The sequence below is a fragment of the Choloepus didactylus genome, chromosome 17 (genome assembly GCF_015220235.1).
Source record: "Choloepus didactylus isolate mChoDid1 chromosome 17, mChoDid1.pri, whole genome shotgun sequence".
Taxonomy (NCBI): domain Eukaryota; kingdom Metazoa; phylum Chordata; class Mammalia; order Pilosa; family Megalonychidae; genus Choloepus; species Choloepus didactylus.
The window spans coordinates 50688164-50976521 of record NC_051323.1 but is presented as its reverse complement, the minus strand read 5'-3'; the positions used below and the strand labels follow the sequence as shown (position 1 = coordinate 50976521).

At 36.4% G+C, this 288358-nt stretch overlaps 1 protein-coding gene across 1 annotated transcript; it reads right to left on the bottom strand.

Moving 5' to 3' along the window:
- Positions 1-98878: 98878 nt before the first annotated feature.
- On the bottom strand, positions 98879-212662 carry LOC119512109 (protein CEBPZOS-like). Its single transcript, XM_037806624.1, has 3 exons — positions 212616-212662; positions 210999-211112; positions 98879-99122 (listed from the first exon to the last, which is right to left on the bottom strand). The coding sequence occupies exons 1-3, from the start codon at positions 212660-212662 to the stop codon at positions 98879-98881; spliced, it is 405 nt and encodes a 134-aa protein (XP_037662552.1).
- Positions 212663-288358: the final 75696 nt, after the last annotated feature.

The window sequence follows — 288358 nt, the reverse complement described above, 5'->3', positions numbered from 1 at the left end:
TCTCTCCCTCAGTGACCTTCCCTATATTTGGTCTTCGGTGATAGTATTAAGAATTATCCTGATTCAATTGGGTCACATCTTAAATGAAGTAACTTCATCAGAAAATTCACACCCACAGGGATGGATTAAGCTTAAGACTGTGTTTTGCTGGGGTACATAGCTCCAAACCATCATGATAATTATAACACTATTCCTAGTATAGGCTCCTGGTTTCTTTTTGTTTTCTTCATAATATATTTTATACTTACATCTAAATTATTTGTAATTTGTTTAATAAATGGCTCCCCAACTGATAAACTCAATGAAGGTAGGCATTATGTACATTTTTGCTTATTTTATTTCCTTTCACCCCTTCCTAAGACAGCCTATGAAGATATGGATCATCAATAAATATTTTTCACTGAATTAATATATATCTGAATGAACATGTATCCTAATGCAGCAGAAAGTAAAAAACTTTCTCGCTATTTAACGAGTACTATTTAAATGATTGATCAATTCATTGTGCAAAATTAGAAAAATTGATATCCTTATGGCAGAATGATTAAAACTTCCCTTTTAACAGTGCCTTCTGGTAATGAGATAAAATGGAACATCCCTGTAAATGTTGGAGAAATGATATTTTCAGAATAAACTTGAGTTTTGAAAAGGATTTATATTTAGAGTAAAAAAGGCATTTAAAGAATAAGTACTTGTCAGGATAAACTACAGGGTATCATAAACTCTAAAATTTGTAGTTTCATAATAAAGAAACCCAATAACCATGTCATTGTCTTTTAAAGAGATCACATAGCACTCTCTGAGTGTCTGAGCTTCACAATGACAGTGTTAAATGCCCTACATATAGTAATAGTTCATGGAACTTGGTCTTTCAGCCACAGGCCCAATACAGTTATTTTATTAAAATAGTTCTAGATTTTCTATTGCATTTGAAAATTCTGTAATGTACTTTGAAGATGGTATGTCAGGCTGAAGAACTGCAACTCTTTTCCATTAACTAGAACTAACAAGCAAGATCTCAACATTTTTTTTTATTAATTATCTTCATAACTATCTTTAAAATTTTTCTAATAGTAATTCTCCTGCCAGGATGTTACGGTTCCTCTTTTGAAACTTATTACATCAAAGTATTGCCTTCTTTCCTCGTCAATACCATCATTGCTTGAGTTCTTCCAAAATATCCATATCTCATAGGAACTTTGTCACCTGGTTTATAGTATTTCTCTCATTCTCACTCACTCCTGTCATCCCAGGTGAATTCAAAGCCAGCCCCTTTGTCAGTTCATCCATTCAATAAGTATTTATTGAGCTTTATTCTGTGCCTTATCATGGGATTAAGCACTAGGATTATACCAGTGAATGGGGCTTCCAATCTAGTGGGAAAAAACTGTCCCTGACAAAGTATTGCTCTGCTAAGTATATACTACCAAGGAGAAGAATAAGATTCTGTAGTGCATGTATAGGAGAACATATCCTAGTTTGTTGAAGAAGTTATATTAACCCAGGGTTTCTCAAGTCTCAGCATTATTGGCATTTTGAACCATGTAATTCTTTGTTGTGGGGTTTGTTTCGGGCATTGTAGAATGTTTAGCAATATTCCTGCCTTCTTCCTGCTAGATGCAAGCAGCACCCCTTCTCCCAGTTGTGGCAACTCAAATTGCCAAATGTCCAATAGGGGTAGGCTTGTCAGATTTAGCATATAAAAATAGAGGATACCCATTTAAATTTAAGTTTTAGATCAACAAATAATTTTTAAAATATAAGTAGTCCCAAATACTATGTTTACATAGTATTGTAAAATCCAGTTAAATTTTAAAATATAAGTATGTCCCAAATACTTATGTTTACAAATTCATTTGATGCTTATCTGATATTCAAATTTAACTGGATGTTCCTGTTGCTAAACTACCAAAATTCAATACACCAGAAATGGACTGATTCTTACAAAGGGGATTTCTTAGTTCACAAATTTATAGCTCTAAGGCCATGAAAATGTCCCAATTAAGGCATCAATAGGACAATACCTTTTCTGAAGAAAAGCCGATGGCATCTGGGGTTCCTCTGTCACCTGGGAAGGCGCATGGCTGGAGTCTGCTGAACCTCCCCCAGGGTTAGTGTCTGGTTTTCATTGCCTTCTCCAAAGTGTCTCTGGGCCTCTGTCTTAGCTTCTCTCTCTCAGCACCTGTGTGGCCTTTCTTGTTTCTCCCAGGGCATTTCTCTCTAAGTGTCTGGGGGTCCTGTATTAGCTTCTCTGGGGCAAACCGGATTTCTTCTCTTAGCTTCTCTCCTAGTTCTGGTTTCAACTGTCTACAAAAGGTCTTTGGGCATTTTCTCTCTAAGCATCTCTGTGCTCTCTTCATTTTATCTTCTCATAGAGTATACCAGTAAACTAATTAAGACCCACTTTGAATGGGCAAGATTGCATCTCCATGGAAATGATCTAATCAAAAGGTGTCACCTACAGTTGGGTGGGTCACATCTTATGGAACAACTTAATCAAAAGACAGCCCCCACAAGATTGCATTAAAGAACAGGGCTTTTGTGGGTACATAACAGATTCAAACCAGCACACTGGATGTCCTGTATTTTATCTGGCAGCCCTACTGGGGATGTAAACTCTTCCCTGGTTGAGAACCATTGCATTAAGCACATGTTGATGAGCCCTCAGGCCTCCCATCTTCACAGACCATTGATCTCCTAACATCTATGAATTTCATGTCATTGCCCTTTTATTAATTCAAATTGCTCTTAAGTACTCCAGCTTAAACCATAAAATCCCAAATACTCTTTTCTGACCACCACTTTCTAGGCTTCAAGTTTTCAGATTTCCTTAAACCTACTGACACTGTCTTTAAGCTTTTTGCACACACGCATGCGTGTGTGTGTGTGATTTTCAGTATTTTGAATTCTTCCCTAGTTTTTCAGCCTATTATGTCCCCGGATCAACTACTCCAACCAGTACCCTCAAAAAGAGAAAGGCACCATGACTTCTCTGGCACCTACCTCATCAATCCTTAACCTGGATTGACCCAATTGATCATTGTCTTGCTAAGGAATGCCACAGAATATAACCAAACCAAACTAAATGGCTCCTTTATGCTTCTCTGCTGTCCTGTCCTATCATGCTTTTATTCTACTTCAGTTGAGTCCCCACTTCAACCTCCAAACTTGCCCTAACAACTATTCCCAAACACTCTCCCTATTTTTTTCCCTGATCTTACCAGATATTCTTTCCTTATGAGCCACAGGTAAATTCTGTTATGTACACTCTCAAATTCCCCAGACTTTATCTTAAAATGTTCTTAAATAAAAGAATGCCCGTTGTTCTCTTATTTCCCTATTGTCTAAGAACTTAATGGCTCTCAATTTTATTCTGAGACTAATTTTCTACCTTATGCCATTCTCTCAAATGTCTTCTAAGATTTTACTCTGTGCTGAGGACTTCAAAATTCTGTCCTCATTTTGAGCCTTAGGCCTATTATATTGAACTGATTCCCATACATCTTTTCTCATCCCATAAAGTACCTCAAAATATCCCAGATTGAAATCACTATCCATTGCTCTAAAACCTTGCTTATGTGCCAGCACTGCCTATCCTGGTATTATATGGTATCTACACTCAACCCGGGAGTCATCTTAATAGCATTTCTTTCCCACAACTCCGGCATTGGATCACTCCCTAAGCCCTGAATCTACTTATGTGTAACCCTCTTACATACCTGCTTCCCCCTCTTACAGCATCATACCTTGTTCAGGCCTTGACAGTCTTTAATAATTCATTCCCAGCCACACTGATCCTCCGTACTCGCACCAAAGTCTTCTTTTAAAAAATATATGTATCATATGCAACTGCTTGAACCTCTTATATGAATGCCCATTACCTTCAGAATAAAATGCAAACTTTATGATGTAATCCTTTCCTGTATTTCCAGTCTATAATATCTTGCCCTTGCTCACCATGCTTTACCATGAATTACTCAGAAATGCCACATTTTCATGTTTACTTGCCTGTGTATTCATCAACTCTCTGCCAGTAATACTTTCTCCATCTTGTTTTTCAAGTATTATCTCGCTTTCCTTCCTTCTCTTAGGCAGTCTCAGATGCCCCTTCCTCGTACAAAGCTTCATTATACCAATTTCACATTGCATTCTATATTCAATTTTCCCATTGGAATACAAGCTCCTAGAGGATGCAGATTTTATCCCATTATGTATCCCAATTACCTTAATTGGTGTGCAGGTACATGAGAAGTATGTAATAAATATCTCGTATAAATAAATCAGTGAATGAATTGATTCCTAATACCTTCTTTCTCTCACTTACTCATTTAATTTCTTATTTTCCATATAATTCTGCTACCCTGATACAACTGATTTTAATATAGCTCATATATCTTCTATCCTAAATTCACACACATACTCATATGCACCAAATTTCCTCGTGACTATGCTCCCCTTTTATGCTACCTTTTAATAGTTTCTTTAACATTTACTTGCAAACTTGTTAAAAGAGTCCCTAAATAGATACTTCTTCATTCCGGTATAATAATTTAGAAATTATTTTTATAACCCAATATCTCTTTTCACCATTCTGCTGAAATGAATTCTAAGAGTCCTTACATTACCTCTTTATTGCCTAATCCATTGGCTTTCTTTGTCTTTAACTTATCCTCTTTGCAGTATCAGGTATTTCCCTGTCTGTGACTTTGTAAGGGTGCATTAATTCATTCAGTCCTTCATTAATCATCATTCAATAAATATTTATTGAATACACGATGTTGAGCAGACCACAGGGTCTTGAAGATATAATGGGAGGCAAGAAATGGTTCTTGCTCTCAGGGAACTTACCATCAAGAGACTAATATTCTCCCTGTAGCTCTCTATTACCAACTTCTCTGTTTCTTTTGCCTTTTTCTCTTTCTCTATCTACACTGGAAATGAAACAATTTCTCTATAATCCAACCAACTCGAAACCCTCTTCTTATTCAATCCTCTCTCGAGTGACCTCATCCACACACACACAAAAAATCTGAAGTCTTAAAATGCTTATGACTCACACATATTTATCATATACATCCTGAGCTCCAGATCCAAACTTACAACTGATCCCCTGAACATCCTGTCTCACTGGAAATCAACCGAAACAGTAACAAAAGTGGTTTTGCTTAAATTTGCTTGGCTGATTAAGGTAATACTAATATAGACTGGCAAAGTGATCTGTGTCATTTCTAATACTTCATAGAATACAGAATATGAGAATTTCCACACAAATGTGAAAAAAATCACCCCAAATTTTGGCTAATTGGTAACTTAGCCAAAAATCCATGGTGGTATACAGAGTACCTAAATCTCCAGTGTTTCTGTAATACTGCCCTTGCCCTGTAAAAGATAAGCCTCTTGGGAAGGTTTTAGTTTTATCACATCCCAACTCTTAACCCAGAGTCTGCAATTCACCACATCCCCAGGGAAGAAAATCTGCTCTCCAGAGCTTTCTTTAGCAGGCCATGCTGACTTTACTAAATGCTTCACAGAACAGAAGGGGTGGTTACATTGTACACAAAATGGAAAATGATTAAAAAGATAAATATTAAGTCATTCTTTTCTCCCCAAAACTCCTTCTTTATAATCCACAACTCACCTCTATAAGCTTTCCTCAATAGCTCTTTCTCTCTGATAACCTCTCCCTTTTCTTCTCTGAAATAAACCCATTCTTTCTATTGTAAATTCAGAGCTACTCCACCAGACTCTCAGCTGTTTAGCCTTCATCTGGGATTATCAAAGCATTCTCCTGACACATTAGTGCCTCTCTAGGCAAAGCTGGAATTCTTACAACAATCACAGTAACTGAGAAAAAAAAAAAAAAGAACTTTCTTTATATTGATGAGTACATCTGTTTTTGTCATTTGCCAAGTGAGTTGTTCCATAGCACTGTTTTCCAATATTTCCAATAAGGAGGCAGCCTGGTTACAGCAAACTGAATACATATGAAAGCATATGAAAGTCTTAACCTTTTGAAGATGCAGAACCAACTGAAAGGTCCATCTAAATATTTGTTTTATTAATTGGGAATTGAGCTCTGTTTCCTGGCAAAGATAAAGCAAGTAATTATTCATTTATTGTGGCTGACTAGGATTGCAGTGCTTCAAACAGAATCAAACAATAAGGATAGGGTGGAGCAGTATCTTTCCAATTTCTCTGCTCACCCTCTTTCTCTGTTTTCTGTGTTACATTCACCATTCATCATCAATGTCTTCCTTATCTACATGCTTTGAATTGGCATAAAAGATGAGGAAGACATAGTCCAGGTACTAGGTTTTATTGAGGCTTAAAAGGGATGTAAGCATATACAAATGCAGTCATCTTGCATGCAAATACATATGAAAGTGTTCGTATAACACACATTGATTCAAACATTACCCACACAAAAGTAACCCAGTCATCAATTCTAATTCATTTGTTCTTCTCTATCTTTAGTAGGCAATCTATTTTAACAGGCAATCTATTGAAATAGGCAATTTATTTTTAGATTTCTTCAATAGGCAATCTATTCTCATGGTTTTAATACAAACTATATGCCGATAAATCCCAAATAGATATTCTTAAACTCCATCCAGGGCTTTATCATGAAAATGTCAATAGATAAGGAAGAACAAAGAAAAAAAAATAAGATGGCTGAATCACCAGGCAGAGAACTTTGAGCAGGGTAAAACAGAATAAAGAGACATCATTAAAGAATATGCATGGGAGACTACTATTGAAAGCCAAGATGGAGTAATGGTGACTGAACTCACTCTCCAGCCTGAAACAACCAAAAACCATGCCAAAATGCAAGAAACAATTGTTTTCAAGACACTGGACAAAAGCCAATGACAAACAAGATGAGGCTCACAATGATACAAGTTTCTGCACTGAGAGAGTTTCTGAGCTGTAGCCCAGGGAGAGAGCACCTATCAGTTACTCCCTATTAAAGAGTCAGAGCTGAGAATCAGAGGAGACCAATGCAGCTACAATTTGCAAGACAGAGTCCTGGAGAGGAGAAAGCTCCGCAAAGGAGGAACTCTAGAGGTATGCAGAAGGCCTGTCAAGTATTTGGCATGGTACTGATCAGCACATGGATGTGAAAAAACTGCCTGAAGCCAGGGACAAAATCAACAAATGGATTAGAGAGGAAAGTGCCTGATATTCCTCAAGGTCAGGAACAGCAGAATAGAAAACTATAATACGTGGAGAGCCAAGAAGAGTACCCAGAAGGCCCTTGCCTCAGAATTATGGAATAATTAGCTTAAAACTGGGGTTAGGGGTATTACTGGCATTAGGTAGGGAGAGTCCAAGGATGCTAATAAATACCCCATATGCACAGGACAGCCTCCCACAACAAGGCATTACCTAGGCAACATGTCAGCAGTGACAAGGCTGAGCAACCCTGCCCTAAAGATAGCTCTGCTCCCACCTAACGAATCATAAATGCAGGATCCAAAAGGATCAAACTCCTTCAAAATAATGTAACTGAGTTCCAAAGTTCAAAATACTTAAATGAATACAAAATATCCAGCTCCCACAAGGTAATATTCACAATCTCTGGCATCACATGAAAATTGTCAGGCATGCAAATTATCAGGAAACATTGACTGATAATGAAAAGGAAAAAAAAAATTAATCAAAACCAACACAGAACTAGCAAAATGTCAGAATTAACAGACAAGAACTTTAAAATAGTTATTATAATTACTCCTTTTGTTAAAAAAAATTAAGTAGAAAAAACGGAATACTTTAAAACACATGGATACAAATAAAATTTGTAGAGATGAGAACTACAATGTCTGAGATATAAATTTATACTTGATGGGATTAACAGAAGGTTGGATAGTGCGATAGTGCTGTGGTTAGTTACCTGAATGTTCATGACCTTGAATGTATAGCAACTGAAATGAACCAAAATGAAAGAGAAAAAATATTTTTGAAAAAGAAGAAATATCACTAGTGAGCTGTGTACAATTTTAAGCAGCTATGTATTAAATTAGTATTCATATGATTCCATATATAAAAGTTACATATGATAAGAATGACTAAAATGGTAAATCATAAACAGCCTCAGGAAGATGTCTTTAGAGGCCCTAAAGGAGAGGACAAAGCAGAGACAGAATAAAATCTTAGAAGCAAAAAAATTTTCCAATATAATGAAAAGTATAAATGCACAGATCCAAAAAGCTCAAGGCCAAGAAACATAAAGAGGCATGTCACAGTCAAAATCATACCATAATAAATCTGTCAACAACCAGTGGCAAAAAGAAAATCTTAAAAGCATCCAGATGTGGGGGAGGGAGGCACGTTATGTACTATGTACATAGGAACAAAGGTTCAGATGACAGCAGATTTCTCATCAGGAACAGTGTGAGAACACAGTGAAGCAGAATCTTTAAGCAACTGATGAAACACACACACACACACACACACACACACACACACACACAACTGTATACCTGAAATTCTATAGCCAGCAAAAATATCTTTCAAAAATGAAGGTGAAATAAAGATATTTTAAGAAATACAAAAGCTGAAAAAAAAAATTGTCACCAGAAGACCCACTCTAAAAAGGCATCAAGGAAGCCCTTCAGGCAGAAGGAAAAGGAAACCACATGGAAATATGGCTCTCCACAAAGTTATGAAGAACACTAGAAATGATAAATATGTGGATAAATACACAAAATGTTTTCTCATTATTTAAATATTGTTAAAAGAAAACTGACAGCTTAAACAAAAACACTAACAATGTATAGTACGGTTTGTAATATATATGTTATATGACAAGGAGTGCACAAGTGCTAGGAGAGAACTGGTCATGAAGGTAGAAATTCCAAAGGAATTTACAAAAAGAGTTACTAGAATCAAGAAGTGAGTTTAGCAAAGTTACAGTTTACAAAATTAAGATAGAAGCACACACGCAAAACCAGCTGTCTTGCTGTATACTAGCACTCAACAATCATAAAATTGAACTTAAAACTACTACATATAATAGCATCAAAAATATGACAAACTTAAAGATAAATCTCATTTTTAAACAATGGGCAAGTATATACACTGAAAACTTAAAAATTGCTGAGATAAATTAAAGAAAATATAAATAAATGAAAAGATATAGCATGTTCATATATCAGAATAATCAATATTGTTACCAGTTATCCCAGAATTTTTCTATCAGATTCACTGTAAACCCAATCAGAATCCTGTGGTTTCTTTTAACAGACAAGTAGAATTTAAAATTCATTTGGGCATGTAAAAGACCCAAGGCAGGCAAAACAATTTTGAAAATGAGGAAAAAATCTGGAGGACTAAGACTACCAGATTCAATCAGGATATTGCAGTGTTGGTGTCAATAAAGAGAAGTAGATCAATGGACTAGAATGTAGATTCTAGAAACAGACCCACAGTTACACAGATAAATAACATATATGGATGGCAAATAAACACACAAAAAGGTGTTCAACATCATTAGTCACTAGGCAGATGAAAATTAAAAACACAATGGCATACCATTATCCACCTAATAAAATGACTTAACAAAAAGAAAAGAAGAAAAAGAAAAGAGAAAAAATGAAAAACTTAACCCTATGCAGTGTTGATGAGATTTGAAGGAACGAATTCCTATGCACTTACTTCTAGAGAGAACATAAAATGGCACCATCACTTTGGAAAACACTGTGGCAGTTCTTCAAATATTAAAATATACCTACCAATAGACCCAGCAATTCCATGTCTAGGTACTTACCCAGGAAAAATAAAAGCATACATTCATATAATATTTGTATACAAATGTTTATAGAAGCCTTATTTATAATAACCAACAACTAGAAACTACACAAATATCTATCAGCAGATGAATGAATAAACAAATTATGGTATATCTAGACTATGGAATAATCAGCTATAAAAGTAATTACATTTTAGGACATATGCAACAACATGAATGTATCTCAAAATTATTACATTAACGTATATTATAACATATATTATATATATTATATTATACATATATATAATATAACATATATTATATATAATATTATACATATTATATATAATATTATACATATTATATATAACATATATGTAACATAATTATATAATGAGTGAAGGAAGCCAGACCAAAAAAAACACATACTACATTATTCGATTTATGTAAAATTCTAGAAAATGCAAACTAATTTACAGTAACAGAAAGCAGATCAGTTGTTAAGTGGTATGTCTAAGTGATAAGGGAGATGGGAAGGGCATGAGGGAGAGGTTAACAAGTTTCACAGGTGTGTACGTATATCAGAATGCCCTTCAAATATATGTATTTACTGCATGTCAATCATATCTCAACAAAGCACTTGAAAAATGTAAACATATATATAAGAGAGACAGAGAGAGCTGGGTGGGTGTTAGTAGAATTGGTATGTTGTATCTTGATGATCTTTAAATGTTAAGCCTTGAGTCTAGAACAGTACAGCACATCTAATTATTTATCCCAACATACACACGCTCTTAATCTTAATTCACATTCCTGTGAGTATGAGCCCCTTGTAAACAGGACCTCCTGAAGATGTTATTTTTAGCTGAGTGTGGCCCAACTGAATTAGGGTGAGTCTTAAACCAGGTTACTGGAAGCCTTTAAAAGAAAAAGCCATGGGAGGGAGCAATAAGTAAGGAGTCAGTGAGAACCCGGAAGAAAAAGGATAGGACACACCATGAGATGGGAAAGCCAAGTAACTTCAAGGGTTACCCACAGCCAGCAGCAGAACACTGAAGTCTTTGGAGAGAAAGCAAACCTTATCTATATCTGGATTTTGAACTTCTGGCCTCAAAACTGTGAGCCAATAAATTCCTGTTTTTTAAGCCAACCCATTGTACGATATTTTTGATAGAAGATCTAGCAGACTACGACAGTGATCTGCTGCAGGGCAAAGAAGACTTCTGTGAATAGTCAAATAAAAGGTATTAGTGGTGAATTTTTCTTGTTGTAATGTTTATTTTATTTTTTTAAGTTTCTATTTTTCTGTGTTTTTGTTCCTACCAGTCCTCTCATTTGCCTTTTCTTCATCAAAACCAAAAACTTGTTTTATTTGGAGGTGGGAGGAAGATTTGTTTCACTGAAAATTTTTTCTCTTTTTTGAAACGCAAACATATGGAATTGGAGGAAAGGGTCATTTTGTTCATTTCCAGAGAGAGAAAAAAATGTCTTAACTTCCTTGTAGCATTTAGTTCTCATTATAATGCACAATCTAACAAAGCATCTTAAACTACCATTTTTTTTCCTCCAGAAAGAATTAAGTCAATATGTTCCTCTTATTGTTTCAAGAAATTTCTAGTCTATAAAAATGAACATTTTATGGTTATCTCCCCTCAGTACCTTAGTTTTATTATGTATTGTCATATCACATTTTCAACTTTATTTTATGCTGAAAATACCAACATTATTTGAAATAGGAAGATTAGTAAATCTAAAAGAGAGATCCAAGCTGCTGATTTTACTGGGGTTTGAGATGGTAGGTAAATCTTATCTGCTCTTGACTCCTACTCCTGGCAATAAACTGTGGTGCTCTTGACTTGAAATCTGAAACTATAACCTTTTCAACTTGACTCTGACACATTTCTTGTTGACTTAGACATCTTTGGTTCATAGATTTACTTACTCATTTAGTTATTCCTTTATTCAGGGTCAACAATGAACCCATTATGCCCAAAACATTATACCAGAACCGTAAACAGTTAAAAGGTGTCAGTTTCAGTCCTTGTCCTCAAAGAGCTTATAGTCTGGTTTGAAAAACACACTCTATATCAGACAAATGGTAAAGAAGCAAAGCCAAGTGTATTAGTCAGGTTTTCCAGGGAAACAGATCCAATGGGAGCTATATATACATAATGCAAGTATTTATGAGATTTACTATAGAAATTGGGCTCACAGGACTACGGGGATGGGAATGGGCAACTCCGAATTCCATAGGGCATAGCATAAGCTGGGATCTCCAGTGAAGGTTTTTGGTGAATTGCAAAAATGGAGAGTGACTTCTCAGGCTGGGTCATTTAAAAATGGAGAGTGACTTCTCAGGCTGGCTTCCGTCCTTGGAGCACTTCTCTTCAGGAAGCCAGCTGCCATATTCTGAGGACATTTAAGTAGCCCTATGGAGTGATCCACATGGCACATAACTTAGGCCTCCTCTCTCCCCCTCCTCCTCTTTTTCTCCCTCCCCTTTCCCCTTTCCCTCCCTCTTCCCCTCCTTCTCCCTCTCTCTCTCTCTCTTTCTCTCTCTCTCTCTCAACCATGACTAGAGGTTCTCCAATATATGTGACCTTGATATTTCTACAGGATCTTTCCTTTTAACTTTTGTCAATATCTCACAGGTTCCCATTTATATCTAAAAATCATGGGACTAAACATTAGCTCAGCCATTCTCTAATTGCTATTGTCATCTTTATCAGATGACAGAGAAACTTGATTTTCTGTGTATTAGACATGATCTAAGTAATCTTTGGACATCCAATTACCTAGATGTGAAATTGCCACTTAGAATAATGACTGAACCCAGTTATAAGGACTTTGAATTTATTTATCCTGGTTGATTTCTTTCTTGGTAAAAACAAACAAGCACAAGCAAAAAGTCAAACAAGTATAAGCAAACAAACAAACAAGATGAAAAAAAATTTAATGCTCTAATATTTACTAGTCTGGCATTGGGGAAACTGCTACATTTGGCTTGGAGAAGTCTTGGCAGTAGGGAATGAGAAATTACTTTTGCCTCACTGATATGCAATTTTTTCCCTATGAGAGTAGTGTATTCTTTCAGTCATCACTGGCATGAAAAGTTGGCACCTCCATATATCAGAGAAAGGTTATATGATTCTGTGAATACTGGCATGAAAAAAATAAGAGAAGAAATTGCCTTTTATTCAGGCTGTTTTGGGTGGAGAGTTTTTAGTGGAGGATTCTATTAGAAAGTGATTGTCTTTCATGAAAAGAAGCCAGTTGGGAATGACTACAGTCTATGGATAAAGAACTATTCCAATAATTATATGATTTGTGGAATTGCTCTGAAAAATCCCTGCTACAAATATTTTAATACTTCCATAAAGATGTGACCCACCATTTGTATAAGGAAGAACAAGACTAACATTGTTTCCATTTAGTTTCTGGACCTCCATCAGCTTGCTATCTCTTTTGAACTCTGTAGAGAGAATTAACTCATTAATGCATTAAATATTATAGGTCATCATGTTGTATTCACTTGTTTGCAGTTTTGAGATTAATTTTTCACATTTCATTATGTGGTTCTGGAGACTGTGAATTGACAAAAAAGTCAAAATCAATTTTAAAAGAAAGCATGAAAATTTTCTTCTCTCTTCATCTTGCTAAGGATGTACAATTCCTCCACCATACAAAGAGAATTTGTAGAAGGAGCCAAGAGAAAAGAAATTGGGAGTAAAAGACTTTTCCAGTATATTCAAGGTTTTACTTTTTCTCTCCTTTCCTTGACACAGAAAAGGACTTAAAGTGTCTGGGTATATGAGGATGCCAAATGTTTAGTCTCTTTTACTGCAGAAATGTCAGGAAGGAGGAGGGGTTTATTTTTGCTTTGCCCTGCGTTCATTATTTCTGTTGCATAAGCTTCTTATTGACATTAATTTTAGCCTCCAATGATGTTTTGCATAGCACGAATTATAATCTAGTGTCTAAAATAGTTCTGCAAACCATAGTTTCAAATACATTAGGAAGATGAATCATTTCCTTAATATGGAGCAATATGTTATTTGAAATGATTACTTATGAGAAAAAAGCAATACATAATTAAGCAGTGTATGACACACAAACACACACGAAAGAAACCAACAAAATTCAAACAATAAATCCTCCTCCTATTCTTCAAGGAAGATAGGGGAAATCTGCAGCTTCATTTCATTTCCATTTTGGAATAAAGGGATGCTGAGGACCACAATGATGTATTCCAGTAGCGAGTAGCAATATTTAGGCAGCAGAAGGGGAGAAAAGGGCTGAAGCCAATTTATATCACATTGGATTATAAATCCTTTATAAAATTATTACTGGGTATACATTCTTGGTGTTGAATCCATTATTTTTATTTGAGTTTTAGCATCTTTCTTTTTATTACATTTGTTTTTATCTCTCTTGAGATAAATTCAAAATCAAGGTTTTGTGCCACTCTGAACAGCACAGGGAAAGGGAAAAGGGGTTAACTATCTCTAACACATTCGAATGCATGAGATTCTTGGCTTTATTTTTTCCAGGTTTTCACTCTTAACAGCTACCAGAACCACCCTGAATACTAATGAAACATAATGGAGGGCATCCATCACAGTCCATCCAGGCTAGAGAGACAGCCTATAAGAAGTAACAGTCCCTCTGGCTTAATGAAGAATTATTAAATTCTGGCTTAAAGAAAAATTGTTTGCATTTAAATTCAGATGAGCTATCAGAGTGCCTGTACAGGAGGAAAATAATGCTTACCCTGAGTGATCTCAGAAACTAGATTGTGAGGTTTGTAAGGGCAGGCACTGGTGCAGGGAACCTCAAGGACCCTTCCCCTATTGCACCTCATCAAAGTCCTGGACATGCAGTATTTGCTGAACAAAGAATGGAAGAGATATCATAGGAGACAAAGCCGTAAGTTGAAGAAATAAAAAGGAAAAGGATACAAACAGCTGGAGTTAATAAGATTTAGAACAGTAAATACTATTTCTGCAATCCTCAAAGTCGATTGCCAGCTAATGAGCTCAAATTAAAGTCTCTCCCAGACTTAGGACTCATATTTCTGCCATCTTCTTTGACTATGTGTGTACTTTCTATCTATTCACACTTTCTAATAACAATCAAGTCTCGGGAGAAGTTTTGGAACTCACTCACTCTGGGACCAAGTTAACATAAGGTGGCATTATTTTGAGGTGAAGCATTTGCCCAAATATCAGAGAGACCAGCATGGCAGCTATATCCCTGGCATTACTGGATCAGCAGACATAACCCACTTTGCAAGAAGCTCCTGCTGGGTCTTGGGAGCATGCCATTTGAGACTCCAAATAACAGTGAATTGCAATGTGTTATAATATTAAGAGAAACTGGAAATTTTTTCTGTCATACAGTATTCCCCATACCCTGCCTAGTCTCTCCTATCAGTCAAAGTCTTTCTGAACCCTCATGCCTACATGAAGCTTTTCAAAATTCACTGCAAATAAAAGTGATCATCAGAGAATAGACGCATCCACATCTTATTGGCAGTTAATTTGATCATGAATGCAAAGGTTGCTTGAGCCAATGACTAGGTATAAATTTGGTTACTAAATTTTAGATGAGTTTCTACAGGAAAAATAATTTTCATTGAATTTCCATATCTATCTTAGAGAGGGAATACAAAGAAGAATAATGTTTTAGTTAACAATACTGCATGACAAATAACCACAAAATCTCAGTGGTACCCAGCTATGAGCATCTATTTCTCACTCATCGGTCTGCATATCAGCTTGCATGACTCTTCGTCGGCCTATGGATCTGCAGGGTTGCCGGACTTCATTCCTCACATCCCCTGCTTGGGTCATATCTCATGTAGAAGGCACAGTGGCTACCTGGGGCATGCTCTTCTCATGGCAGATCTGAAGCTCCCAGAGGCACAAGCAGAACCACAAGATACCTCTTAAGACCTGGCCTCAGTACTTGAACACTGTCCCTGTCCCATTGTAATCTCAATGTGTTAGGGAAGTATAATCTGTCTATTGAAGCGGGGCGGCCAGAAAAGATGAAATATACTGAGAAATATTTCAAACCTACCAGAGTTTTCTATCCTATTCACCAATGTCCATATCCCTTTCATTTGAAAAAAGAATAGTCATTACCATTCAAAGAATCTCCAAATTCTCATCCAATGGTGACATCAGGCTTGAAGGCAAGATGTACCTCCTCTTGACCCAGAGACCTATGGACTTAAAATAACACAACACAATTCTCTGCTCCCTATACATGCAATGTTAAATAGTGGAAAGGGGATAGGATATATCCAATAAACACTTCCGTATAAAATAATGAAATCCCACTGGGAAAATGTTGTTAGTTCTAGGACCCCTATTCTACAAATACTGTGTCTTGAATAAGCCCTGGGACTGCTCCCTGGAAATTGTTCCTTAATCATTGTTCTCTATGACTCTCAGCTTCACCTCCTGGCAGGTTCTTCATATTCTTATCATCCTCCTTGGCCACCTCAAGAGAGCACATACCCTCTGTTTCAACTATCTATCTCTGTGTAACAAACTACCCCACAGCCCAGTGGCTAAAAAGAACAATCATTTATTATTTCTCAAAATTCTATAGGGTGCCTGAGTTTGGCTGTGGTTCTTCTACTCCATGAGGTGTTGTTTAGGGTCACACGCTTGCTGCATTCATGTAGGAAATTGGCTGAGGCTGGAAAGTTCAAGATGGCCTCAATCACAAATCTGGCAATTGTTGCTGGCATTGGTTGAGGCATCTAGATTCTCCCCCACATGACATCAGTCATAAGACTTTGTTATGAGAGGCAGTTAAATTACTGGAAATCATTTTAATCCCTTAAAGACTTGCTTTTAAGGTTTGTTAGAGAAGATCCAGCATAGTCTTGGTCTAGGGCTCTTTTAACCCCTCTAGGCGCCAACAATCGTCTGAAAACTACCCAATGATCCATGTATCATAAGTTCTTTCCTCTCTTGCTTGTAGAAATGCAAAATATTTCCAAAATAATTTGAACTCTGGGAAATGTTCAGACTAGCACTTTCTTGTTCTTTCTCTATCCTCATGGACTTTCACTCTAATGTAGATCATAACTCAGTCAAAATTCGAGGCAGATCTTTGAGGTTCTATGAAGCTCCCTCCTCTCCCAGTTCCCATATTTTATACAGCAAATTCTAGCAACCCCAGCCTTCCTGAACTTCTAATTTGTATCCTCATCACACAAACAATTGTGTTCTCTTTCATTACTCCCTCACTTTACGGTAGCCTAGAAACTGTCTCCAGGCAGTAAGCTGGGACAATTGTAGGGTTCGCCTCTGTTTTCCTTCTCTCATTGAAAACAGTCATGCCTGCTGTCCCATGCATGAAATCAGCTGTACATTATGTTCTGTCTGTCTTTCTGGTTGGTTATTAACAGAGAGCAGTTAAACCTTCATGGGTGGAGAATAGCAGTCGTTTCATTGAGTAGATTATAACACCCCATTTTATCTCCACTCTTGGCCTATAACCTTTACCTCTATTTTTTTTTTTTTTTTTTTAGCGATTACCTTATAGTCTACTTTAAGAATGAAGAGCATTATACTTTAATTTCCCTTCCTGTTCTTTGTGCTATGGTTTTCATTCATATTTTCCTTTACATATTATAAACACTTTAATAGGTCATCATTTTTGCCAAAGTAGTAAGTTGTCTTCTAAAGAAATTAAAGGTATTAGAGAATGAGAAAACAAGACTTTTGTATTGACCCACTGTTTCAGTTTCCTAGGCTGCTGAAGCAAATTCCATGAAACGGTTCAGCTTAAACAATGGGAATTTATTAGCTTACAGTTTTGAGGCTAAAAGAAAGTCCAGATCAAGGCATAATTGGGGCACTGTTTTCACCCCGAAGACTGTGGCTTCTGGGGATGGCTGTCAGTGATCCTTGTACCTTAGTTTGTCACATGTTAAGACTTTTGGTGGCATCTCCTGGTCTCTTTCTTCCCTTCTGGATTCCGTCTGAGGTTCTCTCTCTCTGAGGTTCATTCCGTTTATAAAGGACTCCAGTAATAGGGTTAAAACCAATCCTGATTGAGGAGGGACACATCTTAACTGAAGTAGACTCATCAACAGGTCCTACTTGCAATGGGTTCACACCCACAGGAACGGATTAAATTTAAGAACATGTTTATCTGGGTTACATACAGCTTCAAACCATCACATCTACTTCTCAACCATTTCTAGAGCTCTTTATTTCCTTATGCAGGTCCAAGTTGCTTTCTAGCATTATTTCTCTTCATCCTGACAAACTTCCTTTTACATTCTTTGTAGTTCAGATATGCTGATCCCAAACCCTCCTGGCTTTTGTCTAACAGAAGATGTTAATTTCTTTTTGATGCTGCATATAGAATTTTAGATTGACCTTTTCTTCTACTTTCCATTCAGTACTTGAATATAGTCACCCCAAACTTTTAGGCTCAGTGTTTTCCTTCTATGTCTTTTCCCTTCTGTTTAATCTTTTCAGGATTTTAATGAGAAGACTTAGTCATTCCTATCTTTGCTACTCTGTACATAAAGTGACTATTTTGTTTGCTTGCATGTAGTTTTTTTCCTTTTTATATGATATTAGTATACTCTTCTAACCTTCTTATGCTTATATTTGCATTGTATTACTTTATCCATTTATTTTGAATTTGTCTGTGTCATATATATAAGCATCTCTTGAGGCAGCACATAATTTCTGATTTTTTAATCAATTTGATATTCTTTGACTTTTGATTGGACTGTTTAGTTCATTAAATTAATTTGGTTAGATTTACCACTATAGTTGTATTATTTATTTTATGTTTGTCCTCTCTGTTTTTTGTTCCTCTGTTCTTTGTTTTTGCTTTGAATTATCTATTGGTTTTTATCCATACCTGTTTACATTTTTTTTTTTTTTCTGGTTACTCTGGGGATTAGAATATACTTCCTTAACTTTACAGTCTACTGAAAATTAATAATTTATCACTTCACATAAAATATAAAAAGCTTGCCACCATATAAACCCACTTAACCCCCCCTCAGTCCTATGCTATAGTCTTCATGTGTTACATCTATACATATACATTAAAATCTTATAAAATAATATTATGATTTTTTGCTTTAATCATGTGCATTTTTTTTACATTTAGAACAATTGTCTTTTATATTTATCTGCACATTTTTTCATTTCTGATGTTCTTTATTTTTTTCTAAAATATTCCAATTTTCTATCTGCAGTCATTTCCCTTTAATCTGCAGGACATCCTTAGTAAAAAGACATTTTGAAAATGTGCTTATTTTGCCTACATTATTGAGTAATATTTTTCTAAATTTCAAAAACAATGCCTTTTTTTCTGGCTTGAGTATCTAGAGCCGGGGAGGCTATAGGGAGAGCAGTTTTGAGTGGTAGATCTGAGATTGGTTTCAGGCTTGTTGAATTTGAGATGTTTTGTAAACCTCCAAGTCAGTATGTAAGTCTGGTGTTCAAAAGATCAGTCAGGATTGGATATAAAAAATTAGGAGTTGTAAGCATATTCAGCAGATGATATTTAGAGCTGTGAGACTGGAAAAGAGCACAAAAGAGTGTGTACAGATAAAGAAGTTAAGGGACCTATGGACTGTGTCTTCTGGCACTCCAACATTAAGCTGTTAGGGAGAAGAGGAGGAAGCAGCAAAGGAAAGTGAAAAGGAACAATCCACAAGTTAGCAGGAATACCAGGGATCTGTGGTATTTAACAAATCATATAAAGAAAGAGAATTAAGGATGAGAGAATAATCAATTATTTCAATTGCTACTGAATTTTGAATTTTTTTCATGAATATTTTGTTTCCCAGTATATATGAAAGTACTGTAGTCTATTAAGTGTGCAATAGCATTGTGTCAAAAAAAAAAAAAAAAAAACTATGTTCATACCTTAATTAAAATGTGACAGTCACAAATGAGCACATGCTACTGGAAAAATGTACCGACAGACTTGCTCAATATAGGGTTGCCACAAACCTTCAATTTGTAAAAAAAATATAATATCTTCAAAGTGCAATAAATCAAACCACAATAAAACAACGTATGTCTGTATGTACTCCAGAACAAAAATGTTCTTAAACTTAATTCATTCCGTGTGGATATAAACCCAATGTAGATAGGACCTTCTGAAGATGCTATTTTTAGTTAAGATGTGACAAAATGAATGACATTGGGCTTTAAAATAGATTGCTTGAAGTCTTTTAGAAGTAGAATGAAATTCAGACAAAGAGAGAAAGCCATGGGGAGGGAAGAAAGGGGAACGCAGATGAAAAAGGAGAAGACATTGCCATGTGCCTTGCCATGTGACAGAAAAGCCAAGGCCTCAAGGATCACTGGCAGCCACTCCAGGATGCCACAGTCTTCAGGGGAAAGCCTCACCTTACCAATACCTCGATTTGGACTTCTGCTAGCCTCAAAACCTTGAGCCAATAAATTTTTGCTTTAGCAGATGGGAAAATAAGACAGATGATAAAAGATGTGAATAGCTAAATGACTTATGGTGACAAGAACATGATGCATAAAGTTATATTCTTATTTATAACATTATTTTGTATTTTTCATATTATCTAGTAGAACCATTTGAATTCATATCCAACTTGTAACCAACCGTCACTTCTCTGAGAACTGCCCTCCACCCCAGCCACTGAAAGTATATAGCATGGCCATTCTATCTTGGCCATAATTGGCTTAACAAATGGGACATATGTGACCCAAGCCTATCAGATAATCCCCCTATTGAGTGGAAATCGGCATTCAGAGAAGTTATCAGGTTGTTCAGTTATTTGAATTGAGTAGTCCTCAGAAGTGGAATGGCTAGGTCTATTTAGAAATACAAAGTATTGCAAAGAGGGAAAGAAAAAAAATATATGTATAGCAAGAAACACGAACAACAGACCATGCACTCTAGAAATGGAGAAAGTTCTTACTTCCTGATGGATTTCTAGTCCCTGATTTGAGCTACTCATGAGCTTCAACTGTTCTTTATTTCCTTGGGTTTCATGAGGCACTCTATCCTCATGATATCATTCTCTCCAGCGTGAGCGTTTTTATTATGTATAATCTAAAAATATTAGAGAAATACAAATAGACGTAGAGTGATATACTCCTCCACATGCAATATCTCACTTGATCCTCACAAAATTATCAGGTTTGAATTTGTATTGTAGGAATTTAAGTAAATTTCTGTAAATATACAAGTGCTAAGTGGGGATTCCAGACTTGTTCTTGGAGCCAATGTTCTTGCCAACATACACTCTACTTCCTAAGCATATTGGTGGAAATGTTCCTCCTTTCCAGGGTTCTATGTCTGATAGAAGCATGGGCTGTATACAGAAACAGATGGCACTTTTTAAGCTCTCTAACATCAATCAACAGAATTAGGAGTATATGACTCAGTCTATGAATATTTCACCAATTTGCTTAAGTCATTTGGAGGTCCTACATCTGCAACTAGTATATGATAATTATTCATTATATATATTTTCCTTTTATATAAAGAAATGGAAGTAAGATCATAAAGATTAGAAAACATACAAAAAATAATAATATGTTCTAAAGAATAAAAGAGAGGCTGATTTTTATCTACAGAGTATACTGGCCAAAGATATTCTCCAACAAGCTGATTTCAATATATCAATAGATCTCAAAATTTCAACTGATAAATCTCCAAGTTGCTTCCATTAGATAATAAAAAGCATTGTCTTCCCCCGTAACAATTAAAGACTTGAATTTTAGTTCCTTTTCCTGTCTGTCTCTCCCAGTGCTCTCATGACAATGGGAAGGAAATACAAAATCCCCATGCCAACATCTTGAAGTCTTCTGAGCCTAAGATCCAGGTGTACACAGAGAAACTAGGGAATATAACAGTCATGGTCACATAAACTTGTCATCAATTTGATGGCATCCAGTATAATTTATTTCAGTAGCTAATAAAATGCATGTATATGTTTATCGCCAAAAGGGTTTCTGATTATGAATACAGACTATTTTTGAAGCAGCTAAACAACTGGAAGCCAGATGAGATACAGATAAATAAATCACAAACCATCTTGATAATGGGGAAATGATTGTGGCATTTCTTTCTGGCTTATTTTTTAACTACTCTTTTTGAAATAATTTCAAACTAACAGAACATTTGCAAAATAATACAAACCCCATACAGAAAACACCAACATGCCCCCATCCCCTCAGACACCCAGATCCACCAATTTTAACATTCTGCCAACTTTGCCATGTCTTTCTGTCTCTATTCTCTGAACATTTGAGAGCAGGGTGCAGAGATCGTACTCCTCCTTGAATTCATAATACTCCCATGAACATTTCCTACAAACAAGGATATTCACTTACATAATCACCTTAAGTGCATTTATCAAGTTCAAGAAATTTAACTTTGATGTAAAGCTTACAAGCTATATTCCCAATTCTCTTATGTTCCAATAATGTCTTTTGGGGCTTTTACTCCTCCATTCTTAGATCCCATCCAGTGACATGTATTGTGTCTAACTGTCATTATCTCTTTGGCTTTTCTTTCTTTTTTTCTTTTTTTTTTTTTTAATTGTAGTAACATATATACAACATAAATATTCCCATCCCCTCCCCCTCCCATGCATACCATTCAGTGCGATTAATCATATTTACAATGTTGCAATAGCCTCACCACCATCAATCACTATAACTTTCCATTCACCCCAAACAGAAACCCTACATTCATTTTGCATTAAATCCCCATTGTCCCTGGCCCCTGCTCTCCTGGTAACCTATACTCTACATTCTGTTTCTATGAGTTTGCATATTCTTTGATATTTTCTTTGTGGTTACCATGGTGCTTAAATTTAACATCCTAAATCAATAACAGTCTAGCATGCTTTTATACCAACTCAACAACTTCAATAGTATACATAAACTGTGTTCATATACTCCTCTGCCCCTCCACCTTTACATAGTTTTTGTCACAAATTACATATTTATACATTATGGGTCCAAAACCACTGATTTATGACTACATTTTATGTATTTCCCTGGTATCATCCGCCTCACTGATAGTTTCTAATGCTTTAATCTTCTGCTTTGCCTGGGCCATCATTTCCTGTTTCTTTGTATGTTTTACAATCTTTGTTTAAACTTGGACATTTTGATATTTTACTGTGTTATTGCTGGTTTTTAGACACTGAGGCATTGGCTCCTTAAGCTTATATCCAGCTGGCATTATGACAAGAGGTTTCTTTAATGCCAGGAGCTAACAAAAAAAAAAAAAGAAAGAAAGAAAGAAAAAGAAAAAAAAAAAACACCTTTCTCAGTCTTTGCAGATTGACCTGTGAGAGGGCTTCCTTTCAGGGCTTATCCATTCAATGAGTTTGGAGAATAGCTCCAGGCCAAAGCATATGGCCCCCCCTTGATTCTTCTTCACAGGCTTGTCTTGGGCATGCACCTGTGGTCCTAAAAATTCCTCCATTTGCACGGATACAAATGTACCTTCTTTTCTAGGAAACAGTTTCCTCAGAGTCCCAGGCACTGCACTTTATGTCCTATAGCCAGCAGTCCCTTGCCCCAGGCAGCATGACTTGGCTGCTCTCCCACAACATTCTGTAGGAGGTCTAGGGGAGCCACTTTCTATGGACAGGGCAAGTTCAGGGACAGTGAGTCCCTCAGGCCACCGCCAGTCAGACTGGGCCAGACATATATGTTTCCAGAATGTGCATGAGGATTTATCTGTTCCTTCCAGATCCGGAACCAGGGATCAGCATTGAGAGCATGGGCCAGCTTTGCACCAAGCTGGTGAGGGGCTCATAAAGGCACCAATCAGGGCTCCACGAGATCCTACAGTGTCTAAGTGGTCTTTTTCTTGATTCAGCATTAAACCTGTTGCAGTCCTTTAATGGTTTTCTGGAGCTTTTAGAAAGATATTTCTGCCACTCCTTGCTCGTTGCTCAGTTTCTGTGGGTGGATAAAGCCCTGAAGCATCTCACTCCACCATCTTGATTGAGGTGGAGCTCTCTTCCTTTCAGATTTTGCCATTACTCAAATTGCTAATTTCTTAGAGGGTAATAAAACCACAAGGATATAAACACCTTGTAGCTATGTTGCCACCAGAAAATAAGTGTTATTCTGCTTATTACCTCTCAGGCTAGCTTCATAAAAATTCATCAAAACACAATCTTCCGTGGCCCTCTCTCTCTGGCTAAGCCAACTTGAAAGGTGAAATCACTGCCCTCCCCCCTACGTGGGATCAGACACCCAGGGAAGTGAATCTCCCTGGCAACGTGGAATATGACTCCCAGGGAGGAATGTAGACCTGGCACCGTGGGACGGAGAACATCTTCTTGACCAAAAGGGGGATGTGAAAGGAAATGAAATAAGCTTCAGTGGCAGAGAGATTCCAAAAGGAGCCGAGAGGTCACTCTGGTGGGCACTCTTATGCACACTTTAGACAACCCTTTTTAGGTTCTAAAGAATTGGGGTAGCTGGTGGTGGATACCTGAAACTATCAAACTACAACCCAGAACCCATGAATCTCGAAGACAGTTGTATAAAAATGTAGCTTATGAGGGGTGACAATGGGATTGGGAAAGCCATAAGGACCAAACACCACTTTGTCTAGTTTATGGATGGATGTGTAGAAAAGTAGGGGAGGGAAACAGACAGACAAAGGTACCCAGTGTTCTTTTTTACTTCAATTGCTCTTTTTCACTCTAATTATTATTCTTGTTATTTTTGTGTGTGTGCTAATGAAGGTGTCAGGGATTGATTTAGGTGATGAATGTACAACTATGTAATGGTACTGTAAACAATCGAAAGTACAATTTGTTTTGTATGACTGCGTGGTATGTGAATATATCTCAATAAAATGATGATTTAAAAAAAAAAAATAAAAAAAAAAAAAAAAAAAAAAAAAAAAACACAATCTTCCTCCATTAGCAAATTAAAAGCTCAAATATTTATGAAAAATCCAGCTTCCAATACTAACCATACTACCAGAGGCAATGTTGCCTAAATAAGGCAATATTCATAGATTCTGGGAATTAGGATATGAACATATCTTTTAGGGAACCACCATTCAGCCCACTACAACTGTTTTTCTCTGTTTTCTGAGCTAAAAACATAAGAAAAAGAGGTTGAAATTATTTACAATTGGATTATTTTAAACCTTTCAATGGTTCTGTGGTGAGCTTTGATCAAACTACTGATTCTGGTAAAAAGATTGGAGCATCTTGATATATTAATTTTCTGTATGAATGTGCACTGGCCCATTTTGAAAACCTCAGGTATCACCTCCCAATATTATCTTCTTGCTGAAGGACTCCTTCAATCAGCAGAAGGAAATATCCCATTACTATTATTCACGTCCCAACCATTTTTAAATCACCTAAGTTGGTATATTCTCCATCTGTGAAATGACTCTGCAGAAACACAGACACAATATTTATAGTCTCATCCTGTCTTCCATGGCAGAAAATGATAATGCAGTTCCATTTAACTTTCAGAGTTGTCATTTGAGATATATAGTTTCTTCATTTAACAATCCAGGAATGCATAAATTAATAGAAAATTAAAATTGTCTTTGAACAAGTTGATGAATAATGAACTCAGTTAAGTTTGTAAACTAGTATTTTTTATGGTAAATTTCAATTGTGAATAGGAAGCTATTATCATTTTCCCTAGTGGTAGTATGTCCCTTTACTGTAAGTCTAAACAACCTTTCAAAATATCCAAAACTCAATGAAAGTAACCTGTATTGGGATCTGAGACACACACACTTTTAAGGCTGGGGTTACACAGACAATTGATTTTCCTACTGGATTAAACTTAATCCTAACATCAGCCAAACTATATGTGCATACTCTTGTATTCTTCTATATTTACTACCTATTTACCTGACATGTTAAATTAGTAAAAAGGAGAATGTTAAATCAGAAAAAAAGTTCAGTCCAGTGTATCTTCTCCATAATTTGCCCCACCTATTATAAATGAATATACTGAGTCAATTTGCAAATGCCCAGGGTCATATAGCCAGCAACTGCTCATTTGCTTGACCTGGGAGATTCATGGACTCCTAGAGGAGTTTAGGGTTAGGATTTATTGGTCTATGGTATCTGTAAAATTGTTTGAAAAATTATGTTTATGTATGCATATGTGAATTTTCCAGCATGGACTGTTTAGCATTTACATCAAATTTTTAAGAGTCTTTGATTCAAATTTTACCCAAAATTCCAAATGAAGTCTACTGATTCACAGGATAATACACTGACAAAGTTAATTTGTTCTTTATACTGAACTAAACAAGATCCTTACAAAAGAGAATATTTATCACTACATCTTGGAAGACTGCTATTTGCAACCATGGTTGGTCATGAATCACCACTGAAAGTTGCACTTAGGTGAAGTCATTACCAATCAAAATGCATGCTGGGAAGTGGTGTTAACAAATATGACTCACAAGCCACTTCAACTGACATGAAGTTCAGCAGTTATAGGAAATATAAATCTCCCTCTCTGGGACAGAATATTTAACCAAGTATTTGAGTAAGATATGCCATTGCTCCTGCTGCTGCCATGAGTAGATTACACCAACCCACGCTGTGTGCACATGTTCTTTATACAAATGTTTTTATGCCTTTATGTGGACACATTCTTATTGAACTACTTTGGGTGCCATTACTCAAAATTTGATGTGGAATTAAGAACTGAAGTATCCCTATGTAATTATTTCAAAATGCAAAAAAAATACATTTCATTTAAATGTCACTCTCTACATGTTTTCTGAGTTCTAGATATGATTCTCCAGATGAAATAAAACTGAAAATAAATAAAAAATATTTATAGGCATTTTCATCATAATTGATTAAGAATTTTTCTGGATAAAATTCAATTTCTATATATGTATACCTCAAAATTGAATTATTCTGCTCTAATTTGTAGTGAAAGTATTCGTGGAAATTCTGTTAATACAGTTACATCAGAGATAGCACTGGCTACCAGATTTCTGGATGGATGAAGTCTTTTATTATCCAGGAAAATTTAGAATTCCAAACACTGGGAGAAAACAGAAACTGCAGATTATCATCAAAGTTATAGTATCCAACTCTAGAATATATTAGAGTATTAGCTAATTAGCTACAACAGGAATGAAAGGGAGCTTGTTCCAATAACCGTGGAGCCAGAGAAACTGGTTTCTAGCATAAGGCATATAGCATATGACTCATCCTTCTTAGCAAGAGTAGCTGGGATCTGGAGTGTGAAAGAAGAAAACAGAACGGTCAGTAGCAGTTCAGGACAAGGTTTAGGTCCTCGCCCCACCTCCTTCTATGAATCTTTTGGAATTAGCTATATTTTTCTTAAAGGAAAAAATTAAAAGGAGCAGCCGTTTAAACAATATAGACCTTTATTTGTCGCACAACGTAAGTCTAGAGTATGCATCAGAGACCCTTAATGGGTTCTAGTATCAAGAGAGTTACAGACTTCTCCTATCTTACTACCTAGCCAAATATAGCCTTTTTCTAATGGTCCAACGTGATAGTTTCTGCTTCAACCATTGCTTACATTCCATCAGTGGAGTGAGGTATGTGTGAAAGAAAGGCATGTTTACATCTTATTGCCACCAAGAGTCAAAAGAAAAGAACTTTGAACCCAGAATTTTATATTCAAATATTTTGCAAGCTGCAGGGAGTGCCACTTTAGCATGTCATTAAATAAACTTAAATTCACCAGGATTTTAAACACTGAAATAGAAAAGAAAATATCAGATGCATCCCATTCAGTAAGGGTTAGCAATGTTTGGTGATATTCTAAATCAATGTTTGCCATATGAAGTTTATCATGCCATAAGTATAAAATAATAATATTTGTAAGGAACTGGCATGGGAGCAAAGGAAATCAACATCTCTGTGCACATAAAATGCTTTTGCAACTTGCCAAATATGTTTTCACTGGCACAGAATATTTGGAAGCTCCATTCTAGAAGATATCAATGGGTGAGGGCGGAGGGTATAGGGAAAACCAATGGGAGATAAGAGGGTGATACAGCAGCTTCTTTGTTCCAGGGAAAGTCTATACATTGAAATGTTGAAGACATTACCAGAAATTTATAAGAGAAAGTTTTAAAAACATGACAAAAATTGGATGTGCCCAATAGAAGGCAGAAAAGGAGTCAAAAAAGCAAGTAAAAGAAAGAACATAGAAAATAAGAAAAAAGAGATTCAAAATTAGCTCTAGTATATAGTAATTACAATTACTGAATAAGTTAAACCCACAAAAGAGACAGCAAATTTGCATTTAAAAATATCTAGCAATGCATTTTTGCCAAAATACATGCTTCAAACAAGGGAATATACAAGGTTAAAAGTAACACAATAGCAAAACTCATAACACCTAAAAATATGAAATAAAAAATGTCAATATAACAGGTTTTTGATCTGATGAAACACAATTCAAGGCCAAACATATCAACAGGAACAACACTGCTAAAGGAAGATGTGGATTAAGAGTATACAATGATTATGAAACTTGTATACCTAACAATATAGCCCAAAACTGTTTAAAGCAACAACTGACAGAACTAAAGGCAGAAACAAACAAATCAATCATTTTAGTGTAATTAGTATTAGATATCTGGTAGCAATATGGATGCCCATTCCTAGGGAAAAAGGTAAGAAAAATGTGATGGATATACACTAAGGAACACAGTTCAGAAGTTAGAAGAATGGGCTAGTGTGTGCAAGCAAGCAATATGTGTAGATCACACACAAAAACAGTGATGGATGAAAAAGTAATAGGCAGAAAAAGACCTGTACCATATAAAAATAAATATGCAAAAGTTAACACTATATATTTTCAAGGATACTAATTTATTCAAAGATTTACTGGAGTAGCAACCTATGAAACTGAGGAAAATAGTGGGAATGGGGATAAAAGGAAAAAGAGTATGATTATACAGGTAGATAGAGTACCTGAGTTACATTAAAAAAAAAAAAAAAAAAAAAAACTAATTGTAATAGAAAGGGAATGGCTTTGCCAAGAAAGATACAAAGGAAGAAGGGAGGTGAAGAAGAAAATTGATGTTTCTTTCTTGCCTCTAATATCATCCACAGGGGCCATGGGAAGAGTCTACAACAGAAATAAGATGACATTCAGCAGCAGTAAAGTAAAAAGATCCTTTTGAATTAATGCTTTTTTTGTGAAAATGACACATCACATGAGCCAAAATATAGCAACTCTTTAACCCTGCGTGTATTGGATGAGGATGGAGTATATAAAATGAAGGAAATAGAGCCCCATTATGAAATGAATTAAGAAGAGCCTAAGAGACATATTTACAGTTATCCAAATCTCTGAAAGCAAGAATATCCACATGAGCTTCAGATTCTTGTAAACAAAATATATAAATAAAATGGAGACTTGAAGAACTAGTCAGAGCTAAGGTTTCAATTCATATTTTTTAGGAATAAAAATGGATACAGAAAATAGTGTATCTCAGATAAAACAAACCAAATGATACATTTTATATTGATCATCTTGTAGCCTGTGAATAATTTGGTTAAAATTTAATCTAGAAAATATAAATTTGAAATGTAATCCTGCTATTGGGAAAAGATGGTTAACAGTTTTCCAGACATACTCTAATGAAGCAGAAAATATTTACAGTGGCTTTATGGAAATGGCCCATTCTCTGCCTAGATAGGGTGTTCTTGAGTGTAATGCCTTCTTAGAAAGTGTTTCAGGAGTAGAAGAAAAGGTCTTAGCAATGCCTATTGCAAAATGGGGTGGCATTTCATGTTAATTAAGAGGAGGACCATATCTATGAAAAGACAAAAAGGTTAAATGATAACAGGAAATGTGTGTGTGTGTGTGTGTGTGTGTGTGCCTGGCAAGGCTCAGTGGATCAGAATGATACTGGAGGCATTTAAACATACCCAAATAAATACAAGGAAGTAACCTAAAACTAAAAAGAGATGGGAAGTAAGAAAGAGCAGGGGAAAGTATGGATTCTGAGACAGTTGGAAAGTAAAGCAGAAATTCAGAGGCTATAATTCCACTGATGGTATGAGTAAAGGTGAAGTGATGCAGATGGTGTAAAACCTATTCACCAGTTCCACTTGACACTTGCCTTGAGCACTTTCCTTTCCTACTCACCTCAGAGAAGGAAATTACCATATATGATAGGCAGAGTTCTAAAAATGGACCCCCAAGTTTTCTTTCCCTAATCTCAGGAATTATGAATATGATGAGATAGCACATCCATGGATGTTACATTTCACGGCCAATGCGACTTTGCAGATGTGTAACGGTTATTAGTAGGTGGACCTTAAAATAGGGAGATGGACCTGGATTATCTGGGTGGGCCTAATCTACTGCCATGAGCCCTTTAAAAAAAAAGCCTTTTCTGGTGGCAGAAAAGGAAGTCAGAGAAATTCAAAGTAACAAATGATTCAATATGCCGTTGTTGGCAGGAAGATGGAGAGGAGAGGGTGACGAGACATAGAGGCAACCTCTAGAAACTGAGAGCAACCTCCAACTGACAGCCAATAAGGAAATGGGGAACTCCATCCTACAATCCTGAGGAAATTAATTCTACAGCAATCTGAATGAGCTTGGAAAGTTAATCTTCACAGACCCTCCAGATGAGAGCCCGGGCCAATCTCTACCTTGATTTAGGCCCTGTGATTCCCTAAGCATATACCATAGTGAAGCCCATCTGTATTTCTCAACTAAAAAACTACTAATAAATGGGTTGTCTTTTAAGTCACTAAGTTTGTGGTTCTTTGTTATGCAACAATATACAATTAATACACCATAATTACATCACTGCAGTTTTACCATGGATATTTTTCAGGCAGGGTAGTAACATGTACCTGATCCCCAAGTCCAGAAGAAGAGTTAGACTGAATGAATTTTACCTACCATTTGAGTACAAAGGACATGGTATCCCAGGCCTTTCTGATGAATGGAGCACTAACCAATGTCTTATACACGATGCTTATGAAAAATAATGAAAACTGACCAGCTAACAGTGACTATGAAAGTAAAAGTTCTCCATTTTGCCTAAATCAAGTATTTATTCCATTTGACTTTGCTAAAGGTAATAATTGTAATTGCCAGCTGATTTTTTTAAATTAATACCAAAATGACTCATAAATTATTTATTCAAATATACTATTAAATTTCACCCAAAGCAGCATAGTATGGAAAAAACATATTTGAGACTATGAAGTGCTGATTTTATGAATAAGCAACTTTTGTGATCTTAGAGAAGGCATCTAACATTTTGACCTCAGTTTTCTTATCTCTGTGTTAAGATTCTATGAGTTAAATTATAGTACTTATGTTAAAGAAGAGTTGGCTAAAAGGTAAAGTATATTGTTAAAAACAAGAAAATGTTAGAAAAATAGTAAATAATGTAGTGTAACAGACTTAAAATGTATATTTGAACAACCTTTCAAAATAAAATTCTATATGTAATAATAACTGTTTTGAGCAAATACAATTATTATATAGGGTTTCTGTGAAAAATAAACATATACATAATTGCATAGAATTATTGAAATCCCTTGCACTTTTTCAATATCAGGTAAAATCTTTATGGGGAACAATATAGAAGATGGAACAAAGAGTAGAAACAAAAGAAGGAAAATACCATAAGGGAAAATAGTACTCTATTTTGAGATTACTTATGATCTCCCCAAATCACAATAAACCTATTCAGCCAGGCCATTGAAAAGAAAAACTCAGAGGAGGAATATGAAAGAAATTAGGATTAAATATTCAATGAAAAGAAGGATGGATGAAAATATTTTTCAAAGAAAAAAGTAAGACATCTGGGAAACAGGAATGGCTCATTGAAATATCAAAAAGTGTTCTTGATTATGATCCTCAGGAAAGGATTTTCCAGACTACAATGACAAATAGGAATCTTGCCTACTATAATTCTTTCTCCCATAAGCCAAATTTCTGGAGAATTTTGACAGAGACAGATTTTCTTCAGCAAATAACTACCACAGATCTGTCAACTTGGTGCCAGGATTCAGATAAAAATATTCAATATGAAATGAAGTGCTTCCAGGGGAGCTGCCTGGGAAGAGTGAATTTCTCAGAAGAATGGATCTCAATGACCTGCTATTGGACGTTCAGCCTATGGAGAGCATTCAGACAATTGTCAAGAATTCTGATATTAATCTCTACTTTTTCAAGGGGAGAAAGAATATCCATTGCCCTGCCACTCCTGAAAGTCCTGCTTCAGGGACAGTAGTCCTGAAAAGGGAGTTGCCCCTTTTTGGAAATATCATTTCCCAAAAGAAGTGAAATGGTTGACAGAAGACAGCCCTGAAACTGTCTGATCCTTGTTAGCAAAAGAGCAGAATTAAAAAAATCTGAATGCATGGAATTGGTGAATTTCATCATGCCCCCTAACCAGCCAAGTATTACTGGCTAACATAATAGAAGCAATAGCCTCCAAAAGCAGGATACACTATGTACATGGATCATATGAATCAGTCAACACAGCAGTACATGGATCAGTCAACATAGCAGTTTGTAGAAAAGGTGATAAAGAAACATTGTTATCATTTCTACATTGAAAAAAAATGGTACAAGTCTAGAACTTCCTTGTGACACCAGGAAACTAACTGGAATTTGGGAAAAACTATTTTTTTTCTCCACCTGAGCAAATACATAAAGTTGCTTTCTTTGCAAAATGGAGTTAAGAATACTTGAGTCTGCACAGTACACTGGGTTATTTTTAATAGTGAAATAACAGTGGAATTCTCTTTTTTCTTCATTATTTTATGTATAACCTCATCATCTGGACTCAGAAATGATTTAAGTACTGTTCTAGTTTGCTAATGCTGGAGAATGCAAAACACCAGAGATGGATAGGCTTTTATAAAACGGGGGTTTATTTCACTACACAGTTACAGTCTTAAGGCCACAAAGCGTCCAAGGTAACACATCAGCAAACGGGCACCTTCACCTGAGGATGGCCAATGGTGTCCGGAAAACCTCTGCTAGCTGGGAAGGCAGCCGGCGTCTGCTCCAAAGCTCCGGCCTCAAAACGGCTTTCTCCCAGGACGTTCCTCTCTAGCAAGCGTGCTTCTCTTCAAAACATCACTCCCAGCTGCACTCTCTTTCCTCTTTGAGTCAGCTCATTTATGTAGCTCCACCGATCAAGGCCCACCCCGAATGGGTGGGGCCACGCCTCCATGGGAACATCTCATCAAAATTATCTCCCACAGCTGGGTGGGGCACACTCCAAGCAAATCTAACCAGCACCAAAACTTCTGCCCCACACAAGTCCACAAAGATAATGGCATTTGGGGGACACAATACACTCAAACCAGCACAAGTACTCTCCATTTGATCCAGACAAATGTCCACTTAGCAAAGTGGGTTATCAGGCTGACCCACCCACATTGATCCAATTAACTGAAAAGTCACATACTTGACCCATAATTAACTTCTAACCAATTTTTTGTATCTTCTAGTGCATAATCAATGTAGTTACAAAATACATTATTGTTGAATAGTAATATATATAGAAATCTCTCAGCCACTGAAACTTTATTTTGTTTCATTTCTCTTCCCCCTATTGGTCAAGAAGGCTTTCTTGATCCCACAGTGCCAGGGCCAAGCTCATCCCTGTGAGTCATGTCACATGTTTCCAGATTTACACCCCTGAAAGTCATGTCCCACATAGAGGGAAAGGCAGTGAGTTCACCCGCCAAGTGGGCTTAGAGGGAGAGGCCATATATGAGCAATAAAAGAGGCTCTCTGGAGGTGACTTTGGCACAATTTTAAGTAGGCTTAGTCTCCTTTGCAGTAACAAACTTCATAAAGACAAAACCCAAGATCAAGGACTTGGACTTCTAAATTGATAGTCCCCAATGCTTGTGAGGATATCAGTAATTCCCAAGTTGGGGAAGTTTAATATTTCCACGTTTTCCCCCAGTCCCTCAAGGGGCTTTGTAAAGACTTTTTATTCTCTGCCCAAATGACTATGGGATGTATTGGGGCTTCACCCTGACCTGTACAAAGCAAGCAGATTTCATTCCCCATTCAAAGTTCCATGTAATCATGGTGTTCAAATAAACTGACCATACAAGTTAAATTATACAGTGTTAAAAAAATAATAGATTTTACACCTAATAAACATCTCTTCCTTTGGTCTCACACAGAAGTTTAGGTTTTAAAACAATGTCACTATCATCCTTTACCCTTTAATGTGATTTACCTTGGTCCTAACCAAGTCCATTTTGTTCATATCTCTAATTGAAGTCTGATCTCTTTTGCTGCCAAGCTCTAGCTCTGATTCTCAGGTGTCACACAGACACCCAAAGTTCTAGGGACTGACCAGGTTATACACAAAGAGCTCAGCATCTCAGAATTTAGAAATAGCCATTACAACTCAGGAATAGATGTAACTGCTGTAAGAGCTTACAATCCAGAAACCTTTACAGTAAGCCTTCCCCTGATAACCTATGCTCTCAGATTTAATTCTTGGAGTTTGCACATTATATTTAGTCCATATTAGTGAGGCATTATAATGTTTGTCTTTTCATTTCTGGTTTATTTCACTCAATACACTGTCCTCAATGTCCATTCATGTAGTTGCATACCTCACAGGTAATAAACATTTTTTAAAAGCCTGATTTGCTTCTTGGTTTTCTTGGAAATCACATGGTTGGATGTCAAACAGTGAATTTTAAAAATGAAGATGTTACTAATATAAAGACAATAAGGGCTGCATTTCCTAGTGCTAGATACTGTAGTGAATTAGAATAAAAAAGGGACTTTTCATACTGTCACGCTGCCTAACCATACCCAAGGACTCCATCTTTAGTAAAGAACTTCTACATTGTTTCACATTCTTCAACATAAAAAGAACTTGGGCATTGTCATAATGCCTCAGCATCTGAGACCTTTTCCTCAGGTTCCACAGGTCCCTCAGTGACCACCCTTGACACCTGCTTATAAAAGATAAATAGCTGCTGCTTCTCCTCCCTGAGTCCTACCTGGGTTCATGTTGCTACCAAGTCAAACACGAACTCCCCAATCCCCACACGTGCTTGACCATCCACTACAGCTCCACCCCTATAATACTATAGAGGCAGAGTCCCCAGGTCCAATCTAACATTTTGCTCCCCACCTGGGGAGCTTGGTTCAGCCTGTACTTCTGATGTGTTTCCCTGTTGACTCCATGAGGCCCGTCACTCCTCTCTGTTGTAGGACCTGTGAATATTAATCAACTTTTCTTTCAGACACCTCTGGTAGTTCTTGTCTTTGCCACACCTGACTAGCTACATAAAGATCCTTACAACCCATGAGCCATATTTACATTTACCATATTCTGCTTATTTTATATATTTGTTTTGTACTTTTACAAATCCTTCCCAACAGGATTTAAAAGGAAATCTAAAATACAGCAAAAATAACATTACACCAATATAGGAAAAGGTGTGGGGTCAGACAACATAGGAATATAACAAATTCAGAAAATAGGATGAGTTTACTGCATTAATTTATACAACAAATATTCACAGATAATCTACACTAGAGAGAGCAATAAAGTCCATCTTTCAGAGAACTTAAATTATTATAAACTGAAACCTGATGACATCAGGTAGTAATAAATACAATAAATAAAGCAGGATAATACAAAGAATGGAAAGGATAGACTGTATTTTAGATACTCAGTGAAGACCCTTCTAGTAGAGACATTTAAGAGGAGACCTGAATAAATGACATACTGATACCAGACCTGGGGAAACAGCCTTCCCAGCCAAAGGTAGAGCAATGACAAAGGAACTGAGATAGGACCACATTTTGCATATTTCAAGGAAAAGAGAGGAGGCTGGAAAGACTGAGACAGAGTAAGCACAGTGTAAGATGATATAGGAAAAGAGGCAGGGTCCAGTACACCTTGTAGGCCATGGTGAAGATATTCAATTCTGTTGCAAGAGCAACAGGAAGCCAAGAGGTTTGAAACTTGGGAGTGAAAGGATGTAATTTATGTTTACGAAGTTTACTTCGGAAGCTTTGTGACAAACAACAGATTTGGAAGGGTGAATTTGAAATCCATAGCAGCCAATTTAAAAAGGGAAACCAGACCAGTTCTGCATTTAATAATGAACAGAAGATTAAAAAAAAAAAATAGGCCAAAAGCTCAAGGAAAAAAATGTTTAAGACTATAAGCAGGCAGGCATTTTCCAGAGGTCTTTATTATAGAATGAAGCACATCTTAAACCTTTAAGTATCCACATATCTCCGTGGGCCCATTCTGTCTAGGTCTTCAGCTAGTTGGAAGACAGAATATTAAAATTCTTTCTATAATAACAAAATATTTTTTTCACTTTACCAGAGAATTAGAGAGATGTCTATTTTTATTGAAGATTTTGTAGAAAAGTCAGAAGATTTTAGGTTATCCCTAACGTAGCACTAAATGTCATAAAAACAATTTGGTCCCTTTCCAAATATCTCCAAATATACCATCTTTAAGGATGTTCTCCTTCTATACCTCTCCTTCAGTATATTTAATGTTATTGAGTCCTGTGACCCAACTCCCACATCCACTGGCTGGTGACTGAAATTTTCAATGGGTTTTTATATTGCAGAGCAATAGAACTTGGTTCAGTGCCTTCAAACTGAACACCTACCCATGGGCACATGGTCAACAAAAGACTTTCCAGATACTGAGATGTACTCTCTTTAGAAGACAGTATAATGCTTTAAAACATGTGTTCCTGATTCAGATTTCATGGTTTCAAATCAAAGTTTTCCTTCTTGTATGCTGTATGAATTTCAGAAAATTTATTTCCCTCACTACTTCTTAATTTTTCCACCTTTAAAATGGATATTGAGCTAATAGACAAAATAATAGAGGACTTCCGAGATATAATTATGCTAATACATGTAAAGTACTTGGCATAGTACCTGGCATATACTAAAATGATGAATAAATATTAGCTATATTTATTACTATTTCTATAGAAATAACTGTTTCTTTTAAATAGCTATAATTTTATGTGCATGAAACTGAGAAGTTTCTCCTAAAATTACACCAGAGCAGAAGCTCCTCAGATCATAAAATAAAGTTTTCTTTTTGGATACTTTAAGATTCGAGTGCACATTTACCTTAAGGACCAATAAAAGACCAGATGGTTTTTGGATAATTGGATCTGCTCATATGTCTATGTGCTATATAACAAGGCTATTTGAAATAAAGATATAAGAAATGCAGGGCTAATTTTAGCATTGATAGAAGATAGTAAACTATTCCATAATATAACCTCTGCAAAAGGTGCCCTTGAAAAGTGCAAGATTCAACCATGATACTAAGTTCAAATTCCATCTCTGTTTCATCATTAGTATGATGTGGTTACCAAGAGTCAATGCCAGGACATCGGGGTAAGACGGTGGAGTAGGGCGCTCCAGACTCACTCCTCCTCCAAAAACAGCTAGTGGACAGGCAGGAACTAGGTGAAACAACTGTTCTGGGGCTCTAGAGGTCAGTGGAGCACTGTAGAGCATCCAGGGAAGGGGGGGGGGGAAGAGGCTGAGAAACTGTGGTAAAGAACTGTGAGTAACTTGCTCTGCAGCAGCTGCTGGCACCCATCCACCACTCTCCAAGCAGGCTGCCCTGGGAGCTAATCCCTGGCAGTCTGCTACAGATGGAGAGGGATGTGGAAGACCTCCTCCCAAGAATAAGGGGTGGGGGAACGGGGAGTGGGGGTGGGGCGGGGAGGTACGGCCAAGCACTGATCACAGCTTTTAACCAATAAATTCACATTGCTGGGCCCTGGCTCTGAGCTGCTATTTAGGCCCACCCCAATGTTTCAACATCACCCCCTGAAGGGGTGGAGCTGGTTGAGATTTAAAGACACAGTAACTCCTTAGAGCTGGGAACAGTTTGTTGAAGGGTGCCATCTGCTGCATAGGCCAGGAAAGCACAGCTTTGGGGAGACATCAAAAAGGGTTTTTTGGAGTCTTGCCTGACCCTTTCCTCAGGACAATTTGGAACTAGTCTTCAACACCTTCGTGGGTCCCTGGTCCTGTTGTGGCTGGGAAATGCTGACTTGGGGCAGACCTCTCTGGGTTGACCCTCCCCCCAGAATTAACCCTCCAGGCAAAAGTAGTTAGAAGCAATGAATGGAGTGGGTAAAAAAAATTATAGAGGCAAAACAAAAACAAAAAGAAACAGAACAGATTGAGATTCTCAGAGAAGGAACAAAGGAAAGGAAGATTTCTCCTGTGGGTGAGACAATTACACAAATACTGAAAACTTAAAAACTATACCACATATGCAGAGCAAGAATCAGATGAAGAAGAGCTGAAAAAATCTGATTAGGTAAACACAGGCTATTCGAAAGGTCTAGAATAAATTGAACCAAATGTCAAAGAAGAGCCTTAATACAAAGTCAATCAACAATAAAGCCCTAGTCAGAGAAACTGACCTTCAGAGTAAACATATCAAGATAATCAGATGCCTAGCTATCAGGAAAAAAAAAATTGCAAGCCATACTAACCAACAGGAAGATATGGCCCAGTCAAAGGAACAAATTAAAACTTCAGAAGAGAAACAGAATTTGGAATAACTAATCAAAAGTGTTCAAACAAATCTCCTGAATAAATTCAAGGAGATGAAGGAAAATATAGATAAAGAGTAAAAGGATAATAAGAAGACACTGTGTGAGAATAAAGAAGAATTTCAAAGTATGAAAAGAAGCATAACAGAAATTATGGGAATGAAAGGCCCAATAGAACAGACTAAAAATACACTAGAGGCATACAACAGCAGATTTTAACAGGCAGAAGAAAGGATCAGCAAACTAGAAGATAGAACAACCAAAATCCTACAATCTGAAGAACAACCTCTTTTGTTGCTCAGATGTGGCCTCTTTGTCTCAGCCAACTCTGCAAATAAACTCACCTCCCTCCCCACCGCATAGGACATCACTCCCAGGGGCTTAAGTCTCTCTAGCAATGAAGGAAAGGACTCCCAAGTTATGAGCCTGGCCCTGGCATCATGGATTTAGAATGCTGTCTTGACCAAAAGAGGGAAAAGAAATGAAAGAAAATAAAGTTTCAGTGGCTGAGATAACTCAGATAGAGTCAAGAAGTCAATCTGGAGGTCATTCTTATGCATTATATATTATATAGATAATCCTTTTTAATTTCTAGTGTATTAGACTAACTAGAAGGAAATACCTGAATCTGTTGAACGGTAATCCAGTAGACTTGATTTTTGATGATAACTGTTTAATTATATGGCTTTTATTGTGTGACCAGGTGATAGTGAAAGGCTGGTGACTGACACTCCTTTTAACCAGTGTATGGGCAGATGAGTAATAAAATAATGACAAATATATACAATTAATAGGGGGGGGTGAGGGGTATGGGATGGTTTTGGTTTTCTTATTTATTTATTTATTTTTAAGATTTTTATTTTGGAGTAATGAAAATGCTCAAAAATTGTGACAATAAATGCACAACTATATGATGATACTGTGTGCCACTGACGGTATACTTTGGATGGATTATATGGTGTGTGAGTATATCTCAATAAAATTGCATTAAAAAATGTATGCAGTGCTAATAGGAAAATTAGAGCCTTGATCAGCTACATTTAAAAGGAAGAAAGGGCTAGATTCAAAGACCTAACTACAACAGGAGGAACTAGAAAAACAACAGCGAACTAATCACAAAGAAAGCAGAAGGAAAGAAATAACAAATAGAGCACAAATAAATGAAATTGAGAATAAAGAGCATTAACAAAACCAAAAGTTCATTCTTGAGAACATCAATAAAATTAACAAACCTTTAGCTAGACTGATGAAGACAAAAAGAGAGAAGACACAAATAACTAAAATCAGAAATGAGAAGGTGGACATTACCACTAAACCCACAGAAATAAAAAGGATCATAAGAGGATATTATAAACAACTGCATGCCAACAAATTAGACAACATAGATGAAATGGACAAATAAGCAGAAACAGATGAACAACCTGCACTGACTCTAGAAATAATAGAAGAACTCTATAGAACAATTACAGGTAAACAGATTGAATCAGTCATTAAAAACCTCCGAAGGACCAGATGGCTTCACAGGTGAATTCTACCAATCATTCCAAGAAGAATTAATACCAATCCTGATAAAACTCTTCCAAAAAAATTGAGGAGAAGGGAAAACTACCTAACATATTCTATGAGGCCAACATCACCCTAACACCAAAGCCAGATAAAGATACTATGAGAAAAAATATATTTCTGACCAATTTCTCTAATGAATATAGAATGCAAAAATCCTCAATTAAATACTTGCAACAAGAACCCAACAGCACATCAAAAGAAAAAACAACATGATCAAGTGGGTTTTATTCTAGGTGTACTAGGTATCCTAGGTTCGCCAGAGTAGTTCAACACAAGAAAATCAAATAATATAATACACCACATTTACAAATCAATGTGGAAAAACCACGTGATCATCTTGATAGATACAGAAAAGGCATGTGAAAAATCCAGCATCTGTTCTTGATAAAGGCACCTTGAAAGATAGGAGTAGAAGGAAACTTCCTCAGCATGATCAAGAGTATATTTGAAAATCCCACAGCTAACATCATACTCAATGGTGAAAGACTGAAAGTTTTCCCTCTATGATTCGGAACAAGACAGGGTTGCCCATTGTCACCAATGTTAGTCACTATTGTGCTAGAAATTCTAGCCAGAGCAGTTAAGAAAAAAAAAGAAATAAGAGGCATCCTAGTTGGAAAGCAAGAAGTAAAACTTTCACTAATCACAGATGACATGATCCTACATATAGTAAGTCCTGAAAAATCTACAGCAAAGCTCGTACAGCTAATAAATGAATTCAGCAAAGCAGCGGGATACAAATCAATACCCCCAAATCAGAAGTGTTTCTATACACAAGCAATGAACAATCAGAAGAAGAAATCAAGAAAAAAATCCCATTCACAATAGCAATTAAAAGAATCAAATGTCTGGGAATAAATCCAGCCAATGATGTAATGGACATATATACAGAAATCTACAAAACATTGCTAAAAGAAATTGAAGTAGACCTAAATAAATGAAGGATATTCTATGTACACTGATGGGAAGGCTAAATATTGTTACGATATTCTATCACAATTGGTTTTTTACAAATTCAACACAATTTCTATCGAAATTTCATGAGCCTACTTTGCAGAAACGGAAATGCCAATTATCAAATTTATTTGGAAGAGCAAGGAGCCCCAAATTGCCAAAAACACCTTGCAAAAGAACAAAGTTGGAGGACTCACATTTCCTGACTTTAAAGCATATTACAAAGCTATAGTCATCAGAACAGCATAGTACTGACATAAAAATAGATATATTGGTCAATGGAAACAAATTGAGAGTAGAAATAGACCCTCACATCTATGGCCAATTAATATGTGACAAGGCTGACAAATCCACTCAACTGGGAAAGAATAGTCTCTTCAACAAATGATGCTGGAAGAACTGGATATCCATATGCAAAAGAATGAAAGAGTACCTCTATTTCACACCTTATACAAAAAATTAACTCACAATGGATCAAAGACCTAAAAATAAGAGCCAGGACTATAAAACTCCTAGAAGAAAATATAGGGAAGCATCTTCAAGAGCTTGTGGTAGGCAACAGTTTCTTAGACTTTACATCCAAACACAAGCAACAAAGTAAAAAATAGATAAATGGGACCTCCATTTATCTATTATTTTTTTAAAAAAACTTTTGCACTTCAAAGGACTTTGTCAAGAAAGTGAAAAGGCAACCTATTAATGGGAGAAAATACTTAGAAACCTCACATTTGATAAAGGTTTAATATCCAAAATATATAAACAAATCTTACAACTCAAAAATAAAAAGACAAACAACCCAATTAAACGATGGGCAAAAAACTTAAATATGTATTTTTCCAAAGAGGAAATTCAAACAGCTAAAAAGCACATAATAGGTGTTCAACATCACTAGCTATTAGAGACATGCAAATCAAACCACAATGAGATATCATTTCAAGCCTACTAGAATGGCCTCTAGAAAAAAAAACAAACAAACAGGAAATTACAATGTTGGAGAGATTATGGAGAAGGAGGAACACTCTTTCACTGCTGGTAGAAATGTAAAATGGTGTAGCTGCTATGGAAGATAGTTTGGCAGTTCCTCAGGAAGCTAAGTATAGAATTTCCATATGATCTGGAAATCTGGCTAATAGGTATATACCCATAAGAACTGAAAGCAGGGACTTGAACAGACATTTGAAAACCAATATTCAATTGCCAAAAGATGAAAGCAACCCAAATGTCCATCAACCGATGAATGGATAAACAAAATGTGGTATATGCATACAATGAAATATTAATTCAGCTACAAGAAGAAACGAAGAACTGATGCAAGCGACAACATGGAAAAACCTTAAGGACATTATGTTGAGTGAAATAAACCAGACACAAAAGGACAAATATTTTATGGTATCACTGATATGAACTAATTGTAATAAGCAAAAGTTACAATCTAAGGTATAGGTTACCAGTGAATAGGATTGAGGTAGAGAATGGGGAGCTGATGCTTAATTTCTGTAGAATTTCTATTTAGATTGATTGCAAATGTTTGGAAAGGGATAGTGGTAATGGTAGCACATTATCAGTGCTGAGCTGAATTATGTGTGTGAATGTGGCTGAAAGGGGAAGCTTTGGGTCATCTATGTATGTAACTGGAAGGAAAATTATAAGATAAAACATAGGACTGTCTAACAGCAAACCCTATTGTGGATGATGACTGTTGGGAATAACATAAACATAAGAATATTCTTTCCTGAATTATGACAAAGGTACATAACTATTATAAGGTGGTAATAATAGGGTGGTTTATGGGAAAAATACACCTAATATAAACTCTGGACTATAATTAACAGTAATAGTTTAATAGTCCTTCATCAGTTTTAACAAAGGTATACCAGTGCAAAGTGTCAACAATAGTGGGGTATATGGGAATGTTATATTGTTTACATGACTTTTATGTAATCCTACAACTTCTTTAATTAATAAAAATACCAATACATATATTTTTTAAACATTATGCCAAAAAAATATATCAGTGCTCAGGCCCTTGACCCAGGGTTTCTGAATCAATTGGTCTGGGCAGTGTCTCCAGGCATCATATAATTGCGAAGTTCTTGAGGTGTTTCTTTTGAGAATCATTGAGCTATATATAGAATCATTCTTTTGAGAATCATTTTACTCCTTTTCATTGAATGAAATTACTTCCATAATAGGATAAGCCAAAAGGTACTTTTAGAAGCTTAATCTTGGATCTGGTCCTTAACAAAGCAATTTACAGCATTTTGGACTTGGTGTATAAATAGCCCAGGTCTTCATCATTTCCATCCAAGGTTTTTCTTGAGACACCTACTCCCCTAGAACTTGTTGACCTATATTTGCATTTTGCTTCAGAAGTGCATAGACGTATGAAAGCAACATTTTAAATCACATAAGAAAATGCTCTTTTTCCACAGTTTTTATTGACAAGCCAGAAGGGTTTTCTTATGCCTTCTTCCTTATGCCTGTTAAGGATTGTGGAAGTTCAGCTTTGAAATACTGCCCCAGACATATTCTCAAGGTAACAATAAACAAACAGTTAATTAAATTATGTCAGAGCCACTTGACAGACTTTTTTTGCCATCAATAAAATTATAATTATGAAACAGTTTATGAAAAACTGAAAATAAACAGGAACAAAAAAGATTTTTAAAAAGAGTGAATACCTTCCAAAAAATAGAAGTTCAATAAATATTTTCTAAAGTAAACTGAATTTCAGGTTTTAACTATCAACAGCCAGAGTTTTCCAGATTCTTGAAAAGCAATTTGAGTTTTTTTCCTGAAAATGATTTTCCCTCACAAATTGAAAATATCTTCTAAAATAAGGGCTTTGCTGATTTTGACTTTAAACTTCCTGAGGGCAAGAGGATGTTTAAAGTTACAACACTGTGGGTTGGATTCACCTTTGGAAGGAAGAATTTCCCAAGAGTAGCAGTTACCGAAAGAGAATCTCTTTCCTCAGAGGAGTTTCAACACTGAGATGTCTCTGGCATTATCTTTATGGAAGAATATTTTTTTAAATCATTCTAAGCTAACTTTTTCATTGTCTGTTCTCTGACACTGTCCCAGTGGAATTATTTCAAACGTGAAGTTATCACTAAATTTATGCTAATAAGTTAGCTATTGCCATAGAATTGCTTTATAATAAATAACCAAAAAATGCTCAATAGACAATTACTTAGCTTGTGCACCTACAGGGCAGCTGATCTAGGCTGGGCTCAGCTGGGGAAGCTCTGCTCCATGTGTCTGCCATCCTCCAGGAGCCAACAGATTCAGCGAGCCAAGTTCTCATGGCGGTGACAGAGCAAGAGAGTGAGCACACAAAGGTCTCCTAAGGCCTAAGCTCCACACTAGAACACCCTCATTCCACTTTATCTTACTGGTCACAGTGAGTCAGGTGGCCAAATCCAAAGCCAAGTGTCAAGGAAATATTCTCTGCCCTTCACTGGAGAAATTACAAAGCCACACAGCAAACAGAATAGATACAGGAAGGGTATAGAGTTGAAGTCATTAATGCATTCTCCCACCATATTCAAATAGAATTCTAAGTTTAAGGTGCATTTTGTTTACCAACTACAGTATTACACTCTGCATTTTTATCTTCCTCCCCAGGATCCTTCCCTGGGGTGGTGTGGGGTGCAGAGGGCTCTTTGATGAAAAGGCATAACTCTAAAGAAAACATAACCTCCATGGTTAGTTGATAATTTAAGGATTTCATGAACTTATCATCTATCTGCCACTGTAAACAAGTATCAATACGAACCAGTAGATAACAGTAACATCACTGAGAAAGGGAAAAAAAAATAGAGAAACACAAAGAAAAGACATATAAGGGCACGTAGAGAGAGAGGTATGCCTTTTAAGCCTCTTCTTATTCTTCATTTCTTTCTCTATAGACACAAGCGGGGTATTTTTAGATTTTGCAAACAGACCATATGCTCCCAATTCCTTAATATTAAAAACTGTCTCATCTTGCTTTATTTAAGGTGATATTTTTAGTTCCTTCTGTTCTACATGTGAATAGTTAAGCATTTATTCATGATCATTAGCATTTATTAAAACATTTCTACCAGGGTTTCATATAGGAAATTCTATTTCTGAGTTATTTCTCCAAGCTGTCATTTGTTGAAGCCTGGAATTATTTTTTCTTTGAAAGTCTTCAGTAAATATTGATTTATCATATTTATATGAGGTTCCTCATTAAATAATCATAAAAATATTTGGATTTTCAGAATGTGACCATGATAAACAACAGAGAAAGAGAGGATACAGTAGGCCTAGTTTACTGGGAGATAAGGGAAATTAATACAAAATGCTTGAACGTTACAAACTTAAGAGGGAGACATGGCTATTACAAATGGTGGAATTTGCATGGTAATTTGTTTTTTCTTTTTTTCTTTTTTATTATGGTAAAGTATATACAATTTAAAATGTACAATTCTAAACATTTTAAGCATACAACTCAGTGGCATTAAATAAATTCACAATGATGTGTAATATGCATACACTCAAATATTATTCAACCATAAAAAGGAATGAAATTCTGATACAGGCTACAATATGAATGGACCTTGAAAACAATATGCTAAGTGAAATAAGCCAGACACAAAAGGACAAATATTGTAAGCTTTGTTCTGAAACAAAAAAAAAAACGTAGTTTTATCATATTAATTCTCTACTCTAGGTTCATTTTAAAATATAATGGTATTCCATGGGTATTTGGGGAATGATCTGTTACAAATGTTGCACAAATGAATAGTCCTCGCATAGATAACTGAGAGTTGATAAATCCATTAAGCATTTAATCTGTGGTTATAACCATCCAGGGATGATAGAAGCATTAGCAATATCTTATATATTTGAAGTCCATTAAGGTTTTTCAGAGTACTTCACTTAAAATTTCTCATTTGATCACAGATTTAACTAAATTACTCATCACATAATTTCTTATTACCCTCTTCCCTAAATAATTAATTACATAAACCACATTTATTAAAACTGATTATTTAACTAAATATTAAAAACTGAAGTATTATAACTTTAAGTAAATAAATGAATGTATGTATGTGTATGTGTGCATTTATTTGACTGCTAATTGGTTTAAAGCAGGAGTTGGCAAACTATGGCTCCAGGGGCCAAATCCAGCCTGCCCACCTGCTTTTGTAAATAAAGTTTATTGGAACAAAGTCACACTTATTCACTGACATTTATCTAAGGTTGTTTTCCCCACATTGGCAGGGATACATAGTTGCTTAAGAAACTATAAGGCATGCAAAGCCTAAAACTTTTTATTATTTGGCCCTTTACAGCAAGTTTGCCTAAGCCTGATAACAGAACATGGTGAACAGAGTGGAAAAGGAAGGCTTTGGGAAAGAAGACCTTTCATACTCTTTGGCACAAACAAAGCTGAGGTACAGCACCAGTCAGCGTACCCACCAGGAAACAGAATTCTACTCGTACATCAAATAAAGAGTTCCAAGTGAGAAACTGTTTGTGGTGTTGAAGAAGAAAGGAGATTGAGGCAACCAGAGACTAGCAGCAATAGAACCTGGAGGGAGTGTTCCTGTGTCTCCTGAAGAGACACAGCCACTGCCTGAAGTGGGGGAGTGGGGAAGAAAAGAAAACCCTACTTTTCTTTCCTCCTGCTCATTCTAAGCTGGTGACATCCAGTGGGTAGCAGAACCAGTGGTGAGGATCCCAGGAAGCAGGGTTTGGGGTCAGCCTAAGTGGCACAGGTCCTGCTATAAAAGGATGGACAGTGGCTCTAATGTGGAAGAGGGGCAAATGGAGAAAACGGAGCCAAGTGACTAGTTGCTAATCCATGAAAGGAGGTAATAGAGGATTGTTAAGATCTCTGAATTTCTTCCTTCTTTTGACTTAATGACTAAGGAAAACAAGGGGCAAAAAAGAAACGCAAAAGAACGCTGGTTTACAATAATTTTAAATATGGGGATGAGTGTTAAAAAGAGTAAAAAGAACTTGGTAGATGAGAAGGATAGTGACAAAGTCATGACAAAGCATAAATTTAAATGTTGACTGCCTGAGCAGACATCTCCACCATTTTAAGTAAAATTGTGTTTGTACGTTTAGTTTGGTTGATTTGTTTTCAAATGTGCTTTTCATAACAAATCCTGATTATATCCTTATTAGATATCTTTACTTGGGTGATTTACTGCATCAAAGGATATCGAGATATCCTCTTCCATCATTTTTAGTCTCGACACCAACATAAGTCCCGTTACACCAGTCAGAAAGAGCAAAAGTGTTTCTCATAGTTGTCCGAGGCTGCCATAACAAAGTACCACAAACTGGCTGGCTTAAACACTACGTTATTAAGTCCAAAATCAGTGTCGGCAGGCCATGCTTCCTCTGAAGTCTGTAGGGTACTACAGTGGCTGGCAAGCTGCTGTTCCTTGGCTTGTAGCAAAACCTAGTCTCTGCTTCCATCACATGGATGTCTCTCTGTCTCTTTTACTGTGTCCAAATTTCCTTTCCTTATAAGGACACCAGTCATACTGGATTAGGGCACACTCTAAACCAGTTCGGCCTTTAACTAATAACATCTTCAAAAATCTTATTTACGAATAAATTCACTTTCATAGGACATGAACATGTCTTTTTGTGGAACACAATTCAATCCAGAAATGCTTGTTGATTTTAGTTCCGAAATATATTACATGTTCCTCCCTTCCTGTCCCTCTCCACTGTCAATACTCTAGAGCCCCTCTCATTTCTTACCAGAATTACTTGTTAACTGATCTCTGTTTATCAACTCAGGGCCCCACAAAGTTAGAACAATAATTTAAAAATTGTTCAGATTGAAATACCTCCTTTAAAGTTCATCAGTGAATTTTTTTCTTAGTGTATGGACCCAAGTACCACGAGAGTCTGGGTCTAAGCCCTGCCTTAACTGGCTCCTCTCCCATTTGCCACTCGGCTGCTGCAGCCCAGACCCTCAGCTCTCTTAGTCCCACATATCTGTAGCACACTCACTCCTGCCACAAGGCATTTCCACAGGCTGATCCTTCCACCCCCTGATACTTCCCCAACACAGCCACGTCTCCACTTTATCTAGTTACTCATGCTAATCCTTCAGCTCTCAGTTGAAGTGACACTTCCTCAGGAAAGTTCTCCTTCAATCAATGCCAGATTATTCGTACTATTTTTTTCTAGACACCCGTTCCTTTCAGTTTGTAACTATACACAATCAAGCTATTTGGTTATTATCTGGTTTGGGTCACCAATTTATTCTTAGCATCTAGTCCAAAGTCCAACACCTAGTAGGTACTTGGCAGCTATTTGATAAATGAATGCATGTTCTATATTCAAGTGGTTATAAACGCTGAGCAGTTAAGAGAAGGAATGTTCCAGTTTCTAGGCTAGATTCTCAAATTTCAGTCCACTCTTCTATCATCAGCATTGTGTTGCTGGACTTTATGGCAATGACAGTTTTTCTTTGTAAATTGACTTCCTATCAACAGGGGGAATTAGAGGAACATTGGAAGGCAGAAGAGGACAAGGCATTTCCCCAGTTCCTGTTTGCTTGATGTTTGCCAGGCATGTATACTGAATACAGATGTGCCTTCCCTATCTACAGTGCTTCTGCAGCATTACCACCTATGGATTTATGTAATCTCTTATTTCATGAATAGTTCACAAAGCATTCCTCATGACCAAGGAACTCATTTTACTGCCAAAGAGCTGCCACAATTGTTATCCCAATAGAATCACTGGTCTTCTAGCATAACCCATCACCCTGAATAAGCTGACCTTCATGAATGATTACTTTTTAAAAAGCCAACTAAAAATTCAGTTACATTGTTAGTCATGAAATAAATGTCCTAAAATATTGGGGTACCATTTAAATAATGCAGATGTATTAAATGAGCAACTAATATATACTGCTGTTTCTTTAATAACAAGAACACATAGGTACAGGAATCAAGAAGTGGAAATTATTCCTCTCACTAATAAACCTAATAATCCATTGAGAAAATGTTTACTTCCTCTCCCATCAATTTTAAGCACTGTTGATTTAGGGTCTTAATTCTTAAGGGAGAAAGGCTTTTATCAGGAGACACAATAATGACACTATTGATTCAAACTGGAGACTGTTTTGGAGGTTGTGTGAAAGTTCTTTGTGTGATGATGTGCAAATAGAAATAGCCAGCCGGCTACCCAAGAGTGCTTCAAGGGACAGCTCTGTTAGATCAAAGGCCCTGGGGTGGCGGGGGGAGAGAATGAGGGCACTGGAGGGGCAAGCTTACCTCATCTAGGTTCCTGTGAGAGCTGTGGAGGAGGGGAGCATAAAACACACTTGGCTCTCCCGCTCTTGCCTTTACTGTGATTCAGAGGGCAGGAGCAGGCTTTTCCCGCAGATGCTGCGGATTGGAAGTTTCAAACTATATAGCCAGAAAAACAGAAGCAGCAAAGACCTGAGTAGAAGCTGAGGCAGCATCTTATCATCCAAGCCCTATGGAGATACTGGCATTGCTAGGAAGTTATACAGCTTGAGAAGGCAAGGGGCCACTGGGAGAAGCAGCAGCAAGGGCTGGTTTGGCTACAGGCGGCTCTCACCATCTGAACCGTTTGGAGGTAGGTGCAGGCCTCCGAGAGAAGTGGCGGCAGCCATTCAGAGAAACTAAGGGTGGCTCTTAGCCAAACCGTACGGGGATACAGGTCTTGCTAGCTGCAGATACACCCAGGGCAGGGTGGAATGAGGCTGTCACTCAAAAGGACAAAGTACAACAAGGGACCAAATATAATTTCTTTTATGCCATTACAGAGACTGCCGTCTGGTCAATTGGGGCTCTTTATGTCACTGCATCAATAGGCAAAGAATGGGTTAACTTCCTAATTTTTACGGATTTAGTGTGGTTTTGCTGTACAGTGGACAGGGGAGATTCTCAGGGATGTCTAGTCCCCTATGCAATGACAGAAGCTAATGAAACACTTCTCTGGGGAAAAAAAAACAAAACATTGAAGGTTCCAAGTCACCCGTTAATTACGGTGTAAAGAATTACAGCCACATAAGGGAACTGGCTGAGGGAAAATGTAATGACCAGTAGAATAAGCAGTAATAAAAGTCAAGTATAATTTCATGACCACTGATAAAAAAAAAAAAAAAAAAAAAAAAAAAAAAAAAAAAAAAGACTAGCAGCTATGCCTATTGTCTTTTTTTTCCTTGTTATATACATTTCTATCTGTATTAACTAATTCCTTTTTTCCTTTATTGTATGTATGGATTGTTAGGAGTTGTTAATTTTATTCTTTATTTACTCATATATTTTAGTACTGTTTCTGAATAAAAGGAACACTATCACTGATCAGAGATGGAGACAATCAGAATTTTGAGTCTACCCTTTCAGGAGTGAAGGTGACAACATCTTTGTACAAAGGCTGGTTGACTCTTCTTACATAGAAGTGTGAAGTTGTTTGTGAAGCACAGAAAGGTGTATATGAATGCTAAGTAACTACAGCGGAGAGCTGTGCCTGTTACTAAGTTATCCTTTCTCTCTGGTCCAAATTTACTCTCGTTCTCTACCTTGTGATATCTGACCAGGACCCAGCGGTGTTCTGGAGCCAGTTCTGTGTCAGCTTATAGAAGGAGCAATTTGGTAAATTTTCAGGAATTTTGCAAGCAGGTTGTTAAACTGTAATTATTAAAAACTAATTATGTAAACATATTAAGCATACTAAATATAAGGGAAATGAATACTGAAAACATATCAATTATTTTCCTGCATTTTACTGTCATCTACTATGCTTTTGAGGTGATTTGCATAGATTGCATCTGTACTGGATCTGAATAACATCTGCATACTGTTTCTTCATGTTCATATCTTGAAATCAGTTTTGGAGTAAATACTTAAACCATAAAAATAACTCTATGATTCAGGGTTTTTGTTTTTCTCTTTTGGAGAGGTTCTTGTTAGGTGTATATCATCATGCTGCTGGCTCTGTAAAACGTATTTTTCTTTCATCGATTACCATCTTCATAGGTTATGCCAATGGATGGCACTGGCAGAGGGAGGTTGAAGGTCAGGAGGAACAGAGAAGGAATTTCCTCCTTCCTGTATGATTGCTGTTCTTTCAGTGTAGAACCAAAAATAAAGTACTCCACTCCAGTGGCACCAGTTGGCACCAGCCTTCAGCTCCTTTCAACACCCCCTCTTCATTCTTTGGGTTCCTAAGAGCAATATGCTGCACTTTTAGAAGTGGGATAACAAATATGCTCAATTCCCATTCACTGTTTCCCCCTCACATGTTCACCTTTGCTTCAACAGCCCAAGAAGAGATAGAGCTTCCTTTTGACACTTCTCATCTAAATTGAATTCTATGCAATAAAAAAATTATGTATTTTATTGGTTGTAATATGATATTTCATAAATGCTATTTGATAAAAGTTACTTGCTACATATACTCACACCATAATTTCCCAGCTCTTTAAGGCCTTCATACGTTCTCCTCCTTTCTCCCTGAGAATACTTCTTACAACACGCAGAATTATCTTATTTGGAGCTATTCACAAATAATGTTATTTCTTGACCTATTTATTATTTTCCCCATTTTCCAAATAGAGCCCAAGAGCACTCTTTCATTTATTTGAAACATTTGAAAATACAAATTATAACACTTTATCAACATCAGGGTACTTATGTAAATGTTGGATAACTGTTTTTCTGTTAAGTCACTGGTAATTGGATCACACATCCACACAGTGACATTATTATTGTGAAATATAATACTGCAAGTTGGACCAGATGGTCTTGTTTTTCTTTCTTTTTTAAAACAGATTTATACCTAGGTAGGGAAGAAATTTATAAGTTCTTGAATGATAACCCTATTAATCATTAATAATATAAAGTTGACAATGCTTCTTTATTTTTGTCACACATAATACCTTGCTCACATGATATTGATTTAGGAATCATCCTACCATAATGCCTTCAGTAACAGTGTTTATCTATATAAATTCCATAAAAGTAGAATTTCCTTGTGTTTTTTCATATTGCTAAGTTATTACATTTATTGATCAGCTATTCACTTAGAAGCACTAGTAACTATAGATGGATTTCCATCTTTAAGGTTCTGACAGTGGCCATCAATGTGCTGTTGAATATAAATAAAATGCACATGTTTTAAAAATGACTATAACATAATGAATATATTTTTTAAAAATATAAATTTCAGCTCTCAGCAATACCATGGACTTGCAAATGCATAATATAATTCACCCTTACTTTCCTCAAGTATACTTTTGAAGGTTTTTTTATTTCATTTAATGGATTGTAGAGATTTGTTAATCTGATGGAAGACAGCAACATTAGGACATTTTCAGCATCCATTTCCTCTGCCTTCAGAAAGATCTGGAAAAAAGATAATTCCATAAATACAAAACACTAACATAATGAGGCAATGAGATTTTAACTCTCAGAGAGAAAGTGTCTTGTTAACCACCTCTGTCCTGAATCCCATTAGAGGCAGGTAAGTGCCTACAACTGACTGAAAGGGAGACTATAAAATCAAGAAGTGTTGACAATGTCTTCTCATGTATTTGTTGGTTAAGAATCATGAGGAGTGAACAGAATTAAAATAAGCTAATTAAAGAATCAAGTAACCTACTTTTTTAAAGAGTCAAGTGATCTATTTATACTTAATGAAGATATCCAGAGATTCCCAAGGCATATCAAGTAAACTTAGTCATACTTAATATTCATCAACAAAATTTTAAAATCTATTTATTCCTATGTTATGTTTTTCCTTAAAGGGATAAGGATAAATTTGGAATATTATGAAGTTAAAGGCTTTTGTTTTTTTCCTTGATGTTTTTAACATGAAAAACTATCCTAGAATCCATAAAGAATCTTGGTTTGTCATTACTATTATATTTATCATTGATACTTTTTTGCCCATTGCATTTTTAAAAATTAAAGTATAGCTGGCATTCAGTAAAATTCACCCTTTTGGAGTACAGCTCTGCAAGTTTTGACAAACGCACGTAGTTGAGCCACAGCGCATTCAAGATGTGTTTCAGTCTCTCAAAAAGTACCGTGCATTTATGTAGACACCTTTCCTCCACCTCCAGCCACTGGCAGTGTTTGATCAGAAATTTGTCTCTATGGTTTTACCTATTTAAGAACGTCACATAAATGGAGTAACGTAGTACTTAGCATTTGAGTTGATCCACATTGTTGCTTTTACAAAAGAACACAGCATACCTACTACATATTTTCATATAAAGTAAAATTCTCCATTACCAAAATTTGGGTGTCTTTCTTTGGAAATTTAAAAATAAATGAATGGACTTGTGGCTTCTGCTGAAGATACAGAAAGCTAGAAAGAACATTGATCCCATTATAACAACAAGAAAAAGACAGATGATCTACATAATCATTACTTATCTTGAATCTAACAGAGAGAGGTTACAGATTAATCAACTAGCCTGAAATTTAAAGAAAAACAGGTACTTACGAGGAGAAATGGGGTCATGAGCACTGGCTTATGGGTAGCAGAGCATGGGAGGAAGATAAGTATTACAGAGAAGTGACTAAGAGTATTTTGGCTAATATTTTTTTTTTCATTTTTATTGAGATTGCTCAGATACCATACAATTATCCAAAGATCCAAAGTGTACAATCACTTGCCCCTGGGTACCCTCATACAGCTGTGCATCCATCACACTTAATTTCTGTTCAATTTTTAGAAACTTTTCATTACTGCAGACAAGAAATAAAGTGAAAGATGAAAAAAGAAAAAGAAAAAAAGAAATGGAAACTCTAATCCTCCCCTATCCCTAACCAACCCCCCTCAATTGTTGACTTGTACTATTGGTATAGTACATTTGTTACTGTTTATGAAAAAATGTTGAAATACTACTAACTGTAGTATATAGTTTGTAATAGGTATATAGTTCTTCCCTATATGCCACTCTATTACTAACTTCTAATTGTATTGTCATACATTTGTTCTGGTTCATGGAAGCGATTTCTAGTATTTGCACAGTTGATCATGGACATTGCCCACCATAGGATTCAGTTTTATACATTCCCATCTTTTGACCTCCAACTTTCCTTCTGGTGACATATATGACTCTGAGCTTCCCCTTTCCACCTCATTCACACACCATTCGGCGCTGTTAGTTATTCTCACATCTTGCTACCAACACCCCTGTTCATTTCCAAACATTTAAGTTCATTCTAATTGAACATTCTGCTTGTACAAAGCAACCACTCCCCATTCTTAAGCCTCGTCCTATATCTTGGTACCTTATATTTCATGTCTATGAATTTACATATTATAATTAGTTCCTATCAGTGAGACCCTGCAATAATTGTCCTTATGTTTCTGGCTCATTTCACTCAGTATATTGCCCTCGAGGTTTTGTCATCAACCCATTTTTTTTTTTAATATAGTTTTGTTCACTCACCATACATTCCATCCCAAGTAAATAATCGATGGTTCTCTGCATGGTCATACATTTATGTGTTCACCACCTTCACCACTATCTATATAAGAGCATCTACATTTTTTCCATAAGGCAGGAGGGAGAGTCAAAGAAGGTAGAGAGGCAAAAGAAAGAGGAAAAAAAAAATGACAGCTAGGAAGCAGCAAAAGGAGAAATAACCTTAAATCAAAGTAGAATAAAGAATCAGACAATACCACCAATGTCAAGTGTCTAACATGCCTCCCCTATCCCCCCCTTATCTGCATTTACCTTGGTATATCACCTTTGTTACATTAAAGAAAGCATAATACAATGATTCTATTAGTTACAGTCTCTAGTTTATGCTGACTGCATCCCTCCCCCAATGCCTCCCCATTTTTAACACCTTGCAAGGTTGACATTTGCTTGTTCTCCCTCATAAAAGAATATATTTGTACATTTTATCACAATTGTTGAATACTCTAGATTTCACCAAGTTACACAGTCCCAGTCTTTATCTTTCCTCCTTTCTTGTGGTGTCTCACATGCTCCCCACCTTCCTCTCTCAACCGTATTCATAGTTACCTTTGTTCAGTGTACTTACATTGTTGTGCTGCCATCTCCCAAAATTGTGTTCCAAACCACGCACTCCTGTCTGCTATCACCCTGTAGTGCTCCCTTTAGTATTTCCTGAAGGGCAGGTGTCTTGTTCACAAAGTCTCTCATTGTCTGTTTGTCAGAAAATATTTTGAGCTCTCCCTCATATTTGAAGGACAGCTTTGCTGGATATAGGATTCTTGGTTGGCACTTTCTCTCTTTCAGTATCTTAAATATATTACACCACTTCCTTCTTGCCTCCATGGTTTCTGCTGAGAGATCCGCACATAGTCTTATTAAGCTTCCTCTGTATGTAATGGACTGCTTTTCTCTTGCTGCTTTCAGTATTCTCTCTTTGTCTTTGACATTTGATAATCTGATTATTAAGTGTCTTGGCATAGGCCTATTCATATCTCTTCTGTTTGGAGTACGCTGCGCTTCTTGGATCTGTAATTTTATGTCTTTCATAAGAGATGGGAAATTTTCATTAATTATGTCCTCTATTATTGCTTCTGCCCCCTTTCCCTTCTCTTCTCCTTCTGGGACACCAATGATACGTACATTATTGTACTTTGTTTCATCCTTGAGTTCCCGGAGACGTTGCTCATATTTTTTCATTCTTTTCTCCATCTGCTCTTTTGCGTGTAGGCTTTCAGGTGTTTTGTTCTCCAGTTCCTGAGTGTTTTCTTCTGCCTCTTGAGATCTGCTGTTGTATGTTTCCATTGTGTCTTTCATCTCTTGTGTTGTGCCTTTCATTTCCATAGATTCTACTAGTTGTTTTTCTGAACTTTTGATTTCTGCCATATATATGCCCAGTGTTTCCTTTACAGCCTCTATCTCTTTTGCAATATCTTCTCTAAGCTTTTTGAATTGATTTAGCATTAGTTGTTTAAATTCCTGTATCTCAGTTGAAGTGTACGTTTGTTCCTTTGACTGGGCCATAACTTTGTTTTTCTTAGTGTAGGTTGTAATTTTCTGTTGTCTAGGCATGGTTTCCTTGGTTATCCAAATCAGGTTTTCCCAGACCAGAACAGGCTCAGGTCCCAGAAGGAAGAAATATTCAGTATCTGGTTTCCCTGAGGGTGTGTCTTAGAAAATTGCTCCACCCTGTGATGCCTCGGGTCACTGTGCTTTTCTGCCCAGCAGGTGATGCCTGTTAGCCTATAATTCTTGACTGGTGTGAGAAGGTATGGCTGTGTTCCCCAGGTCTGGGGTCTGGTTCTGAATGGAAAGGGCCCCACCCCTTTCCTCCTAGAGAAGACAGACCCCCCAGGTGGAGGTTATTAGCATTTCAATGGTCTCATTCTCTACTTGTGCTGTCTCCACACTTCCCTGAGTCACAGCCCTGGAAACTGAAAATGACTGGGGCTTTCTCCACTGAGCCAAAAAAGAAACAGATAGTCCCCTTCAGACCCAGTCCAAGGTGACCCTCTGGCTCTCCAAGGTCAGTCATCATCCAAAGCCTGTCTGTTTTTTTTCACACTTGCTACTTAAAACCCCAGTTGGAGCTCAGCTGAGCTATATTCGCTTGCTGGAAGAGAGCTTTTCTCCGGCACCACGAGGCTTTGCAGCTCTGGCTATGGGGTAGGGGGTCTCACGACTTGGATCCGCATGTTTTACTTACAGATTTTATGCTGTGTTCTCGGGCATTGCTCCCAATTCAGGTTGGTGTATGATGAGTGGATGGTCTTGTTTGTCCCCCTGCAGTTATTCTGGATTATTTACTAGTTGTTTCTGGTTTTTTGTAGTTGTTCCAGGGGGACTACTTAGCTTCCACTCCTCTCTATGCCGCCATCTTGCCCCGCCTCCTTGGCTAATATTTTTAATGGATTTCTAAACCTGAGTATGGGCTAGCATGGAAGTACAAAACCCTCAGGATTTATACATAAAGGAAGTTCACACCCACTTGCCTGCGAGAAAGGATGGAGACATGGTTGGAGAAGTCAGGAATTATTTCTCAGTGCTGCAGGAATTATTGCTCAGAGAAGGCAGGAAGTATTGCTCAGTGGGGGAGCAGGAAGGAACCAGCACCTCAGGATCCCAATCTTCTCTATTGAAAAAAAATGAAAAAAAACAAAAGATCCCCTTTCCAAAAAAATTTTAAAAGCTTAAGCTGTCCAGGGAAGGGCAGAAAAGTCTACAGCCCCCAGAGTCCAAATGAAGATCAATTACAAAAGAGAAAGTAAGTAGAAAAAAAAAATCCTCTGTTCCTGGGAAGAAACAGAAAACTACCCTAAGCAAAAGAGACCACTGGAAGAGGGGCTCTATCTCTAGTACAAGTCACAAAAGATATAAGGAGCAGAGTTTGGCTATCATGATGTACAGGGGCAGGATCACTGGGGAGCATCTCCTCTGAGAAATAAGGATGTAAGCATGCCAAAACCTGAAGCAGAACCAGAAAAACAGAAAATACTCCCCACCAACAACAACAAGGGTAGCAAGTATTGATTGGTGCGTATAGGAAGTCTACCACTGGAAGAGAAACAAGAGAGAGAAAGAGAAAGAGACTCTACAGCATAGTCTCAAAGGAAAATTCTAATGCTGAGGATGGGACAGAAACACTGCGAAAAATCTTCTGACAACAGAATCCCTGCAGTAAAAATGAGGCAACACTAGAGGAATTTGAAGACAATGGTTTTGCTAGGTGTGACCTAGCAACAATAAAACCCAAGCACATTTTAACTCCTGAATATAGTGACTCAAACCTCCCACTATGAAGACAGTGGAAGAAAAAGTATGCCCATTTCTAGTCATATGTCCTATTTATTTCAGTCTATTATGAACTACAAATGCTGTTTTCCTGTCAATCAAAAATTATGAAACTCATTAAAGCATAAGAAAAAAACTGTCCAATTGCAAAGAAATCAACAGACTCAGAATTAAATATGATTCAGATACTGAAACTTTCAGACAGGAAATTTTAAATTATTATTGTGTTAAAGGCTGCAGGAGAAAAGACAGCTAAATATGCATGAGCTTATGAGGAATTTGAGCACAGAGATGGAAAGTATAAGAATCAAATACAAATGCTACAAAAAGAAAATAAGACAACAGAGATAATGGGTTTAATGTGCACATCTGTAGGCCCAACTCAGCTGATTAAAGAATCACTAAATTTGAAAGAAGTTCAATAGAAATAATCCAAACTGAATCATAAAAAGGAAAAAAAAACTAGAATCTAAGAGTGGTGGGAAAATATAAAATGTTCTACCATAGATTTAATTAGAATCCAAGAAGAAGAGAAAGAGAACAGAAAAGAAAAAATATTTAAAAGGAATAGTGACTGAGAATTTTCCACAAATTATAAAAGATATAAAAGCTCAGAAAACAGCAAGCAGAATTAACAACCAGCTAATCACATTATATTCAAATTGCAAAAATATCCCTGCTAAAGTGAAAATCATGAAGGCAGCTGGAGAAAAATGGCATGCCTCAGAATTAGGAATAAAGATAAGAAAATACAGAAGATTTTTTATCAGAAACTATGCAAGCCATGAAACAATGGAATGACACCTTTAAAACCCTAAAGGAATTCAGTCCAGAATTCTCCACCAATGAAACATCTTAAAAAAAGTTGAAAATATTCATTATCAGAGGAATTGCACTACAAAAAATGTTAAATAAAATTTGTTATGTAGAACAAATACCTTGAATTTGTACTTAGTGAATCTATACAAGAGTACTGAAAATGGTGAAAATGAAGATGAATATAAAATTCATTTTAATAGGTTATACTCATGCTAAGAGATAGCTGACTATCTAAAGCAAAAATACTGGTAATAGATTCTGTTTCTGTATCATATATAAGAATAAATTTCATCACAATAATTAGTATTAAGAATGGAAGAGAAGAATTGATAGTATATATAAGGGTCTTATACTACATGAAAAGGGTGTGATATTATTTGAAAGTAGACTGTAGTTAAATATGTTTTTTGTAAATCTTAGAGAAACTGGAAAATAGTTTTAAAAAGAGGTGTAACCCTCCCAGCAGAGAATTATTCTTCAATGGAAATCTGGTGTGTTCTTAGGTTCTAGGAGAGACGGAGGGTATGAACTGTGACACTGTGTAACTAGGAGTTTCCAGCTATCTACTAAGAGATGTACGATATATGATCAAGTTCAAAAAGTTTATGACAGGAGAGGGCACCGGCATCCACATTTTAGGGAAGTGATATATATTAGTCAGGTTTTTAGTGTGATCATTCCACAAAACAAAGAACAAGAAAATTCCGGTAATTTAAACAAATATTATTGTTCTTGACCATAGGTAACTGAAAGGCTACAAGTTGGATTGAAATCTGCTTGACATGAAACTCATTCTGGGTCCAGAAGCTACCCAGAATTTGCTCCTCCCTTGATGGACAGCAGAAGTTCAAGAGAAACAAGTGAAAACACACAATTCATCTTTTTTTTTTTTTTTTTTTTTAATTAAATTCAGTTTTATTGAAATACATTCACACACCATACAATCATCCATGATATACAATCCACTGTCCACAGTATGATAACATAGTTATGCGTTCATCACCACAATCTATCTCTGAACATTTTCCTTACATCAGAAAGAACCAGAACAAGAATAAAAAATAAAAGTGAAAAAAAAACACCCAAATCATCCCCCCATCCCACCCCATTTGTCCTTTAGTTTTTGTCCCCATTCCTCCACTCATCCATACACTAGATAAAGGGGGTGTGATCCACAAGGTCTTCACAATCACACTGTCACCCCTTGTACTCTACATTATTATATAATTGTCTTCAGGAGTCCAGACTGCTGGGTTGGAGTTTGGTAGTTTCAGGTATTTACTTCTAGCTATTCCAATACATTAAAGCCTAAGAGGTGTTATCTATATAGTGCATAAGAATGTCCACCAGAGTGACCTCTCGACTCCATTTGGAATCTCTCAGCCACTGAAACTATTTCGTCTCATTTTGCATCCCCCTTTTGGTCAAGAAGATACTCTCAGTCCCACGATGCCGGGTCCGCATTCATCCCCGGGAGTCATAATCTGCGTTGCCAGGGAGATTTACACCCCTGGGAGTCAGGTCCCACGTAGGGGGGAGGGCAGTGAGTTCACCTGCCGAGATGGCTCAGTTAGAGAGAGAGAGGGCCACATCTGAGCAACAAAGAGGTACTCAGGGGGAGACTCTTAGGCACCATTAGATACAACTTTAGACTGTCCTTTGTGGTAATGAGCTTCATAAGGGCAAGTCCCATACTCAAGGGCTCAGCACATCAAACCACCAGTCCCAATGTTTGTAACAACATATGCTAGGGGATCAGCATCTCAAAGTTTAGAGATAGGCCTTACAATTCAGGGATAGAGTTAACTGCTGTAAGAGCTTACAATCTAGGGACTATTACAATTATTGTGTCCACGTTAGGCTGTGTTCTAAGATTCAATTCTGAGTTTACACATTGTAGTTAGTCCATATTGGTGAGGCATCATCCTTCTCACCATGCTTTCTCCAACACTTTTACTCCTATATATATTTTTTCCTACAATTTTATAGAGTTATATTCACATACCATACATTTATCCACAGTGTAAATCAGTTGTTCATGGTATCATCATAAAGTTGTACATTTATCACCACAATTCATCTTAATGCTTCAGCTCCTAACTGGCAAATCATTACTTCTACTTCCATTATTGCACATGCCAAAGCCACTCATATACAACTAAGTTCATAGACATTGTTCAGGGTAGGGAGTGGGGAGGGATGTGAAGGGTTGAGAGAGAAAATAAAGAAATGCGGACAAATACCTGATAGTATATTTAAGACCTTGCTATACCAGCAACAGAAAGCATGAGCACATTTTATGAAATGATACTTATGTCCCCTGGAGAACAACATTTAGTACCACTCAAATTCCTTCTGGCGTGACTGCATGCACACTGGAGACTGAAATGTAAAGATTCTATCTTTCAGACTCCCTTGGCACTAAGAATTTTGCATTTGACCTTGCTTCCATACAGCAGTGCGCTTTCATAAATCTGGGAAGACTGAAGCAAGGATTGTGAAAAGGCAGTGGATGGATTTTCTGCAACCACAGATGTGCAAGTGGTGTAACACTTTCCAGTGGCAGTTGTGGCCGAGGCTCTAGGGGACAATCATCCCAAACATCGTGAATCAGGCAAAACAGGCCAAAGCACCCTGATTCATCAGCTCTCCTGACAGAGAGGAGCCATTGTCCATGCTTACAAATTTACCTTTAAGAAAGTAAATAAGGATATTGCCAAGATTAAATTGTAATATAGTTCACTGTGGTATAATTGACGAAAGTAAATTATTGAAAAACTCTAATTGATCATCAGCACATAGCTGGTTGAGAAAATGAGGGAAATAATCTAACCAGCAGAATATTATACAGTTATTGAAATACTGACATGCACCTATTAATGTGGAGAGATTACCACAGTGATTTTAATTTTATTTTCTTTATTTTGAAGTAATTATAGATCTGCATGCAGCTGTAATAAATATTACATAGATCCTGTGTATCCTTTGCCCAATTTCCCCCAATGGTAACATCTTGCTACCACCTTGCCAAGCTCTAGTCCAATATCATATTCAGGAAACTGGCATTAATACAGGAAGATTCAGAACAGTTCCATCACCACAGGGATCCCTCTTGTTGCCCTTTTATAGCCATGCCCACCCCTTGTCCCACCCCTAAGCCCTGGCAACCACTAATCTGTTATCCATATCTATGATTTTATCATTTCAACAATGCTACATAAATGGAACTATACAGTATGTAAACATTTGCAATTGACTTTTTTTCACTCAGTATATTTCCTTCAAGATTCATTCAAGTCCTTATGTATAGTTAATAGTAAATATTTGAGTACAAGTTATAAAATGCTAAACATAAATTAGTGCCATTTTCTATAAACTGCAGGGTTTTTGCCTAAAACTATGAATTATACAGCAAAATGATAATGGTAAGTAGAAGTAATAACAGCAAAAAGGAGTATTTCTATTCATTTTATTGTATTTATAATTTTATTATTATGTGTATGACATAAAATAAAAATATATAAATATAGATGGGGGCAAAGGTAGTTTTAGAGGGAAATTTTTAGTCCTATTTAGTTACTGAATGGTTAATACAATAGGCTTCACGGTTTACATTTTCAGGTGAAAATATATTAGTACTATTGAAGTGAAAGATATGACTATAGCACAAAATCCTAAAAGAAATACTTCGTATGAATCCTGATATGGGGGAAAAGAGCCATTGATGCACAATGTATTTAACAGAGATTTAGCAGAGAATACAAAATGTTCCTAATTGATCCATTATTTTTTCAATCACCCATAAAATGCAAAGAACTAACATTACATTATAATTTGGTGCAGCCTAAGGCAGATTTTTAGATTTTTTTTCTCCCAGCTGCACTCTGCCTTTTAAACATTTCCTTACTTGGATCTTTATTATAGAAAGGGCAAGAGAAAGAGAAGAGTCTAACCTGAATTTGCAGAATAGGCCAACAGATCTGATCACCAGATTTCTATAAAGAAAACTGATTAGCAGCAGCATATGTAAATGACACTTTTAAATTTTCCTCCTTTTAAGTTGACTTTATAATTGAAATGAATTAATTGAAATTTAACAGTTTATTTCTTAACTACAATAGAAAATATTGTAATTTTATCCTATTCTGTTCACAGATACTTATCTTTAAGAAAATAAAAATAGATTTCTTACTGATAGCACATTCTGTTTCTGGGAAATTATAAAAATAATTCAATTTTCTGATCAAATAGTCTTTCTGGTAATAGTTCCCCATTAAGACTTAATAGCAGACATCATGACTCTGCTAGCTGGATCATCAATAGCTAGAAAGCTACCAGATGCCCTTCATGTCATCTGAGTTTTGAAGTCTCTGCTCTCACTAATTGTGTAAATATCAAGCAATGCTAAGCATGGATTTGTAATGTCTAAGCATTTAGAGTAGCTGCTATTATGATAACAGAAAGCTGCCTGCTTATTAAATTTTGAGATTAGCATTCCTAATAAGGGATTGTGTAGCAATGTTGGGAAAAAGAAGTTATATTTGAAAATGTCATCAAAGAGAATTAAAAACATTTTCCAGTGGATAATTGCTAAGTAGATTTTGAGCAAAGCAGGCCCAATAACACTGTATAATTAGCTAACTTTATTAGCTACCAAACATCTAAATGCAAAAGAATATGCTAGCTACAAAAACAAAGGGGTGGAAATTTAGTGAATGTGTCATACGGACAATTATAAAATTGGCTTTAACAAATGCCACACATAGACAGACAAAGTTATTGTTACCCAACATGTATTTACACTGAATTATGCTCTGCCTCATTCTTAAACTCTAACCACAATATTGCGTAGGTAAAAACCAAAGGTTACAAACTAGGATCTCTTATAGGGGAATATTTCTCAGAATTAAAAACCTCATCTCACCCAGATGCAACATAAGCTCGTACTGACCAAAAATTATAAAGCACATCTCTTGGTCTTAAAGAGAAAATCCAGTCACGATATTCCATGACCAACATAAACAGACATTTCAAGCATAGCTTGTGGTAACCTGAGTTTGTACCCAGCCTTTTGTAGTGTGCCATTTCCACACATATCCCTCTTTAACTTGCTGAAGAAGGTAGACCTGGCTTATCTGTACTCTGAGGTTTCTGTATAGAATATCTTGGGGTTACTCACCATGGGTGGTTCACCTGAACTCCTTCTCACCATTCTAGGTTGTGCAAAATGAAAAGGAAAAGGGCCACAATCTAGCTCCCAGGGGATGTACACATATACATGTACACACACGTGCATTCTAAATGATTTGAGTTCTTCATAGGTATTGCGTGTGTTCTGTACCCTAATTTTAAATTTAACCATATAAAATGAACATTCTATCATGTGATAAATATGGAAAATATCATTGTTAATGGTCATACGAGATTTTATCCTATGGATGCACTGAAGTTTATTCAATTCTTATAGAAATATAGGTGGGTTTCTCTTTTTGTCTGATGTAAATGATACTGTTTGACCAGCTTCATACATCAGTTTTTGTATGATATCTGATGTTTCCCTCAGGGTACAATCTGAAAAATTGCAATGCTTCTTCAAAGGCTATGACCAATTTTAAGGTACCTGATCCATGTTGCAAAATTTTACTCCAAAAATAACTGGTGTATAAAACCAGACTTTGTTTCCACTGACAGTTATCTATGTCTCCTCATCATGGTGCATGCTGATTTTTATTTGCAAACATTTTTCCATATTTTCCTTTGCCATTTAATTTTTGTTGGATTTTCAATATTTAAATTTGTATGTAAACGAATCTATTGGTTATATATTAAATTTTTTCAGTAACTTTTGTGCCTAGAAAGTCTTACTATTATGATAATTAATAATCAATATTTGTTAGAGCTTTAAAAGCACTTGGCTCACAGGAAGTGCTACAAAAGAAATGTGGATATACATCCTACTTTACCTAGGATGTCCTTGTTTACAGCTGTTGTATCAGTAATTATCCATCATTTTATTTATTAAAAGTAATCTTCATTATTTTCATTCTCGAAAGTATTCTGGTTTTGATAAAAATTAAAGTCACCCTATATATGTGTTTGTTAAATAATATTAATAATAATATCTAATTTATTTTAGATATTTTAAGGTACTTGTAAAAAATATATTCAATCTGAAATTGTTTTGGTATGATGTATCTGTAAATATCCCTTATTTTTGCTAAATAACTCATTAAAATATTCCTGGTTCAGTCTCATGAAATAACCTAATTTTCCTCATTGAATTCTAAAGTGATCTTTATCATATATTATTGTGTGTATTAAAGTTTCTTTGGAAATTGTCTTTTTGTACATTTTCTCTGTCTGCCTATTTCAAAGAAGTACCACATCATTCTAACTTCTGTACTTTTTAGAAAGTTTTACTAACTGATGAGGAAACTACCCTAAATCATTTTTTCCTTTTTTATCGATTCTACTCATTTAATCTTCTAAAAGCACTCTATAGATAATATTTTCACCTCAACACTCCCCATTCCCACAAGATACTGCTAAAATGTTGATGAGAATTTCATTAATTCTATGAATTAATTTCGAAGAATTGTCTTCTTTATCTTCTCAACCAGTTTAGGGCCTTAAGGAAAATCTGTTTTCTAATGATATACATTAATGTATGAATTGTGTATTTCTGATGTTGATAATTCAGATTTCTCTTTTTTTATCAGTCTTGTTAGAGATCTGATAATTTTAATAATCTTTTCAAAGAACCACCTTTTGCCTTTGTGATTTTCTCTCTTCCAGTTTCTTTTATCATTGACTTTCACTCCAATTTTTATTATTTCCTTTCTTCTATTTACTTGGTTTTAATCTGCACTACCTTTTTATTTTAATGTGGAAATTTAGGTCATGGAAAAGTAAAAATCTTTTCTAATATTGGTATTTTACTTTTCTTGTTGCTAAAGAAAATACCACACAACGGGTATCAAGGTGATGCTTTCTCCTGGAAGACTGTGGCACTCTGGGACAGGCTGCTGGCAATCCTTGGTCCTTGGCTCCTCTCTCACTTGGCAATGCACATAGAGGCCTCTCCTGGCCTCTCTCTTTTCTTCTGGGTCCACTGACTTTCAGACTCTAGCTGCTCCCTCTGGACTTCTCTCTTTCTATGACCTTCCCTATAAGACCTTCAGTAATAGGATTAAGACCCATCCTGAGGCAGCTGGGCCACACCTAACTGTAGTAACCTCATGAAAATGTCTTATTTACAAGAGATCATACCCACAGGAATGGATCAAGTTTAAGAACACATTTTTTTTTTCCAGGGTACAAAGCTACAAGCCACCACAAGAGGCTTTTACATGTATACATTTTCCTCTAACCACTGCTGTAATTGCATCCTACAAAATTTGGTTATCTTGTGTTTTTATTAACATTCAGATTAAAATATTTTCTAAATTCCCTTTTATCTTGTTCTGTGATCCAGGGACGATTTAGAAGTACATTGTCTAATTACCAAATATTTGAGAATTTTCTAGACATTTTATTTTTATTTAGTGTATTTTAATATCACTATGGTTAAAGAATATATTCTTCATGGTTTTGATCCTTCAAAATTTCATAAGGCTTATTTTATGGCCAGCATATATTCTATCTTGGTGAATTCTCCATGTGCTTTTTTAATATATTCTGCAATTACTGTGTGTAGTGTTTTATTAATGACAATTAAATCATTTTGGTTGACTATGTTGTTCAAGCCTTCTATACTAATTTTTTTTAAAAATTCTACTTGATCAATACCGCAAAAGAAATGTTAAAATATCCAAATATGATTACAGATTTATGTATTTCTCCCTTCAGCTTTAACAAATTTCCTTCTTTTTTGAATCTGCTATTGGATGCATATCCATTGACGATTGGTACATCTTCCTGATGAAAAGACCCTTTTGTCATCTTGGAATGTTCCTCCCCATCATTAAGAATACTCTTTGTTTCTATGTCTACTTTGTCTGATATTAATATGGTTATGGGAGCTTTCTTATGTTTAGTATTTGCTTGGTATAGCTTTTAATTTTTTTTTTTTTTTTTAACTTTCAACCCTGTCTGTGTCTTTATATTTAAAACATTTCTCATAAAAAACATATCCTTGAGTCCTGCTTTTTTTTCATTCTAAAAATCATTGTTTTTAATTGGAGTGTTTATTTCATTTACATATAATTATTCATATATTGTGTTTAAGCCTATCATCTTGGTATTTCTTTTCCATTTATCACATTTATTCTAACCCTTATTGTTGGACCACATTATGCTTAGTATTCCATTTTATCTCCTTTATGGACTTGTTTTCTATATCTCTTTGTGAAATTTTTTAGAGGTTTCTATAGAAATTATAATATGCATCTCTAAGTTACTACAGTTGGCCTTCTGTAATTACTTTGTAACACTACAATAAAGTAAAATAATACTACTTTAACAAAATATGCAAGAACCTTAAGATGGTGTATTTCCATTTATTCACCCCCTTTGTATTCTTGTTGTCTTATATTTTCTTCTACATATGCTATAAATCCTATGACATATCATTTTTGCTTTAAATAGACAATGGTCTCATATGTTATACCAGAAAATTTTCAACTTGAAAAGCAAAACATTATCAATAATATATAGGAACACACTTTCAAAATTGCTGCTTTAGGGAGTTCCTGACACTAGTAGATTCCTTAGCACCTAGCAACTTGGAAGACACAGGCTATTCTAGTTTATATGGCCTTAAGGATAGCACTAGACTTACCTATTCCTGCTTCTTTAATGCTTTATGTGGTAAATTAGTGCTTAACTCAAGACCTTAACTAGAGATACATTTATTCTGTTCCTAAAAATAGAAGGTATTCTTTAATTCACAGGGAGAGTTCCTACATAGGCTACAGTTGTTAAAACTTAGTTCTCATAGCAAAATGTATCCCACTTCTTTTCCAGTGATCTCCATTCCCTTCTGCTACACTGAGGAAACCATCGTCTGTCTGCCATAACCAGCACAGAGCCTTCTAGTTCCCACTCTTTATATTGTGTAATTTCCATTGTACAACCAAACTCAAAATCCATCCAGTGATCTTTCTCTACATTCTTCTTAAAAGATTCTGAATATTTTCTGTATTCTAAATGAACATTTTACAAAATATAATGATACAGAAAAGCATAATTGAATATTTAAAGCAGGACTGTTTTTACAAAAAAAAAAAAAAAAATAGTAGTTTGGCTAATACATTCCTTGACAGTGTCCTGAATCTTTTAATTTTTCTCAAGATACATATGAATTTTGTTATTGCAAGTTTCTAATTGGCTTAGTTGTCCCAAAATAACATAGCTCAGAGTGGTTTGGGGTTATAAGTATGAAATAATTATTAAAAATCATGTTTAGGCTCCTGAAAGAATATTTGTGAATTATTTCCACATTAGCTCATCTTCTTTTATTATTTAAAAATTATAGAATTTGGACTCGATGTATTTTTACTGCAGCTCATGGATTTCACATTTGTCTTTCTTTTTTCCTTTCATATGTTCTGCTAATATGTAAAACACTTCTGTAGAAGGCAGTGTCCTTGCATAATGATTTTCTTATTTTATAAGAAGCAAGGCTGGGCAGTTTCTTTCACCTTAAGGCAAGGTGGTTGGCTTCCTGTACTATTATAAAATTATATACATTTATATTAATATATGATATATATTAACTATAATACAAATATGGAAACAATATAAAAATGCTCAAATTACAATATTCCTAGAATATCAAATAAAATAGATATGTGGATAGGGCAACTAATTGTATATTGAATGGCAGACTAGGGTAGAAATCATTGCAGCCCATTCAGCAGTTGATGACATACCTAAACAGTCACACCACAAAGATTACCTGTGCTAATTTTATAGGCTTCATCCTGTTCAATAAATAGGAATAAGAAAAGACCCTCTACATGGGGATTCTTGCTATATGAATAATACACATGAGACCTTACCAAATAAAACCTGAAAGCAGCAATAAGAGCATATTATTTGCATCATACTGATGCCGTCTTTGCAGAAAATTAAAGGTAATAACAATCATGTACTTTAATTTCACATATCATTTAAGCTATGTTATGATGTCCAATTGTTTGGTCAAGGAACTAATGGCCTGATTGTTACTGTGAGAGTATTTCATGGATGTAAATCACTAGTCAGTTGATTGCATCTATGGCTGATAACATCCACAATCAACAAAGGAAACTGATTTCAGCAATTTGAGAATTCTCCTCATCCAATCAGTTGAGCCTAACAGGGAGAACTGAGGATTTCAGCAGTGAGAGAAGAATTTCTACCTCTATTCCAGGCAGGCAGTTTTTCCTGGGGAATTCAACATCACCTTCATCAAGTTTCCAGCTTGTGGCCTGCATTATGGAATGCAGACTTGCCAATCCCTACTTGTGTGAGCCAACTCCTATAATCTCTTAAAATTTACACACACACACACACACACACACACACACCCCTCCTGTTGGTTCTGTTTCTCTGGAAAACCCTGACTGCTACAACACTGTTCTTTTTTCTTCCAAAAATATCCATCTCCTAGAGTATGCCCCTTGTTCCTGATTTCCAATTCACTTCTCCTGATTATCCTCAAAGGAAAATTAAAGTCACTATTTTACTGTTATAGATGGTGGAAAAAAGAATTGACCAATTTAACTGATTCTTAAGGGGCTAACAATAGTTTCAATGGGACACCTGAATGGAACAAAAAGGGAGCAGTCATCCAGGGCACCAGCCTTTGAAAAACATTAAAAGAGGCACTAGGAAAGAGCCAATCAAGAACTGTGCAAAGGCTGTCACTTGAATCTCTGCAAGAGTTAGTCTGCTTGTTTCCTTCTATGACCACATTCTGGACCTTAACTTTAGCCAATCATGCCCAAATTCATTATGAAAGTCAAAGTGAGAGCAAAAATATCTAGAAAAGTGACTCAATGGGCACACAATACTTTATCAGTAGACTGTATATCATGTAAGACAGAAACACTAAAATTAGACGTGGTCACCCTAAAGGTACAAAGAGATTACTGGACCTTGGGATCAAACATTCTCTCAACATTTTGAATCTCAGATCTGCTAATTGCAGGTAACACAAATTGTATTTTACTTCTGTTCAGAATACCGATTTCAAAGACTGTGTGTGAAAATATAATAATTTAAATAAATTGATCTATACATTTCATGAAACAGACTAGATATCAGGTCAAAAGTAGCCATTTCTATCATTTTGGCTATTAGAGATGCTAATCATTTCTACATAGATATGGGATACTTTTTCATCTGGAACACACCTCCAGCTGTCCCTACCAGTACGCCAAACAGAAAAATACAAGCACTGCATATAACTCTAGTTCTCAGTGCTGCTAATTCTCAGGCTTCAGGAATTCACTGACAGCAATAGTAATACCCAAGGAAAACAATCTGATCCATCCAACGCTGCCTCCCAATCATCAAGAGGCTCATCTGAGCCTGATTGTGTGCTCTGGATTCCCTGTGACTTGAAGAAAAGAGTAACCACAATGTATGATTATTATTTTGCACAGGATAATCCTAATAATATATTCACCTGAAAGATGTCACCTGTGTTCATTGCATTTCCATGGCTGTTGTGTCCAAAATCAACATTTTTCATCACTACTGGAGAACCACAGCCCTAACCCAGTTGGATTTACCCTGAAATGTACCTGCGAGATTCACAACTTGTCAGTTGTGCTCTCAAAGATAGGCATAACCACCACAGCATAATGTTAGGATTTTCTTCCTTGGGAAATTTTTGTGAGAATCTGGACTTTGGTTCTTTCCTACATGCTCTCTGACTACAACCTGAATATTTGTGATGAATGGTAAGAATGAAAAATGCCCATTTAATGTCCTCATAACTGCCTTTCATATGCAGAATCACATTACCAAATAATAAGAGACATTCTTGGACAAGCAGGTGTTTGTTTTCATTCCAGGACATAGAATGAGAAACAGATGACAAAATTAAAAACAGAAACAAAATCAACTGATGGAGCAAATGTCAGCAAATGGCCTTCAACGCTGTTAATACTAAAACAATTTCTCATTTAAATTTTGCTTTCTTTACAGAACTGCAAATGCCCAAGTCAGCACATTTCTCTCTGGGTAATCTCATCTACATCCTTTTTATTGGCTCTTGGGTACATTTTGGTGCTCATGACAGGTTATTTCCTTCTTTTAATTATTTTTTATTAGATCATTTCGATGTAATGTTCTTTGGGATGTTTATATGTTGCAAGATGTTCATATGTAACATAATTGAACTCATATTTTCCTTTGTCCCCTGTGTGAAGGTTAGATTTGAATATTGAGTATTATAACATTTCTACAAATTGTCTCATAAATTGAATATATACAATTGTATATAACATAAAAGAACTTAGCAGTAACTTCTCTTTTCTCCATTTATCTCCTTCCCCAGTCATGCATCCAAACCCTCAATTAAATATAGACATGGCAAATTATGCTTGATCTCTAATGCTATCATGTAAACACAAATTATGAGATAGAAAATGTCTGATATTCAGTATTGTATGGATATCTCTGAATATTCTCAGAATATTCTCTGAAGTCAAACTGACTAGAGTTTAAAGCACAGCTTTGTAGCCTCTAAAGCATGAAAAGTTCTTTGGGAAATTACAGTTTGTATCTAAGTTCCTAAGTTCCAGTTTCTATCTCTAGAAACCAATTTTTATAAGTTTTATTTCAGTGTATTGTTAAGGAAATTAAATGATATGATACAAGTAAAGAGTGGATGGAAAAAACAACACATTTTAGCTCTTCTATTTGGAAGGGCACAATTCTGGATTGGAATATTTAGAGATAGTTGGCATGAATTGTTGCAACCTTAATATTTTGCTCCCCAAGAAAAAGAACTGATATTCATTTTTCTAATGTACACCTTAGAGCCTGACATTGATAGTTGTTCGACATAGTGTGAAGGAAAAGAAGGGAAGGAAGGAAGGAAGGCAGAAAAAGAAACTACAGAATGACAGTCATCAGTTTATGGATGCAACCCATGATGTTATCAAAGTGATCAGACTGATATCACATCATGGTCTGAAATTATCACGGTCAACGCAATGTGTGCCCCTCTTTCCGCCTAGCTTAGGCTAGCATGAGGAATGGGTGACAGACCAGTGGTACATGAAGGCCTAAATATTTTGTTTGCTCGATCATTCTTATCATTTTCCCCTGTCATTCATTCTATGGGCAAATGAGAATTGACCTTAAGATGTCTTTAAGTTTGTGATCCACATAAAAGAGTCAAAAGTAACAAAACTTCTCCTAATATCCCATTTTGGTGTTTCCTCACAGAGAGGAGTTCTTTCTTATGACCGACCATAGTAGCTGTGCCTTAAAGTAAGATAAGTCTGTTTCCTATGACTGTGTAGACACAGAAAGCAAATAAGCCTCCTCCTCCTTGGGCCCAGTTGGTGCTGAATTATCAAACGTGATTAGAATGTCCCCCCATGCGTCTTTCTTTACACACTTCTCCCCTTCATTTAGGAGCCCCTTGAGGGTCCTGGCCACCCCCCCCCCCCACCCCACCCCAACACACACACACTGTCTCCTGCTCCCTTCATCCAATGAAAGAGTGCCATAAATTCTGGATCCCCTCCCAGGAAAACCTACCCCTAAAATCCATCCCCTTCCTTTTGATTTCACCTCTTAAAATGATAATAAATTAATTTGGAAGTGCCAAATCTCTACACAATAAGACAATTTTGTAATTCCATTTTATTGGGATATATTCACATACCATTCAATCATCCGCCGTGTACAATCATCTCTTCACAGTACCATCATATAGTTGTACATTCATCATCCCAATTTTTGAACTTTTTCCTTATTCCAAAAAGAATGAAAATAAAAGTTAAAAAGAACTCCCAAAGCATTCCATCCCCCACATCCCACCCTATTTTTCATTTGGTTTTTGTCCCCATTTTTCTACTCATCTGTCCATACATACACTGGATGATAAAGGGAGTGTGAGCCACAAGGTTTTCACAATCACACAGTCACACCATGTAAGCTACATAGTTATGCAATCATCTTCAAAAATCAAGGCTACTAGGTTGCATTTCAACAGTTTCAGGCATTTCCTTCTAGCTATTCCAATACACTAAAAACTACAAAGGGATATCTATATAGCACCTAAGAATGCCCTCCAGAGTGACCTCTTGACTCTATCTGAAATCTCTCAGCCACTGAAACTTTATTTTGTTTCATTTCATTTCCTTCTTTTGGTCAAGGAGATTTTTTCAATTCCATGATGTTGGGTCCAGGCTCATCCCTAGGAGTCATGTCCCATGTTGCCAGGGAGATTTACACCCCTGGGAGTCATGTCCCACATAAGGGGGAGGGCAGTGAGTTCACCTGCCATGTGGGCTTAGAGAGAAGCCACATATGAGAAACCAAAGAGGTTCTCTGGGTGGAGGTGACTCTTAGGCATGATTATAAGCAGGCTCAGCCTCTCCTTTGCAGTAACAAGCTTCATAAGGGCAAACCCCAAGATCGAGGGCTTGGCCTACTCAGTTGTTAGTCCTCAATGTCTGTGAGACTATCAGTAATAACCTAGGCAGGGAAGTCCAACATTTCCCCATTTTTCCCCAGTTCCTCAGGGGGGCCCTGCAAATATATTTTTTTTCTCTGCCCAAATTACTTTGAGGTAAGACTATTATATATATTTTAATCAAATTATTTTGAAATCTACAGAATCATTAAGATAGGAGCCACTCTACCATGATGACCAGTTTTGTGAAATACACAACCCTGAATTATGGTTGGTTTCAAAATCAGACTAAAAGACAGAATATGGTAAATGCCATAAGAGAAATTGAAACACAATGCTATAGGAATTGAGCAGAGGAAAAGTTTATTTCTGGTTGGGAAAATCAGGAAAGGATACATAGATGAGTTAAAATATGCATACAACCTTAAGGAGTGATTAGGATTTCCATAGGTAGCATCACAATTTTTATATCTATTCAATACTGAGAACTGCCTGAAATAGAGACAAAAATGTTGTATATTGAATTCAACATGAATATAAAAGGTTACAGTCAATGTCTAACAAGGAAGCATAAACTTAGAGCCCTTTGGCAGTTCAGATATCAGTACTAGGGGTATAAGCATCTTACCTAAAGATAACACCTCAGGCCATAAGTATGCTAGTTACTCTACCTTTATAAAGGTAGAAATGACAGGGGTCATACCTCTGTGAAATTACCACATACCTCAGTGAAATGAAAAAAAATGCAAGCAATCATACTGAAAGGCAAAACGTGTAAAGGTCATAAAAGAAATATAAACATATATTATGGAAGTCAAGCAGAGGAAGAGGTATCAGGGAAGAGTTAATTGCACAGGAGGCGTTCAGGAGTTCTGTAAAGAGACAATTACGATGTCATTATTACATCATTTTTTCAGTATACAATGTTTTGTCACATAACTTTAAAGTTCTACGAGATTTTATTTGTGATAAGAACCTATATACATTAAAAAATAATCTGTTTCTTATTGTCATCATAATCATTCCTAAAAGTAAAATAGTGCAATATATTTTGTATATTCATTATGAAAAATATTTAAACAAAATCTAGAACTTAAGATACTCGAGGTTATTGTATCTATAGTCACAGATAAGGGGAAAGGAAGAAAGCAGTGAGAAGGAAGTTTAAAAATTAAATTACTCCAGTGAAAAATCTGAGAATGTGTAGTTTAGCATGTTGACATTTGTTATTTATAAAATTAGATATATTTAGAAGAGAATAGGGTGGTATCTGTCTCTTACCCAGTGCAGGCAAAATTATAGCTCTGGGAAATCTGATTGTCCTTTGCTAAACACTATAATTTCTAATATAATTGGCCAATAAATATCAACATAAATTAATTGTGGTATTTAAATACTAATGAGATTCAATTTTATCATATTTCACAGAGGCATTAATGTGCCTCAGATAAGGGGAATAAACTAAACCACAGCAACTCCGGATATTTTTAGCTTGTAAAGAGCATATCTGTGTGGTAATATTTAAATAAACCTACTTTATGTGGAAATTTGGGTGTGTTCAAGCTAGTGAGTATATTTTTATTCAGTATGCATTTTTTGTTCGTTTTGATTTTCTTTTAATAGTTGGGTTGCTCATTAGGCTGTGATTAATGCCATGCTTATTTTCATATGCAGTTAGAAAACTAACATTTACATGGGAGAAGCAAAAAGAAGAGCAACAGTGAAGGAGATAGAAAAAAAGACTTGATAATCTAAATATCAAGAGACAGTAAAGCAGCAGTTTTAACAGATGCAAAACTAACAATGAATCCATCAGTACACACTTGTCCAAAGTGCCTGTATCAAGGAGGGAGAAACAAAACTATTCAAATATCGTATTCAGGACTTAGACAAGATAAAACAGTACTGTTAATACCAAATATTGTGAATGCATGCAGGATTTGAGTCTGAATCTGATTATTTCACATTTACTTCTATTATTTTTTTCAAGACTAGCTAAAAAAAATTTCACCAGCAAATGAGAACTTCATCACCATATATAATTTGATTTATATCTACATTTTATATAAGAACTGTCAGAAAACTATAACCTACAAAATTTTAATCCTTCTTTTCCCAAAGTAAGTCAAAGAGAGCACTTGCATCCAGTTATAACATAAGAAACACTTTGGTCAAATAATGGGTTTTCATGCCCTCTATTTCACATCTAGTTGTATCACCAAATTATTATTAAGTATTTGCATATTTGTTTTAATTACCAAATGATTAATATTTGTATTGACAGTAAGTATAACATAAGAGCAACCAAAAGCCAAAAAATGTATTTTTTCAAGGTCAAATGCTAAGTTAGGAGCCACCAAGGAGGTTATATACAATTTCTTTTCAGCTACTGTAATTTTTATTGAGTTATTTAAAAGGTATGAAACACACAGACCTTAGACTTGCAGGGAAAGCTGCTGTTCTCTAGTAGCCCTAACCCTTCCAATATAAAAAGTCCTTTCTATCGAATAGGGCATAGAGTCTGTCAGACTTTGCTTGAATACTTCCAGTGAAAGGAAATTCATAAATCACCAGAGAGCAAATTTCCTAATTTTCTTTAAAAAAAAAAAAAAAGCGAACACAAATGACAAGTTTATTACTTTCAGGTAATAAATCTTCAGCTATGTAAAGACTCCTTGACGAGAACTTAAAGAATAATACTTACAGGTTCAACATAATAGTTGAGTGCATATGGTCAGGACCCCCTGAAGTATTTATTAAGGTTGGCAATGGAAAAGAATGTCAGTGCTTATGAGGTCGATTCATGGTCTTCATACAGTCAATCTATATTTTAAGGGTTGGCCATTCACCAGATACTACTTGGGACATGAGTTTTGGCAGGAAAGATAAGACATTAAACAAATGCTTAATTACTTGTTGGATATGAACCATTAAGGAATATTTTTCCAAATATCTCATCGACTCTAATAAAATCTAACTCCTTCGGGTGACCCTCCACACACTAGCAACTGTGACCTCTTTTTATTGCTTCAGCATGACAAGCACCTTTCCCACTGGAGGAATTTTATGCAAGTTGTTTCACCTTCCCAGGATGTTCTTTGTCCTGAGATTCACGTGACTGATGACTGGGGCTGTTTTCATAAGTCTGGGCTCAGCTAAAAAAGGGTCTTTCCTATGTGTCTACCTAAAGTAGGCCGCTTCTTCAGTTACCTTCTTATGGGTCATCCTGCTTATTTCCTTCCTAAGGCTTACCAGAAATCCATGAACAGTTGGAATAGTAAATAGCTTTAGTAATATTTAAACTCCTATTTTAATCAGGAAACTACAAAGAAGAAACGAAAAAGCAACTGGGGCAGGCTGAACATGCCCAAGATCCCTTGCAAAGCTAATTACGACCCCTGCCTCTATGGGAAAGGAGGAACTGTGATAAAGGAGCCCTGCTGACACCACAAGTCTGCTTATCTTCACAAGTCAGGCCCAATCCCATACACACATTCTGCCCGGGCAGCTTTTGTAACTTGGTACCCAAGAACGCCCTGCCCCAGACAACTCACATAGCTCATGGCCTCCTGGCTTCCCCTCCCCATTCCCCCATACCCCATTCCCCCATTGTTGCCCCATACCCCGTTCCCCCATTGTTCCCCCATACCCCATTATCCCATTGTTCTGAGCAGGTACGTAAACTGTTTCCCCGCCACTTTGCTTTGAGTAGTTTCTTTTAGTTCTTCTCCCACATATGACACTTAGCTCAATATACTTATTCTGCACCTTGGTTTTTCAGTCTGTTTTCAACTTAACATCCTTAACTAGTTTATTTTTAAATGTGATTCTTATTTATCTTCCCCAAATCAGGTTTTATTCTTTCATTCAAAAATATGTATAAAGGGATCTACCACATATTGGTCACTGTATTAGTCATTGAGATACAGCAATGAACCAAATTGACTTAAGTTTCCAGCACTCTTAGTGTTTTTATTTTAGTTTAAATCTCTCATCTAAACTTTGGACTCAATAATCTAATAGCTGAAGATTCCTGAAGCAGTTTAATCAGGAAGGAGAGAAACTAAGGGTGATTTAATTGTATTCCCGCTATGAGGAAAGGGAAGGAAAAAGAACTAAGAGGGAAAACAAGAAGCAGGCTAGAAGATTCAGAATTTGGATGGGTAAAGAAAAAGGAAGCCCACATACATTTTAAAGATCTACTTTCTCAATCAGGGACCTGCAGATATCATGACAGGTGGCAGTAACTGGCCCCTCAGTTTACGTCATCCCTGTATCATGATGCAATATTTTTATTCTTGGAAGTCCACAGAAGCAAATTTCTTTTCTATTCCTTTACTTTTGAGAAATTTCTTCTATATCTGTGCCTTTACAAGAGCAAAAGGGATGTGGTTTCTCGTTTGGAGGGTTTTCCTTCCTTGGCCAAACTTGGCACAAAGGAAAGCCCTGTTTCCTGGATTTTCCCTCATTTTCAGTAATGCTTACTTCCAACTTTCAACTGGTTTAAACTTGTGACCCACACTGACCTCCCCCCATTATTCTTAGTAGGCAGTCTCACCTTCTATTTCACAGAGAAAACAAAATTTACCTGGCATGGACATCTTCCACCAAAACTCATAAACATACCTACTCAAGTCTTGACACTAATTCCTTCTAGTCCAATATGGTGAATACAGGAATATTTCCTTCTCAGGTCCATCAATTAGCTGACACATCTCTCTCCTCTCTTCTCATCTCCTCCCACCTCTTCTCTCCCTTTACTCTCCTCTCCCTTTTTCTCCTCTCCTCTCTCCCTCTTCACCGAACTCTTGTGGTTTCAAATCTACCATCCTCTCTCCCTCTCCATCACAACGAAACTTTTTAAAAGAATTGTCTTCAGTGGTTGCCTCCACTTCCTCAACTCTGATTCCAACTTCTCTCTATCCCAATCTAGTTTCTGACCTCTCTACTACTGCACTGAACCTGCTTTTAAACTGATCACCAAACAGTTGCAAATTGTTATTCTTCCCTATTCTCACTCATTTTCATCAATCTTTCAGCAGCATTTAACAGGCCATTCAGTACCTCCTCAGAATGTGATATGATAATCTTCTCACTCTCCTTTTACTTCTCTGCTCCTTTTTTAGGCCTTAATGACAGTTTCCTCTTCTCCTTACTCTTAAATGTCTGTATTTTTTTTAAGATCCCTCTTTCTTTTTACTGTCTTAGTGATCTTATTCACTCTCTCAGCTTCATTATCATCTATATACTGATGATTTTAAAGTGTAAATCTCTCAAATAAACTTTGGATCCTATAAATAAATGAATGCATTTACCTGTTATTCCAGTCTACTGCAAAATTAATATGCCTAAACCTGAACTGATCATTGTTTCCCTATACACACTCCTGTGTTTCCCAAATAACTGAACAGTACCACTATCCATACAGTTTTTAAGTGAGAAGTTTAGACATTATTATTTCCTCCTTCCTCTCACTCTCTCCTAGCATTTACTATCTTTGTGTTCTGTCATTTTTATCTCCCAGCCCGACTGCCATTTCACTGACATAGGCCTTCACCCTCTCTCATCTGAATTCCTGCAACCACTGCTTAGCAGGTCTCCTCATCTCCAATCTTGTCTTTCTCCACATTATAGCCTTGGTTAACTCAGGAATCTTCACCTGTTATCCCTTTCTGGTGATAGAGTTCTTACTCTTCTGGCTACAGTCTTCTAAGCATTGTCTAATTTGTTAACATTACCTAAAACAAAATGGACAAAACCAAGCCTAAAATACAGATGTCATCTGACCATGTGTGTAGAGCATGGCTGGTAGTATTTTATGATATGATTGCTGTACTTCTACTGATGCAGCACAATATCATATCATCTTTCTTAATAACTGCTCCCCACTGGAGGCTTAAACTAAATTTGTGCTTTAATTACAATTATCAAAATTGAGGTATACCCTACAAAATATCTGACCTAATTGAAGTACGTTCTACAAAATGACCAGTACTCTTCAAAGTTGTCAAAGAAGTCACGAAAGACAAAGAAGACTGAGAAAATGTCATAGATTAGCACAGACTAAGGAAAAAAGATGAGTAAATGATACGTGGCATTGTGGATTAGCTCTTGGAATAGACGAAGGACATTAGTGGAAAAATTGGTAAAATCTGAATAAAATCTGTAGTTTAGTGAATAATATTTGTACAAAGGACAATTTTCTAGTTTTAATAATTGCATGCTTATATAAAATGCTAACATAAGGGGGAAAGGGGTGAACGGTGTATGAGAACTCTATACCATTTTTGCAACTCTAAATCAAAAGCTATCTAAAAAGAAATCATAAGAAAGTTTTTTCAAACATGTAGAAAATCAGAGTCCTCCGATGATCTGTATTGGAAAGCAGTGTCTGGTAATTAAGAGTGAGAAATACTTTATCTTGAAACCTTGTGGTAGAACTAGAACTAAGGATTTTAAAAACAGTAATTCAGAGTATTTAGAGTATTGCAAACTGTCAAGTCATCAGTTTTTAAGAAAAAGTTGAAAGAACATAGGTAACCTACATGCTCAAATACAATCCTTGCCACAAATATCTTGCTTAAATGCAGCAGGAAATCATAAAAGCCAGGTATAAAAGGATCCTGAACTTCCCTGTCCTTCCAGAGTCCTTTATTACCCCTTGTGTTCATTTTCTCCCTCACTCTCTTTGGTTCTTGGTCTGGGAATTAACAGCTTATATCTGCACCCCCAACCTCTCCCGCCTGCCCCCCAGAAAGCATCTCTACTTGAGGGCAAAGTTTCAAAATAAGAGAAAATAACATTGGTGAACTGAGGTAAAGTTTTGTTTTATTTTACTTGTCTTTAATGTAGAAGTAGACTTGCCCTTTTGGAACTGGCATTAGCACATCAGAGCCTGAGTTCAAGGTTACATGCATTGGAAAAATTCATATCTCCTATGTATTTACACACTCTTCTCCTTTGTCACCTTTTCAATTGCTTTGGGACCAGCCCTTTGCCTTTTGTGAGACCATTCACAACTTCCTGGTTACTCTCCTGACAAATAATTAATTCCTATGCTGTGAGGCTCCCATCCTTGAAGAGCAGTCAACAAAATTAAGGCAAAGAGGAAATGATTCTGGCATCATCATTTGGAGACCCAAAATACTCACACTAATCACCATATCATATTGAGTAAAGTCAATCTTTTGTTTATAATCAGAGACATATTTTAAAATGAAGAATCATAAGAACAATTAAAAATGACACTTGTAGCCAATTTGAATTACAGTTAAAAACTTGCATGCTAAAAATAAATATATGCTATAATATATGCTAGATATAATGTATTATGTGTAGTATATACTATATAGTACAAATATAAACAGTATGCTCAAATATATCACTTATAAATATGAGTGTGTGTATATATACATATATATATAAAGACATTTCTTTTCATGTTGAAGTAGGTTTGATGCCAAGTCCAGTACAGGTAGCATCAAATTATAGGTTATCTAGGTCAAATATCTGCATTTGAAATGTATTGTACTTTATTAAATTGGTAATCACTATTATTTATTGTCAGTCACTGTTAACTGTCTTACATGCAATTGTGTGCACTCATATTCTGCTCTCTGCTTAGAATTTTTCCCCCTTTGTTTAACTCTTACATACCATCCAGTATTGTGTACCAATTCCTCATCAGAAACCATGGAGGCAGGAAGGCAGTGGGTTGAAATACTTAAAATGCTGAAGGAAAACAACTGCCAGCCAATAATTTTATATCCAGTAAGACTCTCTTCTAAAAATAAGGAAGAGATTAAGACATTCTCAGATAAATAAAAGCTGAGGGAGTTAATCACCACTAGACCTACCCTTCAAAGAATTCTTCAGAATGAAAGGAAAGGACCCTAGACAGTGGTTCAAAGCAGCATAAAGAAATAAAGAGCTGCAGTAAAGGTAAGCATTTGGGTAATTATAAATGCCAGTGTTACTGTATTGCATTGTTTGTTATGTAACCCCACTTCTTACTCCCTATAGTACTAAAATGTAAATGCATAGAAAGTAATGATAAATCTAGGTTTTTGGACATACAATGTACAAAGATAAGAGAAGTAATAAACAAAAAAGTATTGGGGGCATAAAGGGGTACAGGAAAAGTATATGTATTGAAGTTAAGGTGGAATCAAACCAAATAAGATCATTATACATTTAGGATGTTAAATTTTAACCCCATGGTAACCCCAAGGAATACAGATGACAAATATATCCAGATAGATGTGAGAAGGCACTCAAGATGATACAACACAAGGAGGTAAATAAACATAAAAGTAGGCTTTAATGTAAGCGAGGGACAAAAAATGCATAAAGCTTACAAAAGCTAAACAGTAAAGTAGCAGAAGAAAGTCCTGTATTACCTATAGTGACATTAAATGTAAATGGATTAAACTCTACAGTCAAAAGGCAGAGGTTGGGCATAACGGATAAAAGCCATGACCCACCAATATGCTGTCTGCATGAGATTAACCTTAGAGTCAAAGATACAAGTAGGATGAAGATGAAAGGTTGGAAAAAAATATACCTTGGAAGTAGTGCCCAAAAGAGAGCTGGAGTGGCTATATGAATATCAGATGAAACAAACTTTAAGTCAAAAACAGTTATAAGATACAAACCATCATTATATACTGATAAAAGGGACAATTCAACAGGAAGCTCTAACAATTATAAACTTATATGCATCTAACAGCAGAGCCCCAAAATATATGAAGCAAATACTGACAGATTTGAAGGGAGAAATTCATGGTTCTACATTAATAGTAGGTGTGAGACTTTACATACCACTCTCAATAATGGATATAACATCTAGACAGAAGATCAATAAGGAAATACAGGACTTGAATGATGTACTAAACCAACCAGATCTAACAAACATATATAAAACACTGCACCCAATGAAAACAGAATACACTCTCTTGAGTACACATGGAACATTCTCCAGGATAGACCCTCTGTTGGGTCACAAAACAAGTCTCAATAAATTAAAAAATATTGAAATCATACAATGCATATTCTTTTACCAAAACAGAATGAAGCTAGAAATAAAAAATGGAGAGAGAAAGGGAGAATTCACAAATATATGTAAATTAAACAACATACTCTTAAGCAACCAATGGGTTAGACAGGAAATCAGAAGCAAAATTAGGAAATATCTTGATGCTGGTGAAAATGATACATATACAATATACCAAAACTTGTGGGACATAGGGAAGGCAGTGCTGGGAGCGAAATGTATAGCACTAAATGCTTACATTAAAAAATATGGACTTTAAATCAGAGACTTAACCTCAAAACTGGAAGAACTAGAAAAAGAAGAGCAAAGTTATCCCAGAATGAGCAGAAGGAATGAAATGCAGACCATAGTGGACATAAATGAAATACTAAACAAAAAAAAAAAAAAAAACAAAAGAGGGACTCCAAAAACCCAAAAGTTAGTTCTTTGAAAAGATCAATAAAATCAACAAACCTTTAGCTAGATTTATAAAAGTAAAAAGAGAGAGGATACAAATAAAGAAAATCAGAAATGAAAAGGGGGACATTACTAATAACCCCACTAAAATAAAAAAGACTCTAGTATCATTTTATAATCAACACTATGCCAATAAATTAGATAACCTAGGCAAAATGGACAAATTCTTAGAAGCACACAAATACCTACATTAACTCCAGAAGAAATAGAAGATATTAACAAATTACTAGTAAAGAGATTACATCAGTAATCAAAAACCTCCCAGCAAAGAAAAACCCAGGACCAGATGGTTTCATAGAGGACTTCTACCAAAGATTCCAAGAAGACTTGATTCCAATTCTGCAACTTTTCCACAAAATTGAAGAGGAGGGAATACTTCCTAATTCAGTCTACGAAGTCAACATCACCCTCATATCACAGTCAGATAAAGATACCACAAGAAAAGTAAATAACATATCACTATCTCTTATGAATATAGATGCAAAAATCCTCAACAAAATACTAGCAGAGCAAATCCAACAGCATAGTAAAAGAATTATGCACCATGATCAAGTGGGATTTATCCCTGGTATACAAGGTTGGTTCAACATAAGAAAATCATTTAATGCAATACACCACATTAACCAAATGAAGGGAAAAAAAACACATAATCATCCCAATGGATGCAGAAAAGGCATCTGACAAAATACAGCACCCTTTTTTCATAAAAACATTTAGAACACTAGGAATAGAAGAAAACTTCCTCAATGTGATTAAGAGCATATATGAAAAGCTCATAGCTAAAATCCTACTTAATAGTAAAAGGCTAAAAGCTTTCCATCTAAGACTAGGAACAATACAAGGACACCCACTGTCACCACTATTATTAAACACTGTACTGGAAATTCTAGTGAGAGCAATTAGGCAAAAAAAAAAAAAAAAAAAAAAAAAAAAAAAAAACAAAAAAAAAAAGAAAGAAAGAAAAGGCATCCAAATTGGAAAGGAAGAAGTAAAGCTTTCCCTATTTTCAGATGAGATGATCTTATGTATAGAAAATCCTGTGAAGTCCACAACAAAGCTCCTGCAGCTAATAAATAAATTTAGCAAAATGGTGGGGTACAAGATTAACACCCAGAAATCAGTAGTGTTACTATACACAAGCATTGAACAATTGGAAGAAGAAATCAAGAAAAAATTCCATTTGTAATTACAACAAAAATAATTAAATATTGGAAATAAATCTAACCAAGGATGTAAAGCACTTATACACAGAAAACTACAAAATATTGTTAAAAGAAATCAAAGGCCTAAATAAAATGAAAGATATTCCATGTTCATGGGTTGGAAAATCAAATATTGTTAAGAAGTCAATACTACCCAAAGGAATACGTAGGCTCAATGCAACTCAATCAAAATTCCAACAACCTTCTTTGCAGAAATGAAAATTCAATCATCAAATTTATATGGAAGGATAAGTGGTCCTGAATAGCTATAGCCACCTTGAAGAAAAGTATGAAGTTGGAAAACTAACACTCCCCGACCTTAAAACTTATTACAAAGCCAAAGTAATCAAAACAGCTTGGTACTGTCACAAGGACAGACATATAGACCAACTTAACAGAACTGACAGCTCAGAAATCAACACTCACACTTTATAACCAAGTTATTTTTGACAAGTGGGCAAAGACCACTCAACTGTGAAAGAATAGTCTTCAATAAATGATACTGGGAAAAGTGGATCTCCACTTGCAAAAAAAAAGGGAGGACCCCTACCTCACACCATATGCAAAAATCAACTCAAAGCATATCAAAGATTTAATACAAGAGCTAGAACTATCAAACAGAAGAAAACATAAGGAAATCTCTTCAGGACCTTGTATTAAGCAACAGTTTCTTAGACTTTATAACCAAAGCACAAGCAATAACAAAAAATAAATGGATCCTCATCAAAATTAAAAACTTTTGTTCCTCAAAGGACTTTATCATGAAAGTATAACTACCACCTACACAGTGGGAGAAAATATTTGGAATCCACATATCCAATAAAAAGATTGATATCCAGAATATATAAAGAAATCCTTCAACTTAACAAAAGACAAACATCCCAATTAAAAACTATGCAAAAGACTTTTAAACAGACATCATTCCAAAAACATACAAATGGCCAAAAAAAAAAAAAAAAAACATGAAAAGTTACTCAACATTATTAGCCAAAAAGGAAATGCAAATGAAAACCACAATGAAATACCATTTCACACTCATTAGAACTTCTACTGTTTAAAAACACACACCCACAAAATGGAATGTAACAAGTGTTGGAGAGGATGTGGATAAATAAGAACACTCATTTATTGCTGTTGGCAAGGTAAAATGGCACAGTCACTCTGAAGACATACTTAGAATGCTAAGTATAGAACTACTAAATGACCTGGTAATCCCACTACTAGTTATATACCCAAAAGAATTGAAAGCAGGGACTCGAACAGATATTTGCACATCGGTGTTCATTGCAGCATTATTCACAACTGCCAAAAGATGGAAGTGACCCAAGTGTCTATCACCCTATGAACAGATAAATAAAATGTGGTATATACATACAATGGAATATTATTCAGCAGTAAAAATGAACAAAATCCCAACACAATTGACAACATGGAAGATACTTGAAGACATCATGATGAGTGAAATAAGCCTGACACAAAAGGACAAATATTATATGATCTCCCTGACGTGAAACAATTAGAATAAAGCAAACTCAGAGTCAGAATCTAGAAAATCAGTTACCAGGGGATGGGGATGGGGGGAAGGGGGGGCTATAGGGAACAGGAAGTTAAGGCTTAAAATGTACATGGTTCCTATTTGGAATGATGGTAATGTTTTTGTAATGGATGGTTGGGATAGTAGCACAATATTGTGAATGCAATTAACAGCAGTGAAATTTTATCCAAATGTGATTAAAAGGGGACATGTTAGATTGTATATAAGGTAACAGAATAAAAAAATTTTTAAAGTCCATGGAAGTACATTACAGAAACAGTGAACCCTAAGTAAAACCATGGATTTTAGTAAGTGGCCCAGTTGTAGAAATGTGCTATCATCAATTTTAACAAATGTTCCACACTAATTGCAGAGTGTTGATGGTGGGGTGGTATATGGGAATCCTGTATTTTATGCATGATTATTCTATAAATGCACATCTTCTCTAATAAATAAATTAAAAAGTTTAAAAAGATTTTTTACTTCCTTCTGAAGTGCAGATTTGCAACAGGAAAGAATGAAGCTGTTGAATTGAGAAAGTGATTCTTGAAAAGTTTAATGATCTGATTTTTAAAAAAATTATCTAACTCTGTCTACTGACCTTTAATGCTAACAACCTAAGGAAACTCCCAATGATAGTAAAATACATAGATCCTTTTGCTTGCTCAGGCAAGTTCCATAACCCTTATGACAGGATTCAGGTAACCTGAAGTTGTCTCAACAACCAAGCCTGCAGTTCTAATTTCATTTGGCAAGTTCCTAGATAGAAGAGCAAAAAGGCTTTAAATAAACAGATAGTCCATAGAAGGATAGAGGGAAAGGAAAATGAGACCATGAGAAATTGAGTTTCAATAGAAAATTTTGCGTATGGTTTTATCTACATCTTTACTAGTTTTGCTTCTTTCAGGACATTAGTTTCATAAAAGCAGGAAACATGGCTGACTATGTAGCTATTTTGCTTCTCTTTATAAAATAATAAATGATGAGAGAGATTTATTATAACTTTTCAGTAAAATACACTATTCAGAAAACAAGATTCTCTGATGTGCTGATTTCAGGGTAATGGTTCAATAAATATGAATTGTCTTCAGGGAAGGGAAACTAATTTTATGTAGCGATTTAAAAAAAATACAAAATTCCCCTTTCCTACTGGCTATAATAATTTATACCACTCTTTGGTAATGTTAAGTGGATTTTACGGTTTTCAGCGATGTTGATGCAATGATATTTCGTGGGTAATGAATGGACAATTCCTACCCAAATGGGCTGGGTGCTGACCTTTGCTGACTGAATTAATTTACTGCTCCATGCTTCCATGCCCACTCATCACTTTTCTCAACCCCAAGCATTTTCTAAAGCAATTTTGCTTCCATTTAAAGACTCTACTGAAAAAAAAAAAAAAAATCATGATCAAAATAATGAGTTCCTTCAGTTCGGTACTCTGAGTTGTTTTAATCTTTAGAAAACAATTCTCTAGAGTTACTTTTACCCTTCAATTTGTTCCATTTCCTTCGTGTTGGAAAGCACAGGGCAGAGACATTTTGAGGGTTTGTACTGAAGCTTCTAAGTAAGATCTCCTTTTGATGGGATTGATTTGGAAACTACTCCAACTCAGCAGGGAGTCCTTTACTGCAGTCACTTGGAACTGTTTCTAATATGACCTTAAAAATTCTTTAAATTTTCCACAGGAGGAAAAAATATATTAATTCTCCAAAAATAACTTTTCCATTTTTGGCAGAAAAAAGCCAGCTCTCTATTCAACTCTTCCTTCTTCTGAGAGTTTGCTATATTGTCAACAGAACCATAATTGCTATAAGTTTGTAATTTTAAAACAAAAATTTTAAATCCACTTTGTCTGGAAAACTTCCAAAGGAAAAAAGAAAGTCAAGTTTGGAAAATAGCCAGCCCAATGCAGTTAAAATTTTAAAAAGCATTTTACAAAGATTTATTTTTCAGAAAGTCTTAGATTTGAAGATTGGAATGCATAGTCCAATTAATGTTTAATGCTGGCAGACAAATGCCAAGGGAAGCAGCCAAGCATCAATGGCCACTTTCCCTAACGAGAAATAGAAACCTCACAATCAATCAACAAAGAAGCATTTATTGTGCAATCTATTACATATCCATCATTATTCAGTGTGTTTGGGGGAATACAAAAAAGAACAAGAAACCAGAAGCTTTGCCTTGCTGGAGAGACAGCACCAAATGATTCAGAGTCTATCTTTACTCCAGCTTCTATTGCCTTCAACTTGCTCTTAACCTAAGATTTGATTATAAGACACGTTAGTGAAAAGATAGAATTTCGAATGGCTCGTGAATGATGGTTAGGGTCTGGATAGATGGAGAGGACATTAGGAGAATATTCAAAGTGGGGGAAAAATAGGCTTACACTTTAGACCCCGTTACACCAGCCTTGCTGAAGTTTCAGATGCTTGTCATGCAGTAGTGGGAAGTTAGATTGTGCCTATCAGGTTGAATCCATAAGATATATAGGGATGCTGTGTTAAGATTCAGAGAGCTACTGAATGTTTGGAACTTGGAAATGGGCAATAAAATTGGCATTTAACGACAATTAATTAGTAGTGTGAAGTCACACCAGATGGACTGCAAGAAAGAATTCTTGAAGCAGAGAACTGAAATAACTTTGCAGTAATCAAGGCATGAGGGAATATAAGCATTACTTGGGCTGTGGCCTCATTTCGTATAGTAAAGGATAGAAGTGGACGTCATTTTGAAGAAGGAAATGACTGGTGAGTAACCAGATATGGGGAATTAAATTTTAAAAATGCTTTTTAGCCAATTTCATGGATTCCAGCCTAATAACAGAGGAAAGGTTAGTTCTTTCGGGAAAATCAGGAAAGTTTGAATGAAAAGCTATTTTAAGAAATGATGTGAGGTGTGTGTGTGTATGTGTGTGAGAGAGTAAGAGGCAGTAAGAGAGAGGGAGAGAGGAAGAGAGGGAGAAAGAAAGATAGTTGAAGAGGGAGAGAGAGGGCAATATGATGGGTTTTGATAAGTAACACTAATTTTAGGGTGATGGATGGACATTCAACAGACAATGTCTGAGCAACAGGTGAAAAGGTACAGGAAAAGAGAAAGAAACAATGAAGTTGTCTGGAAAGCCTGAAGCTAAACATCTACCATTTACTGGATTTTTCTAAAAGGAATATTCCATCCAATATTCTTTATTTTTTCATCTACTTGAAGCATTATTGATTATTTTTATTCTATGATTTCCTCCACACCTACCACGCAGGTTTGGTGACATAGTCATATACAAATAAATTGGCTGTGGAAATTGGAAAGGGCTATATAAATCTGGAAATCATCATTATATCCTTTCTTAGCCTTATAAAATCTTTTTAAAAAACCATGATATGCTCCAAACAGTACAAAATGGCAAGGAGAAAAAGAGAGTAACTTCACAGTAGAGAAATTTGGCAAACACTACCTGAGCCTAGTGATCATGGTTACTGTCAATGGTAAGTCATGTTGATGGTATGTCCCTTGATAGGATGTGATAAGAATGACACTTTTCCTCAGTAGTCCTCCTCACAAAAACCCACAATCCCAATCTAATCATGAGAAAAATATCAGGCAGATCCCAACTAACAGACATTCAATAAAATACCTGACCAGTATTCCTCAAAAACTGTTAAGGTCTTCAAAAACAAGGAAAGTCAAATAAACTGTTACAGCCAAGAAGACCTAAGGAGACATGACTCGACAAAAATTTAGGAAACCTGAAAAATGTATGAACTTTGAGTAACGTGCCAAAATCAGTTCATTAATTGTGAAAAATGTGCCACACAAATGTAAGATGTTAATAATAGGGAAACTGGACATAAGATACTCTCTGTACTATTTTCACAACTTTTCTGTAAATCTAAATCTATTCTAAAGTAAAAATTTTACTAAATGTTTTTAAAAATCACAATAAAAGAAAACAGCATAAGGAAGGCAAAGGAAAGGTAAAGATAAAATGGACTTCCATCAAGTTAGGAAATTTAACCTTTAAAAATATTCAATAGGGGAGAAAATAAGATGGTGGCTAGGTGAGACGGCAAAAAAAACACCTCTGTGAAAAATACTACTTAAAACAGAAAGTGACTCAGAACACCAGTTCCAGTGATGCACCAGCCAGACAAGGTCTGCTAAATCCACAGGGACCATGCATTTGGTGAAACTGGGAGTCTGCATTCTGAAACAACAGGCTGGGAACGCCCATGCACAGCCCGGTGGTCCAGGGCTTCCCTGGAGGGCTGACGCACACTTGTGATGTGGCACAGCCTTCCCTCAGCAGAGGTCCTGGAAGAGCACGGCTGAAGAGGGGGACCCACTCGGAAATCCCAGGGACCCTATGCCAATACCAAGGACTTGTGGGTCAGCGGCAGAGACAATCTGTGTTAAGACTGAAATGAAGGCTTAGGCTCTTGCAACAGCCTTAAATCTCCGGGAACACCGGGGAGGTTTGATTATTAAAGCTGCCCTGCCTTCCTAACCACTCAGACACATGCCCCACATTCAGGGTGGACAGTACCAACAACATACCCAAACTTAGTACACCAATTGAACCCCACAAGAGTCAGGTCTCCACACAACACAAACACAAAGTTGGGGAGAACTGACGTGAGGGGAATAGGTGACTTGCGGACGCCATCTGCTGGTTAGTAAGAGAAATGTACGCCACCAAGCTGTAGAGCTGACAAATTAGAGATTGGTATTTTTTATATCCTGAAAGAACCCTATCAAGTAAAGCAAATACCAAGAGGCCAAAAACAACAGAAAATTTTAAAGCAGACGATATGGAGAACCCAAACCCAAACATCCAAATCAAAGATCAGAAGAGACACAGTACTTGGCACAATTAATCAAAGAACTAAAGACAAACAATGAGAGCATGGCACAGGATATAAAGGACATGAAGAAGAGCATGGCACAGGATATAAGGACATAAAGAAGACTCTAAAAGAGCATAAAGTAGAAATTGCAAGAGTAAATAAAAAAATAGATGATCTTATGGAAATAAAAGAAACTGATGGCCAAATCAAAAAGATTCTGGATACTCATAGTACAAGATTAGAGGAAGCTGAACAACAACTCAGTGTCCTTGAGGACCACAGAATGGAAAATGAAAGAACAAAAGAAAGAATGGGGAAAAAATCGAAAAAATCAAAATGGATCTCAGGGATGTGATAGATAAAATAAAACATCCAAATTTAAGACTCATTGGTGTCCCAGAATGGGAAGAGAAGGGTAAAGGTCTAGAAAGAGTATTCAAAGAAATTGTTGGGGAAAACTTCCCAAGCCTTCTACACAATATAAATACACAAAGCATAAATGCCCAGCGAACTCCAAATAGAATAAATCCAAATAAACCCACTCCAAGACATATTCTGATCAGACTCTCAAATACTGAAGAGAAGGAGCAAGTTCTGAAAGCAGCAAGAGAAAAGCAATTCACCACATACAAAGGAAACAACATAAGACTAAGTTGCAACTACTCAGCGGCCACCATGGAGGCAAGAAGGCAGTGGCATGACATTTAAAATTCTGAGAGAGAAAAATTTCCACCAAGAATACTTTATCCAGCAAAACTCTCCTTCAAATTTGAGGGAGAGCTTAAATTTTTCACAGACAAACAAATGCTGAGAGAGTTTGCCAATAAAAGACCTGCCCTACTTCAGATACTAAAGGGAGCCCTACCAACAGAGAAATGAAGAAAGGAGAGAGAGATAGAGAGAAATTTAACAAACATATATAGAACGTTACATCCCAAATCACCAGGACACACATTCTTCTCTAGTGATCATGGATCTTTCTCTAGAATAGACCATATGCTGGGACATAAAACAAGCCTCAATAAATTAAAAAAAAAAAAAAATCGAATTCATTCAAAGCACATTCTCTGACCACAATGGAATACAAATAGAAGTCAATAACCATCAGAGACTTAGAAAATTCACAAACACCTGGAGGGTAAAAATTAGGGGGAGATGAAAACATTCCCAGATAATCAAAAGCTGAGGGACTTCATCACCAGTAGAAATGCTAAAGGGAATTGAGCAGGCGGAAAGGAAGGAACACTAAACAATTGACTGAAACCACATGAAGAAATAAAGATTTCCAGTAAGAGCACATGGTAAATATAAAGACCAATACTACTGTATTTTTGATTTGTAACTCCGCTATTTACTTCCTTCAGGATCTAAAATACGTAAACTGCAATGATAAATCAGTGGTTTTGGACTCAATGTAAAATATGTAATTGTTGACATGAACTACATAAAGGTGGGGGAATGGAGGAGTATAGGAACATAGTTTATGTGTCCTATTGAAGTTAAGATGGTATCAAAGAAAAACAAGATTGTTATAGATTTAAGAGGTTAAATTTCAGCCCCGTGGTAAACACAAAGAAAGTATCAGAGAATATGACCATAGGGATGAAAAGTAGAGTAGGGGTTACGAGAAGTGGGGGAAGGGGCAATGGGGAGTTAAGAAATGAGTGTAGGGTTTCTGTTTGGGGTGAAAGGAAATTTCTAGTAATGGATGGTGGGAAGGTGATGGCATTGCAACATTCTAAATGTGATTAATCCCACTAAAGGAATGCTAGGGAGGGGTTGGAATGGGAAGATTTAGGCTGTATATATGTTTCCACAATTGAAAAAAAAAAAAAAAAGACAGTCTAAATAGATAATGATAATTAAGTGCCAAGGATGATCCTGGATGGGATCTGAGGATGAAGGAAAGGAGGCTCAAAGGGACACAGATGGGACATAAGAAAAAAAAGAAAAAAAGGAAATATAGAATGTAAGCTTTGTATCAATGTTGAATTTCTTGAACTTCTTAGCTGCGCCTAATGGAATTGCATAAAAGAATGTTCTTGTTCATGGGAAATGTATATGTGAATTATATTGTTTGTTCAAAGATGTGTACAGCTTGCTCTCATATGTTCAGAGGACAGAGCAGTAGATGATGAATGATAGAGAGGGAGGGAGGGAGGGAAAGAAAGAAATGGTGGTGTGACACGATGTTAAAGTTGGTGGATCGGGGTATCAGGGGAGGGGGGTCGGGGTATGCTGGAGTTCTGTATATGGGGTTTGTATTGTTTTTGCAACAGTTCCTGTAAGCTTGAATTTATTTCAAAATAAAATTTAAAAATATATATATTTAATATAAATGCCCTAAGGAATTCTATTCATGTTCAAGAGGGTAAAAAAATCATCTCTCTCTCAGGCAAGGCATCAGGTAGAACATAAATATTGGAGGCTTGAAGCCAATCAGGGTGGATCTTTTGGGGATACACTCTGGAAAAATTAAATGGAGTTTCTTAAGTCAGATATTTTTAAGTAGTTGGACTACAATGACGTCTGCTCTAGAATTTGGTCATATGATTTAGTAAATCTATAGTAAAACAATATTTACATTCAAAAAGACACTATGAAGTTTTTCTGCTTCAATATTGATGAAATGGGATAGGAAAGGCACTTCTCAAATTTAATATTTAAATACATAATTAAATCTACTGTTTTCTACCTTCATGTTGGATTCAAAAGAATCCCTTTGTACTAAATTTATTATTCAGAATAACTATAATTTTAGTTAATAAAAATTATTTGTCTAAGGATAATTTGATACTTAGCCTAAATATTTAAATAGTCCATCTGGAAATTACTATTCCTCCTTCAAACACTATTTCATTAAGTTTCTGCCTAGAATATGTAAGACTCATTAATGTTAACTCATCTTTCACTTAAAATTTCCAGTCTGAATTTTGGATCCCTAAGTCTCAAGGTCTGGCTAACAAAACGGAAATAACTACAAAGATTGGATGGGCATATATGTAGCCTGCTGAAGTTTACAACTAGGCCTGAGTGCCTGCAAATTAGGGGTCTGCAAATTATGAGTCTGTAAGGGGTTTCACTGAATTGAAATGAAAAGGAAACCATTGAAATGAAAATTAAACCATATGCAAAGTTTGCATTTCCAAACAGAAAAGAGCTATTGCTGTTTGTTGAGTAAAAAGGCTGAGGTTGAGAAGCCATGGAAAATGAGAGACATTATTGAAAGCAAAGTCCTGCACCCAAACTTATCAGCAATTCTTTGTTCATAAATTTATTTTGGGAATTTCTCAGGCTCTTCAAATCTTAGTTTAATAAAACTGTAAGAAAAGTTCATGATTCTTTATTCTATCTTCTTAAATTCACAGATGATAAAATTGGGATGTAGAAAGGTCTGATGTTCTACTAAAAGGATGCATAGAGCTAGGATAAAATCTATAGTACTCCAATTTCAAGCTCAGTGCATTCTCTTTCAGTCACTTTCCAAAATGGTTTTGGAATATGGCGATCCCATGAGAGACTCTGAACTACCACCCAGAGATTTATAATTCACATTGGCATATTAAAGACTTGGAGAAGGACTTTAGTTTAAAAAGTAATTAATTTTATTTAAACCTGAATTTTCCAAGATTATTTGATATCATGGGACAACTTTTTCAAGTATCACCTTTTAGATTTTGAGGAGCATCCTTCAATAAAAATGTGTTCTATTTTGTTCACATTCATGAGAGACTCAAGTAATGGAAACCACTGCCATTAAGGCAGAAAGAATCACCCTTTCCTTCTTTCTAAACATCTCTCCTTCCTTTGGCTTTCAAAGTCTGCCACATTTCAAATTAGCTAATCAGATTTAATTTTTAAACATGAATGAGTATGTGAAAAGGATGGGTTGTTATATTCTATAGAGGGATAAAAGCAAAAAAAAAAAAAAAAAAAAACTGAGTCAGTGGGAAAATAATTAATAAAATTGCATGATGCACAGATTATTTTCTCCAGACTCACTTGCTTTTTCCCCCCTAAGTGAAGGTCTCTCTGATTGCAAGTTAACCCATATTTCTATGCAATAAATTTGTTAATTTATATAACAAATTAAATAAAACACAGAATCCATGACTTACTAGTGTATAGCAATGACATTATAATAAAGGAGAATGGAACAAAATAAAACTGGCTGAAAAATTTCACATCATTATTACATAGTAATAGTGAGCACATACGCATATATGAACTATAAGGTCTTCATGTTAAATTTCTTACTGTATGTTATGGTAAAAAAGTGCTGGTAAAACAGATTTAAAACATGTCCAGATATGAAATATATTTTTAAAACCTCTGTGCAAACTGAAATAACTCCAAAATGCATAAGCATTGAACCCTTTCTATGGAGGAAACACCCCCCTTTGGGCTAGGAAAAAGAATTTAAAGATTGATGTAAATTGCACAATATTACACCTGGCTGAGTTATCCATCCTTTATACCGCATGCCACAAAAACAGAATCTGCAGGGTTAGTAAATAGGGCATGTCCAGAAGTATTCAGGAGAAAGCAATAGAACAGAGGACTGAGCCAGCAGCGTGAGTGTTTGGAACACAGAAATCTGCAGCTGAGGTTAGACTAACTAGAAGGAATTGTTTTCATGAAGACAGAAGTTGGACTGAAGAAGGGAATTTAGAAAGTGTCAAAAGAGTAGCTAGTTTTCATTGCTTGGACCAGTTCAAGCACAGAGTTCAGGACCAATAACTGAAATCTGAATGTAAGGAAAAATTTTGTGGAAACAAGGCATTGAAGTATCATAAAACAAACGGAGTTTATGTGTTATATCAGTGAGAGTCCACATGTGAATAGGTGTTGAGGAAGCCAAAATTCTAAGTAAAATGAGTGGAATTGAGAACTCAAGCCAAAATATGAAAAACAAATTAATTAAACAGACTACTAGCCTAAAGTGCTATTAAGCAACCAGGAAGAATAGGCCTATGGAAAGTCAGGAGACAAGTTATATTTGAAAGTAAACAGGGCAAAAGACAATCATTTATTTGTTCCTTAGTTCCCTTCATACATTCATTCACTAACATGCCGATTAACTCACAAATTTAACAAATATTTATTAAGTCCTTATGTGTGTCAGGCACAAGTCCAAAGCCAGGATTCTGAACACCAAAACTTCCAGTCCTTAAAGTAAGCACTGTGATGTCAGACTAAGTTTCAGGACAATCCCAGCATTGTTGCATATAGGATTAGGAGCATATAAAGAATGAGATGCACCTTGATACAGGCATATTGACATCAGAAAGAAGAAACAACCATTGGCCTGAAATTGAGGGAAAGAATAAAAATAAAGAACAGAAAGATAACTAAAGTAAGGATAAAAATTTAGGGCTCAATTATGGTAGAACTAAATAGTTCTATATACTTCAGTATCTCTCAATTTAAAAATAATATAAAGATAACTGACTCATTAAAAATTTGGTATTACAAACCAGCATTTCTAAGCTAAGTGGCATGCATTTATATGCATGACCTCATTTAATACCAACTGTCAGTTTATCATTTCTAATTCATACTTTTACTACCTCTTAGTCACAAAAATAAATAAATAAATAAAGCAATTGACAGAGGTGCTAAATAACTCAACGATGACTATCTCATCAATAAACAGAGGGAGTTGCTGTTTGAACCTAGATTTGACTGACCAGAGTTTGGTTGCTTAAATACTTCTATACTTTTAACTTAATCCATTTTTGCAGCACAAAATATATTATATGCTTTAAAAATACTACACATTACTTACCTTTAAGAGGGTTTTATAGTCCATTGGAGGTAAAGAGGTATAAATACATTAAACAGAAAGTAATTTTAGATAGTATCTGAAAATTAATATTTGTTATGCCATGGGAGCAAAAAGCGTAAAATCATTCTGGGTTGCAACAATTTGTAGTTGCAAACCAATGTGGGAAAATGTGGGACTTGACTCTGGTTTTGAGAATGTTTGCATGGATGAAAAGCAAGGAGAGCCTGAGGGCAACACAGGGGTGAGTGGAAACCAAGAAACAAGTGCAAAGCTCACAGGTGGAGATGAGCATCCTGGAGAGGGCACCATGACGAGAGCAACCTAACTAGTGTGAACAGACATTGGCAGGGAATCGCGAACCAGGAGTGTGGAGAGGTAGGAAGGGCTGGATTATAAAGTCTCATGAAAGCAGACCATGAAGCTTGGGCATCAGCTTATAGATAACGGAGGACTAATTGAATGTTACACTAGAATATTTTTATGGTTTTAGTTCAATCATTTTCCTAACCTTCTCAAGTCTCCAAACTCGAATAAATGTAATATTACTTTTTGCTGTTATTAAGGAGCATTAAGGTTCACTTCTCAGTGATTAAAAAAAAAAAAAAAATTCCTGAATATAACCAGATAGAGAAACAAAGAAGATGTACTGTCAGTCTTTCGTAAAGTCTATTGACAAGAGGTCTGATGGGCAAAATGGCAATGCCCTAGGACCATTCTCTAACGCAGTCTTCCAGCTGCATTAGACGCATTCCAGATGCATCACTCCAAAAGTGATTTTTTAAATCCAGAGAAAAAGTTGGGCTTACTAAATTATTATTATTAAATCACAATAGATGCTTAGTTTCCATGTATAAATAAAAGAATGTATTTTCCTCAATCCTAACCCAGCACTCTAAGACTGAAATGGTCTACTTTAATACTTATACGCATCTTGATATAATTGTTGATCCCTCACATATCTGAAAATGACCTGTCATCCCCTGAGATCAATATTTATTACCTAATGATCAATTTAAAACTAACTTTAAGGGCCTTTAATATCAGAAAAGGAAATTATTCTGCTATGGTGTAATGAAGAGAAAATTCAGTTTGGGATACTGACTCTATAAGGACTTTTCACTCAGGGATAGATGCATGAATTAAAAAAAGAAATAAACTGGTGGCATTCACTTTATATCATCATGATCTTTTCATATGTAGTGGCAAACATTGAGACAAATGTATGGGGAGTTTGACTTAAATCTCTAACCAAAGAGCTAACATTATAAATGATTATCATTATTCTTAAGTTAAAATCTTGTTAAAAGTAAACATTTTCTTTAATAGTGTTATTCTTGAATCTGACAATATCCTTAATTAGTACTAAGAGATTATTCATTCATTCACAAAATAAACTCAAATTTATCAGGTATCTATTATGAGCTTGATTCCATACCAGTCACTGGGGCTACAACTGTAAACATAAGAGACATGGACACAAACCTTAATCAAATAATATAAGGAATAAATGTCATTTTAAAATTATGACAAAGCTGAAAGTAGATTATTTGAAAAGTGAAGAAATGTAATAAAGTACTAGCTGGGTTGATCAAGGAAAAGTAAAGAAAACATAAATTACCATTATCAGGAATGAAAGACATTAACAAATGAGGAAATACAATGAACTTTATGCCAATATATTCAACAACCTAGATAAAATGGACAAATTCTTGAAGCACACAACTTAGCAAAACTACCACACATGATAAACTAAAAAGACATGAATAGCCCTATATCTATTGAAAAAATTAAATTTGATGAGGAATTTTACAACAAATACTCCATACCCAGATGATTTTGCTGGTTAATTCTATCACTTCTTTAAGAAAGAAATAACATTAATCTTACCCAAACTTTTGGAAAACAGAGGATAATACTTCCTAAAGTGTTTCAGTGAGGCTATCAAGACTGAATATAAATGTAAAATATCCTTAACAAAATATTAGCAACTTGAATCCAGCATTCTATAAAAGGTCAATACGTCATGAACAAGTGGTGTTTGTTCCAGAAAAGCAAGATATGGTTAACGTTCAGAAAATCAGTGTAATTCATCACATTAACAAATTAACAGATAAAAAGCATATGATCATGTCAATAGATGCAGAGAAAGCCCCTGACAAAATTTAATACCTGTTTGTGATAAAACTCTTTGTAAATTAGGAAAAGAAGGGAACTTTCTCAATTTGATAAAGGGTTGAATTGGGTGCCCTCGTTTGGACTTATTCTTGGTCTTGGTCCACATTCTGCTGAGTGTGGACCCATTGTAAATAAATTCTCTTTAAGATATTATTTCACTTAAAGTGTGGACCCACTGAATCAGGTTGGGCTTTAACCTAGATTACTGGTGTCCTTTATAGGCAGACAGAAAATCAGAGAGTGAAGGCAGGAGAGTCCACCATGTGCACTGCTACTGACAGAAAAGCCAAGGACCAAGGACTGCTGGCAGCCAACCCCAGAATTCCACAGTCTCCTGGAAGAAAGCATAGCCTTGCTGTTGCCTTAATTTTGGAGTACTCCTAGCCTCAAAACTGTGATCCAATAAATTTTCATTGTTTAAGTCAACCCGATATATGGTTTGTTTGAGCAGCTGGGAAACTAAAACAACATCTATGAAAAATCTACAGCAAATATTACAATATAAAAAATTGACAACACTACCCCCCATAATGGAAACAAGGAAAGGATGTTCACTTCTACCACTTTTTTTTTTTTTTCTTGCATCCTTCTTGATCTTTAATTTGTAAAACAAAAATCTTGGACAATAAATAATGATACCGAAGAAAATAAAGAAGCAGTGGATTTTGCATAGAGGGTGGGAAACCAGGAGGTGCAGGCTATGGCAGGCCAAGGGCTCCTGTTATTCAGTAGGATGTTCTTCAGACTACCAATAGGCTGCAGAGTGGTGGGCTCATGTTTCTTCTCCTTCCCTCCAAACAGCTTAGCTGGGAAGCTGAATGTGACGACTGGTCCTAATTTTTGCTGTTCATCCACTTTTCTTGATCTTGCTGTCTGATTCCATACATTCCAGAATGTACAAGGAATTTGTAATAAACTTCTAAGATGAAGGGAAATTTCTTACTCATTGTTTGCCTGAAATCTTGGCTCGTGTTCATTTTATTAAACAAAAAATAAGCTCCAAAAATGCCCATAACTCCAGCTACTAAAATTCCTTTAAAAATCTTCTTTGCCAGTGGCTCCATACTGTGGGCCACCCTGAGGCATGAACACAAGGCAGTTCTACCACTTTTATTACCATAGTCCTGTAAGTCCTAGTCATTGCAATAAGATAAAAAAAAAAAATCAGAAGACAAAGATTAAAAACAAAGATGTAAAAATGTCTTTATTCATAAATAGGATGAATGTTTATCTAGACAATACTAAGGAATCTACCAAAAAACTACTAGACCTGTGATAAACTGTGTTTCCAAAAATAGCCACTGTAAAATTTCCAATACTATATGTTCTTCCAGAATCCTACCACTCCCCCATCAGGAGGTGGAGTCTTTTCCACTCCCCTTGAATGGGCAATTTTGTGGCTGTCTTGAGGAACAGAATGCAGAGGAACCAATGCCGTGTGACTTCCAAGATTGGGTCATAACAGGTGATGCATTTGTCCATCTCTCTTTCAGGAGTTTTGCCCTTAGGAGTAGGATACCATGATGTGAAGGAGCTAAGCAGCCACATGAAAAGGCCATGTGCAAGCCTTCTAACCATATCCTCAGTATGCACCCTAAGAATAGTCAACCTCAGCCACCAGTCATGTGGGTGAGTGAGCCTTCAAATTATTTCAGCCATCAGCCTTTGAGCTGTTGAGACAAGTTGTATCCAAAGAGCTCTGCCTAAACTGCAGATTCATGGAAAAATATATATCAGTTTTTAAGTTCCTAAGTTTGGGAGGTTTTTATTCAGCAATTTTGCTGGTTTGGATGTATTATGTCCCCCAAAATGCCATGTTCCTTGATGCAGTCTTGTGGGGGCAGATGAATCAGTGTTGATTAGGTTGTAATCCTTTGATTGAGTGTTTCCCTGGAGATGTGACTCAGCCAACTGCGAGGAAAACATCTGATTGGATTATTTCCATGGAGATGTGGACCCCGCCCACTAGGATGGGTCTTGATTTAACACTGGAGCACCATAAAAAAGCTAACAAACAGAAGGACCTCAGAGCAGCTGAGAGTGACATTTTGAAGAGCAGCTAAGAGAGAAATTTTGGAGATGGCCCCTGAAAGCAGACTTTTGCTTAACTTTGGAGATGCTAGCCCAGAGTTTGCTCCGGAGAAGCTATGAGAGGACAAAATGCCCCAAGAGTAAGGATGAACAGGAGCTGAGAGAGAAGCTGGAACACAACCTAGGATCAACAGACACCAGCCACATGCCTTTCCAGCTAACAGAGGTTTTCCAGATGCCATTGTCCTTCCTTTGGTGAAGGTATACTTGTGTTGATGCCTTAATTTGGACATTTTCATGGCTTTCAGACTGTAAATTTGTAACCAAATAAATCCCCTTTATAAAAGCCAATCTATTTCTGGTATTTTGTGTAACAGCAGCATTAGCAAACCAGAACAGTCAGTACAAGAACTAAAACTGGTCACAAGGTCAACATACAAAAATCAATTGGATTTTTTAAAATACTACTAGCAAACAATTGGTAAGTGAAATTTAAAGTAATTTATTTAAATTATTCACAAAAATATTTTGAAGTCAATTTAAAAAATGCTGATAGAATCTCTGCACCTGAAATTACAAAAGATTGAAAGAGGAAATTAAGGAAGATTCCCAAGACATTCACAGGTTAAAAAACTCCCTTTATTAAAATTTTGTTAATTATCCCCAAATTAATCTACAGATTTAATACAATCCCAATCAAAACGTCATCAAGCGCAGGATACACTTTTTTCTCAAGTGCTCATGGAACATTCTCTAGGATAGACCACATGTTGGGTCACAAAGCAAGTCTCAACAAATTTAAAAATATTGATATTATACAAAACACTTTCTCAGACCACAATGGAATGAAGTTGGAAATAAATAAAAGGCAGAAGGTCATAAAATTCACAAACATATGGAGGCTAAACAACACCCTCTTAGAAAACCAGTGGGTAAAGGAAGAAATTACAAGAGAAATTAGTAAATACCTCAAGGCAAAGGACAATGAAAACACAACTTACCAAAACTTATGGGATGCAGCAAAGGCGGTGCTGAGAGGGAAATTTATTGCCCTAAATGCCTATATTAAAAGAGAAGAGAAAGCAAAAATTGAAGAGTTAACTGCTCACCTGGAGGAATTAGAGAAAGAACAGCAAACTAACCCCAAAGCAAGCAGAAGGGAAGAAATAACAAAGATTAGAGCAGAAATAAATGCAATTGAGAACAAGAAAACAATAGAGAGAATCAACAAAACCAGAAGTTGGTTCTTTGAGAAAATCAATAAAATCGATGGACCACTGGCTAGGCTAACAAAAAAAAAAAGAGAGAGCAGATGCAAATAAATGCAATCAGAAATGGGAAAGGAAATATAACTACCGACCCTGCAGAAATTAAGGAGATAATGAGAAAATACTATGAGCAACTATATGCTAATAAACTAGACAACTTAGATGAAATGGACAACTTCCTAGAAAAGCATAAACAACCAACATTAACTCAAGAAGAAATAGATGACCTCAACAAACCAATCACAAGTAAAGAGATTGAGTCAGTCATCAAAAAGCTCCCAAAAAGGAAAAGCCCAGGACCAGATGGTTTCACATGTGAATTCTACCAAGCATTCAAGAATGAATTAGTACCAATCCTGCTCAATCTCTTCAAAAAAATTGAAGAAGAGGGAAAGCTACCTAACTCTTTCTATGAAGCCATCATCACCCTAATATGAAAACCAGGCAAAGATACTACAAAAAAAGAAAATTATAGACCAATTTCTTTAATGAATATAGATGCAAAAATCCTCAACAAAATACTCGCAAATCGAATCCAGCAGCACATTAAAAGAATTATACACCACGACCAGGTGGGATTTATTCCAGGTATGCAAGGCTGGTTCAACACAAGAAAATCAATTAATGTAATACACCACATCAATAAATCAAAGCAGAAGAACCACATGATCATCTCGATCGATGCAGAAAAGGCATTTGACAAAATTCAACATCCTTTCCTGATGAAAACACTTCAAAGGATAGGAATAGAAGGGAACTTTTTCAATATGATAAAGGCAATATATGAAAAACCCACAGCTAACATCACACTCAATGGGGAGAGACTGAAAGCTTTTCCTCTAAGATCAGGAACAAGACAGGGATGCCCACTATCACCATTGTTATTCAACATTGTGCTGGAAGTTCTAGCTAGAGCAATTAGGCAAGAAAAAGAAATAAAAGGCATCCAAATTGGAGAGAAAGAAGTAAAACTTTCACTATTTGCAGATGACATGATTCTATATGTAGGAAATCCAGAAAAATCTACAGCAAAGCTACTAGAACTAGTCAATGAATACAGCAACGTAGCAGGCTACAAGATCAACATGCAAAAATCTGTAGTGTTCCTATACACAAGTAATGTGCAACAAGAGGAGGAAATCAAGAAAAAAATCCCATTTACAATAGCAACCAAAAGAATCAAGTACTTAGGAATAAACTTAACCAAGGACACAAAAGACCTTTACATAGAAAACTATAAAAAACTGCTAAAAGAAATTGAACAAGACCTGAAAAAATGGAAGAACATACCATGTTCATGGATTGGAAGACTAAATATAGTTAAGATGGCAATTTTACCTAAACTGATTTACAGATTCAATGCAATACCAATTCAAATCCCAACAACTTACTTTACAGAAATAGAAAAACCAATAACTAAATTTATTTGGAAGGGTAAGGTGCCCCGAAGAGCCAAAAATGTCTTGAGAAAGAGGAATGAAGTGGGAGGTCTCACACTACCTGACTTTGAAGCATATTACAAAGCTACAGTGCTCAAAACAGCATGGTACTGGCATAAGGACAGATATACTGATTAATGGAATCGAATTGAGTGTTCAGAAGTAGACCCTTACATCTATGGACAGCTGATCTTTGATAAGGCAGTGAAGCCGAAGCAACTGGGAAAGAGCAGCCTGTTCAATAAATGGTGTTTGGAGAACTGGATATCCATTTCCAAAAGAATGAAAGAGGATGTCCATCTCACACCTTATACCGAAATTAACTCAAAGTGGATCAAAGACCTAAACTTTAGCACCAAGACCATAAAACTCTTAGAAGAAAATGTAGGGCAATATCTTAAAGATCTTGTGAAAGGAGACGGTTTCTTAGACCTCACACCCAAGGCACTAGCAACCAAAGAACAAATAGACAAATGGGATCTCCTCAAAATTAAACACTTTTATACATCAAAGGACTTTGTCAGAAAAGTCAAAAGGCAACCTACACAATGGGAGATGATATTTGGAAACCACATATCAGATAAGGGTTTAATATCCCAAATATATAAAGGAAACCTGCATCTCAATAACAGAAAGACAAACAATCCAATTAAAAAATGGGCAAAAGACATGAACAGACATTTTTCTGAAGAGGAAATACAAATGGCTCAAAAGCATATAAAAAATGCTCAACTTCACTGGCTATTAAGGAAATGCAAATCAAAACCACAATGAGATATCATCTCACACCTACCAGAATGGCCATTATCCAAAAAAACAGAAAATGACAAGTGCTGCAGAGGATGTGGAGAAAGAGGCACACTTATTCATTGTTGGTGGGAATGTAGAATGCTGCAACCACTCTGGAAGACAGTATGGAGGTTCCTCAGGAAGCTAAATAGAGATTTGCCATATGACCCAGCTATTCCATTGCTAGGTATATACTCAGAGGAACTGAAACTTAAGACACAGAGATTTGTAAACCAATGTTTATTGCAGCATTATTCACAATTGCCAAGAGATGGAAACAGCCCAAATGTCCATCAAAGGACGAGTGGATAAACAAACTGTGGTATACACACATGATGGAATATTATGCAGCTGTAAGACAGAACAAAGACATAGATCATGTAATAATGTGGATGAACCTTGAGGACATTATGTTGAGTGAAGTTAGCCAGAAACAAAAGGACAGATTCTGTATGGTCTCACTAATATTAACAGACATTAATGAACAAACTTTGGGAGTTAAAAGCTGACAACACAGGCGACCAGGAGATAGAAAGAGGGCAGAGATCAGCCATTTGATGCTGAAGGACTACAGAATGTCTAGGATTGATTGCATAGATCCAGAAATAGATAGCATAATACTGTGTGATGGTAGCACAGTATTGTAAGTACACTGAACAAAGATGTCTGTGAGTAAAGCTGAAAGAGGTGGGATAGGAGAATGTATGACACAGAGGTAAAGATACATGATAAAGACTGGGACTGTATAACATGGCAAAAACTGGAGTGGCCAATGACTGTTACTAAATATACAAATATAAAAATGTTTTTGCATGTGGGAAAGCAAATGAATGTCAACCATGTAGAAATTTGAAAAAGGGATGGTATTCAGGAAAAAACATAATCAAAGCAAACTGGAGTCTATGGTCAACAGTAACATTGTAATATACCTCCATTAAATGTAACAAAGGCAATACACAAATGCTAAATGTATATGACAAGGGGATATAGGGGAGTAATATGGGATTCTTGGTAGTGGTGTTATTTGCTGTCCTTAGTAGTATATTGTATTGTATGACATGTTATTTTTCTTTTTATCATTTTTTATTGCTAAAAAAAAAACAATTTTTCTTGTAGTAATCAGTATGTTCAAGTGCTGATTGTGGTGATAAATGTACAACTTTATGATGATACCATGAACAACTGATTGTACACTGTGGATAAATGTATGGTATGTGAATATAACTCTATAAAATTGTAGGAAAATATATATATAGGAGTAAAAGTGTTGGAGAAAACATGGTGAGAGGGATGATGCCTCACCAATATGGAGTAAGTACAATGTGTAAACTCAGAATTGAATCTCAGAATATAGCCTAACGTGGACACAATAATTGTAATAGTCTTACAGCAGTTAACTCTATCCCTGAATTGTAAGGCCTATCTCTAAACTTTGAGATTCTGATCCCCTAGCGTATAACCTGATTGGTCTCTGGAACAATGCATATCTCTGAGACACCTGAAACTCAGAGCTAGAGCTTGGCAGATATGAATGTCAGTATTAGTGCATACAGCCACTGCCAAAAAAAATAAAAAAAGCTGAAAAAGAGCCCAGACTTCAATTAGTGATATGAATGAAGCAGGTCTGGTTAAGACCAGGGCAAGCCAGGCCAAAGGATAAAGGTTGAAACTGATTGTGTTTTAAAACTTCAACTTTCATATGAGACCAAGGGAATAGATATCTGTTTGGTACAGGATCTAAATTTTCTAAACGGTACAACTCTACAGTCGATTTGTTCAAACACCACAATTGCGTGGAACTTTGAATAGGAAGTGAGATACAGTAGGTTAGTATAGGCTGGAGTGATATAGTGACACATCCTAGAGTAATTTGGGCAGATAATAAAAAATATATTTACAGCCTCCCCCTCCCCAGCCCCGAGGATCTGGGGGGAAGGTGCGGATGTCTTGGACATCCTCACCTGGACTGGTGTTGATGTTGTCACAAACATTGGGACTGGCAGTTTGATGTGCTGAGCCCTCGAGCATGGGACTTGCCCTTATGAAGCTCATTACCACAAAGGAGAGTCTAAAGTTGTATGTAATGGTGCCTAAGAGTCTCCCCCTGAGTACCTCTTTGTTGCTCAGATGTGGCCCTCTCTCTCTCTAACTGAGCCATCTTGACAGGTGAACTTGCTGCCCTCCCCCCTACGTGGGACCCGACTCCCAGAGTTGTAAATCTCCCTGGCAATGCAGAGTATGACTCCCAGGGATGAATGTGGGCCCGGCATCGTGGGACTGAGAGTATCTTCTTGACCAAAAGGGGGATGCAAAATGAGACAAAATAGTTTCAGTGGCTGAAAGATTCCAAATGGAGTCGAGAGGTCACTCTGGTGGACATTCTTATGCACTATATAGATAACACCTCTTAGGCTTTAATGTATTGGAATAGCTAGAAGTAAATACCTGAAACTACCAAACTCCAACCCAGCAATCTGGACTCCTGAAGACAATTATATAATAATGTAGATTACAAGGGGTGACAGTGTGATTGTGAAGACCTTGTGGATCACACCCCCTTTATCTAGTGTATGGATGAGTGGAGGAATGGGGATAAAAACTAAAGGACAAATGGGGTGGGATGGGGGGATGATTGGGGTGTTCTTTTTTCACTTTTATTTTTTATTCTTGTTCTGGTTCTTTCTGATGTAAGGAAAATGTTCAGAGATAGATTGTGGTGACGAACGCATAACTAAGTTATCATACTGTGGACGGTGGATTGTATATCATGGATGATTGTATTGTGTGTGAATGTATTTCAATAAAACTGAATTTAATAAAAAAAAATGTCATCAAGCCATTTTGTAAAAAATGACCAGTGGATTCTAAAATTTCTATGAAAACGCAAATGACATAGATGGAAAAATCTATCTTATTAAAAGAAGAACCAAGTCTAAGACTTATACCGACTGATTACAACTTACTATAAAACAATAGTAATCAAGAACATGTTCTAAGAAAGAAAAAGAACAATGAAACAAAATCAGAACCCTGGAATAGACTCACAATTACACGGTCATTTAATTTCTAACAAAGGTGGCAAAGCAATCTAATGATGAAAGGAAAGACTTTTCAACAGATGGTGTTGTAAACTTAATATCCATATGGAAAAAAAATAAACCTCAACTCCTGCCTTACAACATAGACAAAAATTAATTTGATATGGATTACAGGCCTAAACATAAAAGCTAAAACAATAAAATTCCTAGAATATATACAATAATATATATTTTTTTAAGTTAGGCTAATGTTTCTTAGATGGGCACAGAAAATAATAACCATAAAAGAAAAGAGTGGAGATTAAACTTCACCAAAATTCAAACATTTTGCTCCTCAAAAGCCACAATTAAGAAAATGAAAATGATACCATACTAATTTATATAGTTTATATATAATATATATAAAGATCTATAAAAGCTCAATTTAATCTATGCTGGAAAGAAAGGAGAACAGCTTTTGCCTCTGCGGAAAATATGCACAAAATACATATCTGACAAATAACTCAAATCCAGAATGCATAAAGAACTTCTACAGCTAAATGATAAGAAATAAAATAAAATCGTCAAAAGATTTGAACAGAATGCACAGAATGCAGTGAACATGACGCTGTGTGGCTCCTGAGGCTTGGTTATAAAAGGCACACTACAGGAGCTTCTGGGGAGATGACAGAATAAGGACAGACAGAACTCACTCCTCCACTATAAAACACTAGAGAGGGAGGCCACTGGGAAGGAACCCTGAGCTCCATGGCCACTGGGCGTCTGCTCCCCAGCATGAAGCATAAATGCCCTCTCTGGAGTGGTCAGGGCAAGAGTGGCCATTAATTAAAAAGTCTAGTGGGAAGGCAGTAGCAGTGGGCGGGAGCAACCAGCAATGTCAGCCCCTTCTGAGAGCGACTTTCAAACTTGCACCAACATATTGGCAGCATCTGGGCAGCCCTGCGCACTGTATATGTCCAGACCCAACAAGGTGCTGACTGTTCAAGAGGGGCCATAGAATGCCTGGGAGTGCAGTTTTGTGGTGTGAGCAGTGGAGAGACTGTGCTTTGAGGGATGGGGTGAGTTTGTTTCGCCAGGACCTCATCCCAGAGCTGGCACAGTGAGATGGCCACTGGACAAGGGAGTGAACAGCAGCTCTCCACTCCCTTGCACCCACCTTAACAATTAACTGGGGAGATAATTCTCCACAGCCACGTGGCTGGGAGATTCCAAGGGAACCTGACAGGCAGCAAGCGAGAACTGACCACATTTATTGTCTCACTACAGAAGTCTGGGGGTACACAAGCAAGAAGCAAGGATAGTACAGGGTGCCATGCAGAAATACCAGGAACCCCTCCCACACCCAGAGACTCATGAGTACATGGCAGGCAGGGAGTGGGGCACATTTGAGCAGGATGGAACCCATGAGCAGGGTCCCTGCCAAGCTGCACGGGGCCCACATTGCATTCTCAGGGCAAGCAGGCTCCAGTGCACACAGAGAACTGGTGCACTGACTGGATTCCCACCCAGTTTGGACCCCACCCAGCAAACAAGTGAAGTTGGGGGAACACTGGCTTAAGAGTAAGAAGTAGCTCAAGAGTGCCATCTGCTGGTAGGGTAGGAGAAGTTCATTCCAGCAAGCTGTAGCTCTGCCAAATTATATATAAATGCTCAAGTAATCCTGCATTTCCCAAAATAATTTTACCAAGATAAGCAAATGCCCCAAAGCCAACAAAAAATCATAAAGCACCTGAAGAAACAAGTAGATATGGACAAACCAAATGAACAAATTTAAAAGCCAGAAGAGAAACAAAGTTTAGAACAATTAATAAAAGAATACAAACAAACCTCCAAAAAACTTGAATGAGGTAGTTAAAGACATAAAGGACATCAAGAAATCTCTAGAAGAGCATAAAGAAGAATTTGTAAGAGTAAATAAAAAATAGCAGATTCTATGAAAATAAAAGACACTGTTGATCAAATTAAAAATATACTGGAGACACACAACAGCTGATTTGAAGAGGCAGAAGAAAGGATAAGTGAACTAGAGGGGAGACCAACTGAATATGAACACACAAAAAACAAATGGCAAAAAAAATGAAAAATTTGAAATGGAGCTTAGGGAAATGATGGACATGAAGCGCACAAATATAAGAATTACTTGTGCTACAGAAGAAAACAAGAGTAAAGGGCTAGGAAGAGTGTTTCAAGACATAGTTGGGGAAAACTTCCCAACCCCTCTAAACAACATAAATATGCAAATCAAAGATGCCCCACAAACTCCATATAGAATAAATCCCAATAAACCCACTCCGAGACATATACTGATCAGATTGTCAACTGCTGAAGTGAAGGAGAAAGTTCTGAAAGCAGCAAGAGAGAAGCAATTCACCACATACAGGGAAACAATGTAAGACTAAGCACTGGCTACTCAGTGGGCACTATGGAGGCAAGAAAGCAGTGGTATGACATATTTAAGGTCCTGGAAGAGAAGAATCACCAGCCAAGAATTCTTTATCCAGCAAAGCTCTCTTTCAAAATTGAGGGAGAGTTTAAAATTTTCACAGACAAATGCTGAGAGAATTTGTTAACAAGAGACCCACCCTGCAAGAAATACTAAAGGGAGCTCTACTGGTTGAGAAAAAAAAGCAAGGAGAGCAAGTTCTGGAGAAGGGCACAAAACTGAAGGTATTAGTAAGGATAACTTAAAGGAAAAAAGGAGAGAGGGGGGAAAATGATCTGACAACAATAAACCAAAGGATAAGATGGCTGTTTCAAGAACTCCCTTTACAGTAGTATCTTTGAATGTGAATGGATTAAACTCTGCAATTAAAAGATAAAAATTGGTAAAATAGTTTAAAAAGTATGACCCATCAATAAGCTGTTTACAAAAGACTCATCTTAGACACTGTGCAGAGACTGAAAGTGAAAGGATGGAAAAAAATATTCCATGTAAGCAGCAGCTAAAAGAAAGTAAGGGTAGCTATACTAATATCAGACAAAATGGACTTTAAATGCAATGATGTCATAAGAGACAAAGAAGGATACCATGTACTAATAAAATGGACAATTCACCAAGAAGAAATAACAATCATGAATGTGTATTTACCCAAAAGTACATGAGATAAAAACTGGCTAAACTGAAGGAAGCAATAGACCTTTATACAATAATAGCAAGAGATTTCAATACACCACTCTCTTCAATAGATAGAACAACTAGACAGAGGAGCAATAAGGAAATTGAAAACCTAAACAATATGATAAATGAATTAGACTTAACAGATATATATATATATATATAGATAGATAGATAGATAGATATAAAATATATAATATAATATATATATTCATTACATCCCAAAGTACCAGGATATAAATTCTTTTCTAGCACTCATGGAACATTCTCCAGGATAGATCATATGCTGGGACACAAAACAAGTCATAATAAATTTTAAAAGATTGAAACTATTCAAAGCACATTCTCTGACCATAAAGGAATACAGCTAGAAATCAATAACCACCAGATCTTTCACAAATATATGGAGGTCAAATAGCACATTCCTAAATAATCAGTGGGTCAAAGAAGAAATTGCAAGGGAAATTGCTAAATATCTAGAGATGAACAAAAATGAGAACACAACATATCAAAACCTATGGGATGCAGCAAAGGCAGTGTAGAGAGGGAACTTCATAGCTCTAAATGCATATATCAAAAGGCAAGAAAGAGCTAAAACCAAAGACCTAACTGAACAACCAAAGAGGCTAGAGAATGATCAGCAAACTACCCTAAAGCAAGTAGAAGAAAAGAAATAAAGATTAGAGCAGAAATAAATGAGCTGGAGAGTAAAAAACAATAGAGAGTAAATAAAACCAAAAGTTCATACTTTGAGAAGAGAAACAAGTTTGACAGACCCTTAATTGGGCTGACAAAGTTAAAAAGAGAGAAGACCCAAATAAACAATCAGAAATGAGAGCAGAGTTATTACTATTGATCCCAAAGAAATTAAAAACAAGCAAACAAAAAAACATGAGGATACTATGTTGGATTTTGTCAAATGCTTTTTCAGCATCTATTGAGATGATCATTTCATTTTTCTCTTTTGATTTGTTAATGTTTTGTATTACATTGATTGATTTTCCCGTGTTGAACCACCCTTGCATGCCTGGAATGAACCCCACTTGATCATGGTGTATGACCCTTTTAATGTGTCTTTGGATTCAATTTGCAAGTATTTTGTTGAGAATATTTGCATCTATATTTATTAGGGAGATTCGCCTACAGCCTTCCTTTTTTGCAGCATCTTTGCCTGGTTTTGGTATTAGACTGATGCCAGCTTCATAAAATATGTTAGATAGTGTTCCATTTTCTTCAATGTTTTGAAAGAGTTTAAGTAAGATTGCTGTCAGTTCTTTTTGGAAAGTTTGGTAGAATTACCCTGTGAAGCCATCCAGCCCTGGGCATTTATCTGTGGGAAGTCCCTTGATGACTGATTAGATCTCTTTGCTTGTGATTGGTGGTTGAGGTCTTCTATTTCTTCTCTGGTCAGTCTAGTTTGTTCATATGTTACCAGGAAATCATCCATTTCCTCTACATTATCCAGTTTGTTGGCACACAGTTGTTCATAGTATCCTCCTATAATTTTTTAAATTTCTTTGGGATCTGCAGTAATGTCACCTCTCTCATTCATTATTTTGTTTATATGGGTCTTCTCTCTTTTTGATTTTGTCAGTCTAGCTAGGGGCTTGTCAATCTTGTTGATCTTCTCAAGAACCAACTCTTGGTGTTATTTATCTCTCTATTTTTTTGTTGTTGTTGTTCTCTATGTCACTTATTTCTGCTTTAATCCTTATTTCTTTTCTTCTACTTGGCTTAGGATTAGTTTGCTGTTCATTTTCTAGCTTCTTCAGTTGTTCCATTAGTTCTGTGATTTTAGGTCTTTCTTCCTTTCTGATGTATGTATTTAGTGCTATAAACATCCCTCTCAGTACCACTTTTGTTGCATCCCATAGGTCTCAGATCCCCGGAAGATCTGAAAGCAGTGACACGAGCAGATATCTGCACACCAATGTTCATAGCAGCATTATTCACAATTGCCAAGAGATGGAAACAACCCAAATGTCCTTCAACAGATGAGTGGATGGATAAAATGTGGTGTATACACATGATGGAGTACTGTGGGCAGTGGGAAGGGGCAATGTCATGAAGCATATGACAGCTTGGATGAACCTTGAAGACATAGTGCTGGGCAAAATAAGCCAGGCACAAAAGGAGAGGTATTGTGTGCTACCACTAATGTGAACATTGCTGGGGGAGAATGCAGGGGTGCTGGGCTTCCTCACCTTGATGGTTGCTGATGTGCTCACGGACATTGCGGACTGGTGGTTTGATGGGCTGAGCCCTCAATCATGGGACTTGCGCGTGGGAGAACTGTTGCTGCAGGGGAGAGGCTGGGCCCGTTTGTGGTTGTGCCTGGGTGTCTCCTCCTGGGTGCCTCTTTGTTGCTCAGATGTGGCACTCTCTCTCTAGCTAAGCCAACTTGGTGGATGAAATCGCTGCCTTCCTGACTCTGTGGGATCTGGCACCCACGGGTGTGAATACCCCTGGCAACATGGAATATGACTCCCAGGGAGGAATGTGGGCCTGGCATCCTGGGATGGAAGGCATCTTCTTGACCAAGGGGGGGATGTGAAGTGAGGTGAGGTAAGTTTCAGTGGCTGAGAGATTCTTGGGGGAGCTGGGAGGTCACTCTGGTGGGCACTCTTGAGCATGGTACAGATAACCCTGTTTGGGTTCTGGTGAATTGGAATGGCTAGCAGTGATTACCTGAAACTATCAAACTACAGCCCAGGACCCTTGAATCTTGAAGATGAGTATAGAAGATGTGTCTTATGACAGGTCACAATGTGAGTGGGAGAGCCATATGGATAGCACTCCCCTTTGTCTAGTGTATGGATGGATGAGTAGAAAAATGGGGGCAAAACAAACAAACAAACAAACCAAAAAACCACACAGTGTTCTTTTTACTTTAATTGTTCTTTTTCACTTTAATTTTTATTCTTATTACTTTCATGTATGTGGTAATGAAAATGTTCAAAAATTAATTTTGGTGATGGATGCACAGCTACATGGTGGTACTGTGAACAACTGACTGTATGTTTTGTATGACTTCATGGTATGTGAATATATCTCAATAAAAGTGAATTATTAAAAAGAAAAGAAAGAGGATATTATGAACAACTGTATGCCAACAAGGTAGACAATTTAGAGGAAATGGACAATTTCCTGGAAACACATGAACAACCTAGATGGACCCAAGAGGAAATAGAAGACCTCAACAAAACAATTACAAGCAAAGATCCAATCAATCATGAAAACTCTACCTAAAAATAAAATCCCAGAGCCAGATGACTTCACAGGGGAATTTGACCAAACTTTCCAAAAAGAATTGGCACAATTCTTACTCAGACCCTTTCAAAAAATTGAAGATAAAGGAACAATACTAACTCATTTTATGAAGCTAATATCACTCTAATATCAAAACCAGGTAAAGGTACTACAGAAAAGGAAAACTATAGGCCAATCTCCCTAATGAGTATACATGCAAAAATTCTCAACAAAATACTTGCAAATAATATCCAAAGGCACAGTAAAAGAATTACACACCATGACCAAGTGGTATTCATCCCTTGCATGCAAGAATGTTTCAACATAAGAAAATCAATCAATGTAATAAAACCCATTAATAAATCAAAAGGGAGAAATCAAATGCTCATTGAGATAGAGATTAGAATAGCATTTGACAAAGTTTAGCATCCCTTTTTGACAAAATACTTCAAAAGGTAGGAATTGAGGGAAACTTCCTCAATATGATAAAGGGCATATATGAAAAAAAAAAACCCACAGCTAGCATAATACTCAATGGTGAGGGACTGAAAAGTCTTTTCCCTAAGATCAGTTGTGAGACAAGGATGCCCAGTGTCACTACTGTTTTTCAACATTGTGCTAAAAGTTCTAGCCAGAGCAGTTTGCCAAGATAAAGAAATAAAAGGATCCAAATTGGAAAGGAAGAAGTAAAACTGTCAATATTTGCAGATGATATGATCTTCTGGGAAATCCTGAGAAATTGATGACAAAGCTACTTGAGTTAATAAATAAATTCAGCAGAGTGGTGGATACAAGATTAATGACATAAGTCAGTAATGTTCGCATACACTAGTATGGAAAACTGACCAAAACTGAAGAGGCAATCAAGAAAACATTCCATTTACAATAGCAACTAAAAAAGTCAAATACATAGGAATAAATTTAACCAAGGATGTAAAAGACTTCTACACAGAAAATTACAAATAGTTACTAAAAGAAATCAAAGGGGAACTAAAGAGGTGGAAAGATATTCCATGTTCATGGATAGGAAGGCTAAACATCATTAAGATGTCAATTCTACCCAAACTGATCTACAGATTAGATGAAATTACAATTAAAATTCTAACAACCTACTTTGCAGACTTGGAAAAGCTAGTTAACAAAATTATTTGCAAGGGAAAAGTGCATCAATTTGCCAAAAACATTCTAAAAGAAGAAGAATGAAATGGGAGGACTTACACTTCCAGGCTTTGAAGCCTACTATAAAGCCAAAGTTGTCAAACAGCATGCTATTGGCACAAAGATAGACATACTGATCAATAGAATTGAAAAGAGAGTTCAAAAATAGACACCCAGATGCATTGTTGACTGATTTTTTTGTCCCAAATCCACTGAACTGGGACAGAACAGTCTCTTCAACACCTGGGGCTCGAAGAACTGGATATCCATAATCATAAGAATGAATGAGGACCCCTACCTCACACCCTACATAAAAACTAACTCAAAGTGGATCAAAGACCTTGCTCTAGTTTGCTAATACTGTCAGAATGCAAAACACCAGAGAAGGACTGGCTTTTATAAAAGGGGTTTATTTGGTTACACAGTGACAGTCTTAAGGCCATAAAGTGTCCAAGATAACACATCAGCAATTGAGTACCTTTACTGGGGGATGATGGCCAGTGGTGTCCAGAAAACCTCTGTTAGCTGGGAAGGCATGTGGCTGGTGTCTGCTCCAAAGTTCTGGTTTCAAAATGGCTTTCTCCAGGACGTTCCTCTCTAGGCTGCAGTTCCTCAAAAATGTCACTCTTAGTTGCACTTGGGATATTTGTTCTCTCTCAGCTTCTCCAGAGCAAGAGTCTGCTTTCAACGGCTGTCTTCAAACTGTCTCTCATCTGCAGCTCCTGTGCTTTCTTCAAAGTGTTCCCCTTGGCTGTAGCGCCTCTTCAAAACATCACTCACAGCTGCACTAAGTTCCTTCTGTTTGTCAGCTCATTTATATGGCTCCACTGATAAAGGCCCACCCTAAATGGGTGGGGCCATGCCTCCATGGAAATTATCTCATCAGAGTCATCACCTACAGTTGGGTGGGAAGCATTTCCATGCAAACAACCTAATCCAAATGTTCCAACTTAATCCCCACTAATATGTCTGCCCCACAAGATTGCATCAAAGAATATGGCTTTTTCCGGGGGACATAATACATTCAAACCAGCACAGACCTCAATATAAGAGACAGCACAATAAAACTCTTAGAAGATAATATCAGAAACATCTTCAAGACCTAGTAACAGGAGGTAGCTTTTAGACCTTATACCCAAAGCACAAGCAACAAAACAAAAAAATAGATAAATAGGAACTCCTCAAAATCAAGTTTCTGTATCTCAAAAGACTTTTTCAAAAAAGTATAGAGAAAGTTAATTCAATGGGAGAAAATATTTGGAAACCATATATCTGATAAGAGACTGATATCCTACAACTCAACAACAATAGTACAAACAGCCCAAATATAAAATGGGAAAAAGATATGAAAAGACATTTTACCAGAGCAGATACAAATGGCTACAAAACACATAAAAAAATGTTCATCTTCACTAAGTGTTAGGGAAATGCAAATCAAAAGCACAATTAGATACCATCTCAAAACAATAAGAATGGCTGCCATTAAACAAGCAGGGAACAACGAACGCTGGAGAGGATATGGAGACATTGGCAGTTTCTCAGAAAACTAGTTATCAAATTACTCTACAATCCGGCAATTGCACTTCTCAGTATATACCCAAAAGATCTGAAAGCAGTGACACAAACAGATATTTGTACACTGATGTTCATAGCAGCATTGTTCACAATTGCCGAGAGATGGAAACAATCCAAGTGTCCTTCAACAGATGAGTGGATAAACAAAATGTGGTATAAATATATGATGGAATACTATGTGGCAGTAAGAAGGAACAAGGTCCTGAAACATATTGTAACACAGACGAACCTTGAAGATATAATTCTGAGTGAAATAAGTCAGACACAAAATGAGAGTTATTGTATATTACCACTACTATGAACTCTCTGAACACAGTAAAATCAATTTCTTATAATGTAGAATATTGGGGATCTAGAAAGAAACTAGTGAAGGGGGAATGATAACCTAATATGTTCAGATATGTTAATAAGGGTGAATTTAAAGATATGGGAATGGTTAGGGGTGATGATTGTTAATGGGATATACATATCAGAGTGACATTGAAGGCAAACAGGATTGAAAGGGGTTGTTTAAAAGCATGTATCCCACCAATCAGCATCACAAATATAGATAGGTGCTTGCATGATATACTTCTAAGGCATGACACTGGTACAGAGAGTTGACAACAGAATGCTACATGGGAAAAATTGCATACCAGGGACTATAATTAATAGAAATACCTTACTAGTACCACACAAATACTAGGGACAAATAATTAATGGTTGAAAAGAGCTATGAGGTGTTTTGGGACATGAGAATTGTTTAAAATGGAGAGTGATGAGGATTGTACAACTAAGTGATGATAATGTGAGATACTGATTGTCGAGTACAGAACACATGCTATGTGAAATTAGGAACCCCTTACTTTATAAGTCAAGCCCTCAATCTTGAGGCTTGCTCTTGTGAAACTTATGGTTGTAAAGAGGAGGCTAAGTTCACCTATAATTAGGTCTAGGAGTCATCTCCAAAGAATCTCTTTCGTTGCTCGAATGTGAACTTTCTCTTTCTAAGTTCATCTCTGCAAATGAATTCATCACCCTCCCCCTGATGTGGGACAGGACCCCCCAAATAGGTGAATCTCCCTGGTAATGTGGGACACAGATTCCGGAAATGAGCCTGACCCTGGCCTTGAGGGATTGAGAATGCTTTTTTGACCAAAAGGGGGAAAAGCAAGGCAACAAAATAAAGTTTCAGTGGCTAAGGGATTTCAAATACAGTTGAGAGGCTGTCCTGGAGGTTACTCCTAGTCAAGCTTCAGCTAGATAACCCAAAGGGCCACTGTATGATAAGCCCAAGTCAATAGCAGCCCCCAAAACCCTAAAGAATACCTGGGTCCCTATATGAGACTCTGTAAGTTTCACTCACTAAGTTTATTCCTCAGAAACTTAAATCCTCCAGAGAGCTCCTAGGCCAGCTAAGCCCCAAAACCCAGAGGAAACAGCCTCTTCAAGAAAAATCACCAGATGCATCCCCTTTTCCCCATAATGTTGACCCCTTTTTCAATATGACCAAGTTGGGGTGGTCACTGCCTGGACATTCCTGAAGATTGGGAAAATGCTTAAACTAGAGGAAGGGGTAGCAACAGAAACGATGGAATTTAACAAAGGATTATGAATAATGAATCTCTATATAATTTTCTTCTTATTGGTTGCTGGGGGATTAGAATAGCTAGAAGGAAAGGACTGATATGGTGGAACTATAACCCATAACATTCTTTGAAATTTGCTGTATAGCTACTTGGTAAACTGTAATTTGAAAGTTATCACCTTTTTGTATATATATTTCACAATAAAGAAATAACTGAAACTATAACATTCTTGGAAATTTCCTAAATAACCACTTGTTAAATTGTACTTTGAAAGGGATCACCTTTTGCATATATGTTATACTTTACAAGGAAATAACTGAAACTGTGGAATTGTAACCCATAATATTCTTTTTTGCTAACTACTTATTAAACTGCACTTGGAAAGTTATCACTTCTATGTAAAATATGATATTTCACAATTTATAAAAAAAGATTTGAACAGACACCTCACAAATGAAAATATACAAATGACCAATATTGCATGATAAAGTGCTCATCATCATTAATCATTAGAGAAATAGAAATCAAAATCTTAAGAGATTCCATTATGCATCCATCAAAATAACTCAAATTGAAGACTGACAAGCCCCAAGTCTGGTTAGTATGAAGGGCAACTGTAACTCTCATATATTGCTGTGGGAATGGAAAGTGTGTAAGTGTATCAGTATACATACAATATCTCTCTTTTGTGTATAAGTCAGACACAAAAGGAGAGATATTGTATGTTACCACTTCTATGAACTGCCTGAGCAATGTAAAATCAATGTCTTATAATATAGAATATTGGGGACCTAGTGATAGACAGAAGCTAGTGGAGGGGGAATAATAATCTAATATGTTTAGATATGTTAATGATGGTGAATTCAAAGGTATGGGAATGGATAGGGGTGATGATTGTTAATAGGATTATAAGTATCAGAGCTGTAGTGAAGGTGAATAGGCTTGAAAGGGGTTGTTTAAAGGCATGTATCCCACAGATCAGCACTACAAATATACATAGGTGCTTGTATGATATATTTCTAAGGTATGACACTAGTACAGAGAGTTGACAACAGAACAGTATATGGGAAAAAACTACCTATTGCATATTAGAGACTTTAATTATAGGAATACCATACAGTACCACACAAATATTAGGGACAAATAGGAATGAAATGAAATAAATAGAAATGAAAAGAGCTATGAGGTGTTTTGGGTCATGAAAATTGTTTAAAATGGATATTGATGAGGACTGTACAACTAAGTGATGATAATGTGAGATATGGATGGATAATTGTGTATAGAACATATGCTACGGGAACTTAAGAACCCCCTATTAAAAAAAACTTAAACAAAAATGATTTTACTATATGAATTAATTTATATAAAGTTCTATAAAAGGTCAATTTAATTTATGCTGGAAAGAAAGGAGAACAGCTTTTGTCTCTGGAGTGGCAGTGAAGGAGCATGGGGGTACATTTTAGGGTGAGCGTAATATTCTGTATCTTGAAAGGAGTTTTAGTTACAAATGTGGATGTGTTTTTCAAAACTCACTAAATGGTTACTTACATTTTTTACATTATCATTTGTAAATTATCCCTATATTTGTAAAATATACAAATATATTTGTTATATGCACACATACATGCACATATTGAACCTTAGTTAACTATATGCATGCTAAAAATGTTTAGCGGTTTAGTGTACCAATGTCTGCAACCAATTTTTAAATTCATCAGATAAAACATGGATTTATGAGTAGGCAGATAGAATGATATGCTAAAAAGAAAATATAACAAGATGTTAATTTTAGAATCTTGATTTAGGACATATGTGTGTTCATGATACAATACTTTCAAATTTTCTGCATGTTTAAAACTTTGTAGTTTCTTTTGGTATGATAGGAGAATATTGGAAGGAATGATGTTATTTCAGGATATTTGTTTTTCCCATTGCTTTGCTTTGTTTTGCTTGGGAATTTTTATTATTATTATTATTTGATAAAATAAAAAAATAAAGTTTTGCTTAATAAAAATTTGGGAGGGATTACAATTATGTGAGGGCCTTAAAGAGAAGATATAGTTTAGGAAAGCATAAACTATCAAGATATGATGAAATCAGGAAGAAATTTAAAACACTTTCTAAACGGTAATGAAAATTGTTAAGAGTAAGGTAAGATGGTGGAGTAGGCAGCTCCAAACTCTGATCTCCCACAAGAAACAAAAACAAAAAAACAAAAAACAAAACAAAACAAAAACAAAAACAAAAAAACAGAAATTTGCAGAATCAACTTTCTCAGTATTTGGGAAACCAGTCAGAAGTTTTTAGCAACAAAGAAAGTGCTGAATTAAGGAAAAAGCAACTTAGGAGAAAAGCTTTATGACACTATTACTAGCCCTTGCCCCACAATTGTTCTCTAGCTCAGAAGCAGTTTAAGAAACTGGGGAGCCCATTTTCCCAGTGTGGTACCCTAGGCCCTGGTTTCAGAGGCAGCAAACAGAACTTATTTGCAAATTTGTGTGTATATATGTTCTAAAATATCTGGTGAATACTGTCTGAAAGGCAGACCCAACACAGTCATCTCTGTTTTGCCAATCTCAAATCTCCAAGTAGAGAACAAATGGGCATTGCTCAAAATAACTGCAATGGAATGATCAAAAGTAATGATCAGCCATGAGAGGTGAAGGATTACAATTGAGCAGTTCAATAGAGCACCTGAGGCCCAGTAAGAAAATCTGGGGAGAATTTCCTTGATAAATTAGGGCATTCAGGAGCTTCCATGAATTTAGGGAAATTTAGAAAGCCACACTGCAAAGCCGGAGTAAGAAGCATGCTCAGTGAGGACCTGAGAAGACCCTAAGCTTTCATCTCAGGCTAACTGTTAGCTCAGATCAAGCCTGGTAAAGTGTTGAAGAAGAATCCAGCACAGGACCAATCTGCAAAGACTGGAAGAGCTGATTTCACAACAGAAACCATGGAGGCCAAAGATCAATGAAATAAAATTGAGAATCCAGACATAAACCCATAACCCTTTTGCCAGTTGAATTTTTATAAGGGTGCCAAGTGCATTCAATGGGGAAAACATAGTCTCTTCAGCAAATGATGCTGAGATCCTGGATATCCACATGCAAAAGAATAAGAGTGGACCCATAGCTCACACCATATACAAAAATTAACTCAAAATGGATGAACAATCTATATTTAAAATCTAAAACCATAAAATTCTTAGCAGAAAACATGAGACAATCTTTATAATCTTGGCTTTGGCAATGGCTTCTCAGATATGACATCAAAAGTACAAGTAACAAAAATAAATAAACTGGACTTACTTCATCAAAATTAAAAGTATTGTTCAAAGAACATTATCCAGAAAATCAAAAGACAACCTAATCCACATATCTATATATCTGAGAAAGGTCTAATAACAGAATTTGTAACTAACTCCTTCAACTCAGCAACTAAGACAAACAACCCAATTAAAATATGGGGAAATATTTGAACAGAAGTTTCTCCAAAGAAGATATGACCAGTAAGTTCATGAAAAGATATTCAACATCATTAATCATTAAATGGAATGCAAATCAAAATAACAATTAGATATCACTTCATAACCAACAAGATTGGTATTTTTTTACAAGTAAAGTGCTGACAAGAATGTGAAGAAACTTGAACCCTACTGCATTGCTGGTAGGAATGACTAATGGTGCAGCTGCAGCAGAAAACAATTTAGTGGTTCCTCAACATGTTAAACATATAATTACCGTATGATCCAGCAATTCCTTTTTTAGGTATATATGTAAAAGAAATTAAAACAGGGACTGAAACAGATTCTTGTACACCAATAGTCGAATGATTTTTCACAGTAGTCAAAAGGCAGAAACAACTCAAGTGTTCATCAACAGATGAATGGATATACAAAATGCCGCGTGTGCTAGTTTGGATGTATTATGTCCTGCCAAAGTCATATTCTTTGATGCAATTTTGTGGGGGCAGATGTATTAGTGTTGATTAGATTGGAATTCTTTGATTGAGTGTTTCCATGGAGATGTGACTCAATCAACTGTGAGTGAAAAGTTTGATTGGATAATTTCCATGGAGGTGTTACCCTGCCCATTCAGGGTGGGTCTTTATTGGATCACTGGCGTACTTTAAAAAGAGCCACACAGGCCTAGAGGGAGAGCAACTGAGAATGACATTTTGAAGAGGAACTGCAGCTACAAGACAAAACGCCCCAAGAGCAACATTTTGGAGAATGCCATTTTGAAACGCAACCTGGGAGCAGGTAGACACCAGCCATGTGTCTACACATGAGCTAACAAGAGGTTTTCCAGATGCCAGTGTCCTTTCTCCAGTGAATGTACCCTATTGTTGATGCCTTACCTTGGATAGTTTATGGCCTTAAGACTGTAACTTTGTAACCAAATAAACCCCCTTTAAAAAGCCAATCCATTTCTGGTGTTTTGCATAATGGCAACATTAGCAAACCAGAACACTGCGTATACATACAATGGTATATTATTTAGCCATAAAAAGGAATGAAGTTCTATGTATGTTATAACATGGATGAACATGGAAGGGAGAAAAGGGTACTTATTGCTTAATGGATATCGAGTTTCTGTTTGGGACAATGAAATAGTTTTGATGACAGATGATAGTGATGGATGTACATTTTGCATTTAATTAATGCCATTTAATTGTACACTTCAAAATTGTTACATATATATATATGTATATATAAAATTTCCCCAATAAAATAAAAAAGGGCAGTGAAGTTTCTATTTTTTTCTGGATAATTGGACAAGGGTTACAAAATGATTAGCTTCTAGAAGTTATTCTCCTCTAACTACATTGAAAGGCTTTTATATCCTAAGGTCTTTCCATTCTTTGTGAAACAGTATCTCTAAAGTATGTGAATTTCTAATCTGTTCTGTTCATTTACCCAGGCATCTACTAGATGCTATGCTCTCAGAGTACCCCTCTTTTTTACTAGATAAGGAATCCTTGCTGCCTTGTTTCTTGCTCAGCACTCGTCATTTTAATTACTTGTTTACTTGTTCATTTGGCTGCCTTTCCCAACAGCTTGTAAAGCCATAAAGACTGTGTTCGTATATGTCTTGTTCATCATTATATTTCCAGTTCCTAGAACAGTGCTTGGTGCATAGCACTCAAACAAAAGTATACTGAATGAATGGATTTTGTTGTGCTAAATATTAAAATAAACCAGCATATAAAAGTAGACATTATTCACAGCAAAATTTTACCTCAGAAAAATCTTAATCTGTCCAAAATAAGGTCATCCAAATTAATTGGTATCCTCATGTCATAAAATAGTTAAGGAATTTCTGTGAAGCCTTTTCCTCACAAAGAGAAGTTTATGGCTCAAATTGGGTAATATCTAACTTAAAAAATCCACCATTGGTCATTGTTTCGAACTTACTTCTTACCCTTTTCCCTACTTCTTCCTTTTAATTTCTTCTTACGTTATATTAAAGCACATCACAGCCTTCAGTCACAAAGTTCAGTATGGTATTAATATAATAATTTCTGTCAAAAATTAGGCCAAAGTGTAATAAACAAGCAAAACCAACAATAACAATGTGATGGCTTTTAATATCAGTGAACTAAGAAAAATCAACACATGGGATAGAAAAGGAAATTTTATTACTTTGGACCAAACTCACAGCATGGGATTGAGCAAGACAACTGCAGGATGTTTATCTTGGGAAACTTAACTAGAGAAATGCCTTACAAAGAGAACAGACAATTATTATAAAATCAAATAAATTCTTTGCTGCAATAATCACACAGAAAGATTGATGCTGGAAGCAGACATATGGCTCACCAGGGAGGAGTAATGAGATAAAGGCACATGCTGCTGGAGCAGGTGATCTACTAATTAGATTCCAGTGATGTGGTTCATACCAGGTTTAGATGGAAACTATCTTAAAATATCCAAAAAAAATCAAAACAGAGAAGCAGGGGGAAAGGATTTAAAGCCACAATTACAATGAAATCAGGATGAGATGATAGAGCCAAAGTAAGTTTTCATAAGGCTTTTGTCAACAAATAAAAGCAATTTGCCATGTACTATCAAAATTTTATTAGGATTAATGGGTAGAGCAATTCAAGAACTAGAAATACTGACAATAGGATTATCACTTCATCATACATTGCTGATACTCTTCATGAAGAGAGATTCAAATTATTGAGGGTCTACCATATGCAGTATTTACATGTGTAATCTATTTTATTCTCCATAGTAATTATCTGAGGTCATTGTACCTTGGAAAATAGGGCTCAGAGAGCCTAAATGACTTGCTCAAAGATACACGTCTCTAAATGGCAGAGCTGGGATCCAAACTCAGGAAGTCTTATTCCATATACAGTATCCCTAATCCTGTGCAATGTGTTTCATCTTGTTTCAGGGCACTGAGAAGGTCTTGCCTATATGACTTGGAATTTGCAAAGAAAACAAAAATCATCTTATTAAAGTGTTGTATGATGCACGTTGACCAACACATTGGACAGAGATTCTGGGGATGGGTTGAACATCAAGAAAACACTTTCAAAGGGCTAGTCTATGGTGAGGCCTTTCACTGTACTTTGAACTTAATATTGCACTCAGGGAAACTTACCTCCTCTTCTCCATCCTTCTATTTCCCCCTGACTGAAAAGTAACACTAATTTTTATAGTTTAAACTGCGGGTGCATCATGTCTCTTGCAGCATTGATACAACAGAAATGTTTGAGGTTTGAGGAAGGAAGTGAACAAGTCATCAAATTATCTTGAATAACCTTCATATTTAATTTTTCAAGGTATTTTTAAAGCATACTGACAAAGTTTCTAGAAAATTCCTGTAGAATATTTTGGGTGGCTGAAATATGTTTATACTTTATTGAAATAATTCACTCACAGCTTCTTTCCATTGTGATATTAATAAAACACTAATCAACTATTCTGTATTACACTGGCTAGCCTATGTCTTCTGGCTAATCCTTGGATTTGAAAATCTTACTGCTACCTAAGAATAAATATTCATGATGCAAACGAAAATTAATTGATTTATTTCAGCAAGAGATAAAGCCTTAAACAGTACCGCCATCATTGAAGAATTAACTTATATAATTTCAAGGATTACTGGAAGAAATTGAGTTCATTGGCAGTGTACTTAAGTGGGAACTATAGGACTATAGGCAAGGGTTCTTTTTCTAGATTTATTTTTAAGTTTGGTAGCAGCATGCCTAAGTCAAATCAGCTAGCAGAGTGGAGACCATTGTAAAGCCTGTTAACTACTAACAGGAGCATATATTAGTAATAATAATAGTTACCATTTATTGACGGTCAACTATGAACCAAGTACTATCTCACTTTCCATGTGTCATTTCATTTAATAAATCAAAGAGGAATTATAAATAATTGTTGAGTCCAGAGTAAGATCAATGGTAAAAGGTCTCTGGAAGCAGAAAGGAATGCAACAGAGAATTGAATCTTTAAGCCTTCTGTCTGAGTGGGGGCAGAGGGACTGGAGAGAGAACTTATTCAGAGTGGTCTCAAGTATAGCTCAGGAGAAGATCTCGTGCCCTTGCTGGGAAGGGAAATCAGGAAGTCAAGAAGGAGCGCTTACAGGGTGAACTTGAGACCCAGAGAGTAATGAATACACTAAAAATCAGGTTGCCTGGAAAACAACAAGTTATCTACTCAGATAGATATTAAGAGTAACTTGTTGGTTGATTTGAAAGATGTTTTTAAAACAAATCTGAATTTTATGAGAATTGACAAGCTGATACCAAGGAGTAATACTTAATGCATGGAAATAAACCTAAAAGTTACTTAGAACTTAAATGTGTGATTGGGCCAATCTTTCTTTTCCTAGGGTTGAGGAAAGTCTTTCCTACTCTTATTCTAATCCCAAAAAGAATTTACCATCTCCACAAATTCTCTGCTCCTAACAATTTAAAAATCACTTTCCCCTTTAATTAAATTAAAATAAACACAGCTAGCATCTGCAGAGCTAAAAGGATATGCCTCTTTCTTTGGAGTCCATATATGTGTGATATTTACCTGTGGAGTGTGTGTGTGTGTGTGTGTGTGTGCTGTGTGTGTGTGTATTCATCCAATAAGCATTCCAAAAAGATGTACAATGTTCAAGGCTCTGTACTAGATGCTGGGAAAACTTTACTTGTGAAATCAGCTTCCAAACAAGCTTCCTCTAGCTCTTTTCCTATTTCTAAGATCTTAGGTATCAGCCCATGTCAGTAAGAACTACCATAAATTGAAAAGATAAATAAAGCAGTCACTGAGGCAGTACATCCTTTTAAAAAGACCACATCATGTGAGTATTCAGTAAGCTAAATGCCTTTTTTATGAGACTGCTTTAAATCAAGACAAGGTCAAACCAGCTGTCCCTAAGCTAAGAAAGAAGTTGCCCAAATTGACTTTTACTTTGAGAAAATACACATTTTCATTCCTACATTTATTTCATGGCAACCATTTATAAAGAAGCTATATGTTCAAGACAGGAAGTAAGTGCTGAGATTAGAGGGGAAAATATGGATAGATATGGACCCCTTAAGAGGATATGTCATATCCTATAATGATTATGATACAAAGTAGAAAGTGGCAAGTGCCTTGAGAGATGAAAATATACAGAGTCAACCTGTGACTATACATACAGATGTGAGTTCGATGTGTATATTTCTACATGAATAATTTTCCCTCCTGGTTGTAACTATGTTAATTTGGAACTAGTCTATACATTAGTGTCCTCATTTCAGTAATGGGTCATAATTCAATCTGACAACTGGAAGTCCATGTAGAGATAGCAGTATGTAACTTCATATGCTGAACAGGCAAAGACTGAATATGATAAGCGCTCTTAGCATGGTCTGAAATGCAAGCAGCTGCTGGTGGGAGACAGGGAAGGAGACAGTGTGGTGCAGGGAATTTCTTAGGAAAAACGAGAGTGTAACAGAAACAAACTCACAATAAGAGCATCAGCCATTCATAACCTCTGAATCTCAGAGTTCTTATCTGTAAATCAGAGGAAGATGGGTTTGACTACAAGATATTTGGGTTCCTTCTCAGGTGTAGCCCTCAAATTCCACCAGATGAGTGGAGAGTGTGGACTGTAGGCAGCATGAGGCTTAGTCACCATTGTGTTCCCCAAGCTAAGTGGCCCATAGCAGATGCTCAGAAAACAGGACTCAAATGAGGAAATAATACTAGAATTGCTTGTGGGTGGCACTCTCATAATGTCCATTGCATTTGCTCCTTTCTTCTTACCAAGTCTTTTATGCTGACAAACCAACCTGGTTTTAACCCTGAAAGGCCCACGTCCCTGGAAACCCTGAGTCTTGAGAAATTCAAGGTGGTTGGTAACCACACCTTCTTCTCTCTTTCCCTATTTATGCTTCAGATGTTCCCATGAAACCTGAGGAATTACTCAACTCCATTGGTGATACTTAGGACTAAAGCCATTGCTTTAAAAGAACCTAAAAGTTTGGGAATTTGTTTCTTTATTTTCCCCAGAAATAATCTTAAAATAGACACTAATTTTCAATGTCTTTCCCCATTTATAAGACAAGTGAGTGATGATGTACAAATAAGTTCTTCTATTTGCCAAAAACTGTCATTTACCTGAGTAAATTATAATGGGATAAAAACTCAGAGGATAAGTCTTCAAATAAATTTTGGAATGTCTATCTTGGATATCAACCAAGCCGAACAGATCTGATATACCTGATACAAACTGACAGTGAACTAGGAAGATCTGGTGGCTGCCACAACAAAGGCCTCAAATAGGGATAACCCATTTGGCAAGGGAGAGCAAAGAAATCTAAGAGGACACTGGTTCCTTTTCTTAATCCCCGCATATATCCTTTCCTTTAGCTGAACTGAGAGTGATGGAAACTGCCATTCTCAGTGACTACAAAAATCAATTTCATACCAGTATCACCCTTCCAGACCTGAAAGATCCAAGAATGAGCTACTACTGTACAAGAGGAAAAGGTGGGTAACAGGACTGCTTTTAAAAATACAGAACTCAGTGTACTGGAGCCTCAGTAACCTTCTGGTGTGTCTGATCTAGTGGAAAGAACAATCAACCCAACCCTGGAAGGTTCTTTACTCTTAGTTTCTCAAAATTCACTGCTGCTTTGGAAGTAACCTGGCAGAAACGTTAATGTTATGAAAAGTTTAGAGAAGTTGTATGGTTATGTGATCAGTTTTTATTAGCTCTCCTTTAGAAGATGTCAATATTTACTAAGAGATTTACCACCATTCTCTACCTCATTTATCTCTTTAGTAATAAATTGAAATAAAAAATTAAAATTATTAGACTGGTTTGTAGCCTTATTTTATGTGGTCTTTTTAATTAAGGAGTATATGTTTCATTTATCTTTTTCATTAGAAATGATTTCTCATAACTTTTTAGAAATTGGGACTATTTTACTCCAAAAGAAAAACTCTTAGGAAGCTTTTTGATTGGTTGTGTTTCCCTCCATTTCTATCTGGTGTTTACTTTCTCTTGGCTTGGAAAAACAGCAGTTTAAATTTGCATCTACTTTATCCAAAATTGATGAAAACTACCAAGCTCTTTCCACTTGCCATGTTTAACTGTTGTTTCACCATGGTGGGTGGAAACTTTTTGGACCTCTGGACTCTGGCAGTAGTCTAACAGAAACTTAAATGGGAGAAAGCTATAAAAGAATATTGCACAGTTTAACTGTTCGTCATCTACAGCTGGCTTCAAATGCAAACAACTGTTGTCCAGATCATAAATTTTAAAAATTACAGAACGTGGGGATAAATGTTCACAGAGCCATCCTATGTTCTCACTAGATCCTGCTTGTGACCCATAGCACACATGTGAAAGGCATCTGAATTGGGTTGGTTGGAAGAGCTAAGACAGCTGTACTATACATGGATTGAACACATAATATCAGCATCATTAGAACCAGGTCCTAAAGAAATGAGCTAACCAGTCACAGACTAAACTGGAAAGAAGCCAACTATGTGCTTTTGTCTAGGAAGGGAGTTTTTGCCCTGGAATTTGCAAACCCTTAAGTGATTTAGGGGTCTGCTGATAAGCTTCAGAGGATCTGTGAACATCCTAGAGGAGTATGCAAAATATTGTGACTTTTTCAGGGGGAAAGAAGTCACAGCTTTTGACAAGATTCTTGAAAGGATCCTTTACCCAAAATAGTTAAAAACAAAAACAAAAACAAAAAAAGAATGCTCTTGGAAACTGTCATTAACTCAACTGATTTTATTTTCTACTGAATAAGCCTCCATAAATAAGGCTTTTTATTTTGTCTGCTCTGATTTATGCCCCAGGTCTGATTCAGTGTATATGTTGCTATGCCTATAGATTTACATATGATGGTATATTTACAACTGTTATCATATACACACTATATCAGACTGGATTTGATTAGAGAAGCAGAACCACTATGAATGATATAGGGAAAGAGATATATTATAGGGATTAGACTTCACACAATTAGACTTCTTCTTGTGGAGAAGCCTATGCAAAACTATTGCCTCTGGGTCTGGTGTCAAGCTGATGTTTCTAGGCCTTCCTATGTGAAGGAAATCTAGATATAAAGTGGAACATGGAAATAACCAACTGGAACCCATGTCCATCTCACATTACCTAAAACACTGATGATGCAGGTGACTCTCAGGGGAAGCTGGCATCCTCCACCATGGAGATGTACACAAATGTCATAGAAATTGAAGGAAGAAATTCATTAGGAGGTCCAGCACCTCATAGAAGCTGGAGGAGATCCAGTGAGAGCTGGAAGACCTGCAGGTACAGGTGGTGTTCCAAGTCAACAAAGTGAGCAGACAGATTAGCTATGAGTACAGCCTGTGGCAGTGCCTGGCACCCTACACTGACATGTAGAATGTAGAAATGGCTAATCTAGCCCTTGGAGTTATTGTAAGCCATTAGTTGCTTATATTGGTGGATGCATTCATTTGATCTTTTTAAGCTATAATCAAAGTCCTGCTAAGCAAAGGCCACTGTAGATTCCCCCAAGCAGTGCTTACAAAAATGGAAGAATAAGAAATAGCTAGCATCTAAAATTAATAAGTGATCAAAATCTAGATAAAACAGAGCTATCCAGGTGTGCCAGTTTGGATATATTATGTCCCCCAGAAAAAGCCATGATCTTCTAATCCAATCTCATGGGATATTAGGATTAGGTCATTCCCATGGAGATGTGACCCACCCAACTGTAAGTAACACCTTTGATTAGGGTGTGACCTCTGATTGGATGTTTCCCTGGAGGTGTGGCCCTGCCCATTCAGCCTGGGTCTTGATTAGTTCACTGGAGCCCTAGAAAAGCTCAGACAAAAGGAGCTCACCGCTTGCTGCAGCTGAGACAGACACTTTGAAGATGGCTGTTGGAAGCTGACAGAGACATTTTGGAGAACGCCATTCTGAAACACAACCTGGGAGCAAGCAGATGCCAGCCACGTGACTTCCCAGCTAACATATGTTTTCCGGAAGCCAACGGCCTTTCTCCGGTGAAGGTACCCTATTGTTGATGCCTTACCTTGGACACTTTATGGCCTTAAGACTGTAACTTTGTAACCAAATAAACCCCCTTTATAAAAGCCAACCCATTTCTGGCATTGGCTTCTGGAAAACCTGTGTTAGCTGGGAAGGCACGTGGCTGGCATCTGCTTGCTCCCAGGGTTTTTATCAGAAGGAAACCCTTGCAAAAATTCACAATCACTAGATTATCAAAGGCATCCATTATTGGGCTATTTACACAACTAGGTAGTTGAAAGCATCATATGAGCCCATCTCAAGGTAAGTAAGAAAAATATAGTGGGTATATACTCTAGACTACAATCCAGTATTTAGAAGCAGCAACTAAATGCACTCTCTGCGACATGGAGAGCCATTAAAAAGCCAGTGTTTAATGAGAAAAGTAAAAATTCAGCATTTTATGTAAATTAATGTTTACATGCAAAAACAAACTGTACTGATAGTTTCAGAGGGATATATAAAAACTCAAAAGTACAAATCAAACACAGAGTCACAGACTGTAGGGGGAAGAAAATAGGAATGAGGAATGTGAATAAAAATGAATCAACCTATAAATAACGGATGGGCTTTCACAGAGAGGTGACCCTAGCTGTGGATGAATAGTTTGATTAACTGAACATTTTCTCTTGAAGACTGTGAAATAAACACATACATTTGTAAATAAACAAACAAAATTAGGCATAAACATTTTTAGAATGCCTAGGCATACAGAAAATTTTATCTACTGCAATTATTTCTCTGAGCTCCAGTAAGTCCTTTATCACACCAGAAAACTTGCGAGGTTTTCTGGTTTCCTGGTTACTCAGCCTCAAAGACAAATGGAGTTCTGAGGTAACAGAGAGCTTCTGGCTACATTCCAAAACAGGCATGTCTGAAAAGGAAGTACATAATTTCAAAAGAGAAGTTAAAAAAATGGCATGACGGTAGAGAATACTAATTCTTTATAATCTTAATTTTAATAATTTGTGGTTTTTAATTTCAAAATCATGGTATAAATGTACAGGTAAGAAACCTTTAGGAAAAAGCTAATAGGGCAGAGGGCAAGGGTGAGAGGAATGGATACCATTTTTGGTGTATTCCCATTGGAACAGAACGAGCTCTCTTCTGTCGAGTGGACAGAATGTGATGACATTCCCTGTTTCATTTCCTTCAGGACTCTTCCATTCTGAGATATGAGCCCCTTCAGAGTAAAGTCGCCAGGGTTGTCTATCCTATGACACTGTATGTCCTCAGAAGCTCTTAATGGGTAAGGTGGATAATTGGAAGAAATCTTTATCATATCTTTATAATTTTAATTACATTAGACAGTTTATTCATGTATTAATTTATCAAATGTTAATTGAACTTCAACAGCATGTTGCATATTCAACTGGACCCCAGATTTCATAAAATAGCAGTATGATACTGTGGTAGGCAGTATGATTGCCCCCCAAGATGCCCAAGTCCATTCCCTTTTACCTTACACAGCAAAAGATTTAATTAAAGGTCACAAGATGGGGAGATTATTCTGGATTATCCGGATGTGTCCAATATAATCAGAAGGATCCTTATAAGGGAAAGAGTGAGCCAGGAGAGTCAAGCTCAGAGAAGGAGATGTAATGACAGAAGTGGGAGTCAGAAAGGGAGAAACTGGAAGATGTTACTTCGAAGATAAGAAAGAGGCCATGAGAAAACAAGGCAGGCAGCCTTTAGAAGATAGAAAACACAAGGAAACAGATTCTTTCTAGTGCAGCCCTGCTGCACCTTAACTTCAGTCCAATGAGTCCCATTTCTAAATTCTCACCTTCAGAACTCTAAGGTAATAAACAAACGTGCATTGTTTGAAGTCACTAAATCTGTGGTAGGTTGTTGCAGCTGCAACAGGAGACCATTACTAAAGTCCCTGAATTTGAGAAACTTCTGATGCAGTGAGGGAAATAAACAACATTCAGAATATCTAGTATTAAGTTCGTTCATATGTGCACCTGATACCATAAAAACACAAAGAGCAGAATTTAATTCTGAATAGGCATTCTGAGAAAGCTCCTCTGAGGTGACACATTGGCTGAGACTAGGACAATCAGAACTGGTTAAAAGAAAGAAGGAAGGAAGGAAGGAAGTCAGTAGTGGGACATTCGTATCAAAGGGAGCAGCAGGGCAAAAACATGGCATTTCTAAAAGAGCAAAATTCTTAGGAGCAAGCAAAGTGGAGGGCCCTGTGATGGTTAGGTTCATGTGTCGACTGGGCCACGTGATGGTACCCAGCTGTCTGGTCAAGCAAGCACTGGCCTAACCATTGCTGCGAGGATGTTTGTGGCTGGTTAATAAACCAACAGGCTGGTTTATTAAATCATCAGTCAATTGGCTGCAGCTGTGATTGATGACTCAATGAAGGGTGTGTCTTCCACTATGAGAGAATGCAGTTGACTGGATTTAATCCAATCAATGAGTTGAAGACTTTTAAGTGAGACAGATAGAGGACCTTCACTTCTTCTTCGGCTGCCCAGCGAAGCATTTCATGAGGAGTTCATGGAAGTTGCCAGTTCATTTCCTGAGGAGTTCATCGAACATCTTCATTGGAGTTGCCAGTTTGCTGACTGCCCTACAAATTTGGATTCGTGCATACCCACAGTTGCATGAGTCACTTTTATAAATCTTATATTCATAGATATCTCTCATTGATTCTGTTTCCCTAGAGAACCCTAACTAATACAGGTCCTGAATCAGTTCAACTTCTATAATAATTTTTTTTTTTTTCACCAGAAGAATGAAGTTATTTTTGCCCTGGATTTCAGCAGTGCTGATAACCTTCCCCACCCTGGAAGAAGCAATGGCAAATAGAAAAATACCAAGTAACTATTAAGGAAGAAAAATGCCTGCACTGAAGTTGACACAAGTGTCATCTATAAGTTGGTATGGAGTAGCAAACAATAAATACTTTAACTATGTAGAAGGTTTTGCTAATTTTTAATTATTAACATTTTTTCAAATGCATTATCTGTTATCACAATTAATCTAAAAATCAGGTGATCTTTCCTGTAAATAAAGGACTATTTTATTTTTCTTTAAAGAAAATCCCTATAGGGATATGGGTGACAAAAAAAAAAAAGAAAGAAAAGAAAGAAAAGAAAGAAAAGAAAGAAAGAAAGAAAGAAAGAAAGAAAGAAAGAAAGAAAGAAAGAAAGAAAAGAAAAGAAAAGAAAAGAAAAGAAAAGAAAAGAAAAGAAAAGAAAAGAAAAGAGCCTCCAATTTCTAAATAATTCCAGGGGAAATAAATACCACTGAGCTACCTCAACAGCTTCTGTTGCACTCATGTCACAGAGGGACAAAGACAGCCCCATCATATAGTTTTCAACCAAGAAAGCAAGGGTAAATTAAAAGTAAACTTTATGGGCTTTTCTACCCTGAGGAGCCTATTTTGATAGGATTTAAAAATGAAATCACATTGAATTTTGTAGCAATCAAATCCTCAATTTTAAAAGCTCATTTACAGGGTTTCTTATTTTTTAGCACAATGCAAGCCATGTGAGTTTAGGATAGAAGCTTTACCACTACATGTTTGAAACCATCACAACAATATTTTCCACTATCTCAGAATTCAGTGGAATATTTCTCCAGAGTTTTTGTTTCCCCTTCCCGAGTTTTGAATCACAGGAAACTAACTGCACAATATTTTAAGTGGATATACTTTAATTTTATATCAAAGATCCAGGTTATTGAAATCAAAATACTCTGTTTCTAGAATATTCTATAGTATCCTAAATGGTCTTGGTCAGTTTCCACAACAACAAATTGGTTTGTAGCTATCCTAGTTATTCCAAAGACAAAATTGAAAGTATTACAATAAAATACCGAGTAATGTGTTTGTGTGGTAAGAAAGCCTAAACAGGCTTCATCAGGAAAACTCTACTTCTTTATTGTATTTGTGTATTTATTCAATTTGCTTGGTTTAAATATGCCAAAACGATTTTCTTTTTAAGGATTCCCTTCTAATTAAATAAGACCACAATCACTATTAGCTAGAATATTACTTAGTTGTATATCCTAGACTGATTAGAATTTAAAAGTTTTTTAAATAAAATATTGTGTTTTAAAAACTCCCAAAGGCCTCATAATAACAGAAATTTTTTTAGATGATAAAGGAGGAAGACAACCTTTATTTTAGAGTTGTCCAAGAAAGCTTTGACAGTTAAAATTGAACTATGTAATAACATAATATCTGGTAGAACATTGCCCTATCGGGCTATTTATTTTCAGTTAAATGACTTCTTAAGAAGCCTTCCCAGAGAAATCATCGTGTACTCCCCTGTTATTCCAGCATCTAATGTATCCTTTCAAGAAGAACAATCAGGAGCATTGTGGTGTCGTTACTACTCTGGTAAATAATTATTTTTCCCTTGAAGCTTTTTCATTCCCCTGAGTATTAAGAGGACTGATTGATAGGGCAGTACTCACAGGACCAAGAATTATGCATCAGTTAAGGGAAGAGAAAGAATTTAGAACCTTTATATAGAGGAATATCTTTATGCTGCTCTATTTGGATTTATCCGTAATTTTCAAAGTCAACAGATAAAATGTCTTTTTTCTGTACTGCTAACATCAGATGCCCTTTGTGTGTGGCTAGAGTCACTTACTGATGAGAAAAAGCATAATATTACATGATAGAAGAATCTATACCATGTGTAGACTCATATATATAGTATATAGTGATAGAGGCATTTTAATTTACAAGTAAACCTATAGACAAGTAAAGGAGAAAAAATATAAAGAGAATTATTTTACATACATCTTGAAAGTAAACTTTGAGAACTAAATCACTCAGTCTCACCCTTTGCTCCCCAATGATAATTCCCACAGAAATCTGATGCCTTATAAATAATTGTTAACTATTACAATTCTCAAATAACCTCCAGGGGTTTCTGAAAGTGAATAAATTTCCTATTTTTCACACCCAATCAGTTACGATCCTTGAACTCTCATTTGTTCATGCACTCATTGCATTTCCTTTGTTCAGTTATTTTAAGTCTACATTGTAGTTGGCTTAAAAGTGCCCAGAATTTTACAGGAATAATAAAAATTTCAAAATCCAAAGGCCAGCTTCTATAATTCTAAATGTTTTTAAATCTTTACCTATAAGATTTCTAATTGTCAAAACGTTAGTTATAACATTCCAGATTAACACAACTAATTCATTCCATTAATGAACTGTCTAATGTTATTGTCACTTAAATGAGCACCATTCTTCAGGTAATTTTCTCATTACTGATTTTCTCACAACATCCGTGTTAATATACATGCTATCCTTTTAGAATCTCCAAAACTATGAATCTTAAAAATAAGCATGAATGCAATGTAGAAAAATAAAAGTGATTATCAATACTGTGACAGCAGTTCTCAAACTCAGTGTCACAACATCATGATTCTGGCTTATAGTGTAAGGAATGTTATGAACAATACAGTATTAAAAAGATATTAGCCCTTTTGGTTGACATAGTTTCTATGTTTATAGAGGCCCTCTACTGTGTGACCTTTAAAGAATTCTTGAGAATTGCTCAGATCCCATATTGTCATGTGAAATATCAGTATAGCTAATCATGCTAGAACAGGTTCTGAAGTCAAATCATAAGGTGAAAATCAAGCATGGCCAAAATGATCCTTGACAATCACTTAATCAGGCATCACGTAGGAGGTACACATCTCTCATTCAGTCTGACACAGTCATGTTTCTCCTGCATTAGAACTGACAGCATTTTTTCTTCTTCAAACGAACAATAGATGAGCTGTCAGGCTTGCATTTAGGATCTGTATGACACCTAAAAGGACTAGAGTCACAGCATAGCAAGATGTCCACACTGAGAGATAGCGTTGAGACTAATAGAAGAAAAGGATTATTCCCCACCCTGCAGTCATTCAGGGGCACACAAAATTTAAGTGGAATACCTGGCTGCATTTACTATGGTACTAATTTATTATTCTTACATTTGTGTTTTTGCCCCTAAGTTAATTTCACTTAAGGTAAAGGCCCCTTGATGCAACTGCATTTCTGATTTGTCAATATAAATCATTTTACGTCCCATGTTCTGGTTTGCTAAAGCTGCTGATATGCAAAATACCAGAAATGGATTGGCTTTTATAAAGAGGATTTATCAGATTACAAATTTACAGTTCTAAGACCATAAAAGTGTCCAAACTAAGGCACCAATGAAGAAAGACCAATGTTATCTGGAACACCTCTGTCAGCTGAGAAGGCATGTGGCTGGTGTCTGCTGGTCCTTTGCTCCTGGGTTCTGGTTTCAAAATGGCTTTCTCCAAAATGTCTCTGGGCTTCTGTCTCTCTTAGCATCTCTCTCTCAGCCTCTGTGCATCCTTGCTCATTCTCCGAGGGTGCTTCTCTCTAAGCATCTGGGGGAGGGGGTCCTCTCTTAGCTTTTCCAAAGCAAACTCTGGGCTTCATTTCTTAGGTTTGCATCTCCAAACATTTTTCTGTCTGCATTTCCAAGTATCTGGGTCTGTGTGTACTCTTAGCTTCTCCTGGGGGCAAACTCTGGATTACATATCATTGCTTCTCTCCAAAATGTCTCTCTCAGCTTCTCTGAGTTCTTCTCTCCTTGAGCTCTCTTACAGGACTCCAGTGAACTAATCAAGACCCATCCTGAATGGGCAGGTTCACACCTCCATGGAAATAATTTAATCAAAAGGTAGTTGGGGGAGGCGGGGCAAGATGGCAGACTGGTGAGCTGTATGTTTTAGTTACTCCTCCAGGAAAGTAGGTAAAAAGCCAGGAACTGCGTGGACTGGACACCACAGAGCAATCTGTCTTTGGGCATACTTCATACAACACTCATGAAAACGTGGAACTGCTGAGATCAGCGAAATCTGTAAGTTTTTGCGGCCAGGGGACCCGCGCCCCTCCCTGCCAGGCTCAGTCCCGGGGGAGGAGGGGCTGTCAGCTCCAGGAAGAAGGGAGAATTGCAGTGGCTGCTCTCATCGGAAACTCATTCTACTGATTCAAACTCCAACCATAGATAGACTGAGGCCAGACACTAGAGACTCTGAGAGCAGCCAGCCCAGCAGAGAGGAGACGGGCATAGAAGGAAAACAACACGAGAAGCTCCAAAGTAAAAGCAGAGGATTTTTGGAGTTCTGGTGAACACAGAAAGGGGAAGGGCGGAGATCAGGCCTTGAGGCGCATATGCAAATCCCGAAGCAAGGCTGATCTCTCTGCCCAGGGCACCTTTCCTTAATGGCCCTGGTTGCTTGGTCTATTAGCATTTCAATAACCCATTAGATCTCTGAGGAGGGCCGTTTTTTTTTTTTTTTTTTTTTTTTTTTTTTTTTTAAAATCCTTTTTGCTTTTTCTAAAACAATTACTCTAAGAAGCTCAATACAGAAAGCTTCAAAGAATTGAAATTTGGGCACGTCAAGTCAAGAGCAGAAATAAGAGAGCTCTGAGACAAAAGGCAATAATCCTGTGGCTGAGAAAATTCACTAAACAACACAACTTCCCAAGAAAAGGGGGGTGTCCGCTCACAGCCACCATCCTGGTGGACAGGAAACACTCCTGCCCATCGCCAGCCCCATAGCCCAGAGCTGCCCCAGACAACCCAGTGTGACGGAAGTGCTTCAAATAACAGGCACACACCACAAAACTGGGCGTGGACATTAGCCTTCCCTGCAACCTCAGCTGAATGTCCCAGAGCTGGGAAGGGGGAGCAGTGTGAATTAACAGAGCCCCATTCAGCCATCATTTGAGCAGACTGGGAGCCTCCCAACACAGCCCAGCAGCCCAGAACTGCCCTGGGGGGACGGCACTCACCTGTGACATAGCACAGTCATCCCTCAACAGAGGACCCGGGGTGCACAGCCTGGAAGAGGGGCCCACTTGCAAGTCTCAGGAGCCATACGCCAATACCAAAGACTTGTGGGTCAGTGGCAGAGACAAACTGTGGCAGGACTGAACTGAAGGATTAGACTATTGCAGTAGCTTTAAAACTCTAGGATCATCAGGGAGATTTGATTGTTAGGGCCACCCCCCTCCCCGACTGCCCAGAAACACGCCCCACATACAGGGCAGGCAACACCAACTACACACGCAAGCTTGGGACACCAATTGGGCCCCACAAGACTCACTCCCCCACTCACCAAAAAGGCTAAGCAGGGGAGATCTGGCTTGTGGAGAACAGGTGGCTCGTGGACGCCACCTGCTGGTTAGTTAGAGAAAGTGTACTCCACGAAGCTGTAGATCTGATAAATTAGAGATAAGGACTTCAACTGGTCTACAAACCCTAAAAGAACCCTATCAAGGACAGCAAATGCCACGAGGCCAAAAACAACAGAAAATTATAAAGCATATGAAAAAACCAGACGATATGGATAACCCAAGCCCAAGCACCCAAATCAAAAGACCAGAAGAGACACACCTAGAGCAGCTACTCAAAGAACTAAAGATGAACAATGAGACCCTAGTACGGGATATGAAGGAAATCAAGAAGACCCTAGAAGAGCATAAAGAAGACATTGCAAGACTAAATACAAAAATGGATGATCTTATGGAAATTAAAGAAACTGTTGACCAAATTAAAAAGATTCTGGACACTCATAGTACAAGACTAGAGGAAGTTGAACAACGAATCAGTGACCTGGAAGATGACAGAATGGAAAATGAAAGCATAAAAGAAAGAATGGGGAAAAAAATTGAAAAACTCGAAATGGACCTCAGGGATATGATAGATAATATGAAGCGTCCGAATATAAGACTCATTGGTGTCCCAGAAGGGGAAGAAAAGGGTAAAGGTCTAGGAAGAGTATTCAAAGAAATTGTTGGGGAAAACTTCCCAAATCTTCTAAACAACATAAATACACAAATCATAAATGCTCAGCGAACTCCAAATAGAATAAATCCAAAAAAACCCACTCCGAGACATATACTGATCACACTGTCAAACATAGAAGAGAAGGAGCAAGTTCTGAAAGCAGCAAGAGAAAAGCAATTCACCACATACAAAGGAAACAGCATAAGACTAAGTAGTGACTACTCAGCAGCCACCATGGAGGCGAGAAGGCAATGGCACGATATATTTAAAATTCTGAGAGAGAGGAATTTCCAGCCAAGAATACTTTATCCAGCAAAGCTCTCCTTCAAATTTGAGGGAGAGCTTAAATTTTTCACAGACAAAGAAATGCTGAGAGAATTTGCTAACAAGAGACCTGCCCTACTGGAGATACTAAAGGGAGCCCTACAGACAGAGAAACAAAGACAGGACAGAGAGACTTGGAGAAAGGTTCAGTACTAAAGAGATTCGGTATGGGTACAATAAAGGATATTAATAGAGAGAGGGAAAAATATGGCAAACATAACCCAAAGGATAAGATGGCCGATTCAAGAAATGCCTTCACGGTTTTAACGTTGAATGTAAATGGATTAAACTCCCCAATTAAAAGATATAGATTCGCAGAATGGATCAAAAAAAATGAACCATCAATATGTTGCATACAAGAGACTCATCTTAGACACAGGGACACAAAGAAATTGAAAGTGAAAGGATGGAAAAAAATATTTCATGCAAGCTACAGCCAAAAGAAAGCAGGTGTAGCAATATTAATCTCAGATAAAATAGACTTCAAATGCAGGGATGTTTTGAGAGACAAAGAAGGCCACTACATACTAATAAAAGGGGCAATTCAGCAAGAAGAAATAACAATCGTAAATGTCTATGCACCCAATCAAGGTGCCACAAAATACATGAGAGAAACATTGGCAAAACTAAAGGAAGCAATTGATGTTTCCACAATAATTGTGGGAGACTTCAACACATCACTCTCTCCTATAGATAGATCAACCAGACAGAAGACCAATAAGGAAATTGAAAACCTAAACAATCTGATAAATGAATTAGATTTAACAGACATCTACAGGACATTACATCCCAAATCACCAGGATACACATACTTTTCTAGTGCTCACGGAACTTTCTCCAGAATAGATCATATGCTGGGACATAAAACAAGCCTCAATAAATTTAAAAAGATTGAAATTATTCAAAGCACATTCTCTGACCACAATGGAATACAATTAGAAGTCAATAACCATCAGAGACTTAGAAAATTCACAAATACCTGGAGGTTAAACAACACACTCCTAAACAATCAGTGGGTTAAAGAAGAAATAGCAAGAGAAATTGCTAAATATATAGAGACGAATGAAAATGAGAACACAACATACCAAAACCTATGGGATGCAGCAAAAGCAGTGCTAAGGGGGAAATTTATAGCACTAAACGCATATATTAAAAAGGAAGAAAGAGCCAAAATCAAAGAACTAATGGATCAACTGAAGAAGCTAGAAAATGAACAGCAAACCAATCCTAAACCAAGTAGAAGAAAAGAAATAACAAGGATTAAAGCAGAAATAAATGACATAGAGAACAAAAAAACAATAGAAAGGATAAATATCACCAAAAGTTGGTTCTTTGAGAAGATCAACAAGATCGACAAGCCCCTAGCTAGACTGACAAAATCAAAAAGAGAGAAGACCCATATAAACAAAATAATGAATGAAAAAGGTGACATAACTGCAGATCCTGAAGAAATTAAAAAAATTATAAGAGGATATTATGAACAACTGTATGGCAACAAACTGGATAATGTAGAAGAAATGGACAATTTCCTGGAAACATATGAACAACCTAGACTGACCAGAGAAGAAATAGAAGACCTCAACCAACCCATCACAAGCAAAGAGATCCAATCAGTCATCAAAAATCTTCCCACAAATAAATGCCCAGGGCCAGATGGCTTCACAGGGGAATTCTACCAAACTTTCCAGAAAGAACTGACACCAATCTTACTCAAACTCTTTCAAAACATTGAAAAAAATGGAACACTACCTAACTCATTTTATGAAGCTAACATCAATCTAATACCAAAACCAGGCAAAGATGCTACAAAAAAGGAAAACTACCGGCCAATCTCCCTAATGAATATAGATGCAAAAATCCTCAACAAAATACTTGCAAATCGAATCCAAAGACACATTAAAAAAATCATACACCATGACCAAGTGGGGTTCATTCCAGGCATGCAAGGATGGTTCAACATCAGAAAAACAATCAATGTATTACAACACATTAAAAACTCGAAAGGGAAAAATCAATTGATCATCTCAATAGATGCTGAAAAAGCATTTGACAAAATCCAACATCCCTTTTTGATAAAAACACTTCAAAAGGTAGGAATTGAAGGAAACTTCCTCAACATGATAAAGAGCATATATGAAAAACCCACAGCCAGCATAGTACTCAATGGTGAGAGACTGAAAGCCTTCCCTCTAAGATCAGGAACAAGACAAGGATGCCCGCTGTCACCACTGTTATTCAACATTGTGCTGGAAGTGCTAGCCAGGGCAATCCGGCAAGACAAAGAAATAAAAGGCATCCAAATTGGAAAAGAAGAAGTAAAACTGTCATTGTTTGCAGATGATATGATCTTATATCTAGAAAACCCTGAGAAATCAACGATACACCTACTAAAGCTAATAAACAAATTTAGCAAAGTAGCGGGATACAAGATTAATGCACATAAGTCAGTAATGTTTCTATATGCTAGAAATGAACAAACTGAAGAGACACTCAAGAAAAAGATACCATTTTCAATAGCAACTAAAAAAATCAAGTACCTAGGAATCAACTTAACCAAAGATGTAAAAGACCTATATAAAGAAAACTACATAACTCTACTAAAAGAAATAGAAGGGGACCTTAAAAGATGGAAAAATATTCCATGTTCATGGATAGGAAGGCTAAATGTCATTAAGATGTCAATTCTACCCAAACTCATCTACAGATTCAATGCAATCCCAATCAAAATTCCAACAACCTACTTTGCAGACTTGGAAAAGCTAGTTATCAAATTTATTTGGAAAGGGAAGATGCCTCGAATTGCTAAAGACACTCTAAAAAAGAAAAACGAAGTGGGAGGACTTACACTCCCTGACTTTGAAGCTTATTATAAAGCCACAGTTGCCAAGACAGCATGGTACTGGCACAAAGATAGACATATAGATCAATGGAATCGAATTGAGAATTCAGAGATAGACCCTCAGATCTATGGCCGACTGATCTTTGATAAGGCCCCCAAAGTCACCGAACTGAGCCATAATGGTCTTTTCAACAAATGGGGCTGGGAGAGTTGGATATCCATATCCAAAAGAATGAAAGAGGACCCCTACCTCACCCCCTACACAAAAATTAACTCAAAATGGACCAAAGATCTCAATATAAAAGAAAGTACCATAAAACTCCTAGAAGATAATGTAGGAAAACAGCTTCAAGACCTTGTATTAGGAGGCCACTTCCTAGACTTTACACCCAAAGCACAAGCAACAAAAGAGAAAATAGATAAATGGGAACTCCTCAAGCTTAGAAGTTTCTGCACCTCAAAGGAATTTCTCAAAAAGGTAAAGAGGCAGCCAACTCAATGGGAAAAAATTTTTGGAAACCATGTATCTGACAAAAGACTGATATCTTGCATATACAAAGAAATTCTACAACTCAATGACAATAGTACAGACAGCCCAATTATAAAATGGGCAAAAGATATGAAAAGACAGTTCTCTGAAGAGGAAATACAAATGACCAAGAAACACATGAAAAAATGTTCAGCTTCACTAGCTATTAGAGAGATGCAAATTAAGACCACAATGAGATACCATCTAACACCGGTTAGAATGGCTGCCATTAAACAAACAGGAAACTACAAATGCTGGAGGGGATGTGGAGAAATTGGAACTCTTATTCATTGTTGGTGGGACTGTATAATGGTTCAGCCACTCTGGAAGTCAGTCTGGCAGTTCCTTAGAAAACTAGATATAGAGCTACCATTCGATCCAGCGATTGCACTCCTCGGTATATACCCGGAAGATCGGAAAGCAGTGACACGAACAGATATCTGCACGCCAATGTTCATAGCAGCATTATTCACAATTGCCAAGAGATGGAAACAACCCAAATGTCCTTCAACAGATGAGTGGATAAATAAAATGTGGTATATACACACGATGGAATACTACGCGGCAGTAAGAAGGAACGATCTGGTGAAACATATGACAACATGGATGAACCTTGAAGACATAATGCTGAGCGAAATAAGCCAGGCACAAAAAGAGAAATATTATATGCTACCACTAATGTGAACTTTGAAAAATGTAAAACAAATGGTTTATAATGTAGAATGTAGGGGAACTAGCAGTAGAGAGCAATTAAGGAAGGGGGAACAATAATCCAGGAAGAACAGATAAGCTATTTAACGTTCTGGGGATGCCCAGAAATGACTATGGTCTGTTAATTTCTGATGGTTGTAGTAGGAACAAGTTCACTGAAATGTTGCTATATTATGTAACTTTCTTGGGGTAAAGTAGGAACATGTTGGAAGTTAAGCAGTTATCTTAGGTTAGTTGTCTTTTTCTTACTCCCTTGCTATGGTCTCTTTGAAATGCTCTTTTATTGTATGTTTGTTTTCTTTTTAACTTTTTTTTTCATACAGGTGATTTGAAAAAAGAAGGGAAAGTTAAAAAAAAAAAAAAAAAAAAAAAAAAAAAAAAAAAAAAGGTAGTTGGGTGGGTCACATCTCCAAGGAAACGTTCAATCAAAAGGTCCCACCCTACAAGACTGGATTAAAAGATCATGGCTCTTTTGGGATCCATAACAGCTTCAAACCAGCACACCCAGTAGTCAAGATACAACAGGCAACTCCTATTATGCTTCTACCAGGATCTCCTTTGAAAATCAATGTGTGTAAGGCATTTGCCTGAGGATTAAGTGTATTCTTTAGAGATCTTCAGAATGTGACAGAATGTGAATACTTTCAAGGCAGATCGGTGTATACCTTGAGCTATTGTAGGACTACGTACCACATTGTAATGAAGTCTTTTTATGTCACTGGTGATGAGGTAAGTTTGATTTTTATTTACAAAGACCACATTGTGCCTTTCATTGCAAAAAGCAGTCTTTATGAGAAATCATAAAATTCTGTCTGTATCTCTATCACCGCTCTATCTCTAATCACCTCTTCATCAGAAAAAAAAGGGAAAGTGTACAGTTAGGTTAAGGAGGCATAGCTCCATTTCCCAGAGATAGCTGTCACAGAAAGGATAGGAAGCTTGATCAATATTTCAAAAACTTCTGGTTTTTTCCTATTTTGTTTTAAACCCTTTCAGTTTCTAAAGTTCTCACGAGGGGCTCAATGACCCTGCCTCTATATTGTAATGAGTGACTATATTTCTACCCATTTTCTCAGCCAATCAAGGGGGCACTTTTCTTTCTAAACAACATCTGTTTTTTTTTTTTTTTTTTTTTTTTTTTGTATTCACTTCCAAGGAGAAAACCCATTGTCAATACCAGAAGTCAACATTACCTAAAATGTTAAACAAAGAATGAATGACACTTCTTTCCTTGTGAGACACAGTATCAGTAAAAATGAAGAACTTCATGTGTTCAGCAGCCAAAAAAAGGAAAGGTGTGAAAAGGAACAGATTTTAAGAGCATAAGACACAAATTAAGGTAGAAATAATGTCACAAGTACTTCTTTCATAAAGTGGAATAAACTTCATATTACCTTTTTTTTTTTTTTTTTAAGTTTTGAGCCTTGCATTCCTGAAACGCTTCCTTTAAAAGTTGTTTTACCAGAGATCGGCAGTACTAGTGAATGATATATGATTACAACAATTGAACATACTTGTCTTTGGCAAACAAAAGAAATGGATTAATTCGAATGCATACATAATAAATTTCTTTTCCAATTACAATTAATTTTATTGATATAGTGGTTAAGGTTGTATTTTCTTTATAGACTTCCTGCATTTTGCCCCATAAGCCAAAACTGTAAAATTATTTGTAATTAAGGATAAAAAGCAAGCCAAACTATTCAAAGTCTATTTAGGACTGTTTGAATAAATCAAAACTAGTAATTGTACAGAAAAACATAATGTGTCTTTTAAAGGTATGAACTTAATACAAATCATGTTCTGATAGAAAGATGATCAGCCCTGTGAGAACTGATGAGGTCTATATTAGAGGTCTAGATTAGATTAAACTGCCTTTTGCAAAAAAAATGGTCCTGATTTCAATATTCTCCATTACTAGCTTCCAAGTATAATGAAGGGGTTTACATGTTAGTGATAACTAAGAAAGAAGACAGCTGAGTTTAAGTTAATAAAATCAGTGCTGTCCTTTCTATTGCCTGGAAATATTAAACTATAAACCTCTATTTTTAGAGTTGTAAACACCATAATCCACACTGCTGCAAATTAAAATCTCCACAAGTTTATTTTTCTCTTAACTTTTATAGATACTTTAAATTACTACCATGTAAAAGACTACCACAGAGCTCAAATTATCCTTCTACAGACTCCAGAATTGAAATCACCTGGGAGTAAGTGAAAGCATATTTTTAATCAGTAAAATAAACACCAATTCAGTATTAATGCTGAATTTCCAAAATTAGATTTTATTGGGACATGCTAAAAAAAAACCAAAAGGAACTCTTAAGCCCTAAAGTTATGGAATCTTTTCTTTGTAGACCTAATACTTTAGGGAACATGTCAATTTTAAAGTTTTTAGACTGTGGAATTATTTTCTATCTATAAAATATCAAATTATTTTTGTTCAAAAGACAAACATACTTGACTTTTTGACAATGCACGAGTTTTGCTTTTATTTTTGGTTTCTTTCCTCTGTGACAGGTTTCCAAATCCATAGAGTCTGAAATATTGCCACACTTATTTATTTTTTTTATTTTTTTATAACAGAAGTAAAAAGGCCCAGCATTGTGGTAACTAGAATCTTTGCTTTATTTCTGAAGTCAACAAATATATCCTTTTCCCCCCTTGTGGCAATCTGTCAACCAGATGCAAATTCCTATATGGATTTCCCTTGGATATATGGATTCTTGAATAAGCTCAACAATTTCAAGACTTTTAATACATCTTCTTTTCATGTATTCCATGGAGACCTGGAGTCACAGACACTGATAAGGTTGTAACATGAAACAATTATGCTACATCTGGAAATGTTGTACACGATTTCAAATCAGTTGAGCATATTTCATATTCAACTTCTGAACTTACAAGTCAACTATTTCCTTTTTAGGAAAGGTCTGCTCCGACTTTTCTCAGCTATGATCAAAGATTTTCAATCACCAGTAAGTTTAATGTAGTAATGCTTTGATCCCCATAATACTGACAATATTTAGGCAAAGCTTTTTGCCTTTCTTTGTGCCTTATTCTTCTAAACAAAAATCAGAATATTTACTTGGTTGAAAAGAACATCTCATACCAGAACACCATTGATTCTAAATACAATAGATGGAATTGTCCCTGACTTTAAATGTTATTCGTGTTTTAATTAATTATGTTCTTTTCTGTTCAGTGTTTGTCTCTATTCTACAATTACAAGCCCAAAACAATCTTCTGGGTGGGTTTGCTTTTGTACGTGATAATTTTTAAATAATTATAGGTGTTTGGGAAAAACAGCAGTTTCCAGAATTCTATAAGAAAGGAAACCTCAGGATTGGCTTTTGTAGTATCACTGCAACATTTCAGGAGGAAAGAGACAAGCCCATGGCCTTAGCACCTGAAATGTACTTTTAATGTCAAATAAGACGGCAATTAGAGCAAATGAAAAGGTGTGTCACTTATGTTAGGAAAAAAGACATATTCCTTTCAGTGGGTTAGGTATTTCTTTTATTCTGTTTATATTCAAACACTGGAAAAGGACAACATTTTAATCAAAGGTGTGTGTGAATTTGCATAAAACGTGGGATGAAATATAAAAACCATTTGAATAAAGTGAAAAGTAGGACATAGTAGAATTAAAGCTGAGTTCATAATTATCATGTTTACCATATTTATGATGGCATGACGCAAACAACTATGTTTAGATGTACAGCTATTTGAAATAACACAAAATACTTCTATCGCTAAAAATATTCTTTAAGAGTACACCAAATTCTGAAGAACCTAACTTTGTCTTAGATTTCTTAATGTAGCCATCTCTCTCAGGAGTTATGATCTGCCATTCTGACTTAAAATAACTCCAACATATCTTTGTTTTTCTCAGTTTTGGAATTACTGGGCATGGGAGGGAGGTGAGGGGGATCTTTGTCTTCATGCTTTCCCAAGTGTGATATCCAATGACATGAGTGTTTTTTTTTCATCCATTACTTCATCTACCAAGAACGGGAAAAGTTATTACATTTCCAATTACTGTGTTTTCATCATTACATTAGTTCCTAACCTTGTTTTATAATTCTCTGCTTTAAACGTCAATCAGAAACTTAACTATGGTTTTTAAACAGAGGGTTCAGAGGGAGAAGATTATTCTGAATTCCAAGTTATTTCCAAGACCAGAGTCACTTTAGGGTTATTTGCCTTCCCCATTGACTAGCAAAGTTCCTACTAACTATTCACATACAGGCTTGGCCTCCTTTTCATTCTCAAGGGTCTGCTTATAGCAAGAATCTTGGTGATGTTCCATTTCTTTCAAGGTGACAGGAGACTGTCATCGTCATTCAAGTAAATAGGTTAAGGTTTGTGGAATTCTAACCTCTGTTTATAATTAAAAATTAGCCCACCACTATAGCAAGAAACTTATTCTGAAAATACTCTTTAAATGTTCTTCAGAATTCTTTATGACTCCAAGTTCTCCTAATTCATAAATTTGTAGGAGCCAGAGAAGCCATCAGCCAGTGCTTAGACAAGAAGTTCTTCCTTAGATAGAAGTAAAAATGCAATTAATTTTTGTACACTGATTTTTATCCAGACTTGCCATACCGTCTTATTAAATCTAATGCATTATCTGGGTCTCCTTTGAGGTTTTCTATTTAATCGTCATAATCTGAAATAATTCCGTTAGGAATTTTTTCCAACTCTTATGCTTTTTATTTGTTTTCCTTTCTTACTGTTTATGAAAGGACAATTTTGAAAATAATGGTGCTAGCAGGCCCCTTGCATCTTTAACAAACCTTAAAGGGGATGATGTTTTCTGTAGCCTTATAGTAAATATATTTTAACAGATTAAGAAAGATACTTTATACTACTAATTTTTTAAGGATTATTATTGATGGATTATGTGTTTAGAACTAGTGAATATATTGAAATTGTCATATGATTTATTCTCCTTTAATTTGCTTTTTCATTTGGTAAATGCATTAGATGATTTTTAATGTCAAACCAACTTTGCATTGCTGAGATGTGACCTTAATAGTCATATATCATCTTTTCTAAATTGGCTGGGTTTACTTTGCTAATATTTTATTTGGAATTTTTTCTCATATTCAATATATTTGGTCTGTAGTTGTCTTTCTTCTTCTCTCCTTGACAGGTTTTTGTGAATACATTTGCTAACACTATAAAAGGTACTGGTTAGTATCACTTTTTTATTCTTTGAAATATTTTGTGAATGATTGAAATTATGTGTTTCTTGATAGGAGAACTTGCCAATAAAAAAAAACCACTTGCAAAATTATCTTTTAGGGTAGTTTTTCACTACTGATTTAATTCTATCCTTGGTTTGGGATTATTTAGATTTTCTATTTTACCTGGATTCAGTTTTGATAAATTATGTTTTTCTAAGGATTTGCAGTTTCATCTAGGTTTTCAAATACGTTGGCATGAAGGGAAAAAGTTTACACCACTAGATTTCTCCTACAAGCGGTGCTAAGGGAGTTCTTTAGACTAAATGGAAGGACAATAGACTGGATTGAAGTAGCATAAAGAAATAAAGGCCTCCCGTAAAGGTAAACATATGGGTAATTATAAATGCCGGTATTCTTTTAGTGTATTTTTTGGTACATAACTCCAGTTTTTACTTTCTATAGGCTCTAAAACACAAAGGCATAAAACTCATGATAAATCTATGGTTTTGGATGCACAATGTGTGAAGACATAATTTGTAACAACTACAACAAAACGTGGGGGAGAAGGTGTATAGGAACAAGTGCTTGCATATGCTATCGCAGTTAAGCTGTTATCAAATAAAACTTGATTGTTATAGATACAGAATATAAATTTAAGCCCCATGATAACCATAAAGATAATGTATGAAAAATGTAGAAGGAAATAGAAGGGAATAAAAATGGTGCAATAAAAAATCATATAAATACGAAAGTAGGCCTTAATGGAAGAATTAAGGGACAAGAAAGATATAAGACTTACAATGACCAAATAGCTAAAGGGAAGAAGAAAGTCCTGCATTATCACTAGTTACTTTAAATGTAAATGGATTAAACTCTCTAGTCAAAAGGCAGAGATTGGCAAAATAGAAAAAAAGCATTACCCAACTATATGCTATTTAGAAGAGACTCACCTTAAATTGAAAGACACAGCAGGTTGAAATTAAAAGGATAGGAAAAAAAATGTACCATGCAAATAGTAACCAAAAGAGTGCTGGGGTATATTGATATTAGATAAAATAGACTCTAAGAAAAAAACTGTTAAAAAGCAAAGAAGGACACTGTATACAGATAAGGGGTTAGTTCAACAAGAAGACATAACAATTGAAAATATATATGCATCTAACAGCAGAGCTCCAAAATAGATGAAACAAATATTTACAGACTTGAAAGGAGAAACAGTTCTACATTAATAATAGACTTCAATACATACTTTCAAAAATGGATAGAAGATATAAACAGAAGATCAATAAGGAAATAGAAAATTTGAACAACACTGTAAACCAAATAGACCTAAGAGAAATATAAAGAACCCTTCACCCAACAATAGCAGAATACACATTCCTCTCAGTGCACATAGGCCATTCTCCAGGAGAGACTATATGTTAGGTCACAAATAAGTCTCAATAAATTTATAAGTATTGAAATCAGACAATGTATTTTTTTGACCATGATGGAATGAAGCTAGAAATCAAAAATAGAGGGGAAGTCTAAAACTCAGAAATATGTGGAAATTAAACAGTACATTCTTAAACAACCAGTAGGTCAGATAAGAAATCACAAAGGAAAGTACAAAGTACCTTGAGGCAAATGAAAACAAAAACACAACATACCAAAAATTATAGGATGAAGCCAAAGCACTGCTGAGAGAGAAATTTATAACGAAGTGCTTACATTAAAAAGACAAAGAAATCTCAAACCAGAGACTTAAATTCACAATAGGAGGACCTAGAAAAAGAAGATCAAACTAAATAAAAATGAACAGAAGGAAGGAAATGAGAATGATCAGGGAGGAGATTAATGAAATAGAGAATTTCTAAAAATAAACAAAAGCAAAACATGGTTCTTTGTAAAGATCCAGAAAAGTGACAAACCTTTAGCTACACTCTGCCAGTTTGAAACTGTTAGGGACCCCAGAAGAGCCATGAACTTTTAACCCAATCTTCTTGGGTGGAAGTTTTGATTGAGTGTTTCCATGGAGAGGTGACTTACCCAACTGTGGGTGAGACCTTCTGATTAAATTATTTCCATGGAGGTATGGATGGACCCTACCCATTCAGGGTGGGTCTTAATTAGTTTACTGAAGTCCTTTAAGGAGAGCTCAAACAAAAGAAGAGAGATAATGCCCAGGGATATGCTAAGCCAAGACCCACAGAAACTGAGAAAGCCAACACAGATGCTGACACTTAGAGATGCTTGGAGATGGATTCAAAAGATGTTTGGAGATGCTAAGCTAAGAGATGAGGCCCAGAGTTTGCTACCAAGAAGCTAAGAGAGGACCCCCAGACACATAGAGAGAAACACCCTGGGATAAAGAAGCAAGGATGCAGAAGAGCTGAGAGAGAGAGGAGCTAAGAGAAACCCAGATATTTTGGAGAACACCATTTTGAAAGGCAACCTGGGAACAAAGGAACAGCAGATGCCAGCCACATGCCTTCCCAGCAGACATAGGTATTCCAGATGCCATTGGCCACTCTTCAGTAAAGATAACCTCTTGTTGATGCCTTAGTTTGGACACCTTTATGGCCCTTAGGACTATAAATTTGTAAACAAATAAACCCCATTTATAAAAGCCAATCCAATTCTGGTATTTTGCACTCTGGCAGCATTAGGAAACTGGAACATATACTGAAACAGGAAAAAAAAAAAACAGTGAGAATGAAAATAACTACAAAAAGAAAGGAAAGGGAGAACATTACTACTGACAACAGAAATAAAAAGGATTATAAGAGGATACCACAAACAATTGTAGGCCAACAAAATAGACAGCTTAGATTAAATGGATGAATTCCTAGAAACACACAAATTGCCTACACTGACTCAAGAAGAAATAGAAGATTTCAACAGACCAATAACAAGTAAAGATATGGATTCAAAATCCTCTCAACAAAGGAAACTCCAGGGCCAGATGGCTTCACTGGTGAATTTTACCAAACATTCCAAAGAATTATCACCACTATTGACCATACTCTACAAAAAAATTAAAAAGGAGGGAACACTTCCTAGTTCATTTTATGAGCACATCACCCAAATATCAAAGTGAAATAAAGATATCACAAGAAAAGAAAATTTCAGACCATTATCCCTTATAATATAGATGCAAAAATCCTCAACAAAATACTGGCAAAACAAATTTAACAGTACATTAAAAAATTATACAGCATGATCAAGTGGGATTTATCCCAAGTATCAAAGGTGGTTTAATATAAGAAAGTCAATTAATGTAATATACCACATTAATAGAATGAAGGTTAAAACTGATGCAGAAAAGGCACTTGACCAAATACAGCATCCCTCTTGACAAAACAATAAGAAAACTAGGAATAGAAGAAAACTACCTAAACATGATAAAGAATATATATGAAAAACCCACTGCCTACATCATTCTCAATGATGAAAGACTGAAAAAATTTCCCCCAAATATCAGGAAAAAGCTAAGATGTCTATTATAGCCACCATTATTCAACATTGTACTGGAATTTCTAGCCAGAGCAATTAGGCAAGAAAAAGAAATAAAATGCATCCAAATTGAAAAAGCAACACCAAAACTTTCCCTTTTTGGAGTCAACATGATCCAATGTAGAGAAAATCCTGAAAAAATATACAACAAAGCTACCAGAGCTAATGAACAAAAAGTGGCAGAGTACAAGGTCAACATGCAAAAATCATAGTGGTTCTATACACTAGTAATGAATAATCTGAAGAGAATCAAGAAAAATCCATTTACAATGGCAGCAAGAAGAATCAAATATCAAGGAATGATTTTTACCAAGGATGTAAAGGACTTATAGATGAAAAAACTTCAAAACATTCGATTTGAAAGAAATAAAAGAAATCTGAAATAAACAGAAGGACATTCCATGTGCATGGACTGGAAGACTAAGTATTAATATTTACCTACTGGACACAATTCCAATAAAAATTCCAACAGCCTTCTTTGCAGAAATGGATAAAACAATCATCAAATTCATACAGGAGGGTAAGTCTTCCAGCAATGTTTTGAAAATTTTAATATGGCATAAGACAGTACAAGACAAACAGTAAACCCTAATGTACCTAGGGACTATAATTAATAGTAAAATTGTAATATTGCTTCATCAATTGAAACAAAGTTATCACACCAATGCAAATTGCTAATGTATCTTGAAGTATGGTATTTCTTGAATTCAATTAAATTATTATATTTTCTTGGTGAATTAAAGTTTAAAAGTAACTCTCATCTCAAGTAATGACTTTTGCCTTACAGTCTAACTTGTTTAGAATTTAAATATCTACAAAGTTTTTCTTTGTCTGTGATTTGCCTGGTATATGTTTTCTATTCTTTTCCATTCCACCTTTTTGTATGTTTTAATACATTTTTCTACTGTGAAATTCAAAACATATATAACAGTGAAAACTTTCAAAGTATGATTTAGCAAGTAGTTAGAGAGCAAACGTCAAAGAATGTTATGGGTTACAGCCCCACAATTTCAGTCACTTCCTTATTGTGAAATATAACATAGATACAGAAAGGTGATAACTTTCAAAGTACAATTTAATTAGTTATATAGGCAATTTCAAAGAACGTTATGGGTTACAATTCCACCATTTCAGTTCTTTCCTTATTGTGCAGTATATGATATAAACAGAAAAGGGATAACTTTCAAAGTACAATACCATGAATAGCTAGAGGGCACACCCAAAAGAATGTTATCAGTTACAGTTCCACCATTTCAGCCATTTCCCTCCAGTGATTCCAATACCCCAGCATCCAATAAAACATATTTATATAAAGATTCAGTATTTGTAATCCTTTTGTTAAATCCTATCTTGTCTGTTGCTACCCCTTCCTCTAAGTTAATCACTTTCTCAGTCTTCAGGGTTATCCTCCAGGCAGTGACTATCCTAACTTGCTCATATTGAAAACAGTTGTCAACAGTATGCAGAAGGGGGTTGCAGAGGGTTGTTGTTCTTAAAGAGGCTGTTGCCTCTGGGTTTTAGGACTTGTCCAGCATAGGAACACTCTGGTGGATTTAAGTTTCTGAGAGAGAAACTTAATGAGTGAAACTTTTATAGAATCTCAGATAGGGACCTAGGTATTTTGGCACTACCGTTGGTTAGGGCTTGGCATACTGTAGCCATTTGGGATATCTGGCTGGAGCTTGCATAAGAGAACCTCAACTCTATTTGAAATCTCTTAGCCAGGGGGTGGGAGGTTAATGAATTTATTTCCAAGTTGGGCTTAGAGAGAGAAAGGCCACATCTGACCAATGAAAGAAGTTCTCTGGGGGTGCCTCTTAGGCATAATTATAGGAAGACTCAGCCTCCCATTTACAGCCCTAAATTTCACAAGAGCAAGCCTCAAGATCAAGGGCGTGACTTACTAAGTAGAGGGCTCCTAATCTCACATAGCATATATTCTGTCCATGATAAACATTATGAGACACTGTTTATCTTCATTTAGTTGTACATTTAGTTGTATATTTCTCTAATTCCTTTTTAAACCTAGCCTAAGTCTTTATTTTGGTAATAATATTCAATAAGAAATTACTTTATTCCCTAAAGGTTACTTTTGTCTAAAAATTTGGTATAGTCATAAGTATAAGTGAGGTACATTAACTGTAAAATAATGAGCTTCAGGTTAGCGACTTTAATTTCAAGTATTTCAGAAAATGACAGGTAAGTACTCTAAATAGAGAATATTAGCTATATGGTTTCTTAGAGAATAGCAAAAAAATTCACTGAGCAAGAGCTAACTTCTCAAACATTATTTCCCATTATTGTTATAATATTTGTTTGTTTTATCCCTGATAGTTCTCTTTGCCAAATCATTTTCATGTTTTTCATTTGGCTTCATACCCAAATATAAGACAGATTCCCTCTATAGTGATTAGTTTGGTAACTTATAAAACTAAAGAAAGAAATAGGGTGACTTTATTCCAAAGTAGCACTGCCCCAGATGAAGTCTTGTGATGTTATCACCATATGTTGTACTATTTTATAAGTTCTAAAATAAGCTATTTAGGTTAATGTTGACAGCATTATTCTATAGTTAGTATAATCTGCCCTGAAACATTCCTTGGCTATGAAACTTCTGGGGCACTATATATTATCTTGCTAAAAAAAGAATGTCCTTGAGTCAGGTTAGGAAAGGTATTGCGACAGTCTGTATCAGGCAGGCTCTTTTTCTTGTACACTATTCCCAGTAGTCTCATTTAGCTTTGTGAAAAATCTAATAGGAACTCTTAGTGTTTTTAAACAGAACTCTTGGTGATATTTTAGGTGTTGAAAATTACCTTCAGTACTTGGATTGCATAAAAACTAAGAAGATGTGTAATTCATTATAGCTGTTCATTGCTGTCTCTTCTGTTTTATATTATACTGATATTCCTAGTCTAAAATAAGATTTAAAAATTCTTAAAAATCTTTTTAAAAAAAGATAATTGTCAATATCGTGTGCCCTGTCAAATGTCGAACTGCCCTAGTTTAAGGCTTGGTGTGTGAAGCTTTCATTGTGCCCGTTGGGTCAGCTGCCTCTGCCAATACCAAGACATCTGTATGCTTATTAACAGTGACATGATGGGATATATGCCTTCACTGAGTTCTTGCTTTTCAGGAGTTAACTCACGTAATTCTCCCAAAAATCCTTCTGGTGCCATCATTATCCTTTTTTTTTCCTTACAAATGGGAAAAATCAAGGTTTCGAGAAGTTAAGCAAATTTTCCCAGATCACAAAGTTAAAATTGAAGAATCGCGACTCAAACCAGGTCTTTTGGAACCCAGAGCCAAGGCTCTTAACTCTTTGTAATTAGCATTAACTTACAGTTTGAATAAGGGTTTTACACAAATGAGCTATTTCCATCAAGAAAATAACCCTAACAGCACGTATTATTTCATCCTTTTATCAGCCCCATAAGGGAGAGAATAGTTAACCCAACTTCACACATTACAAAATTGACCACAAAATAAAGACAAAATCACCTAAGTAGGGAAATGGGACTTGAACACCTGCAACTCTAAGTCTTCTCAGTATCAACCGTTTTTAATGGATGGTGCACAACGGGGATGGACCTCGCAGGCCAGTTCCTAATTCCCTTAAGCTTCAGCTTCTCGTTTGTGAACTGAGTGTGTAGGAGAAGACTCTAGACACCATTCTAGCATTACAGTTTGTGCTTCCGAGTTTTGGTCATTCCAATAAAATTTAAATGTACCATAACAAAATCTATGAGTTTGTTCTAAATTGGCTTTGTATGGTAGGAAAGTATCTGAGGTTGCCATGGCTGCTATAACAAATATCACACAATGGGTTTGCTTAAAGAACAAGAATTAAGTGTCTCATGGTTTTGGAGGCTTGAAGTCTAAAATCAGGTCTCAACAGGCCATGATTTCTCCTGGAGTCCGTAGCATTCTGTTGTGGCTTGCTGCAGTCCTTGGGATTCCTAGGCTTGCATCTCTGCTTCCATCACATGGAAACCTGTCTCCTAGTGCCTTTGTCTGACACTCTGACTGCATCCAAATCTCCTCTGATTTATATTCTCCTCATATGGATTAAGACTCACCCTGATTCAATTTGGCCCCATCTAAATAGGATCTTCAAAGATCCTATTCACAAATGAGTCCACACCTTAACTAATTACAAGGTCCTATTTACAAATGAGTTTACACCCACACTGATGTAGATTAAGACTTGAACTGTTTTTATGGGAACATGATTCCCCAACAAAAAGAGTTCATTCCATTTTTCCTTTGTTTCAATCACTGATTCTTTAGAACACACCCAGTGCTAAATTTGAAGTTTTCAAGAGATCCATATTAAAATATTTAGAATGAAAATCATCAAACAGACATTTGTAAACCAATGTTTATTGCAGCATTATTCACAATTGCCAAGAGATGGAAACAGCCCAAATGTCCATCAAAGGACGAGTGGATAAACAAACTGTGGTATATACACATGATGGAATATTATGCAGCTGTAAGACAGAACAAAGACATGGATCATGTAATAATGTGGATGAACCTTGAGGACATTATGTTGAGTGAAGTTAGCCAGAAACAAAAGGACAGATTCTGTATGGTCTCACTAATATGAACAGACATTAATGAACAAACTTTGGGAGTTAAAAGCTGACAACACAGGCGACCAGGAGATAGAAAGAGGGCAGAGATCAGCCATTTGATGCTGAAGGACTACAGAATGTTTAGGATTGATTGCATAGATCCAGAAATAGATAGCATAATACTGTGTGATGGTAGCACGGTATTGTAAGTACACTGAACAAAGATGTCTGTGAGTAAAGCTGAAAGAGGTGGGATAGGAGAATGTATGACACCAGAGGTAAAGATAGATGATAAAGACTGGGACTGTATAATGTGGCAAAAACTGGAGTGGCCAATGACTGTTACTAAATATACAAATATAAAAATGTTTTTGCATGTGGGAAAGCAAATGAATGTCAACCATGTAGAAATTTGAAAAATGGATGGTATTCAGGAAAAAACATAATCAAAGCAAACTGGAGTCTATGGTCAACAGTAACATTGTAATATACCTCCATTAAATGTAACAAAGGCAATATGCAAATGCTAAATGTATATGACAAGGGGATATAGGGGAGTAATATGGGATTGTTGGTAGTGGTGTTATTTGCTGTCCTTAGTAGTGTATTGTATTGTATGACATGTTATTTTTCTTTTTATCATTTTTTCTTATTGCTAAAGAAAAAAAACAATTTTTCTTGTAGTAATCAGTATGTTCAAATGCTGATTGTGGTGATAAATGTACAACTTTATGATGATACCATGAACAACTGATTGTACACTGTGGATAAATGTATGGTATGTGAATATAACTCTATAAAATTGTAGGAAAATATATATATAGGAGTAAAAGTGTTGGAGAAAACATGGTGAGAGCGATGATGCCTCACCAATATGGACTAACTACAATGTGTAAACTCAGAATTGAATCTTAGAACATAGCCTAACGTGGACACAATAATTGTAATAGTCCCTAGATTGTAAGCTCTTACAGCAGTTAACTCTATCCCTGAATTGTAAGGCCTATCTCTAAACTTTGAGATGCTGATCCCCTAGCGTATGTTGTCACAAACATTGGGACTGGCGGTTTGATGTGCTGAGCCCTCGAGCATGGGACTTGCCCTTATGAAGCTCATTACCACAAAGGAGAGTCTAAAGTTGTATGTAATGGTGCCTAAGAGTCTCCCCCTGAGTACCTCTTTGTTGCTCAGATGTGGCCCTCTCTCTCTCTAACTGAGCCATCTTGACAGGTGAACTCACTGCCCTCCCCCCTACGTGGGACCCGACTCCCAGGGGTGTAAATCTCCCTGGCAACGCAGAGTATGACTCCCGGGGATGAATGTGGACCCGGCATCGTGAGACTGAGAGTATCTTCTTGACCAAAAGGGGGATGCAAAATGAGACAAAATAGTTTCAGTGGCTGAGAGATTCCAAATGGAGTCGAGAGGTCACTCTGGTGGACATTCTTGTGCACTATAGATAACACCTCTTAGGCTTTAATGTATTGGAATAGCTAGAAGTAAATACCTGAAACTACCAAACTCCAACCCAGCAGTCTGGACTTCTGAAGACAATTATATAATAATGTAGATTACAAGGGGTGACAGTGTGATTGTGAAGACCCTGTGGATCACACCCCCTTTATCTAGTGTATGGATGAGTAGAAAAATGGGGATAGAAACTGAAGGACAAATGGGGTGGGATGGGGGGATGATTTGGATGTTCTTTTTTCACTTTTATTTTTTATTCTTGTTCTGGTTCTTTCTGATGTAAGGAAAATGTTCAGAGATAGACTGTGGTGATGAATGCATAACTATGTTATCATACTGTGGACAGTGGATTGTATATCATGGATGATTGTATGGTGTGTGAATGTATTTCAATAAAACTGAATAAAAAAATGAAAATCATATCTAGATTACAAAAGGCTAGACAAATTGTAGCAACAACAGATACTTCAATATTACAAGTATTGCACATGTCCTTTTAAAAGGTCACCAGAATTCATTTTGCTTCCATTTGAGTTTCCATCTTGAATTCATGTTATACTGTTATATAATTCTTAATATTTAATTCCTAAAAGAATGAATTGAAGCTTTGGTGCATTTCTAGACTAGACTAAAGGAATTTGCGGCTAACACACATAAGAAGTTATGCTGTACAGATAACTTGCCAATACTTTGCAAATGAAAATGTATTAATCTGAAACCTCAAATAAGAAACTTCTTTAAAATCAGTAGACTTCACTTTGTAATTTTCAAAATTTTCTAAACTACTAGATCTTTAGGATAAAACAACAGTGCAAAATTCAACTGAGGGAACAAATAAAATAACATGCTAACAACTGATTAACATATGTTTTTAAAAATTAAAATTATGTTAGGGTAATACAGGAACCATAATTGTTTTCTAGGCCCCTCTCTCATTTTTAGGTGACAAATTAGAGTCTTACTCTTTGATTCATAGTCTAATGTCTGATCCACTTCATGTCTCCAGCTTGCTTACTTTGATAGCAAAACGTAGTGTGAACATCCAGTCTAAAGATGGCTGCTAATTAGCTCTAGCCATGTGAGAAATTGAGTAGAGTTCGTTACATCTATTTTTTTTCAAGAGAAATAAGAATTGCTGCATTTAACATATTTTTAAAGTTTAATTCATGTACTATAAAAATCACCATTTAGAGTGTACAATTCCATAATTTTTAGCATATTCAAAGAGTTTTCCAACTGTCACCATAATATACTTCTAGAATATTTCCATCATTGTGAATATGGATCAGTTTATGTTTGTTTGATTCTCTTTACATGACAAAATACAGGAATGATTTGTTTTGTGGACTACTGAATACCATGTGTAATGATGAAAATCTATTCCTATGGGAAAAATAAAATCAAAGAACAACATGACAAGAAGTTGTTTAAATGGGGTTTAAAATAAAACCTTAAGGTAGTGTCACAGATACAGCATCCCATGAAACATTCACTCACTGAATAACTCTTAGTCAAATGTTACAGAAAATAATTTGAAGCCCAGAGTACATAAAACTCTGTAGGGTATCACTAATGTAGATAATATTGTAAAAACAAGATCTTTCAAATAAATTGGAATTGTTATTCTACTGCTCAATATGATGAAAAAAGACCATGAACATCTTTTCTTTCACACAGAAGTAACACTGGTTCTATCAAGACAGAGCACTGAGTGGAACTGATAAGCCTGAAGAGTTTAACAATTGAATTTATAAAAGAGAAAGAATTCCAAATTTTCAGATTTTTCTGTAATCTTAAGTGGATATGTTATGCTACTCAGCAGATGTATTTCATACAATCAATTCACCTAATCTGTTCCTTCAATATAGCAGAAACATTTTAACAATGAGGTAAAAAATGCTATTAGTTTCTACTTCCGATACAAATGGTGTAAAATCCTATTAAACCACTTTGACCTCAAAAGACAAATACAGTATGTAGAAATAATGCAAAAATCAGCAATCTGAGGCCATGTATAGTGAATTCCTATATTGTGGCTTTCAATCTAAGGGCAACTACAATAGGTGCAACATGCCAGTTGGCAGGAGTGCTAATGGAAAAACTATAGTTGGGGATATCATAGGTACAGAGGAGAGTGCAGGAATCAAAGAAAAGAAAGACAGCAAAGCTATCTCAAAATTGTGTTTGGTCCCAGAACCACTCCTGTGAAGAACTGACTCAAAGTAGCTCAGCTAAAGACCAAAGAACTGAATTAGCCTGGAACTACTGAAAAAAAAAAAAAAAAAAAAAAAAAAAGATAGTTCAAGTCCAAAGAAGATAATTGCCTGCTAAAACAAAAGAAATAATATTCATTTGTGCTAAATAACAGAATCCAGATTCTCTATTATTTAACTTTCTCAAAATTCATGATATGATGCAAAATTACCCAACATACAGGAAAATGAAACACATTCTGAAGAGAAAAGAAAATTATCTGAGAGCAGATCAAGATGAATCAGATGATGTTGGAATAAGGAGACAAGGGTTTTAATCTGGCTATTATTACTTGCCTCAATTTAAAAAAAAAAGGAAACTATGCTTACCAAGAGTGAAAAAATGGAAATTCTTGGCAGATAAATAAAAATGATAAAGAACTAAATGGAAATTCTGGAATCAAAAATATACTATCTAAAATAAAAAATTTCCTAGATGAAGTGAACAGCTGACTATAGAAGAAGAAAAAGTAAGTAAACTTGAATACAGATCAATAAAAATCATTCATCATGAAGAACAGTGAAAAACAGGATAGAAAAACGTGAACACAGACCTTCAGGGATCTATTAGGTAACATCAAATAGTCCAACATTTATGCAATCACGGTCCTTGAAGCTAAAGATAGAAAATGGAGCAGAAAGCTATTTGGCAAATTTCCTAAGTTTGATGAAAGGCAAAAACTTAGATACAGGATACTCCACAAAAAACAAACAAATTAATTTAAAAATAAAAAAGCCCAGAGCCCACACTGAGGCACATCATATCAAATTGTTAAAAGTTGAAGATGGAGAGCAAAGCTTGACACTGCCAAGAAACACACATACATATTTGCACACACACACACATAAACATTATATACTGGTATAAAAAAAGATTTTTATTAAAGGCTAAATTCTCATCAGAAACTGTGAAAGCCAAAAAGTATAAAACATTCTTAAAGCTTTGAAAGAATTTTAAAAATCATCAGTGTTGAGTATTGCTATTTGATTTTTGAAACACCTTCAAAGTCCTGAAAGAATTAAAAAATATAAATGCTAGATGTTACTGTTGACCTTTGGAATAGAGACATACTGCCTACAGTTGGACTCTATTTCTATGTATAAAGAAGACTGCATACAATACACTGGGCCATTTTACTACCAGATTGTTGCATTAAGAAATTTGGACAGTCTTCTTCACTTGTATCTTATTAGATGACAGATTGTTCTTGTGTTTTTTTTAATCTTCTATTCACTCTTGCTTTCTCCCACCCCCAGAGAAATCCTAATAGCAGATACTTACATTTGGTGATGAATGAATATAAGAAATTATATAGCTGCTCCCAGAGTTATTACCTTTTAAACCTGTGTCACTGTATGGAGTATCTTATTTTGTCCTCTAGGATAGTAATTTCAGCTATTGATGCCAAAGGAGGAAAATCTGAGAAGAGTAAAGGTTGTTTCTGGAGCCCGTGAAATCAGTGCATTTAGGTAACTGCATTTTCCACATATATAAAAGACTACCATGTTCAATAATGTCAAAAGAACAATGCAATATTGAAACGCTAGGATGTGTGTTTAAAGAGCACATTTATCTACTGATACTGTCTATCATAAGTCTAGTGAATTAATGGTTTAGTGTCTCACATGCACAAACACAGACACACACACACACATTCAAATACATGTACTTACACAAACACATTTGTCCTGGAGGTGTAAGCAGTTGAATATATCATGCAAATCAAACAAAAGTATATTCTGGAAGAAAAAATTATGTTTGCATGTAGGGGTGGGTAAAAACTGCCAGTACTTATAAAATAGTTGCATAATGGCTATTAACTTGCGGCAGACGTAATGCTAAAGACCATTTGGATACTTAAGCTCTTTTTGATTTACTGTATCTGTGTCTAAAGACCACAAGGCCAGAACTGTGGGAAGCTCTCAAAGCAAGTCAGAATTCCTGTGTCAGGAGACAAAGCGTTTTCCATGAAAATAAATTTGGAGACAGAATAGGTCTGCATAGAACATTTCCTTCTGATAGCCCTTTTATTTTCTTTGTGTTGATTTGCAAAGGCTCTCTGCTGTATGACTTGAATGATTTGCAAACCTCTTCCGCTACCAAGAAAATAAAATAAATAAATTCAGAGTCCACTCTTTGTTTCTTAAACATGTACATGCAGCCTGCATGTATCATCACTTACAGATTTTCTTCAGAAGTCCTTGGGTTGTTACTGAATTTTGTCATTTTCTCAGAGTTGCAGATACATTGTTTTGGTTTCATTTAGAATGGCTGTGGAATATCCTCCTTTGTTGAGAGGATTCCAAAAAGTTGTTTCTTAAAAAGCCAATTATGCTAAATATTGCTATCAGGAACTAGAGAGCAATGTGCAATTATAGGACAAAGGCTCAGGTAAACATTTTCAGCTATCAGTGACCGATGTTAGTGTTTGACTTTTGGGAGAGAGCCATGCTGACCTGTATTTCAGCTCTCTCCACCTCAAACTCATCCCTGAATGTGGCTACAGATATTTCATGCCAGTCCTCATGTAGCAGTAAATGGGACATAAAGCAGCATGGAAATTTCCACAAGAGTTGAACATTTAAGGATATAAGGCAGGGGTGGGAGTAGCTAGAAAATTAGTAATCACATTTCAAGTTACCAGTATCACCAAAATCAATTCTGGAAAGAAAGCTTTCTCTTCTTCTTACCTTCTATAAGCTACATAAGACATAACCCCATTTTATCTCATTTGCTCTGTTTTCTTTGCGGTGGGACCTAGAAACTTTGCACTTTTTAAAAGTACAGCTTTACAAAAAAAAAGCATTTTCATATTTTTTGATATTATGTAGGTTGTTATATATAATAGTTCCAAGTAAGAATAATTCACAAAAAGGGCTTTCTAGTTTATAATTACATCTTCTTTCCATTTAAACTTTGCAAAAGCCCTAGGATATATATACAAGACAGATAATATTATCCCCATTTTAATGATGAGAAAGTTAAGGCCCAGAAGAGTGTTCACAGGCTCAAGTTTTCAAACCTAATAAGAAGTGGAGCAAGGACTAAAATTCATCTGATTGTCTGATTCAAAATTCAGGGGATAACATAAAAAGTTGGGCTCTAAAGTTGGACACATTTTGCTAGAAACCTTATCTACCAATTATTAATTGAAAGTAAGTTATATGCTCTCTCTCTGAAACTCACATTTATCAACTAATAAATGGGGTTTTAAAAATATTTACCTTACAGAATTAAGGAGCAGATTCAATCACCTAACGGATGAAAATCACAAAATATTTACTCAACTACAAATAGCTATGACCATTCTTGGTGTTGTCATGGTCACCATCACCATCATCACCATCACCATCATCATCATCAATGTCCACTGACCTAACAAAACAACCACATCTTTCATTCTTTCTGGCTGGAACTATTCTTTCGCATTAAGCTTGGTACCCCAAGATAATTTTGTACTCTCTAGCACTTAGCACAGTATATAGCAGTTCTCAATATCTGAGAAAGAATAAATAAATAAATCTCAAAATATGTGATCTGATGAAGTACTGAGTATACTGAGTATGTTCTTCTCTTTCTAAAATGATGTTAAACCATGAAATTTTTCAGTTGTTGAGTAATTATGATTTATCCTATTTGCCTTTCTTAGAGTTTTTAATTGGATTAAATTGACAGTTTATGAAAAAATATCCTTTAGGTTCAAATGATCTTATGTCATAGCTAACTTACTTCTGTGAAATTAATATTTAAAGAGGAATCCCTAGGCATTCTTCATGCTTATGACGATGAAGACTTGTCATCTTAATTGGAATTTTTTACCCTTGACTTGTTCATCACAAATACAGGTACTCAAATACAAGTTACTCAAAATGTAAATAGCCATCCTTGTTCTCAATTTTCCCCTGAAGTCCTTCAGGTTGGCCATTTTTGTTTCTCTCCATTACGTGCTAAACAATTCAGTCTTGATGAGTTTTAATCACTTCAAAACATTTATATTATCTCTCCCCAATACGGTAAATTATTTTTTAAAGATTTTTCCCCTCCAAATTCAACACATTCCCAAATAGCTTTTGAGCACCTGTAATGTTCCAGACATGTGCTGGATGCTGGGAAAACAGAGATCTTATAAATAAGATGGAGGGCTGACCATCAAGAAACTAATTTTAATGCAAAGAAGTAAACATATGATCACAACCAAATTCAGGCATGTCAAGGTTCTACAAGAAAGAAGGGACAATTCATCCAGACATTTGGGGTAGGGGAAATTTTGGGATTGTAGCTCATGGGAAAAGAATCAAAGGGAAGTCTTTCCAGAGACTACATCCTGGATTAGTAAACTTTAGGATAAGTAAGTATAAGTCATACAAATAAGGAGGAAAAGGACTTTTCAGGCAAAGAACATAGGCCCATAGGCAAGGGAAAGAACCTGATGCATTGCAGACTCTAGCAGTAGTTCGTAGCAACTAGAAAAGACTTCAAGGATGAGGAGAGGTCTTATATCACTTGACAGAGTCACTACTCTGTCCTAAAGATAACGCAGAGGTATTGAGGGAGATTTCAACAAGGGAGTGCTATGGACAGAGTCATGTTGGAGAAAGATGACTCCCCAAAGCAGTGTTGAGAATAGATTGGAGGAGAGCATTAGCCAAAAAAGAGAGCAGGATAAACTCACTACCCTCCCCCTACATGGGACATGACTCCCAGAGGTGTAAGTTTCCCTGGCATGGTGGGATTGAAAATGCCTTCTTGACCAAAAGGGGGAAAAGAAATGGAACAAAATAAAGTTTCAGTGGCTAAAGAAATTTCAAATAGAGTCAAGAGGTTATTCTGGAGGTTACTCTTATGCAAGCTTTATCCAGATACTACAAACTACTACAGTATGCCAAGCCCCAACCAAAAGTGTTCCTGAAAACCCTAGAGAGTACCCTGGGATCTATCTAAGTCTCTATAAAGGTTTTTCTTAGTAAGGTTATTCTTTCAGAAACTCTAGGTCTCCAGAGTTATCTATGCCAGATAAGCCCTAAAACCCAGAGGTACCAGTCTCTCCAAGAACATCAACAAGTTTCATTCCTCTACCCTGTAAGGTCAATAATCCTTTCCAGCATAAAGAAGTCACAACGGTCATTGCTCAGATATCCCTGAAGATTGAGAGAATGATCAAATGAGAGGGAGGAGGTATAACCAAGAAATTAGGATTTAACAAATGGCTGTGACTACTGACTCACTATATAGATACTTCTTTTTAGTGTCTATTGGTTTTAGAATAGCCAGAAGGAAATACCTGATGTTATTGAACTGTAATCCAGTAGCCCTGATCTTTCATAACAATTGTATAACTACACAGCAAGGAAAAAAAAAAAGTCAGTTGACTGTGTTCATATGGATCTACTTCTGGATGTTTTGTGCTGTCCCACTGATATATGATGATACTACATTGTCTTAGTTAACCCACCTCTACTGCAAGTCTTAAAATTGAGTACAGTGCAATGCTAGTGGTCAATAATGGGGAGTGGAGTAAGGGGTATTGGATGTTTGGGGTTTTCTTTTTTTTTTTTTTTTAATTTCTTTCACTGGAATAACCAAATGTCCTAAAAATGATCATGGTGATGAATGCACAACCAGGTGATGATACTGTGAACCAATGATTGTATACTTTGGATGGATTGTATGGTGTGTGAATATATTTCAAAAAATTACATTTAAAAAAGAGCAGGAAGAATGTCAGCCAGACCACAGAGTAAGAATGTGATTGGTTGTAGTACAGTATTGAAGTGGTAGGATTGACAGGACTATAGGACTTCTTAGATGATTACATTAGAAAGGGAGAGAGAGAGGAATAATGGCAGCACTTAGGTTTCTGGCTTGAGCACCTGGGTGGGTATTAACATTCACTCAGATGAGAAAGTAGTAAGAAGAACAAATTTATGGGGAGATATGCATTTACTTTTGGACATCCCAACTTGATTGTGCCTGTAAAACATTCAAGTGGGAATATCTGGGATACCTGAATGTGTCTGAGAACTGGGATACAGAATCATAAATTTAATATTTCACATATATAGGTAAGTGATTCTGAACTTGCACACTCTTCCATATACCAAAGATTCCTGTAAACACTTCACAAAAGACAGTGATTCTTAGGGATGAGATGGAGCATAGTCCACTCACCTCTATGTGGAACCAACGCATCTGGCTTGCAAGACCTGATGGTTAAATTTTCAGAAATTTTGCAAGCTAGTCATTAAACACAGTCAATAAAAATTAAATTTTATAAATTTACAGTAAAACAGAGAATAAATCATCAAAACTCATCAATGCCTAATTATTTGATACATTGTACTGCATAATTAAGGCTCAATTGTATCTACATGCAGAAAATATTAAAAGGTGCACTACTCTATCCTAACTCTGCAGTCAGTAACACATTGGTAGCTTGAAATTGGCCATAGTAGGAATATTTATACCAGGGAAATCAACAAATGCTAAAAATCAGGGCATTTTTTTTTCTATAGAGTCAGTTGTCATTTCCCAGAACACCCGTGGGGATTGGTTAGATAGATGTATAGATACATAGACAGACAGACAGACAGAATGTGAAAGAGTGCTTTTGCAAAATACATACTCCATTGCCTCTTCCCCCAAGTTCTGAATGATCTCCATTTTAGGTAATCGATCATACAGAGAGAGGTGATTGGAGCCATAAAAATGGATGAGCTAATCAAGGAATACACGTAAATTGAAAAGGGAAGACGCTAAGGAAAAAATCCTGGGAAACAGCAACATTCAAATGGAGGACAAAGTAGGAAGCTGCAACTGGAACCTAAAAGGAATGGCCACTAGTAAAAAGCTTTGGGAGAGAATGATGTCGTAGAATTTGAGGGAGAAGAGTGTTTCCAGAAAAAAGGGAGTGGCTAACATATTCATTGCTGCAGTGAGATAAAGACTGACAAATACTTTTTTTTGTTTGTTTAGAAACAAAAAAAGAAAGATTATGGCCTTGGTTAAAGCATTCTTAGTAGAGTGGTAGACATGGAAAATAGATTGCAGTGAGATGAAAAGGAAATGGAGGTAAAGAAATGGAGATAATTAATGTAACGTAATCCTTAAAGGATTGACTTGTTAAAACAGGGATGATATAGGGCAATAGTTATATATGAAACTGGAGCAAAGGAGAGACATGTGTTTTTTTGTTGTTGTTGTTTTGCTCAGATACAAACACATAACTGTCCTAACTGATGTCTTATACATTCCTAGTTTATAACTTCAGCTGACCTGAAATCTGCTTTATAATTCCTATAACTCCAAGGAAGCTTTCTAGTAGACTTCCCAATAGTCATTTCAAAACATTTATATTTATTTTAAATTTTGATTTCAGATAAGACGATCTGATTTCATTGACAGAGGTCTTCACATTTTATATGAGCTATTCCTTGAAGGAAGGCGATCTCATCAGGCAATGGGTGGTAATGATCATGGAAAACTCCAAGTTACACTGCTGACCTGATTGAGTTTGGGATAACCCGGCACAAAGCCATCCTTGACAGTCAGCAGTGCAGAAACACCTTCACATACCATAGATTATTTTAGAAACAATTATGCTTGTCATATTTCAGGAGATATAGCCTTAAACTGATTTATTTTGTCATCACTTGAATAGTCTGAACTTGGTGAGGTAAAACTTGAATTTCCCCCTTATCCTTGCACACGTCATCTGAATCTTCCTTTCCTATACTTAAAAATATTGTCATAAAAATTACCCAAAACTTGAAAATAAGACAAAAAGGTGGGTAGCATCTTCCTTCAATGTCATACAGAGGCAAAGTCCATCTATGGATAATCTAGGGGTATTAACTTCATATATTTCAGTTTAATATGGATTAAAGTTCCCAGACATCATGAAGTTATTTCTGAACGTATACATATTTGTACAGTAGAGATGTAAATGAGATAATCCTAAAAATATATGGCCCTATGAGATAATGTTAATCAGTTTTGTATTCAATCTAGCAATCTTATCCACCTGTAAATTTCTGCCTCTATTTCAGCCAACCACTATCTGGGGAATTCAGTTTCACCTTCTTGACCTTTACAGCTTGCTGTCTGCCCAACAGAATTTGGATTTGCAATTCCCATGGTCACATGAGCCAATTCCTATAATCAATCTTTTAATATAATTATATCCTCTTGGTTCTGTTTCTCTGGAGAACCCTAATACCCTAGCTTCTAAAACGTTCTTTGATCCAGTTACATCTTACTGTTTCAGCATTAAGGATTTAGTTGCAATTTCAAGATAAGAAAGGATCTATGTAGCTACTATAAATACCAGGGGAAGAGGTATTTGGGAAGAGGCATTTGGGAAGTTAGCATGTTACTAACATGTCCTTTAGGTACCAAGGGCTCATCTTGGGCACTTGTTTAAAACAGACTGATAAACCTTAGACCAACCCTATTTAATCAATGTCTCTGTGGATGGAGGCCCAAAGTGTGTAGGTTTACTTTCTTACATACACTAAAATCTGATAAACCCTGTCAACAGAAACACCAATTTTCACTTTAATTCTTTAAAGAGGCTTTGGACACTACAAGAAAGATAAAGCTTTTATTTTTATGGCTAGACTACATCTGCTGCCTCACTTCACAGATCAAGGACCTGAAACACAGAGGGAATAAGTGATTTGACTAAAGTCACACACCATGACTGACAAAGTAGCAGCTAGACACTGGATCCTTTGCTTCCCACTCCTGTGTCTTTTATTCTCCTTAGAAGTCATCTCTTGAAACCAAGAGAGAGAATGGAGCCTTTTAGAAGCAGACACATTTATTGTAGGTTTCATCTCCACAGTAGATCCTTATTTATCATTGATTGTGTTTCAGTAAACGACTGGAAGCCACTCTGTGCCATTATATTTCCATACCAACTGTGACATTTGGAAGTGCTTATTCCTCTAGATTTCCCAGCCAAATAACAATTACATGTGTTTCCTTCTCTCTCTGTGTCCAATGCTTTGCTTCTCCATATCTGAATTAATCGGGAGCATTCTGAATTGCCCTCCACACAGGGCACTTGTTAGCATTAAACCAATCTCAGATTTCTGCTTCTGCCACTGAATTTACTGTTAAAAGAAGTTAAAGGGCCTACTTTGATCCTGGAAGCATGTTATTAAAACTCCTGCCAATTGGCAGAAACTTGAGTTTTTCTTCTCAAGCATGGAGCCACAGGAAAGTTTAGTCAATTTGACTTGGCTTCATTTTTTCCTCAGGGTAAGTTTTCTTCTTTCAAAGACTCCCCAGAAGGAAGAATTAGTATGATGTCAAGGAAGGGAAAATTCAGATCTGAAGTGAAAATGGACAAAGGTGTCATGGATTGGCTTTGCAACTCAGCACTCAAACCCCAAGCCAGACCTCCCCAAGAAGAGCTATGTCTTTACACTGAAATTTAAGTCTTGGAACCATCTCAACCCACTTCCTTCACTTGTGTCCTTTCTCCTCGCACATGGTGAAGGAACCAGATGTAAGTCTTATTTCTGTTCACTTTATTATCCATTAAGAAGAATACCATCCCACTATACCACTGTGCAATGTTACCCTCTGAGATCAAAAACCCATTTCAGTTGCCAGTGGCTCTTGCCACTCTGTGTTAATCCTGAGGAGGATCATAGATGTGCATGAAACTTCCAGCCTTGGTTTAGGGTTCTTCATGTTTACGTAGTCCCTCTTCTTTGACAGATTGGAAAAACATTTTTTTAGTCTTTATTATTTTTTTTTTTAATTCACTCTTGTAGAAACTGGAAAGCCTTCTCAACTGTATTAAATGAACAGAAAAAAAACATCAGTAGGAAAATAGAATCATTAATCCCTTTTCAGTGTGATTTCTCCATGATCATCAGAGATTCATTTTAATAGATTCATAAAAATTTAAAGATTCCAGTGAAATAACATGCGTTCTGATAATATTATGATTGGGACTGAGCATGATTCTATTTTTTCTAGTTTACTCTAAAATGATTATAAACTCTCAACATGAGATTAACAACGCATATTGAAAAGGTGAGCCCTTTCCCTGAAAGTGCTTTCCGTGCATTTTAATTCAATCACTATTCTTCATCTACTATCTCTAACCAGTTTCCAAATCCTCTTGATTCAACCTTTTAATGTCTCAAATCTGTTCCCTTTCTGTTAGTGTGTGATTGTGTAATGAAACATAATAAATAAACCAGAACTGTAGCAGCCCTCTTGTAGTTTATGTCCTTTATTTTGAATCTCTCTCTTCACCATCACAACTTCTACAGAACTCTCAGATGAAAGCAGTTAAAATATTGTGTAGAAATATCAGTGTCCTGCCTCTGTCAATACCACACCAGAACGCTTCAAGATTTGGTTTTCTCTATCCCTGTCATAGCTAAGGTTTGCTTCTGTCTTATCCCACTCTTCTGCTTAGATCTTCCCTGCATAGACATCCTTGTGCTTCCTATTTTTCTCGATGTTTTGGTTCAAACTCTTTGCTGAAAACCTGTAGTGTTCTTATCAACTATCCAAAGTCATCGTTAGCTTTAAAAAGTTCCAGATATTCTATGTATCTTTCTTTTGATATTTCTCACCTATTTCTCTTTTTTTGAACTCCAATTTCAGTGATAATAAACGTTCCCATTTAAGATTATACTTTCTTATATTTATATTTGTGTCACTTGTATTTGTTGGATACTGATCACTAATACTTTATAAAAATTTTCAGTACAAGAACCTTGCCTGGGAACTTCCTGCTTTCAGCCACTGATTTATCTTTCCACCTTAAACAACTAATAACACCAGACAAAATACTGGAAACAGTTCTCAGACATTAGACAACAGACATCAAAGGACTGCGATTCCTGAGAGAAGGAAAACAAATGAGGAGTGCCCTAAGATTGTCCAGATTGTTCTTTGGAGAAAGTCTGCAGGCTGCAGCACAGAAAGGGGGAAGCCAAAGAGAGCCGGGCAGTATTCCCAAGTTAAAGGAACACAGTTGAGAATTGGGGGAAACAGGGGGCCAGAATAAATAGGATAAAGTACCAGAGAGAAGTGAGCTGTATAGAAAGCTCACTTTCTATGAGAAAGGGAGAATTCTCTTTAGAGAATTCCTTTCAAGACTTCACCTGAGTACTTTATGAGCTTATGCTTATGAAGAAAGGACCTGAGGCCAGAGAAAGAACCACCAGATATAAGGAGGCAGGAAAAAAAAACAAAAAAACTGGAATAGTAACTCTAAATGTATCATACACCTAAATATAATAGTAAAAATTATTAAGCTTCTAGAAGAAAAATACAGAAGCTTTACACAGTCTAGGTAGGGCTCTGTGGAGAATTTGGACCCTCTCAGAGGATCTTTGTGGGTGTGCAGCATCCAAGTCTGTGAGAGACATGCAGAAAATCCCTTAGCGGTCTCTCATTTCCACGATCTTCCTAGTTACATTTCTGGGTACTCTGCTCACCAGAAGAAAATCTCAGACTATCAGGAGTCAGATTTAACCCATTAATTTTCTAGAAAGTTTGCTGCTTTTGCTGACTCGCCACCGGGTTTGGGATTTTTGCCCTCAATTCCAAATCAGCTTAGCCCTCTCCAGCATCAAAGCTGCTGGTTTTCATATCCAGTCCTAACACCGCAGAAATACCATGCTTTCAAGATGAGACATGGATCAGAGAGTAGGGTGGGAGCAGTTCCAGGGAAGGATACCATAGACTTTTTCCATTCTTCTTATTCAGCAGGATTTCATTAACAAACTCTTCTTTATTTGATGTTTGCCTTTGGTCAATTTCAAGATCCCTGATATGGTTACTTGTGAATTTTGCCCAGTTTTATACTTGTTTTCTTGGTAAAGGATTTTGCCCAACACTTTACTTAGAAGTCCCACCAATAAGATACATGATTAAGTGAGCCACTGCTATGGGTGATTTGATCTTAATCCTTCCATGGTCATCTGCAAGCTCTTTCAAAATATGCCTCAAAGACTTTCCACTGGGGAATGGAGGATGAACACAGTTATCCCTTAGCTCCTGCCTCACAATAGTCCAGCATAATTCTACTGGGCACTGTTTCTTCATGGGTGCACATGCATGAGTGCTGGTATGCTCTCACAGGCAGAAAGTGAGAAATAGATCTTACAAGTCTAAGGAGCAGTTTTCATGTATCTGGACAAAGCTGGCTGAAAACAGTGCAGAGCTGGTCACCACAGCAACGGCTAGAGTAAGAAGAGGGACCTAAAAGTTCTGAAGTGCTGTAAAAGAGGCTTCTAACACAAAGCCTCTCATACAAATAAAAGAGTAATTGCTTTTAGTTTTCTGGCTGACAAAACAAATGCCATGCAATGGATTGGCCTAAACAATAGGAATTTATTTGCTCACAGTTTGAGGCTAGGAAAAGTCCAAAATTTGGCAAGAAAGCATCACCTTACTCCCCAAGACCAGCATTGTGGGGCTGACTGCTTGTGATCCTTGATACTTAGCACTCTGTCACATGGCAGCGCACATGGTGAACCTCTCCTGGCCTCTCAGGGTCTGTTGACTTCCAGTCTCTTTCTACAGCTTTCTCTCTCTCTGTTTGAATTTCATTCTGCTTATAAAGGTCTCCAGTAATGGGATTAAGACCCATCCTGATTCAATTGGGTCACATCTTAACTGAAGTAACCTTTTCATAATGTCCTATTTACAACAGGTTCACACCCATGGAAATGAGTTAAGATTAAGGACATGTTCTTCTAGGGTATATACACCTCCAAACCACCACACAGACCACCATTTGTCTATATATTATTTTATACTATATAACATATATATACATATATATATATATATATATGTACAATTACACTATATATTAATAAAAGGGGCAATCTAACAAGAAGAAATGAAAATCATAAATATCTATGCATCTAGCCATGGTGCCACAAAGTATATGTGGCAAACACTGGAAGAACTGAAGGGAGAAATAGATGTCTCCACAGTAATTGGAGACTTCCATACTGTAGTCTCATCAATAGATAGAACAACAAGACAGAGGATCGATAAGAAAATGGAGAACTTGAATAACATGATAAATGAATTAGAACTAACAGACGTATAAAGAACATTGCACTGTAAAACAGCAGGATATACATTCATCTCAAATGCTCATGGATCATTCTCCAGAGTAGAGCACATGTTAGGTCTGAAAACAAGTCTCAACACATTTAAAAACTGAGATTAAACAGAGCACTTTCTCTGATCATAATGCAATGACGTTGGAATTGAAAAACAGGCAGAGAACTGGAAAATTCACAAATATATAGAAGTTACAAGACATTCTTAATTAGTGGGTCAAAGAAGAAATTACATGAGAAATCAGTAAAATCTCAAGACATATGAAAACAAAAACAACATATTAAAGCATTTAGGATATAGCAAAGCAGTACTGAGGGGGGAATTTAAAACACTAAATACTTATATTAAAAAAAGAAGCAAAGCTAAAATCAAAGACCTAACTGCACATCAGGAAGAACTAGAAAACAAACGGCAAACTAATCCCACAGCAGGCAGAAGGAAAGAAATAACAAAGATTAGAGCAGAATTAAATGAAACTGAGAAAAAAGACAAGAGAGAGAATTACCAAAACTCAAAGTTGGTTCTTTGAGAATATCAATAAAATTGACAAACCTTTAGCTAGACTGACAATAAAAGATGATGCAAAAAAATAAAATCAGAAATGAGAAGGGGAACAATACTACCAACACCACAAAAATGAAAAGGATCATTAGAGGATACTATGAACTTTATGCCAACAATTTAGACCACTTAGATAAAATGGACAAATTCCTAGAAACACAAGAACAACCTACACTGACTCTAGAAGAAGAAACTTCTACAGAACAATTACAAGAGATTGAATCAGTCATCAACAACCTCCCAGAAAAGAAAAACCCAGGACCAGATGGCTTCACAGGTGAATTCTACCAATCATTCCAAGAATGATCCTGATAAAACTCCTCCCAAAAAAATCGAAAAGGAGGTAACAGTACCTAACCCATTCTACGAGGCCAGTATCACTCTATCATCAAAGCCAGATAAAGATACTACAAGAAAAGAAAAATACAGACCAATTTCTCTAATGAATATAGATGAAAAATCCTCAACAAAATACCTGCAAATTAAATCCAGCAGCACAATAAAAGAATTACACACCATGACAAAATGGGTTTTATCCCACATACGAATGGTGGTTCAACACAAGAAAATCAATTAATGTAATATACCACATTAACAAATTAGAATGGAAAAACTATAGAATCATCTCAGTTGATGCAGCAAAAGCATTTGACAAAATCCAGTGTCCTTTCTTGATAAAAACACTTTGAAAGATAGGACTAGAAGGAAACTTCTTCAACAAGATAAAGGGCATATAGGAAAAATCCACAGTTAACACTGTACTGGGTGAAAGACTGAAAACTTTCCCTCTAAGATCTGGACAAGACAAGGATCCTCAGTGTCACCACTGTTATTCAATATTGTATTAGAAGTTCTAGCTAGAGCAGTAAGGCAAAAAAACAAAAAGAAATAAAGGGCATCCAAATTGGAAAGGAAGAGGAAAAACTCACTGTTTTCAGATGACATGATCCTATATACAGAATAGCCTGAAAAAGTCTATAACAGAGCTACTAGAGCTAATAAACGCGTTCAGCAAGGAGGCAGGGTACAAGATCAACATGCAAAAATCAGTAGTATTTCTATACACCAGTAATGAGCAACTTGAGGAGGAAATCAAGAAAAAAAATCCATTTAAAAAAGCAACTAACAATCAAATATCTAGGAATAAATTTAATCAAGGATATGAGGGCCTAATACACAGGAAACTATAGAACATTTCTAAAAGAAATCAAAGAAGACATAAATAAATGAAAGTGCATTCTATGTTCATGGATCAGAAGACTAGATATCATTAAGATATCAATTCTATCCAAATTGATTTACAGATTCAGTACAATTCCAATCAAAATTCCAACAACTTACTTTGCAGAAATGGAAAAGCCAATTATTAAATTTATTTGGAAGGTTAAGGGTCCTCAAATTGCTGCAAATCCTCTGAAAAATGAAGAATGAAGTTAGAGACTCACCTTTCCTGACTTTAAAGCATATTACAAAGCAGCAGTGATCAAAACAGCATGGGACTGGCATAAAGATAAATATATTGCCCAATGGAATTGAACAGCCAGTTCAGAAACAGACTGTCACGCCTATGGCCCATTGATATTTGACAAAACTGCCTAGTCCACTCAACTGGAAAAGAAAAGTCTCTTCAAAAAATGGTGCTGGGAGAACTGACTATCCATATGCAAACAAATGAAAGAGAACCCCTATCTCACACCTTATACAAAAATTAACTCAAAATAGATCAAAGACCCCCATCTGGAGGGCAGTGTGGTTCCACAGGAAGCCAACTATACAGTTGTCATATGGTCCTGCAACCTTGTTATTGGGTACTACTTGGAAGAACTGAGAGCAGGGACATGAATGGACATTACACACTGGTGTTTATGGCGGCACTAGTTATGATTCACAATGAATGGAGGTGACCTAAGGGTACATCGGCTGATAAATGGAATGGTGAACTGTGGTGTATGCATTCAATGGAATACTGAGCAGTGACAAGAAGGAATGAAATTGCAAGGTATGAAATTAGGTGAATGGACCTCAAGGACAGTATGTTGAGGGAAATAAGCCAGAATCTACAAGATTAACATTATAAGACCTCACTAACATGGACTAACTATAATGTGCAAACTCTGAGAACTGAATCTGAAAGCACAGGATATCAGGGGAAGGCTTAGTGTAAAGGTTCCTAGATAGTAAGTTCTTACAGTGGTCACAACTATTCATGAATTGTAATGGTTATTTCTAACTTCTGAGATGATGAGCTCTTTGTGTATAACCTGGTCAGTCCCTGGAACTTTGGTTATCTGTGTGATACCCAAGACTCACAGCCAGAGTTCAGCAGCTATGAATGTCAGCATTACCCCACACAGCCAATGGTAAAGAAGCTGAAAAAGAAATCAGACTTTATTTAGAGATATGAACAAAATGGCCTTGGTTAGGACTAAGGTAAACCAGACTAAAGGGAAAGGGATGGTATGGACTGTGTTTTAAAACTTTAACTTCTATGTGAGACCAAAGGAAGAGATGTTTGTTTGGTGGAAAATCTATACTTTCTGTAGCATTTAACTTGTACGGTCAGTTTATTCAAACACCATAATTACATGTAACCTTGAATAGGGGGTGAAATCTGCTTGGTTTGTACAGGTCAGTATGAAGCCCCCAATACATCCCTTAGTCAGTTGGGCAGAGAATAAAAATTTATTTGCAGGCTCCCCTGAGGAACTGGGGAAAAACTGGGGATATTAAACTTCCCCACCTGGGGAATTCCTCGTATTTTTGCAAGCATTTGTGACTACCATTGTAGTAGGCCAAGCTCTCGATCTTGGGGCTTGCCCTTATGAAGCTTGTAATTGCAAAGAAGATGCTAAGCCTACTTATAATGGTGCCTAAGAGTCACACCCAGAGAACCCCTTTATTGCTCAGATTTGGCCTCTCTCTAAGCCAACTCTGCAGGTAAACTCACTGCTCTCCCACCTACATGGGACATGACTCCCAGGGGTATAAATCTCCCTGGCAACATGGGACATGACTCCCGGGGATGAGCCTGGACCCAGCACTGTGGGACTGAGAAAGCCTTCTTGACCAAAAGGGGGAAGAAAAATGAAACAAAGTTTCAGTGGCTGAGAGATTTCAAATGGAGTCTAAAGGTCATTCTGAAGGTTATTTTTATGCATTTTATAGATATCCCTTTTTAGTTATTAGGGTATTAGACTAACTAGAAGGAAATAACTGAAACTGTTGAACTGCAATCCAGTATCCTTGATTCTTGAATACTATTGTATAACTATAGAGCTTATACAGTGTGACTGTGTGATTGTGAAAACATTGTGACTCACACTCCCTTTATCTGCTGTATGGACAGATGAGTAGAAAAAAGGGGGACAAAAAGTAAATGAATAATGGGGAATGGAAAGGAATAGGAGATGTTTTGGGTGTTCTTTTGTACTTTTATTTTTGTTATTTTCATTTTTATTTCTTGGAGTAATAAAAATGTTTAAAAAAATTGTGGTTGTGAATGCACAACTATGTCATAATACTGTGAACAACTGATTGTATGGTATGTGAATACATCTCAATAAAATTGCATTAAAAATGGGCAAAAGGCTTGAATTGACATTTTTCCATGAAGGAAATATAAATGGCTAAAAAGCACATGAAAAGATGTTCAATATCACTTTTAGGGAAATGCAAATCCCAATCACAATGAGAAGTCACTTCACATTTACTTTAATGGCCAATATTCATAAAACAGAAAGCTACACATCTTGGAGAGGATGTGGAGAAATAGGAACAATCACTCACTGCTGTTGGGAATGTAAAATGGTGCAAACAAGGTAGAAGACAGTTTGGTAGTTCCTCAGAAGCTAACTATAGAATTGCCATATGATCCAGCAATCCTGCTACTAGGTATACACCCAGAAGAACTGAAAGCAATGACTCAAAACAAACTTTTGCACACTGATGGTCATAGCCGCATTATTCACAACTACCAAAAGATGGAAGATACCCAAGTGTCCAACAACCGATAAATAAACAAAATGTGGAATATCATTCAGCTGTAAGAAGGAATGAAGTCCTGATGCAGGCAACAACCTGGATGAATCTTGATTGATTTTATATTGAGTGAAATAATCCAAACACAAAAGGACAAAGATATATGATCTCTCTGATATGAACTAATTATAATCCAGCTCAGAATTTTCTTTCATGAATTATAACAAATGTACATCAATATTACAAGATGTTACTAATAGGGTGGAATATGGGGAGAAAATAAACCTAATGTAAACTATGGATTATATTTAATAGTACAAGTATAATATCCTTTAATCAGTTTTAACAAAGATACCACACCAATGCAAAGTGTCAACAATAAGGGGGTATATGAGAATATTGTACTTTCTACGTGACTTTTATGTAAATCTACAACTTTAATTTTAAAAAGTAGCAATAAAAAACGTTATGCTGAGTGAAAGAAACCACACGCAAAGCACTACATACTGTATTATTCCATTTATATAAAATGTAAATATAAAATCTATAGAGACAGAATTAGATCAGTGTTTATGTAAAGCCAGGGAAGGAGAGAGGCATTGAGAGGTGACTGCTAAAGGGTATGGGATTTTTCTTTTTGGAGGTAATGAAAATGTTCTAAAATGGATTGCTGTAATGAAGGCATAACTCTGTGATTATACTAAAGCCATTGGTTATACACTTTGGATGGATTGTATGATACATGACTACATCTCAATAAAACTGCTATAAAAATTTATGAAAGAAAAAATTAGCCAAAAAGAATCAGAATTCTTCTGGAAAAAAAAAGAACAATTTGGCATAAAAATATAACAAGCCATTGGGGGGATTAGTGCAGGAATAAATTAAAAAATGGAACAAAATTAAGAGCCCCAAAACAGACTTAACGCATATATAATTTATGACATAATTTATTTACCAAAGAACTATAATTTCAGGTCAATTGGGGAAATGTGGTCTTTTCAATAAATGGCCTTGAGACAATAGCTTTTCCATTTGGAAGTGAATGAAATGAGATCTTATCACACAACATAAATGATTAAGTTCCAGGTGGATTACAGACTCAAATATTCAAGGAAAAATCTAAAAAAACTTTACCAATGGTATCAGCTTTTTAAGTAAGCCTCTTTTATTTGCAGTTGCACATTCATATCTCTAAGGCAAATTTATCTAAAATCTGTCCTAGGAATGATTTGACTCACATGTTCCCAATTACATAATGCCCCAGGAAGCAATTTTCCAAAGCTGGAAAATTCTCAGACAAAGGAGTACTTTCAGACAAAGAAGGCATTTTCTAGAGGTGTACCTGACTTGTTTTAAAGATAAGTATTCAAATTAAGTTCACACACATAATTCCTCTTATGGGTGATAAAACATGTATTGCCTACAGCTAGGATATGTGAATCAGCAGCTAAAGCAATGTGTGAAAACACATTACAGAGGCTACTTGTGGATATCTGAATTGCTGACAACTATGATAAACTACCAACCTGAAATATGCACTTAACTCAATTTTGCCTTCAGATGAATAAAGAGCCCATCTTTGTATACGTTAAGTGTGGAAACAAATTGAAGCAAATTATGCCTATTTTCCATGACTTAATTTCACCTAAGGAGGAAAATAAAGGAATACACCAACCCTTTCACCACCACCCAAAAAATGAGCACAGCTGTGTTGGGTTGTATTAGAATGAATGCATGGCCTCCCGCTTTTGCTATAAATTTGAATATCTCACTTTTACAACTTTTTGAAAAAGAAAAATCTAATTTACCTCGCTTGACTTTAACACTGCCTCTTGACACTTGCTGCAGTGTCAAAATTCAGCTGATATACAGTATAAAAGACTTTTAGAACTGGACAGAGGGAAGAATTAAAATGCCTGGCCTAAGGGCTACAACTGCCCCTCCTCTTCCTTTCTCTTAGGTATTGTGGCAGCTGAATCCAGATGCAGCCTCAAATCCTTCTGAACATAGCACTTCAGTATGCCCTTAACTGATCTATCAGGGCTAGCATTCAAGATAAGACACATTTGCCATCCCTGAAGCTTTGCTATCAAACTTGTCACTGTGACCTTGGTCAAGTATCTCATTTTTTCAGAGAAAATGTACCTAATTATATCTAGTTATATCTGTTGTGACTATGGCATGAAAAAATTGCAAGGAACAGCCCAATTTGCTATCCAATAGTTGATTAATAAATGCTTATTGAATGAATCCTTAGAAGCATGGATACTCAGATTAAAAAAAATATATATATATAGTAATTTCAGTAATTCTCGTTGAAGCATGAATTTTAAAAGCAAAGTATGTTTGCTTCCTTTATTGGCCAAGTAATTAGCTAGCTGTTTGCCTGAAATTCATATATATATGAATTCTGTGTTTAGGTCTTTTTAAAGAATTCAGATATTATATAAAATTGGGCTATTAGGAAGTCTTATTTTCTTCCCCCCAGGATTCTGCTATTTTTCTTCTTCCTCTGTCCCAAGATTCTGTAATTTAGTACATCTATGTTTACAACCAAAACTAGCTGCATCTTTTCTACCACATTAAAGAGAGAGGAAAAAAATACAGACATTATAGAAATGTTCTCAATTTGGAGAAACTTATCAGCCTTGGAAGAAGAAAGAGATGAAAAGATTTAAATTAAAAATTGAGGAAAGAAGAAAAACAAGGAAATTCCTTTACTGATGAAAACCTAAAAGCACAAGTTCCTCAATGAGGGCCATATCTAAGGTTAAACATATGTGGATATAATTATGATAAACTGATTTGTTACTGGATGTCGGATCTGACTTCCCTTTGTAATTTGTCATCATATACTAGAATTGCTTTCCATGCATTATTTATGGCCAGGACTTATCCCTGTATCATCTGTACCATTAAAGTATTTAAAAAAAGGACAAGATAGATCATGGAAATTTAACATAATGCTTAAATATGACATTACCAGGGCTAAAAGAATCATACAAAGACTAATTTTTCCAGAAATGTTATTTCATTTGTAAAATATGGCTTTTTTCCCAGTTACAGAAAAATGGGGGAGAAACAAACAAAAGACCAAGACTTAGCTTTAGTTCCTTCACCCATCAGCCATATCTAATTTTTCTTTTCTCAAAGAAAAGCAGAAATGAAGAGCCTTTGTTTGGTGTTCTACCACTGCCCAGAGTGTCTGCTCCTTAACAGGTAAACGCAAGCACTATAAGAAGAACCAAGTTTTAGCAGTAAAATTGGTGAAGAGACAAAACAGAGCTTAGGAAAAAAAAAAGGCCTTTACAGCCTGAATTCATTCATATAATATGAATCCCTTTTACCTGTCTTCATCCAAGGATTAAGAAGGAATATATGATAGAATGAAGCTAAGTCCCCTCTTAGTCCAGAAGCTTTAGAAACTAGAATAAAGATCAGTGTTAAGATTTTTGCCACTTTTTAAAAACCCTTTTCTAAAAATATAGTCTCCCAAGACTCCCAAATTTGATGTTTTGCAGGACTCTAAGTCATTAGCACAAAAAGAAGATCTGCATTGGAATTGGGGAAGAGGCACAGTAACCTCCCCAAGAAGCACTTGGTCTCTTGTAGACATCCCAAGATGCAGAAGGCAACCAATCCAGTATTGGAGCATGCACTAAAGCAGTCATCTGATTTTTAAGGGGAGGGGGGGGTGTCATAAAGCAGAGTGGTTGAATAAGGCACTGTCCAAGTTACCCACCTATGGATATGCGCAGGGGCAATAACGCTGCTCTTCTTCAAATGATCTGAGATGACCGTGTTTACCTGTCTAGCCCCTGACCTCACAGCAAGGGCCCATCCCATCTCATTTCCTCCTTATTCCAGCTGTGTACCAAGGATGGGGGAAGACAGCTCTTGCTTGGCCAAGTATCAGCTGCAGGAGAAATGGGGGAGGGGTGGTATGGGGAGCAGAAAAAGCAGAGGAAGAGTGTGAGTGTGAGAGAGAGTACATGTGTGTGTGTGTGTCTGTGTGTGTGTGTGAGTGAGAGAGAGAGAGACAGAGAGGGAGATTTGGGAAGGGCTAAAGAACTGGAAAAATCTTTAAAATTCTATTTTTAAGAAGTCTTTTACCCTTAGCTGTGTCTTAATTGGATAAAAGTGTACTTTCGTAAATACTGAAACACACTGAAGGTGGAGAGAGTACAGAATATCAACAGCATCATTATTCCAAGGCTCAGCCCCCTCCAGCTGGGAAGATGGAACCCTAGTGTTTCAGGCCCAGCTGCCATCCTTTCAGACCCCACATACCATCCCACCCCATGGCTCAGGATGACCAGGGATGCTCGGTAGGTGCCTGGCCAGACAATGAGACCGATGGAATGGGTGCGTTTGCCAATTCTTTCTGTTCAAGTCTGAAAACATTCCCTTCCTTTCTTTCTCCTCACCTGATAGAGGAAGTTCTTCCCAGGGGTTCAAGCACACCCTCAACCATAACTTACCAGGGCCTCTCTGAGGCTCCCAGTGTTCTGCCACACTTGGGAAGGCGTTCAGACGTCTTTCTCATCTTTTCTGACAGACAGCCTAGAGCCCCAGACAGCCACCCTGAGGAGCCCTGCTCTCTCCTGGATATGGGCCTTCTCCCTTTATCTTCCAGTCTTTGTTTCTCCAAGACCCACTAGCAAACTCAACTTACTTTTTCTGAAATTGTTCTTGCTGTTGTTTGTCATTAGGGTCATCATTTTGCTAGTTTAAGGTACTTTATCTGTCACTTTAAGAAATTTGTGGAGTAACTAAGCTACTTGATTATTGCCCTTCTTTGGATTAGAAAACAAGCATCAAAAGGTCAAGTGACTTATGCAAAACACATCAAATGGTTTATAAAATGAGACTACAAATGAATGGATAAATGAATCAATGAGTGACTTACCCAAAGTGGAAGAGACATAACTAGATGTTGGCATTCATGGCTCTTAGCCTATTCATCTCCCTCTTACATGCAGAATTAAAATAACAACCTCTTGCATCTCCTGTGCATTGCATATACCATCTTAAGGGACTATGCAACTGAGGACAAAAAAATCTGTACAACACTTTTAAGTTTATGAAATATTTAACCCTGTATCCTTTCTGTCCTTTTATAATTATGCAGTGCTTTCTGAGAAGGTATTAGCTCCATTTTACAAATAGGAAAATGAAGCCCAAAGAGGGTGACTTGCATAAGTGCACACAGCTAATTGGTAGTAGAGCAGAAATTTGAATGCAGATCTGATTGCAGGTCTTGGGCTTTTTTTTTTTTGGCAAATTAGATTAAAGCTCCATCTTCTCAGCTCATTCACCTCCAACACTTGTTTTGTAGTTATCTGAAATGCTTAAAATGGCTTTGAAACTCTTTGAAAAATTAGAACTTTTACCACAATAGTCATATTGATTCCACGTTAGTCTTCTGTGTTCCCATCCTACAGGCATTGTTGCTGGATCAGCCAGTTGAAAGAACTTGGCATCAAAATGTAAAATCTAATTGCTAGCAAGACTCCAAATCTCCCTGGGATATAGATTCAGTCACATTACTGAAATCTGCTAGAAACGTGACACTAATGACAAGTAGGAACTTTATAGCTACCATTTTCCTTTGCTGACATTACAAATTTAAAACCTCTCATTTCCCCAAAAGTTCATTGACTTGATCTATGCTGCTCAGACTACATAGTTAGTACCTTTCTGGCAGCAGGAAAGATTCTGGCTGAGATTTGTAGACCCATTAGCCTTGTGCAGGAAGAAATTATTCCAGGACAGATAAGCCATCCTTAACCTCCCCACCCTCGTCCCCATCCCACCCCCTACCCCCTGCTCAGCATGCACTTGCCTGCAAAGCCCAAGGGCACTGTCTGGACAAGTGAATCTCTTATGACACCATCAAGAATTTGAGAGGATGGACAAGCCACCCCAAACAAAGGGAAACTGGGGTGGAAAAAGGTTATTATTTATGCTAGAAATTGGAAGAAGCTGAAGAGCCAGAAATAAATAATATCATGCAAAGAAATGACCACAACTCATTAAAACATAAGCCAACTGGGGCAAATCATCAATGAGAACTAAATCCAATTATATGTCTATCATCCTTACAAAAACACTACCAGGGAAATAAATACACCAGGTAAAGGCTAAGATTTTAAAAAACAAAAATAAAAACAGAGGGCTCTCTCCTTTTTCCCTTCTCTCCTGCCTCCTGCTGGCCCAGTGAAATTCTATTTAAGCTTGAAGACCCAGTTCAACTATCACCTCCTCTGTAAAGGCTTCTCATTCTTCCAAGAAGAAATCTTTTTAGCTATCATTCTCCCCCACTAAGGGAAGCAATTCTATCTCTGTTCTTTGCTACTTTATCCCTTACCTTTACATAACAGGAGTTCAGTAATTAAAGCTGAATTAATTATATCATCAATCTCCCCCTTTATGTTCCCACAACTTAGTTCATACCAGAGTAGACGCATCTGATATTTTTGTTTTGGATTTTGTTCTGTTCCCCTCTCTGGATTGCCAACTCCTTGTTGAAGGAACCAGAACTTGACTCATCTTGGGAGCCAGCACCTACTTCAGCAGTTATAAATAAGGCAAATTCTACTAATATTTCTTGGTAGAATGCAAATAAATGACCTCTAAGGTACTTCAGTTCTAACACTCTATTACATTAAAAAGCAAGCTCTTATAAAACATGGTCCTTGAGAAATGCATAATCTGGTAGAGAAGCAGGAGGAATACCGATTAAATGATTAAAGACATTATGCAATACAGGCCAGTGAAGTGTAATTAGGTACTGTAGTCAATGAGAAACAAGGCTCAGGCAGGTAACTACTTTAAATAAATTGGGCACAGTATGTGTCCCTAGGACTGAATTTTTGATGTGGAGTCTATTTCTTCATGTCCCATTCATCTCACTCCCCAGTCTCGGTCACATTAAAAAAGCCAAGTACATTTTTGTTTCAAATTAACTTTGTAGCCAGCAGGAGCTTTTTGCTATTGCAGAGCTCACCTGGCAAGCAGCCATCCAAATTAAGAAGTGAGAGCTGTAACTCAGAACTAAGAGAAGCTAGTTCTGTTCCTCTGAAAACGGTACCAGTGATTAGCAAAACCTGAAAGGAATAGAAGGTTTCAAGTCATCAGTTATTCATCTGCTTCTATATGTCCAACTTGCTGAGGTGAGGTAGTCCTACCTGTAATTAGAAATATACTATTAAGTTGGGTCTCCCAGGGATAGAACTCCTCAAATAAGTTGGATGGTCAGAACACTGGATGGAAAGGGATGCTCTTAATTAAAAAGAGGTCTGCTGCAGCCAATAATCCCAATGACCAAGGTGGTTCTTGTTCTTAGAAGACAGCTCCAAAAGGATTTTGATGTCTGCATGCAAAACCTAATTGACATGTGGCCTCTGCTCTCAGAACCCAGCATTTCCTCATGTACAACAAAGTTACTAACTGTAGAATGCATAATTAGCCAATGTTATGGGCATGCAAGCAACCTATGCAGATGCACAGTGCTTGAAGCTTGGTTTAATGCTCTACTATTGCCATCTTGAAGTGCTTTATTTTTTGAACAAGGGGCCCCATATTTTTATTTGGACTGGGCACTGCAAATTGTGTAGCCAATTGTGGACAAACAGGCAGACCATTTTGACTTCTTTGAGAACTGTTCAAACCTCTTACAGTGTAGGCAGAAAAGTACAGGTCCTGATAGCAAAAGATTCAGAAACTAGAATGCTGTACTGGATTCAGAAAGGAAAAAAATCACAAGTTCAGCTGCAAGGCACTTTCACGCACATCACCCACACTCTCTTCCTTGGAAAACTGTATTTATTTAAACTGCTTGAGGTGGTTGTTTTTGGTCACTAGGGTTGTTTAGTTCATTATTACACTCAGAACAGCCAGAGGCAAAATTGTCAAATTGAAAGTGTGTCTTTGGGTCTGTGACACTACCCTCTTCTTATATAGGCTGCTCTCACTCTGATCACACCAATTCCCTATTCTCTCCATATTCAATTACCCCAGGTGTCCACTGGTCTCTTCTTCTTTAAATACCTATGTCAAAATGTGCTTTCAGTTAAGTCCCCAATAAATTATTTCACAAAGAATTGACATATTAAATGTATTAGTACATCTAAAGTGCATAAAACAATGTCTGGCACATAGCCAGCATTCAAAGCATTAGCTGTTATTTTTATTACCATTAGTATCAGTGTGGTTATTAAAATGTTAATCTTCTAATACATACATTACTTCGAGTGAAGAAAGTATGGGGTGGTTGAAAGAATACTGGAAATCAGGCAGGCCTGGGTTTAGATAGTGTGCCAGTTAATTCACATCTAAGCCTTAGTTTCTTCAACTGTACAGAAGAGTTGATAACACCTGCCTTGCAGAATATTTGTGACATTTAAATGAAGAATGTAAATCAAGCACATAACGTGTGACTGATGGTAGATGCTCAACTAAGGTGAGTTTCAATGAAGAACTGCTACTGTCAAAGAGCATTAGCAATTTTACAGGGGTCAGAGCTACTAACCACAAAGAAGACAGTTAGTAAAGATATAGAATTGCTCATACAGCCTCTGAACTCCAATTGCCCAGGCAACCCAGAAATATTAAAAAAAGCAAGTAGAAACAAATGTGGTCCTCAACATTTGAATTCCCCAGAACCTTTCTGATGATATCAGAGATGGTAAATCTAGGAAGAAAGTGTTAATTGTCAAGCAGCCATGAATTTCTGTGAATGGTTGGAAATTTGACCACGTGATCTTCTGCCCAGACACGTGTTTAGAGTTCCTGCCCACCTCCATCAAATTACTTATATGCTCTGCTCTGTATAAAGAAAGAGGAAACTGCTATAATTTATATTGTTGCTTCTGTTCTTAAATTTCCAAGATGATAACTTGGGGTATTTAGTACTTAAATACCCAAACTATTTAGGTGCCTGAGAAATTTAATTAGAAAATACATGGATTGAATGACCTTTCAAACTATGATCTCCTGGAAACTCCCAAAAACTCCTGAAAGGCCTGGAACATTCTCATTCAGCTTTATATCTCTTTGGCCTGGCGTCTTACAGATACTTCATAAATTTTTGTTGATTGAATCAAAGACATCCAGAATGACAGCATCAGATACCATCGTGGACAAAGAAACATTCATTAAAAAATTTTTGGAAAGTTTGTCCATATGGAGTGAGGAGTTACCTATTTCTCTAAAATTTTACAGTTTAATGAAAGACCATGCCATCCAGAGGAAATACAGCTTCTAGGCTAATGCTACACAGGTGACCAAAGGTGTTGGTGAGTTTAACACAAATTTAAGGACAGAAATCCATCCTCCTTTTGTCCAACCAAGTTCTGTCATGGTAGTAACAACAAATGAGAGCTCACCAATTACTCTCATTTGCTGTCTTTAAGTCAGTTCTTAAAACATTTGAGTATTTGGGTTTGTATTTTCTCACCAAAAATTAAAGTATGCAAAAAGTATTCTGAGGATACTACTGTTTGTTTTTTGAGTTTTAAAAAAAGGATATTTTTAAATTTAGACATACAAATATATGTACATATTAAAAATGTATGTATATATACATATACAAAATTAAGTATGTATATAACATATATAAACTTTGGGTGGAAGTGAATAGAAAATATTTCTCACATGAAACACTGACAAGCCCATCCTCCCACCAAATCTAGAACATACTACTATTTCTTGGAGCCATTCTAGCCTTTTGGCTAAAAATATATTTATAAAGCATTTTTAGACTTACCCTTGTTTTACAAGGGGGAATAATTTCAGACTGGCCTTCAGGGTGAATCAACTGAATATCAAGACTTGCCACTCTGCCAATCTTTTAAACAGTGCACATTTTTTCTCCCACGTTGAAGCCCAATTCCATAACCTGCTAAGCATGGTTATTTATATAAACATTTTGGCATTTTGTTTTGTTTTTATTTCATAGGGCTAGAATATATCTAGGAAACATGAAAACAGAAATATTTCTAAGGCTGTGCACCCAAATATAGGCTATGAAGCCTGTGAGAGTCAGTTTGATGAGAGCAATCAAACAGAAGGGAATTTAAACAACTGTTTTGGGTGTTTGTTTTTTGTTTTGTTTTGGATACAGGAAGGGAGCATAAAGAATCAATTAACTTGGAAACCTTACTCAAGAGGAATGTTCACAAGTACTCCTTAAATGAGTCCACCATACATCTGTGTATTTCTTAGAACATTGTTTGGGCACCTCACAGAATGGTCTTAGTGCTGATTGTGACAGCAGCTTAACTGTCCCAATGATCAGGTCTCATATATCACTCCGATAAGACAAAAATTTAAATGATAGTTTATAGACTGTGGTTAAAAGAAATTGATGCTTGGCTCTTCCCTGGATTTATTAGCATTGCCACATGGACAAGTTAATGAAATAATTCTGGGAAACATTTTATACCCCAACCCTTTCCCAGTACTATAGATCAACACCCTTGGAGTCTTTCCAGTAGCAGAACATCTAAGTGTCATACATCAAGAACAAGGAACTGTTTCCAAGGGACCTGAAAAGCTCTTGCTTTGCATCATTCATAGTAGTAATAGCATTATTGTCACATGAAATCTTTCCTCTCTTCAGATCACTGGGCAATAAGGAGTATTGGTAAAAATAAGAAAGAGTTGAGCTGTATGATAAAATAAAATTACATTTGGGTTAAGTTATTAAAACTTTATTCTAGTAACGGAGCTAAGAATTTGTATACACAGGTAAAATAAGGGGGAAAAAATCCACCATTGTAATAGACATATAATATACTCAAGGAATTTTATATGAAATGCTGATTCCAACCTATATATAATGTTGTAATAAATCCTAGATTATCTAATATTTTCTCAGTAGAACTAATATTAATGGAGTTTCACTTTAAAATTCTATTACCTATGCTGTATTTTTCTTAATTAAGGAAACAGTAAACACACACACACATAGAAACAGACATACATCTATTACTATATCGATGTGGCCAGTTTCTCGAGCCATCTCAACTACACAGAAGGTAAACATGAGATCGCTTTATGTTTCTGTAGTCACAGTCATCAGTTATGTTCTTAGAATAAATTTTCACCCTATAAAAATCGGACAAATTTAATTTTATGGGCAATTTGGATTTTAAAATTCAGTTTAAAACCTGAATTTTAAACCCAATGTAAATCACATTCCTTCCCCTACTCTGTATTTTGAGACTTGGCCTGGAACTCTTGACATTTTAGAGTGAAGGGGGTAGGAAGTATACTATGAAGGTCAAGTATAGAATTTGGTAAGTTTTGACATGTGTTTACTCATGAAATAATCACGTAAGAAAATGAATATATCTGTCTGTTCTGGTTCGCTAATGCCGCCAGAATGCAAAATACCAGAAATGGATTGGCTTTTATAAAGGGGGTTTATTTGGTTACACAGTTACAGTCTTAAGGCCATACAGTGTCCAATGTAAGGCATCTACAAAAGGGTACTTCACTGAAGGATGGCCAATGGCATCCGGAAAACTTCTGTTAGCTCAGAAGGCATAAGGTTGGCATCCGCTTGCTCCCAGGTTGTGTTTCAAAATGGCATTCTCCAGAATGCTGCTCTTGGGGCGTTTTGTCCTCTCTTAGCTGCAGCACCTCTTCAAAATGTCACTCTCAGTTGCTCTGAGGTCCTTCTGTCTGTGAACTCCTTTATAGGACTCCAGTGATCCAGTTAACACTCACTCTAAATGGGCGGGGCAACACCTCCATGGAAATTATCCAATCAAATGTTTCACTCACAGTTGACTGAGTCACATCTCCATGGAAACACTCAAAGAATTCCAATCTAATCAACACTAATATGTTTGTCCCCACAAGATTGTGTTAAAGAATATGGCTTTTTCTGGGGGGCATAATATATACAAATCAGTACGCCATCATATCAAAAATTGCCTCATGCCCTATGTAATCCCACCTTCCTCTCTCCTCTCTCTCCCTACACCATCTCATTCTCAGGAAACCACTCATGAACCTCTATGACACTATAGATTATAATATTAACATATTCTAGAATTTTCTAAAATGGAATCATACTTTATGTACTGATTTTTTATGGCTTCTTTCATATAGCACAACTACTTTGAGATTCATCTAGATTGTTATATGTATCAATAGGAATTCCTTTTTACTGTTGAGTATTCCTTTTTATGGCTATACCACAATTTGTTTATCCATTCACCCTTGGGATGACCATTAGGATATTCCAGATTTTGCTAGGCAACAAATACAGCTGCTACGGACATTTGTGTAAAAGTATTTGCCTGAACATATGCCTTCATTTTCCCTGTGTAAATATTTAGGAGTAAAATGGCTGGGTCGTGTGATGGCTGTATGTTAAAATTTTTAAGAAACTATAAAACTGTTTTCAAAAGTGGCTTACTAGATGAATAGAAAAATGGGGACAAAAAAGTAAATGAATAATGAGGGAAAGGAGGAGATAGGTTGTTTGGGGTGTGCTTTTTAACTTTTATTTGTATTTTTTTTTTTTTTGGAGTAATGAAAAGTTTCAAAAATTGACTGTAGTGATAGATACACAACTATATGATGATATTGTGAACAACTGATTGTACACTTTGGATGACTGTATGGTACATGACTATATCTCAATAAAATTGCAAGAAAAAAAAAGTTGCTTTACCAATTTACATTCCTACCAGCAGTGGTAGCATTATTCAAATTGCTTTACATCCTCATCAATACTTGTATAATCAGTCTTTTAAACTTTAGATATTTCAATAGGAGTGTAGTGGTATTTCATAGTAGTTTTAATTTGTATTTCCCTACTCTCTAATGATATTGATTTTTCACATGACTTTTTGCTTGCAGTTTCTCTTTTTTGGTCAAGTGTCCAAGTCTTGACAATTTTTAAAATGGGTTTTTTTTTTCACATCACTGAATTTTGAGAGTTCATTTTATATTATGGAAACACATAATTTGTCAGATATGTGATTTACAAATATTTGCTCTTAGTCTGAGGCATGATTTTCATTCTCTCAATAGTCTTTCAATGACAGATACTCTTAATTCTGAAACCCAATTTATCAAATTTCTTTGATATTTGTGATAGTATCTAAGAAATCTTTGCCTTACCCAACATTATATCTACAATTTCTAGTTTATAGTTGTAGGTTTTCAATTGGGTCTAGATCCATTTTGAATTTCTAGTTTATAGTTGTAGGTTTTCAATTAGGTCTAGATCCATTTTGAGTTAATTCTTGTATATGGCATGGTATACAGATTGGATTTTTTTTTTTTCCACAGTATCCATTATTCCAGCACCAAAGATTATCCTTTATTCCACTGAATTGCCTTGGAAACTTTGTAGAAAATCAATTGACTATATTTTGGTGTATTTCGCACATCTCAAATTCTTTGCCATTGATCTATGTGTCTGCACTGACACCAATACTGTACTATTTTGATAACTGTAGCTTATATTGCCTTGAAATCAGATAGCATAAGCCTTCCAACTTTGCTCTTCTTTATCAAAGTCTGGTGTTTGGGCGATTGTATGTCCTTTGCATTTCCATGTGAATTTAACAAGCTGGCTAATTTCTATAAATCTGCTGGGATTTTGATTGGTATTACACTGAATCTACTGACGGATTTGGAAAAAAATTGACATCTTAATTTTGAGTCCTTCAGCCCATGAACATGGTATCTCTCTTCATTTATTGGAGTTTTAAATTTCTCTTATGAAATACCGAGCTCATGACTTTGATGTTACGTGGTACATGGTATTTTTTATTTCCATTTCTGATAATTTTTTGCTAGTAGACAGTGCAACCGATTTTTGTATATAGATTTTGTTTCTTGCAACCCTGCTAAACTTGCTTAGTTCTAGTAGCTTTTTAGATTCCATAGGCTTTTTATATGGACTATCATATCTTCTGCAAATAAAAATAGTTTTATTTCTTCTTTACTGAACTCGATGCCTTTTATTTCCTGTAGAGGGTGACAGCAGTCATCACTGCTTATCATCTGATCTTAGGAGAAAAGTATTTAGTTGTTCACCACTAAGTGTAACCTGCTATAGGTTTTTGCTAGATGTCTTTATGAAGTTGAGGAATTCCCTTTCACCCATAGTTTGCTTAAAGTTTTATCATAAATGGATGTTGGATATTTCTCAAATCCTTTATTCCACATCTTTTGAGGTGGTTATGTGAATTTTCTGATAGTGTGGAGAATTACATCAATTTATGTTTGAATATTAAATCAACCTCTCATTCCTGAGATAGAACCCACAGGGCCATGATACTTAAGCCTTTACATATATTTTACTGGATCCAACTTGCTTTTATATTTTACTGGATTCAATTTGCTGTTTTTTTTTTTTCTTTTTTAGAGTTTTTGCATCTCTTCTCATGAGTAATACTGGTCTGTGGCTTTCTTTTCTTCTAATATTTTTATCTGTTTTAACATTAAGGCAATACTGGTCTCATACAATTAGTCGGGAGATGGTCTCTATTTTTGAAAAGAGTTTTTTTTAAGACTGATAGTATTTTTCTAAATATTTGCTTCAATTTCCCATGCCCCAGTTTCCTATAAGTGTTGCCAAATTGCATACTCTCACTGTCCAGTGTTCCTTTGAGGATGAATATAGGTGCCTACACACATGTGAAGGCAGTGGCCTTTGGAACAACGCTTGAATGCAGCTGGGCCTTAGTTTTCAATTGCCCAATATATTTGTAAAGGCCAGTTCATTACATTAAGTTTGATTTAAATATATCTTTTCAGCAAGAAAGATAAGGACTGCAACAGGATTCAGCCTTCCTTAGTGTCCCCCAACATCCTTCATTTCATCAGAAACATGCTGGCTACTGAAACTCCCCAGAGTGGTCCAAGGGCAATTGCTTTATTTTAAGAAACTGCCTTGGTAGACCAAGTGTGCTTATCTCTGGTAACAACCAAAACACAAGCATTAAAGCTTTTACTCTTTAGAAAGAAAAAGAATTAGGACATCAATAGGAAAATTGCCAAAGGAAAACTAATAGTTGATTTCCTTTTTTCCTTCATCTCTTTAAAAGTGAGAATAACCATAATAAAGTCTTAAGCATCTCTTAATTCTATTGTTTCCTAAACTAAGTTTTTCTTCTCCAAGATAAGACAACCAAAATAAATTCTTAAGAAACCTCTTATTCTAGTGTTCTTAAACTGAGTTTGCAGCCTTCAGTCAAAATTCTGTGAGTTGTTAATGACAATTTTAACTTTGTGTTTATGTTTTACAACACTCTTAAGTACTCAATATAAGCAAGTTTGGATCATCAGGAAGATTATCTTATAATTGAATATTGCTCTTAATTTCAGTTTATCTTTGGAGGTTGAATTTGCATGCCTATTATTACAAAAATACTACTATAAAATGGATTAGTGAATACCACTAGGAAATAGGATTTATTTTATATATGGTAGACTGAACACAAGGATTTATCCATTACCTCCCAAGAATTCAGAAGTAAAATATTCTTCACAAGGATGAAGAAGCCAGAAGTGGCAGCCGAAAACAGGCATCAGTAAACTTTGGGAAGGTGGGAAGCAGGTAGAAAAGTTAGCAGGAATCTAAATCCAAGCCCTGCAAAGGGGATGCCAATGAATAAAAAGGCTTATGAATTGCAGAAGGATCATGAACAGGAGCTAGAGGTGCCAGTTATTGCAGGTAAGGTGTGGAATTGAAATCAGAGAGACTGGTTGAAAGCTCAAAAAAGGGGATATGGACAATCAGTTCTCCTCACAGCCAAGTAATTACCTCTTTTCCATCCTTGCAATAGGGATAGAAGTCTCATTTTGGGAAGATGTTGAACCAAAGTTCCAGACAGGCACATGTGCAGACATAGGCACATTGGGCACAGTGATGTGTGCCTTAGTTTCCCTGCTGCAATCACCAATACCACAAAATAAATTGGCTTAAACAATGGGAATGTATTGGCTCACAGTTTTTATTCTAGAAGTCCAAAATCAAGTTGTCAGCAAGGCAATGCGTACTCTCTGAAGACTGCAGCACTCTGGGGCTAGCCACTGGTGATCCTTGGTCCTTGGCTTTTCTACCACATGACAATTCACATGGTGGCATCTTCTTCTTTCTATTCTAGGTTCCATTTACCTTCAGCTTCTTGCTTCCTTGTAGCTTTTTCCCTGTGGCCTTCTCTATAAGGTCCCCTGTAATAGGATTAAGGACCCATCCTGATTCAGTTGGCTACAACTTAACTAAAACAACATCTTCAAAATGTCCTATTTTCAATAGGTTCACACCCACAGGAATGTATTAAGAATTTTTGGGAGTACATAATTCAACCCATCACAATAAGGAAGACACAGGCCTGTCATATGGAAAGAGGGAAACTGTATAAAACTGTACACAATAAATATTAATATCCCCAAGCCACCATTCACCATTGACTCTGGGAGTTCTCACAGCCAATCATATGCTGCTCCAGGCAGAACACAAAGATTTTCTCTGAAAAACCTGACAGGATACAGAAGCTGACATTTGGGCATCACCCAACAAAATGGCAAAGTGAGCAAAATGGCCAGGTCCCTGTTCAAGCACCCTATAGCAGTATTGTCCCCAAGGGAACATTTGGCAATGTCTGGAGATATTTTTGGTTGCCACAATTGGGAAGGAAGATGCTACTGGCACTTAGTGTGTGGAAGCCAGGGATGTGGCTAAACATTCTACAAGGCATAGGACAGTTCCAGAAATAAAGAATTACCCAGCCCATGATGTTGATAGTTCCAAGGTGGAGAAATGTAATGCTGCCCTATAGAGAAGTCCACAACTTGACAAGTTCTGATCACACACAGAGCTTTCATTTATTAGTACCTCATTCTTAATTATGAATAAACACCAAGTAAAGCACCAAGTCATTTGAGAAGTGTTTGCACAAAAATAGGTTTAAAACAACAGAGATATTACAAGTAATAAAAAAAAAACTTTTAAAAATATGCCCAAGGAGATCATGAAAGGCATTGCATGTAATGACATTGTTTTGTTTAAAGGGGGTCAATCAAAATTGAAAAAAAATATTTTGGAAGCTAAAAGAGTATGAAAGATCAAAATATCAAATATAAGGAAAATATAAATCTCCCAGAAAGGAAAATAAAGACAAAAATACTAGACAACAAGAGAAAGTGTAAAAGACTATCAGAGGCTACTCTCTCTTACTAAGCCACCTTGGCAGGTGATCTCACTGCCCTCCCCCTTACATGGGACCTGACTCCCAGGGGTGTAAATCTCCCTGGCAATGCAGCATATGACTCCTAGGGATGAATCTGGACCCGGAATCATGGGATTGAGAACATCTTCTTGACCAAAAGGGGGATGCAAAATGAAATGAAATGAAGCTTCAGTGGCTGAGAGATTTCAAATGGGGTCAAGAGGTCACTCTGGTGGACATTCTTACTCATTATACAGGTAATACTTTTTAGGTTTTAATGTATTGGAATAGCTAGAAGTAAATACCTGAAACTACCAAACTCCAACCCAGTAGCCTTGACTCTTGAAGATGACTGTATAACAATGTAGATTACAAGGGGTGATAGTGTGATTGTGAAAATCTTGTGGATTGCACTCCCTTTATCCAGTGTTTGGATGGATGAGTAGATAAATGGGGACAAAAACTAAATGAAAAAATAGGGTGGGATGGGGGGGATTATTTGGGTTTTCTTTTTTATTTTTATTTTTATTCTTATTCTGATTTTTTCTGGTATAGGGAAAATGTTCAAGAATGGTTTGGGGTGATGAATGCATAACTAAATGGTGGTGCTGTGAACGGTTGATTATACACCATGGATGATCGTATGATATGTGAATATATCTCAATAAAACTGAATTGAAAAAACAAACAAACAAAAAGGATTAAAGGTGGGTCTTAATCCTTTTACTGGAGTCTTTTGTGAGAGAATAAAGGACAGAAAAAGTAAAGAGAACTTAGTGAGAAAAGACCCCAGAAAAGAAAGCAAGGACCCAAAGAAGCTGAAAGAGCCACTGAAGCCAGAAGCTGAAAGCAACAAAACCTAGGAGCGCAGGACCAGCAGACACCAGCTATGTGCCTTCCCATGTGACAGAGGTGTCCCAGATGCTGGCAGCCTTTCTTCAGAGAAGTTTATCATCCCGGATGCCTTAATTTGGACATTTTCATGGCCTTAGTGCTGTAACTTGTAAGCTAATAAAACCCCATTGTAAAAGCCAAAAAAAAAAGATTGTCAGAGGCCAATAGTGACATCATCAATATGGCAATTTACGATAGCTCCTGGAAAAGTCTCCCCTCAGAATTAACTAATAAAAGGACAAATCCCAATTGCTTGGATCTCTGAAGTATGATAGAGACTGGAGAAGAACTACATAAATGCTGAATCAAAGAAAAAGAGGAACACCAAAATCAGGTAGGAGATTTCCTCCCCAAACCCACCAGTTCCAACCCCTCTCTCTTACTCAGTCTACACAGGTTGGGAGTCTCACAGAGGCAGCACAGCTCCTGCTGCAGATGCAGAAAATAGAGCCACTCACAGAAGCGAATTAGAACCCCATGCATATCCAGGCACAGAGACCCAAGTCTGCAGAGACCCAGGGTGTAACACAAGCACTGAGGAGTGCCACATATGAAAATGCCAGCAGGGGAAAAACAGAATGGAAGAACTATTGGCAAGTGGTGCAAACACTCAATCCAGTCTCTGTTTGCTAGACCACCTAAATGCAAAGCAGACCTTTCTGGATTGACCCCATCTGGCTCCCCAGGGCAGAATACCCCAACAGGGAAGAAACAGAAAAGTCTCACCAGGAGAAAAAGAGGGTGGAGAGAGAGAACTGAACTGCTGTAAGACAGAACAGGTCCTAGAACAGTAAAGTGTAATGAAAAGGGGAAATTGAGTTAAAGTGAGAATTTAAATAAATCATAGGACCTTGGGAGAAAATTCTGAACAAAAGCAAACAGAACAGATCAAGATTCCCAGAGAAGGAAGAGAAGAAAGTAAGCTTTCTCCTGGACGTGAAACAATTGCAAAAAGGGCAATGTTAAAAATTATACCATATAAACAGGGAAGGACTTACATGCAGAAAGAGTTGAGAGAACCTGAACAGTTAAACACAGGTTATGCTAAAGGTCCAGGAAAAGTTGGATCAAATGTCAAAGAAGAGCCTTAACACAAAGCCAATCAACAATTAAATCTTAGGCAAGGGGGAGAAACTAAACTCCAGAGTTATCATATCAAAATAATCAGATGCCCAAAAGACAAAAAAAAAAAAAAAAAAAATTACAAGCTATACTAAGAAACAGGAAGATATGTAGTAGTCAAGGGAATAAAGTAAAGCTTCAGAGACATAGGATTTGGAACAGCTAATCAAATGTTCAAACAAATTTCCTAATTCAAGGAGATGAAAGAAAATATGGATATACAGCTAAAGGATACTAAGAAGACAATGTGTGAGCATAAAAGAGAATGTGAAAGAATAAAAAGAAATTTAACAGAAATTATGGTGATAAAAGGCACAAAACTAGAGATTAAAAATATACCAGAAGCACACAACAGCAGATGTGACAGGCAGAAGAAAGAATCAGTGAACTAGAAGACAGGACAAACAAAATCATTACAGTCAGAAGAACAGATAAAGAAGAGTAAAAATTGAGCAGGGTTTCAGAGACTTGAGTAACAATATTAAATATGCAGATATATGCATCACAGATGTTCCAAAAGGAAAATAGAAGATTAAAGTGGCAGAAAGAATATTTGAGGAATAATGGCCAAAAATTTCCTATTTCTTATGAAAGACATAAATATACATATCCAAGAAGCACAACATACCTCCAACAGTATAAACCCTAATAGATCTATTCTGAAACACACACTAACGAGAATGTCAAATGTGAAAAACAAAGACAGAATACTGGAAACAGCAAGAGAAAAACAATTTGTCACACACCAGGGATCCTCAGTAAGACTAGGGGCCAATTTTTCATCAGAAACCATGGAGTTGAGAAGGCAGTGGTATAATATATTTAAGGTACTCAAAGAAAAGAACTGCCAGCCAAGAATTCTTTATCCAGCAAAACTATCCTTCAAAAATGAGAGGGAGTTTAAAATATTCATAGATGAACAGAAACAGAGTTTGTCAACAAAAGACCTTCCCTACAAGAATTACTAAAGAGAGTTCTTCAGGTTGAAAGGAAAAGACAGGAGAGAATGGTTTGGAGCAATGTGAAGAAGTGACTACCTTCAGTAAAGGTAACTAAATGGGTAAATCCAAAACCCAATAGTACTGTACCCTCAATATATAACTCTACCATTTAATTACTATAAGAGTCAGAATACAATTGCACAGGAAAAAGTCGTATTTCCAGATAATGGACATACAAAATATAAAGAGGTAATGTGGGACAAAAAAGCACAAAGAGGGGAAGCTGAGAGATATGGAAGCAGAGAACACATATACTATTAAACCTAAGATGGAACCTTTTCAAATTAGTTGGTTATAGATGTATGTTGTGTAATACAAAACCCAGGGTAACATCAAAGAGAGTATTTTTAAAAATACAGAAAGAGAAATAAGAAACAGATTAGACCAATATGTCACAAAATATCACCTATAAAGAAAAGAGGCTTCAATAAAACAAAAAACAAAAAGATATTACATAAAAACAAAAGGACAAAATGGCTGAAATAATTACTGAATGTTAATGTATTAAACTCCCATTCAAAAGACACACATTGGCAGAATGTATTTAAAAAACACAATTCAACTACATGTTCTTTACAAGAGACACACATTAGACCCAAAGACACAAATAGTTTGAAAGTGAAAGGATGGAAAAAGAAAAGGAGCTGGAGTGGCTATACAAATATTGGACAAAATAGACTTTAGGTCAAAACCTGTTATAAGAGACAAATAGGACACTATATATAAATAACAGTGTCAATCCACCAAGACAAAATAACAATCAAAAATATTCATACACCTAACCATGGTGCCTCAAAATAAATGAGGCAAACCCTGACAAAACTGAAGGGAGAAATAGACACTTCTACAATAATTGTTGAAGACTTCAAATCCGCACTCTCATCAATAGATAGAATATGTAGATAGAAGATAAATAAGGAAACAGAGAACATGAATAATGTTATAAATGAACTAATCCTGACAGACATATAAAGAACACTGCACCCCAAAATATCAGCATATACATTCTTCTCAAGTGCACATGGATCATTCTCCAAGATAGACCATATATTGGGTCACAAAACAAGTCTCAATAAATTTTAAAACACTGAAATTATACAAAGCATCTTCTCTGACCCCAATGGAATGAAATTTGAAATCAGTAACAGGCTGAGAACTTCAAAATTCACAAATATATGGAAGTTTAACAACACACTCTTAAACAACCAGTGGGTCAAAGAAGAAATTACAAGGGTGATCAGTAAATATCTTGAGATGAATGAAAATGGGAATACAACATAGCAAAACTTATGAGGTGCAGTGAAGACAGTGCTGCCAGAAGTTTGAGCCCTAAATGCTTGCATTATAAAAGAAGAGTTAAAAGCAAAGACTTAACTGCACCATCAGGAGGAACTGGAAAAACAGCAAACTAAACTCAAAGCAAGCAGAATAAAAGGAATAAAAATTAGAGCATTAAATGAAATTGAGAATAAGGAAACAGCATCAACAAAACCAAAAGTTGGTTCTTTGAAAAGTTCAATAAAATTCACAAACTTTAAAGTAGACTTATAAGGAAAAAGAGAAGCCAAAAATAAAGAAAATCAGAAATGAGAGGGGGACATTAATACTGACCCCACAGAAATAAAAAAGCATCATGGAAGATACTATGAACAACTGTACACCAACAAATTAGACAACCTAGATGAAATGGACAAATTCCTAGAAATACACAAAAAACTACACTGGCTCTAGAAGAAGTAAAATATCTCAACACATCAATTAAAAGTAAAAAGATTCAATCAGTTATCAAAAGCCTCCTAACAAAGAGAAGCCCAGGACCAAACAGCTTCAAAGGTGAATTCCACCAAACATTCCAGGAAGAATTAATACCAATCCTGCTCAAATTCTCCCAGAAAACTGAAGAGGAGAGTACACTTTAACTCAATCCATGAGGCCAGCATCACCCTAATACCAAATCCAAATAAAGATGCTATAAGAAAAGAAATTACAGACCAATTTCTCATAAGAATATAGATGCAAAAGTCATCAACATAATACTTGCAAATCAAATCCAAGAGCACATCAAAAGAATTATACACCATGATCAATTGGGATCTAGCCCAGGTATGCAAGGATAGGTCAACATAAGAAAAGCAAATCATGTAATACATCACATTAATAAATCAAAGGGGAAAACCACATGATCATCTCAATTGATGCAGAAAAGGCATTTGACAAAATTCAATATCCTTTCTTGATGAAAACACTCAAAATAATAGAAATAGAAGGGAAATTTCTTAATATGATAAAGGCAATATATGAAAAACCCACAGCTAACATCATACTGAATGGAGAAAGACTGAAAGCGTTCCCTCTAAGATCAGAACAAGACAAGGATGCCCACTGTCACCATTGTTGTTCAAAATTGTGCTGGAAGTTCTAGCTAGACAAAGAAAAAGCAAGAAAAAGAAATAAAAGGCATCCAGATTGGAGAGAAAGTAGTAAAACATTCATGGTTTGCAGATGACATGATCTGATATGTAGAAAATCCTGAAAAATCTACAGCAAAGTTACTAGAGCTAATAAATGAATATAGCAAAGTGGCATGATACAAGATCAACAGGCAAAAATCAGCAATGTTCCTATAAACCAGTAATGAGCAACATCAGGAGGAAATCAGGAAAAAAATTCCATTTATAATAGCAACCAAAAGAATCAAGTATTTAGGAATAAACTTAACCAAGGCCACAAAAGACACAGAAAACTACAAGAAACTGCTGAATGAAATCAAACAGGACCAAAAAAAAAAAAAAAAAGAAAAAAAAAGGAAGAACATACCATGTTCATGGATTGGAAGACTAAATATAGTTAAGATGTCAATTCCACCTAAACTGATGTATAGATTCAATGCAATACCAATTAAAATCCCCACAAGTTATTTGCAGAAATAGAAAAACCAGTAACAAAATTTATTTGGAAGGGCAAGGTGCCCCGAATGGCCAAAAATACCTTGAGAAAGAGGAATGAATTGGGAGGTCTCACACTACCTGACTTTGAATGATATTACAAAGCTACAGTGATCAAAAGAGTATGCATAAAGATTGATATACCAACCAATGGGCTCAAATTGAGTGTTCAGAAATAGACCCTACCATCTACAGTCAATTGATCTTTGATAAGAGAGTCAAGCCAACTCAACTGGGACAGAGCAGCCTCTTCAATAAACGGTGTTTGGAGAACTGGATAAACATATTCAAAAGAATGAAAGAGGACTCCTCTCTCACACCTTATACAAAAATTAACTCAAAATAGATCAAAGACATAAACATTAAAGCTAATATCATATAACTTTTACAAGAAAAGGTAGGGAAATATCTTAAAGATCTTGTGATAGGAAGTGGTTTACTAGACCTTACACCCAAAAGATGAGCAATGAAAGAATAGATAAATGGAATATCCTCAAAATTAAATGGAATATCCTCAAAATTAAACACTTTTTTATATCAAAGGACTTTGTCAGAAAAGTAAAAAGGCAGCCTACACAATAGGAGACAATAATTGGAAACCACATATCAGATAAGGGTTTAATATCCAGAATATACAATTCAACCACAACAAAGACAAACAACCCAATTAACAAACAGGCAAAAGACAGACACTTTTCTGAAGAGGACTCAAGAACATATGAAAAGATGCTCAACTTCACTGATTAGGAAAATGCAAATCAAAACCACAATAAGATATCATTTCACACCAACTACAATGGGAAAACAAAATTACAAGTGCCAGAGAGGATGTGGAGAAAGAAGTACACTTATTCACTGTTGGTGGGAATGTAGAAAGGTGCAGCCACTCTGAAAGGCAGTGTGGCAGCTCCTCAGGAAGATAAGTATAGAATTTCCCTATGATCCAGGAATTCCATTACTAGGTATTTACTTAGAGGAGCTGAAAACTAAGACACAAACACACATTTGGACACCGATGTTTATAGCAGTATTATTCACAATGTCTAAGAGATGGAAATAGCCCAAATGTCTATCAATGGATGAGTGGATAAACAAACTGTGGTATATACACATGACAGAATATTATGTAGCTGTAAGAAAAGTCACAGAGCATATAACAACAGGGATGAATGTTGAGTGAAATTAGCTGGAAACAAAAGGAAAAATACGGTATGGTCTCATTAATATGAACTAAAAATAATGAGCGAACTTTGAGAGTTAAAGAAGACAAAACAGGTTATCAGGAGACAGAAAGAGGGAAAGATCAGCATTTGATGCTGAAAGACTACAGAATGTTCAACAGGATGGATTGTATAGATCCAGAAATGAATAACACAATACTGTGTGACGGTAGCACAATATTGTAAGTACACTGAACAAAGATGACTGTGAGTAAAGTTGAAAGAGGAAGGCTGGGGACATGTGTGACACCACAAGGAAAGATGGAGGACAGAGACTGGGGCTGTGTAACTTAACTGAAACCTTGAATGGTCAATGATGGTGATAAATGTACAAATATAAGAATATTTGTACATGTGGGAGAACAAATGAATGTCAACTTTGCTAGGTGTTGAAAATGGGATGGTATTGGACATAATCAATAAAACCTAGAGTCTATAGTTAACAGTAACATTGTAATATGCTCCCATTAATTGTAACAAAGGCAATATACCTAAGCTAAATGTCTATAAGATGGAGATATAATGGAGGAGTATGGGATTCCAGGTAGTGGTGGTGTTGTCTGACCATTTTATTGTATTTATTTTATTTTTATTTTTTATTTTATCCTTTACATTAGCTTTTAAATTTTTTTTTTTTTTTGGAGCTATGGAAGTGTTCAAGGGCTCATCATGGTGGTGAATGTACAACTATAAGATGATACTGTGAACAACTGTACACTGGATGATTGTATCACATGTGAATATATATAATTGCAGAGGGGAAAAAAATAAATAAGCAGAGAGATACAAGTGCTGGAGAAAATATGGAGAAAGGTATTTACCTATTCACTGTTCGTGGGGACATAGAATGGTGCAGCCCATCTGGAGGGCAGTGTGTTGATTCTAAAAGAAGCTAAGTATGGGGTAGCCATAAGATCCTGCAACCTCCTTATTGGTTATATATTTGGAGGAACTGAGAGAAGGGACATGAATGGACATTTGCACACTGGTGTTTATGGTGGCAATATTCATGATTTGCAATGGATGGAGGTGGCCTAAGGGTACATCGACTGATGAACAGAATGGTGAACTGTGGTGTATGGGTACAATAGAATACTGAGTGGCTCCAAGAAGGAAGAAGTTGTGAGGCATGCAACTAGGTAAATGGATCTTGAGGACGGCATTTTGAGGGAAATAAGCCAGAAACGAAAAGACAAACATTATAATGCCTCACTAATATGGACTAAATATAATGTGCAAACTCTGAGAATTGAATCTTAGAGTACAGGTTATTAGGAGAAGGCTTACTGTAAAAGTCCCTAGATTGTAGGCACTTACAGCAGTCACGTCGATTCCTGAGTTGTACTGGTTATCTCTAAATTCTAAGATGCTGAGCTCTTTGTGTATAACTGGTCGGTCCCTGGAACTTTGAGTATCTGTGTGACACCTGAGACTCGGAGCTAGAATTTGGCAGCTACGAATGTCAGTATCACCCCATACAGCAACTGTTTGAAAAGCTGAAAAAGAGTTCAGACTTCAACTAGAGATATCAATGAAACAATCTGTTTAGGACTAAGGAAAATCAAACTAAAGGGTAAAGGATGATATTGACTGTGTTTTAAAACTACAACTTCTGTGTGAGAGCAAAGGAAGACATGTTTATTTGGTGCAAAATCTATTTTTTGTAGGACACTAAATAATTTAACTTGTATGGTCAGTTTATTCAAATCCCATAATTACATGTAACTTTGAATAGGGCGTGAGATCTGGTTGGTTTGCACAGGTTAGTGTGAAACCCCAATACATTCCAAAGTAATCTGGGCAGAAAATAAAAAATGTAGTTGCAAAGCCCCCTGAGGGACTGGATAAAAATGTGGAAATATTAAACTTTCCCACCTGGGGAATTACTGATATATTCACAAGCATTGGGGACTACCAATTTAGAAGGCTGAGTCCTCAATCTTGGGTCTTGCCCTTATGAAGCTTGTTACTGCAAAGAAGAGGCTAAATCTACTAATAATTGTGCCTAAGAGTCTCCCCAAGAGAACCTCTTTGTTGTTTAGATATGGCTGCTCTCTCCTTAAGTCAATTCTGCAGGTAAACTACTCACTCCCCACTCCCACCCCCACCCCCAATGGACATGAATCCCAAGGGTGTAATCTCCCTGGCAATGTGGGACATGACTCCCAGGGATGAGCCTAGACCCAGCTTTGTGGAATTGAGAAAGTCTTCTTGACCAAAAGAGGGAAAAGAAATGAAGCAAAATGAAGTTTCGGGGGCTGAGAGATTTCAAATGGAGTCGAGAGGTCATTCTGGAGGTTATTCTTAGGCATTATATAGATATCCCTTTTTAGTTTTTAGTGTTTTGGATTAGCTAGAAGGAAATACCTGAAACTGTTGAACTGCAATCTGGTATCCTCGTTTCTTAAAGACAATCATAATAACTATATAGCTTATACACTGTGACTGTGTGATTGTGAAAACTTTGTGGCCCACACTCCCTTTATCCAGTATGGACAGACGGGTAGAAAAATGGGAACAAAAATTAAATACATAAGGGGGGAAGGGGGGATGGGATGTTTTGAGTCTTCTTGTATTTTTATTCTCTTTTTGAAGTAATGAAGATGTTCTAAAATTGATTCTGGTGATGAATGAACAACTATATGATGGTACTGTGAACAAATGATTGTACACTGTGGATGACTGTAGGGTATGTGGATATATTTCAATAAAATTGAATTTAGAAAAGAAAAGAATGAAGGAGGACCCTTATCTTTCACCATATAAAAAAAAATCAATTCAAAATGGATCAAAGACCTAAATACAAGAACTAAGACTATAAAACGCCTCAGAAACAAACAAACAAACAAACACAAGGAAGCATCTTCAGGATCTTGTGACTTTACACTCAAAGCACAATCAACAAAGGAAAAAAATAGGTAAATGGGACCTCATCAAAATTAAACTTTTGTGCCTCAAAAGACTTTATCACAAAAGTGAAAAGACAACCTACTCAATGGGAGAAAATATTCAGAAACCACATATCCAATAAGGGTTTAACATCCAGAATATATAAATAAATCATACAACTCAACAATAAAAAAAACAACCCAATCAAACTATGGCAAAAGACTTGAATAGACATTTCTCCAAAGTGAATGTGCAAATGGCTATAAAGCACATGAAAAATGCTCACCATCATTAGCTATTAGGGAAATACCAATCAAAACCATAATGATGGTTTCATACCCATTAGAATGGCTACTCTTAAAAAAAATAAGAAAATTACAAGTGTTGGAGAGGATGTGGAGAAACAGGAACATGCATTCATTGCTGGTAGGAATGTAAAATGGTACAGCTGTTGCAGAAGACAGCTTGGCAGTTCTTCAGAAAATGAAGTATAAAATTATCATATGACCTGGAAATCCCTCTAATAAATATACACCCAAAAGAATTGAAAGCAGGGACTCAAACAGATACTTGCACTCCATTGTTCATAGCAGCATTATTCACAACTGCCAAAAGATGGAAGCAAAGCGGGTGTTCAAAAACTAATGAATGGATAAACAAAATGTGGTATATACATACAATGGAATATTATCAAGTCCTGATTCATGTGACAACATGGATGAAATAATTAGAAGAAGCAAACTCAGAGTCAGAATCTAGAACATAGGCTACCAGGGGCTGGGTTGGGGGTAGGTAATGGGCAGTTAATGCTTAAGTTGTACAGAATTTCTTTTGGGGTTGATTGTACAGTTTTGGTAACAGACGGTGGGGATGGTAGGACAATAATGTGAATGTAATTAACAGCACTTAATTATATATATGAATGATTAAAAGGGGCTATTTTAGGTAGTATATAGGTTACTAGAATGAAAATTAAAAGAAAACTTAAGACTGTACAAAACAATGAATGCTACTGTAAATGTACTATAGTTATTGTAATTATAAAAATATTCTTTCATGATTTATAATAAATGTACCTCACAAATGCAAATTGTTAATAGGGTGGTATATAAGAACTCTATTTTATATTTTATGTATATTTCTGTAAACCTACAACTTCTCTAACAAAATTATTTTTAAGAAAGAATATTAGAACCTTTCAGAGTGAGGAAAAAAAGCACATAAGAGGCAGAGGTGCGGAGAGATTACCTATAATGGCAGTCGACTTCTCAAGAGCAAATCTAAACACTAGAAGTCTGTGAAAGTGCCTTCAAATTTGAATAAAACTGTCTTTGTTCAATTTAGAATTAAATCCAGACAACTATCGATTGGTGTGAGAGTAGTATAAATAGATTTTCAGATCATCAGATTGTTAAAATACCCTGCACCCTCTCTCAGGAAGCCATTGAAGTATATGCTTCACCACAGCAAAGAAGAATGTGCAGAGGCTAGCACGTAGCCAGTCCAGATTAGGAGATGAAATTGGGAGTGCCCCAGAAGGGACTCTCTAGAAAACAATTGAGCATTTACTTACATTACCATGTAGAAAGAAATATACTGTCGGAGCAGTTGGGAAGAATTAGTGATAAGGAAATAGGATAAGAAGGAAACAAGTAGACAAGGCAATTGCTAGTTTCAGGAAAAACAAAGTTTTTGAAAAATAAATATCATAGCATGTAACTTGGCTCAAGGCCAAATAGAACTGTTGTTCTTTAAATTATATCAATCTTCAGTGATTAAGTGAAAAAACAAATAGTTTGATATAAACTTTGGAAAAAAGGGTAGAGTGATGAGATAGAATAACAGCACCAAATCTTCATCCTCCAAATAAATAATGTTTAAATTTGACAAATGAAGACATATCTAGAAATATTAAATGATTTTTATTGAATTCTTCTGCATTTAATATAAAATTCAAGTAACGGAGCCTTAAACCAGTGGAGTTTTTCATTGTTTTTGTTCATATAACAAGAAATCCAGATGTAGTCAGTCCAGGTTCAAATAGTGGCTAAAGCGTGCTGGGGCCAAGATTTCTGTCACCCCCTAATCTTTCTTTCAGATCAAACACAAAGTAGCTGTTACAGCTTCAACCATCATAACTGCATCCCAGGCTGAAGTGGGGAGAAATGGCGAAAGATAAAGTGGTATATGCCAAAGAAATTTATCTTCCTTTTTAAATGAATTGTCCTGGCTGAGACGGCCCTCTTTTTACTGCAAGGGGAGCCGGGAAATGTAGTTGTTTTTAGCTGGATATGTTGTCAGCTTGAATAAAACTGGGATTTGGTTAGTAAAGAGAAGAGAAATGGATATTGGATAGGTAATTTGCAGTCCCTGCCAAGGGGGTAAATACCAGGAAAAATCAATTAAAATAGTTGGAAGTAATTTAGAACTGGGTCTCAGGTAAGAGGGCAATCAAAGGTTACGAGTTTTGTTACAATCCTTATAACCACAGACTTTTTAAACTATAAACATGTATTAATATAAAAAATTAAAGAAGTGTGCTTAAAATATATAAGTGATGCATTCATAAATGAAGGATGCATAACATCATAGTATGCCACATAAAATAAAGATCTCACAAACTCCAAATAGAAAAAAAGGGCATGGGAGAATTGAGCCAAAACAAAACACATAGGCACCCCAAACTTAGAAAAATGTGAACCTTAGCGGTCAATAGCATATTCTCATGGCAATTAGCAACTTGATTTCCCCAAAATAAAACCTAGGGCATAATATTAATGTTTCTAAATTGGGTGTTACTGGTTTGTAATTTTTTAGTTCTTAAATTATACATTTGGTTCTGTTTGACATGGTGTAAGAACCATAAACATAAGGAGGAATTTATACCCACTTTCATTTTGTGCATTTGTAACATAAAAAGTAATTCAAATCAGTACTGAAGTTCAACAAGCTTACTTTTCCTTAAAAAGAAATCTGTGTATTATTTCAGTTTGAGAATTTTTGTTCTATAATTATTGCCTTATTGAAGGAAGTTGCTTCTCATATATTCAACATATTCTTTCTACCCATGTTGTTTTATAATCATAATCATTGTTTCTCATATTTAAAGATGGTTAGGGTGGGAAAAGCATGTCTAAAGATAGATCTGGATCTGATCTTTGTAGTTTTGTCACCTTGTACAAAGTGCTTAATGTCCTGGCATTTAAGTTTCCTCATCCAAAAATCAGACATGACTATATCTACCTCAAATATGTGTGGAGATTAAAACACCAAGCTTAGAACCTTGTACACAGCAGCGGCCTCATAAATAAGTCTTAGTTCACAAAAGACAGAGTTATTAACCTTACATGTAGTTACACATGAAGTTTTCTATGAAATCTATTTTTTGAAGATGCAAAATCTATAACCTTTTGGTTAACATGAAAACTTTTTCTCATCTCAGTGGGAATAATGACAATTTGAACCAGCTACCTATAGTTTTCCTCTACAATATTTCTTGAATCTATTAAATTATAACTCTTCTCATTTTGTTCCGTCCTCTAAAAATCAATTTAAACATATTTCACTCTGTCTTCTTATACTGGAAACTTACCAGATGTCAGACACTGAAGTTGACCCAGATTCCAGCTGTTCTAAAATTATATTATCTTTTTTTCATATATCCCACAAAAATGCCATCAATGACATATCACACAACAAAGGGAACAGCAGGGGAGAAGAGCTAAGAGAAAGTCTTAACTATCCTTCCTAGGAAGCAGGAAGAAGCTTGATATGCAAATAATCTAGAAAGTTTTGATCAAGATGGGTCTTGTCCAGTATACCCATAAACATCCTAGCCCTCAGAATCATCACTACCATCCTTAATATCATCCAGTATCCCTGCACAGCATTTTGACAGTTTGTGAAGCATTTTCACATATATCACCTATCCCCGTGAAGTAGGCATTTCTCAGTTTACAGAAGGTCACACAATTAGTAGGGTTCAAGCATTGTAGGGCTCAAGCCCATCCCTCCACCTTACAGCAACACAGGGGATCCTACACAGCCAAAGAATGGGAAGTCATTGCACTGACCAGGATGATGAGGTCAAATTCTGCCAGTTAGGTGGTAGGCAGGATGTGACTCCCAGCTATGGACACAAATGCATAGGAAAATGAATCCAGCAAAGAATTAAAAAGTACTAACATCTCCATCAGATGGATCCCTAGACAATAACCATTTCTTATTCCTTTGATAGGAAGAAAATACTTAAGTTCAGACTTCACTGATTAGGCACAGCATGTTTTGATGAACAGTGAATGTGTTCAAATCTGTAAGTTACCTCACTCACACAAAGCAACAGAGAGAAGTCAGAATTAGGCTAAGAGAAGCAGACCAGATGCTCTCTCCAAAGCATAAAAGAAGTAAGACCGTAAGCCATAATGCGCCTTTATGGCTGATGGTCTTACTTCTTTTATACTGCCAAGGGAACACATTTGCTTATTTATAAGGAAGGAGCAGTAGATTGGTACACTGTTAGGAGAGACAGAGACAGACAAAACAGTGATAAACAACGGTTTAGAAAATCTTACAGCCCATAAAGACAACTGTCCAGATGGTTCAGATATATTCTTAATGTCTAACCTGGCATAGTACAATTTCCCTCTGCTTTGGAGTTAAACAATACCCAAAATGATATTAAGTACATTTAAAAATAGCATTCCTTGAATAAACTTGGATGTGTATTCAAACACTGACTCAGCCATTACAAAGTGAAGCTACACCAGGTTGGAAACAGTACTACTTCCCATAAGGGGAAACTATCACTTCTTAATCAGACAGAGATGATTGGCTTTAAATTCTAGCTTGTGTGCCAGTTATCAATTCACCACGTCTCAGCTCCAAATGTACCCTTCAACATATGCTGTGAGAAACAACAATTCCTTAAGCCTCTTCCTTTAAAGTGAGCACAATTTAAGCTTCCTCGGTAGAGGGCACTGTAGAGACTTTGCAGAGGGATGGGGCTTCCTGCTATTTTCTGCACCAGCCTGGCCCAGCAGTGTGTGAGCACATCTGCTGGAGCCCACCCCAGCCTAGACAGCCTAGAGGGTGGTCCCTCTGCACCTCCACAGCATTCGCCTGCCCATAACCTTTCCACAACCTAACAGACAGGGAAAACAGAGCCCCAGGCAGCCTTCACTTCCTATATTCCTCAGCTAGACCCCTTGCTGCCAGCATGACATCTGCCTTAGGCCTGGAGATTCACATACTCAGCAGCCCTTCAAGTCCCATCCCGGTTCAGCCTGATTGCGCCAAACGTCTCTTGCCCCCACTGACACTCAGACTCCCACTGCACATCTTTGTTACCAGGTGATAAGTGTGTGCTCCTCACCTGCATTCCAAAAGATGGCCCCTTGCAGAGCAGCTCCAAACCAGCTCCCACCCTGCTAAAGCTGCCAAATTCTCTGCTAATTTGATAGCCAAACCACATCTTCTTCAAGGGTATCTGCACTACTGTCAAGTTTATTTTTCCTTGGGTAGGGTCCATCAGCCCTAGGGTACCATATAGAGTTTCTAGGTATGGTAAAGTTTCTCTTTTATCCTAGTTAATTCTTTATATTAGACTTCTCATGTTAACCTACTGTTTTCTCTATATCCTGATTCGACCCAGACTATGGCAGCTTTAAAACAGGAAAAACAATAAGACAAAAAACAGAAACACTGAGATCAAGAATTCTACTTTAATTTATTAAATGCTGTATTTCAGATAATGTTAAGCAACAAACATTTTATATCACTTAATCCTCAAAAGAATTCAGCATGATTAAATATTTAAAGTTCAGAGAGATCAAATAACCTGTCCAGGTTTATAGCATAGGAAGAGTCATATAGAATTCAAAAGCTTGTTCATTTGAACACAGAGTTTTTAACTTTAGACTCATCAGAATCACTAAGATTTCCCAGCAAAGGCATGAAAGAAAAAAAAAAAAAAATCAGCATTTACAGCAAATTAGTCTTAGAATGATGGGTGTAGAGCATGCATTAGTGGTGGAAGATTAAGAATCAGTATTACTGAAAGTTTCTTACCGAAATCTAGGTAGGATGTGCTGAGGAACCAGCACAGAATGGCAGCAGCAAGAATCTTGAGAATCCAGAGGATAGACTGATTTCAAAGGGACATCACGAGGATTTCGCATCAGCCTGGAAAAACAGGATGAACGAAAGTCAAATCTGAAGATTGGAAATATGGGAGATGTCACAAAGGACATGACATCCCATGTAATAATCATTTCCTTCTTGTGGGAAGCATATGAGGTTATTAATGACTATTCATAAGCCAAGTATCCCAAGTAAGGGAGGATAGTTATTTAGCATCTCCACAGGGCCATAGTTTTTTTCTGTGAGTGAAACAGTGAAAGGGAAAGGAAGGTTCTCTCTCCTTTGTGTGGTTGCAGCTTAGTAGTCTCCGCAGAGACCTGCCTGCCAGGCTCAGGCAACCCTGTGGTCCTGCACCCCCATTGCCTGGAGCCTGATGTCGGCTCTAGAACCCAGAACTGTTCAGACAATTGAGGAAGCCCAGGCACCAGCTGTGTTACTTGGCATTATACTTTATTGGGAACTGAGTGACAGCAAATCCCTTTGACCTGCCTCTTTCTCTCAGCATTCTTCAATGTTTGATTGCCTTTATAAACAATCAAAGCACTGCCTTGCCCAGAGGCAGGAGACAATTTTAAATTTGGTGGTTTTTACAATAATAACCCTCTGCCATAGAAAAAAATCAGAAGAGAGAGGATAGCTTTCCTGAGAGATATACCCAATTCGGGACATGCTAAGCTGGTTATTTTAGGAGAAATAACCAGTAAGCACAGAGGAAAAAAAAAATAAGAATTTGAGCTCAGGTGAGAGACTGAGTAGCCATCTATAGAGAAGCCTCTGAATTACACAGAAGGCTACAGCTGGAAGACAACATATAGTTACTCGAGTTTAAGTCCCTCATTTTTTATAGAGAAAACTGAAACACCGGGAGGTGGTTGTCATCCTGATCACTTTAGTGCTTTCCCGTATCTTTGATACTTTTCCAAAATAAGAGATAATCAAAGGCAGATCTGAGAACAGAATTCAGGCCTTCATACTCAGTTCCAGAGTATACATTCACTCTTCTCGTCAAAATAAGGGGCAGCAGTGTATTTGTTTTTTTACTTAACAGGTTAAACATGCACATGCTACAAATTCAAAAGGTACGAAGTGCTAACAGTGAAAAATGTCTCCCTTCAGACTCATCTCACAGCCATCCCATCTGTTTCTATATTTATAACCACTTTTATCAGTTTCTTCTGTATCTTACAAGAGAGTCTATGCATATCAAATAATTATTTTTGCAATAACAGCAGCATATCTTACATGCCATTCTTCCCTTTGTGTGGTGGTTGTTTTTAACTTAAAATATCTTGGAGATTTTGCCTTACTGGTATGCTGTAAGCTGCTTAGCTGCAAACTGCTAAACTGTTTACTGCATGCTAGTGCAACAATTTGTGTGACTAATTTCCTCCTGCAAAGAATATTCATATATAAGTCATTATATACATGTTAGCATATCTATATTTATGTACCTATGCTATATATTAAAGGTATAATACATACCCTTGCTAGGTCAAAAACATCGGCATTTCTATCTGTGATATATATTGTAAGTGGTGGTTGTACCAATTTACTTTTCCACGAATAATGCCAAGTGCCCACTTTTCCCACATGCTTGACAACATGGGTTGTTTTCAAGCATTCGGGTCTTTTCTACATTAATAATTTTTAAAATGTTATTGTAATTTTGATTTACATTTATCTTATTAAGAGACAACTTGATCTTTTCAAATATTTAAAAGACATTTGTATTTCCTTTCTTATGAATTATCTGAACATATCACCAGTGCATTTTTTTTTCCTAAAGATCTATAAGAGTTTTCCATAAATAAAAGAAATTAACACTTTTTGGTGTGTAGAACTGTTTAAATGTAATCAGATTGTATATCTCTTTAAGTATTCCCAGGCTTTCAAGTAGTAATGCTAGAAGCAAATTTTCTTAGGATTTTTTTCCCTCCAAAGAATGAAACAAAACAAAGAATAAGGCATAGGAGGAATCTGACTGGATTCAGGAATGAGTTGTGTGATCATGTTTCCAGGAAACCAATGTCATACACTTAGTAAGCCCATTCCTCTCCTGCCACCAGAACTCTCTTGCCTAGGAGGAAAATTCTTAATTCTTTAGTTCCTACCAAACAATTTGTCATGAAATGCCTCTATAATAGATATGTTCCCCTAGGAACACATCTAAAAGGAGCAAGATCTTATCCTCATTCTCATGTTTTTGTTTTTCCTTTTAAACCACCACATCCTTACGGCTGTCTTTGAATGAAAACATAAGCTAATGAAAAAAAAATCCACATTAAATTAAGATCAGCACAGCATCATGAACAAAAACAGGTGTCAAATGATTTTCTAAAATGGGGGGGGTGGATTTCCATACCTTTTGCTCTCTAGGTACAAAGTAATATATATTTAACTATTTAAAATAGAAATAGAAATATTAACCATAACTACAGGAAACAGAGGTTTCTACTGTTAAAAACTGGTGACAAGAGTATGGAAATGGAACCACAACTGGACACTTGAAAAACCTGGCAGACACATTTTGACCAAGTACTCATGGTTAAGATCACCAAAGAAAAGTCATGTTGCTACAGTGTAACCCCTGATGTGGTGAGATTAGCAGGGTGTTTCACCTCTTTGGATTTCCCTAAAAGCTATCACCTCAGTCTAACAATGAGAAAAATCTCAGACAAATTCCAGTTGCAAGACCTTCTACAAAACTTAAGATACTGCTTAAATCTTTGAAACTGCCAAGGTCATGAAAAACGCAAAAGCTAAGAAACTGTCACATATTTGAGGAAACCCTTGAGATATGACAACAAAATGCAATGTGCTATCCTAGATGGGTTCCTGGAAAAAAAAATTAAAAATTGCTGAAATAAGAATAAAATCTAGAGTTCAGTTTTTTAAAAGCTTGTATATCCTTCCAGGTATTTTCATTAGTTTGTTCCATTTTGCAAACTGCTTTTTTTTTATTATTATATGAACATCTTTCTATGTCAACAAATAATTCTATCATTTTTATTACCCAAGTAGAATTTCTTCTGTGTATTGTATTTATTTTACCAAAATTTATTTAATCGCTTTAGTTCAGCACAGGTAGGTTTTTTTGTTTTTGTCAACAATATAAGGGATAATATAATGAAAATCCTTGTGGTGAAATATTTTCGGACATCTTTGATTATTTAAGATAAATTCCTAGAAGCAGCCTTGGCGAGTCTAAGTATAGTCTCATTTCTAAAGCTTTGCCCTTCGGGAAGTTGTAAGGCTGCCCATTTCCCTCAATAACAATGGGTAGCATTTTTGTCTCTGCCTTTGCCAAAGTAGTAGGCACAAAAATGGTTTTTCTTTTTTTTTTTTTTTTTTTTTCTAATGACAGTGCCAATGACTTCGTCAAACAGTTTTTTCTTAGCCAGCTTCTGTTCTCTCTTCTGAACATTTTCCATTCCCTCCTTTTAAAATTCTTTCAACTTCAGTGTGTCTTTGAAAGGTACCCAAAGAAATTGCTGCTATTCTCTAAAAATAACAGAAGGCACTATTCCTAAGTTTCCTTAAATAGGGATGTCAGATATTCTAAAGAACATTCTGACAAGATGCTTCTAACTTAGCAAAGTGTACACATCTGCATTCCAACCTCATTTATCACTGAGCACCTGGAAGCACAGGACACATATTTTTAAAGATCAAAATCTTTGTAAGGGAAAAGCACATTGTTTCACAGGTGGAATTTTAAACATTTGGGAGAAAAGATATATTTAGGCTAAGAGGTCACCCATGGCAGGCATATTTGGCCAGTGAAGTAGTTCTTCATGGTGAGGTAGGTGTGAGTTGCTTACTAAATAAGTATAACAATACTTCAAGGCATGAGTTTTATCTAAGACCTTTTTGTTGGAACCTAGCAGACTGGCTCTGAGTTTCCTATCGTAAATCCTGCTGAGCCCAAGAATGCTGCAGAATAAAACAAGTTTCCCTCAGCCTCTGCCTTGGGATCACTACCCAGTCCCATTGGAAATGGTCAGGTATCAACATGCTTAGAAACCTAGATGACCTTACCCAAATAATTGCAAATATTCCATCTGAGGCTTTCATCTAGTATATGATAATGAGAATCAACTGTATACCACACCTCCCTTTTCTTATTGTTCTGCAATCTTCCTATTAGAAATAATTTTTTTCCCTAATCTTCCCATAAAAAGCAACCTTATAATGATGGCATGCCATTTAGAAACTGTGCTTATCATTTTCCTGAACTCAAATGAGAATGAAGCATTTTCTAAGGAACATGATGAAAAACTATTTTATATATATAATAAAAGCTGATTCAATCATGGCTGTATTTATTATGTTAAGGTACATGGCCATATTATTGCAGATACAGTGCTCATGAACTTTATTCCTAAGGAAACGCTACAGTTACTGCTCAGGCTAGAATATCCGAGTCTTCAACTCAGCCTCCACAGTCATTTCTCTTCATGCAACTCTCAATTTTTTAATTGAAATGATATTACATATGCATAGCTTTGAAATGCAATTGTTCATTGAAAGAGTTCAGACTTGAGAAAAAATGACAACTAAATAGGTCAACCTTGTGAACTTCTCAATCACTGAGTGGAACAGAAGAGTAAAGCTTTCATATGGTTGTAGTTCTTCCTGGAGTATTAGGCTATATCACACAAAATTGCTGATATCCACTCATCTTTGAATTATAAGTTTTCATTGTTTCTCATGATCCATTTTTCTTCATAGAAAAATGTAAGAGTCAACAGTGTTAATTTTGAATGGCAAATATACCCAGTTAAGCTAGATAACACTGGAATGACAAATGGGTAGAATCATTACACATTTCATTAAACATTTACAAAAAGAAACAAAACAAAAGCACCTTTATTTGACCATCTGAACCATGCTAAGGAACCCAAATGGCAAAGAGTTTGATATAATGAGGTCCCATGGGATTAAACTGTAGCCACTGATGTATTTCAGGTGAGCAAAGACATTATAAAGGTGTCCACTCCTGTAATTTTACACACAATAGGTATAACCATAACTGTGTTCATTCCCAGATATCCTCTTTCCCTAGTTGATCACTTTCTTGCTGAACATTCACATATCTTATTGGAAAGTTCTTTGCAAAGTTACATCAGAGAACAGATTGCAAGCTAATATGCTTTGCACATATAAGATACCAACAAAACAATGATGTGGCCACATTATTACTAATAGTTTTAAAACAGGGTTAGGCCAATTCTCTTAGTTACCTATTCAAGCATGACTTTAACACGTTGTAAGTCAGCATTTGATGATTTCATTCTATGTGGGTTCCTTTTGACTCTTTGCTGCCTACTTTGTACAAAATTGATTTTCCCAAATGTACAATTCAGCATTTTACCAAAATACTTTACTATAAGAGACTTAATTTCTGATTTAATTCTGAGAGTGACCTTAAAGGAACGGCAAATGTTTTCAATTTGCTTATTTTGTTGTAATTTATTTTTTATTGGAAAAGTTGTAGGTTTATAGAAAACTAATGCAGAAATGCAGAATTCCTATATATCCTACTCACACATGCATGTTCCCTAGGATTAATATTTTGCATTAGCATGGTACCTTTTTACAACTGACAAAACAAAATATCATTATACTATTAACTAAAGTCCATAGTTTACGTTAGGTTTCACTGTACGTGTTGTACAGTCCTATTAGGTTTTTTTCTAATTTTTACTCAAGTAACATATATATACCCGAAAATTTCCCCTTTTAACCACAAATATATAATTCAATAGTGTTAATTACATTCATAGTGATGTGTTACCATTACTACTATCCATTACCAAAACTTTTCTGAAATCACCCCAAAGAGAAATTCAGTACCAGTTAAGCATTAACAACCTATTCCCTACCTACATCCCAGCCCCTGTAAGATATATTCTAGTTTCTGACTCAATTTGTTCATTCAACTAATTTTATATCAATGAGACAATACAAACCCATGTCTTATCCTTAACTTGTGTTTGCTAATGTCCTTGGAAATTCTGTTTACAGAAATTTGGATGACCCCTCTCTACTCAAGGAAATACTTTCTTCCCTCTCCAGGTGCTCTATTGTATAATGTATCATCCTTTGTCCCTGACCACTTTGAGTTCTTTCTTAGACTGCTTTGGTCGGCAATGTGCTTCTATCTGCAGGAAATGTCCTGATGGGGTAAGCCAGAGAGGAGTTTCTAGTTTAGTCTTTCAGGCTTCCACTTGATAGATGAGCACCAAAACATACACACCCCAATATGCATATAGGGGTAGCCTGTTCTCTCCAGAACAAAACCAAGGACCCCAATGGGAGCTTAGGCTGGTTCCATACCACACTTGGGTGGAGATCAGGGAGGGACCAGCAAGGACCCCACAAGCTCCGTCTACCATTTTTTAAGCTGCATTTTCTTGATTTGGCTCCTACCCTTTAGTTATTCGCTGGAGCTTAGAAGAAGATGCCTTTGCCAATTTTTGCTTATTTTTCAAAGATTCTGTGGAGTAACAGAACCCTGGAGCATCTTAGGCTTCCATTTTGGTTGATTACTCTTTGGATTAGAACCTTTTTGTTCTTTGTTTTATTATCCCAGTTATCCCAGCCAATCCTCCACCCACCCAACCTTTTTTTTTTTTTTTTTTTTTCCCAATTTCTGTTGAATTTACTCTGATGTGTGTGTGCTTGGGATTTAAATGTCACCAGGATAATCGTAATAGCAGGTAGCATTTTGAATAATAATTTTCTACACACCTTAATGCAAAATACATCATTGCATTTAAACAAGTGCTGGGTTCATGCCCAGTATTTTCTCATACAAGTAATCAAAAAGTTTAAATTCATTTCATCAGAGAATCAAATAAAAATCACATTATACTAAGATCCTAAGTACAAGCATATCCTAACCTTTTTAGACTCATTTAAGTTTAAAAAAAAATCCTCTAAGATTTTAATTCAAATTGCACTAAATCTGTATATTGGTTTGCAAGAAATAACATCTTTTTAATATTAAGCCTTCCCAAGCAATTCCACTGAATTTATTTAGTCATCTGAAGTTTTATGACAACCTTTGTGCATATTGCTTATAAAGTTTTATCTGGAATATTTTTATTACTATTGATAAATGAAGTGTTTTTCTGTGTTTTCTAATTACTAATAAAGCTTTAGTTTTTAAGCTCCATACCCTCTATTAAGGACCTTAACTATCTTTGCTTTTACAAAAAAAACAAATGTGATATTATCATCAGCCACCTTTTACAAATAAGGAAACCAAGTTTCAGAGAACTTGAGTAACTTTGAAGGTCATGAAACTGAGGGTGTTAAATTCATTCTCTAGCCACCCTGAATTTTAACTTAGCAATTTCACAAAAGACAATGTATTGAACATTGCCAGGACTATCCAGACACCCACACCTGAACACATAGCAGGTAATTTGAGAAGTCTTGTGTCCAAACTCTAGATATGTTCTATATTCAGGGAGGTACCATTTATTTTCATGTTGGTCAGTTTCCTTTAGCCACACGGGCAAGCCACGTGGACAAGGCAGATGCCTGATAATGCAGACGTATCAAAAGTTAATGGCCCAAAGAAGATGAAATATCTTTAAGTTTTATTTATTTTCCAAAATTTTGGATTTTCTACTGAAACTGTGGCTTCATTTTCTAAAGGACTCTTATAGTTCTTCAAACTGATTCCACTGAACTCAGAGCACTTGACTGTGAGGAGAACAACCTCCACTGTCATCAGCTCCATCCTCATCTATCTTGAGCCTGAATTTCTGCACATTCTGGAAATCAACAATGTTCTTGAGTTTTGCTATAGTCTCCAGTTTTGTAAATACACATCTTGACAGAAAAGTATGAAAGCTCCATTTTGCAAACCACAGGAGATTTAATAAGTTTTTTTAGTCTCCCAGAACATCATTCCAAGACCCTAAATCAGAGAAAGCAGCTCAGTAAATAATCACTTCCTTGTTATATGAACTATTTTAAATAAAACCAACATTCACACTTCCAAATAACCCATAAGCTGACCATGGATGAAAAACAAAATAAAAAGGAATATGAAGAGGAAGGAAATTCACATTTGTGATCACTGTTTCTATCACATTTTACAGAGAGCTTGACTGCAGATTTCTGAACAAGCCTCTTCAGATGAATAATGGGCAGAAGCAAAGCCACTCCAGCTTTTCTGTTCTAACTGAAACTCAGAATGTTTTTATCCTCCTTTATTTGTTGGTTTTGCTCTGTATTCCACCAAACAATCTGTTACTGTTAAACAATAGATTTTAAGTACCAAGAGTTTCCCATATATAAATTGCCCATGATGGCCACATTGGGTCCATATAATTCTCATTCCTACTCTGTTGTGCTCTTTTAATAATGCATCACACATATAAATGGGTTGTGGAACAATAATTACGTAAACAATCATCCCACGCCACTGGTGAGTTGCCCATGCCTTGAGCAGCAATATATATTCTGCAAGTCTGAATCCTAGATGTCTTTCCTTTCTTTCCATTATATACAATACAAAGGAGCTCATTTTCAACATTCAAAAGAATAATGTTCTTCTTGCTTGGAAGTTTTGTTCTGCTTTGTAGCAAAAGCTATCCTTTTTCAGAATGAAATGACTGTTTGAAATGATACTTCTTAAAGTTCTTCTCTCAGCAGGTCACTGAAGCTGGAAAATACCACTCCATTTATAAATTGCATTGACTAAAAGTTGTTTCGGGATACATTTTCCCCTAAACCTCTTTCTCACCAACAAAAGGCATAAGGAGAAAAGGTACTTCACACAATTTCCATTGCTTAGTTCATAGACCATGGACTTGTCTCAGTTCAGGGCCAGAATGTGAGAAATATCAGCAAATACACTCATGGAGTAATGGGGGGATTAAAATTGGAATAAGGAAAATAAACAACTGAGTAGTAGAGATGGGTGAATTAAATCAGAGACAGATAAATGTGGCTGTGCTACCTCATATCTACAGTAGATTCGGGGGAAATTTAAAAACTAATATGGTTTTTTGCCACAAATAAATGAGAAGCAAGAAACTTTTTTCTTGACACTTCAATATTCTTAAAACATTGTTTTCCTGCTCTTACCAAAATGCATCTTTAGTTCAGTCTATGTATATAAGAAACCTTTACATCACTGATAATATAAGAAATAAGTAACCTATTAGGATTAGTTTTGTCTGTAGGTCATTAAAAAAAGAAAGGAATGTCAAAGTGTTATCTTTTATTAATTTCTAAGCAACAAGAGAAAAGAATAGAGAATAGAAGTGGGAAACTTTGAAGAGCAACCAGAGTCTTTTACTGATAATTCATAACCTGACTATTGACCTATCTAACCATAGAACTTTAAAGAGCTTATGATGTTCATCTGCCCTGAAGTTCTCAAAAAGAAGAGCCAGGCACTCACACATTCACCAGAAATGTTTCAGACTGATTCATGACAGATTTCTTGTGCTCAAGACTAAGAGGAAGCAAGATTAGGATAATTATCAAGGTGCTTCTCTATGTTGGATTTATTTCGTTGCTCTAAAATGTGTATATCATTTAAACAGTCATCCTTAATATTTTACCTTTCTACCTTGCTGCTCTAATAAAGATCTACACTTACATTAGAAAGCAAATTACTGGGGAGAGATATAAAGTCACCATGAATTAGTGATAAGCAATAAAAGAGACAAAAACTTTAGATTTAATAGCATATAAAGAAGTTATAGGCCAATATTACATCTACAGGGGATGAATCTGAGGTCAGAGGTAAATAATGTGGATTCACCAGTGGAAAGAAGCCTGCCATCTAGCAAGGAAACATGAAGTTAAAATGACTAAAATCAGGATTAGGTCAGGGGTGGGGATACAAGATCCAAGTCAGACACACAGGTTTTCAGAAACTGGAGCTATCAATGAATCTACTTGCTGACCTTAGGAACTCCCTAGGCTTTCCAGTTGGATTGAATTATTCTGAAGGTAATTAGGCAATCAGCTGTCTTTCTAGGCCTTGGCCAGGTCAAGAATCAAAACCAAGGTGATCAGCCTTATTCTCTTCTTCATGTTTAGCCAGTTTTGGGTGCTACCTTGTACACATCCAGAAAGTCTTTCTGAAGAAAGTTCACAAGTTAGAGTATCCCAGGTAAAGTCTCAGATTCTATACCTCCACTGAAGCAGGGCTCTCTAAGTAATAACTCAGAACTTTGTACAACTAACTCTTGGCACAGGAACAATTGGGAAACACCCTAAGAGGTGCTGATGTGCACATTTCTCCTTGAGTGCCAGGTTTTACCAGATGGGTCCAGTCACTCTTACTGTAACAGTGTTCCAGTATCTGGGGTGAAGGGAGCTGGGAGCCCGGCCCACTCTCTAGTTTCCATTGCACAGCTCAGCCTGAATGGATGAGCCACCTACCCCCTTTGCCTTCCTGCAGACTCCATGCCAAAGGCCCCATTTCTAACCCAGGCCAAAGAATATGTGGACCCATTGTAAAAGGAGATGTATTGTCAAATTCCATCCCCAGTCTCTAAGAGTCAACATTTGAGCAATAGTGTTTAAAAAAAAAAAAAAAAAAAGTGAAGCATTGGAAAGAGAAGTGCAAGACTTCAGAGAAGACATCAGAGTGGCAATTAGAGAAAATTGAAAGAGGAACTATTCATGCTTAAATGTAAGAAGATCACGTTTGCGTCCAGAACATAAGAAAATTGTCACGGAACATAATCAAGACAAGGAAATGAAGAGCTATGTTTTCCATCTCTTATAAAAAGTTACATCTGCATTATGATTCCAATAGGTTTCACCATTGTTCCAAAGGTCTGGGTTGTTTTTAGATATCCTTGATATAGATACATAAAGACTTGTAGAAGCATTATGCAAAAATATGATAATATTTATGGTTGTATACTATGGTATGCAGCACAGGGTATAGAACTAGGTCATAAAAAGCATCCTCACAGGACAAAAATGTTTCTTTGATTTAAGTCTGACCATGTACATACAGTCAAAGCATTTGAGAGTCATACTGAGACTTTTCTTCTAAAAGTCAATCATCAGTTCATCAGTTCTTGTATCTACTTGATATTAAAGTCCCTTCAGATTTTGGTCAACCTCTTTTTAATCACAATTTGGCATCCTTTTTCTCATCTGTAAATTCAAGGCCTTCTGATTGCCTGGCTTCTGAAGGTAAAGGTGGAGGTTGGGGAGAACAAAGGCTCAGGGATTGACCTCTCTCGGCCCTGGTGTGTTTCTGTCCTGCAGCCTTGAAGGCTGTGTTTCTATGAAATCAGGTTCTGCTTCTCCTCCTCTAAAATTCTCCCCTAACTTTTTGCTCTTCTTCTAGCCTCACAGATACGTAAGATCTATAAAACAATAACAACCACACAGCAGGAGTTGCCACTGGCTTTCTTGTGCTGGTTCTTAATTTAATAATAGCTTTAATGCAATAATTGCAGATTGCCTCTTCCCAGCATTTTGATGTCAATTTTGTGTAATTCATAAAGGACCCTGAGCTTCTCAGCAGAAATTCATTTTTTAATGAGCTTAAAAATATTTAAGGATATTCAACCTGATGTCTTTAAAAATTAAACATGCCATCTTTTCTAGAAAGTTCACTTCTGGGAATTATCCTTGAGATTTTAGGACGAGTGGAGTGATATAATACAAAGATGAAGCTTTAGTTTCAGTAATAAAAGAAAAATGTAGCAATCTAGAAATTGATCATTGGGGGCTAGTGAAATAATTAGGCCCTAGGATAAAGTAGAATATTACGTGGCCATTAAAAGAGATAGCATTATATGTACTGATATAAAACAATATCCAAGGTATTTTAAGTGAAAAGCAACTTGAAAAACATGCTGATATTTTCAGAGAATGTCTACGGAATGACACCAACCAAATCGATAAAATTGGTTGCCTCTGGAGGGGGAAAATAAGTGACTGCACACAGGGATGGGAAGAAGATTTCTTTCAGTCTTTTATATCAATAAATTTTGTACCATATTCAGATATTATCTCTAAAAACCAGTAATTTTAAAAAATTCAAAAAGAGAATCAGTTCCCTTTGGGCTCTGTTTTACATAATAGAAATCATATAGTTGGATAGGAAAAAAATTAAACTTCAATGATACATAGTTTTATTGCAAAGGATATTTTAAGGAAGTAGAAAGTGTTAGTATTTTGGTGTCAGACAAACCTAAATTCAAGTTTTAGCCAGATTTCCTGACAGATTAAATAGCTCCTCTGCTCTTCAGTTTTCTCATATATATCATATATATATATAGAGAGAGAGATATCATATATACCATACATAAATACCATATAAACATGTTAAAGCACAGACCTCACAGAGATATGATCAAATCAACAAATGTACAGAATTTGGGTCAAAATACATGTTCAATGAATTCTATTTCCTTTTCAGTTCTCTTTCTCCAGATTCAGTTACTAACTCTATTTAGCATCAGTCTTGCCAAAGTGTGTTATTGGTAGTGAAAACTATACTGGTTTAAAAAAAACTCTCAGCTACTTGTACACTAGTTAAGAATTTAATTCACCATATGGCTGTCCTCTGAGACTAGCAAATAGACTCTGTTGAGTTTTTGTACCATAGTCACAAAGAAAGCTGTGAGTCAATTCATTGAATTAGGCTGAAATTTATAGTTTCCATGTTTCAGATGCACAAAGATAAAGTTTATATAGTTCTGTGGTACTTTTAGTAGTTTATGTAATTAATCACACTTGGGTTTATAGTCTGGAGGGGTTCCTTTTTTCCTACTTATTCTAAGAATTTTCAAAGGAAATTGGAGACCAGGAGGGGAGTGGAGGGATTTATCTGTGATCGTTGTTAAAAGAGTGGTAGATATTTTCTCTGTTTTTGAGGATGATGCACACTATGTTCAAAGTCCAGGTGCATTTAGTGATCCAACTGATAAAAAAACAACAAAGATGCTGTCAAGAAGCTTACAATTCAAGGAAGATATACCACAAATATAATAATATATAACATTGATGGGTAAAATAAGAAATAAAATAAGCCATTCTGAGATTTTAAATTTTGTTTTCAAAATAACAGAAATGACTGGTAGTTTAATATGAATTTTAATTTTACAATATGCAACATGTTTCCTAGGAAAATAGGAATAGTCCAGCCCACCACCAAGGTGTTTTACACCCAGGAACTACTGGTAATACACAGAAACAACTGAATCTGTAGGCTTCAGACCAGAACTCTAAATATTAAATTTCTAAAGCATTAAAGTGGTGTGGAACTACAACTATATGCGACCTTTGCATGTGCATAAAGTGAAGTTTGGAAAGATGATTCCTTGTTGAAACAAATAAACGTTTAGACTTTCTTTATATGATAGAGTCAAATGTTCCAGTGAGACAATACACTAGACATGGTACAGACCTGACACTAGCATGTGCATTAGTTTTGTTTGCTTATTTATATGTCTTCATAGCAGTAAACTTTCACCGTAACGACTTTTAACAGGCTTTTATAATTGAAAGCTATGTTCTTCGTGTTAAATGACACAGTGCTTCTAATCACTTTTTCAACTCTATGTGTGAACATAATCACTGGGGCTTTTCATGTTTAGCTTTAGTAGAACATTTACTCTCTGCACCTCACGCATGGAACCGAGATCCCAGAAGTGAGCAATGTCTTTCAATAAGTTAGTAACAGGGTATTTTTAGCAGTATGAAAGCTGGTACTGTTTACAGAGATGTGAATGAAGGTTGGTAACTGGGGGACAATTGGTTTCTCACTCTGGATGACCTTGCTGTTTGTACGTGAGGCAGTGAATCACACTGTTTAAAAAAGCTAAGAGTGTATTTATGTATAGGAACAGCATCCATATACTGACAGTCTTGTGTTGATAATAATAAACCCTATAATTATCCTGCCAGCATATCTGATACTAGAGAGTCCTTTTGGTAGAGGAGGAGCCCTTTAAAAATATTATTCTCAGAAGCATTCAGTTCAACCTGTGAGATGCTGTCAGTTTTTAAGACCATTTATAGAAGTACAACAGTGTCCAGTAAAATGGAATCCAGAACAATCAACATGCCAGTGAAATTTATCAATGCAACAATTATTTGAATACACCTTTAAGATGCTGTATGGAGATCTGACAGTATCCTCTTAGTGATCCTCCTAGTTAGTGAATAACTTAGTGAATAAGAACAGACAGGAATTTGTTTCTTCCTCAAAAGTCCAAAGAACTTTATGTTCAAGGCTATCATTAAATAATCGTAAACATATGCAAATGAAAACTACATTTTCAATTCCTTCTGCCAGCATTTCCCATCCCTACTACCGCCCCCAGACTTTGCAGATTACCATTTGCTTTGGGGATGTAGTTACTACCCTCAAACACCTGTTACACAGCCCTGAGGGAACAATATTGGCAGTCATTGAACTTTCCTTGAATTTGTCTCAATTTATTAAACTCCTCCCTGATTTATGATCATGAGCAGTGAGTGAGATTAAAAAATTTGCATACTCAGAAATGTACTTCCATACAGCTCTCCAATAAGTGAAATCAATTACAAAGTAGGCCCAATAAAGAGGATTAAAGTAAGATTTCCTTTCCATCAAATGAGATGATGTATGAATCTACACATTCTGTGCATTCACAATTTAGGGTAAAAAAAACCTTAATATATTCAAGGTAGGAAAAGGGATTCAACGATTTTTATATCTATTTAAGCATACCTAAATCCAGTCTTAGAAAGATTACTAAACAGCATTCACTAGCAGAAGAATAATTCATAGTTTGGGGAACAATTTTATGCCATCAGTTATTCATTAATTTCTGTATATAACATTCATATATTGCTCTGGTGACATAATCCATTGCATTTCTCTAAGTTATAACAGGAGACTATCAGACCCAAAGACCTAACCCTTTTGTGTTCATTTATTCAATTATCCTTATTTCTTTGCCATTGTTACACTTTACACTTAAAAATTCCTTGGATCTTACTCTTATTCTGCCATCAAATGCCTTCCCATATTACTCCAGGAAAAGCTTTAAAGATGATATTAGAGCTTAAGGATCTGAATAAAAGGTATCCCAAATACGGGAGTAAAAATCCAAAACTTTTTCCTGTAGGAAACAGTCCAATTAATTGCAGAATATCTGGGTATCTTAGGAGCATCAGCTGGCAAGGGGAGAAGGACAATGAAGACAGGGTTGATTTATCTCAGGAAGTTAGAAAACCTCTCTTCGATGAAAGAGATTAAAGCTATACTGACTCTTTTTAATGAATCCTGATAATGAGCAACAAGCAATAAGTCATGATGACAATCAATGTATCAGGCAGGGATGAAGAAGGCTGCACTGGTCACTTGCACCTTGATTCAAGCACAAAAATAGCACAGTGAAACAGCACACTGCTTCTCTGAATGTCATGTAACACAATAAAATGTTTTTCAAACATCATTTTTCCAATACCAGTAGCCTAGAATTTTTCTCATAAACAATTTACCTTTACAGAAATCACCTTGTGTCTGAATAAAAGAGATTGAGTTGACATCTATACATAGAAAACTAATTGGACCAAGAGAACCTAGATATTGATGCTTTCTATCATCATCCATAACATAACATAATAAAGGTTTTCGTCACATCTGTGCAATATGCATAGACCAATCATGACAAAAACAAGTGACTGGATCTGACTGGTCTAACTGGTAACTGTCTATAATAATAATTATAGAAAACTTTGGCACTGATACTGAATACAACACTTTGAAATTTACTACTGTTTTTAATGAGTAACAAAGAGGTAGCAGCATCCTTTTCCTACTACAGTTTCCCCAGAAGGTCAAATCTAAAGGGTTATGTGAGCCCTCACTTCTTGAGAACAAAAGTGTGAACTCAGACCTACCAAGACTGAAATATCAGGAATAGGCCTGGTGGAATATGCAAGCTCAGTAGAAAGCCCTGACAACAGATTTATAAGATTATTCCTTTATCTGAAATTTAGTTTTGTTTTCTTAAGAGGCTATGGGGATACTTGTAGGTAGGAAAAAATAACTGCAAAGTTACCTGCTATCTTAAAGGACTCAACTTCCGTGTTGAGAGCCATTATTTAATAAAGAGGATAGAACCCTGAAAAATCTCTCAGTCTCTGAGACTGTGTAAGTCAGGAATTTTTATGCATCATTGCCTGCTTCAGTAATTCTTAACAGGTGCTCAAGAAAGATAAAGAGCCGTAAGTTGTATAAGCTGAAATGACTGCGACCATAGAGAAGTTAACCTCTTACAGGAGCACTGACTTTGGAAGTCATCCGTGTATGGAAAAATAACTTTCACAGCCTTAAAGTTGTGATTAGGTGACCCATGCTGCTATAAAAGAATCAAAATGATCCCATTTAGGAAGATATCACGAGTAAGAAGTTCAGGGCTTGATTTTTTCCCTTCATACACTTCACCTTGGGTTCTCATATTGTAATTACACAGAGAATCAAGTTTTATAAAATAAGATTTAAAAATGTATAAACTTAGTTTAATTAATCAAAGGAAAAGCAACAACTTTTTTTAAGAAGAATAGTATAATTCTAACTACATTAAAAAAATGAAGGATGATCTGAATATACACACCAAAATTTTAAGTAATCCAGAAGATTCTTGCAGCATGAATGTCTACGAGGCAGTCCAGGCTATTCTGCCAATTGGGTATGAGAGTCTGGGTAGTTCCCACTCCACCATCACCCCCCTCCCTAACTTAAGGGTTACAAAAGGAAACAGGAGGTTCCAGTAGAGGACAAAGCTCTATTACTCTATTTTTTCTTCCCTCTATTTGATCTACTATCATGAGTCCTACTCCTTTTACTCAACCACCTCACTGAAAAACTCTCACAGAACATTTTAAGAAATCCCCACTTTAAAATAAAATCATATAGAGATGGAAGAAGATGGCAGCATAGAGAGGAGTGGAAGCTAGTTTGTCCACTTGGAACAACTAATAAACAACCAGGAACAACTAGCAAATAATCTAGAATAACTGCGAGGGGACAAACATGACTGTCCACTCATCATACAACAACCTGAATTGGGAGGAATGCCCCAGATTGCAGCATAAAATCTGTAATTAAATCTGCAGATCTGAGCCAGGAGCCCCCACCCCCACGGCCCAAACTGCAAAGCCTCACGGTGCTAGAGAGCAGCACTCTCTGAGCAAGCGAATATAGCTCAGCTGAGCTCTAACTGGGGCTTTAATTAATAAGCATGGACTGCTCAATACAAGCTACGAATCCCCAACAAGCAGACAGAGGCTTCTGGAGACAACTGACCTTGGAGAGCCAGAGGGTGGCCACACAATGGTCCTGAAGGGGGCTTTCTGTCCCTTTTTCAGCTCAGTGGAGAAAGCCTCAGCCATTTTCAGTTCCTAGCACTCTGACCCAGACAAGGGTGGAGATAACACAGGCAAAGAGACTATTCAAATGTAAATGACCTCTCCCTCAGGGGTGTATCTTCCCTAAGAGGAAGAAGGTGGTGCCAAGCTCTACTACACCCCTTCAATTCAGAACCAGACACCAGAGCCTGGGTGAAAACAGCCATGGGTCACACCTCTTTACACCAGTCTGGAGCTATAGGCTGACAGGCATCACCTGCTGGGCAGAAAAGCACAGTGACTTGAGGCCTCACAGGGTGTATCAATCTTCTAAGACACCCTCAGGGAAATGGGATACTATTGCCTAGTTCCAAGACCTGAGCCCGTTCTGGTCTGGGAAAACCTGATTGGGGTAACCAAGGAAACCAGACGCCTAGACAACAGAAAACTACAACCTACACTAAGAAAAATGAAGTTATAGCCCAGCCAAAGGAAAAAACTTATACTTGAACTGAGATACAAGAATTTAAACTAATGTTAAATCAATTCAAAAATTTAGGAAAGATATGGCAAAAGAGATGAAGCATACAATGAAAACACTGGGTGTACATAAGGTAGAAATCAAAAGTTCGAAAAAACAACTGGCAGAATCTATGGGAATGAAAGGCACAACACAAGAGATGAAAGACACAATGGAGACATACAACAGTGGACCTCAAGAGGCAAAAGAAAACACTCAGGAACTGGAGAACAAGAAACCTGAAAGTCTACACACAAAAGAACAGATAGAGAAAAGAATGGAAAAATAAGAGCAACGTCTCCAGGAATTGAAGGACAACATGAAATGTAGGAATGTACATGTCATTGGTGTCCAGAAGAAGAGAAGGGAAAATGAGCAGAAGCAATAATAGAGGAAATAATTGATGAAAATTTCCCAATAATGGAAGAAATAATCACTGAAAATTTCCCATCTCTTATGAAAGACATAAAATTATGGATCCAGGAAGAGCAGCATATCCCAAACAGAATAGAACTGAATAGGCCTATGCCAAGACACTTAATAATCAGATTATCAAACGTCAAAGATAAGAGAGAATCCTGAAAGCAGCAAGAGAAAAGCAATCCATCACATACAAAGGAAGCTTGATAAGACTATGTGCAGATTTTTCAAAAGAAACCATGGAGGCAAGAAGGAAATGTGTTGATATATTCAATATACTTAAAGAGAAAAACCACCAACCAAGAATCCTATATCCAGCAAAACTGTCCTTCAAATATGAAAGAGAGGTTAAAATATTCTCTGACAATGACAGTTTGCGAACATGATACCTGCTCTACAAGAAACACTAAGGGAAACACTGCAGACAGAAAGGAAAAGACAGGAGTGAGAGGTTTGGAAAACAATTTTGGGAGATAGTAGCACAGAAATGTAAATATACTGAACAAAGATGACTGTGAATATGGTTGAAAGAGGAAGATTAGGAGCATGTGTGACACCTGAAGGCAAGAAGAAAGATAAAGACTGGGACTGTATAACTCAGTGAAATGTAGGGTGCTCATCAACTGTAATAAAAGGTACAAATATGTTTTTACATGAGGTAGAACAAATAAATGTCAACATTGCAAGGTGTTAAAAATTGGATGGGATTGGGGGAAAATACAATCAATGCAAACTAGAGACTACAATTAACAGAATCATTGTATTATGCTTCCTTTAATATAATAAAGGCAATATACCAAACCTAAATGCATATGGGGCGGGGGGGGGGTACATAAGGGAAGGATATGGGACTCCTGGGATTGGTAATGTTGTCTGACTCTTTATTCTACTTTAGTTTAATGCTATTTTTCCCTTTGTTTCTTTCTAGCTGTCATGTTTTTTTTCTCTCTCTTTCTTCTTTTTCTTTTGTCTATCTTCTTAGACTCTTCCTCCTTTTTTGTGGAAGAAATGGAGATGTCCTTATATAGATAGTGGCAATGGTGCTGAATACATAAATATGTGACTGTACAAGGAACGAACAGTGGTTTACTTAGGATAGAATGTATGATGTGTGAACAAAACCATCTTTAAAAAAATGGGTTGATGAAGCAACCTTGAGGGAACTATATTGAGTGAAATAAGACAGACATATAAGGACAAATACTGCATGGTCTCACTGATATGAACTAATTATAATATGTAAATTCATAGACATGAAATATAAAGTTACCAGGATATAGAATGAGGCTAAAGAATGGGAGCAGTTCTCATTATGAGCAGAATGTTCAACTAGGGTGAACTTAAACGTTTAGAACTGGACAGAGGTGCTGGTAGCATGTTGTGAAAAGAACTAACAGTGCTGAATGGTGTGTGAAGGTGGTAGAAAGGGTAAGCTCAGAGTCACGTATGTCACCAGAAGGAAAGGTGGAGGTTAAAAGATGGGAATGTACAAACCAGTGTATCTTGTGGTGGACAATGTCCATGATTAACTGCTCAAATATTAGAAATCTCTCTCATGAACTAGAACAAATGCATGAAACTATAACTAGAAGTTAATAATAGAGGGGCATATAGGAAAAATATATCTACCTATTGCAAACTATATACTACAGTTAGTAGTATTTTAATATTCTTTCATCAACAGTAACAAATGTACTATACCAGTACTATCAGTCAATAATGGGGGGGGTAGGTAGGAATATGGGAAGATTTGAGTTTCCTTTTTTTGTCTTTATTTCTTTTCTGGAGTAATGAAAATGTTCTAAAAGTTGAAAAAAAAATTAATTGTGGTGATGGATGCACGGCTGTATGATGTTACAATGGGCAATTGATTGTACACCTTGGATCTTTGGATAATTGTATTGTATGTGAACAATCTCAATGAAAAAAAATTTTTTAATTATTTTATATTAATAAAATACAAATAAATTGATGTAACAATGGTACAGATGTATTTAAGTTTATAAAAGTAAACCGATTTAAATAAAAATATGTAAACATTCTAAAAAAAATACATAAAATAAAATCATATCCAAAATCTGAAAATGGACCCACTGAAGTTTCTGACAAGAGCTAGTTGTTAGAGCATCTCATGTGATTTAAAGATTTTTCTTCAATTGATTGATAATTTTACTATGTAATATACTCTCATTTTTTCTTCCTTAAACCAGAGGATATTTCAATTTTCTCTTAATGTTTAGTAGCCACCTACTCAAAACAACCAGGATTTTTTTTTCTCTTTAGAACACAAAATGTAAACACTTGAAAATTCTTGACTTGAATGCTTTTCTTACCTGATATTACCTGCATTTTACTGGTGCTATTTCTAGTACAGAAAAACCTCTAACCATCCTAAATTTAAGGCTCATGAACCTTTCCAGCATGTATGTGGCAAAGGCCTTCTGGGAGGCACTGACTGCACAGACCCAGCAAAGTGTCCATGGCAAAGGTTTCCTTCATCCCGTGACCTTGGCAAAAGGGGCTTAATAAGTACAGGTATATACAGCTTATTAACTATCACTTTTACTTCAAGTCAAATAATCCTACCAACACAATTCCATTTGTGGGTAAAAGATTCATTTTAATCTTACCCTTTCAACAATATGATAGGCTAGTCATTATAAATTAAACACACCTGAAAACAGAACCATTAATGAGAGTTAGAGGAAATGACACACAACAGATTCAGACCTTCAAAGAGCTCAGACATCTGCATTATCACACGTAGTATATATAACAATAAAATGTTAAAAAAATAAAATATGGAATAAAATATGAAATAAAACATCAAACCATGAGGAATATACACCAAAAAATAAACAGGATTTTAAAGTTAAAAAATATAATCTTTAAAAAAACTGAATGAAAAGGCAATGCAGATTATACGTAGCTACAGTGAGGTTTAGTGACCATTGTGCTAGATCTGAGACATTATCCAGAATATGACACAGGAAGAAAACAGAAGGTATGAAAGAGAAAGTACGATACTGAGGGTAAAATAAGAGGCTATAACATATGCTTAATCCTAGTCCCAACAGGAAAGAATAGAAAGAACAGATATTAAGAGATAATGGAGGATAATTTCCTAGAACTGGCAAAAACTAGATTCCTAAATAAAGGAAGCACAATATATAAAAGCACACAAAAAGAAGCTACAGCCATTCATATTGTAGTAAAATTACAAATCACCAAAGAAAATAGAAAAACCTTAAAAGGAAACTAGAGTGTAAAGACATCTTTTCAAAACATCAAAAAATATTAGATTAACTGCAGACTTTTCAACAGCAACAATGATAAACCAGTAAAATAACATCTTCAAAGGGCAAATGTTCTTTACAAAATAATACATAACTCAAAGACAAAAAGTTTTAAACTAAAAATATGGAATTATATATTAATTAAAATTCCTATGATAAAAGCTGATATAACTTTAATAAAAATTAGACTTTAAGACAATTAAATTATTAAGAGTGGATATAACCAGCATATTATGACAAAAGTTTTAAATGATCAGGAAGATATAATATAAACTTGTGTGCAAAAATAACCTCATACTATATAATGAAAAAATTGATAGGCTTCAGGAATCTATAGATAACAACTCAACTATACTAGGAGATTTCGTTCTCTTGATAGGTAAAGGAGACAGATAATTAAAGATATAAAATATTTGAATGACTGAATTTAGAAGTTTTATTTATAAGGATTATGACTCTCCATGTAGCTGACAGAGAACATACATTCTTCTCAAGGACAGATGAATAGATTATAATAGGACCAGGCTCTTGGATCCTAATGAATTTAAATTAAAAGCCAATATTTAAAAGATCAATTTTTTTCATACACCAGGATACATAAATACAATCTAAATAAAAATATGGGGAATACTAAAATCACTAGCCATTTAAAATTGTCAAAACTGAATAATGAGAACAAAAATTTGCAAAGATGCCATGAAAATGTATTTAGAAAGAAATTACTATCCTCAAATGATTACATTTGCAAAGAAAGATTAAAAACTAATAAGCAATACATCCAACTTAAGAAATAAAAAAAATTTTTTTGAAATAAATTAGGAGGGAGGACGTTTTTAAAACTGAGAGTTGAGATTAATGGAATAGGATTTAAAAAAAAGTGACCAAAGGGAAGATCAAAACTAAAAGTTGGATCTTTGACTAGAATTAATAAAATGGAGAAAGTGATCAAGAGAATAGGAATAAAGACATAAATTAAATACTATTAAGAATGCAGAGGGGACATCACAGTTCCAACAACGATTACAAATAAAGAAGTATGAATAACCTTATGCCAACAGTTTTGAAGAACCCTAAAATGAAATTGAAACACCCCTAAAAGTGACAGTTTATCAAAGTCAACCTAAAGTAAGTAAGACTTCTGAATACTCCAGTAATCATCAAGATATTTCATTTGTAATTAAAAGCATTTCCACAAAGAAAATTTCTGGTTTAGATGGTTATCCTAATTAGTTCTACCAACATTTCTAGAGTATAGTAAAAAAAAAAAAAAAAAGAAAACAAGGGTGACTGAATCATTTGATAAAGCCAGTAGAGCCATAAAATGAAAACCAAAAAGAGATGGATAGAAAAACGATGCCAGGCCCAGAGGGTTTCATATACAAATTTTTACCAAACTTCAAGGGATACATAATTTCTTTTATAACCTGTGCCAGATCATAGGAAAAGATTAAAGTTCTTCAAATTATTTACAAATTAGTATGACCTATACACTAAAACTTGAGAGGGATAACACAAAGAGATAAAATCTCCAAGCACAGATGTATTAGTGGTGAAGACTGAAATATCCAGGCCAAAGACATAGTGGAAAGTGACAGTGATGGTGGTAATAGTAAGAAATGATCAGACTGAGATGTTTTTAAGTAGAACAAACAGGATTTGGTGATGGATTGGACATGAGAGGAAGAGTGGAATCAGAGTCCACTCTTTTGGTTCATGAGAATTGTTTAGAATGGAGAGTGATATGGATTTTACAACTAAGTGATGATAACATGAGATATGGATGGATTATCATGGACATAATGTATGTTATGTGAACTTAGGAATCCCTTACTAAAAGAAAAAAAATTTTTCCTTCTTTGCCTTTTGCTTTAACTCTGCACACACATGCACACACAGTTTTTTCTGAACCATCTGAAAGTAACTTGCAAGTATCATGTCACTTTACTCCAAAAGAGAAGTGAATGGAAAAGGTACAGAAAGAATATTTGAGGCAATAGTTGCTAAAAATTTCCCAACTCTCATGAAAGACATAGAAATCGATGTCCAAGAAGCACAATGTATCCCAAACATAATAATCCTAATAGACCTATCCAGAGACACATACTAATCAGAATGGCAAATGCCAAAGATAAAGACAGAACTCTGAAAGCACCAAGAGAAAAGGAATACATCACATAAGGGACACGCAACAGGACTAAGTGCTGACTTCTCTTCAGAAACGATGGAGGCAAGAAGGCAGTGGTATGATATATTTAAGATATAGAAAGAGAAAAACTGCCAGCCAAGAATTCTTCATCCAGCAAAGCTGTGCTTCAAAAATCAGGGTGAGTTTAAAATAATTACTAATAAACAGAAACAAAGAGTTTGTTAACAGGAGTCCTGCCCTACAAGAAATACTAAAGGGTACCCTGCAGGCTGAAAGAAAAAAACAGGAGAGAGAGGCTTGGAGGAAAGCATAGAAATGAACATTATCAGTAAGGGTAACTAAAAGGGTAAAAAGAGAGGCAAAAGTAAAATGACATATGAAAGTCAAAGGATAAAATGGTTGAAGTAAATACTGCCTTTGTAGTATGTTAATGGATTAAACTTCCCAATCAAAAGATGTGCAGAATGGTTAAAAAAAATATATGATCCATCTATATACTACCTACAAGAGACTCACCTTAGACCCAAGGATATAGACAGGCTGAAAGTGAAAGGTTGAGAAAAGATATCCCATGCAAACCACATCCAAAACAAAAAAAAGCTGGAGTAGCTATACTAATATCAGACAAAATTGACGTTAAATACAAAACTGTTATAAGAGACAAAAGAGGGCATTATATATTAATAAAAGGAGCAGTCCACCAGGGTGAACTAACACTTAATATTTATAAGACTATTAAGGATAACCCACAAAATGCATGAGGCAAACACTGGAAGAACTGAAGGGAGAAATTTACATCTCCACAAAAGTTGAGGACTTCAAAACACCACTTTCCAACACACAGAACATCCAGACAGGGGATCAATAATGAAATAATTTGAATAATATGATAGACCTAACAGACATATACAGAGCACTGTACCCAGAACAGCAGAAAATACATCTTCTCAAGTGCTCATGGACCATTTGCAGGATTGACCATTGTTGGGTCACAAAACAAGTCTCAATAAATTTAAAAAGATTGAAATTATACAAACTACTTTCTCTGATCATATGGAATGAAACTGGAAATCAATAATGGGCAGAGAACAGGAAAATTCACAAATATATGGAGATTAAACACACTCTTAAATCAGTAAATATCTTGAGACAAATGGAACTGAGTACACAACATATCAAAACTTAGGGGACACAGCGAAGGAAATGCTGAGAGGGAAATTTATAGCCATAAATGCCTACATTAAAAAGGAAGAAACAGCTAAAATCAAAGACCAAAGTGCACACCTAGAGGAACTAGGAAAAGAAGAGCAAACTATTCCAAAGCAAGTAGAAGGAAAAAGTGCAAAGATTTGAGCAGAAACAAATGAAATTGAGAACAACAACAAAAAATAAAGAGAATCACAAAAATAAAACATGGTTCTTTGAGAAGATCAATGAAATTGACAAACCCTTAGCTAGACTGGCAAAGGAAAAAAGAGAGAAGATGCAAATAAATAAAATCCAAAATGAGAGGGGGAATATTACAGACCCCACAGAAACAGAAAGGATTATAAGACAATAATATGAACAACTATACACCAATAAACTAGACCACTTAGATGAAATGGACAAATTCCTAGAAACATGAACAACCTACACTGACACTAGAATAGAAGACCTCAACAAACCAATCACCATTAAAGAGATTGAATCAGTCATTAAAAACCTCCTAACAAAGAAAAACCCAGGACCAAATGACTTTTCAGGAAAGTGCTACCAAACATTCCAAGAAGACTTAACTCCAATTGTGCTCAAACTCTTCCAAAAAATTGAAAAGGGGGGAACACTACCTAACTCATTCTACAAAGCCAACATCACTCTAATACCAAAGCCAGATAAAGATACCACAAGAAAATTACAGACCAATCTCTCTAATGAATATAGATGCAAAAAAATCCTAAACAAAATACTTGCAAATCAAATCCAACAACATTTTAAGGAACTATACACCATGATCAAGTGGGTTTTATCCCAGGTATGAAAGGTGGTTCAACAAAAAAAAATTCAATTAGTGTAATATACCACATTAACATATTGAAGGGTAAAGAGCATGATCATCTTGATTGGAGCAGAAAAGGCTTTTGACAAAATCCAGCACCCTTTATCAACACTCCAGAAAACAGGACTAGAGGGAAACTTCCTCAACACCATAAAGGGCATATAGCTAAAAACCACAGCTAACATTGTACTCAGTGGTGAAAGACTGAAAGCTTTCCCTCTAAGATCTGGACAAGACTAGGATGCCCATTGACACCACTGTTATTTAACATTGTGCTAGAAGTTTTAGGTAGAGCAGTTAGGCAAGAAGAAATAAAAGGAAATCGGAAAGAAAGAAGTAAAAACTCCTGTTTTCTGATGACATGATTATGTATTTAGAAAGTACTGAAAAATCAACAATATAGATACTAGAGCTAATAAACAAATTCAGCAAAGTGGTGGGATACAAGATCAACATGTAGAAATCAATAGCACTTCTTTACCTGAATAATGAGCAATCTGAGGAGGAAATCAAGAAAAGGAATCCATTCACAATAGCAACTAAAATACCTAGGAATAAATCTAAGCAAGGATGTGAAGGCTCTGATCACCGAAAACTACACAACATTGCTAAAAGAAATCAAAGAAGACCTAAATAAATGGAAAGACACTATGTTCGTGGATTGGAAGACTAAATATAGTTAAGCTGTCAATTCCACCCAAAGTGATTTACAGATTAAATGCAATCCCCATCAAAATTCTATCAGTCTACCTGCAGAAATGCAAAAGCAAATTATCAAATTTATTTGGAAGAGTAATGGAACACAAATAGCCAGAAACATCTTGAAAAAGAACAAAGTTGAAAGACTCACACTTCTTGACTTTAGAGCATATTACAAAGCCACAGTGGTCAAAACAGCATGGTAATAGCATATAGATAGGTTGATCAATGGAATCAAATTGAGAGTTCAGAAATAGATCCTAATTTCAATTGCCAGTTAATTTTTTTCATCACTGCCAAATCCGCTCAACTAGGAAAGAATAATCTCTTCAACAAATGATGCAGGGAGAACTGGATATCCACATCCAAAAGAATGAAAGGTGACCTGTATTCCACAACTAATACAAAAATTAACCCTAATTAAAGACCCAAATATAAGGACCAGGACCATAAAACTCCTAGGGGAAAATGTAGGGAAGCATCTTTAAAAACTCTGTGGTAGGCAGTGGTTTCTAGACTTCACACCCAAAGCACAAGCAATGAAAGAAAAAAATAGATAAATGGGACCTCCTCAAAAACTAAGACTTGTGCTTCAAAGGACTTTGCCAAGAAGATGAAAATGCAGCCTTCTCAATGAGAGAAAACATTCAGAAACCACAAATCTGGTTAGTGTTGAATATATAAAGAAATTCTACCACCCAACAATAAAAAGACAACTCAATTAAAAATGGGCTAAAGACTTGAGTAGACATTTTTCCAAAGAGGAAATGCAAATGGTTAAAAAGCACATAAGAAGATGTTCAGTATCACTAGCTATTAGGGAAATGCAAATCCAAACCAGAATGTGATATTTCACACCTAGAATGGCCACTGTCAAAAAACAGATAAATACAACTGTTGAAGGGGATATGGAGAAATAGTAACATTTATTCACTGCTTGGGGGAATGGAGAAAGATAAAGCTGCTTTGGAAGACAGTTTGGCATTTCCTCAGGATCATATGGCAGTATCAGCTGGCAATCCTACTGCTGGGTATTTACTCAGAAGAACTGAAAGCAGGGACGTGAACAGACATTTGCACACCGATGTTCATAGCAGCATTCACAATTGCCAAAAGATGGAAACAACCCAAGTGTACATCAACAGATGAATGGATAAACAAAGCATGGTATTATCCATATGATAGAATATTACTCTGCTGTAGGAAGGAATGAAGTCCTGATGCATGTGCCAACATGGATGAACCTTGAGGACATTATGTTGAGTGAAATAAGCCAGAACAAAAGGACAAATATTGTATTATTCCACTAATAGAAACAAAGTATAATGAACAAATGAAGTTAATATCTAGAACATAGGTCACCAGGAGATAGAATGACAGTACAGAATGGGAAGCTGATGCATACTTCGTACAGAATTTTTAATAAAGTTGGCTGTAAATATTTGGAAATGGAGAGAGGTGATGTTGGCACATTATCATGAGTGTAACTGACAGCGCTGAATTGTGGGCATGATTGCGGTTGAAAGGGAAAGTCTGGGGCTCTGAATGTCACCCTGAGGGAAAGCTAAAGGACGAAACATGGGACTGTATAACACAGTGAACACTGTTGTGGATGATGAATATGGCTAATAGTCTTACAGGAACTAGAACAAATTTATATCACTATTACAAGATGTTATTAATAGGGTAGTATATGGGGGAAAATTTACCTAAAACAAAACATGGTCTCTAGGTAACAGTAATATTTTAACAGTCTTTCATCAATTGGATTGAAGTTACCACAGCAGTGCTAAGTGTCACCAATAGTGGGGTATATGGGAATGTTGTATTTTTTATTTTTAGAAAAATGTTATTAGTCACAGAAACAATAAAATTTACTTTTCAGTTACACTGTTTTACTCATATGCTTCTCTGAAAGTACATGCAGTCAGTTGCAGGTCAAAGCTTCACCTTCAGCAAAACAAACACAATTTTACACAAGAAGCAAGGCAAGTACGAATGTAAAGGTGGGACAAGGTCAGGTGTCTTGACTAATGCCCCTTTAGGACATCTTGAACTTTATATAGCTACACACTTCTATGAGCTGTAAATGTGTCCTTGTTTTGCTATAAGTTGGTTCTTTGGGACCTAAGCCTAATTCTCATTAATGCCTAAGAGTTACCCCCTGAAACCCTCCTTGTTGCTCAAGTGTGGCCTCTCCCTAAGACAAACTCAGCAAATAAACTTACTACCTTCAACCACTATGTGGGACAGGACTTTCAGGGAAGAGCCTCCCTGGCACTGAAGCATTATTACCAAGTGTTAATCAGCAATGCATTTGTATAGAAAGACCTGGATCAAGAGAAAGAAAAATTAAATGGGGTTTCTATGGCTAAGGGAAAGTCAAAAAGTCATTCTGGAAGTTACTCTTATGCAGGCGTCAGCCAGATTTCACAAACTGCCATTGTCGCAAAGCATTAAACAAAAGTTCTCCTGAAGGCACTAGGGCCATCTGGACAACAGAGGCAAGCCACTTGGCTACCTGAAATCAACACCCCCTTGGCAAGCTCTGTCCGGGAATCCTTAAAGCTATTACTCCAATATAGCATAGTTATATTCACTTATATATCCCACAATTATTATTCTACTCCTTTTACTGGAACCTATAATTTTCAATTTATTTAAGTCTATCTCTAAGAGACTTAAAGCCTCTGGATTGTGCCTTTGCCAGTTGAGTCTGAAACCCAGTAAGTAGGCAGTCAACTCTCACCCTCCAGTTCTTCTGGCCTTCACTGGCCAACCAACAAAAAGATCAGGATAGATCAGCCCTATCCCAAAAGCATGGAGCATCTTCAATGCAAGCAAAATAATTCCATTCCTCTGCCCCATAATATATATATTGCTCAATTTGAAGCAGCCAGAGTGATCATCATCCCAAATCCTTCAAAACTGAGGAATGAACAAAAATAAGGGAGGGGAGGGGGTGTGGCAATTGTAAACAGACAACAGCAGATTTATTGTTATCATAGTCATCCTGGTCTTAACTGAGTAATTTATAACATTGCTATTTTTAAAATGTGCTGTCATCTATTGTAACAAATGTTCTATACCAATGCAAATTGTATTCATTAGGGTAGTATATGGGAATCCTGAATTCATGCATGATTGTTCTGTAAATCCACAACTTCTGTGGCAAAGAAAATAAATCAAAGAAGAAATTACATGTCAATCTCTGTGAAATATCAGTTATTCCTATGGTGCTAACTGCTTTCCCAACTTTCCCTACATGTCCAAATCTATTCATCCTTAAAGTTCCACTTAATGTTCACCTTCTTTATATAGACTTTCTCAATTCTCCCAAGCAGAATTGTTTCTTGAACATGTTCATTTGTCTTTCTCATTAGGTTGTAAATTCATGTTTGAACCTGTGTTTTACTCACTTTTTTATGTACTTTCAATAAAACACATGTACATATGTAAAAAGAAAGAGATTCAAGTCACTTCCCACTTGAATCAAATATGTTTCAGAATTCAGTTTTGCCAAGGTCATCGGGTCAATTGCCAATAATGCTGATTGGCTGCCAGTGTGCTAGCAGTGAGAGGAATTGGAAGGAGAAAGGAGAATTGATTGGAAAGCTCCAACTATGGAATTTCTACAAACATAACTTATCATTTATTAGGTTAGTACTGCCCAAAGAGTGTCTTCTTAAAGGTGCTGAATATTTTGGGCAAGGAAACGTCAAAGATAACCAAGTAATTCTGTGAGTTCTTTCATCATTAATCTAGGTATATTCTATAATTAACCTTGCAAAATGTATCTCAAAACACTGGTAAGGCAGGAAAGGAAAGACCTCCCACACCCCAAAGACCCCAAAGCTGTAAGGACTGAAGCAAGGGCAGTATCACAATGAAGAACATAGCATCAAGAGTCTGGATTCTGGATCCAGTCTCAGTTCCAACAATGACTCTGACCCTGACGTGTGACTTGCAATGTTAATTTGCCTGTGTGGATCTCAGTTTCCACATCTGCAAATAGGGATAACAACAGGGGTGACTACAAAGATTAAATAAGTTAATATTTTTAAAGTTCTTAGAGCCTGGAACATAGTAAATTCTATATAAGGTTTGTAAAGTAGGGAATAAAAATGTGGAATAGACTGAAAAAACTAATACTTAGAGATGAACCTTAGAGATGAGAAGGAAGGTGCAGAGAGGTTATAAGAACCAGAGTAAGTAGTCCATCTGTGATACGCACATAACAGCTCTGACAACCTGTGTCCACTTGGTCACTAGCTTACTGGATTGACTCGGAAGTCACTGTATTTGGTCCCTGTCAAGAGGGAATGATAACAGTAAGCTTTTTTGTAATAGAAGTGTGAGGAATAATGAACAGTAAAGAACACTTTTAAATGTTTTGCAAATGGAAAAGCACCAAGCAGAGTTCCAGAGCATATTCTCTAATTTCCCAAAAGTACATTTCAGTTTTTAATCACACTTTCTGAGGCTAGTGCCTATACATGAAAGTGGACCGTAACCAGAGGGCTTGTCACAATCGAAGGTTTTGTTGTTGCTGTTGTTGGTTTGTTTTTGCTTTTTTTTTTTTTTAATAACAGAGAAAATGAAGTACTCTGAAAATAACATTTGGCTTTAGAAATGTGTGGACTGGTTTTTTAAATGGTGATTCAGACAGGAAACAAAAGCTCAAGTACTTGATTGCTACTCGATGTATGACACTGATAACATAGAATCTTTCTAGACTTCATTTCTTCACAGACAAGAGAGAGAAATCTTGCTGTATTTCTAAAAATGATTATGTTGGATGATTACTGATCTAAGAGTAAAGCTCTTTCCCATTAAAAAAAATTGTCTGAGGGACAGGGTACTGTTAAAGGAACACTTTACAATTGATATTAGATTTAGATCCTTTAGCAGGTGAATTGCCCACGTAGATACAAGTCAGGATGGAAACATGAGTTCTAGAATTTACTGTAAGTGTGTGAGTGATTTAGGAATCTAACGAGCTCCAGCTTTGCAAAGGATCAGAATGAAAGTTTACCTACTCTTCCTGGTGCCACATCTGGAGCAGGCAAAGATCCCTTTCAGAGGACTGAGATTTTTAGAGCCTGGGTTATTTTACCTGTACCTAAGAGGAAACCATGGCTTCAGGAAAAGGTTATTGAATCAACAGATCAACAATAGAGATTGACCTAGTCTTGAGAGTTTACCTACATTTCTGACACTTTTGCAGACCTTCAGGTACTGATTTAAATCTTCCTTGATTTCAATCTTCCTTGATTTCAACAGATCCCAGACAGAAATAGAAAAAAAAAAAAAAAAAAAAAAGATTTCTGTAATGGCTATCCATTGACTCCAAGGGTAGGATACGTGCCCTGTTAACTGAGGAAATGTATTCTCAACATGGGCTTAAACAGTGTTTTGAAAGAAATTTAAGTGTATTCCTGTGCTATATGCTTTCTGATAGCCCAATCCTTTAAAAAACATTCAGGCCACAGCTCCCACTAATAGAAATTTTGAAAAGCAAAGTCAGATTAAAAGGCCTGCAAGGCTTACCCAGCTCAAGTCCACACCACTCTAAGGCTTCAGGACTTTGTAAGGGACAAGGAACTAGAACTTTAACCATTTCCCTCACAGTTATCTTTCCTTTCTGAAAGTACTCTAGCCCTCTACCATCCTTTATCAGTCTCACACGCTAATTGGAGGAAATTGAAGATACCAAGTGACCAAGAGGTAAGTTACTGTGCTGTACCATCTTTTCTCATATTCAATGGAAAGGGAGCATCAGCCTTCTTGAATGGAGTTAGATTCACATTTCCAGATAATTGTCAGAAGACCCAGGGGACACATTCTGACACTGGCACAGGGACTCACAAAGCCAGAGAAATATTTAGAAAGCACAAACGCAAGAGAGCCTGAATTATCTTCATAAGCTAGGGAAGGTAACATCCTGCAGAAAGAGGGAAAGACTAGACAACTTTTGGTTTACAGTGAGAGTCTGCTCAGCTGGCCTGGATAAGGTCACTTCAGTTTGGGTCAGTGTTCTGGAAAGTGTTCATCATAATCCAAGCAAAAGCACATAGAGGCTTGGGTAAAGGGGTGAGAAAGAAGGTGAAGAATCCAACCTGGGAACCAGCAGGAAAGAGACCGAGGAGGGAGCATCCTAGGTAAGGAGACTTGTTACCCAAAGTGTGGCCCCTGGACCAGCAGCATCAGTGTCAGCTGGAAATAGAGAATCACAGAGCTCACCCTGGATATGCTGGATTGGAATCTACATTTTAACAAGATCTCCATTTGTGCCATAACCCATTTAGGTTTGAGAAGCTGTGCAGACGACAGCCCCATGAGGGCAAGAAGACTCAGATGGGGGTCAGAATCACTGATGATATTCTGAGTGGGTTGGGAGGAGTCCTGACGATGGGATACAGCCACGAACAGTCAGTATCAGATCTGGCTGGCAATGGCATCATGGGCCCAGGAAACTGATTCATTCATAACAGAGGTGGGAGATGGGGGAAGTACTCCCTCCTCAGGGCCGAGCCCTCAACAAGAACTGGCTAAAGTTATTAAATGGATCAGAGCACCAGGCACGGAGAGTGGGGCTAAAGAAAAGGCTCTCATCCCTATAAAGAACAGAAGTGCTCAGAAGGCAGAAGCCTGTTCTATGGATTGAGCCAGCATGGTAGAGGTAGAAAAGTGGGATGATTTAGAGATTGCTTGAGAAACCAGTTTATTCCTGTGAGATGATGTCTCAAAGTCCCAGCAGCAAAGCTACCACCAATTGCAGGGGCCACTAGGGGCTAGAGTTCAATGTGCTCCCCTTCCTGCTCATGTGGCCTCAGGAATTGGACTGAGCAATTGTTTCAGTTATTTGGGAGTGAGGAATGCAGAGAGCTGACATGACTTGTGCAAATTTAGTGAGAAATAGTTAAGTTTAGTTATGAAGAATAAATGTCTTTTTATGTAAATGCATTTTGAATTTGAATTTGCACATTTAAAGGTTTATATTCCTAATCTTTAAAAACCTTGTTAAGAAATACTCTACTTAGAATTGGTTTCTAGAAAAAAGCAGCTTGGGAGTTTGTTGTGTCACCAAAATATCCCCAAACCCCTCTGTATTGCAGGGAGAAATGAAGACAGCAACAGCAGCAAAACCACAGCCCAGCAAGGGAGAGAGCAGTGGCTCTCCACTCCCATCCACCTACCTGGACAGTATGTGGGTGGGGGGAGTGAGGGTGATGGTGGTGGTGATCCTCCACAGCCAGACAGCAGGCAGCTCCCATGAGAGAACCCAGCAGGTGGTGGTTGCTCTCCCCCCACAGAAGTCTGGGAGTAAGCAACAGCAAGAAGCGAGGAAGGGAAAGGCACCATACCAGCGATGGGGAGCCCCTCCCACACCCCAGAAACTTGCAGGAACAAGGCAGGCAGAGAACTGGCAGGCGGGGTCCACATTCCACTTTTGGGGCACCCTTGATCAGGTTCCCTGCCTATGGGCTCCGGGCCCACCTTGCAACCCCAGGAGCGGGATTCCCCAGAGCACATGGAGATCTGGTGCACTGATTGGTTCCGCACCAGGTTTGGACTCCACCCACTGCACAGGAGAAGTTCGGGGAAGACCTACTTGAGAGCGCCACCTGCTGGTAGGTTAGGGAAACTGCATTCCAGATGGCTGTACCTCATGACTGCCACCTGCAGGTAGGATTGGGAAACTGCCCTCTGACAAACCAAATGATATATAAAGACTCAATTTCTACACTTTCCAAAATAACCCTATCAAGATAAGCAAATGCCAAGAAGCCAGCAAAAAAATTACAAAGCACTTAAAGGATATAGAAGATATGAAAAAGCCAAATAAACAAATTAAAAAGCCAGAAGAGACACAAAATTTGGAACAATTAATCAAAGAAGTAAACTCAGGATATAAAGGACATGAAGAAGGCCCTAGAAGAACATAAAGAAGAATTTACAAGAGTAAATAAAAAATAGCAGATCTTACGGAAATAAAAGATACTGTTGATCAAATTAAAAATGTTCTTGAGACATATTAATACCAGATTTGAAGAAGTAGAGAAACAAATTAGTGTCCTCAAAGATAGGGTGATGGAAAGTGAAAGCACAAAAGAACGAATGGTGAAAAAAAAATGAAAAATTTGAAATGAATCTCATGAAAATGATGGACAACATGAAGAGCACACATATAAGAATCCTTAGTTTCCAGAAGGGGAAGAGAAAAGGGCTAGGAAGAGTATAAAAGGCATTTTAATACAATTAGTCCTTTAAGAGAGGACCCTCCCACTATCTTACCAACAAAGATTGTTCATTTTTTTTAATTTTACTTGCACTGGCACCTAAAACAGTATGTGACTTACCACACATTTGCCAATCAAAGCCTCCAACAGGGAAAAAAAATCAGCATCCTCCTCACTGCTCCAGAGCTCACTGCTATATTGTCAGCCAATCAAGAAAGAAATTATTTTAACACTTGATTCAAGTGACTTTACACAGAGCAGCATATCTTTAGCCTTATTGTGGTCTAAAATCTGTGTTCTTAATGACTGCAACAAATATCTGCAGGTAAAAAGTAAGGTAAGTCAATATTGTGGTTTCAGAATTCAATGCTAAAAAAAACTGAAGTCTTCCTTCAATGAAGAAGACTGTTTTTTGGCAAGGACAAATCAGAAGCATCATTTACTGAGATTTGGATTTTTTTTTAAACACCAGGTGGGCTGCAGGATAAGAGACAAATAAATGATTTGGAGTTAAGAGCTTCTGTTTTGTTTTTGTTTGTGTGGGATTTTTTTGTTTGTTTTGTTTGGTTGGTTGTTTTGTTTTTGGTTTTGGTTTTTTTGGCAGGGGGAAGTAGGTGGTGCCTCAGGAAACACAGTGGTGCTTTGTGGGTTTCAAAAAAAAAAAAAAATCCCGTATTATACAACAGAATGAATCTCTTCACAGAGAAAAGAGAATTTGAAGTTTTGTATATTTTGCAGAATATTTGGTGGTGTTCACAGGTTTTGGAGGGTTTAAGTGAAAGTAAAATGGCAATAGGGACCAGGAGAGAAAGGTTGAAAACAAGTTCTCTAAACATTTGAAAGAAGAAAATCCTAAACATGTGAAAGATATAAGGATTTAAATGTTAAGACTGACTATATGCTATAGAATGCTGATATATGGCTTCAGAAGTCTGATAGCACTTCTATCATGGCAGTGCTGTCTTGGCACAAAAATAATACCTGTCCAAAGGACAAATGGGGGTGAAAATTAACCCAATGGGTAGACTTTGCCCTCTGGGAACCACGAAATATCATTCCTGCAAGGCCAAGTTAGTAACTAATGTTCTTTCTTTCCTGTTACATTAATATTAAGCAAAAGTGAGTTCGCAGCCCAGACAGTATTAAACCATTTGATTTATTTGGATATGTTTACATTGTACAATAGTAACGAGGGGGCTTAATGGCAAAGACATTAGATCTCCCAAAATACATTATCCTCTCCCTTTTCCTGGAGAATCTAGGGTTCTCCTAGATTCAGAACCCCATTTTAAAAAAGTCAGTCAGATGTAAAAGCAGCAATTACCGCTGGTACACAAAGGAGTTAAGGAATGGGCCTGACAGAGATAGGATAATATAGCTGAAAATCAAATATCGTGAGCCACCTTTCCTGCCTATACCATTTGGTTTCTATTTTCATGGGGCTCTTAGCATTTTCAGGTAGTCAAGTAATGATCAGATAAAGGTAACTAGATATGGGTCACAATGCATGCATGCATTTGAAACCCATCAACTCAGCTATGTAATGCATGGAATTCTTATGAGTCCAAGTACTTGAAACACTGGAAAGTTGATTCAATCATTTTAGAGAGAGAGAAACAGTCTTTATTTTTCTTCCTTCTTCCTCCTCAAGTATCCAGGAAAGGAAACTCGGCAACCACCATTGTGAATCCATTCCATAAATAATAGGGTTATGGCCAATCTTCTCAAATTCAGCAAATAAAAATTTGCAAGCTTGCTGTTTACCCATTTCAACCATGTTTCTCTGAATAGACTTTTAATAATCAACTGTGTCTTTCACTTCCAGTGGAATATTGAATTTGTTAATGCAGATGATAGCTCATCCAGAAAACCTCTGAGTCTTATATAGCTTTTCAATTACAGAAATGAAGACTCCCCTAGGCTATTTGACTTGAGTCAGTAAAATTAGTTTGCAATGAAACCTCCTAGACTGTTCATAACCACAGGAGGTTAGATTAAACACAAGACAGCAGCATTAGCCCTCCACAGCAGTCCTACTCCCCAGGCTGTTCTCTACTTTGCTAACAAAGACCTGCCCTATGCTTTTCTGCCTGGTATATGTCCATCCATCCCTTCATTTCAGGAGTTTCTATTCCCACCCTCCCTCAAATTTTCTTCACAGCCTTGAGATTTCCCATTGCTTTCTGTTGTTGGCCTCCTCCTCCGTACTACTGAAAATTCTACTATCTTCCATAAAACTCCCCTCAGTCATTCCAACAATCATAGCTATTTTTATAGCCATAAACAAAAATATGTTTCACTTTTTCTCTTTCGGCTTTTCTGTTTGACTTATCTAGACATCTCTTTATACTCTAAATGTGAAAGGCCCCTCTCCCTAAGATTCTCTGCCTGAGTGTGTCATGTTTGAAAAAGCAGAACTCCAAGAGGGATATAGAAAGTAACGTCATTCTTTCTTCCTGCTTCCCAGCTCTGTGGGGCTAGTTATTCCTTGCTCCTAAGATGAAGGTGAGGGCAGGTACCATGATTTTTCTTGTCAATCACCAGAAATGAAAACTCCTGAGCACCTCTTCAATCAGAGAGCATCTCATTTTAGTAAAATGACCTTGCAGTAGCCAAGTTCCAAATTTTATTTTACATTAAAGCATATATCCCTTTGCCAACTCAGCTCTACTTTACGATGTAACCTGCAGTGGGAAAACTGTCTCTCCACATCCTCACCTACACTTTGCCTCTTCTCCACCCCACCCCTGTCTCGGCTGCATTCCAACTCCTCTAGGGTACAACCGGGATGACCATGGGAAGAAAGGTAAAGAGCAGGAAATGGCTTATTCTACTAGTAATGTTGTGACCTAGACATGGTCAGCTACTAACTAGCTACATGAATTGGGCCATTTTCTCAAACTCCTGAGTTCTAGCTTCCCTGTGCTATGAAAATTAAATGAGATATTATGTGTTGCCTTATTTCAAAGGTATTCCTGACTCCTTTAGCCTCACCCTTTACATACCCTTCAATGGGTATTAGACTAAAGATTGCACAACTTGTTCACGGTCTTCCCATTTGCAAGCAGTCTAGTCGCTCATTCTGGGATGTAGAATGCTCACTCCCCCGTACTCTGTCTTGGCCTTTTAGAACCCTCACACCTTTGCTGTATCAGCAGGTTTTGAGACTCTTTCCTTTGGTCATTTCCCTCATGTCAGAATCACATCTTCTGAATTTTGCCATACTCATGAAAACACACCTAGGCAAGAGAGAAATTACAGATTCTTGGAATGGATATAGAGTTCAGCCTCACTCAGGATATTCAGCTGTGCTTGCCTAAATTCATACTACTCCTGAGTATGCTTCAATTCTCTTTTTGCCAGACATTCTCTTTCTAATTCAACTTTAAAGCTTTGTCTTGCCTAGGATGAATTTCTGCAGGAACTCCAAGTCCCCAGGAGAGCATTGGCTGTCTTCTGGTCCAGTTTCTTTCCCTAGCCCAGGCTCTTTTTGAAGGCCCCACTATATGCCTAGTACCTAAACATAATGCTTAGAACTTTGTAGTGTTCAATAGCTATCTGCTATTAAACTGGATCCCTTCTATCTCTTTTCAACTGACCTTCGCTTCATATTTGTGAAGACACAGTGTTCACTCCACCAATTCATTTTCCCCTATGGTCCTCAGGAAGTCCATTTTCCAGCCCTTTGCATCAAGGTGGGAACACGGATTTGAAGAAGAAGTAATGTACTTCCAGATTTAACCTTAATGTTTCACATCATCTTTCACTATCTTTCTACATTTGCCACTGTCCACAATGGTGAAAACAAGAGACTCAGCTATGATGAGAGGCACACAATTTACTTTTTGGATAAGAACTGCCTGAGAGAGTTACCTGACCACATGAAATTTGGTGTGAGGTATAAAATTTTATTGTGTTAAGTCACTGAAATTTTAAGTGTTTTTTTTACACTTAAATAGCATTAATTATGTTAACTAATACACATTCAATGACTGGGTCTCCAAGTACAAAGAAAAGAACTCTTTTGGTTTAGAAAGGCTGTGTTTGTAAGAAAAATAAATAAATAAATAAATAAATAAAAACAAAAATCCTGTTACTAACCAGTCAAGTGACTTTGGTCATGCAGTAAATTTTAAGTTTTCAAATCAAGTGGGGTAATATGTGTAAAGGTACTTTAGCCAGAAAGCTTAAGTTATCATTCTATTGTAATTTGCAAATCTCCCTGGATATCTAAAATAGTCACAGCTGAGTAGTACATGGGACGCTCATATTCTTCCAATACCATTTCACTATTATCACTTTGTCTTTCACACATGGAAACATTCCAAATATCAGAAAATAAGTCATTCTCATATAGTCTATTTCTATCCCAATGTAGACAAAAACATAAATCTTGGAAGACTGGAAGAACGAACTAGTCAATATATAACTGATGAGGCTTGACTTAAAGTGGTAATGACAGCGTCACTTGACTTTCCTGTACCTCCAGTGATATATAGGTGGGTATTTGTATTTTAATATCTAAGAAAAGGGGACTATGAAGTACTTATTGTGTTTATCCTATGAGGGGGAAAAAACTGAAGCAGAATATTATTGTGTTTCAGCTGGGTGGGGAATGGGGGAGACTTCAAAATGACTATGGGGTTAGACCAGTGGTTTTCAACTGGAAGAGACTTTGCCCCGCAGCTGGGAGGGGGTAGCTGCTGCTGGCATCTAGTGGAGAGAGGCCAAAAATGCTGCTAAACATCCTACAATACACCAGGCAATTCCCAGAGCAAAAAATTATCCATCCCAAAATGTCCACAATGCCAAGGTAGAGAAACCATTGGTTAAATTTAGAAGAACTGTATTTCCTTGTGAGCAGCCCAGAAGTTTTATGCACATACAGGAAATTTTTGCCATAGTCAGTCTCTGTTCACTGCAATTTTCATCTTGGAAGAAGAGCCACTACATACAATTTTAAAACAGATAAAATAAGTCAATTCATAATTAATTTTGCATGAATAATGTAACATTAAATTTTGAGACCTACAGCCCTTAGCAAAGCAGAGATATTAAACAATTATTCAAGAACTCAGTTAACTGTGCCACCTCAACTATTTTCTTCATGCACACATGAATATGCTATCAACTACAAATGTACTAAGTAGGTAATACAGGATATACTTTCCTTACATGGATAAGATACTTATCTTTCCTCAAAAAAATATGAAATTAGTAATAAGGATAAAACTGTTCTTTTTAACTGAAAGCTTTCACCCAAAGATCACGAGCAAGATAAGCATGTTCTACCATGCTCATCATTCAACAATGTACTGGAAGTTCTAGCCAGAGAAATTGGGCAAGAAAAGAAATAAAGAGCATCCAATTTGGAAAGGAAGAAGTAAAATTTTCCCTATTTACAGAAGAGATGATCCTATATAGAGAAAGTCCTGAAAAATCCACAAAGTAACTAGAGGTAATAAATTCAGCAAAATGTTAGGGTAAAAGATCATCAAGCAAAAATCAGTAGTGCTTCTATACACTAGTAATAAGTAATCTGAGGAGGAAATCAAAAAAAATTCATATACAAAAGGAATTAAAATATCTAATATTTAGGAATAAATTTAAACAAGGATATAAAAGACTTGTACATGGAAAACTATAAAACATTGCTGCAAGATATCAAAGAAGACCTCAGTAAATATTCTATGATCATAGATTGGAAGGTTAAAAATTGGTCGCATGACAATTCTACCCAAAGTGACTTAAAGATTCAATGCAATTCCAATCAAAATTCCTTCTTTACAAAACTGGAAAATCCAATCATGAAATTTATATGGAAGAGTAAGGGACCTCAAGTAGCCAAAACCACCTTGAAAAAGAAGAATGAAGTTGGAGGATTCACATCTCCCTATGTTAAAACTTATTACAAAGTTACAGTAATCAGAACAGCATGGTGCTGGCATAAGGACAGATACATAGACCAATGGAATCCAATTGACAGTTCAGGAATAATCCCTCACATCTGCATCATATAGTGATTTGACAAGGTATTCTAAGCCCACTCACTGGGGAAAGAAGATTCTCTTCAACAAATGGTGCTGAGAAAACTGAACATCCATATGCAAAAGAATGATGGTGGACCCCTACCTCACACCATACACATAAATTAACTCAATATGGATCAAAAACATAAATATGAGAACCAAAACAATCAAACACCTGGAAGAAAACAGTAGGAAGCATCTTCAGGACCTTTTGTTAGGCAATGTTTTCTGAGACTTTATACCGAAAACATGAACAAAAGAAAAAAATAGATGAATGGAACGTCATTAAAATTTAAAATTTTGTGCATCAAAAGACTATCATGATGAAGGGAGGTGGGGGCAAGATGGAGGCATAGAGAGGTGTGGAATTTAGTTAGTCCTCTAGAGCAACTAGTAAATAGCCAGGAACAACTAGTAAATAGTCTGGAACAACTGCTGGGGGACAACTGTGACTGTCCACACATTGTACACCAGCTTGGAATGGGTGGGATGGTTGAGATTCCAGCATAAAAGCTGTAAGTAAAAACTGCAGAATCACACTGGGAGCCCCTTCCTCCCATGGCAGGCTACGCTGCAAAACCACTGTGGGTGAAAGATGCAGTCCCTGCTGGGAGCAAGCAAATATAGCTCAACCTAGCTCCAACTGGGGTTTTAATTAACAAATGTGGACTGCTGAATACAAGCTACAAACACAGACAAACCCCTAAAAAGCAGCAAAGTATCCTGAGGTCACTCCCATTGGAGAGGAGGTGGTGGAAAAAGAAAAATACAGAAGCTTTTGGAGATGGCTGAGCTTAGAATACTGGAAAACTGCTGTGTCCCAAGAAAAGGAGCACAGAAGACCAGGTACTATCTCTGGTCAACAAGTGAAACTAGGGAGCTGAGGACTGGCTCTGAAAAGGGGCTTTCTTTCCCCTTTCTTCTCTCTCAGTCTCAGTGGCTCAGTGGAGAAAGCCTCAGGCATTTTCAGTTCTTGGTGCACTGACCCAGGAAAGGGTGGAATTAACAGGGTGAGAGAGACAAAGGAGTAATTCAAGTGCAGAAGATAATGCAGAAGATAACTCCTTAGGGGGTGTATCTTCCTTAAGAGGAGAGAGGTGTGGCCCAGCTCAAGTGCCTGCCCTCCCTTCAGAACTCAGGCTCCAGGATCTGGGGGAAAACAAACAATCAAACCAGAAACAACTTAAGCTGAGAATTAAAGGGACCACACCTCTTTATACCAGTGGGAAGTGACAGGCTGATGGGCAGCACCTGTTGGGTGGGTTAGGAAAAGCACAGTGGCTAGAGGCCTGACAGAAAAGTCTGTCAGTCTTCTAAGACACATCCTCAGGGAAACCTGATACTGAATATAGCCCCTTCCTGAGACCTGAGCCTGTTCTGGTCTGGAAAAATCTCACTGGGATAATCAAGGAAACTGATGCCTAGACAACAGAAAACTACAAATCACATTAGGAAAAATGAAGTTATGGCCCAGTCAAAGGAACAAACTTACACTTTGAGATATAGGAATTGAAACAACAATTTAAGATCTTCAAATAAATATGCTAAATCAATTCAATAAGTTGAGGGAAGATATGGCAAAAGAGATGAAGGCTATAAAAAAAAAAACATTGGCGGAAAATAAGGAAGAACTTAAAAGTTTGAAAAAACAACTGGCAGACCTATGGAAATGAAAGGCACAGCACAAGAGATGAAAAACACAATGGAAACATACAACAGCAGATTTCAAGAGGCAGAAGAAAACATTCAGGAACTGGAGAACAAGACACCTGAAAGCCTACATACAAAAGAACAGATAAGGAAGAGAATGGAAAAATATGAGCAACATCTCAGGGAATTGAATGACAACATGAAGCACATGAATGTACATGTCATGAGTATCCCAGAAGGAGAAGAGAAGGGAAAAGGGGCAGAAGCAACAATGGAGGAAATAATCACTGAAAATTTCCCATCTCTTATGAAAGATATAAAATTACAGATCCAAGAAGCACAGTGGGCACCAAACAGAATAAATCTAAATAGACCTATGCCAAGACACTTAATAATCAGATTATCAAACATCTAGGACAAAGAGAATTCTGAAAGCAGCAAGAGAAAAGCAATCCATCACATACAAGAGAAGCTTGTAAGACTATGTGCCAATTTCTCAGTAGAAACCATGGAGGCAAGAAGGTAGTGGTGTGATATATTTAAGATACTGAAAGAGAAAAAACACCAACCAAGAATTTTATATCTGGCAAAACTGTCCTTCAAATATGGGGGAGAGTTTAAAATATTCTCTGACAAACAGACAGTGAGAGAGTTTGTGAACAAGATAATTGCTCCACAGGAAATACTAAAGGGAGCACTATAGACAGTTAAGAAAAGACAGGAGTAAGAGGTTTGGAGCACAATTTGGGGTGATGGTAGCACAATAAAGTAAGTACACTGAACAAAGATGACTGAGTATGGTTGAAAGAGGAAGGTTAGGAACATGTGGGACATGAGAAGGAAAGAGGGAAGATAAAGACTGGGACTGTATAACTCAGTGAAACCTAGAGTGCTCAACAATTGTGTTAAAATGTACAAATATGTTTTTACATGAGGGAGAACAAATGAATGTCAACCTTGCAAGGTGTTAAAAATGAGGTGGTATTGGGGAAAACACACAATCAATGCAAGCTAGAATCTATAGTTAACATAAACATTGTATTATGCTTCCTTTAATGTAACAAAGGCAATATACCAAAGCCAAATGCCTATAAGGGGGAAAATAAGGGAGGGATATGGGATTCTTGGCATTGGTGATGTTGTCTGACCTTTTTATTGTACTTCATTTTATCTTTTCTTTTGTTGCTTTATAGCTGTCATTTTTTTTCTTTCTTTTTTTTCTTTTGTCTTTCTATCTTTTTTTTATTCTTCCTCTTCCTTTGTGGAAGAAATGGAAATGTCCTTATATAGATAGTGGTGGCAATGGTTAATGCATAACTATGTGATTATAAAGGGAACCAACAATTGTTTACTTAGGATGAAATGTATGGTGCATGAACAAAACCATCTTAAAAAAAAAACAAAAATGGGTTGATAGAAGAACCTTGAGGACATTATGTTGAGTGATATAAGTCAGACACAAAACGGCAAATATTGTGTGATGTCACTGATATGAACTAATTATAATATGTAAACTCATAGACATGTAATATAGGTTACCAGGATATAGAATGAGACTAAAGAATAGGGAGCAGTTGCTTATTATAAGCAGAATATTTGACTTAGTTGAACTTAAGTGTTTGGAAATGGACAGAGGTGACAGTAGCACATTATTGTGAGATTAACTAACAGTGCTGGATGGTGTGTGAATGTGGTGGAAAGGGGAAGTTTAGAATCATGTATGTCACCAGAAGGAAAGTTGGATGTTAAAATACGGGAATGTATAACAATGAATCTTGTGGTGGACAATGTCTGTGATTAACTGTACAAATATTAGAAATTTATTTCATGAACTAGAACAAATGTATGACACTATAACTAGAAGTAAATAATAGAGGGGTATATAGGGAAAAATGTACTTATTGCAAACAATGTACTACAGTTAGATTTTAACATTCCTTCATCAACAGTAACAAATATACTATACCAATATTTTGAGTCAATAATGGAGTGGGGGGAGTAGGGGTATGAGAAGATTTGAGTTTTTTTTATTTCTTTTCTGGAGTAACGAAAATGTTCTAAAATTGAAAAAAAAATAATTATAGTGATGAACGCACAATTATATAATGGTACTGTGAACAACTGATTGCATACTTTGGATGGTTGTATGGTATGTGAATAATCTCAATAAAAGCAAATTTTAAGAAAAGACTATCACAAAAGTAAAAAAGACAACTTATAGAATGGGAGAAAGTATTTGGGAGGAATAATCGGATACCACGTATCTGATAAGTGTTTAATATTCAAAATATAAATAAATCCTACAGCTCAAAGACAACAATGCAAGAAATGGGCAAAAAACTTCCATAGACATTTCTCCAAAAAACATATACAAAAGGTCAATAAGCATATGAACAGATATCAACATCACCAACCACTAGGAAAAATGCAAATCAACAACAAAATACCATTCCACACCCAGAATGGCTACTATTTTTTGAAGTGATGAAAAATTTTTGGTGATGGATGGTGGTAAAGGAGCACAACGTTGTGAATGTAATTAACACCACCGAACTGTTTATTTGAATGTGGTTAAAAAGGCAAATTCTAAGTTGTATATACGTTACCCTAATAAATTTTTTAAAACCTTAGAACTGTAAAACACAAACTGTGTACCCTAATGTAAGCATTGGACTATAGCTAACAGTGTAATGATAAGACAATATTATCAGCTGGGGCAGAGGTTACCATACTACTGCAGAGTGTTGAAAATAGAGAAAATTGTTTGTTGGGGGAGGGGTCAGAGACTGATTCATTTCTCTTACAAAAAGCATGGTCAGGTCCCAATCCCTGGCACTGTGGGTGCAAATCCACTTGAAACAGGACCTTTGAGGACGTTATTAAGGTGTGCCAAAACTAAATGAGGATGGGCCTTATTCCAATCTGGCTGAAGTTCTGACAAACAAAGGAAATTGTACACCAAAGCAGCAGCCATGGGGAACAGCCAGAAGCTGGAAATCAAGGGATCCCAGAAGAGCAAGGCGAACACTTCCATGTGCATTGCCATGTGACAGAAAAGCCAGGGACCAGGGATCGCCAGCCAGCAGCCAGTCCCAGAAAGCCAGTCTTCTACGAAAATGCACAGCCTTGCTAACACCTCAATTTTAGACTTCTCTTAGCCTCAAAACTATAAGCCAATAAGTTCCTATTCAAGTCAGCCCATTGTATGGTATTTGTTTTAGCAGCTGGGAAACTAAAATAGGTATATATGGGAATTATGTGCTTTCTGCATGATTTTTCAATAAGCCTACAACTTCTCTAATTTAAAACAAATCCTTTAAAGATCTCTACTTAAGTGAATGAGTTAATAAATTCCAAGTCCTCTCCCTCCCCAACACATATTTTCATTTATTGAGAAGATCTTTAAGCACTTTCTCTGTCCCAAGCACTTTTTTAGGTGCTGGGCATACTTTAATGAACAGAACAGACATGCTTCCTGCTCTCAATACACCTTCATTCTAGCATGATGGTTTTCAAACTTTTTGACCATAGCCTACAGTAAAAAATAGATTGTCCCAGATATGCATATATTTAAATGGTTGAAACAAAAAAGTTCCACAAAGCAGTATTCACTTAAAAACATTTTAAGTATTACTTAACACACTCAAATATTTTCAATTTTATTCTATTTTTAGAATATGACCTGTTAAATTGATTCCACAACCCACGGAATTAGTCACACCTTTGGTTTAAACATTTGTTTGTATATGTGTATGGGAGGGAACAACACTAATAAATGTAAAAATCGTAATGTGAAGACAGTAACGTACTGTGATGGCAATGACAGCAGGGGAACCTTTCTTAGATATGGTTTTTGGCAAGAGCCACAGAGGAGGGGACAAAGACCTGAGTGACAATAAAAGCTAACATTTGGCTATAAGGCACTGTTCTGAATGCTTTTCATGTAAGGACTCATGACCACCCTTTAAGAGAAGTGCTGTTACTATCCCCATTTTACAGTTGTGGGAATTGAGACCCAGAAGTTAGGAGTCCTGTGCTCTAGGTCACAGATAAGGTGATGGTTAAAGTTGGGATTTAGAGGCCATCTGTCTCCAGAGTCCATGTTCTTAATTATCATTCAATACTGCTTCTGACAGGAGAGCCAGCCTTGTAAAGCTTTTGATTAAGAACTTTCCTTGCAGCAAGCACAAAGGCCTGAGACAAGAATAAATATTCCCTTACCACGCCAACAGCCATGGCCCCTTTTTGAATTTTTCATCCCCACCATTCCTAAATAGCCTGCCAGTCTTGTTCCATATGTGACAAACTTATCACTTTCTCTGCCTTGGAGCCAACCTAAATTATTGCTTCATTTTCTACACATGGTCTAAGCCAAGTTCTTCTATAATCAAACTCCACTCCATCTCTCAGGTCTTAGACAAGAAAAACTATTGGTTCTTGTTACAGAATACAATCCTCCTTTTCTCCCTGGCTCTTTCAAGAACTCACCTTTCCCAGGAAGCTATCATAGAAAGGGATGGGAACAGTGTCTATTTGAAAGTAAAGATTTAGCTCCTCTAACATACCCCAAAGCCCCATGACAAAGAAGCTCAAGTGTAGGATTGGCCTTATTTATATTCAGCCTGAGCATAAATGCCAAGATGACAGAACTGAGTATGGTCTTAACATTTCTTGAAAGATCCTAAATCTCCTCTCTGTAATGCCGGTTGCAGAATCAATAGGGGCGTCTTGCTCTGATTGATACAGCAGTGATGGCTGTCATCACTGACAAGTAGTGAACAAATGCTAAGCCATAGGAGCAAGATAGAAAGGAAATGATGGATTTGGGTTTCTCTAATGAACATGCCAAAGGGTACTAGACAATGAATAGCCAGATTACTGAGCATATTGAAGGCTGCTAGCTAGTGTTGAGTTTAATACTTCAGAATAATGCTCTGCAATAAATTCCGTGGCTTAGGAACTTAAAGAGAACAGATGTCAAATTTTCAAGGTATTTCCCCCAGATATTTTATCAGTTATGGTTCAGTTGCAGAAAGCAGAAATATCTAACTATTCTAAGAATAAAGAAGTCTAATAGAACTATTCTTATGCTCTAGGATTGACTCCCAGAACATCAGAGAACTGACCCTCCAGGGGAACAGCTACCTCTAATATAACCAGGAACTTGTTGGTATCTGAAGCCACCTTGCCAACTGCTGGTTCCAGGGTCGTATCACCTGGGCCACAATCTGAATATCCAGAAGCTGCTACCAGAACTGCTGACTCCACTGCCATGTCACACCCACTAGAACCATAGCAGCAAACTGGATCCTCACACCGCTGCCTCTTCCCCCACTTAACTCAGTTATGAATTCACAGTCCCATCTAGGAGTGTATCTGATTAGTGGAAACTAACTCTTATCCAGAACCTGAGCCCCAGTGGCATCTGGGAATGTTTCTTACTTCTCAACATGCATACCAGAAGAAGGACCATGAGGGGGGCCTGGATAGATGTTGAATGAACTAGGCTACCATAAGCGCCAGAGACATGGTCATCTGCTTCTTAAGAAGGTTGGTATTTCAATGTGGCAAACTTTCTTAAGCAGCTTTATTAGTAAATATAACTGGTTGCCCAGAATTAAAATTTTTTCTGAAAAAAAAAAATGATGCTCAAATCAGATACAGGTATCTCCCATATAATGCCGGTATTCCTGAACACAACTGTGTCTACGTACATATTTGTAGATCAAATACCGTAGTCTCATAGATATATAGTCTTTTTTAAAAATGACACTTTTTAGTTGATATTCAACTTGCAGTGGCCCTTAATTTTAAGTTTCGCCAATAACCATATTCATTCATTGGTGAGTTGTTAATAAAAAGTTTAGAGGACTACGTTGGAGAGATAAGAGGAAAATATATAGTAAATGGTAAAAATATACAGTAAATCGTAAAAAAAATATATATATTCTGTTAACTCTTTTTCACTTTTTACCTTGAGATTTCATTCTAGATCAGTTCATAGGAATCTTCCAGGTTCTTTTCAAAACTTGCTGAGAACTCTATTTTGTACATAGGGTATACCTCTCATACAAATTTAGATTTTCTATGTGAAGATCAGAAAAACATTTTCCTTTTGATTCATGAGTTTAGTCCAATTACATATGATTAACTAGTATATTTAATCTTGATTCCACATTATTTTGTATAAACAAATTTGTTTCTGCATTTCTCTGGAAATTCTATTTTTTGTTTGCTTATGTATTTTAGTATTTGTAGAATCGTTTGCTTTTGTTCTTTATATTAATCTGATATTCCTAGTCCCCTTTCTTCACTCTAGTTTTAATCCCTCATATTACATGTGGCAATCATTAAGCTTATTTTACTTCCCCCTTTTTCTTTCACTTATCCTCACTTTCTTTTAGTTTTGTTATTTCTATTTTATCAAAACATACACCAGGGGCAAGATGGTGGCATAGAGAGGAGTGGAAGCTAAGTAGTCCCCCTGGAACAACTACAAAACACCAGAAACAACTAGTAAATAATCCAGAATAACTGCGGGGGGACAAATGAGACCATCCATTCATCATACACCAACCTGAATTGGGAGGAATGCCCGAGAACACAGCATAAAATCTGTAAGTAAAACCTGCGGAACCAGGTTGGGAGACCCCCTCCCCCATAGCCCGAGCTGCGGAGCCTCGTGGTGCCAGAGAGAAGCTCTCTCCCAGCAAGCGAATACAGCTCAGCTGAGCTCCAACTGGGGTTTTAAGTAGCGAGTGTGAACTGCCCACTACAGGTACGCAGCCCCAAAAAACAGACAGAGGCTTTGGGTGATGACTGACCTGGGAGAGCCGGAGGGTTGTCTTGGACTGGGTCTGAAGGGGACTATCTATTTCTTTTCCGGCTCAGTGGAGAAAGCCCCAGTCATTTTCAGTTTCCAGGGCTGTGACTCTGGGAAGGGTGGAGACACCACAAGCAGAGCAAGACCATTGAAATGCTAATGACCTCCACCTGAGGGGTCTGTCTTCTCTAGGAGGAAAGGGGTGGGGCCCTTTCCATTCAGAACCAGACCCCAGAACCTGGGGGAACACGGCCATACCTCCTCACACCAGTCAAGAATTATAGGCTAACAGGCATCACCTGCTGGGCAGAAAAGCACAGTGACCCGAGGCATCAAAGGGTGGAGCAATTTTCTAAGACACACCCCCAGGGAAACCAGATACTGAATATTTCTTCCCTCTGAGACCTGAGCCTGTTCTGGTCCGGGAAAACCTGATTTGGATAACCAAGGAAACCATGCCTAGACAACAGAAAATTACAACCTACACTAAGAAAAACAAAGTTATGGCCCAGTCAAAGGAACAAACGTACACTTCAACTGAGATACAGGAATTTAAACAACTAATGCTAAATCAATTCAAAAAGTTTAGAGAAGATATTGCAAAAGAGATAGAGGCTGTAAAGGAAGCACTGGACATGTATACGGCAGAAATCAAAAGTTCAAAAAACCTACTAGTAGAATATATGGAAATGAAAGGCACAACACAAGAGATGAAAGACACAATGGAAACATACAACAGCAGATCTCAAGAGGCAGAAGAAAACACTCAGGAACGGGAGAACAAAACACCGGAAAGCCTACACGCAAAGGAGCAGATGGAGAAAAGAATGAAAAAATATGAGCAACGTCTCCGGGAACTCAAGGATGAAACAAAGTACAATAATGTACGTATCATTGGTGTCCCAGAAGGAGAAGAGAAGGGAAAGGGGGCAGAAGCAATAATACAGGAAATAATTAATGAAAATTTCCCATCTCTTATGAAAGACATAAAATTACAGATCCAAGAAGCGCAGCGTACTCCAAACAGAAGAGATATGAAGAGGCCTACGCCAAGACACTTAATAATCAGATTATCAAATGTCAAAGACAGAGAGAATTCTGAAAGCAGCAAGAGAAAAGCAATCCATTACATACAAAGGAAGCTTAATAAGACTATGTGCGGATCTCTCAGCAGAAACCATGGAGGCAAGAAGGAAGTGGTGTTATATATTTAAGATACTGAAAGAGAAAAACCACCAACCAAGAATCCTGTATCCAGCAAAGCTGTCCTTCAAATATGAGGGAGAGCTCAAAATATTTTCTGACAAACAGACAATGAGAGACTTTGTGAACAAGACACCTGCCCTACAGGAAATACTAAAGGGAGCACTACAGGGTGATAGAAGACAGGAGTGTGTGGTTTGGAACACAATTTTGGGAGATGGTAGCACAACAATGTAAGTACGCTGAACAAAGGTAACTATGAATACGGTTGAGAGAGGAAGATGGGGAGCATGTGAGACACCACAAGAAAGGAGGAAAGATAACGACTGGGACTGTGTAACTTGGTGAAATCTAGAGTATTCAACAATTGTGATAAAATGTACAAATATGTTCTTTTACGAGGGAGAACAAGCAAATGTCAACCTTGCAAGGTGTTAAAAATGGGGAGGCATTGGGGGAGGGATGCAATCAGCATAAACTAGAGACTGTAACTAATAGAATCATTGTATTATGCTTCCTTTAATGTAACAAAGGTGATATACCAAGGTGAATGCAGATAAGAGGGGGGGATAGGGGAGGCATGTTAGACACTTGACATTGGTGGTACTGTCTGATTCTTTATTCTACTTTGATTTAAGATTATTTTTCCTTTTGCTGCTTCCTAGCTGTCATTTTTTTTTTCCTCTTTCTTTTGCCTCTCTACCTTCTTTGACTCTCCCTCCTGCCTTGTGGAAGAAATGTAGATGCTCTTGCTTAGTATGAGCAGAATGTTCAATTAGGATGAACTTAAATGTTTGGAAATGAACAGGGGTGTTGGTAGCAAGATGTGAGAATAACTAACAGCGCCAAATGGTGTGTGAATCAGGTGGAAAGGGGAAGCTCAGAGTCATATATGTCAGCAGAAGGAAATTTGGAGGTCAAAAGATGGAAATGTATAAAACTGAATCCTATGGTGGGCAATGTCCATGATCAACTGTACAAATACTAGAAATCACTTCATGAACCAGAACAAATGTATGACAATACAATTAGAAGTTAATAATAGAGGGGCATATAGGGAAGAACTATATACCTATTACAAACTATATACTACAGTTAGTAGTATTTCTACATTTTTTCATAAACAGTAACAAACGTACTATATCAATACTAGGAGTCAACAATTGAGGGGGGTTGGTTAGGGATAGGGGAGGTTTAGAGTTTCCTTTTCTTTTTTACTTTTTTCATCTTTCACTTTATTTCTTGTCTGGAGTAATGAAAAGTTTCTAAAAATTGAACAAAAATTAAGTGTGATGGATGCACAGCTGTATGAGGGTACCCAGGGGCAAGTGATTGTACACTTTGGATCTTTGGATAATTGTATGGTATCTGAACAATCTCAATAAAAATGAAAAAAAAAAAAACCATACACCATTCACATACCATTGCTCCTCCCTTGTTCCCACCTTTACTTAGGTCTTAGATCCACAATTCAATATTTCAAGTTTTCCTTCACTCCTATTCCTTTCCCTGTGTTATCCCAATTACCTCTTGGTCTGATGAAGCTACTCCTCTGGTAGATTCCACAGGAAGGCTAGTGAGTTCAGTATTCCTTGAATTCTTCATGTTTAAAATCATTTTTCTATAGTCTTGATACTCGAATAACTTCAACAGATATAAAATCTTTAGATTATATTCTCTTTCAAGTTTTGTGATAATGCTTTTCCACTGTTGCCTTGCTTTGTGTTGTTTGCTCTCAAAATTCTAAAGCTACCTTGTTTGTCCTTCCCTTGTAAGTTAATTGGTATTTTTGCACATCTCAAGAATTTTCTTTATGTCTAACAGTTTTACTAGGTTATGCCTAAGGTGACAATGTATGGTTAAATTTCCAGGTACAGAGTGGGTCATCTGAATATGTTAAATACAAGTTATTTTTGATTTCTATAATTTTTATTGGATTATAGTTTTATGTATTAGTTCTGGTTTTTTTTGTTTGTTTGTTTGTTTTACTTCTTTAGACACTACAATTATATGTATGTTGGATTTTCTTAGCCTGTCTTCTACACTAATGCTTTCTAATCTATTTTCCCCTTTATTTTTGGCTTCCTGTTCTTGGCTATTTCCATCCCTCTCCTTCATGATTTCAGTCCAACCATCTATTCTCCCTTAAGTTGTAATTCAATCTTCACTTCTGAAATGACTAACTTTTTCTTCAGCTTTCTTCACCCTCAATCTGTTTTCACCCTCAGTCTGTCTTAAGATTTACCTCATATCTTCATCTTTTCTTTGCTGTTGCTCATTTCCATTCTATGTTTGTTTCTGAATTTCTGCTCTAAAGTGTTTTTACATGTGTGGAAATACTTGTTTAATAATATTTAATGAATGTTGAGATGTATTTCAGTTATCCTCTACTTTTTGGTTGTTTTGCAAGGGGTACGGGAGTTGAAAAATATTTTCACCATGTGAAAAACTGAGATTTCACTTCTTATTTTCCTCTTATAGTGTTTCCTGACATCTGTTCATTTTAAAGTATTTTTTTTTTTATTTTTATTTTCTTGAGCCAGAAATAGCAGGTGTTTCTCCATGGGGAGAAGTTGTGGTAAAGGGTCTGGGTGAGTTAAAAAATGTTATAGTTGAAGTCTACCCTCTTCTATTGGTAGAGATTAATAGTACTTTTTGGAGTGATTGATATTTCTCATGTCTGTGATATGCTTTTTATTTCCTTAAGACCTTTAGTTTTTACAACTTTCTTCCTTCCTTATTTTACCAACCTTCAAAGGACAACTCCTTCCTTCCAAGACAACCATACTTCTGGCCTGAAAAACTTTCAAACCTCTCCCTTTTGATCCCCAGTTGCCTGTATTCTGCTACACTAAGCCTCAGATTGATTCTCAGTATGTCCCTTCTCAGAGAGTGACCCTTTTCTTCATGGGGTGATTTAATCCACATTCCAGTCCTGTCTGTACCCTGCTTCCCTCTGTTTTCTGCACAGTCTATACCCACCTCTGTCCTAGATTGAAGTCCACAGATGACTGCTGGTTTTAAATGTTTATCTTCCCACTTTTAAGTTAATGTAAGTTTATGGTATTCTCTGTCTTCAGTTATGCTGTAGCTATGGGTTAGGGGTGTATTTTGTGCTCTCCTAGCTGACCTTAATATTTTATAGGCTATCAGGAAAGATTCCTATTTAAGTGGTCACCATTATCCTATAGACATCTAGTGTCCTGCTTGATATTGTCAGTGCTATTTAAATAGTATTCTCCTACTACAAATTCCTGATATATGGAATTCAATATATTTTAGTGTGTTAATTTGTATTCAGGAACTTTGCTGAATTATTATTCTACACATGCAATAGTGTCATATGTGAATAAATGGCAACTTTATTTCTTCCTTTCCAATCCTTGAAGTTTTTACATTTTCTTCTTCCCATAATACCATGATGGCTAGAGCCTTCAGTAAAATGCTGAAGAGGTGTGGTGATTAATGACATCTTTGTCTTACTCCTAGTAACAAAGAAAACTTTTAATGTGTCACTATTAAATAGGACTCTTGTCCTGCATGCTTTTATCTAGTGTATCTTTAGTGTAACAGAATAGCTTGTAATTCTTAGTGAAATGTATCCTATTTTCCCAGAGTTAATCATTAAAGCTCACAACTAAGGATGAAAGATTCCACATATTGTCAGCTTTGGGGGCTATCTGCCACCTGCAGAGCTTGCTGAGCAGAACTGCAACCCTGAAATTGGGCAATCTCAAGTTATAAGGTATAAAGATAAAACAATTTTCACCAACAACTGTCACCAACCATGTTGTATTGAGATGCCCTGTCCCCTGGGCAGTGAGCTCCCTTGTGACATATTAATCTGATTCCTTTTTAATTTTAAGGTACTTTAAGATAGGCCCATTTTGTTTTTAAGACTCCATTCTCTTCATTTAAAATATCTAATTTCACAATAGAAAATTCTTTCCCTACACCATGGGTGGGAATTTTCCTGCACTAGCACCATCCCTAGTCTCTAGTTCCCAAACTTTCACTTGGGTTCCATCTGATATCATAGGAAAGAGAAAGAAAAAAGACAGTTTGTTATGTGTTTGCCTAGAACGAGGTCACTCCTCTTGTTTTAAGCACCCCAAGTGCTTGCATCAAGCAACATTATGCTGCTACATGACCATCTGGCTCCTTGCTCCAACAATCCCCAGCTAGCCTGAACAACCCCAATTTCACATACCCACCATAGCCCCCAACTCTGGAACCTAATGGCATATGTAAGTCATTTCCCATCCTACGTGGACTGAAACTTGAAGGCAGTACCACCATGCCAGCTCTTCCCAGTGCTCTTTGCACTCCTTCAAAACAGGTCTGCAAGCTTAGTAGCTCAGAAGAGATCCTACAAACAGCTAGATCTCATATTCCCCTCTAGCAGACATGTCCAAACTGCAAGTAATCTTAGTCCTTTCCCTTACCTTCAAAGAAGAAACCAGCCGAGTGCTCCCTTCATCTCCCACAGGAGGGCAATGGGAGGAGAGAGCCTCTCTTCATGAAGAACAAGCTCCAGCAAAAGGCATAACCAGTCTTCTCTCTTTGTAAACAGCCTGTATCTCAAATAAAATGACAGTGGTAGCACTGGGTTGAGGAGGGCCACCTCTTAGCCAACCCTATAGGGAACCGGCAGGCCCAACAGCTAGTGGGTTCTGTAAACTTAGAATGCAAGTAAGGCCTTTTGTTCTCAGCTATGAGCTTTAGTGCTCCATTTCGGGGGGGGGGGATGACAGGGGAGCTGCTACTCAGAAATTCATAATATCCTGTTTTACCGTAAGGCAAATTTTCTTCTTTAACTTATGAACTTTGTGAAGCTTACTTCAAACTATCAACACAGGAAAATGACAGATGCGGCTGTGACCAAAATTAGTGGTACAGAAGAACCATGTATCACATACCTTATAAGGTGGGAAAAAACAAAAATTAGAAATGTCACCATAAGGGCACTTTTATGAATAATGGCATCATGCCTGGTTCTCTGTATGTCAGTAGCTAGTTGAAGCAACCACTCAGCCATTTCTGGACCAAAATAAGCAACCTGAAGAAATGTGAACATTATTGGATCTTAAGTTGAAAGCAACCCCCATTTACATTTGTTATATTGTGACTTCATTTTGAGTTAACACTTTATTAATAACCTAAGATAGTGACAGTGAAATTCATGAGAGGTTACACCCTCTGAGGACAAGAACCATGTCTCTCTTATTTCCTACTTCACTGTCTTTGCTCCATCTCTTTTTTCATTCCTTCCCTTCCTCTTTCTAGAATCTGCAGTATATGGCATAGTCCTAGCCTACTGTAAGGGCTCAGATGATGTTCGTTAACTTAAACATGAAATGTACTACTTTTTTATTATAGATGAATTTGATACAATAGGCCCCTGAACTTTCAATTGTCCTCAACCTCCCAGTAATTGCCTGGACACATTAAAACCTATACTATGAATTTCTATGGTGATGCTGTCTTTGTTCACTTAATCAGGCTTATTTATTTTGGTTCTGCCACAACAATCCCTTCTCAGTTCTATAGACATATTGGAGAGGAAATAAATCTGCCCAAAGCCATTATATTTCTCCCTTTATTTTTAATCTTTCTCTCAGCCAAAGAATTAGGCCTCAAGTCCTTTCTGCCCCCACAGTCCTCCAATTCTGCTGCTGTCCCAGATGCTATCTTGTTTTAGAATCATGTAACTCACGTTACTGCTCTGTCCAGGGTTTACTGTAGTCCTTGTATCCTCCCCCCACACATCCATACAGATTTACTAATGTTCTAATTGATACTACAGCTATGAATCTGTTTAGTTATTTTGTGATTTCTGGGGCATTTGGACTTTGAAAAAAACCATGTCAACAGCACAATTGGTCAAGCAGTAGAAAAACTATTGTAGAAAAAAACATTACCTATTCAAAAATTCTCTAAGAAGAATCATTCTCTGTGGCCAGTGAGGACTGTTAAGAAACAGATGCAACTTTAGAGGAATTAGGGAAGAAAAGTAACATCTAGTGACAGAAACTATTATTTCTGGTACCATGGGCAAGGCAAAGGAAGAGGAGGGATGTGTTGGGACTGAAACCAAAAGAACTAAATTTTGTGAAGACAAAAAGAAGTGAGAAAAACTAGAAGATTCTTGGCAAACTGGGATGTTGAGTAGAATTGAATGAGAATCTATGGAACAAAGGAGAAAAACTATGGAATTAGGATGACATCTCACCTGTCTGAGTTGAATAATAACACAGTGATTCTACCTGCTTCTAATGAGTTCTCCCATCTCAGCCTCTCTGACATTAGATAAGACTTTCACTTCAATTCTCCTCTTCCACCTGAAGGCCTCCAACTGCTCTACTCTCTTGTTCTTATCCTCCTTATTGCCTCAGAAAGTATCTTTGTGATGGCAAACTGGGATAATAACTGCACTTCGTGGCTGTTTTCAGTTGCAATTTGTCCTCAAAAGAGAGATGTTAGGACTTTCCTAATTCCCATTACTTCAGAACATGACCTTATTTGGAAAGATGTTCTTATGACAAAGTTATGAGAGTTAAAAAGGAAGGGCAGGGTGGGTCCTGAATCCAAAATGAGTGGTGCCCTTATAGGATGGGGAGACAAGAGACAGACAAACAGAGAGGAGCGCCATGTAATGACTGAAGCAGATCGAAGCCCAAGGATTTCCAACAAGCTACCAAAAGCTAGGAAAAGCAAGGAAAGATTCTCCCCTACAGATCTCAGACTTCTAGCCTCCAGAACTGAGACAATTTCTGTGGCTTTAAGCCATCCAGTTCACAGTATTTTGTTACAGCAGCCCCGGGAAACTAAGGCAGTGATCATGGAACAGATTGATACCACAAGGATTTATCATGCATCAAATGCATATACTCTGCTAAGTGCAACCAGGCCCTTTCTAAGACCTCAATAGGAAAATCAAAACAAAAATATGTTAACAAGCTTTCTATATGTTAGGGTACAATTAAAAAAGAAAGAAAAGCAAGAAAACTCATGCTTAGAAAAGCCAAAAAGTGTTTGCACTTTGGTGTTGATGTTTTGTACGCCAAGCCTTACTTTTTCATGGAAATGAATGGTATGATTACAAACAGCAATCACTTGTCATAATAAATAGCTTCTATTGATGGTCAGTTGCCATTGTGTATCCTTAGTTTCAGATTCTGAAGAAAGAGAAAGCAAAAAGGAAATACCTAAGAACTCCATAAAGAGTATCATTATAGTTTAAAACATTTGCTCAAATTATCAAGCCAAGACATTTAGAGTAAAATTAATTCCATCGCATTAAATGTGCAAACCCAAATTCTGGCACATAAGTAGATGTGTATAACTACACTACAAATAACTGAGGAAAAATAATTTCCATACCTAAATAGTCAAGCTATTCATAACTCTCTACTTCTTTGTATTCCCCCTCATCTTGACTGAAGTTGAGGTTTAGATTTCAACTCTGGTCTATCAGGACATTTTACTTATGGACTCCAACTAAGGAATGGTATTAAAAAAAAAAAAAAAAGCACCTAATATTAAAATTTGAAATTGACTAGAGGATGTATATTTCTTTAATACTAATATGGTTATTGTACTTGCTTTTTGAAAATGTCATGAACAAATAGGAAGCATTTACTGAGCATGTTTATAAACCAAAGATATAATATGATTTTTATCTTCAGAGAGGTATCATCTAGTTAGAAATACCAAACAAATGCATGTGATAAATCAGTTCTATTATTAGGCATGAATTGTATGATAGGAAGTGTGCACATTTAAAATGGTCACACAAGGAGATTAAGATGCTTGCAGTAATGTTGGAGCATTCATGCAGATATAGAACTTAAATCGGACTTCAAATGTTGGAAAGAATTTGTGCCCAACTATATTTATCCCAAACATCTGGCTATATCAGGTGTTTTATCAGGCAAGAAAAAAATTAGGTTCTCTTGATGAGGGAAAGAAGGAATATAAAGACAATCTGTGTCATTACTGAAAAAATCCAGGAGTTATGCACTTCAGATAAATTAGGTTTGACTATTCTCTCCTCACTCATTAAACATTAGCTATTTAAGTCTCCATCTGTTGAGAGAGAGCTGATCAGAAAGAAAACTATCTATTAAAGCCCTAAAGAAAAGTAATTAGCCTGCCAATATGGACTAATGCAGTGCTATTGTTACAGTACTCAAAACAGCTCAGAATTCTCAACCAACTTGACAGCTCTGATTCTCAGTTAACTTCGTTTCCTCTGCAAATCTAGACCTAAGGTTGTCCTTAGCTTTTTCTGTACACCAGGTTGTATGGTCATTCCAAAGATACCTGTCTATTTGAGTGCAATTCTGAAAGATAAAGCCCCCACAACTTCAGCCAAGTGGAAAAAACAAGCATTATCTGGATAATTCAGTCCTAACTACGAGCTGACAAGTCATTCCAGCCATCTGGGCAGTGATGGAACAAAGTAGGCAGGCTTGCTTGCTCCCACCAAAGGAGGTAATCAAATTGTCAGAACATAATAAATTTATTTTAGTATGCATTAGTGCCTTATTAGCTCTTAATTCCATGCAGAGGGTATTTTTTCCTGTACTTAATCCTATTAAAAGTGCGTGTACCAAAGCTCCCAATCGAATCTTTATGCTCGCACATACAGTAGGAAGAGGAACTGGGAAGTATGAGCTCTCGGTTACTAACCAATAAAACGGTGGCCTAATCAGAAAAACATAAAATACAAAGCAAAAATCCCTGAGGAGAACTTTTCAAAACCAGCCTCCACACTTCTAAGAACTTCAAATTAAGGCAGTGAGAAACCTGAAGTGCTCAAAAGGGTAAAGAGGTAGAGATGGCAGTAATGCAAGAGAGTTTAGGAATAAAGACTTTCAAGGAAGGAGAAACCTTCCTGTCTGATTGAAAATATTCTCAAACCCTTTGGAAAAACACTCACCAACTTTCAGTCCATCCTAGAGAAGGCGAGGCTGTCCCTCCCACCTGTGCTCCGATCTCACCCCGCTCACCTCCTTTACTACAGTCTCCTAGTTTCCTAGAGCTGACATAAAGTGCCCAAACTTAAAACAGAAATTTATCTCAAAGTTCTGGAGGCCAGAAACCTGAAGTCAGATGTAGGTAAGGTGCAGCTCCCTCTGGAGATTTTTCTCATGGCTTCTGGTGGTCCCAGGTGTTCCTCGGCCTGTGGCTGCAAAGCTCCAGCCTCCATCTTCACGCGGCCATCTTCTCCATCTCCTCACACGGTTTTCTCCTCTCTGGCGTTCAGATTTCCTCCTCTTATAAAATGTCAGACATATTGGTTCAGGGCCCCCCATAATTAAGTTTGGCCTCATTTTAATTTAACTAAATCCATCTAAAGTCACATTCTCATGTAGTTGGGAGTTAGGACCTCAACACCTGTTTTTTTGTTTTGTTTTGTTTTGGGGGGTGGGGCACAATTCAAACTCTAACACACAGCATCCCATCTAATTCCTCCTCTCACTCCCTGATACTGTTGCTTTCCAATCAACATACAAAACAGGGACAAGCAACTCCAAACTTTCATTTAATAAACTTGTTCACTGAAATAAGAAATATACAGGGAGAAGTGTACAAATCATAAAAGAGGACCTTTCAGAGTAGATGCCCCTATATAACCCAGGTCAACAGAACATTAACAGCACCCTAGAATTCCCCACTGACCCCAACCAGGCGTTCCTTCCCCAAAGGTAACCACTATCCTGACCTCTAACGTCAGTGATCCATTTTTCTGATTTTAAATTCTCTAAGTTGAATTATTCAGTATATCCTCTATTGTGTCTGACTTCTTGGCTCAACATGTTTGGGAATTATATCCATGTAGTTTTGCACATTCATCCTCATTACTGTAGTATACATTGTATGAATAAAGAACAATTTTTTCTGTTTCACAGTTGATATTCTATTTGTTTCCAGTGTGGGTCTATTATTAAATAGTGCTACCATGATCATTCGTAGAGGAACTTTATGTACATATTCAAGGGTGATAACTGGGAGCGGAATTTCTGTGTCATACAGTATGCATATTTTCAGGATTAGGAGATACTGTTGAACTATGTTCCGAAGTAATGAGATGATTTACTTTCCCACATCCCCTTTGAAACTTGTTATATTCGATTTCATTATTGTTGGTTTGTTTGAGGCTAGACTGGCACTATGGTTTCAGTTTGAATTTCCCTGATGACTGACATTGAGCACCTTTCCATACGTTTAGTGGGCATTTAGTTGTGAAGTGTCTGTTCAAGTGGTTTGTCCTTGTTTCTTTTGGACCCTGTCTCTTCTATATGTTTATGTATGTCTTTTACATGTGTATGTTGTAAATATCTCCTACACTGGCTCACCTTTTATCTAAATGTTGTCTTTATAAATGGAAGGGCTTCATTTTAATGGAGTCCAATTTATAATTTTCCTTCTTGATTAGTGCCTTTGTGTTCTACGTAAGACATTTTTACCTATTACAAAGTCTAGAAGATATTTTTTCTTTTACAAACTTTGTTTTAAGTTGCTTCCTACTAACCCCTCTATATCCAATTCCCTTCACACTAAACTTCATAAAATAGTTATCTACATTCACTACCTCCTTTTCTACAAAGCAGAATTAATCTGATTTCTGACCTCATTCTCCTCTACTCCAAGCCAGCTGAAAATCTTCCTAGTTGTTAAATGGGAATTTTCCCATGGTTAACTAATTCATCTGGCTGTAGCATTTGATGCTATTGACCAAGCCCTCCCTTAAATGCTCTCTTCCTTAAATATTTCAGGATTCCACTTTATCCATATTCTATATCTATCTCTCAGGTCATTCCTTCTCAATCTTCATAGTATCCTTATCCTCTATTTCTGTTTTAACCATATATCCTATATTTCTATTTTAACCATATACCTACAACATTCATAAAACACTAATTGAGGCTCTTCTGAGTATTGGATACCTATTAAGTATTGAAAATAAGATGGTGAACAAAAACACATGGTCCCTAATGTCTAATGGTGGCCATGAACATAAATCAGTCAATCTAATGAATATATAATTACAAACTGGCATTTGTGCTCTGAAGGAAATGAAGGTCTATAACAGTGATGAAAATATAGCCTACTGACTTTTCACAAATAAAGTTTTATTGGAACACAGCTGCATCCATACATATGCATATTGTCTATGGCTGCTGCTTTCACACTACAATGGCAGAGTTGAGTAGTTGTGATAGAAAGAACATAGCCCTTGAAGACTAAAATATTTATAATTTGGCCCTTTATGGAAACACACATACTAACCCTTGGTCTATAACAAAGGAACATGACCCAGACTGGAGAATGTGGTGGTCAGGAAAGGATCCCTTCCCTTTTACAATGGCTCTCAGGTCTTAGGAATGAATAGGTATTTACCAAACAAAGAGAAGGCAAGGTTCTAAAGAAAGCAACAGCACATGTAAAGGTCCTGTATGGGAAGGAGCATGACACAATCCAAGGAAATGAGACAAAAATCAGGCTGGAGAGATGACTGGGACAAGATCACGGAGCATGTTGTAATTCACAATAAGAACGCTTTGGTTATTTCTAATGGAACACCATTGAATAAATTTTAAGCAAAGCATGGCGGGAAGAAAGGTGTGATATCAGATCTGCATTTCATCAAAATGACTTTAGTTATAGGATGGAGTCTAGATTGGAAGGGGGCCAAACACATGAGCAAAAACTATTCATCAGGCAACTTCAACAGTCCAAGCACAGAAGGATGATATCTTATAGTTAAATATAACTGTAGAGGTGGAGAAAAATGGATAGATTTGAGAAAAATTTAGGAAGTAGCAGATCAAATATGGGACGTGAGAGAAAGGGAGATGATTCTTAGTTTCTTTTTGTAAAAACTAATGAGTGATGCTCTCATTCACTGAAATAAGGAATTCTAGGAGAGGATGGAGGGAATCAGCAGCAGTATGTTGGAGTCTGTCATGTTGAGCTTAAATCTTTGGACACATTTGAATAGAGATGTGTATCAGTTATAACCCTTTTAATCATAAGTGACAGAAAACTCAAACTAGATAAAGCAAAAACGAAAATTAGTGGCTCACATTACTGAAAAGTTCATGAGTGGTTCAGATATGACTTGATCTAGGATTTAATGGGATTTTGTCAGCACTGTTTCTTTTTCTCAAGTCTGACTACTTTGAAGTTGGTTTTATTCTCTAGTTGACCCGTAGTTAACATCCTCCACATTCAATTCCAGTGGAAAAGAGATTTTATCCCCCAATAATTGAAACATAAGTTCTGGTTTTGATTGCTAATAGCCTATTTTAAGCCACATTCCCACCAGTATATCAATCACTAAAGCCAGAGGAAGAGATGAAGTCAATTAGATTCAGTTATATAGCCATCCCTATAGTTGGCGACAGGATCAGCCTCAACCACTTGTGATAGGTGTTAGACAGGGATATTCTTCCAAAAAAGAAGCTGAATGAATACAGGATAATAAAATCAAAATATTTTCAATACAAGATACAAATAGGGGATAACTCCTCTTCTCCCTGTATTATGCTTTCCAAGAACATTTCATCCATATCTCTGTTTTCAACTACCACCTATATAATAATCTGTTTGTAAACATCTGTCTGTAACTCAAAATCCTTTCCTGTACTCCCTTTAATCCAACTACTTGACAAGTAGATATCCTACAGACTTACTTTAATTAGAAAAGCCACCTCATTATCTACTTGCCAGATTATTCCTTCTGTATGCTCTATCTAACCCAAATCAGAATGCAAAGAATTATTTTACTCCTTCCTGAATCTTTTCTGACCATCTAATCAGACACCAAGTGTTTTGACAAGTATAGGTCTCTCACACGTGCATGCATGTGCATTTCCTCTGAATAAAAGTCTTCTAATACTTCTCATAACCTTCAGAATAAAATTCTACCAACCTAGAAAATCATTCAAAATACCTTTGCAGCCTCATTTCTGTACTCCTCTCTTCAGACATCTTACAAACGTCTCTCACTCCTCTGTCCCTTTGTCCAAAAGTTTCCCTCTTCCTAAACTGCCCCTTCTGCTTTCCTTCCTTTTTTATGGAGCCAACTGCTACTGATTACAAGAATAAACTTAGGTATCACTTCCTCCAGGAAGCCTAACCAGACTCCTCATTGTGAACTCACTGTTCTTTCTCATAACACCTGTGCCCACCCATGTCTCAAAACCCATAACAGTGCCAATTGTCTCTTTACCCTTCTGTCTCTCACAGTCTGTGAGCTCCCCGAAGGCAAGAAATGGGTCTTTACTCTTATTAACATGACCTAGCACAGTGCCTGGTACATAATAAACACTCAAACCCTTGTAGAAGAATTCCTCTACTGAGTCAATTGGGAAAGACACTTTGTAAAGAGAATTGCATTGATGGAAATAGGAATTTAAACACAGAAACTGTGAGATACAGATGGGGCAAATTAATCAAAGTTAGCTGCTCATTAACATTTTTAAAAAGGCCTTCCTGACCCTCTCTGCTCCCCTTCCTTCTCTAGCAGATGCTATCTATTCCCAGAGAAACAGATGTTTAATAAAGTATTTCAACCATAAAATGCTTTCATGGAAGACAACTTAGTGGTAAGGACATTGTCTTCTCTAAGTTCCATAAGATGCCTCATTTATTGGTACCCTAAAGTCACCAGTTATTTAGTAATTGGTGATCACAATCTTCAAGCAAGTACATAATTGTAAAGCTTACGGTAAGCCTGTTCTTTTGAAAGTTTACTGTTGCTGAGTAATATTAGTCCAATAACAAACACCAGTGTTTTGAACAGCCTCCTGGTTTAGGAAAATTTCATTGGTTCACATATTTCCTCTTTATTGTCAGAAATTTTAGAAGCTGATTTCAGCCCATAACAAGCACTCCTTTTCAGTTTTCTATTTCTTTTTATTATTCTCTTCTACGATGCACAGTTCATTAGAATATTCTCTTACTTGATGGAGTTACTATATGCTTTCATAGATTCAATATTATTACGTACCAGGCCTCTGGACTTGCCTACTCTAGGCTTTTTGAATATACAGCATAACACTTTGATACTGCTTCTTATTTGAAGTAATTTTTTGAATATATGTTTTACTTAATTATAAGTACATTCACTGGATATTCTAGACTGCCAAAGCAGTTTGAATATAATAATTCCTAGTATTTCTAGTATTTCGTGAGATGTTCTAATATTCAAGGCATTGTTAGATAACAGCTAATTTCATGGCAGACAAGGCCCCTGTGTCCACACAGCTTACGTTCCACCATTTTAGTTTTGTTAATGAGTTAATGGAGTTTCTAGTGTTCTGTATCTCAGATATTTCCCTCAGACTTCAACAGAATTGTCTAAACGCATGATTTTTAAATTTTAAGTACACACTAATAGTTAAGTAGAGCAGTCAAATTTTAGAAGTATTTTGTTCAAAATCTCTGGATTAATGAAAAGAGAAGAAATCCATTAATTTTATTTGGGGAGGGAGAAGTCATCCTCTAAAATACTCTGGGAATAGGCAAGATTTAATCAAATAACCTTTTCAATCTTGATAACTTCTCCAATTCCAAGAAAAGATGCTACAAGACATTTTCTCTTAGTTATATCTATCTTTAATAGAACTTTGAACTATCTGTCACATATAATTATGCTGACATTTTCTTCTCCTTAGATATCTACTCAAGCTGACCAAAAGAATTTTGGAAGAATTTAAACTTGATAACAAATTTGATATCCTAATGGAAACAAAACACTATTGCAATTTTTTTTTCCTTTCTTCATTGTTCTACCTCTTCCTCTCTGAGGCAAGTATTAACTTAAAATTCATATACTATTGATGGTATTTTATTTGGTTCTGAAAACAAAGAATAACTTTTAGGACCCTTTAGTAATTTAAGTCATTTAACATATCTAGGTTGCCTAATGTATGAATCACAGAATGAAGAAACATTGTCCTAGCTCAGGATTTCTCAACCAAGGCACTACTGAGACTCCAGACCAAATAATTCTTTGTCATGGGGTCCGTCCCATGCGTTGTAGGATGTTTAGCAGCATCCCTGGCCTCTACTCACTAGATTCCAGTAGTAACCTTCCCCTTAGTTGTGACAATCAAAAGTGTTTCGATACAATGCCAAATGTCTCCTAGAGGAGGGAGGCAAAATTGCCTCCCAATTAAGAACCACTGACCTGGATTTAAAATGTCTAACTTCATAATAGCAGTACTGTTTACAAAACCCTCCAGTGGCTGAAAACCTAAAATTTTAGGGACATACAAAAAATTTTACCCCAATTTTAAAATAGTTTGCATGTTAAACTTATTTACTATTCTCAATTTATGTCACTGTTATACATCATAACATTGCAGAAGAAGCTCAAAAAACTAATTATAATTTATGGGAACTAATGTTCTATAAGGTATTAGGCCGTGAAAATGGCACACCAACACAATTTTGAAAGCAGGCTTTCTTTTTTTTAAGCCTCCAAGCAAAGAAAGCAGCATTGGTGAGAGTGGAGATTCAAATATGAGCAGCACAATTGGAGAATTAACATTTGGCGTGTTCATTTGCTAACAACTTGATTAAGTTTTAATGTGCTTTATTGTAAGTGGGAAGTAATATGAATATTAATAAAAACCATTTATGTTCTTTCTTGCTTAAGCACTCTGCTCTTGTTAAATGCAGAAGTCATAATGCGTAACTATAGAAACCTGCCATTTCCATTATTGGAATTTCTCTCATAAAAGTTTAATCAGTTTTGCTCTTTATTTTTTGTAAAGTTTCTTAAAGCCTAGCAAAGAAACAAAACATTGCCCTCATAAAATCCGTTTTGCCAAGAAACAGATTTAAGATAGTGGGAGAGATGGAAAAGAGGATGTGACAGGAACATCAGCGTGCAAATCTGATACATTTGTGTAAATATTCATGTAAATTGTACTGCTCTAAGGAGGCACAGTCCCTTGCCCATGGTCCCAGTGGTGAAATTTACCAGGTCACACTTTGGCTAATGGTAAATCAAATGTTAGGGATTATGGCAGAGCTGTCATCGAGAAAAAACAGCCAAAACTCAGGCTCAGAATTTAAACACAAGTTTAACAAAGCTCATAAGTGTGTTTTAATTGGGAACACAATCTGTACTGGAGCTGGAAATTGTGGGCTATCATGCACAAGGCCCCTACTCAGCAGCACCTCATCAGTACTCAAAGTCCCTGCAGAATTCCAGATTCATTTCTAATACTTGATTTCTTCTATACATTTGACTCCTTCCGTGTTGAGTTAGGCCATGATAAAATATCCAGAATTCAACAGAATTAATGTATGTATATATGTGTATTGCTTTTAATCCAGTAGAATAAAAAAGATACCCCAAACCAACTGCAAAACTATTTTCAAATTGGTGCAACCCTATCATGCTCAAAAGGAGCCAAGTAAACATTTTGATAAATAAACCAGTGAGACTCCAGGACTGGGGGCCCTGTGGGAGCTCTCTACATATGGGAAGACTTAATAATCCTCCAAAGTAATCTGCGATGGCACTTATTTGACACCAGTTGAGGCATTTGTGTAGTCTTAGTGGTAAGGAGGGCATAGTGGAGAGAGAGGAGTGCAAATTGAAAACTGTCATGTTCATTTGCTTACAAATTTCTGACACTGTACAAAAATAGAATGCATGAACTCCTTCTCCATAATATCCTGTACCTGACTTTTCTCTAAGCCTGATTATCATCTCTTATTGCACTGAATGTTTTGCCATGGAATTTTTCCATTATCTGTTTCCCTTTGCACATTAAACCATGTTTAATGACACTTGTTTCATAATTATTACTTCTCCTCAATACTGACTACTTTGGGCTATTTTCTAGTCCATATGAACATGAGAGCTAAAATATTTCTAAGTAAAAAATAAAGTGATCATACTTCATGATTCCATTTATATGAAATGTCCAAAATTGGCAAATCTATAGAGACAGAAAATAGATGAGTGGTTGGCAGGGGCTGTAGGGAAGCGGAAATGGGTATGGGGTTTCTTATGGGGTGATGAAAATGTTCTACAATGGATTGTGCTGATGGTTGCACAATTCTCTGATATACTAAAAACCATCGATCTGTAGATTTTACATAGGTGAATTGTATGGCATGTAAATTATATCTCAATAAAGCTGTCACCAAAAAAAAATGTGATCAGTAATTTGCTAGCACTAAAACATATGAAATACCTTTTTTTTTTAAAGCAGACACACTGGTTGGGGTGATTTCTTCTTCAGTTCTATTTTGTTATTTTGCTACTGCTTTTCTAAGGACTTGAAAATTTAAAGAGTTAGGTGCTGAAAACATTCTCTGCAAATTCACTGGGCAAGCATTTTGCTATGGACACTAGAGTCTGGGGTCTCTGGAGGTATATGTTTGTACTATATACTTGAGTATCAGAAAGTAAAATAGCATCACTGGGGCATCAAGCTTTCCCCCATCTGGATTAGTGTGATGTCCAAATGTTACAGTGCAAATCAAAGCCATTCAAAGATGTTACAATAGCCCTTGAGAAATGTCTTTTTTGCCACTATCTATGTGGGAGTGAAAAAGAATTTGTCCCAAATTATTGCATCAGTGATTTCCCAGCAATACAAACACAATCATTTTCTCTCTCCACTCTTCTCAGACAGAGACTATAAATCGAATTCTCTGTCTTAGCAATTTTGTTAGACTTTTAAGAGAGCAAATTGAAATGAATGGTCATCTGTGGAAGCCAGCACTCCATACTCGGTCTCTAACATCTCAGATTAAAAATCAACTCTATGCACTTTGTTCATTAAGGGAATACCTAAGAATGTACTTAATATTTCATTTAGATATTCATCAAAATTTCTAGAACACAGATTATGTGAATCTTATTTCAACAGAAATCTTGTTCAAAAAAAAAGATTCACTTTGTATCTTTCAATATAATCTGGAAATACTTTTTCCTAGTATTCCAATCATGAGGAGTCTTTTGGGGGCAGAATGCCCAATATCATCTTATATGATGTCAGTTTAACATGGATTCTCAGATGGAACTCATCTGGCTTGGAACATCTGACCCTGGAACAGATGGAGGATGGTGAGAAGAGTTTTTCAAGATCATATTAAAAGCATGACTTCAGAAAGCAGGTCTCCTTCCCTTCTCCCTGACCAGCCCATCTCCCCAAGTGTGCCAGAAAGGCTACACACAGGGTCAGGAATGTGACGTGAGCCTTTCTATTCATGCTTCAATATTGTTCAGAGGGAAGGTAATTAAAGATTGCTTTAAACTTCTGAAGATATCCCAGAGAGGGGAATTTTCAAATCCTGGAGATGCATATTTAAGTGTTCTGAATTTAATCATACTAGGATTAATGTTGGCAGCAGATAAAAAATCAGTCCATACCACAAATCCTTGGACAGTATTAAAACATTGGCATTGCTAGTCAAAATAATATATCTTTGGTCCTGAGTCACTGACTTACTTGAAGTCTGGAATATTTACACTAGATGTATGAACATTATAAATGAAAAAACAGCTGCACATATGGGCCAAATATCAATAATTTAATTATTTTCCTCCACAGCAGATAGACAAAAATAAATTATAGGGCCAGTGGGAATATTAAAATAAGCTTTTCTTTCTTGGCAAATAAATCTGATGAAAATATCACACCTCTGCCAGGGAAATATTCCTAGAAAAGCTTTCCTAAGCCCAAGTAGGTTTAACATCCTTTCACATTTCATAGTCTATTCACGTGCAAAGACTCACCTATAATTCCATAATTCCCCGGTGTCAGACAAGAACAAATACTTTTCTTCAATCTGCAAAAATGGAGGTTTAACCCAAGTTAGAGATCAGTCAGAGAGTAATCTTCCAGTTCTTTCATTTTGCTATTTGTGCACCACTGTAAAGAAGTTTGTAATACTATCTCTGCCCTTGGGAACAGCTAAATGACTTTCCAAAACCCATAAATACCATTTGGGTAAATTTGTATTCAGAGCAGTTAAAAAAAAAAACGGAAAGTGGAAATGGATTTGAGAGACATAATAACATCTGCTAGGTTTGGAAAATATGATTTTCCTCAAGTCATTTTTGCATAATTCACATCCAAGTTTAAAATAATGTTCCAGTTTGTTAGGCTATGTTGTGGTTCCAGTTATATTTTATTTTTAAACTAACCACTTTTACATACAATCTTACTAGTTTGTACAGAATTTTCTAACCATTTTAGTAAAAATTAAGCCATTTTGCTTTGGCACTTTTTATGGAAAATGTAAAACATCTAATTATGATAAACCAAATAGTTATTAACTAGCACATATTTTAAAAATATGGCTGAAGACCTCTTGAGTTGGAGTTGAGCATTCAGAATCAGGACTTAATTTCCTACCACAGAACATGGTACCTTATACCAAAACAAAAATTATAGTTCAAATACATGTCAACAATTGTCTGCTCACAGGGCTTTCAATCCTCCCAAACTGTGACCAGATGGATTACATGCAGATAATGGAATAAATTTCATTTTCAAGCTGTCCAGGGATCATGAAAAGAGGTTATGGTGTGGAGACCATATTGCTGGTCTCTAGTTCCATCTCACATATCTACTAACTGTGTGACCTTGGACAAGTTCTGGTTTCTCTGAGATCTTCAAATTCCTCTCTTATGACCTATCATTGATAATGCCTGAGAAAGTTGTTAGAATGAAATGTACAAGTTATAATTAAGAGGCACTCTAGAAAAAAACAAAAAGTCAGTTCAATCACTCATAAGCAGATATTTAGGGAAAGAAATAGTTAGTATAGAAGAGATCAAGGGTTAACCAAGATGGTGGTATAAGATGCTCCACGATGCTATTCCCCCAAAGAATCTTTGATCAACTAGCAAAGCTGGTAAAGCCACCTTCCTCAAAACTCCAGAAAATCTCCAGAAACAGTTAAAGGTTTGCAGTAACTGGGCAAGTGTCAAATGAAGAAAACCCAGCTTTGAGAATGGTAGGAGAAACTCATGGTGCCCTTGCTGGCTGCTTCCTCACCCCTTATCTGGTGTGAAATCGAGCCAGCCTGTGCTCCCATTGTGAGTCTATGACTCTGTTCCAGAGAAAGCAGAGTAACACCTATCCACACACTGGGATGCCTGTAGGTTGGTACCAATCTATTGGGTGGCAGCCTGAAAGACTGAATCAGGAAAATTGTCTCTGGGTCACCGTACCAGAACTTGCCTTGCAGGCAGAAGCAGATGCATACAGCTAAAGCAGTGTAAGAAAATCAAAGTGGATGGGGCAAAGGATTACCTGCTTTAAGTAACACAATAGAGCTTCCAGTAGGGGAAAAAAGTCTTTTTCATAGGAAGTAAAAGAAGCATTCAAATTCCTGTAAATGGAGGAATTCCTAGGGACATAAGCAAGCACAAGCCAGGACAAGATACAGGGCTAGAAAAGATGGAGAGAACACTGAACTTCACTTTTACCTTGGGTTGATCTTATTGATAGGAAGGCTAAACTCTGAAAGAAAGCTCCAGTCCATGCAGAACCAAAGTGTAAAGACTGAAAGGTATATTTTGCATGGGTTTGTTTGTATTTGTTATCTCCTAGCTCTCAAGAAAGTCTGTCATCTCAGTACCTGGATACAAAATTAAGGAAAAGACACCCTGGGGGACCAAATCTCAGAGTTAATACTTTAAAATATTAAAATGTACAGAGTGTAGAAGATTACAAGCAAACAAATAGAAAATCATGCCCATCCAAAGGAACAAGATAAAAATTCGATGAACCATCAATGAAGACAATCAGATTTTGAACATACTAGACAGAGATCTTAAAAAAGTGACCCTTGATACACTCAATGTGACAAAGGCAAATGCATAAAAAGAACTAAAGAATATCAGGAAAACAACAAACTAACAATAAGAATCTCAAAGAAAGAAATTTTCAAAAGGAACTAAGCAGAAGTACTGGTGTTAAGAACCACAATAAGTAACAAATGAAAAATTCCCCCAGAGGGTTTCAACAGCAGATTGGGGCTCAAAGAAAGAAAAAAATATCAGTGAAATCAAACACAAGACAATTGAAATGATTCAAATTGTAAAGCAGAAGCAAAAAAGGAATAAAAGTGAATGAAGCCCAAGAAACTGTGGGAAACCATCAAATGGACCAATACATATAATATGGGAGTCACAGAAGATGAAAGAGAAAGGGGCAGCAGGAATATTCAAAGAAATAATGGCATAAAACTTCCAAAATTTAATGAAATACATGAATATGCACATTCAAGAAGCCCAAACAGGATAAATTCAAAGGTAACTACACACAGACATATAGTAGCCAAAATATTGAATGGCAAGAAGAGATGAGTGTTCTGAAAAGTACAAGAGAGAAGCAATGTATTATGTACAAGGGTGCCCCAATAGGATTAAATGGCAGTTTCTCACAGAAACCATGCTGGCAAGAGGGAGTAGAAGGAAATATTTAAAGTGCTGAAATAAAACAATGGCCAAATAAGGATTTTGTATCTGAAAGACTATCTCCCAAAATTAGGGAAAGATGAAGCAATTCCCAGACAAACAAAAACTGAGTTCATCACCAGTAAACCTGCCATACAAGCAATACTACAGGGAATTCTTCAGACTGAATGGAAGGATACTAGACAGTAGATCAAGTAACAAAGAAATAAAGAACTCCAATAAAGGTAACCATACGGGAAATTGTAAATGCCAGTAGCTATTGTATTTATTGGTATGTAACTTCACTTTTTGCTTAAAGGTTCTAAAATTCAAATGCATAAAAATTAATGACAAATCTATGGCTTTTGACTATCAATTTAATTGTATAATTTGTAACAAGTCAAACAAAAAGGATGTAGAAGGAGGTGTATATGAGCAAAGATGTGTATGCTACTGAAGTTAAGTTGGTATGAAATCAAATGTGATTGTTCTAGATTTAGGATGTTAAATTTAAGACCCATAGCAACCACAAAGAAAATATATGTAAAATTTAAAACAAAGAAATGAGAAGGGACTCAAAATGGTACAACACAAAAAATCAAATATGAAAGTAGGCATTTATGGGAGAAATGAGGCGCAAAATAAAAAAGAAAAAATAGACTTACAAAGACCAAGTAGAAATATGGCAGAGAAAGCTGTTATTTATCAGCAGTTACTTTAAATGTAAATGGATTAAACTCTAGTCAAAAGGCAAAGATTAGCAGGATGTCTAAAAGACACCAACCAACTATATGCTATTTACAAGACACTCACCCTAAATTCAAAGACACAAGTAGGATGAAAGTGAAAGGACATAAAATACATACCATGAAAACAGTAGCCAAAAAAGAGCTGGGGGTCACTATACTAATATTAGATAATACTGACTAAGTCAAAAATTATTATGAGGGACAAAGAAGGTCCCTATACACTAATAAAAGTGATCAATTCACAAGAAGACATTATAAATATATACACACCTAAAGGCAGAGCCCCAAAATATATTAAGCAAATACAGACTTGAAGGAAGAAATCAACAGTTCCACATTAATGTAGGAGACTCCAATACACCACTTTCAATAATGGATAGAACATCCAGACAGAAGATCAACAGGTAAATAGAAGACTTGAACAATACTATAAACCAAACAGAACAGTCATATATAGAACATCTCACACAGCAGCAGAATACACATTCTTCCTTGGGCACACAGATCATTTTCCAGATTAGACCACATACTAGGTCACAAAACAAGTCTCAATGGATTCAAAAATACTGAAATCATACAATGTATCTTCTCTGGCCACAATGGAATGAAGTAAGAAATCAATAACAGAGAGTACTGGAAAATTCCCAAACATGTGGAAATTAAACAACACACTCTTTAACAAACAATAGGTCAGAGAGGAAATCTCAAGGGAAATTAGAAAATATCTTAAGGCAAATGAAAATGAAAACACAATGCACAAAAACTTATGTATGCAGCAAAGGCAGTGCTGAGAGAGAAATTTATAGCTCTAAATGCTTACATTTGACAAGTTCTCAAATCAGAGACCTAACTTCAAAACTGGAGGATCTAGTAAAACAAAAGCAAGCTAAACTCAGAGTGAGAAAAAGGAAATAATGAAGAATAGACTGGAGCAAGATAGAGAATAAGAAACAGAAATAACATCAAAAATTGAATCTTTGAAAACATCAAAATGGGCAAACCTTAACTAGATTGACAAAGACAAAAAGAAAGGACCCAACTAAAGTTAGAAATAAATGGAGGACATTAATCCCAACCACATGGAAATAAAGGAATATAAGAATACTATGAAAACTTTACCCCAACAAAGTAGATAATCTAAATTAAACAGATCAATTCCCAGAAACTCACAAACTACCTTCACTGATGCACATAGAAATAGATGATCTCAATAGACCAACAAGTAAAAAGACTGAGTCAGTCATCAAACCTCCCAATCAAGAAAATCCCAGGGCCAGATGGCTTCACTGGCAAATTTTATCAAGCATTACAAAAGAATGACCATCCATCCTTTTCAAACTCTTCCAAAATATTGAAGAGTAGGGAACACTTCCTAACTCATTCTACAAAGCCAATATCACCCTAACAAAGCAAGATGAAAATACCTCAAGAAAAAATACAGACCACTATACCTAAAAATCAGCAAACCAAAACAACAACACATTAAAAAGAATTATACACCATGAACAGTGGGATTATCCCAGGTATGCAAATGTGGTTCAACATAAGATAATTAATATAATACACCACTTAGTAGAATGAAGGAAAAAAACACATGATCATTTCAATTGACCCAGAAAATCCAGCACACATTCTTGATATAAACATTTAGAAAACTAGGAACAGAAGGAAATGTCTGCAACATGATAAATTCATGGAGGAAAACCCACAGCTAATATAATACTCAGTGGTGAAAGACTGAAAGTCCTAGCAAGAAAAATTTTTAAAAATAAAAGTCATCCAAACAGATGACATAGTGCTATACATAAAAAATCCTGAACAATCCACAACACAGCTACTAGAGCTAATATATTCAGCAAAGTGTCAGAGTACAAGATCAACATGCAAAAATCAGTAGTGTTCCAATAGAGCAGTAATGAACAACCTGAAGAGGAAATTAAAAAATTCCACTTACAACAGCAACTTAAGAATCAAATATTTAGGAATAAATTTAACCAAGGATATAATGGACTTATACATGGAAAACCATAATACATTGCTAAAATAAATCAAAGATAACTGTTCTAGTTTGCTAGTGCTGCTGGAATGCAAAACACCAGAAATGGATTGGCTTTTATAAAGGGGGTTTATTTGGTTACACAGTTACAGTCTTAAGTCCATAAAGTGTCCAAGGTAACACATCAGTAATCGGGTACCTTCACTGGAGGATGGCCAATGGTGTCCGGAAAACCTCTGTTAGCTGGGAAGGGCACGTGGCTGGTGTCTGCTCCAAAGTTCTGGTTTCAAAATGGCTTTCTCCCAGGACGTTCCTCTCTAGCAAGGTTGCTCCTCTTCAAAATGTCACTCACAGCTGCACTGAGTTCCTTCTCTTTGAATCAGCTCATTTATATGGCTCCACTGACCAAGGCCACCCTGAATGGGTGGGGCCATGCCTCCATGGGAATAGCTCATCAGAGTCATCACCCACAGCTGGGAGGGGCGCATTCCAAGCAAATCTAATCAGCACCAAAACGTCTGCCCCACAAGACTATGTCAAAGATAATGGCATTTGGGGGACACAATACATTCAAACTGGCACAGTAACTTAAAGAAATGAAGTGATATTTTCTGTTCATGGATTGAAAGAATAAATATTAAGATGTCAGTTCTACCCAAAGTCTTTCCCAGATTCAATTGCAATCTCAAAACTCCAACAGCCTTTTTGTAAAAATGGAAAAACTAATCATCAGATTTGTATGGAAGAGTAAGGGGCCCCAATTAGTCAAAACCATCTTAAAAAGGAATGATGTCAGAAGACTCATGCTTTGCTGTTTTAAAAATTATTACAAAGCCATGGTAATCAAAACAGCACAGTACTGGAGGTGACATCATCAGCACAGTGGCATAAACAGCTACTGAAAACTCCTCTCCAGAGATTCAACAACAACAAAAAGAAAATGGGCAATTCTGAATTGTTTGAAACTCTGGAGAAGGATATAGACTGGAGAAGGACCCTGTAGATGCCAAATTGAAGAACGAGGAGAAATATCAGGTAGGAATCTTCCTTACCAGAAAAGCCAGTCCATTCCCCTCCCCCTCATGCAGACTTGGTGTGAGAAAGGCACAGAATCAGCAGACAGGACCCTTCACACCCAGGACCTCTCATACCCGGGATATAGATTTTCAAATCTCACAGCAGTGAGATGTACCCCCACTGTTTGAAGACCCAGGGGACAGGAGAAGACATTTCAAGGCCCAGATCAGTGAGGGACAAAGAGACTAAGAAAACACAGACAGAGACTGTGTTTCCAGCCCTGGGTCTGAAAACCCTCCCCCCACCCTTGAGGGAAGCAGCAGTCAGCAGCTGTTTCCTTGCCTTGGGGATGGCTGGAGTACTGGGTCAGCTGAAGGAATACTCTGTCACAGGTGTAGCCTCACACTGAGCCAGATTTTGGCCAGCAAAGTGAGGGCATAGGAATCCCACAGTTTCTGCTCACCTGTGTAGACAGCCTGTGCTCAGAGGCAAAGCAGCCTCTGAAGATGATTAAGTTACCAAATAGCACCATCTGCTGGACAGTGCAGAAAATGCAAGTGTGCCGGTTTGAATGTATTGTGTCCCCCAAATGCCATTATCTTTGTGGTCTTGTGGGACAGACGTTTTGGTGCTGGTTAGATTTGCTTGGAATGTGCCCCACCCAGCTGTGGGTGGTGACTTTGGTGGGATACTTCCATGGAGGTGTGACCCCACCCATTCAGGGTGGGCCTTGATCAGTGGAGCCATATAAAACATGCTGACTCAAAGAGACTGAACGGAGTGCAGCTGTGAGTGACGTTTTGAAGAGGAGCAAGCTTGCTAGAGAGGAATGTCCTGGGAGAAAGCCATTTTGAAACCAGAACTTTGGAGCAGACGCCAGCCACGTGCCTTCCCAGCTAACAGAGGTTTCCCGGACACCATTTGCCATCCTCCAGTGAAGGTACCTGATTACTGATGTGTTACCTTGGACGCTTTGTGGCCTTAAGACTGTAACTGTGTAGCCAAATAAACCCCCATTTTATAAAAGCCTATCCATCTCTGGTGTTTTGCATTCCACAGCATTAGCAAACTAGAACAGCAAGGGAATAGAAACTTAAAAGACGCTCCTGATCCTTTATTGGGACAACAGGAGCTGGTCTACATGCTCTGCATAGAAACCAAGTTTGGCTGAGAAATATGGACAATCTTTGAAAACAGGGATATAAAACAAACCCAGGTCCTGGTGAATGGTAGAAAACAGAGCACCACTGGAAGCCAGCAGATCTATGTTAACACACACAGAGTGAACTTGCTGGGGTGCCCAGCACCTACCTCCTATCCCTGTGGCAGGCTATGGCGGGTATCTGATTTGGGGGAAGACTGGGGGGCAGAGCTAATCTGACAACTGACCAGCAAGAAAAACAAAGGAATATAGAGATCAAAGAACACTAACAAAAAAAACCCAAGGCAAAAGAGAAAACAACCTCCAGAATAAACTAATAAAGAAAATTAGATGCCTAGACAGCAACAAAATCATGAGCTACAGCAAGAAACATGAAGATATGGCCCAGTCACAGGAGAAAACTAACACCTCAACTGAGATTCAAGAGTTGAAACAACTAATTAAAGACGTTCAAACAAATTTTCCAAATCAAATCAACAAATTGAAAGAAAACA

Bases quoted from the DNA above. Each gene is read 5' to 3' on its own strand.
- LOC119512109 (XM_037806624.1), bottom strand. From the start codon at position 212,662: ATGTGGGAAAAGTGGGCACTTGGCATTATTCGTGGAAAAGTAAATTG. The intron at 211,113-212,615 runs GTACAACCACCA...CTGTTTTTCCAG, and splicing joins ATTCGTGGAAAAGTAAATTG to GCTGATGCGAAATCCTCGTG. The intron at 99,123-210,998 runs GTAAGAAACTTT...TTCATGCCTCAG, and splicing joins CACATCCTACCTAGATTTCG to GGTGGCCCACAGTATGGAGC.